The sequence below is a fragment of the Somniosus microcephalus genome, chromosome 6 (assembly GCF_052327205.1).
Source record: "Somniosus microcephalus isolate GS21.2 chromosome 6, FLI_Smic_1.0, whole genome shotgun sequence".
NCBI lineage: Eukaryota > Metazoa > Chordata > Chondrichthyes > Squaliformes > Somniosidae > Somniosus > Somniosus microcephalus.
The window spans coordinates 39,424,653-39,713,010 of NC_140992.1; the positions used below are offsets into that span (position 1 = coordinate 39,424,653).

General features: G+C 44.2%; 3 protein-coding genes and 1 long non-coding RNA gene across 12 annotated transcripts; 3 read left to right on the plus strand and 1 right to left on the minus strand.

Annotated features, from left to right (window-relative positions):
* Window positions 1–2,693: 2,693 nt before the first annotated feature.
* On the plus strand, window positions 2,694–138,195 carry tnk2b (tyrosine kinase, non-receptor, 2b). 9 transcript variants are annotated; one of them, XM_085990070.1, is made up of 16 exons: window positions 2,694–4,212; window positions 73,063–73,240; window positions 75,575–75,645; window positions 87,141–87,347; window positions 89,808–89,960; window positions 91,540–91,817; window positions 94,634–94,760; window positions 96,005–96,151; window positions 96,946–97,040; window positions 103,698–103,892; window positions 105,706–105,797; window positions 107,616–107,735; window positions 114,390–115,846; window positions 129,202–129,297; window positions 133,024–133,151; window positions 133,762–138,195. In XM_085990070.1, the coding sequence occupies exons 2-16, from the start codon at window positions 73,078–73,080 to the stop codon at window positions 133,766–133,768; spliced, it is 3,336 nt and encodes a 1,111-aa protein (XP_085846196.1). In that variant the 5' UTR covers window positions 2,694–4,212; window positions 73,063–73,077; the 3' UTR covers window positions 133,769–138,195. The 9 variants fall into 9 exon arrangements, with proteins under 9 accessions (XP_085846196.1, XP_085846194.1, XP_085846198.1 ...); XM_085990068.1 differs by lacking the exon at window positions 2,694–4,212 and adding an exon at window positions 17,667–19,164; XM_085990072.1 differs by lacking the exons at window positions 2,694–4,212; window positions 133,762–138,195 and adding exons at window positions 45,132–45,627; window positions 132,802–132,863 and having other exon boundaries at window positions 133,024–133,113.
* gadd45gip1 (growth arrest and DNA-damage-inducible, gamma interacting protein 1) lies at window positions 92,541–94,030 on the plus strand. The gene is given in 4 exon segments (XM_085989437.1): window positions 92,541–92,915; window positions 92,918–92,999; window positions 93,001–93,153; window positions 93,155–94,030. Coding segments are annotated over 4 exon segments (558 nt in total). The 5' UTR covers window positions 92,541–92,650; the 3' UTR covers window positions 93,213–94,030.
* A 7,212-nt stretch (window positions 138,196–145,407) lies between the features above and the next one.
* LOC147115634 (mucin-4-like) lies at window positions 145,408–228,577 on the minus strand. Its single transcript, XM_085990064.1, has 26 exons — window positions 228,495–228,577; window positions 224,757–224,942; window positions 223,735–223,871; window positions 223,375–223,496; window positions 221,874–222,092; window positions 218,458–218,688; window positions 212,204–212,323; window positions 209,602–209,813; window positions 207,951–208,023; window positions 207,005–207,172; window positions 205,317–205,433; window positions 204,085–204,348; window positions 203,319–203,465; window positions 202,214–202,398; window positions 200,481–200,661; window positions 199,840–199,965; window positions 194,918–195,040; window positions 184,499–184,621; window positions 180,434–180,523; window positions 169,025–169,219; window positions 166,319–166,434; window positions 164,768–164,826; window positions 163,119–163,324; window positions 156,237–156,405; window positions 149,314–149,493; window positions 145,408–145,463 (listed from the first exon to the last, which is right to left on the minus strand). The coding sequence occupies exons 1-26, from the start codon at window positions 228,555–228,557 to the stop codon at window positions 145,409–145,411; spliced, it is 3,867 nt and encodes a 1,288-aa protein (XP_085846190.1). The 5' UTR covers window positions 228,558–228,577; the 3' UTR covers window position 145,408.
* On the plus strand, window positions 228,535–239,018 carry LOC147115635 (uncharacterized). The gene is made up of 3 exons (XR_015078653.1): window positions 228,535–228,623; window positions 234,691–234,778; window positions 238,930–239,018. It is a non-coding gene; the product is annotated as an uncharacterized LOC147115635 (long non-coding RNA).
* The last annotated feature ends 49,340 nt before the right edge of the window (window positions 239,019–288,358 follow it).

Sequence of the window (288,358 nt, forward strand, 5' to 3'; positions counted from 1 at the left end):
TCCCAGACCAACAGTGCTCCCCAAACACCAATCCGAGTGAACCAAATCATTAAACAATGCAAAGAAACCTACCTGGAACATTGGAACACAATAACCAAAAGCCAAAGCAGATTAGAATGCTACCGGGCCCTAAAAAGAGAATATAAACTGGCAGACTATCTTCGACCATCAGAGACACAAAACAGAGACAGACCCTCAGATACAGACTAAGCGACCACCAACTGGCAATTGAAAAAGGAAGATACAAGAAATCCTGGCAACCTAAAGAAAATAGATTATGTGATCACTGTCTGGCCGGCGAGGTTGAAACAGAGGTGCACTTCCTCCTAAAATGCGAAAAATTCAACGAGACAAGAAACATATATTTTGACAAGCTCAGCCTTACAACCCCAGATTTCAAAGAATTGGATGACCTGTCAAAATTAAGAATCGTCTTGGGGAGGGAGACAGACCATATCTTGGTGCCCAATATGTAACAACATGTCACAACCTGAGGAACATTGAGTGACTAACGAGCACACCCATAGCATATATACGCTAAAATACCGAATGTACCCAACGACTGTTTTAAATTAATACTGAATGCACCCAACGAGGGTCAACGACTGTTTAAATTAATACTGTCTGTACCCAGCGAGGGTCAAAAACGTTTGACACCTACAGAATGTTGGAAACCTGTACTTTTTGTTATGTAAGCTTTGGCAACATGGTTCCCTGTAAACTTTCATGCCAATAAAGCATTTGAATTGAATTGAATTGAGAGAGAGACGGGGGGGAGAGAGAGAGAGATGGGGGGGGAGAGAGAGAGAGAGAGAGAGAGATGGGGGGGAGAGAGAGAGAGAGACGGGGGGGGGAGAGAGAGAGAGAGACGGGAGAGAGAGAGAGAGACGGGGAGAGAGAGAGAGACGGGGGGGGAGAGAGAGAGAGACGGGGGGGAGAGAGAGAGAGAGACGGGGGGGAGAGAGAGAGAGAGACGGGGGGGAGAGAGAGACGGGGGAGAGAGAGAGAGAGAGACGGGGAGAGAGAGAGAGAGAGAGAGAGAGACGGGGGGGAGAGAGAGAGAGACGGGGGAAAGAGAGACGGGGGGAGGAGGAGAGACGGGGGGGAGAGAGAGAGAGACGGGGGAGAGAGAGAGAGAGAGACGGGGGGAGAGAGAGAGATACGGGGGGGAGAGAGAGAGAGATACGGGGGGGAGACGAGAGAGAGACGGGAGAAGAGAGAGAGAGAGAGACGGGGGGGTGAGAGAGAGAGATACGGGGGGGAGAGTGAGATATCTCGGGGGGGAGAGAGAGGAGATACGGGGGGGAGAGAGAGAGACGGGGGGAGAGAGGAGAGACGGGGGAGAGAGAGAGAGAGACGGGTGAAGAGAGAGACGGGGAGAGAGAGCGAGACGGGGAGAGAGCGATACGGGGGTCGAGAGAGAGCGAGACGGGGGAGAGAGAGCGAGACGGGGGGAGAGAAAGCGAGACGGGGAGAGAGAGAGCGAGACGGGGGAGGAGAGAGAGAGCGAGAGACGGGGGGAGAGAGAGAGAGAGAGACGGGGTGGGAGAGAGAGAGAGAGACGGGGGGGAGAGAGAGAGAGAGACGGGGGGGAGAGAGAGAGAGAGAGACGGGGGGGGCAGAGAGAGGGACGGGGGAGAGAGAGAGAGCCGCGGGGGAGGAGAGAGAGAGAGTCGAGACGGGGGGGGAGACGAGAGAGAGACGGGGGGGAGAGAGAGAGAGAGACGGGGGGGAGAGAGAGAGAGACGGGGGAGAGAGAGAGAGAGACCGGGGGGGGAGAGAGAGAGAGCACGGGGTGAGAGAGAGAGTCGGGGGGTGGGGAGAGAGAGAGACGGGGGGGGAGCGAGAGAGAGACGGGGGGGGAGAGAGAGCGAGACGGGGAGAGAGAGAGCGAGACGGGGAGAGAGAGAGAGCGAGACGGGGGGAGAGAGAGAGCGAGACGGGGAGAGAGAGAGCGAGACGGGGGAGAGAGAGAGCGAGACGGGGAGAGAGAGAGCGAGACGGGGGGAGAGAGAGAGCGAGACGGGGGGGAGAGAGAGAGCGAGACGCGGGGAGAGAGAGAGCGAGACGGGGGGAGAGAGAGAGAGGGGGAGAGAAAGAGAGGAGGGGGGAGAGAAAGAGAGGAGGGGGGAGAGAAAGAGAGGAGGGGGGAGTGAAAGAGAGGAGGGAGGGAGAGAAAGAGCGGGGGGGAGAGAGAGAGAGAGAGACGGGGGGAGAGAGAGAGAGAGACGGGGGGAGAGAGAGAGACGGGGGGAGAGAGAGAGAGAGAGACGGGGGAGAGAGAGAGACGGGGGGCGAGAGAGAGAGAGAGACGGGGGAGAGAGAGAGAGAGAGAGATGGGAGGGAGAGAGAGAGAGAGACGGGGGGAGAGAGAGAGAGACGGGGGGGAGAGAGAGAGAGAGACGGGGGAGAGAGAGAGAGAGAAACGGGGGGGAGAGAGAGAGAGACGGGGGGAGAGAGAGAGAGACGGGGGGGAGAGAGAGAGACGGGGGGGAGAGAGAGAGAGACGGGGGGGAGAGAGACAGAGAGAGACGGGGGGGAGAGAGAGAGAGAGAGAGACGGGGGGGAGAGAGAGAGAGAGAGACGGGGGGGAGAGAGAGACGGGGGGGGGGAGAGAGAGAGAGAGACTGGAACGAGGCTAAGGCAAAGAAGTTTTAGGCCCGCGGTGAATTTTTTTTTGAAAATTTGTATATTTGTTTAAAGCCATAAAAAAAAATACAGGAAAGTGATGTTGAATGTCCTACGGTAAGTTCCAGTTAAATGTTACCAGGTGTCCCCTTTTTGAAAGAGTTTATCAGGGTTATTTAAATCATATTATGAGAGAGTGGAAAAGTTTGTGCCCCCATTTGTACCTTCGAGTCTGAGAGAGACGGAGGGAACGGCCGCAGAAAAAGAGGAAACAACTTCTCCAAAACTGATCCAATGCATCACCAAGGCTGGAGATAGATAACCTCACTGCCGCCTTAGGATGTTTAACCACTTTATTCACTTTCTTATTTGAGCTCTGTTTGGAATTAGAGTTTATTTTATTATTTTTTGTTGTATGTTTAACGACAGCGTTGAAGAGGGTAAGAAAAACTTAGAGCACCTTCTTCTGTCAAAGCTGCAATGAGGCTTGAAAGAATTTAAAGATTTTTAATGAACTTTTCACAAAAAATGAGTGATGAAAACACTTTTTCCCCCCTAAGTTTCAAATATGATTTTGGAAGAAACAAGCAAAAATCAATTTTCCCCTCATCTGAGCAAGTTTCAACAAGGTCTTGAAGTCCAAACGCTTTTAAAGTGGCTCTGAATTGCTTAAAACATTTTAAAATTGAAATTTCTCAATATTTGATTTTGGACGATCGACTGAAGTGAGTAGCTTTACACAAACATGCAACCATGCTATTGAGGGCAGGGGAGGAAATGCAGGAGTTACATATGGCTTTTTATTGACTTAAAAAAAATAATCATTAAGACGTTTAGGAAGAGAACCAAAAAAGGGGAAAAGCACAATCCATTTTATTTTGTCTGTCGTTCTATAGTGCTAACAAGTCCCAGGAATAATGTAAATATAGATTTCTTCTTAAAAGTTTAGTGGAGTGTTAATAGAAACAAGAATTATGTGATGATGTATAAAATTGCAGCAAGCTACTTTAGAAGAAGCTACTATTTGTTTATTGAGAAAGACACAGAAAATACTTTGATTAAACTGATAATGTACAATTTTGATTTGGTATAAATGTTTGAAATAGGAGATTAAAAATTGAGAGTACAATGGAGTTTGTTTTCCGCTATTTAATTGCGAAGTACCTAAAATAATTCAACACTTTTTATGATAAGAACAGGGATTAATATTGTGGAGAATGTTTGAGAGAAAAACATTAAAAGTGAAATTCGTAAATTAACGTCTTTACGTCACCATATTAGTAAACATTTCCAAGTCAGTCTGATTGGTTCTCCTGTTCAGGAAGAAAGATGAATGTGTAGGAACGGAGGTTCCGATCAAAAAGACTGAGTTCGACTCAGGCAATTAAACAATGAACTTCAATGAAAGGAAACGAGATTAAACTGGAAACTGCTAGAACACATCAATAACAGGTCTCCTCTCCTCGAGGGCCCCACGAGGACTGATCCTCTGGTCAGAAGACTGACGTCATCACGTTCTTCCCGCCATTGGGGCATCACGTGACTAACGGCATGATGTCATCACGTTGAAACCGCGCTGTAAAGGTAACTAGACATTGTACAGTCAAACAGTGTAATTAAAGGTACAGGCACAGACAGTAACTACATTGCTGTTAAAGGAATTATGTACAACCGCTCTGAGTCCTTTGGTGGCTCCGCCACAAATGTTTATTTCTGGTAAATCATCGCTTTTCCTGCTTTTTGTTTTTAATTCAGTGACGCAAATTGTGTATGTGTTTTTCCGCACTTGTGAATAAGTGCTGCATTTCTGACATGTTACATGGGGGGTGTGCTGCTTCAAGAAGACAATGTTTATTATTGGAAGTGATTGAAGTTGAAATTATGGATACCTGTTTTTGTTCTATTTTTAATACTGTGAACTAAAGAACTGCAGCACTTTATATTTGTTGGTTGTCTGGTTGCATTGTGATTAATATTCTAATTACTTATGTGGACGTACAGCACGTCAGCGCCATAGGAAAGCCGCTGCTCCTGCTGCTTGTGCTATAGTGACATGAGGGATGGGCTAATACATTGAAAACTTCAAAATTAATACAAATTGCACGAATAGATATTTCTCTTTCAGCTCACCTTGGGCTTTTGGATTGTTTGTCGATACATAACCGTGTAGCTGAGTGACGTTTCTGAAGTGTTAATGCATTATTTTGCATTCTTTTATATCCCAGTCATTTCTGACAAGAATTTAAAAAAAAATAGTTTGTACATGATGAACTAAAAGCTTTTAATTAATTCTACAATAAACAAACTTGCAGAATGGGCATGTAAATGATAAATAAATTTCAATAATAGATAAGCGTGAGGTGGTGCATTTTGGTAGGAGGAAGAAGTGGCTACCTAATCCTTGGAAAGTAAGAGTCCAAATGGGGTAGAGGTGCAAAATGATCTTGGGGTATAACTTCACAAATCATTAAAAGTAGCAATGCAGGTTAGAAAAGCCGTAAAAGTGCAAATAAAGCATTGGGGTTCATTTCAATAGCAGAGAAGTTATGTTAAACTTGTATAGAACCTTGTTTGATTGTCTCATGATTTGAGATGGTGGGGTGGCAATATGGCATTACTGTATATATGCTTTTAAGTTGTTGTTGTAAAAGCCGTTGTAACAGTAGTTGTTGTAAAATTTGCTCGCGGGCGAAAAGGTCAAGGTCGCGCTCAAAGGAGTTTGTGGCCCGCTCAGTACAAAAAAAATTAGAGGGAACATTGGGTGGCAGTACAGGTTAACAAAGCAGTTAATAAAGCATTTGGGACCTTGGGCTTTATAAATAGAGGCATAGAGTACCAAAGCCCGGAAGTTATGCTAAACTTATATAAAACACTAGTTGGGCTCCAGCTGGAGTATTGTGTCTAATTTTGGGCACTACACCTTAGGAAGGACCTGAAGGCCTTGGAGAGGGTACAGAAGAGATTTACCAGAATTGTTTCGGGGATGAGGGATTACAGTTACGTGGACAGACTGGAGAAGCTGGGATTGTTCTCCTTATAAAGCAGAGAAGGCTAAGAGGAGATTTGATAGAGGTGTTTAAAATCATGAAGGGTTTAGAGAGAGTAAATAAAGAGAAACTGGTTCCAGCGGCTGAAGGGTCGATAACGAGAGGGCACAGATTTAAGGTGATTGGCAAAAGAACCAGAGGCGACATGAGGAAAAACTTTGTTACGCAGCAAGTGTTTAGGATTTGGAATGCACTGCCTGATAGGGTGGTGGATACAGATTCAATAGTAGCCTTCAAAAGGGAATAGGATAAGTACTTGAAGGAGAAAAATTGCAGGGATGTGGGGGAGTGGGACTAACTGGATTGCTCTTCAAAAGAGTTGGCGCAGACTCGATGGGCCGAATGGCCTCCTTCTGTGCCGTACTAATCTATGATTCTGATATTGAGGCCCTGGAAAAGGTCCATAGCAGGTTCATGTGATTGATATCTAGTTTAAGGACCCTTAGTTATCAGGACAGGCTTAGAGACATGGGGCTTTGGAAAAGCGTAGACTTTGAGGGGATGTGATTGAGGCTTTAAAGTAATGAAGGGATTAAATTATATCCAACTGAGCAAACTTCATTTTAAATTTTTGCTTATTTTTCCTGCCCATTGGTTATCCTTTATGGGCAGTGCCCATTGCCTGCTCCCTTCCAATCTCTCCTTTAGCCGATCCTGAATTTCCATGGATGGTGAGCGAATAATGGGAGATTTAGATTGGATAAAACAAGTTTGCTGATTCCCCCTCCAGTGGAGACACTTCAGGTTCCAACCAGCAGCAAATTTGTTGGAAGAGTCACAGGTCACGATCCAAACAACTTCTTGAAAACCAAATTACTTCAATAATTAAAAAAATAACATTTTCTTTATTACAATTTGTTTATCATTTTAGTGCACACTTTGCATATGATTCTAACCTCATGTAGAAAATACTGATGAGGCTCTATTTGAAGTACTGCATACAATGTTAGACACCTGGGCCAGGGTTTCCGTTTGTGTGTCGCCAGCATGTGATTACCACCCATAAATTTTAATGGACAGTTAAATTGTGGGCTGGCAAGTGGAAATCCCCAGCACATGTCTTCTAATCTTGTTCGCTCCCCATGCCATTTAATATTCTGTTTCAAACAACAATCTCATTAACTTTTAGAAGGATTTATGGACCCCACTTTCATAAGAGTTTGTAGCAGAAGCTTCTATATTCTAAGCACCCTCAGTGTAAAGAATTCTTTTCTGACCTCACTTTAGTTCTTTTTGTGATTATTATAAATTTATTTTCTTCTCACCGACCAGTAGAAACAACCCAGCCTATCGTAACTGTAACATGTTGAGATTTTTACCTATTTGACCAAAGGGGATTTTGGTTAAATTAATGTTTTGCTATTGCTATGCTGTTACACAGTTATCTTCAGAGATACATACCCAATTAGAAGTTTAGGTTGGATCCTGACTGGTATATCAGATGGGCCATTATAGCTGCTATGAACTGCTTATTTTTTCATATTGCCTCAGTGTTGAGACAAGAAGTTGTCGAGCACAACCCAAAGCAGTTTGCAAGAATGTGCTTTTGTTAAATACACCTGGCAGGGTGATTTAGCTGGACAGACCGTGCAGGCCCCAGGAGCAATTTTCTGCAGTTTTTTATTGCAGAAGGTGACAATCTTGACCAATGTTCCCTCTAAGCTGTGCACATGCGCGAGCGCGCAGTAATGTGCAAGGTACCGCGCAGGCCGCTCACAAGCTGTTCCCTCTAAGATACCACGCCGGCGTGGCTGCGCAGCAAATTTAAAGGGACCGCGCATCAAAATAAACAGGCCGCGCTCAACAAAGAAAATTTAGAGGGAATATTGATCTTGATCAATCTGTACTTAATCAGAGTCTGCCTGGATGTTTTGTTTATATGTTGGCTCAAATGTTCCATGGTATGTGATGGTCCCTGTGCTGTTGGGTGCAATTAAATGTCAAGTGTGAAATGCTATTGACCAAGATTGAACAGTGGGGATGAATAGATATTCTGGAGTTTCACTTGCGAAGGAATAAACTATCCTGAACTTCCAGAAGTATAGGACACTGTTTCTAGATTGTTATCTAGCGACCTGTACTTATAGAGTCATAGAACATAACGGCACATAGGAGGCCATTCGGCCCATCAAGTCCATGCCGGCAATCTAGTCAGTCCCATTCCCCCGCTCTATCCCTGTAGCCCTGCAAGTTTATTCCCTTCAGGTGCCTAGCCAGTCTCCCCTTGAAAACATCGAGTGTCTCCGCTTCCACCACTTCCGTCGGCAGCGAGTTCCAGGTCCTCACCACTCGCTGTGTAAAAAAGTTTTTCCTCACATCCCCCCTGTATCTCTTGCCCAATATCTTAAATCTGTGTCCCCATGTCCTTGCACCATCAACTAGTGGGAACAGCCTTTCCCCGTCTAGCCTATCCAAACCCGTCATAATCTTGTACTCCTCTATCAAATCACCCCTCAACCTCCTTTGCTGTAATGAAAACAAATCCAGCTTCTCCAATCTACCCTTGTAGCTAATATCCCCCATCCCCGGAACCATTCTGGTAAATCTCCTCTGCACCCTCTCAAGAGCCTTCACATCCTTCCTAGTGTGCGGTGACCAGAACTGGACGCAATACTCCAGTTGTGGCCTAACCAGTGCTTTATAAAGGTTCAGCATAACTTCTCTACTTTTGTACTCAATACCTCTATTTATGAAGCCCAAGATCCCATATGCTTTGCTAACCACTCTCTCAATATGTCCTGCCACCTTCAGGGACCTATGCACATTAACTCCCAGGTACCTCTGTCCTTGCACACTCTTTAAAACTGTGCCACTAAGTATATATTGCCTTTCCCTATTCCTTCTGCCAAAATATATCACCTCACACTTCTCTGTATTAAATTCCATCTGCCACTGGTCTGCCCATTCTGCTAGCCTTTCTATGTCCTGTTGCAGTCGATTGGTATTATCCTCACTGTTTGCCACACCCCCAAGTTTGATGTCATTGGCAAATTTAGAAATTCTACACTGTATTCCAATATCCAGGTCATTTATATCAAAAAAAAGCAGTGGCCCCAGCACTGACCCTTGGGGAACACCACTGTCTACCATCCTCCAGTCTGAAAAACAGCCATTTACCACAACTCACTGTTTTCTGTCCTTAAGCCAATTCCTTATCCAAGCTGCCACTGACCCACCTATTTCATGAGCCTCAATTTTGTTAACCAACCTTCTATGTGGTACTTTGTCAAACGCCTTTCTAAAATCCATGTAGCAACATCCATTGCATTCCCTTCATCAATCCTCTCTGTAACTTCATCAAAAAATTCAATTAGATTAGTCAAGCACGATCTGCCTTTTACAAATCTGTGTTGGCTCTCCTTAATTAGATTAAACCTCTCCAAGTGCCCGTTAATTTTTTCCTTGCTTATTGTTTCTAAAACTTTACCCACCACTGATGTTAAACTGACCGGCCTGTAGTTACTAGGATTGTCCTTGCACCCTTTCTTGAACAATGGTGTCACATTTGCCACTTTCCAATCCTTAGGCACCTCCCCCACATCTAGGGAAGATTGGAAAATTATGGAAAGCCCTTCTGCTATCTCCTTCCCCAATTCCCTTTAGCAACCTGGGATGCAAGCCATCGGGACCAGGCGACTTGTCCACTCTAAGCACACCCAGCCTTTCTAGTACATCCTGTCTATCAATTTTCACCCCTTCCATTACTTCTACCTTTTCCACTTCTACCGATATTTTGTCAGCATCCACCTCCTTATTAAACCCCGATACAAAGTACTCATTGAGTATTCTAGCCTTGCCCTGCACCTCTAAGCATATATCACCTTCTTTGTCTCTAATAGGCCCCACCCCGCCTCTTACTACCCGCTTACTGTTTACATGCCGGTAGAAGATTTTTGGGTTCCCTTTTATGTTAACCGCCATTCTACTCTCATTCTCTCTTTGCCAATGTTATTTCCATCTTCACATCCCCTCTCAACTTATTGTATTTGGTCTGGTTCTCCCTTGAAGAATTCACCTGACATGCACCCTCTTTTTTTGTTTCATCATCTTCTCTATCTCCCTCATCATCCAAGGAGCCTTTGCTTTGGTTCCCTTCCCTTCCCTCTTGTCGGAATGTACCTCGCCTGTACTTGGAACATCTCCTCCTTAAAGATTACCCATTGTTCCGTTACAGTTTTTCCTGTCAGTCTTTGGTTCCATTTTACACTGGCTAGATCCTTTCGCATCCCATTGAAGTTAGCCCTATTCCAGTTTAGAAGTTCCACTCTAGATTGTTCCTTGCTCCTCTCCATTGCTAATCTAAATCTTATGATATGAGGATCACTCGTACCCAAGTGTTCTCCCACAGACACTTGGTCGACCTGGCCCACCTCATTCCCCAGCATCAGATCCAGCAATGCCTCCTTTCTAGTTGGGCCAAGAACATATTGGTCAAGGAAATTCCCCTGAACACATTTCAGAAATTCCTCCCCCTCCTTTCCCTTTACCCTAGCATTATCACAATCAATATTTGAGCAATTAAAGTCCCCCAATATCACCACTCTATAGCTCTTGCATATCTCTGCAGATTTGCTCCTCTAACTCCCTCTCGCTATTTGGAGGCCTACAGAATACCCTAAATAGCGTGATCATACTCTTTTTGCTCTTCAACTCTAACCAAATGGATTCGGTCCTTGTCCCCTCAAGAACATCCTCCCTTTCCAACACTACAATGTCTTCCTTAATCAGCACTGCCACCCCACCTCCCTTTTATCCTTCCCTATCTTTTCTGAACACCTAGTATCCTTGAATATTAGGTGCCCGGTCCTCACCGTTTTTAAGCCACGTTTCCGTTATTGCCACAACATCATACTACCACACGGCGAATTGTGCTTGTAGCTCACCAACCTTATACACCACACTTTGTGCGTTTATGTACATGCATTCTAAACCCATTTTTGAATTTTTCGTAGTCTTTCTTAGTCTGCTCCTATCTAATATGGTACTACTTCTGCCTCTAGTACTATCTTCTCTAGTACAATCCAACACACTCACTCTTTTATGCACCTTATTTCTCTTTTTTACTCCTATATGCTGGTGTCCATCCCCCTGCCAAGCTAGTTTAAACCCTCTCCAACAGCACTAACGAACCTCCCCGTGAGAATATTGGTCTCGGCTCTGTTGAGGTGTAACCCGTCCGGCTTGTACAAGTCCCACCTTCCCCAGAAACGGTCCCAATGCCTCAGGAATCTAAAGCCCTCCCTCCTGCACCATCTCTCCAGCCACACATTCATCTGTTCTATTCTCCTATTCCTGTACTCACTAGCACATGGCACCGGGAGTAATCTGAAGATTACTACCTTTTGAGGTCCTGCTTTTGAACCTCTCTCCTAGCTCCCTAAACTCTGCCTGCAGGACCTCATTGCTTTTTCTGCCTATGTCGTTGGTACCGATATGGACAACGACCTCTGGCTGTTCACCCTCCCTCCTCAAGATTGTCCAGCAGCCGCTCAGTGACATCCTTAACCCTGGCTCCAGGGAGGCAACATACCATCCTGAAGTCACGTCTACGGACGCAGAAACGCCTGTCTGCTCCCCTAACTACTCTTCCCGCCCACCCCCCCCCCGTGTAGCTGTGGTGCCGTGGACTTGACTCTGGCTGCACTCCCCAGAGGAGCCATCGCCCTCACCAGTACTCAGAACAGAATACTGGTTGGAGAGTGCGATGCACTCCGGGGACTCCTGTGCTACCTGCCTGGTCCTCCTCCTCCTGTCCGGCGGTCACCCATTCCCTCTCTGCGTGCATATTCTTAAGCTGCGGGGTGACCACCTCTAGAAACGTGCTATCCACGTAACTCTCAGCCTCGCAGATGCACCGCAGTGACTCCAGCTGCCGCTCAAGCTCCGAAACCCAGAGCTCGAGTTGCTGTAGCTGGTGACGATTCCTGCACATGTGGTCGTCCAGGCTACGCGAAGCTACACTTCTGCTCTTCTTAAACTTGCGTGTCCTCCGATATCTCATGAATCAGCAATGGACTATTCAAGCAATGGGGCATCACAACCAAGCTTAATTCTGCAACTACTTGATGACATCACTATCCAGCATCTAATGCTGGAAAAGCGTATCACCTCCCTCCCTAGCCTGGGGATGCTGAGGTCAATCATAATGCTCTTACTGTCAGCTAACCCAGCACGGACTTGGGACCTAATCTGAGATATTCCTGGTCTGTATGGTTCAAGGGCCGGATTGAGGGCAAAATGTGGCCCACAGGCTAAAGTTTGGACTCCTATGTTCTAGAACACTGCCGTTTCATCTCAGTAAATGGCAGTTCCCAGAGATGTTTTCGAGTACAGTTCCAGATGTGCACGGTTCCCTCTGGTACCTCATCTTGCCAGATGTCGCAATCTATTGACACTAAAGTCCTCATCCTTGTTTTCAAAATCCAGCATGGCCTTGTTCCACTCTTATTGAATGATGATCTCCAGTTGTATCTCCCAAATTACACCATCCGGTCCTCTGACTCTAGGTAACTGCTCATTCCCCAATTCCTTCACTCCCACATCAGAAGCTGATCCCATCTCCCCCTTGACATCTCCCTCTCCCCGTTGTAACTATGCTTCAGCTCCTTAAGATTGTCTTCCAAAAACTACTGACCTCACTGCCCATCGATCTCCCTATAAAAGCCTCTTTAAAAACCTCATTTTGTCTGTGGCTTCCCTTCAATTTTCCATCTCCCCCTTGACATCTCCCTCTCCCCGTTGTAAAATGCTTGGAGGTATTGTTTTACACGAGAGGCTCTATGTAAGTGCAATTTATCTTTCAGGCACAAAACTTTGACAAGATTGTAGTCAATAATGGAGAGTGAATTTTGAAATGTAAATACTCAGGCAGTAATGACAGTGGGAGCAGACTTTGTGAGGTAGATGTGTATGTCATGTGATGAAAACCCACAGCCTTACTGAAATAGTGCAGCTACTGTACTTTTCAGCAAGGTTTCAATTACTTGTGTATATTGGGTTATGAAATGAGGTGGTATGTCTGTTATCACAATGGCTGGTTTGTGTTTATCTACATTGACGGCAGTACATTTTTGTGTGAGGTTTATGGCTTTTTTGTGTCTCGTTCTGTCTGTGTGTTTATGTGTCACCCATCTGGTGAGGTGCTTTGAAACAGTTTGCTTCATATTTGTTAGGAAAAGAAGTGCCACCTGCTGTTTATATGGACATATTACACAGACATAATCTATTGTCGAAAACGCCATAGTACTTGCATTCAAACAAATCTATAAAATCCTCGTGCTGCCAGGAATTTCTTGCTTGAAAATTACATTTTATTTGAGAAGCTCCTAGTTTCTCCTGGCGATCTCGGAGTGTCATAGACCTGAAAGAAAGAAATACTTGCATTTATATAGCGCTTTTCACGACCACCGGATGACCCAAAGCGCTTTACAGCCAATGAAGTACTTTTTGAAGTGTAGTCACTGTTGTAACGTAGGAAACGCGGCAGCCAATTTGCACACAGCAAGCTCCCACAAACAACAATGGCCCAGTAATTCCGTTCCAAACGCGTGAGTACGGTCGGGGTACTCACGCGTCTGGCCGGAGGAAATGCCGGTTTTCAGCATGCACAGCACCTCAAGGGGCGTGTCTCACTTGCACTGCGCGCTCCAGGCTTCGCGCTGGCTGCACTCCTGGGCGGCGTGACGTCAGACGCTGCCCGGGATTCTTCTCTTTCAAACAGGAATTCCAGGCGTCCCTGGAGGTGAACGGCAGGCGCGTCAGGTAAGTGCAGATCGGGGGCTTGCACGCGCGGCAAGCCCCCGACCCGAATTTCTGCCCCAATGTGATAATGACCAGATAATCTGTTTTTGTTACGTTGATTGAGGGATAAATATTGGCCAGAACACCGGGGAAAACTCCCCTGCTCCTCTTCGAAATAGTGCCATGGGATCTTTTATGTCCACCTGAGAGCGCAGACAGCGCCTCGGTTTAACGTCTCATCTGAAGGGCAGCACTCCCTCAGCACTGCACTGGAGTGTCAGCCTCGATTATGTGCTCAAGTCTCTGGAATGGGACTTGAACCCACAACCTTCCGGCTCAGAGGTGAGCCACAGCTGACACCTGCCACTTAATATGTCCGTCCAATCACTGTGGAGAAGCAATAAACTGACCAAATTGAATGGTGAAGAGTCCTTCAGTCTTGAAGGAAGATGACTAACAAGGGACCTCAATAGTAAGTGGTGTAGAAAAGTTGAATCCAGAACATTGCATCAAATTCAATTTTGATGGTGCAGCAAGGAGGCACTGGTTCAAAATGATGAAAGGCAAACGTACAACTAATGTTAGGAAGTTCTTCATACTTGGAATGGATATCCAGGTAGGGTAGTGGAAGTAAAACCCTGGGATCATTTAATCGGTGCTGAGTTGTGGGGGACAAGCTTTTTTCCTGGATGGATGAATTAAGATGACCCAAAAGACTGTGGATGCTATGTCAATTAACGTTTTCGAGGCCGAGATCGACAGGTTTTTATTAGGTTAGGGTATCAAGGGATATGCATCAAATGCAGGTAAATGGGGTCCAGATCAACCATAATCTAATTGAATGACAGAACAGGCTCGAGGCGCTAAATGACATCATGTTCCTATGTTCCTCAACGGGCATCCTCTCACTCCTCCTCCCCATCCCTGGTGGTCAGTGTGCAACCACAGGGTGATATACTTGCACTCTAAAATACCAGCTATTGTGTGTTACACAGTGTGACACCTTTAACATTGAAAATATCGATCACAGCGTCACCCACAGGAGTAACAGGTACTTAGAATGAGTTTTCAATGAAATGCATGCCCCACGTACCAAATTGAATATATTAGATAAATTAAGGCAATTTTATTCTCATAAATGGTATTAGTTTTGTGAAGCGCTTTATATTCTTTCCCCTTTTCCTTTGTGAGCATTTTTATTAATGTTCATTGTGTTGTACTGTATAAACAAGCTCCTTGTCCTGGCAGTTTTTGATGCCAGGTTTTATAAAATGGAGTAGTTGACAAAGTCTGCCCCTTTGTGCTGTGTAAGTGGCTGCTTTCTGTGTGTGTGGAAGCTGAAGGATAGAACAGTGAGGAGCCACTAACACAGACAGCATGCACAGTTGGACAGGGCAAGTCTTTTGAGGCAGTGCTAATTGATTCTTACTTATTTTGAGCAACAAAAGTGTAAACAGTCCAATAGTGACCTTGTCATCTCAGCAGTCTGGCTATGCAACTGTAAAAGGCAGTACACATTGCCATTGTGAGCTCAGACCCTGTTGTCCATGTTGCTTGTCATATCCTTGCAATAAACCTTGAGGCATTCTTTGTATTTTGTCGGTAAAGTGGGTATGTGACTTGCAATAGTAAAAAAAAATTAACGGGGATAATGAAAGTGTGTGAGCATATTGTTAACACCGAGACAGATATTTTCCTGGGAATGTGTGGTAATTGTCTCAGTAACTGCAGGGATACTGCTATGATTTTATTGTACTGAACATTACAAATAAGAAAAGTTTGCTATTTAAAAATAACATATCTCTGGTTATAATAAGCCCTTTGACACTAACCTATATTTAGTTTTGAAAAGAGTGTCCTCCAGCTGGCACAGACCTAAATATAGATTTGAAATGCACTCAAATAAGCCATCAGCACATGGTAACCACCAGCACAGCTTCATTAGCAGCACCTCATTCGGCCAGCGAAGTGTGTATATGTATATGTGTATATATATATATGTGTGTGTGTGTGTAATAAATATATGACAAATAAAATAAAAATATCTGTCTGCAGTTCTCAGAACACAGTCTCCGCACACCCGATCACAATGTTTGGCTTAATCTATTCTTTCATGAGTTCAGCCAGGACTATGTGCATTGATTTTTTTTTTCTTTGAGCCAATGACATTTTTACTGTTGTGTTTGATGACTGACGAGCTCATCCTATTAACCTCCAGAAACCCCCTGCAGATGCATTTCAGTGCTGGCTGCCTTCAGGGACTCTGTTTCTGTTGGCACACAACCCAGGATGAAATGTTGACGCTCGGAGCCGCTAAAAGCCCCATTTACAGTGCAGGTGTTTGAGCTGAAGTATGACATGGAAGGAAGACTCCAGTTTCAGATTCGATTAAAACCTTGCGATTGTGGCTTCTCCTCGTTTATTGGTACAGACCTACATTTAGATTGGAGCAGGATTCCTCCAGGACTGCTGGACTATTTATTTCTGTCTCTGCTTTTGTTTTGTCAATGATGTTTTACACCAGTGTTAACGGTCTGAATGAAACTCACATAAAGCAGATGTCGCCGATTGAGTTACATTACATTATACTCACCCAAAGCCTGTGCCACCAAAGAGATGGGTTGTAAAATGGACAACCATCTGGTACAAGCAAGCTAAGTAAAAACTTCAGAAGGGTGGAGTAGTGCAGTAGGACTGCATGCTTGGAGCATCAGTATGCAGTGCCACAGAGCAAGTTCAATGCCCCCACTTTATGCATTCCTGGACTTGAATTGTGCTATGTATGAAGGTATTGATCAAAAATGAGGCACCTCCTTGCAAATGGAGGAAGGAATCCACAGGAAAGTCCTCACTGAACTGCTCTTGTGTGCCCTCTGTTGCCCGTATTGACATTGGCAGTGGTCCGGGAGCAATCCATTGTCTCATCCTATCGGCGATAGGATGCAGGTGGACAGAAGTGTCAACAATGAGGCTAAAATGGGCATGTTATAAAAAGAAATTAAATTCAAGACAATGTTTCAAGGAAGTTCTTCCAACTGCACTTCACTAAGAAATGAGGTAATTTCAGGAGCATGGAGAGGGGTAAGCTGAGACCCTCATCTGAGCGGTTCGTAACTTTCTCAGTGGAAGACTGTTTAAGGTGTACCTTCATGGATCGTAACTGCAGTTGATACTGCCTCGCCCAAAATACTCCTTCACAGTGGACATTCGTGTATTGTTACAGGAAACTTTGTGTTATCCGGAGGCTAAATGTCCGGCAAGCTCGAGCCACCGGCAAAAATCAGGAGCTGTTTCGTTAGGTTTTTTTTCTTTTCGTTGCTTTTTTCTCAACAGTCAAGCTCTGCAAGGTCTCGCTGAAGCTGTTGCTAAGCTACAGAGACGCTTGCAAGGTACGGCCGACTGTTTAAAAGCTCAACAGGGTTTGTTGCCAGATACGGAGCTCAAAATCTCCGTATGTTTCAACATTAGCGCTGGTTTGTCCGGCAGTTTTGATGGGACGGCAACAGCTCGGTCCCGTCGGTGCCGGATAGCACAAAGTTTCCTGTACCTATCACCTGTTGGAAGTTTTGAGCTCAACTCCTGAGTGTGCTCCTCGCCTAAGCTTGCAACATCTAAATGTAAAATCTTGGTTTTAATCGATGTGGTAATGTTGCAGCTGAATTTTTGCAGCAGGCTGTCTTGACTTTCTGAAATTAAACATGTTTGAAGCCTTCCTAATTTGGAAATACTTCATTTTTAAAAGAATTGCGAGTGTACCTGAGCTGAGAGGATCATGTTGAATCTGGCATGGGTTGCTGGCCAGGATTTCCGCTCCATCACATTCCTCTGATTCGCCAAAGGTTGATAAGAGGAGAGAAAAGCTGATCACTTTTTGGATGATTTATTTTCACAGGGTTGTTGGTTTTTGAATGGAATGATTGTACGGAGTCCTGGTTTCATATGCCAGGTCCACAGCAGGTCTTGTTGGAAAAGCACAACATGTGATTGTCACGATAATGCTGGGAATTTGAGTTTTGATTCTCTTTGTGCATACAGAGTTTGATGGTGATGTTTTGATGAGATGATGGGTGACACTGCTGTTAAAGCACAGGATGTTGCAGGAGTATTAAGTTTTGGGTTCAATTGTATATCATATAGCCAAGGTAAATGAACCAGTGAAATGCTCACAGTGCCAAGAAGTTTACAGATTCTATTTCGTCTCCAGATGGCATTTTTTTGTGTCAACCATTCTGTTGCTGGGTTAATGGAACCGGATTAGCACTGTAAACATCAGGAGCCAGTTTTCAGACACTGACCTCCAAGAATTCAAACTAAACAGGCACCAGTGTAAAGGTGGCGTGGAAGGAATTCATTATTCTAAAAGAATGGCTGTTTTAGTCGTTCCTACTGTAAGCAATGTCTTTTTCTATTTTAATAAGCTCTGATTGAATCAATGTTACTGCTGTGTACAATGGAATGGCCTCTCTGTTTCCCCTTCTTTCTCCCTCCCCCAAGTCATTCATGAAGCAGGGTAATTTTCCCAGTGAGCTAGGCAGTACTCAGCACGGAGCGGCACTGCTGTCTGTGTGTGCATCTGTGTCCTAGTGTATGGACATACAGTCACACAGCTGTTTGGCAAAGGACAGAGTCAGTCACACTAGCTGGAAAAAAACAGATGCAGGGAGTCGAAGAGTGGGAGGCAAATAATACGTAATGAATGACTGCAAAAAGAAGGGAAAGAAGCAGACCAATTAAGGCATTTTACAAAGAGAGACCAAGAAACAGAAATACATAGTGAGAGTCTACGTTGTGTGTGAGAACGACAAAAGGATGGATAGACAGAGGGAGTGATCATGTGTTTTTAATGCAGCATCTCTAAACCAGTAAAGCAGAAGCTGAATGGTTTAAAAGCAGCTGATGCAGTCTGAGAGGTTGTGCGTGTGGGAGCGAGGGGCACACACATAGTGTGTGTTTGCGTTTTTAATGCGGTGTCGCTGTGCCAGTAAATGTGCGAAACATTTGGGGACTTGCAAATTGCAGCACAGAGGAAGAGACCCAGAGGGGAAGGGGGAAGTGGAGGACAGCAAGAAAGTGAACAATGCATTGTTAATGCAGCATCCTTGAAAACAGCTACATTCCCTCACTGAGAGTACAGCTTACATGTTCCATTGTGGAGATCTGAAATAAATCACCCAGACATGAGCGACCAGTTGGAATACCAGCGGCTGTCAAGCGAGGAAGAGGAGGTATAGCTGTGTAATGTAAATACATTTTACGCCCTTGCAAACAGTACATGCTATAAAGAATCTTGCAGCAATGTGGCACTCGGGCATTACATCGATTGTCTTTCACGCTTCCGAAACATTCTAGTCCCAGCTCATTGGGATGAGATGTTCCAGCTTGACAAAAGGCTAAAAATACTGTATATTTAAATTTTTCTTCTTCTTGCAGACAGATGCATTTTTTGCACTGGAAAATAGAACAGAATGACAATTTATCTTTTATTCAAGGAATATTACAGTCGAAGATGTGTCCAGTTGGTTCTTCATGGTCCTATTACAGTATTTGGCTCTAGCAAAATTAAAAAGGGTTGTGCCTTTTGTGGCTGGTTTGTGATGATAATGCTGCCTTTGCACAGCAGATAGATTGGGAGCTTGAGTTTTGATCTGTTTTTTTAAAACGTGGATGTATTTCGCCTGACAACACAGCACTTCAAAGGGTTAATGAATTCTGCAGCTGTCTGCAGAAGAGAAGCTGAGGAACAGATCACGTGAGTCAATTTACATTGATGGGCTTGTTTTGTGATTGAGAAATGAGTCACTTGGTTCTATTTTGCACTGATTATTTTCTTAAATTAATTCTGAAGTTCTGTTCACAGCTGGCGAGCATTATGTGATGATTTGCTTTGAATAATTTCTGTTTTCCCCCTTTTAGCTATTGGAGTGAAATACATGCCCGTTTAGTGACCGTAATATTCCTATCGAGTAAAGATCTTTGTTCCCATCAAAAATAAATAGACGCGTTAAAGGTGTTTGTAGGTCAGAAATCATTGGAAGATGCCTCCTGTTAATTTGTGTTACAGCTGAAGCCCTGAGGAATTGTTCATTGTTCATAAAGCAGTTAAAGTTTGCCAACCGTTTCTCCCCCCCCCCCCCCCCCCCCGTTTCAATTTTAATGATTCCTCCAGGGCAGCATTAAGGCTGTTGCCATAGAAATTGTCACTGCAAATTTAGTTGGAATTCAGACACACAGAATTCCATTCAGTATTTGTGTAGACAGTCTATAATATTCAAAATAACCCTCAGTCTGTTTTCCAGGACAGGTTAAAAAAAATAAGTGGAGAATCAGCAATTTCCTCCTTCAATATTGTATCAGAATGTGATTATCAAGACTGTTTAGTGGAGACAGGCTCCATTGGAAGAAACCAGTTCGTTGTGAACTTGTCCTGTGCCAGCATCTGATGTAATATTCTTGACATTTGGGACGGGTGAGATTGAATTGGGGCAGCAATTGTTTACTGCAGGGGTAGCAGAGTGCAGTCACCGAAATATTGGGGCAAGGTATTTGCTTATTGCTGGTGACAACCTACACAGAGATGGTATAGCTGTTCCTCTTAACATGCTGCATAGCTCCCTTACTGCTCTTGTATATGTTTTGTTTAAAAGCTGCAGTGGACATCACACTTTGACTAGAATATTATTTAGTATTATGCAGAAAGTAATACAGTCTGCATAGAAATAACATAGGGATAGCTTTGTATAATTTCTCACTTTTTGCTAGAGTTGTCAGCTTTCTCCATGTAGGCATTTAAGATAAACATGAATTTGAACGACTTCTGAACGACTTCTACAGGTTAATGAAGAGTCTTAATACCAGAAAAGATTATTTTAAATAGACTTTTTTTTTCTTATTTTCCCTCCTAGCTAGTTACCTGGTTAGTCCATTGACATTTTCAGACAAGTGGTCAGTGCCCCAATTTAGTTGCTTTGTAAAAGGGCTTTAATGCATAAAAGGAGAAGTGATCTTTCTCCAGCCAGTACTGGGCATATCTGATCCTTGGAGAAGCTACAGAGTGAATCTCAGTTGAGTTGGGATTCAAATAGAATTAATTGAGATTTCACTGGTCCAGTGTTGTAGCTACAGGGCTGCCTCCTCCCCTCCACCTCCGCCCTCAATTTTTGAGAAATTAATGCACATTTTTCTCCAATAAGGCACTGTTTCCAAAAAAAATGGTGTGTTGAGGAATTGAAGAGGGAAAGAGTCTAATAGATTTATTGGACTTGTTGACAACCTTGCTGTTGGCATGGATGCCCAAAATTAATGTTCTTTACTACTGAAATAATAGTGCTTTGATTTACTGTCCACGTTGTTATCCTTATACAACTACCAAGATGTAGCCAGCCACTTTAAAATGATCCACCATCAGAGCTACCCAGATAATCTTTGTAAATGATCAAAGCTCGAGGGCTTGTTACAGTAGTTCCCATGGTGTCCTTGTTGTATTTTGAGTAGTAGGGTGCTTATCTTTTGAGATAAGCACTTTGCTGCAGTGAGGAGAGCTCCATCTTGTGACTCAGATTTTAAATCCTCATTAACAAAGTGTTGTGATAGGCTTTTAGCACCACTGGAAACATTTTGAAAGTGAAACCCCAGCTGCCTATAATAAAGGTATAGTTGTAGTGAAATGCCAAACTGTACCACACAGAGTTTCCTAAGCCGTCACTTGAATGCTTCTTCAGTGAAATGAGGTGAAAAATCTGTTGTCCTCCCGAAGAAACCGGATACATGCATGGCAACTTTAATGTAGAAAAATGTCCCAAGTTGCTTCACGGAGGCAAAAGTAAAATGGACACCAAGCCAAAGAGGGAAAGATGAGGAGGGCTGACCAAAAGCATGGTCTAAGAAGTCGGTTTTAAGGAGGGTCTTAAGGGAGCAGAGAGAGGTGAAGAAGCAGAAGGGTTTTAAAGAGGCAATTCCAGAGGGTGGGACAGAAACCTATGAGACCAATGTTTCTTGTCACTGTTTCCCTGTGAATACAGTACAGGAGTTTGGTGAGGTTGTTTCTGGAAGCATGTCATAAAGGAGATCATTTCATACAGGTACTCGATTAGTGAAGGAGTGTTTCAAGTATCACCCAGACTTCAAACTCACTATAGAAATAGACAGCTTTAGTTAGTAACCATGTGAATTAATCTTTTTTTTCTGTGTAGCAAGCCTCACGTAGGAGATTTTTGGTGGTTCAAGATAGAATTCATGTCCCAATTTTTTGGCTGTTTTTATCACAGTAGAAACACTGAACCAATCTAATAAGGAGAAGATAATTTTCAGTTTCTCTTTCTGATTGGCTCACTTTCTACTGTGGAAAAGCAAATCAGAAAACTGGGACAAAGGAAGTGTTGGCTTTCTTTCAGTTGCAATGACACCTCCTTGCTTGCAGCCCAGCAAACATATAAAAAAGAAAGAGCTAAATTCTAACTTACTTCCATAACACCAGCTGCAGATTCCTGGCCCTGCTACTACTGGGACCACCTTAGCCTGAACCTGTCCCTTCCTCCTCCTCCTGCTAGCTGTCTGGAGCTCCCATTAGTGTCAGCTGTGACTCAGTTGGTAGCACACTCTGAGTCAAAAGGTTGTGGGTTCAAGTCCCACTCCAGGGACTTGAGCACATAAAGCTAGGCTGACACTCCAGTGCAGTGCTCGGATGAGACGTTAAACCGAGGCCCCGTCTGCTCTCTCAGGTGGATGTAAAAGATCCCATGGCACTATTTTGAAGAAGAGCAGGGGAGTTATCCCCGGCGTCCTGGCCAATATTTATCCCTCAACCAACATAACAAACAGATTATCTGGCCATTATCACATTGCTGTTTGTGGGACTTTGCTGTGTGCAAATTGGCTGCCGCATTTTCCACATTACACCAGTGACTCCACTTCAAATAGTACTTCTTTGCATGTAAAGCGCTTTGAGATGTCCGGTGGTCGTGAAAGGCGCTATATAAATGTGAGTCTTTCCTTTTCTTTCACACTTGCTCTATTCTGTGTCTTGGATTCACCCTTCCACTTGCTCCCAGGCCTGTGCTCCTCAGCAAGCCTGAAGTCTTGCCTGCCACTCAGTCCCTGTCCTATCTTAAATCCACTGTCCTCACAAATGGCCTCGCCCTTTGCCTGCCATTCACTCTCAGCCTTGTGCTTCTTGGCCTATGTATGACACTATGGCCGATGTGCTAGTAATTGGAAAAATTGTTCTTGGCATGTTTTGCTGATTTTTTTTTTTCTTATCTGAGGGAACTGGGTGGTGCAATGGGTTAGACACTGGCTTTCACCTTAGTTGAAATCCAACTCAAACTGGTGGAATGACAGCCTTCTCAGTCTGCTGGCTATAAGGGCCTGGTGCAAAATTAATTTGGACAGTCTCAGATCAGTTCTTAGTAGGCAGCACAAAACTGCTCCTAATTCAGCACCAATTGGCAGTGTCACTCAGAGAGGCCGAAGGGCGGTTGGTCTGAGAAATGGGGGAGAAAAATGGCACACCAGTAGGGTTGCAAAATTCTGGGAATTTTTAAAAGAGGAAACTTTCCATGGGAATTTTGGGAATTTATGGGAATTTTGAGTTTTTTTGCACACTGATGGTTTTTGTCTCTGACCCTTATATTATCTTTGTCGTCAAAATAGACATACTGTTCCATACAAATAAACAGGCTTTCAAAACTTTATTTAGGTTATAATTTTGAACTTTATTGAACCCCCACAAAAAAGACCCATCTAAAATAAAATAAAGAGCGTCAGCTTATTTAGCCTGTAATTTGTCCTTATTTTGTCCCTTTGAGTCTTCTACTCATGAGTCTTCTGAGTCTTCTACTCCTCATTGCTCCTCCTGATTCTCTGACTCTGGCTCTGACGTGTCCATTTCCTCCTCTGTGTCAGTGTCTAGCTGTGTGGTGGACACTTCTGTATCTGGCTCAATAAGTTGTAGGTTTGCCCGGATAGCCACCAGTTTCTCCACTCTCTTGTTAGTCAGCCTGTTGCGCACCTTTGTATGCGTATTCCCAAAAAGTGACCAGTTTCGTTCAGAGGCCGCTGATGAAGGTGGGATTTGGAGTATCACCGATGCAATAGGTGACAGGGCCTCAGATGCACAAAGTCCCTTCCACCAGGTATGTGCACTGATATGCTTGCATGATTCTCATATCCCATCCCCATTCCAAAGACCTTGCTTGGTAGAGAACTTTGCCAGACTTCCCAGAACTTTGCCCACATCCAGATTGAGATGGTGTGAGAGGGTAGAAATCACACTGTAAGCGCTGTTGATCTGTTCTCCAGAAAGTATTGGTCTCCCAACATGCTTTGGGTCCAGCATGTATGCTGCAGCATGAATCGGCTTGACACAAAATTCTTGACGCATCTGTATGAATTGAACAATTGCCTTCTCCTCTGCTTTGAGCAGCAGGGATGTGGGTAGGGCAATGCTGATTTGTTCTTTTAAATCAGTAAAAAGCCTGAGAACATCTGACAAGACAGCGTCATCTCCTTCAATCTGAGCAATTGCAGATGCTACTGGTGAGAGTAGTTTAAGGCTGCTAACCACTCTCTCCCAAAACACATCATCCAGCAGTATTTTCTTGATGGTGGTTTCCATATCCCCAGACTGGGATATTGCCATTTCTTGCAGTGACTCCTTACCCTCCAGAAGGCTGTTGTACATTATGACAACACCACCCCATCTAGTGTTGTTGGGCAGCTTCAGTGTGGTGTTCTTGTTCTTTGTCATTTGCTTGGAGTTGTAGGTTGCTGCAACTACCTGTTTTCCCCTGACATACTTAACAACTTGCTTGGCTGTCTTGTACAGTGCTTCCATGGTTCTCAAACCCATGATGTCCTTGAGGAGCAGGTTAAGCCCATGAGCTGCGCACCCAATAGACGTAATATGAGGGTAGGCCTCCTCCACTTGAGCCCAAGCAGCCTTCATATTCGCAGCATTGTCAGTAACTACTGCAAAGACCTTTTGTGATCCAAGATCGTTGATGACCGCTTTCAGCTCATCAGCAATGTATGTGCCTGTGTGTCTGTTGTCCTTCGTGTCTTTGAGCTTTCCTTGGACTCTGTTATACTCAGCCTCCAGCAAATAAGTAGACAAAGCATGTCTGGTGGGAGGACAGTATGCAGGGCGAATAACATTGAAAAATCTCTTCCAGTACACATTGGCTGTGAGCATGAGGGGTGAGCCTGTTGCATATACAGCTCGAGCAAGGCACTCATCTGCATTCTTCTGGCTATGGTTATCCATTGTATCAAAGAACCTTCCAAGTGGGCCAGGAGTTGCTGATGATAAGGAGCCTGATGCTGAATGAGAACCATCATCTTCTTGAATGGAAGCAGAGGAACTCTGGGCTGACTGCTGTGAGCTTTGAGTGAAGTTGTTGCATTTGGATAAATGCTGCTGCATCTTTGTGGCATTCTTTACATATGGCTTTCTACAGTGTTTGCACATGTACACAGTCTTTCCATCTTTAATGCCTGGGGTAAAATGCTTCCACACATCCGACGGTAAACGTGGCATTGTTCTATGCAGAGAAATAAAGGGCATTCATCTCTGTGTCGAACTGCGGTCGATCAGCACGATTGCAACAGGGTGAGTACATTTTTGTTGATGCTCCATGTGATGGAAGCATGACCTGCACACACACGACGCTACATCACCAATAGTGTATTATTTTGTATATTTTAAATTGAAGGACAACAGAGTTCAACAAGTAACTGGTTTATTTGGTATAAAGTCTGATTTACTTACTGCATCATCACAACATCAGCAGAAAACAAAATGACTTCCCTCAGGACCCCTAACCTGGATCTTAAAAAAACTATAGCAGTCTTACAGATGCCTGCAGGCCAATCACAATTCGATATGCAAATATTACAAATAGAGGGGGCTAATCGCTCATCCACTCATCCAACCAATCAGGACACATTTGTTCACAGTCACACACAAAACTTGTAATTATTAAAACAAGCCAAGTAAGAAGATAAACATATATTGATTAAGAAATTCCTTAATAATTAAGATTCCATCTCTGTTAGTAATTTTAAGAGAGGACCTGTGGGAAAAAAAAGAAAGAAATACAAAAAAAACAATATTATGCTAGCATGTGCTTTTTTGGGCAAAATTCCCAAAATTCCCAAGCTAAACTTCCCGTGGAAAATTTCCGGAAATTTACCGGAAACTTTCCACCCCTTTGCAACCCTACACACCAGTGCATTAGAGTGTGCTGTTCTGAGGTTGGACTGGAGGCACATTATTCAGGTAGAATGGAGGGAGCTTTACTCAGCATCTGCTCTACCTGAAACGAGAGTGCTTGATGCTGGTGCCTGAAGTGGAAAGTGTTCCATTCCCTAGCATTGACATCTCTTACCTTTATTCTGCAGCGAGTTATGATGATCTGGAATCTGAGGGCGATGGAAGCAGATTGAATAATAACTTTCAAAAGGGAATTGGATAAATACTTGAAGGGGAAAAATTGGCAGGGCCCAGGGAAAGATCATGGGAGTGGGACTAATTGGATAGCTCTTTCAAAGAGCCGGCACAGGTACAATGGGCCGAATGGCCTCCTCCTGTGCTGTATCGTTCGATGATTCTACCTTGATGAGCACAATTTAACAAAAAGAGCTTTTGCTTTTATGCATTTTTTGGTTTTATCCACTTCCTCGTATTGCTCACCACTCTTGGTACCACATATTTTTCTGGAGTGCGAGGGTCTGGTGAATGGAGCTGTCCACCGCTGGGCTGATCAGTGGTAGGATGAATAATTGGAGCCAGACTGCAGAGGCTCTTTCTCTGGAGGCGCCTTCTGCTGCTGGGAACACTTTTTTCTATTTCTCTATTGCATGGATTTTGAGCTCGGACATGTATGTGGTCAGCCCGTTGGCAACTAGTGAGCATGCACGTTGGACAATTTGGTAAATCCATGCGAGATGCTTTCTGGGGAACTCCGCAGTCAGTTTGGTTTGATGGAATGCGAGAGGTTCAGCCATGAAAACAACCAATAAGAACAATAACTATTACTTCTATTTATATATCGTCCTTAACATAACAAAATGTCTGTTGGTGCTTTATTGGCGAGCAGTGGAAAGTGGAAACAGTAGAAAATGAGGATCTTGTGGAAGGTAGCTGAAGGCACAGTTGAAGATTTACCTTTTGAGCTGGTTTTGGGATGGGAGTGGTCTCTAGTGATACGGTTCTGAGATCTGATTGGCTCAACAGCAGCCTGCGTGATCTGAATGAAGTTCAAAGATGTGATTGGTTGAAAGGACAGCTGTCTCTGGTGCTGTAATCAGATTGGTGGGAGGGAAGGCACGCTACAACACGATATTCACACACACACAAGGTTTTTTAATAATAGTGAATTTCCTGTGGCATTGCGTAAGATGTGTCAGAAGATACTCTGTGTATAACAATAGGAAAACAAGAAAAGAAAAGCGGGTTTTGGGGATTCCGCAGGCAGCCATGAAAAGGCCAGCAAGGGGAACCGAGTAATCACAGAACAAAAAACTGGGGAAGCCTCGATTAAAAGGCAGAGTGGGGTCAGGTCAGGCTTGGCTATTTCACTAGCAGCCATAGGAAGGGGAACAAAGTGTAGGAGATAGCAACAGACCAAAAACAAAACGAGAATGGGGGCAGCCAGCAATAAATGGCAGGGTTGGAAGTGTAGAAGAAAGTTGTGTGCATAGTATGACCCAGAGAGAATTCTCTCAGCCATCTGCAGTTCATTTCTTTCCCTCTACCTCTGCAGAGAGGTGTATTTTGACTGTATAAGATTGATTGATCTTAAGCAGCACAAGCATGAGAGAAGTGAGCAAGGGGGACACGCACATTTTGGCAGTTGAGATACAGGCCCCAGGTAACTCCTAAAGGTTAGTTTCTGTGGTGGAGTACAAGTTTATCCCATCATCTGTAAGATACTCTAGCTGTGTATATACACATATAGGATTAAGTTTAATCTCACATGATTAAGGTTTTTGCTTTTTACTTATGGATTTGTACTGTAGATAGAAATAATGAAATGGTTAAAGTTGTTCGTTCCCAGGATGCTTTCGGGTTTAATGCAGCAGGGTACAATTTAGCTGACTGCTGTTTAGCTTCTGCTGAACGTGCAGGATGTGTGATTCGTGCCTGTTGACTTCTTTTTGTCGCCACGCTGTGAAATGAGATAGCCAAGACTATTTTGAGATAGGAAGTGGGACAGTAGGACAGGATAGTAAACAAGTTGGCATTTGGTGTTTTGAAGGAGGTGTCTCATTTCTGGGCTCTTGTTCACAATAACACTTGTCATGCTATAATGAATCATCTAGTGCAGTGTGCGTGACTCTAGACCTATAAAGATCTTGAGCTTTCCTTAACAATTTGTAGAGAGAGTCAGGATCGAAAGAATCGACAAAGTTTATGTTTCTACCCAGGGAAAAACGGGGTAATTGCGTTTATTTCTCTGTGTGGCTACTGCTTAAACACATTGCGTGTGTCAAAGACTTGGGCGAACATAATGAAAGGATTACGTTGCAACCATATTTTGGTTTGTCAGATTTGAATTGTCTTACACATCTCACAAGCCAAGGCCTGATAAAGAAATAACTGCAGGATCAGATTAATCCACCTGCGTACTAATCTCCTTTTGTGTGTTCTTCCCCCTCCCCCCTTTTGTTACTGCTTTTCTCCTCCCCAGAAGGCGTTCGTTCATTGACAGTGGGATAATGTTCCAAGGGTGCTGGTGGGCCGACTGTACCTCACCCAAGTGCCTATTGTCATGAGTGAGACTCAGTTAGTGTTGGCATCACTGCCCATCTCGATCCTATCCTCACCCAACGCATGCATTTTTCAGCACGTGTCAATGGATAGTGATCAGGAGTAGGAATCCTGGCCTTTTATTAAAAACATTTTTTTTAAATGTCCCCCTCCCCATCACGTGAGTCGAACCCGATTGTATCTTCTCCTGCTGCTTCCTTTGCATTTTCTATTGTAACTACTGTTAATTGAGTGCAATTAAAGTCAAGAACCAAGCAACAGTTCTTAATCCCTAGAATTTATAAAATAATCTAAATTGCACTCTTCTTCAACTTCAGTTCAAAAACAGGAGCAGGCCTGCAGTGCTCTGTAGTGTGTGACAGTTCTGTTCTTTATGGTGGTTCATGTCTGAACACATGAAACCGGCGCAATTCAAGAAAGAGTTCACCAGGAAATATTTTCCAAACCATTTCTGCATTATTATAGACTCATCGAATACGACAGCACAGAAGGAGGCCATTCGGCCCATCAAGTCTGTGCCGGCTCTTTCGAAGAGCAGTCCAGTTAGTCATATTCCCCCCCGCTCTTTCCCCATATCCCTGCAATTTTTTCTCCTTCAAGTATTTAGCCAATTCCCTTTTGAAGGCTACTATTGAATCTGTATCCACCATCCTATTCAGTGTTGGTAATTTCACTGCCCACAGGAATGTGCTCTCTCCTATGTGACAATCCAGGATAGTCTCTTGTGCCTGTGACACTTCTAGAGTACGTTCCAGGCATTCATCCCCTTGTGCAAAGGGACCGTCTCCTCGGAGATAACATTTAATCATTGGGACTGCACTCACATTAATCCTTCATTAAGTGGCTAGCTGAAGTATCTAACACAGGTAAAGTGCACAAATAGAAATGTAACTTTGCAGAATGGCGTGAATTATCACGACAAGTAATCTTTTTATGTAACTCTCTTTATCGATATGTTTAATTTATTACAAGCATGCAGTTGGTGACCAGCAGTAGACCGTATCGTTTTATTAGCTGCCTCTTGCGCTGAGCTGGATGTGAGCCTATATGTGAGACATGCTGAGGCTTCTGGTTGTTTGCCACCAGTTATCGTGTCAATATTGAATAAAGAGCCAAAGCATATACTACTTCTCATTCGTGAAAACGGTATGGAATTTTTAATGAATCTGGTGTATCGATGTAGGGATATTAATATTACTAGAATATGGCCACTGAACGGATGACAGATATACCTCCTGTGTATTATCTCACTTATTATAGAACAGATGCCCCTGTAAGGGGTCAAAAACTTGACCATGGCAATATATATGCTGTCGATGGGTTCGCTGCTGTGGGTCTGTTTTGTAAATGGAATCTGGTCTCTGTTGTATAATAAACTAGTGGGCCCTTTGTGAAGAATACATCTTCACTGATCCAAGCTTGGACAATATTTTTGAGCAAACTATAATATAAACCGGGGTGGGCTTTAATCTAACAGTAGACCCTGTAGAGGACAAAACATCCCCAGTTTTTTTTAATTGTATGTTCAGGTAATTTCTGGTGTTTTATTTTGTAGGAAAATATTAAAATTTTTGTTAAGATAATGACAGTAGCAGTATTGTATCCTTCACATTTCTAAATATTTGACAGCCCTCCCAAGTGCTTAAGTGTTTCGTATCTACTAAATGAAGCCAAACTCAATGATGAACTTTACGAAGATGTGTGCATTTTGTGTCTACGTGGCATCTGTTGAGTCTGAGTGTCCCAGATATGCTTATTCTAAATCACTGGACACAGACAACAAGAATAACTTAAGCAGATCTTTACTAATCGAAGGTCAGGGCTGAACTGCTTAGCAAATTACTACACAGAGTTTATATACCGGTGTGGTCACCACCAGTACTACAATATACAGTAGCCAAGAGAAAGTAGTCCATCTCTTAAGGTAGTCTCTTAAGGTGGTACAGGTTACATACACCACAGCACCTGCGTCCAGTTGTATGTTCTCAGCACAATAAGGGATACAATGGTTTTACATTGACTTTACAAAGCGTACTGAAGGGGTCAAAGCTGAGAATGTGAAGACAATTTTGCGATCACAAAAAGGGAGGTAGTGAGGCCTGACAATTGTGTGTTAAGAGTATAAATTCACTCTTGTGTTTAATGTATACAGTTAAAGGAGTAACTGGAATGTTCTATACTGGAGTTTAGGATTCGCTTGGATAATATTTTGATTCAGAATCAAACTGAAGCCTCTTGAATATTTATATAATGTCTGAAGTGAGGTATGTGATGACTTTGGCTGCAGCATGAAAATCATAGCTGCGTGAGCTTGTGTTGTTTGCCTGTGAGAAGTATTATTGGAGTGCAAGTTTAACACTGTGTTTTGATAGAGAGCAAATATTTACTAGTGAGGTTGTTTATGACTAACCTGAATCACACAAAGTGTGTTAACATTCTCTCATTTTATGAAACATTTTTCTCTGAATCTCTACTGAGTGGGCCATTAAAACAAGAAAGCCTTGCTGCAACATCAAAGGGCCAGCAGCTTTCGAGAGGTTGGAGGTGGCAGTGAAAATGTAGAAAAAAACACCTATGAGCTGCGCTGAAGGGAGGAACTTGCCCTGACTGATACAAAATGCAGCCAGTGAAAAAGAAGCCCGGCTGTCTTTCCTTCTGTGTGTCGCATTTAAGTCGAGTTGATTTTTTTTAAAGGCACTCGCCCACCATGTCACAAACTGTATTTTAAAATGCCAAAATCACAGGATGACCACCCCAGAAGTCCTGACAATGTAACTCTCCATCAGTCCTGTACTGAATTGTCAGCCTAGAATACGCTCAAGCGCTGGAGCACGGTTTGGTCTTACACCTGTGACTCAGAGTGCTATCGACTGAGCCAAGCCGACACAACTGTAACGGCACATGAGATGTGTGTTGAGTCTGTGTGTCCCAGTTATGCTTATTATAAATCACTGGACACAGACAACAAGAATAACTTTAACAGGTCTTTACTATTCGGAGGTCAGGGCTGAACTGCCCAGCAAATCACTACACAACGTTTATATACCGGTGTGGTCACCACCGGTATTACAGTATACAGCAGCCAAGAGAAAGTAGTACATCTCTTAAGGTAGTTCTCTTAAGGTGGAACAGGTTGCATACACCACAATCCTCCCTTTTTAGCTTAACAGTGTATATCCCCATTTAACATAACATAATAACATATATATATAACTTCATGCAAAACAGTTCAAAGATTCAGTCTCTGAGGAGGCCTCCTGATCCGAGTTGGATAACGCCTTTCAGGGGTCTCTGATTCTCGTTGATGGGGTGACTCATCTAGTTGATCTCTTATGGATTGGACATCATCATCAGGTACATTCACTTCTGAGGTAGATGCTTCAGGTTCACTAACTTCTTCCACGGTTGTCTCTGCCGTAACCATGGGTTCGACCCTTGTTCTCGATTCTACCAGTTGGTCAGCATGACGTCGTATTACATTTTCACCAATATCTACCGTGTACATCAGGGGTCCTTGTCTGGCCCGAATTGTTCCAGATTGCCATTTCTCATTTTTATAGTCCCGGGCTAACACTGGTTGTCCTATTTCGAAACTCCGAGTGGTCTTGTTATTTATATGCTGGAACTGTTTGTTTTCGACTTCCCTCCGCACATTTGGTTTTAACAAGTCCAACCTGGACCGCAACCTCCTGTTATAGAACATCATGGCAGGTCTTTGGTTTGTCACTGCATGAGTGGCGTTTCGATATGCCAGTAGGAAATTGTCCAACTTGTGTTGTAGTGGGATCTGATCTTCGCTCATGGCCTTTATTGCTTTTTTGAACGTTTGTACAAATCTCTCGGCCAACCTGTTTGTAGCCGGATGATATGGGGCAGAGGTATAATGTTTCACCCCATTCTTCTTCATGAATTTCTGGAATTCTTCTGACATGAACTGCGGTCCGTTGTCTGAACATATTTGTTCTGGCAAACCACTTCTAGCAAATATCGTTCTTAGCACCGCGATCGTCTTTTCCGAGGTAGTGGTAGTCATCTTAATCACTTCTGGCCATTTAGAATGTGCGTCCACCGCAATTAAAAACATGGAGTCCATGAATGGACCAGCAAAGTCAATATGTACTCGTTGCCATGGGGTTGAAGGCCATTCCCATGGATGCAGCGGCGCAATCGGAGGTGCATTTTGAACTTTTTGGCACCCTGAGCAGCTTTTCGTCAGATCCTCTATCTGTTGGTCGATACCCGGCCACCACACATAAGCCCTAGCAAGGCTTTTCATCTTGACTCCCCCCAGATGACCTTCATGCAGTTCCTTTAGAACTCTCTCTCTTAACTTAGGAGGAATAATCACCCTTGTTCCATACATCAATGTTCCTTGACAGACGGACAGCTGTTCTCGTCTTGCTGAGAATGCCGGTAACAGTGGATCACCATGTGCTGGCCATCCCTTCACTGTCAATTCGTAGACCCGGGACAGTGTCGGGTCGTTCCTGGTTTCTCTTTCAATACTTGCATTTGTGACTGGTAAACATTCGATGATGGTCGAGTGAAATAACTCAACAGGGTCAACTGTTGGTGTCTCCTCCGCTGTAGGTAGTGGCAGGCGCGACAGCCCATCAGCATTACGATGCTGCTTTGTACCTTTGAATTCGATCTGATATTGACGTGCCCCTAGGAAAAGGGACCATCTCTGGAGCCTCTGTGCTGTCATCACCGAAACACCCTTCTTAGGGTTAAAAATGGATACCAACGGCTGGTGGTCTGTCAGTAGCGTAAACTTTTGGCCCTGCAGGTAATGATTAAACTTCTTTACTCCCCACACAAGGCTGAGAGCCTCCCTATCTATCTGAGCATAGTTGCGCTCAGCGGAGGTCAATGATCTTGATGCGAACGCGACTGGCCTCTCCAAGCCATTTGGCAACTTGTGTGAGAGTACTGCCCCAATACCATATGGAGAAGCATCACAAGCCAAACGAATAGGCAGCGTTGGGTTGAAGTGAGCCAACACTTCCTCTGAGGTGATCAATGCCTTGCTTTTGCGAAAGGCCCTCTTACAGTCCTCGCTCCACTTCCATGGTACTCCCTTCTGCAAAAGAGCGTTCAGCGGGTGCAGCACCGTGGATAAATTTGGCAGAAACTTATAGTAATAGTTAATCAACCCTAGGAACGACCTCAACTGGGATACATTATCCGGAGCGGGAGCCTTCACAACAGCTTCGATCTTGTCAGGAGACTTATGAAGCCCCTCCTGGTCAATGACATGACCACAGTACGAGATCCGCTTCTGAAAGAACTCACATTTCTGGCGATTAACTCGAAGTCCATATTCTTTCAATCTGGTGAGTACCAGTTCCAAATTTGCAAGGTGTTCCTCATCATCATCTCCTGTAATCAGAATATTGTCCAGGTAACATTGTGTGCCTGGAATTCCCTGTAATACCTGCTCCATGGCCCTCTGCCAAATTGCTGGAGCCGATGCCACTCCAAAAACCAGTCTATTATACCGATACAAGCCTCTATGCGTGTTGATCGTGAGATACTGGCGTGACTCTTCCTCAACTTCCATCTGTAAGTACGCCTGCGCCAGGTCTATCTTGGTGAAGTGTTTCCCGCCAGACAACGAAGCGAAGATATCCTCAATCCGCGGAAGCGGATACTGCACCGTGTGAAGCACCGGATTAACAGTGATCTTGAAATCTCCACAGATGCGAACCTTCCCCGGTTCCCCCGGCTTGTTGCTCGATGAACGCTTCATGACGGGAACAATGGGCGTGGCCCACTCACTCCAGTCCACCTTAGACAGTACTCCTGAACGTTCTAGCCCTTCCAGCTCAGCTTCCACAGCAGGTCGTATCGCATAAGGTACCGGTCTGGCTTTGAAAAATTTCGGGTTTGCATGTTCTTCAACCTTGATGTTTGCCGTAATTCCTCTGTGTTCCCAGTCCCTGTTGGAACACCTCTTTAGCATCGTCCAATATTCTGGACAATCGTTTAGGTTTGACATCTTTTTTACCGGAATCTACCGTTAGTGCTTTTAAGGAATGCCAGTCCATATTTATTCTCCTGATCCACTCCCGTCCCAGTAGTGGTGGACCTCCCTCAGGTAGCACATATAAGTCCATTCCTCGGCTTTCTTTGCCCTTGTGGACCACCTTTACCTTTATCTTTCCGATGGGGTATACTCTTTGCCCCGTGTATGTTTTCAATACGATCTCCGTATCCCGTAGGGGAATATGTGGGAATAACCTTTTGTAATCTTGCTTATTCATGACCGTCAATGCCGATCCAGTGTCCAATTCCATCTTCACTTGGACTCCTGCTATCTGAAGTGTGACCCAGATAGTTTGGAGGTCTGCTTCATTACCCACATTGTGTACTCTTAGACAACCCAGTTCCTTACTGCTGGAGTCGGAATCTGACTTCTGTTCATCCGAACTGTTCTCTGTCACCTTGTGTACCTTTCTGCACTTTTCCTGCGGTGACATTTTGTTGCTGGTCTTCTTTCCTGACCGGCATACTTTAGCTATGTGACCAAGCCTGGAACATTTTCTGCATTCCTGATTTTTGAACCAGCACTGGTTCTGATCGTGCGTTGTCTTTCCACAACGATAACACTTTACTGCACCCAAGGCCATTTGATTGGTGCTGAGTTCCGATGACCTTAGCTGCATTTCCGCAGTGCCTCTCGCTGCGGCTTCGTGCGATGCTGCAATAGTGACAGCTTTATCAAGCGTAAGATCATTCTCCTCTAGCAGTCGCTTTTGTGTTCCTTTTAACAATCCACACACAAATTTATCTCTCAGCGCATCTGCTAGTCCTGTTCCAAACTGACAGTACTTTGATAACTTACGCAGTTCAATTAAGAATTCAGCGTTGCTTTCTTCTTTCAGCTGCGTTCTTCTGTAAAATTTAAATCGTTCCGCTATCAGCAGCGGCGTGGGGTTTAAATTATTTTTCAGGACAGCAACAATATTCGCGAAAGTCTGATCCGCCGGTTTATCTGGTGATACAAGGTGCTTCAATAGCCCGTACGTCTTCGCACCCATTGAGTTTAATAAGGTTAGTGCTTTCTTATCATCTGGTACCTCATTTGCTTTACAATAAACTTCCATGCGTTCTACGTACGTGGCCCAATCTTCGACATCGCTATCAAAAGCATTGATGTTACCATGTTTAGGCATCCTTGCAAGTTTCTTTAAATTTTCTTTTTCCCAAAATGGCGGCTTCCCGCGCTTGTCTTCTTCCCCCCGCCTACTAAAATGGCGGCTTCCCGCGCTTGGCGGTTTTTCCCGCGCTCGTCTTCTTCCCCCGCCGACTACAATGGCGGCTTCCCGCGTTTGCCTTCTTCCCCCGCTGGCTGCAATGGCGATTGCAGTGCTGCTGCCGTTCTCGCCTCCCCAGCGGTTCTCAATTCTCCGACGCTGCTTTTGCTCCCCCGCGGTTCCCGTGGGCATTCACGCTTCCCCTGCTGTTGCGCCTCTCAGCCCCGCTTGCAGGCCGGTCCTTTACACCGGCTGCGGTTGAGTTCTCCGCGGTTCTCGTGGCCTTAACGCTGCCCCAGTCGCTGCGCCTCTCGGCCCCGATTGCAGCCCGGCCCTTTTCACCGGCCGCGGTCGAGTTCTCCGCCCTTTTTCCTCCGTTTTCCCTCCCCTACTCCACAGCCAACACGGCCGACTTTCTGCTCGTGTCGCTGATCGGCTTACCCACCACCGTGGTAGAAGGGATGATCACTGCCTGTCGCTGATGGAGGGCTTCGTGGTCAGAATTTTTCTTTTTAACCCGGGTTCTCGATGCCTCCCGTGCGATGTGGTGCTCAGCAGGATGATGAGGGCGGATGCCTCTTCTCGACGCCCGTTCTGAGGACGAAGCTGCCTTGGATGTAAAACTGCCGCAGGGTAAGATCAGACTCGTCGCCACTGTTGAGTCTGTGTGACCCAGTTATGCTTATTATAAATCACTGGACACAGACAACAAGAATAACTTTAACAGGTCTTTACTATTCGGAGGTCAGGGCTGAACTGCCCAGCAAATCACTACACAACGTTTATATACCGGTGTGGTCACCACCGGTATTACAGTATACAGCAGCCAAGAGAAAGTAGTACATCTCTTAAGGTAGTTCTCTTAAGGTGGAACAGGTTACATACACCACAATGTGGAGGGTGAAATTTAACTTCAGCGGGGGCACAATACTGGTGGTAGTGGATCGGCCAGCCAAATTTCCCCACCGCTGAAGTTGAATTTTACCCCATGGTCACTGCAGCACAGCTACAAAGCTGCAGCAGCAGCTCTGGCTCTCTCTGCCCTGTCAGACCAAATCAGTAACCTGGTTTAACAAGTTCAGATTCCTCTTCAACAGGACACAGATTGACCAACTTGCCTTGTAGAATCCTGCCATCTACTGGGTGATCGTGAAATGAACTGCAAGTGCCTGTGGAACTCTGGCCCAAACAATGCTGCTGTCTGCTCGGGAAGACGACATGTAGCCTGTGACCTGTAAAGAGAGAAAATGAGGGCAGGAAACCATCACTTTTAAATGAGGAAGAAAAATGAAGGAGAGGGATCTTGGGACTTTTCTGTTTCAGCAGTGTTGCTGTTTTCCTTTGTCTACCTGTGCTCTTTAGTGCCATTGCTTTTAGTGTTGGATGGTTTGTGAGACACAGTGGGGTCACTGAATGAATGACCGGACAGGAAGCTTAGTGTTTATCTGCAGGCAGGTATTCATTGGTTCCATTTCCTTCTGGAAGTTCACAAGGAACTGTCAATTGACGTGTAAATGCTAAAATGAAAATTTCAAAGTTTAATAGGACAGTATGCATGCGTGTGTTAAATATTGTAGAGCAGGAAGCATTTTAGGAGCGAGGGTGTGTTCCATTTTATTCAAAAAATGGGGTTCATCACAACATTTGGGATTGATCAGGGATACTGCAACGTCATCAAATGTTGCAACTAAATTTAAACTTCAATCAGCTCTTAATCAAAAAATGGTTCAAAATATTTAACTATTGAATCTTCCTTGATATTGCTCATGGTGTATTGGAGAACATCTTGCATTATGCCAAGTTATACAAAATATATTTCACATGCACACAGTCTCTTATTCACACTCTCACTCTCTATCACACTCTCTCACACACACACACACACACAGACCCCTTACAGGACCACTATAACCAGTAACACAGTGTGTTATTTAAGTTGATGTTCTGTGGTGTTGCTCAGAGACACAAAAGTTGTCTCTGCCCTTGTAAGTGTGTTCCAGTTCTTGCCCACTTTATTTTCTTTGTGTTCATCTTCATTTATTGTCTCTCTATGGCTGTCTCATGCTATTTTTGTTGTAGTATGTGGCTCTACATGCAACACTTTTTCACAATCTTTCTCTGCCTCTAAGCCTTTTCTGCACTCTGTCTCCTTTCTCTTTTGTATGCCCCCCAATATCTCTCTACATCCCTCCCACATGTTCCTTTATTGTTGTACTCCGTTCCTGGGGTTTACCAGATATCGAGACAGATAGCAGCCAGAAAGTCCTGGGTTGTGGTTGGGATTGGGTGGCGAAAAGGCGAGGGATTCATAGCTGAGGGAGACTGGGAGGTTGGGGCTGGAGGCTGGTGCCAGAAGGAAGTGCAAGGGAGGGCTGGGGTTGACACATTGGATGGAATAGATGGCGGTGGTGTGGAGCTGGGAGGAAAGAAAATTAGCTGAGGACTACGAAAGGAAAAAACGAGTGAAAGGGTGGGGGGAACTGAATGGAGCAGGGCGCAGCTGGGAATGGGGAGCGTAAGAGAAAAGAGGCAGAGAAAGGGACCCACAATGGTGTGAGGGGGCGGAGAGCAAGTTTCCTTAAATAAAAGTTTCAAACAAAAGCTGGGTGGGAGCAAGGTTCTTATTCCATTTCATATTTATTCAGTTCAACCATCATACATATTCACAATACTGAATGGGTGTTCAAGGGTTACATTCAACTAGACAGTAGACACTATATGAATGGTACAGTATAGTGCTTCACTTTAATACTAAATTAGTTGCCTGCCTTTCTAAAAATACCCTCTTTTGAAGTATCTGCTTTCCACCTGCTGATGAGAGAATCGTGAAGGCTGGCTCTCCCAATCTCCCCTTGCAGCAGAATGCGCAGACCAATTCCAAGTGCTGCACTGACTGTCCCTCGCCCCATGTAATTTCTCAAATTCCTCCTCATCCTGGCACATGAGTGCTGAGGGGTACGTAAGCTGCAACCAAAAGGCCATATTGTCTGATTATACAGTAACTCCATCTCTAGTTTTTCTGGATAAGAGTTCTGGGGCATGACTGATCTTAACACCAACACCCCCACCCCGTGCCCATACCTGGCTCCATGCCTATTCAGCTAGAGTTCCCCACAGTGAACTGGACAGTGGGTTAGATTGGAATGACCTGCTGTTGAGATTGATCAATTTTGTAACTTGACACTAAGTGTGAGTGCCATACTCAAGTAGTCTGTACACGCTATTACCTATTTGAAAGTATAGGTTCCAAAATTGAAGTTTCCCCTGCTCAAAAAGGTGTCTTTCTTTTCCCTTCCCCCACCCCCAAGTAGGATTAATCAACTTCTGTCTTCCCCTTTCGCTGCCTTCACAGGGTTTGTGTGCACGTGTCTTTTTCTCCATCGCACCCATCAACCGGGTTTCTGAGAATGTTCTGTCTCCCTCTCGATTCCTCTCTCATTCGCTCCCACCGCCAATAGTCTTTCTCCTGCTCTATTGTTACCTGGAAACAGCATTGTTTTCTGTATCTTTCTCTATGCTCTCCTCATTGCCTGGCACAGTGCTGCCGAAACAAATAAACACAGGAGTTAGTTGTTCATCGTCATATTGCTTTTCTTTGCCCTTGTCCTCTCCTTCTTTACTTCATTTCTCTCATTTCTTTTCATGTTCCCTTTTTCTCTTTCTGCAGGAATGGTAGAGGAACAAGCTCCTGAAGGCTTGTAGAGAGAGGGAGTGGGCCAGAACAAAACACTAGGGGGGTGGGGGGGGTGGGGGAATTGAGTCGCGCCCCCTTTGGGTCGCTAACTTCGCTGGGGCGCTACTTTTAGCGCCCTGAAAAAATGAGTGCCCCCGCGGCTGAAATTGAGTGGTAGCGCCTCGAGGGAAGCGGGTCACTACTGGAAGCGCCCAGCCTCCCTCTTGGGGCGCTGCGAGGGAATATTGCGGCGCTACGTGCTGCGGTATTGCAGACCTTCCTCCCCTTAAAGGGGATGGGCCCTGCGCAGCGTGACCCGGGGCCCAGCTGGGCCCCCAGGATCGGTGTGCCAGCATAAGAGCCTGGCACTCAAGCGAAGTGCCGGGCTCATGGAGCGCAGCCGGCACTCCGCGGGGGGCGGGGGGGGTGGTGCTCAGGAGGCCGGGGACGGCAGGGCAGGCGGCCAGCAACAATAATGGCCGCCCGGCACCTCGCCTTTAATTAGCGCCGTCCCGGCCACAGGTAGGCCCCCCGACCCCGTCGGACATAGCATCCAGCGGTACGCCGGGGGCGCTACCGAAGATTGCAGCTGGGGTGCTGCGCACGGCAATGATGTCATCGGCGGCGGAAGGCTAATGGTTACCGCCGCTGAATTTCGCGGGAGGCGTTGGTGACGCCGTGCCCGGGCACAAATTGCTTTGCGCTCCTTTAGCGCCCTCTTAGGCGATAACAGGAGGCGCAAAGCAACTGAATTTTTCCCCCTAGAATGTGGTTCGGTAGAATCTGATTGTGTCGAAGCTTTTTGGTGGAATGTGTTTGGGAGAAAAATTGAAATTGGGGAGAACGGTTTTGCACAACATGGTTGATGAATAATGAAAATAATCAAAGCAACTAATCAGAAAGAAGAAAAAAACAGACTGAACCAATGAGAAAGAAGGAAATTGATCCAGTTGGCTCACAGACTTAACAAGCATGGTGTAGATGACAGACACAATGTTTATAATAAAGATTATCTATATACACATGTATAATGTGTTTTGTATTAATCTGAATTGCAAAATTTATCACTTATTTCCTAAATACAGTAGACCCTTGTCCTAACAAGCTTGTTGGGAGGTAATCAAATGCCATATTATCAAGGAAGCTTCGTAAACTGTTAATTTAGTTGCCGCATTGGTGATGCTCTCTTTGTGCCTCCTTCTGTCACATGCTGCTGCCAACATGCCGAAACACTACAGTTATAGAGAGACCAGGTCTTTTCTTTGGTAGTCTGTCAGCTGCTTTTTTTTAAATCTTGGTTTCAGGTTATAAAATGTTGGCGCGTTTTTGCAGTCTGTTCTTATACAGAGTTGTCTGAGAAATTAACTTCCATCGAGTACAGCATACAACAGGGGCATTACTTAGAGATTAAAGGAAAAACTTCAAAAGAAATCTGAAAATAAGAACCGAAAATGCAAGGCATGCACAGGCCTGTTGACGTCTGAAAAGGGAAGCAGGTGGGAGATGGATTGAAGTGGAGCGCTGGAGATGAATGAAAAAGAGAAAGGGAGGGGATGGGAATGGGGAAAGGGGAGGAGGAAGAAGAAAAGGAGAATTGAAGAGATAGGGAAGGAAGAGGTGGAGCATGTAGAGAAGAGGGAAGGGAAGAAACTTTTGGGGAGAGGAAAAGGAAAGGTGAGGGGAAAAGGGGATGGGGAACGGGAGAAGGGGGATTAGGGGAAAGCACAGCGAATGAAGGGAGAGTGGATTGGTGGGGGAGTGGGGTGAGGGGAAAGGGTTGGAGGGAGATGGAAGGAGGGAGAGGGATGGGGAAGGGGAGACGTGAGTGGGCAGTGGAGGAGGAGATGATAAAGGGAAGTGGGCTGGGGAGAGGAGGAGGAGATGGAGACAGAAAAGTGGAAGGGTGCTGGATGGAGGGGCAGGGGAGAGGGTTTGTAGTTGGGATGGGGAAGAGGAGAGAAGGGAAAGAATCAACAAGGGAAAATGGTAAGTATGATCAGGGAGAGATGGAAAGTGAGGGGATGGGAATGGGGAGAGGGAACAGGGGATGGGCACAGCAAAAGGGAAATAGGAGCGAGCGAGGGAAAGAAGAGGGCTACGTGGTAGAGGAAGGAGAGAGGAGTAGGGATGGAGAGGAGGAGGATGAGAGAAGATGTAGGGATTGAGGGGAAGGTTGGGTGAGGGGAAAGAGAGGTGATGAAAATAGGGTGAAGGGATAAGGGGAGAGGAAGGGAAGGGTGAATAGGAGAGGACAGAGAGGGAGGGGAAGGGGAGGAGAGGTATAAGGGGGAAGAGGAGGAGGGAAAGGAGGACTTTCTTTGTTGGCAGACTAGGTTTTATTTCTGTTACTTCCCATTGTCCCTCTCCCCATGTGAGCTTCATGCCGATTTGGACATTCTGGGGGAGAAATTCAGTTGTCTGTGCCTCCCGTTAGCGCCTTAAGAGGGCGCTAATGGGGCGCAAAGCAACTAGTGCCCGGGCGCGGCGATGTTAGTGCCGCTCGCGAAATTAACTAGACATTTTGCGGCAGCGCTAAACACTGCCGCCACGATCTCCTGCGCCGGCAGATCGTGACGTTAGTCGAGTGCGCAACGCCCTGGTAGCGCCCCGGACCAGATATTGAGTGGCGCCCCCTGCCTTACCGCCTGCCGCTAGCAACGACAGGTTGAGGGGAGCGTTTTGCAGTCAGGAAGGGACTGGGGGAGCGCTATTTAAAGGTGACCGCTTCCTGCCTTTTTTTGTTGGTGACATTTGTGCACCACGCATTCTGAGAGAGAGAGAGACTTCTGGAGAGATTCAACGCTGTGTGAAGGAGTTTTGGGTACTGAGCAGCACTTTGCAGGTTCATTTTGATTTGCCCTTCCTTGTATCGATTTAGAAGAGACTGTGGGGGCTGCACTCTGAGCTCTTTCCCTGGGTCTCTCCATTGTTTTTTCCAGCAGATTTGATGTACAGGTCTCTCCAGGCCGAGATTAAAGGCTGCAATGAGCAGGATGTGGATGGAGAGCAAGATCAATCCTCTCCTTTAAGATAAAAACAGAAAATGCTGAAGAAACTCAGCAGGCCAAGCAGCATCTGTGAAGAGAGAAACAGAGTTAACGTTTCAGGTCAATGACCATTCGTCAGAACTCCCCTTTAAGAATTGGCCGGTGCCAGTGTGTTTGTGTTCCATTGCTGACTGACATCACATGAGCTTCGCCAGTGCTCTGAGGTAGCGCCTCGCTCCTTGGCCTTTGTGCCTTAAGACAGGTGTGAAGTGCCTGATTTAGCGCTCCAATCACCTCCAGGGGCGATAAAAGCCAAGTTTGCCGTCGGAGGTGATAATTAGCGCCAGGCGCTAAACTTTGCGCAAGGCCAATAATGGCGCCCCAAACGGGGCGATACTGAATTTCCCCCCCTCTGTCCCTGATTAAAATGTTAGTCCTGTGGGACTCGATCCATCTCTGACTCAGCCTCTTTTTCTCTCTCTCTCTCTGTCTTTTCTGTTTTTTTTTATATCATTGTTGCAATTCGGGTCCGCCATAGATACTTTCTTGGGTTCAGTGGGATCAGTTGCTCTCGGAAGAATTCAGTCTGTCTCACTTTTATGGGAATAGATTCATCCTGCCGTGCCTCTTTGTATAATAGCATCATTACAGGGATGTAAAAGTGGCATCTCCTTGTAATCCAGTCTGGATACGTGTCTTTAGCACGTGTATTTCTTTAATCTCTCCAGCAGTAGACAAATTTCCGTTTGTGTCTGAGGCTTACTGCACTTGACTTTGAGATCTATTTTAACAATGGCCTCCATTTGTGTAGAGAACAGCCTATTTCCAATCGAGGCTGTTGGTGTTCAACAGCCTTGGAAATTGCCTTAGAATTCCTCTCCTCAGAATTGCTCCTTTGTTGCATTTTGAAGAAAATGGCTGCGGAATTAGGTTTAGGATCAGCAGTGGTGGTACCGTCAGTTTTTAGAGTTGGTCTTGTTAGTTAAAGAAATCTAGTGTTTTTGTTCCTGTGAAACTTGTATATCGGCTACCAAGCTGGCTGTAAAGGCCCATTGTACTAGTGCTGCCGTTCCTGCTCCCAATCCTGGTGTTAGTTCTGCCGATTCTAATGCCACTGCTCCCATTCCCATACTGCATGTGTCCTGAGTTTTCCCCCCTTGAAGGTCCGCTAGTGGTGGAGTAGCGGAGCAGCTGCTTGGTTGTTCTTGGGGGCTGGTTTGGCTGCTTCAGGTTTCCGTTCCTGTTCCACTGCTCCAGCTCCTGCTCTACTGCATTGTTCCCCTCTTCTCTTCAAGTACAGGAAACTTTGTGATATCCGGCACTGACGGGACCGGCGTGTTGCCGATCTATCAAAACTGCCGGACATACAAAGTTAATGTTGAAGCATACGGAGGTTTTCATCTCTGTATCTGACAACAAACACTGTTGCTTAGCAACAGCTTCTAAAGAGTCGGCTGCAGCTGCAAGCGTCTCTAGCTGAAGCTGTTGCTATAGCTACAGACCTTGCAGTGGCTGACTGGGGGGAAAAAAAAGAACGAGATCTAAAAAAACTTACAGAAAACGGCTCCTGATTTTTGCCGTTAGATCGAGTATTCCGGACATACAAACCTCCGGATAAACCAAAGTTTCCTGTACTATGGCCCAAAATGTGCGGTGGGGAATAACGGCGAACTGTCAGGATTTCACGCATGTGCATCTAAACCCGGAAATCCTGAAGCTGCGGTCATTCACTGCTCCGCCACTGGCTATGCTGTGGACCGCCCATAGCTTAGCTGGCAGTCAGTGAAACTATAACGAAAGCTTGCTCTTTTCCGCAGTAATATCGCTGTTCAAATCCCCATTAAATGTTAAGCCTTGTTGGAATAGGTGTAATTGGAGTTTTAACAGCGTATTGACTGGTAAACAAATGTTCTAGCCCTGAAAAACTAATTTTTATATTTGTGGAGTGTCAAATTTTTCCATTATGATAATTACAATTTTTAAAAATCAATAAAAATAAAAAAAAAGTTTGTTCATGATATTTCAGCTTCTACCTTATTCCCATGTGAGAGTCCCAATCTTTATTTCGCTCTCTGACATTTTAAAAAAGTCCGGATAAAAACAGCTTCTCGTTTCCTATCCGTGAGAATTCTGCAATGTGATTGGCTGCTTAGACAGCTTGTTGACGTCACTGCAGCATCGCACTAGGAATTCCCATTACAGAGCGCTGAAATTAATTGAACGTCGAAAAAGGCAAACTTCTCACCACAGAGATCACGAGTAGGCAGCTTTCTTCAGGGCCAGCGGTGAGCGCCTTTGCTTCGCCGCTGACCGCATATTATGGGCCTGTATATGTTTATAGATCAAGTGGCTCTAAATTGTTATTTTTTAAATCTAAAAATTGCTGTTGTTGCACTTAAGATATAAATATGAATAGTCCACTCCATAATGTTTCTCAGAAACTGGGAAGATCTGTTGCAGAATCTATATTCTCTTGCTTGAGAGTTTTGTTGGACTTGGTATAGAAATTGGCCTTAAACTGTTGCCGAATACTCACGGGTTTGTCTATAATGGAGTCACTGAAAGTCTTGAATCATTAAAGCTCTACCTTCACGATAAAATGCAGGGCAAATCTTTTTCCATCCTGTTTACAAAAGCATGGCTTGGTGTATATTACATTGAAACTATCACTTGAATATGATAGCATTTTGATGAAAATGATACATTTGACAGCTGGCTCTTTAAAGAATGAAGAGCAATTCTCATCAAACAGCTTCTGTTAAAAAATAGTGTCCCTTTAAATTGAATGGATACTAGAGTGCACAGCTGAGAGTTTCTCTGTTTCTGACTGATTTCACTGGGGATTTAGACAAGAAACCGCAGGTTAGCCTTCTCCAGTTTTAAATACAGGGCCCGAGTATAGCACTGCTTTATCTTGTGTGCTCCTGTGCTGGTTGGCGGGGTGGGGGGGGGGGGGCGGCGGGTGGGTGGCGGTATGTGAGGAGGCGTGGAGAATCGCCTTGTTAAACCATCAGCTGAGGGGCCCACAGGAAATGAACTCTCCATCCTCCAGTTAATATTGACCTCCTGGCTTCTGTCCAAATTGTGCTGCAGTTGAATAGCAGAGCAGCACAGTTTTACCATTCAGTACTCGGCCGACTCCAGCAGTGTATGGCAGCTTTGAGACGAATGTTATTGGAGAAAGCTGCTGTTTATTCCATCGACAAGAAAAGAAATCACTTGAGTCGTGAATAGTGAGCATGCAAAACGAGTTCTGCTTTTATAATTCCAAGAAAACGGAAAATGTTGGGATGTAGAATTGTGCCCCTGAGAAAAAGCGGCAGTTTTCCATGTCATGGGAAATTGAGGAATTTTTACTCCAGGGAGAGTGGAATGGATAAGTTGGAATCCTGGAGTTGCTTAAAGGGAGAACATTGTAAACTTGACAATTAAGAAAGTAAAGGAAACAGAACACGGCACAGGCATGCGTCGCTTTGACAAGCTGAAGAGATCCATTCCTTTTCTGGCACGTTTTCATGTTTATAAAGTAAGTCGGGTGGTTTTGATTTTTTTTTATCGCAGTTACTAGTGACGTACCTAGATTTAAAAAGTGGGAATGTGTTACTTTTCCTAAGACTGGCGAGTATCAAAAGAAAATTCACTGATACCGCACATGCACCTGACATGAGTGAATATCAGTCTGTACACAGCATGTGTATCCCACACCTGGATACATGCTAATTTGCTGTATGTTGTTAAGGCAACCTCATAGTGAAGGTATCAGTACAGTGTGTGCAGGTACCTTTGTCTGGTGTGCAGCTTAACACATTTAAGGATGCAATTTTCTCTGCTCACTAACGCAGGTACAAGATAGTTTTCTCTGTTTTGCACTTACACGGACTTTTTCATTTATGTAGCAACCAAAGGACACTATACCCCTTGGTGTCATAAAATCACATCAGCAGCTGTATGACATCCTATGGGCTTAGTTTAGAAGTCACTGCAAAGAATGATTTTAAAAAAGTAGTAAAAAAAAAATAACTTGCTGATTGTTTTCTGTAAAGTGTTTCCTAGCAGGTTTTCCCTCGCGGTGAAGATAATTTCTTTAGAAGCCACTTGAAATCTTTAAAATGTGAATATTTCTTGTAAAGCTAAGCTGCTGGAGGACAGCTGATCTAATGAAGGTGGATTACTGATTTGATGCAAAAATTTATCAGCAACCAATCGATCGGTGCTGATGGCATTTCAGGAATTATCTCTTGGGATGAGCTGGTTACGGTTGAAAAGAAGAAAGCTGCAAATCTGAAATAGAGTCATGAAAGGCTGGAAATGCACAGCAGGTCTGTCCGCTTTTCAAAAGAAAAGACAGCTAAATGTTTCATTTGTAAACGTTCATCCGGTCAGATCTACACCTTAAACATTCATCTGTCTTCTCTTTTCAGATGCTGATGGACCTTTTGTGTGCTTGCAGCTATTTTGTTTTATTTCTGAGCTCCAGTTATATTTGTTTATCTCTCTTCCTCTCAATTTTCTTGCCCTCTCCTCAGGCAATTCAACCATGGCAGTGTTCGATCCAGCCCTCGCCCAACCTCCACACATGCTCTTTCCAACAGGAGCCACTAAATGATAACCAGGAATAGGAGTCCTGCTTCATTTTTATCCTCCTTCCCTCACTAGCTCACCAAGTGTATACTAACCTACATGTTCTATGTCTGTGGTGTCAGCAAGCTCGCTCACCTGCCCCCAGCAAGTATTGGAAAATTGCAGGCATTTTGGCCACAATATTCCAACCTTGGACAGAAAATCGCAGGCAACGTGCCCAAAATTTTCCAATGCATTCTGGTGGCAGGCAAGGCTCCTCGCTGCAGACTTAGAAAAGTTAACTCTATGTTAACCTCCAGTGTGTAAACCATAAAGTAGAATGAAAATGTGGAGGGCAGGAAGAAGTACATTTTGTGCCCTGTATTCGCCCATTGTTTATTGGTGAAAAACTACTATAATATATTGATTAACTGACTTAAAAAAGTCAAATTCCTCGCCCCAGTGGATATCAGCTTGACGAGGTCCCCCCAGCATACTCCTTTGTGGTGTTACTGAACTGTTTTTATTGTGATGGTGGCCACTGCTTTCTCTGTAACCTCCTTAAGCTCTACAACCCTCTGAGTTATTTGCGCTCCTCCATTTCTGGTCTCTTGAGCATCCCGGATTTGAATTGCTCCACCATTGGCGATCGTGCCTTCAGCTGCCAAGGCCATAAGCTCTGGAATTCCCTCCCTAAACCCCTCTTTACTCCTTTAAGACGCTCTTTAAAACCTACCTCTATGACCGTGGTCATCTGCCCTAATATCTGCTTATGTGGCTCGGTGTCAAATTTTGTTTCGTAACGCTCCTGTGAAGCGCCTTGGGACTTTTTACTACTTTAAAAGCACAATCTAAATACAAGTTGTTGTTGCTTTGAACCATCCTGCCAATCAATCGAAGCCATCTGACCCCAGTGCCAGCTAGGTTTGCAGGGTGCAGTTATTTTGGTAATGGTTTAGGGGTTAATTTCAAATCATTGGTGGATGAATACATCAGTGAGGTGATGTGATACAACTGCAACGACATCTGGGATGCAGATGGTGTAGGTGGTGATTCAGCTAAAGAAATGGAAAGCAAAGCAGGAAAGCAAGCAGATCAGAGCAAAGCGGAGATTTGGAGGAAATCAAGCAGCAAGACCGGTGTGCAGCAGATGGGAGGAAGTGCAGAAAAACAACTTTGAGGCAGGCAGCGAACTGGAAAAGAATAAGGATAGCAAGAAATAGAAAAGATTGTATGATTATCGGCTGTTGTATCTGTTTGGGTTTGAGGGTTATTTTCTGCAGGTTTCATGTCGTTGATTTCTTTGGTTGTGAGGAATGGAGCAATGATGTATGCATACCTATTGATTGTTTCTCACTGCACCTGGAGTATAAACGTATCGTGAAAAAGGTGCAACGAGCACAACCTCTGCATCAATATCATCCGTATTGCACAGTTAGTAAAATGTCTCTGAGACACTCTTGAGTGCCATTGTATCCCCATGGTTGCACTAACCATTGGCAAGTTAAGTGTAGCCTGGGTCAGATACTAATCAGCGGTCCCTTTATGTCATGCTGATAGTGTGCCTGATCTGGACCAGGCACATTTTTATCTGAGGGATAATTTTAAAGTGACAGGTGTGAGATGAATATTGAAAGGGGAAATGCAGCTAATGGTGCTAATTTAAAGCCTTCACCTTTTTGAATCAATAACTGTAATAAATCCCTTAGAATTGACCATGTTTGTGGAAAAGGATGTCATATTATATCGGTTCATTAACCACATTTGTTTTGTCCATTTTGTTGGAGAAATCCTTCTGCTGGTTTTTCCCTTGGTGTCCTGTCTCTGGTTGAGGCTGCAGCTGTTGCAAGTTGTTGTTTTTCAGACTGGGTAGATGAGATTCTTGTATTTTACCAATCTGGCACAATGGATCTTCATACGCCTGTGGAGAGAGTCAGCTCTGATGTGTAGATTACATCCCAGCAGCTTTCACATTATCACATCTTATTTAAATACTAATAAAGTTGCTTTCTGTGTATATTCTTGAGCAGCCAAAACTGTGTTGAACATATAAGAGGTCAGATTTTTCTCGGAGGGTGGGGGTTGGGGGGGATATTTCATTTCAAGTGCAAATTTTTTGCACATAGGCCCCTTTATTGTGAACTCTCAACCTTGTATGCACTCCTTCCCTCACACACCCTCTCTCTCTGCCCCCCCCCCCCCACACACACATGTCCACCAGTGTGACATTTCATTTCCTGTACACTGTATGCTCAGGGTCTGTTCAAGTGAAAATTGCCAAACTAGTGCTATTTGCACTGCACTTGAGAGCTTTGTGCTGCAGAAATGCTCCATTTGGTACCATGTCTTTGAACTATGGCCGGATTTTAAACTGTGTCTTGCCTCATTAACAGATTTGTTCCAAAATCTACTGCTTCTCCTCGTCTGTCCATCATTTCTTGCTATCACTGCACTGCTAGTAGGAATGAAAAGACAGGGCTAGAAATTCAGTAGGCTTTGCGCCCAGTTTTCGCCCAAAGAGGGCTTTTGCGCCACTTGCTGAGCTTTCGCCGATATTCAGCGCTGCGGTAATGGCGGCGTTAGCCAGTAGCGCTGCGCCGCCACCGATGACGCCATCGGTGTGCGCAGTGCCCCGCTACCGCCCCGCTACTGGCCCGACCGCCATATTTAGTTGCGGCCGCCTCTTCTGCAGCGGCCGCAAACAGCGATCAGAAAACGGGGCCGTCCTGTAGCGTTAGTGGGGCGAGTAAAGGCGGAGGTGCGGTCGGCCGCTTTTTCGGCGGCCGCCTGCCCGCACCTCCTTCCCCGGCCTCCGCTCCCCCCCCGCGGCATTGCCGGCTGTTTTCCGGGAGCCCGGCACTTCTCCGTGGTGCCGGGCTCATTTGCCAGCACTAGCGAGCGGCGATCTCGCTGTTGCAGGCACCTCCCCCTTAAGAGAGGGAGGAAGGCCTGCAGTACCGCAGCCTGCCGCTCCGCAGCGGGTGGCGCTGCGGCACCTAGCGCGCCGATATTCAGTTTCAGCGCCCCAAGCGAGGGCGACGAAACCCTTGAATAGCGGCCGCCTTCGAGTTGGGGCGCTGAAACTGAATTTCCGGCGGGCGCAAGTGGCTCCGCGCACAGCGGTACTTTCTGGGCGCGAGCGAGCTGGCCGCCCCAAACTGAATTTCTAGGCCACAATCTTTCAGTTGGTACATGCCTGTACCTGTGAATGTACAAGTTTGCTTTAGGTCTCGTGCACCGTGCATTTTCTGTGGCTGAGAATGCGAGCCTGTTCCACAGCATTTATTTTGCACGTCTTTCCTTCAGTCAGCAGCGCTGTAAAATAACAAGGGGTACCTCAGGTGACTCCAGAGGTACTGGGCTTTCAAGAAGTCTTGTGGTGGGTGGAGGGAGATATATATGACATGGTAGAAGACCAGCTGGTCCATCAAGCCTCACGATGGCTTTAGCATCATGACTAGACACCTCCCATCGCCCCCACCCCGCAGCCAGAGGCAGAAAAACCCAGGGCCAATAAAGGAAAAAATACTCTGGAAAATTCCTCTCTTACCCCTTCAGGCGATCGAAACATAGAAACATAGAAGATAGGAGCAGGAGTAGGCCATTCGGCCCCTCTAGCCTGCTCCGCCATTCAATGCGATCATGGCTGATCATCCAAGTTCAGTACCCGGTCCCTGCTTTCTCCCCATACCCCTTGATCCCTTTAGCCTTAAGAAATATATCCAACTCCTTCTTGAATATATTTAATGAATTGGCCTCTACTGCCTTCTGTGGTAGAGAATTCCACAGGTTCACCACTCTCTGGGTGAAGAAATTCCTCCTCATTTCTGTCCTAAAAGGCCTACCCCTTATCCTTAGACTGTGACCCCTGGTTCTGGATTCCCTGACCATCGGGAACTTCCTCCCTGCATCTAGTCTGTCCAGTCCTGCCAGAATTTTATAAGTTTCAATGAGATCCCCTCTCATTCTTTTAAACTCCAGCGAGCACAAGCCCAATCGACGCAATCTCTCCTCATACGTCGTTCCTGCCATCCCAGGTATCAGCCTGGCGAATCTTCGCTGAACTCCTTCCATGGCAAGAATATCCTTCCTCAGATAAGGCGACCAAAACTGCACACAATACTCAAGATGTGGTCTCACCAAGGCCCTGTACAACTGCAGCAAGACATCCTTGTTCTTGTACTCAAACCCTCTCGCTATGAAGGCCAACATAGCATTTGCCTTCTTAACTGCCTGCTGCACCTGCATGCTTACCTTCAGCCACTGGTGCACAAGGACACCCAGGTCTCGTTGCACTTCCCCTTCTCCCAATCTATTGCCATTCAGATAATAATCTGCCTTCCTGTTTTTGACACCAAAGTGGATAACCTCACATTTATCCACGTTATATTGCATCTGCCATGCTTCTGCCCAATCAGCCAACCTGTCCAAATCATCCTGGAGTTTCTCGGCATCCTCCTCACAGCACACACGCCCACCCAGCTTTGTGTCGTCTGCAAATTTGGAGATATTACATCTAGTTCCCTTGTCCAGATCATTAATATATATTGTGAATAGCTGGGGTCCAAGGACCGATCCCTGCGGTACCCCACCAGTCACTGCCTGCCACTCGGAAAGCTGTCCAGGAGATCACATGGACCAAGTGTTATCTGTAAAACCACTTACCTTGTATATGATGTGATCTTTAGATTTGCCATCCATTTCAGAACAGGAGGATGACAAACTCTGAATTTCCCAGATGATTACTGAGATCTGTCCCAAGTGCTTCAGAAGCAGTAAAGATTGTGGATGAGTGCGCCAGCAGCCAATGTTGGCCTGTTTTGTTAACCGGTTGCATAATCAAAAATATTTAGCCAGAGGAGGCGTTGAATAGTCCACTTCAAGAGATGATTGCTCATGACCACTCCGTTTCCTGCTGGGTGGACTGCAATTAGCGCAGTATTTTTGACTGTGTACCGTTGTTTGTGTAGAATGTGAGATAACAAACTTGGTTGATGCTCGCAAAATCAAACTCATTTGCACAGTGCGAAATGTGCCACAGAGAGAGCACAGCTTCTTAAAGCCATTTTACAGAACAGTAACAGCACTGTGCTTTTGGAGGGAAAACACTTTACTCCCAGCTGCATCATTCATACTTCAAGATGGCCTGTACAAAAGTGGATTATGTTCTAGCAAGTTCAGTGCCTCGTCTTAAAAGCTGAAGTAGAGAGAAAGATGAAATCCTTGTGTTTGCACTCTTGTACACGGATTTCCTTTATTGAACTGGACCAGTCTGTACTCTGTGGCTAAAGCTCGTGTTATGTTGTCACGCCAATGGCGGTTTTAGCGAGTGAGCACATCTGGGCTTAAAGTGGCTCTTCCACTCATCCATAGTCAGTGTAGTATTATGACTAATTAATTATGTTCAAGTGCTAACTGTGATTGAGCCCTATAGTGTAAGTTTTTGTCCCAAAGGTTAAAGAACTGACTGTGAGTGGGTTATAGGCTAAGAATATTCCACATTCGATTTCATGTCTGTTTTTTGAGGGGAGTTTGGTAGGCTATTTATTATTTACAGCTTAAAAAGTGCTGTCAGTATTTGTTCTAGCATGTCCCTTGTACAACATTAATTTAAATGGCAGGAAGCATTTGTGGGGGCTGATTTCTCCAGACTCTGTTCTGTTAATCTGCTGATTTTGCCCATTGTAGACTTACTTTCCTCTGGATTGTCCTCTGCAATTGGGTGGAATAGCAACAGAAAACAACAAAATCGGGCTGCAAGGGTTACCACTACCTCCCTGTCCTGAGCTTCACTTCTCTCACCCTCATCCCCACTGCTGGCCTCCCCTTTCTGGCCTGCTACATATAAATGATGATGGTGGGAAGGGGCAGGGCTCAGCTTCCTGGCAGGTTTTTCTCCCATGTGCTCTCTAGCCGCCACTCCCTGTGTATCTTTAATGCGGATGAATGCTTTGAATAAAATGCCTTTATGGTAATGTAGCCCCACATTGCAATTTTGCACCACTCCTTTCATTATTGTGGAAACAATTCAATTATATATGTCTATCATGCAATGAACAGCACATGTAACAAATCTTATAATTAGACTTTGGTCAGTACTTCTGTCGGTTCTTATCAAATTAATAGTTAACTGTTCACTAGACTGGTTCCTGGGAGGAGTGGATTGCCCTGTGAGGAGAGATTGAGTAGACTAGGCCTATATTCCTTAGAGATTAGAAGAATGAGAGGTGATCTCATTGAAACATATAAAATTCTTAAGGGGCTTGACGGGGTTAATGTTGGGAAAATGTTTCCCCCTGGCTGGGGAATCTAGAACACAGGGTCACCGTCTCAAAATAAGGGGTCGGCCATTTAGGACTGAGATGAGAAATTTCTTCACTTAGAGGGTGGTGAATCTTTGGAATTCTCTACCCCAGGAAGCTGTGGATGCTCAGTCGTTCAGTATATACAAGACAGAGGTCGATAAATTTTTGGGAACGAAGGGAATTAAGGGATATGGGGATAGTGCAGGAAAGGTGGAGTTGAGGTAGAAGATCAGCCATGATCTTATTGAATGGCGGAGCAGGCTTGAAGGGCCAAATGGCCTACTCCTGCTCCTATTTCTTATGTTCTTATGTTAAAATCACAACTCCATGCCAAAATCACAACTCCATGCCAAAATAGAAGTGTCCTACTGCCACCCCAACTGAGCTCATTGTGGATGAGCTTTTAACCCTTGTTCTGAGTCACCAGAATGAGGAGCATATGGAAGTGGGTCATTTGAAAAAGCTGCTGTTTTTCACACAAATCAAATGAAGTTCACTGCCAGCTGACTCTTGTAAAGCATCAGTAGGAGTCGTGCCGAAATCCACAATCCTGAATAAGTTAGAGCTGTATGCTGTACAGAGTTGTTTTCTCTGTGATCTGTAATATTCAACAGTATGTGTCCACAAGGATCACTAGGATATTGCACCAATAATGAACCATTCTGTTCTCATGCTCTCAGGTTGAATTTTAATCAGTTTGTAAAGTTGGATACACAGCTTCCCCTTCCTGTTTGCGTGACTTTTGGCTTCATTTTCCCAGAAAGACCGTTCGTTACAAACAGTTCAGTTGTATCAAGCTTGTGAAGGACTTTCTCACGAGTGAAAGAGTGTCTGTTTTTAGTTCAGTAGTACCTTGCATGAAATTCTGTTTTATGCATATTGAAGGGCTAGAATTTAAAATTCTTATGAAATGCTCTGCTTTTATTGGTGATGATCAAAAGGAATATTGTGGTCCTAATGATTTTCAAGTGCTTTAAAGAATTCCACCTGCCATATTTGCTGTATTGACCAGCATGGCAACACTGGTGGAACACAAATAGGTTTCAAAGAGACGGTCTGTCTGACAAGTTTTCCGAATTTGACTCAGTGGTAGCACTCTGGCCTCTGAGTCAGATGGTCGGGTGTTCAAGCCCCACTCCAGAGACTTGCGCACATAATCTAGGCTGGCACTTCAGTGCAATACTGAGGGAGTGCTGCGTGTTGGAAGTGGCGTCTTTCGGATCAAATCATAGAATAGTAAGAGGGCATAAAATATCCCATGGCACTATTCGAAGATGATGTCCTGACCAACATTTATCCCTCAACCAACACCTGAAACAGATCATCTCATTGCTGTTTGTGGGACATTGCTGTGCGCCTATTGGCTGCCTCATTTCCTAGATTGCAACAGAGACCACACTTCAAACTACTTAATTGGCTGTAAAGCGCTTTGGGATATCCTGAGGTGCTATATTAATGCAAGTTCATTTTTTCTTTACAATATTTACACCTGTGAAATGGAGCAACTTTCACAGAGAGAATGATTGCTTTCCCCCACTAAATAGGCCAGTTAATACTGACCGAGCTGGCCGAGTCCTGAAGGACTTAGCTGCCAGTCTGGGCCTGCGACAGGTGGTGAAAGAACCAACATGACGGAAAAACCTACTTGACCTCGTTCTCGCCAGTCTACCTGTCGCAGATGCATCTGTCCATGACAGGAGTGGTAGCAGTGACCACTGCACAGTCATTGTGGAGACGAAGTCCCGTCTTCACATTGAGGACACCCTCCATCGTGTTGTGTGGCACTACCACCGTGCTAAATGGGATAGATTCAGAACAGATCTAGCAGCTCAAAACTGGGCATCCATGAGGCGCTGTGGGCCATCAGCAGCAGCAAAATTGTATTCCACCACAATCTGTAACCTCATGGCCGGGCATATCCCTCACTCTACCTTTACCATCAAGCCAGGGGACAAACCCTGGTTCAACAAGGAGTGTAGAAGAGCATGCCAGGAGCAGCACCAGGTGTACCTAAAGATGAGGTGCCAACCTGGGGAAGCTGCAACACAGAGGACTACATGCATGCTAAAAAGCGGAAGCACATGCTGTAGACAGGGCTAAGCGATCCTACAATCAACAGATCAGATCAAAGCTCTGCAGTCCTGCCACATCCAGTTGTGAATGGTGGTGGACCATGAAACAACTAACTGGAGGAGAAGGATCCATGAATATTTCCATCCTCAATGATGGTGGAGCCCAGCACGTGAGTGCAAAAAACCAGGCTGAAGCATTTGCAACCATCTTCAGCCAAAAGTACCGAGTGGATGATCCATATCTACCTACTCCTGAGGTCCCCACCATCGCAGAAGCCGATCTTTAGCCAATTCGATTCACTCCACGTGATATCAAGAAATGGCTGACCGCACTGGATACAGTGAAGGCTATGGTCCCCGACAACATCCCAGCTATCATGCTGAAGATTTGTGCTCCAGAACTAGCCGTGCCTCTAGCCAAGCTGTTCCAGTACAGCTACAACACTGGCATCTATCCGACAATGTGGAAAACTGCCCGGGTATGTCCTGTCCACAAAAAGCAGGACAAATCCAATCCGGCCAATTACCACCCCATCAGTCTACTCTCAGTTATTAACAAAGTGATGGAAGGTGTCATCAACAGTGCAATCAAGCAGCACTTACTCACCAATAACCTGCTCACTGATGCCCAGTTTGGATTCCCTCAAGACCATTCGGCTCCCGACCTCATTACAGCCTTGGTCCAAGCATGGACAAAGCTGAATTCCAGAGGTGAAGTGAGAGTGACTGCCCTTGACATCAAGGCTGCATTTGACAGAGTGTGGCATCAAGGACTCCTAGTCAAACTGAAGTCAATGGGAATTGGGGGAAAACTCTCCACTGGCTGGAATCATACCTAGCACACAGAAAGATGGTAGTGGTGGTTAAAGGTCAATCATCACAGCCCCAGGACATCGCTGCAGGAGTTCCTCAGGGTAGTGCCCTTGGCCCAACCATCTTCAGTTGCTTCATCAATGATCTTCCCTCCAACATAAGTTCAGAAATGGGGATGTTCGCTGATGACTGCACAGTGTTCAGTGCCATTCACAACTCTTCAGATAATGAAGCAGTCCATGCCTGCATGCAGCAAGACCTGGATGACATTCAGGCTTGGGCTGCTAAGTGGCAGGTAACATTCGTGCCACAGAAGTGCCAGGCAATGACTATCTCCAACAAGAGAGTGTCTAACCACCGCCCCTTGACATTCAACGGCATTACCGCCACCAAATCCCCACCATCAAATTCCTGGGGGTCACCGTTGACCAGAAACTTAACTGGACCAGCCACATGAATACTGAGGCAACAAGAGCAGGTCAGAGGCTAGGTATTCTGCAGTGAGTGTCTCACCTCCTGACTCCCCAAAGCCTTTCCACCATCTACAAGGCACAAGTAAGGAGCGTGATGGAATAGTCTCCAGTCGCCTGGAGGAGTGCAGCTCCAACAACACTCAAGAAGCTCGACGCCATCCAGGACAAAGCAGCCCGCTTGATTGGCACCCCATCCACCACATTAAACATTCACTCCCTCCACCACCGGCGTACCTGTGGCTGCAGTGTGTACCATCTACAAGATGCACTGCAGCAACTCGCCAAGGCTTCTTCGGCAGCACCTCCCAAACCTGCGACCTCCTCCACCTAGAAGGACGAGGGCAGCAGACGCATGGGAACACCACCACCTCCAAGTTCCCCTCCAAGTCATACACCATCCTGACTTGGAAGTATATCGCCGATCCTTCATCGTCGCTGGGTCAAAATCCTGGAACTCCCTCCCTAACAGCACTGTGGGAGTACCTTCACCACACGGGCTGCAGCGGTTCAAGAAGGTGGCTCACCACCACCTTCTCGAGGGCATTTAGGGATGGGCAATAAATGCTGGCTTTGCCAGCAACGCCCACATCCCATAAAAACAAATTTTAAAAAACGTAGATAAAGGCAGATGATGCTGCACAGTCTTAATAAAGCAATATTGGCCCAGAAATTCGGGTCGGGGGCTTCCCACGGGTGCAAGCCTCCGGCCTGCACTTACCTAGCGCGTCGGCCATTGAGCTGTGGGCCCGCATAGGATTCCGATCCTCTGCCTCCTTCAACTGCCGGCGCGCAGTACTTGCGTATCCCAGGGGCGCAGTGAGTTCGATGCGTCCCCTGGGATCACGTGGGCCATGGAGAGCCAATGGTAGCAGGGAATGCTGCATTCATAAGTTTGACAGGAAGAGCTGTCAAACCTATAAATACTATAAGCCCCAAAACATCACTAAAACTTCAAATACATTTTTAAAAAAATCACATTTTTAAAATAACTATAATTTACATGAAATAACTATTTTAAACAATAATTTCAATTTTTGAAAAAGTTAATTACATTTTCTAACGGGGCTAAAAATAAACTTACCTTTCTTTAAAGTATTTTAAAATAAACCTGTGGAAAAAATGTTTTAATTTGAATTAATTCACCACTTACCTGGTTAAAAGCAGGCCTTGCGCCTGCTTTTTAAAAGTGTAACTGCTGGAGACTTGCCCTCCCGGAGAAACCTGCAAAAAAATGTAAGTTCAATGCGCACGTGCTGCCTCTCCGGTGCACGCGTTCCACCTCTGAACCCCTTTTTTCAGGGGAATGGAAGTTCCGGTTTCCCGCGCATGCACGAAACCGGCACTTTTGTTGGGCCTACGCGTGAGTACCCTGTGCGTACTCACACGTTGGGACCCGAATTTCTGGGCCATTAAAATTAGTCTCATAAAATTAAACAAGAAAGATCTCTGATCTGACAGAGAATCCACCTTCGTTGTTTACGGTTTCTTGTCGCACTTCATGTTTTAACTGATGAAAGTACTATTGCAAATCATTACTTTAGTCATTTATACAGTTGGTTGCCAATGACTTATTTGTATTGATAGATCTGATTTGACTAAACTAGTTTGATTTAACGTCGTGTAAATTTTAATCCGATATGTTCATTTGATGCAACACCTTTGATTCTTTTCTCTCTCCCAATCCTAATCCTAACCCGCTCCCACGCAGCATAACTAATCATCCGCAGTGTATGAATATTACAGTTTTTATGCCTTGGGATGCAAGTTTGCGCTGCAGCAGCAGCAACTTTGCTGCCCCATAGGACCCGCCTGGAAAGTCACTGCAGTCCACCCACTGTTCTTCGTCATGGCTGCAGGTCGTACCTGATGCTGCTGCTGCTGCACCTGCCTCATTCCAGTACTGGACTGTGCTGCAAGTGAGAAAGTAGGAATTCCTTCCATTAATTATTCTGAAACTCCCGTGTGCAGCATAGAGTCCCATCCCAAAGAGAAGGAGCAATGTAGGCTAGGATCTGTTTGCTGGCACCGGTGGTAAGGCATGTCCAGGAGGATGAGTGCCTCTGTGAACTGGCCGGAGGGGGAGTGTACCTCTGAGAGAGGGGAGGGGTTGGAGAGAGTGTGTCTCTGAGAGAGTAGGCTTTGGAAAGTGTTTCTGAGAGGGGGAGAGTGACGCTGTAAGAGGGAGAGGGTATTGGAGACAGAGGGGGCGATTTTCTCACTGGAGGCGAGATGGAGGCGGGTTTCGGTTTGGGTGGGTTTGAAACCCGCCTCCACTGATAATTTTCAAAAAATTGTGATTTTCCCCCGATTGGCCACTTGATTTCAGAGGTGTGGGATGCCCTTGGTCAATTAGTGATTTGGGACTGAAACTCACCTCTGTCGACAGCACTTTTCCAGCCTGATTTTATGGCTTCTTGCTCCCTTGGCTCATTCCACAGGATTTCTGCCTATCCTGCACTACCTGCAACATATTCTGAGAAACCACTATGTCCAATTCCAAGGCAAGGGCCTCCCCGAGGTTCTCGGATGAGGCGCTGCAAAGGTTGTTTGAGGGGGTGACAGCTAGCATGGAGGTGCTCTTCCACTCATCTGGGAGGAAGAGGCCTGCCAAAGAAACCTCTGTGGGTACAGCTGGCAAGGAATATAAGCGCCAGATCTGTGTGCAGATTGAGAGAATGTTTGTGTATTGATGAAATGCCATCCCTGTTGGAAAGCATTAAAATGATTTGAAGCCAAAATGTTGGCGTTATGGCATCTGTTCTTTCGCCTTAGGCAGCTCCACATTGCGGCGTCTGCCACACTTGCTTTGTCAGGTTGGTGGCCTGAGTGAAAGGAGGCCGAGAGCCAAGTCCATTGTCAATGATGTCCTAAGAGGGAGCCAAGGACATGTGCCAACTTGGGCAACCTATGCAAATCTGGCCAGGATAAGCTCATCCCTTGTATCCCGGGCAGCCATGTGCTCGCGTGGTGCCGCTGGTCGATACACCGGTGCTCTGACACCCTCCTGCTCCTCCTCCTCCTCCTCCTCCAGACCCCCCTCCTCCTCATCTGAGGAGGGCTGGAACTGAGCCGCTTGCTCATCAGGAAGCTGCAAGCCACAACGCTGTGTGATGTTGTGCAGTGTACAACAGACCACGACCATTCTGGAGACCCTGTATGGTGTATACTGCAGGGCTCCACCTGATCGGTCAAGGCAACAGAAGCGCACCTTCAACAGCCCAGTGGTTTGCTCTATGATGGACCTGGTTGAAGTGTGGCTGGCGTTGTAGTGCTCTTCAGCCTCGTTAGCTGGCCTCCTGATCGGCGTCATTAGCCACTTCTTCAGGGGGTAGCCTTTGTCACCAAGGAGCCATCCGTTAAGTTGGTTTGGTGGATTGAAAAGTGGAGGAACACTAGAGTGCCGCAGGATGAAAGAGTCATGGCAACTTCCACAGAACTTGGCGCAAACATGCAGGACCTCCTTCTTGTGGTTACACACCAGCTGAAAGTTGAGGGAGTGGAAGCCCTTTTGGTTGACAAAGATAGCTGGGTTGTGATGGGTGCCCTAAGGGCCACGTGTGTGCAGTCTATGACGCCCTGCACCATTGGCATGCCTGCCATATTTGCAAATTCAACCGAACGGGCGGTTAAACTTGCTTGATCCCTTGTGAATTGGGTGTAATTGTGGGCCTTAGCAAAAAGGGCATTGGTAACCTGTGTGATGCAACTGTGGGCGGCCGACTGGGAGCTGCCGCTGATATCTGCTGATGATCCCTGGAAGGAGCCTGAGGCAAAGAAGTTGAGTGCGGTGGTGACTTTGACAGCCACTGGTAAGGGGTGTCCACCCGTTCCTCTGGGCACCAGGTCTTGCTGCAGCAAGCCGCTGATCTCTCGGACAACCTCTCGCGAAAGTCTCGGCCTCCTTTGGCACTGCTGCTCACTCATGTTCAGGTAGCTCACCCTCTGTCTGTGAACCCTCTGTCGGGGGTATCTCCTGTGGCGAGGTGCCTTCTGCCCTGTGCAGGTGGCTGAGCAGGAGGTTGGGGCTCCTGCTGGTGTTGCTCCTGAGCTGCCTGAGCAGGAGGTTGGGGTTCCTGCTGGTGTTGCTCCTGAGCTGCCTGGTTCTGCTGCTGCCCTGGATGGCCTTCATCCTCATCTGAGGTCCATGCAGAAAGAAAACGAGTGATTCCCATGCTGCTTGCAGATGCCTCCTTTGGGGAAGCGCTCATTGCAAGTGGGGAGAGGGTCTTCCAAGGAGGTCCCACAGTTGATTGATTCAAGCTGCAGCACCTCCGACTTCGGAAGGCCTTCTAAAAGTGCTCAGAGACCTTTTAAAGCCCAGGTCTGGCACCTGCAAGTAATCCTTGCTGCAATAAATGATGTCTCGTTCGACCTGCAGCTGTGAGGAGGACACCCACAAGTCAACCCACCAGGTTTACTTGGCGTGGTTCAGGAGGTGCGTGGAGCACGCTGAAATCCTTGAAAAATCATGAGGGCCTCTCAAAATAGGCTTAGGAAGGCCCTTAATAAGCATTTAATGATGACAAGTATCTCTATAGCCAGCTGGAGGCTGGTCCGTTTCCCGACCTCCAAAACCGGCACCGGCAAAATCCCGCGGAGGCGGGTTCCGAACCCGACGTCTTTGAATCTGATATTCCCGTCTCCAAACCCGCCTCCTCCAACGGCAGAAAATCGCCCCAGAGTGTCTGAGTGAGGCAGAGTGTCTCTGCGAGAGGGGAGAAGTAGCTTTTATTGAAGCGATGGTCTGGTTCGTCTGTTGAACATGGCTAAACCCCAATGGCACTTATTTTGCCTTTTTTTTAACATTAAAAATCTAGCAACTGTGAAGTAATGAACTGCTAAATATTAACCAGAATAACCCTTTTTTTAAAGTAAAAGATCAAAATGTTCCAGGGAGCATGTCCTGGGCCTCACTGGACATTCACTGCCATTGAACATGTTGGTGGGGGAAGGGCAGCGGCAGTATTTGGAATTAGTGCATACAATTCTACATTTGCTATCTATGACCCTGCTCACCAAATATTTGATAATACCTCAGCTACTAATACATCCGCCAGTAGAATCTGATGCCTCCTGCTTTAAATAGTAGTCTTGTAAATCCATTTATCAGCAGCAGTAGGCGAAACGACAGCACACAGTTGATTCAGTGTCATGACTTGCAACTCCATTTCAGCTCTTACTGGAGCCTGTCTGAGCATGGGATGGAGGTAGGATTTGTACAGGTCAACAATCAGGACACAGCATTGCTGCTCCATATGGGTGGGTTCCGTGTTCAGTCTACACAGTCAGAGAAACTATGGCAAAAACCATCAGCAGTATTTGAGGTAGTGATGGACTAAAGAGCTGAATCTGTGATCTTCAAGCAGAAACCCATGTTTGAAGATTCTGCTGTTTAATGTGAATTTAATTGATTAGAATTGACTCCTATTCCGAAACATTATAAAGAGGCAGTATCTCCAGTTACTGGTGCTTGTTGGAGCTCCCTTGTTTGATACTGTAAAGCTGTCGCACGGTGAATAAAAAGTTTGTATAGAAAGTAGAGACATGAATGGGGATTAGAAGAATCAGTACTTGTGGACAGTCAGCTTTGGATATCATTCCCCATTCACAACATCACTCCAGGGGAACTTTCTGCAGACGGTGTCTGAGCACCAGATTTACATAAAATATAGAAATGAGAACACCGCCAGTACTAGTAATTATGTATATGTGACAGGATTGGGGCAATTGAATTAACGTCTCCTTTAAACTTTTTAAATCGAGCTCTGAAAGGTTCATTACTAATTTCAACACACTCATTGCCTCTTTTTTACTTTTAAATCATGAGTTTCTGCTCTCACTAGTATAGTTGATAGTATTCTTGCATTTTTTGACATTAAGTACGTTTTTTTTAAGTAAATGTTAGCCTGCCATTAACACGTTCCTAAGTTGGATATAAATGGGATCTAATACAAAGGGGTCAGCCTTGGAGGAACCATTAAACAATTTCCTGAATCAATAAAAGGTCTTTGCGAGGCTCATGCTGTGACCAGGGGTCAGTCTGGAGGCATCACGCTGTCTGACTCCTTCACCGGGTCGCACAGTAATTTCAAGCTAGGCAACATTTTAGGCAGGAGGAATATTTTGGGATGGGGGTTACTGTTCTCGAAGGCTCATGGACTTGATTGACCTGGTTGCTTGGTGAACCTGCACTATATTTGCCTGACTAAAATATTATAAATCGTTAGCTTGTATCTCAGAATATGTGTTGCACTGATGATCAAGTGATTTGGTGATATGGAGTAGGAAATTTAACAAGCACATATTTGTATCCAAATTTGAATGTGACCAAATTTCAGTTTTTTGATCATTTAGAATATTTTGTTATTCAAATTAATTAAACGCTTCACACTGTTGTACACTTTTCAGTTTTCTGATGTGAAATTTGCAGTGGGTAGTCAGTGTGTGAGGGGTTAAAGGTCAGCACTTCATCTGTCACATAGTAAAAAGATTTATGTTTCTGAAAGCTCTGGTGTTAAAGCAGGGAGATATGTATTGTTCCTGTTTTGTAAAGAGTCTGGGTATAGATCGACTGTGAAGTTGCACAAAGACCGCTGCTGAATACAAAGTTTTTTGCCTGCAGTGATCCACAACTCGGGACCCATTCCGGAGGTTGGTGAGCAGGCCGAGCTGCCTTCCTGACCCCTGAGCACCAAGAACAATTAACACGTGAAAGAGGAGGAAAGGAAGTGAAGATTGCCATCGTCTCTTAAACTCAGGCTACAGGAACCAATTAGGAATGAATGAGCTGAGGCTGGGTTACCAGCATCTGAAAAGGGTCTCACTGCTTCTTTTGTTCCTGAGCAGACACAGTTCCTCAGAAGGACCTCTGTGGGGACTTGGGAGAAGAGGGAAGTGTTTTGTTTGGAGTGAAGGGCAAATTTTCTTTAGTAATGCTCTTCTTCCGATAATGCTTGCAGAGTTTTCTGATCCAGCGTTTTGTTTTGTCGTTTCGGCTGCCTGCCTTGCACTCAATCACCTTTAAAGGAACACTGTTCCCTTTTCCCCCACCTGCCTGGAGTCATAACGACATGTTTACAGAAACAAATGAAGGCGGCATAATTTCTGAGATGAAGATTGATCTGACCTTTAGGAATGTAGGAACAAGAGTAGGCCATTCATCCCCTTGAGCCTGCTCTGCCATTCAGTTAGATCATGGCTGATCTGTACCTCAACTCTATTTACCCACCTTCGCTCCATATCCCTTGATACCCTTACCTAACGAGAACCTATCGATTTCTGTTTTTCACTGCAATCTACCTAATTTCAAGTCAGTTTAAGTAAAGTGCCTTCACCTTTATGGGTCTTTGCACCAATGTAGATTGACTGAATTTGCTTCTTAAAAACAGGTGGTGTGGATCCTTCTCTGTATCCAGGTATTAAATTGTCCATGCAAACCCCTAATTTGGGCAGAGAAGTGATGTGTACTGAACCAAAAGGTCTGATTTGAAAGAATTCAACCTTACGGACTTGTCCCTGAGCCAGATTTATGCTGAGTTTGAGTGAATTCTCAAAACTTGATGAATCCTTTCACACGTGCATTTTACATTTGCGAAAGGTTGGTTTGTTTTCTAAGTGGGTTCGGGAAGTTGTAGTTTGATCTTAAATTGAGTAACCTGCTCAGTTAAGACTGAATTAAAGAAAGTTAGGCCACTTGGTTATTGTTTAAAAATCAATGTTTTTTGGTGGTTAAAAGTGGTTTCCAGACTTTTCTATATGGGGACCTTCTGCACAATTGACACACTTCCCCGTCTTCTGAAAAACCGTGTCAGCGAGCCAAGAAAAACCCAGTGCTATCATTGCAGCAAAAGATTTTCCTCTGAAATTTTTGCTGGGGTTTGCCGGGTGTCCCACCATAATTTCAGCCGCACCCCGAGGGGGGAGGAAACAGTGTAAATAGCTTAAAAATGGCTGTATCTCCAGGATTTCTGCAATGTTACAGCAGGACATCTGGAGAACCAGGCAGAAATTCCAGCCCTTTATTATTATCCAGCAACAAAAAGAACATGTTAGTAAATCAAAAATCACGGCAATTGGATGATGACCTTTTGGACTTGGAGGGGGGGGAGAGTGGGGTCACTTAACTCTCTCCCTAGAGTCTAGGGACCCCAATTTGAAAACCTATTGTGTAAAACAGATTATCTTCACAAAGTTATTTTATGAGAAGATTGTACTTTTAAAATCATTAAATAAAGTGTATTCTCCTCTATGAAAATGAACGCACTGGAGCACATCCCCACCATTGGTGGATATTGAAGAGTAAGGCTCCACAGATTCACCCTTCCTGTCTCCATCTTCCTCAATTCATCTTTTCTACTTTGTTTTACAATTGGTTCACAGGACAACTAAAATCAGTACTGACTTATGAATCAGTGGCTTTAATTAGTAAATACACAGGGGTCCAGCAAGAGTTATTGACCTACTGGCTGGGTTTACTAATGGATTCTAGGCGAGCTGGAGGAGCTTTCTTCAACTTCATCTTCAAATTGGCTAATTAGCCTCTCGCAGGGTTCGGCTAATATATACAGCACTTGGAAGTGTGACGCATGCAAAGCAAAAGAAAAGAAGTATTAAGATAGTCTTTTTGGATGTCGGCCTCAGCTTTATGTCAGGCTTGCTGCTGAATGCCGTGCCCCACTCTGCGGGAAACTACAGGTGCAGACAATCCAATAAAAAAAGCATCTTTACTGCACTACCAGTTGAAACATTCAGTGAAATGAAGTGTTTACTTTGAGGATACTCTGTCAATAGTACTCTCGGCCCCTCTCATCACAAGTAAATATCCCATTGATCTGTATGTTAATATTTAAATTAGTAAGTATTAATTGCCCAGTTTATTTGGATCCATTCTGGTTATTAATCCTCAAGTTTCCTACATCCATCTCGGGTTTTGTGTTCCCATGTCTGAATGGTGGATGCTATCTTTGACAAGGATTTCAGTCTTTATATTTGCTTAAGCATTGTTCCTGGATACAGTATTTGAAATTCAGTGTGATTTATTTTCTGACATTGGTCAGGCTAGGAACATTTTCATTGTACATGTACAAGGAAAACTCTGCTCCAGATTACAATTCTCAGCTGTTTGAAGCTAAATTCAAAAATCATGAGCAGCCCTGTCGACTATTTTATGCATTGGAGAAGTCCAAGTTTTGTCCAGTACTCAGTCTGCTCTCCTTGTTCTTAGTGGCCAAATCGTGGTATCTGCACTTCAAATATTCCAGGAAAGGGAGAGTTGTCACCAGAGCTGCTGGGACAGGTTGCTAGAAAGACCTGGTTGGGAGCAGGACACTGGACTCATTAGAGATGTTTTTACATTGTGCTAATGCCACTGGATTCCTAAAGCCTGGGTGTTGTGCAGTCGGCTGCGAGCCAAATTTAAAACTACCAAGACTAACTAAGACTGATGGCCCGGAAGTCCAGCTTAAAATGGATCTTCACAGCCGCTGACCTTGGCGTACCTGGCAGTTTTACATTTGATTTGTAGTTGGCTGCACAAGATTGTCACTTTGGGAATCGAGTGGCACTAACGAGTGCCTTGCAATATAAAAAAAGTGCCTTTAAAAACAAATGGATGCTGTAATGGGAAAGACAGTCGGTCTCACCAAGGACTTTTATAACCCTATTATTATGGCTCTAATTTTATACTGAATAGTCTGGACAGTAGAGCCCAGGATCTTGTTTGCTTTAGCTGCAGCCACCTGACATTGAGTTTAAACCTTTAGGGAATGGTCATTGACTACTCCCAAGTGTCTCTCCCTTCCTGTCACCTTTAACCCACCCATGTTGTAGTCCCCATCAAATTATGTTCATAATTTCACAATTATCTACATTGAAGGATATTTGCCAGTCTTGCACCCACTTCCACAATCTATCCAAATTCATTTGTAATCTATATCCTTATTTTAATGTCCTTGCTCTACTGCACAATTTAGTTTAATTAGTAAACTTAATAACTGCTATCTATGCCCTGCTCTATATTGTTAATAAACGTCATACACAGGAGGGTATCCAGCACAGAACCGTGGGGGCACCTCACTAGTGACCTGCTAGTGGAGAGTAGCCCTATTTAAAATCATCCATTGTCTGCATTCCTTTAGCCAATTTGTGATCCTTCTTGCAATATCCTCCTTGACGTTAGGGGTTTGATTTTAACACAGAGTCCCTCCTGTTGCACTTTATTGGAATTTCTTGTTTGCTGGTCTTTAAATCAACACTTCTTTCAACCAGTTTGCTCTGTCCTTTGATGAATGTTTCTGGCACCAGTTTTCCATAGTGCACCAGTTTCCTCTCATACATTTTGACACCTGCAAACATAGCGCACTTTCTAATTCACAGTATTATAATTAACACTGGATATAGTTAATGTCTTATATTCTTCAAGCAAATTTGGATATTTTATTATTTTAGTTTGGTGCAGAAAAAGGTTACTAGATTAAAGCCTGGTTTCCAGCCCTGGCCTTGTGCCTGTAAGAGAATGGCTGTTTAAAACAAGTGACTGTTTAAAGCAGAAGACGCTTTCTGTCCTAGTCACAGAAACCTTTAGGCTGGCCCAGGGGTTGACCTTTACTGTGGCTCTTGTGTGTTCAGTATTTGGGTTGCTGACGAGGCGCGATCTAACGGACCTTTCCATAGCATGTCTGAAACTTAAACCCTGCATCCTGCTGTGTGTCAGCTTGTGTGGATTTCAAGATCCTTAAATTTATAGAAGCAGGTGATTTACTCCAGAGTCTGGTTACAGGGAGGTGACATTTACTCCAGTTGTAGCATCATGTCAGGCCATCGGCTTCATCCTTTCCTTCCTCACAACTCCTTTTCCTCTTCCCTCCCCACCCTTCTCCTTCCCATTTTGTCAGCGCAGAATGCTCACTAATGCATTCTCTTGTGGGGAGGGTGCATAACTGCTGCTAACAGCACTCTGGGTTTATTTGGTAGGAGGAGCAGTTCTGAATAAGGCAAAAAGGGCTATTATGACTTTTATTCTCAAGGCTCCTTACCCCCTCCCCTTCCTTCCTGCTGAGAAGTAGTAACTCACTGTTCTGCAACTGCTCTCTAACATTTTTAAACTATGCACTCTTGTGTGAAATGAAGTTCCTGATCTGTTCCTCAAGACACTTATGTTCCAGCACAAAAGATGTTTAGATATTCAGCAATGTGATTTTTTTTTCTCCACTTAACATCTACTTTTGTACATTGAAAAATCAAACCTAAAGTCCAGATTGATGATGTATGCAAAAGGTTTTACAAAAATAACTATCAATAGTTCTAACATATGCACAATTTTACTTTGGAAAATTGGCACAAAACACATTTATGCAACGGATAGGAAGAAAAATATAAAATGCTAGAAATTCAAAGAAGAATTATTCTGCTAATTCTGGAACTGCAGAAAGTTTCCTTATTTTATTTTGGTGCATGTCTTTGTTCTGCAGGCTACAAAGGGTTAATGCAGATTAAGGCTCAGTTCCCTGGCCATGTGTATTTAAGAGGATGTTTGTTGAAGACAAATGACTGTTTAATGTTTCAAACCATCTGGGTCTGTCAGGATCTGAAAAGAGGAGATAGATTGTAGTCTTTCCTTTTTTCAGATGCTCACAGACATGCTGTTATTTCCAGCATTTTCTGTTTTTATTCTGTTGTGTATTGTGAGTGCAGGTTATTGTTGATGAGATGTTGCAGTACTGTATTACTGTTAGTAAGTCATAGTCATTTTAGGAATGTAGGACTTTACCACGCAGTGTTGCAATTTCTTGTGATGTAAACTATTACAATTTATAAACTATAATTAGCAGTGCTATCTGGCATCTTCCATCTGATTTGTGACAATTGACCAGAGTAATTGTGACTGATCAATAGGGAATGGGTGAGGAGAATAAATTAAACAATTTTTCTGGAACACCACCACCACATTTAGAGTTACTGTGGCAATTTACTGCTGATTCTGCAACTTTGAGGTTATTACCAGACTTGACTTTGAAGCTGATAGAAGTCACTGGTCTGCAGTAAAAACCGCTGGTCCACCACCGTAATAGAAAGTGCAAATGTGCTTATTGTACCTTGTCTTTACAAATGTTTGCTGAGGCAGCTTGAAAAAAGCCTGTGCAAGAAGCATCCTGTATGTGGGAGCTCAGCCCTCGGAACATGCGTTGGTGTTGGAATGTACTAACTGGTCTATTCACACTTCCACCCTTGTGTTGCTAAATGTGCTGCCTTTGGTCTAGCAGTATTGATTTTCAGCCCAGTGAATGATCATTCATTTTCTATTAAAGATGTTTTTCATATTGTCAATATTTTGCCAACTCCAGTGTGCTGCAGGTTCACTCTATACGACATTCAGCTGAATCAGCTCTCTTTTCTGAACCCCGTACACGGCCACAGATCCAGGCGTCCCTGTTGCATGGCAACAGGTGCAGGAACCCCGGTTACATGGCCACAGATCCAGGTGTCCCTGTTGCATGGCAACAGGTGCAGGAACCCCGGTTACATGGCCACAGATCCAGGCGTCCCTGTTGCATGGCAACAGGTGCAGGAACCCCGGTTACATGGCCACAGATCCAGGAACCCCGGTTACACGGCCACTAATATGAAGTAAAACTTACCTGAACCTACTCCTGAATTTTGCCGGTTAAGAGAGATTTCCGGTTATTTAGGTGCCGGTAAATCGAGAGTTTCCTGTATTTGCTGCAGCACAAACTTTCACACTTTGTGATCATAGAATCAGCTAGTTTACAGCACCAATGGAGGCCATTCGGTCCATTATGCTTGTGCTAGTGCTAGCTTTTCAAATGAAACTATCTACTCTAATGCCATTTCAGTGCTCTTTCCCCTTATCCTTTAATATTCTTCCTTTTCAAAAAGTTGCCCAGTCCACTGTTAAATGATGTTATAGACTACCTCAATTTCATCATCTAATAACCCTCCTTTTGAAAAAAGTACTCTAATTAAAATTACGATAAATATTTAGTGAGAGATGCAACCACTGACTTTTTATGGCACACTCCCCTGTTTGTCAGTTTGACTACCACTTTTATTAATCAGGTGAGAATGTTCCTTTAATACAATCCGAAGCATATAATGTTACGCTGATGTAATGTAAACTTGCAGGGCTACGGGGATAGAGCGGAGGAATGGGACTGACTGGATTGCTCTACAGAGAACCGACACGGACTCGATGGGCTGAATGGTCTCCTTCTGTGCTGTTATGACGCTATGACTGATGTTGGTCAACATATCATACAAGAGCTGCCTAGCATTTGAACTGTAGAAGTCTACCATTCTTGGTCCTGTTGTGTGGTACCAGTTGAAAGAAAGAAAAAGTTGTATCTGAAATGCCATTATTAACACAGCTTATTCTGTCGTATACCAACTCTATTGCACATGTAACCTGTATACTGGGTATTTTCGGCATACACGAGCTATATGGTATCACACACAAAATGGATTATCAGCTTTTAGCTAGTACGTGTTGTAGATTACGATATTGTCGCATCTCATTGCGCCTGTAGGCAGGGATGTTTGACAATGTGAATAAAGGTGGTGTTGTGATCAAGTGTATAATTAGACTGCTAATAGACCTAGGCCAGTGAGTCAGCCCATTCTGAATGACATATAACCACATTTTTGCCAAGATTTGCATAACATCAACATGTTGCCGTCCAAATTACTGTGTAATGTAATGGCAGGGACATTGTACAGTGGCCGGCTACTCTTTCGAACTTTATTCAAAGTCTGCTTACCCACTGCTGTCAGTCCTCACCATGGTGAGTAAATGCAACTGCAGAGAAAATAGAAGGGGGTTAAAAAGAGAATTTAAAAAAAAATATCAGTCGTCCTTTATGCAAGATCCAGCCGACTAACTGCAGGCTGGTAGCATGACTGTGGCAAAAGGATGACAGCCTTGGATTTGAGTCATCAGGCTGCCTGACCGACTTAGTCACCATGTTTGGGAATAACTTTCCCCATCCTTTGCTGGGCCAGTAGTTAGAGCAATGTGAGATGGGACATCCTATCTTAAGTGAGGGAGATAGGAAGGGGAAGTGTAAGGCACCTCTCGCTCCCTATTGCTGCCAGCCAGTCATAAAATAGAAGTAATTATGGAGAGGCCACACAAGCAGACCTCCTTGGATGAAAGCACAGGTTTCCAGAGAAACTAAGGTAAATATCAGGGAAGGAAAAATTGAAAAGCAGATTTTCTGAAGCCCAAAATCTGCTCTCCCAATCATTTTATTTGCCTTTACTGATGTGCTTTCTTGTAGTTATTTTACTTTTCTTTCATTGCAATTATTTTCTCCATCTCTTCAGTGTGAGAATAAAGGCACTAAGCAGTCTTAAAATGGCAAACTACCAAAACATCATATAGTGGCTCTCAGTGGTAACTTTGCTCGAGCACATTGGTTGGGTCTAATGGACAAGAAGATGCAGTGCAGCAGAGTGATGCTGACAGCTTCAGGTCAGATAAGTTGGACTTCAGTATTAACTTAGCTGTTGATTTTTTTCCTCTCTTTGGCTTGCTGTACTTTGCTTTCCCAACCATTCAGATCACTCTATATGATCCTGATGGAATGGTCATCAAATGTTTTAGTTTGTTAACCGGCTGGCGAGGATGAATACAATTTTTCCCCCCCGTGGTTGTGCCTTTATGGAAGTAATTCCTCTGATTATCACATGTGAATAACCCTTCATGCCACCAATCAGAGTATCATCTCTTGTGGCTCTGCCTGTGGCCCAAACAGTGTCTCCCTCCTGGCGGTAGGAGGATGTATGGTAATGAGTGGCCTTTACAGGGGGGAAAAAACAACCCTCTCAAAAAATATTTAAAGAAAAAGAAACACTCTGCAGCATAGCAGAAAATATGTAGTTTATACCATTTATGCCAACACCAACAAATGAAAAAAATGTGTTAGTCATAACTTTGGCTTGTTTTCCACAATGGAACATTTCTAACTGTAACAGCCAAAAGAAGCGTGGATCTAAGGTCCTAGGTTCTGTATTCTCTGAACAGTGGGAGGTTGGAAGCAAGTTGTGAGTTGGGATATGTTCAATGAAAATTCTTAACCTCCTTTTGTGCTCAGCTTGCACTAAGCAAATTAAATTTAGATTCGGTACAGCAGGGTCCAGGACTCCTTTATTGCATTGAATTCTTGGGCAAATTCATACTGTTGGCTAGCATCAAATTAGAATGAGGTACATGTCCTGGCATGTCCCAGATGGCAAATGGTGGTGGGCAGTTGGATAAGCAAGGGTTTTGGAGCCGGTTATATTCGTCTGACTTAAATCTCTTTGTATGGGAGTAACTTGTAGTCTGGTGATGCCAGTTTTAAAGTTGACTTTGAACGTGATATCGGCAGCGTGTGTGGATGAAGACAAAATTTAAAATTCTACCTTTGCTCGGGGTCAATCAATAAAAATGAGCCAAAAATAACGCTTTGATAGGTTCACTGTGAGAAAAGTTTGGCATTGAGGAAAGATTCTGGCTTTGTCTATTGATTTTTTTGCTGCTGAGCTGTGGAGGGAATGCTGATTATAACTGTTCAAAACTAAATCCTGGTAATCTGTGGAGGTGGAGGAGGCGGCGGGGAGGAAACTAATTTGCTAGGTTTCCAGTGCTGCCTTGCTATTCAGTGACTCCTGTTGGAAGTGCGGTTGTTGGGTTTTGGCAAGATTGGGTGTAGCTGTGATGAGCGCCACAGTTCAATGGTTACTTGCTAGGTTCACACAACAAAAATGGACACTTGACCAAGGTGCTGGAAGACTTCTGGCTCTGAAGAACCACGTCGCCAGACAAGCCACTAGCTTCAGGAAAGGAAGAAAAGCGGAGGGAAAACTGACAAATTTGTAAAACAAGATGTGGTGGCATTGTGCATGGATCAGCACCATGGAGTGCAAAAAGGCAGATTCAGTCACACACCGCACTGATTTCCAATTTCAGAATGATCTAGGCACCTATCTATTATTGCAGCCATAGCTGGTGTACAAGCAGCAAAGGGAGTAAAACATTTTAAAATATAGATAGATATTTACCAATACCCCAAAATAAATAGTACATTTTGAAGCACTTAATGGCACAATGCGTAGAAACACTAATCTTTCTCTTCTAGAACTTGGGTTCAAACTCAGCTCAGCTAAATGGGACACGTGATAGTTGTCTTTCTCTGCACACTGTAAGGGTCCTCTGTGAAGTGACTCTGGACAGTCTGAAGTCAATTCCTACTGGCCAAATCGACTGCACAAAACTCGCCATTGTTTGGAACAGTTAATAATTTCCCTTAGACAATGGTTTGGGAATGGATATGTCACACTGATGCTAATTGCTCCCAGGGTTGTAGGGGGAGCTTTGTTCTACGTCTATCCAATCAGCGCCAGGTACTAGAGGTTCCATTCCCCCTCACTAGCATCCTGCGCCTTGAAAAGTACAAGAATATCTCACCAAAAAAATTATCAATTTAAATCAAATAGGGGAGTCGGGGAGGCACAGTTATCCGTTATGTAAAGACATCCCCTGCAGCATTCAAACCGCACTCCTACGTACAATGCACAGTTTCTGGTATGCTGTTGTTGTAAATATTTCTTGTAACCCCATTTTTCACTGGGTAACGAATTAATTCCCTGACATTTTGATCTGGCACCTTTTCTCTGTTTTGTAGTGTTTCTCGCTGCGTGTCCAGCCAGTGTTCTGATGCTGTTGTGCTTCTTTCTCTTCCAGAAGCTCAGTGGGAGCATGCAGTCAGATGAGGGAACAGAGTGGCTTCTTGAACTCCTCACTGAGGTACAGTTGCAGCAGTATTTCCTCCGCATCCGTGACGACCTCAATGTTACACGGCTCTCCCACTTTGACTATGTGAAAAATGAGGACCTTGAGAAAATTGGAATGGGCCGTCCTGGTAAGTGCTATTCTTTGCAGTACTTTTTATATTTCTTTCTCTCTCGGATTTTTGTAGTGCAAAAAAATCCCACATGGGCGCGTACAAGTGTTGTATGTATGTATATGTATATATGTTTCTAGATGCAACAGGGTAGTCATTATCAGTACATCATTGTGTATACAAGCTTAAAAAAAGATAGAATACGGTAGCATGAAATACCTATTTGACCCTGAGATGAGCTTCCAACCACATATCTGTTCCATCACCAAACCGCCTACTTCCACCTCCATAACATCGCCCATCTCAGCCCCTGCCTCAGCTCATCTGCTGCTGAAACCCTCATCACCGTGCCTTTGTTACAGCTAGATTTGACTATCCCAATGCTTGCCTGGCCGACCTCCCATCTTCCACTGTCCATAAACTTGAACTCATCCCAAACTCTGCTGCCCATATCCTAACTCCAAGTCCCCTTCACCCATCACCCCTGTGCTCGCTGACCTACATTTAGTCCCAGTCCAGCAACGCCTCGATTTAAAAATTCTCATCCGCGTTTTCAAATCCCTCCATGGCCTCGCCCCTCCCTATCTCTGTAACCTCCTCCAGCCCTACAACCCTCCGAGATAGCTGCACTCCTCCAATTCTGGCCTCTTGTACATCCCCGATTTTATTCACTCCACCGTTGGCAGCCGTGCCTTCAGCTGCCTGTGCCCTAAGCTCTGGAATTCCCTCCCTAAGCACCTCTGTCCCTCTCTCTTACTTTAAGATGTGCCTTAAAACCTACCTCTTTGATCAAGTATTTGGTCACCTGTCCTAATATTTCCTTATGTGGCTTGGTGTCAAATTTTGTTTGTTAATGCTCCTATGAAGCGCCTTTAAAGGCGCTATATAAAATGCAAGTTGTTGTTGTTGGGTATTCATTCTGAAAGGTGGCAGAGAGGACACTTGATCTAGTGTTATCCCAGCTATCTCTGGGACATCTTATAATCGGACATATTTTTGTATTTAATTTTTTAGTTTATTAAATCAAAAACGTTCTTCCTTTTCCAATTTCAAAATGGACACCTGAAGATCAATTATGACATGGTAAAATCAAGTTGATTGACCTGGAAATCAGTCAGAATTGGTGTTTTTCCACGTGAAAGCTTTGCTCTAGGTGCTAATTAAGTTGTATTTGGCCAAGGCATGTACAGTTCCTTGGAAATCAGATGATACGGGAGCACCCGTTTATCAGCATTCTGTGGAATAATTTGAGCCATTGTTTCTTTAATAACGGATTATTAAAAAGTTCTGGCTTCGGGGACTTTTGACTATTTAAGTACGAGAGATTATTCCGTAGTCTTCAGTTCTGGCTGGAGATCCAAACTCCATGAATGCGCTGATTGTCCAGGTACAACATTGCATGAAAGTCTACAAAAGACTGTTTATCCAAAAGCCCTGTTGCTTACCCAATAGTGTGAGAAATATGTTTTGAAAAGGGTTTAGTAATCCCTTGTGGATGGATTCCAGCTTTATTTACGCCTGAATCTATGAAGGAACAGGCAGCAAATACCTGAAGGGACCAAAAAGATGAGTACCTTTATATTTATTTACAGGGGCAGTCGAACAAGCAGTGGGACTGGCGGCCCACTGACTGCTGTTTTTGGATAGCAGCCTGCATCCTTCAAAGCTGGCGGTCATTAGCAATACTGTAGTCATCTCAAGCCTGCAGCAGTGGTACAGTTTCCTCACCCGCAAGCTCCCTTCAAGGGGCATTCTTGTGTTGGTGGAGTGTCGGAACCGTTAAAATGACCTGTACCCCCAAAATGCGGGCAAGTTCAGGTCCCGTTGGGTGGTGTGCAGGTCAGGTACACGCTCTGATTTTTGCTCAGGCTATGCGGGGTTGGGGATTGCACTTGCCTCACGTGTTTTAAGCCTGGCTGGGAATTGGTGTTTTTCCACGTGAAGACTGTTTAAGTTACACATTGCGACAATAACAATGAAAATTCACTCAACAGGACTTCATGGCAAAATATCTCGCCGTCTGGTATGGCCTTTTATGAATTATTAACGTACGGTTTGGAGTAGGGGAGTATCTGGTGTGCTATCCAGTTAATTTTCTAACATGATGTTCTTTTAATTAGAAATAAAAATCTTGTATAGTGCCTTGCACATCCTCAGGACATCCAAGAGTGCATCACAGCAAATGAATTACATTTGAATTACTGTTACAATGTTATATATACATTATATAATGTTAGTGTTATAAAGACCTAAGATGGTGATGGGTTGGTATGTCATAAGCGAGATGAAAATCACTAAAACAAACTTACTGGCTCCTGCTAGAAAATTACACGATCCATTGTGTGTCCACAGGCCAGAGGAGGCTATGGGAAGCTGTAAAACGAAGGAGAGCCATGTGTAAGCGTAAATCCTGGATGAGCAAGGTATGCCTGTGACAGTGATGTATATGTGATTATTGTATCCGCATTGAAAGGAGTTTCAAATTCTATCCCTCATTTCTGAAAAGGCACAAAATTACCTTTGCACGCTGTCCTCTACTGTGTCTAATATGGGTAAAGGTTAGATTTAGATGCTAATTTTGCTGAGTCTGACATCGTTTTGGAGTATTAAAGGACTCACTTTTTAATGTACCTGGACTCCGTCATTTCAGACCTTTGCCTTAGATGTGAAACAACTCAAAATTCAGGAACTCACTGACCATTAAAAGGCAGGTGACCTTCACTCCCAACTCCTGAGTACCCAAAGGTGCCTGCCCCTCCTCTCCGAGCCTGCTTCACACCCCTTACCTTGGCTGTTGCCCAGTGACTGGTGGAATAAATTAGAATTATGAGGGAAATATTGAAGGGAGTCCCCCTGCAGTGTGGGGATCTGGCTATGGGAGGAGGGAATGGAATGGGTGAGGGGAAAAGCATAAGGTTGCTACCCATCTGGTATTAGTTTCATTTTTGAGAAGCTGTAGTTAAATTATCTGCTGGTACTTGCAGTCAAGGCTCACACATGAATAATAGCTGTAGGGTAAGGTATAGAAGGCAACCAGGGCCCATGGAACCATATCCCATTTAGGAGAGGAAGGGAGAAAACTGGTGAGGAAGATAAGATGCTGATGTTTTTAAAAAGTAAAATAATAGGATGGATGTTTGCTAGTGAGATGTTTACATTTTGAAACATATTTTGGGGGATGCAATAAATGATGATCAAACAGCCAAAATGATTCAGGATTATTTCATGTAGTTTCCAAGTTCATGCCGTAGTGTTGGAATCACCCCAGCATGTCCTTGGTAATATAAACAGGGTATTGATTGGGTTACCTCGGTTGACTAACCTGGTGCAGTTGGAGTCGCGCTTGAATTGTGTTAAGGATCAGTGATTTTCATAGATCTGTTTGAGAGTTTCTGTTGAGAGAGGGATGTTTCATTGCCATGGCAGTAGCTGCTTTCAGGAGGCTCTGTAACAAATAACAATGAGAAGCTGATTTGAATAGGAAGTACCAGGGCATATGTGGCAGCACTCCCAGGTCTGTATGTCGAGTTTCCACTTCTGTGTCTAAAATTACTTCTCCACAAACACAATATTTTTTTTCTCTCACTTTCTCAGATTAAAGTATCATTCTCTTGGCAGCCGATCTTCATTGGCAGTGATTCACAATGCTCCTTACTGTCATTGGGAATCGTAGTTTATATGATTTGCAACTGTAACAAAAAGATACGGTTGACTAGGACATTATTATATGTGTCATAAGCCATTATTTAAACTCCTTTATGGAGTCAGGCAGTGGTATTGAACATTGGTCTGTCAACTGATCAATAATGTGATATTCAGTCAGTCAAAAGAGATTGCCGTTTATTCTTAAAGCTTCCCCACCAAATGTTGCTGTCTAAAAAGAACTGCAGTTCCCGACCAAGGAGGATCGCTGCCTATAAGTGAGCTGCACCCACTTCAGAGAAATATCATACTGCTGAACACTCTAGAGGAGTATTATTTCATAGCCTTGGACTGGATGCTGGGCAACTACAAAGTGTGAGATACCCAATTAGGATCAGTAGTTTTACTTTTAATAGTGTTAGCACAATAGAAATAGGATCCAGAGAAGATTTGGCTGATAACTGAGGGTTTTCCATTAAGAGGCTTCTAAATTTACTTGCTATTGGGGGGGCAGGGGGCGGCAGGTGGGAAAAGAGTCCCTACTTTTAGTCCTTACACTACACCTGTGAATGTAGACATCATGGAATTGCAGTAATTGCTCACTTGTGAGCTTTAGGCAGTTTCTGAGATGTCCTCGGCCTCTTGCATTGTTCCACGGAAGCTCAACATAAACTCGAGGAACAGCACCTCATCTTCCGATTAGGCACTTTACAGCCTTCCGGACTCAATATCGAGTTCAACAATTTCAGATCATAACCTCTGCCCCTATTACATTTTTACTTATATTTTTTATCTACACCTTTGTTTTGGTTTTTCCCTTCCCCCCCTTTCCTTTTTTTTCTCTCTCCCACATGGCAGCTGTCTCCCATTCTGCCAGCGCATTTCACACCTAATCTAGAGCTGTCTTTTGTCTCCACTAGTCCTATCACCATCTCGTCTCGTTTTGAATACCTCTTAATGTCTCTTTTTTGTTCTCTCCCAGCCCGGCCTCTTAATCTATTTCATTCCCTGTGCCTCTTTAGTCTTGATAAAGGGTTTTGACCCGAAACGTTGACTCTAATTTCTCTCCACGGATGTTGCCTGGCCTGCTGAGTTTTTCCAACATTTTCTGTTGTTATTTCGGATTTCCAGCATCTGCAGTATTTTGCTATCGTTCTGAGATGTTATGCTGCATTTGAACGTAACAATCCAGTGGATCACTGGACTTGATTTGTTTCAGGAGAGAATGTGAACTGGTTTGGATCTAAAGAAAATGGACTCCATTCTTGTGGGGGTTGTTTGTACTTTGTACCAAACTCTTATCAGCTGTTACATCCTGGACTGTACTGAAATCTGTGACTGCTCTTTTACAGTATTATGTTTGGCCCAGAATTTCTGTGGACCCTTGGTTGAAATCTCTCTGTCTCTCTCTCTCTGTGCCAGGAGTACAAACAAACAGGATATCCAGGATTAAGTAGCTTCTAAAATTACATGTGTATATTGCCGTTTTTGGCAGCAGTGCCTGATAGTGTAATCAGCGGCTCAAGGTCCTGGTACCAATCAATCAGCAGATCACAGCTTCTCAGTGACAAAGTCTACACTCGCTTTTATCATTCAGGATGAACACAAATCTCACAAAATTCTTTGGCGAAGAATGGGTTTAAATTAAGTGCCTCCTATTTACAGCAGCATTATTTTTAACGAGCAGTCTTTTACAGTAACGGGACTAAGTCTTTTGATCTTCCTTTTTATAATTACAGTTAGCTAATGGACAGCTTCGCCCCAGTGCAGTGCAAATGTAACCCTTTCACCTGCTTCCTGTTTCAAGTGGGCAGCCAGTTTCATTTTAAGTCTTTGAACTCTTTCCTGGTCCGGATGGATTGCATCCACGCATTTTAAAAGAATCTAGGGAAGAGATAGCAGAGGCATTACTACACATATTTAATAATTCATTAGGTGTAGTGCAAGAGCACTGGCGGATAGCTAACGTAATAACTATATTTAAGAAGGGGGATAGAACATGTCCAGGGAATTATAGACCAGTCAGCTTAACATTGGTGGTAGGAAAAATAATGGAATCCCTACTAAAGGAGAAAATAGAAGAACATCTAGAAACCAAAAACAGAGTTTTGAATAGTCAGCATGGATTTCAATAGGGAAAGTCTTGCTTGTTGAATTTTTTGAAGAGGTAACGGAGAGAGTAGACTATGGTAATGCAGTAGATGTAATATATCTAGATTTTCAAAAGGCCTTTGATAAGGTACCCCATAATAGATTGATGAATAAGGTCAGAGAATGCAGAGTCAGGGGACAAGTAGTAGAATGGATAGCTAGCTGGCTTCAAGACAGAAAGCAGAGAGTAGGGGTAAAAGGTAGCTATTCACAGTGGCAGAAGGTGGGTAGTGGTGTTCCACAAGGACCAGTGCTGGGACCACTGTTGTTCACAATTTATATTAACGATTTAGACTTTGGAATCAAAAACACAATTTCTAAATTTGCGGATGACACCAAATTTGGGGGATAGTCAATACTCAGGAGGACATTAATAAACTTGCAGAATGGGCATATAATTGGCAAATGAAGTTCAATACAGATAAATGTGAGGTATTACATTTTGGTAGGAAGAATAGGGAGGTCACTTCTTACTTGGAGGGTGCGAGTCTAGGTGGGGTAGAGGAACAAAGGGATCTCAGAGTACAAATACTCAAATCACTAAAGGTTGCGACACAGGTGGCAAGGCCATAAAAAAGACTAAGCACTAGGATTTATTTCTAGAGGCATAGAATTGAAAAGCAGAGAAGTTATGCTAAACCTGTATCGAACCTTGGTTAGACCACACTTAAGTACTGTGTACAGTTATGGTCACCATATTATAAAAAGGATATAGAGGCACTGGAGAGGGTGCAGAGAAAATTTACAAGGATGATACCAGAAATGCGAGGGTATACATATCAGGAAAGGATGAACAGGCTGGATCTCTTCTCTCTTTGAAAAAAGAAGGCTGAGGGGTGACTTAATAGAAGTCTTTAAAATTATGAAAGGTTTTGATAGAGTGGATACAGAGAGAATGTTTCCACTTGTGGGGAAGAGTATAACTAGAGGCCATCAATATAAGATAGTCACCAAGAAATCCAACGGAATTCAGAAGAAACTTCTTTACCCAAAGAGTGGTGAGAATGTGGAACTCGCTACCACAGGGAGTGGTTAAAGCGAAAAGTATAGCTGCATTTAATGGGAGGCTGGACAAGCATATAAGGGAGAAGGGAATGGAGGGCTATACTGAGAGATTTAGATGAGGAAAGACGGGAGAAGGCTCGAGTGGAGCATAAACGCTGGCATGGACTGGTTGGGCCGAATGGCCTGTTTCGGTGCCATATATCCTATGTAATCCATATCTCTTGATTGCAATGAGTTGCTGGGCAGCCTGTTTTCAGTAGAAATTAAATAATGATATAACATCCAATTTAAGAGAGTGAGGATAGAACATGGTTGAACGATTGTTACAATTATTCCATTCAAAATTTTACGATCAATAAGGGCAAGTTTGAATTCTCTATTTGCTATTAAGCATTTTTTTAAGAAAATGAATTCTCATTTTTTTTCTTCCAATAGATTATCTCCTGCCATTCAGAGAAAGGAGTTTTAAAATATAAAGAATAATTAATTCCCAAAATGCAAATAGAGGGTAGTTTTTAAATGTTCTTGATAAGCACCACAAATTTTTATTTTGTCATGTGGAGACTGTTAGTATATCCTTTAAAGCCAGGAAGAGCAGGCAGTCTGAATGGGGGGAAAAACTCAACTTGGTGAGTCCGCAAAACAGGCGGCAGCGGATCGGCCAACCGCTGTACATCCTGCCTAAGTTTTCCTTCCATTAAGGTCTAGGAAAATCGGGCAGGGTGTATAGCTGACAGCTGATCTGTTGCCACCTGTTCTGTGCTACTGCCAAAGTTGAATTTTATCCCCAATATCTTTTAACTGGGGTCACTCACATTTTAATGGACTGTAAGAATTGGTGAGTCAATAGCCCAAATGGCTACTAAGAGACAACACAAATTTGTTTGGGTGCTGTAAATTACTATTCATAAATGAAAAGGAGTGCTTTCCCAGTTACTGGATATGACTGTCTTTTTTGGGGAACTGTACAACATTAAAAGGTGGGAATGAAATGTGTCTGGGGCATTGTCGTGTGAAAGAGCCCAGCTGCTTCCGGCAGTGCAAGTGGGTTAGGGATCAGTTTTAAAAGAAGTGGAGATCTGTTTATTGTTGCACAATGTATTGTTATGCAGTTGTATACCTTTAACACTTGCATAGAAGATACAACATAGAAACAGGCCATTTGACCCAACCAACCCATGTCATTCTTTACCGTCTATGCGAACAAATAGCTCTAATCGCATTTATAAGAACATAAGAAATAGGAGCAGGAATAGGCCACTTAGCCCCTCGAGCCTGCTTCCCCATTCAATAAGATCATGGCTGATCTTGGGCTCAAAGCCACTTCCCAGCCCGCTCCCCATAACCCTTCACTCCCTTATCTTGCAAAAATTTGTCTATCTTCACCTTAAATGTATTCAATGACCCAGCCTCCACAGCTTCCTGGGGCAGAGAATTCCACAGATTTACAACCCTCTGAGAGAAGAAATTCCTCCTCATCTCAGTTCTAAAAGGTCAACCCTTTATTCTGAAACTATGGCCCCGAGTTCTAGATTTACCCATGAGGGGAAACATCCTCTCTGCATCTACCCTGTCGAGCCCCCTCAGTATCTTATATGTTTCGATAAGATCACCTCTCATTCTTCTAAATTCCAATGAGTATAGGCCCAGCCTCCTCAACCTTTCCTCATATGTCAACCCCCTCATCTCTGGAATTAACCTAGTGAATCATCTCTGAACTGCCTCCAATGTTTATGTTAATGTATTACAAGCCAAATGTATGTTGAATGTTTAAATGTCTTAATCTAAATGTACAATCTCGGGAGCCGCAAGCCTACATTTTGTTGTACTGCACTTGTGCACTAACAATGACAATAAAGTTGATTGATTGATTGTATATCCTTAAATAAGGAGACCAAAACTGTACGCAGTACTCAAGGTGTGGTCTCACCAATACCCTGTACAGTTGTAGCAGGACTTCCCTGCTTTTACACTCCAACCCCCTTGAAATAAAGGCCAACATTCCATTTGCCTTTTTGATTATTTGCTGTACCTGCATGCTAACTTTGTGTTTCATGCACAAGGACCCCCAGGTCCCTCTGAACTATAGCATTTTGTAATCACTCTCCATTTAAATAATAGTTTGCTTTTTTATTTTTCCTGCCAAAGCGTATAACCTCGCACTTTCCCACATTATACTGCATCTGCCAAATGTTTGCCCACTCACCTAGCCTGTCTATATCCCTTTGCAGATTCTTTGAGTCCTCTGCACAACTTGCTTTCCCATCCATCTTTGTATCATCCGCAAACTTGGCTACATTACACTCGATCCCTTCATCCAAGTCATTAATGTAGACTGTAAATAGTTGGGGCCCCAGCACCGATCCTTGTGGCACCCCACTAGTTACCGTTTGCCAACTAGAAAATGACCCATTTATCTCGACTCTGCTTTCTGATAGTTAGCCAATTCTCTATCAATGCTAATGGCCCAGAAATTTGGGTCTCCACGGGTGAGTACGCACGGGGTACTCACCCGTAGGCCCGATGGAAGTGCCAGTTTCCTGCATGCACTGCGCATGCGTGGGAAACCGGCACTTCCGTTCCTCTGAACGAAGAGGTTCAGAGGTCGAATGCGTGCGCGGGGGAGGCTGCGCGTGCGCATCAAACTTACGTTTTTTTTTACAGGTTTTCACGCGAGGGTAAGCCTGCAGAATTTAGAAATGTAAAAAGCAGACGTAAGGCCTGCTTTTTACAAGGTAAGTGGTGAATTAATTAAAATTAAAACATTTTTTCCACAGGGTTATTATTTTTAAATACTTTAAAGCAAGGTAAGTTTATTTTTAGCCCCGTTAGAATATAAAATTATTTTTTTCAAAAATTTAAATTATTGTTTAAAATAGTTATTTCATGTAATTTATAGTTTATTTAAAAAATGTGATAAATTAAAAAAAAATCATTTGAATGTTTAGTGCTATTTTGGGGCCGTAGTATTTATAAGTCTTGACAGCTCTTCCTGTCAGACTTATGAATGGAGCATTTCCTGCTCCGATTGGCTACCCATGGCCCACGTGATCCCAGGGGACGCATCGAACTAACTGCGCCCCTGGGATACGCAAGCACTGCGCGCCGGCAGCTGGACCAGGCCCCGGATCGGAATTCCACGGGGCCCTACAGCTCAACGGCCGGCGTGCTAGGTAAGTGCAGATCGGGGGCTTGCACCCGCGGGAAGCCCCCGACCCGAATTTCTGGGTCCTAAATTTAAATAAAGGAAACTACGATGGTCTGAGGCGCGAGTTGGGTAGGATTGATTGGGGAATGTCACTCAAAGGGTTGATGGTGGATAGGCAATGGAAAACATTCAAAGACCGCATGGATGAACTACAGAATTTGTTCATCCCAGATTAGCATAAAAATAAAACAAAAAAGGTGACTCAACCGTGGCTAACAAGGGAAATTAGGGATAGCATAAGATCCAAGGAGACGACATATAAATTGGCCAGAAAAAGCAGTAAACCTGAGGATTGGGAGCAGTTTAGGATTCAACAAAGGAGGACAAAGGGATTAATTAAGAAAGGGAAAATAGAATATGAGAGTAAGCTTTCAGGGAACATAAAAACTGACTGTAAAAGCTTTTATAGATTTGTGAAGAGAAAAAGATTGGTGAAGTCAAGCGTAGGTCCCTTGCAGTCAGAATCAGGGGAATTTATAATGGGGAACAAAGAAATGGCAGACCAATTAAATACATATTTTGGTTCTGTCTTCACAAAGGAGGACACAAATAATCTCCCAGAGATGTCGGGGAACATAGGGTCTGATGAAAGGGAGGAAATGAAATAAATCAGTATTTGTAGGGAAATGTGTGGTGTATGTACCTTTAAGAGCCCCTGTGTACTGTAATGCCGGTAATGGCCACTTGGGCTATATAAGGACAGTGACAGGGTAACACAAAGAATTCGACCCAACACAATCGTCGCTAAGCAAAAGGAAAAATATCTGTCATATTGGGCAGAAACAACAAAAACCCAAAGCAAACTCAATTGCTACTTGGCCCTAAACAGACAATACAACATAGCTGATTACCTGACCATGGTAAAGGATAACAAACTGAGAAGAACCTTGACAAGGTACCGACTTAGCGAACATAGCCTAGCGATCGAAAAAGGCAGACACAGGCAGACCAGGCTGCCAAGAGAAGACAGGATATGCTCTCACTGCAGTCAGGGAGTAGTTGAGACAGAGATGCACTTCCTCACAGCCTGTGGAAAATATCAGGGCATCAGAGAGAATTTCTATCAAAAATTCTCACAAATATGCCCTGAATTCAGAAATCTGACTGACAACCAAAAACTCCCATTCCTACTGGGGGAGGAGAGAAGCTGTGTAACACTGGCGGCACACTACGTTACAGCTTGCCATGAACAGAGGGACAACCAGTAAACTAAGACAAGAGTATATATAAACAAGGCGAAAATATATTTATAAACTCAGGGATATACCTGTTTATACACTGTATGAATGGAACCGCGTTTATGTGTTCAACCATAAATGTATTTTGATGCTTTGGCAACATAAGATGTACCTTATCATGCCAATAAAGCGATTTGTATTGTATTGTATTGTATTGTCTTGTATCTTTTAGTTCACCTCCAGACTTTGTTCAGTAAACACCTGTTAAACCAACTCCTGCATTCCGTGTCTCCATTAACACACGGATACAACAAAATGGTGTTAGGGAAATTGATGGGATTGAAGGCCGATAAATCCCCAGGGCCTGATAATCTACATCCTAGGGTACTGAAGGAAGTGGCCCTAGAAATAGTTGATGCTTTGCTGATCATCTTCCAGCATTCGATGGAATCTGGAACAGTACCCATGGATTGGAGTGTAGCTAATGTTACCCCACTATTCAAAAAAGGTGGTAGAGAGAAAACGGGGAATTACAGACCGGTAAGCCTGACATCGGTAGTGGGGAAAATGCTAGAGTCCATTATAAAAGATGTAATAGCAGAGCACTTGGAAAACAGTGACAGGATCGGACAAAGTCAACATGGATTTACAAAAGGTAAATCGTGCTTGACTAATCTACTGGAATTTTTTGAGGATGTAACTGGTAAAATAGATAAGGGAGAACCAGTGGATGTGGTGTATTTGGACTTTCAGAAGGCTTTTGATAAGGTCCCGCATAAGAGATTAGCGTGTAAAGTTAAGGCACATGGGATTGGGGGCAAGGTATTGACTTGGATAGAGAACTGGTTGGCAGACAGAAAGCAAAGAGTTGGAATAAACGGGTCTTTTTCCGAGTGGCAAGCAGTGACTAGTGGGGTACCGCAGGGATCGGTCCTTGGACCCCAGCTATTCACAATATATATTAATGATCTAGACAAGGGAACTAGATGTAATATCTCCAAATTTGCAGACGACACAAAGCTGGGTGGGCGTGTGTGCTGTGAGGAGGATGTCGAGAAACTCCAGGATGATTTGGACAGGTTGGGTGATTGGGCAAAAGCATGGCAGATGCAATATAACGTGGATAAATGCGAGGTTATCCACTTTGGTGGCAAAAACAGGAAGGCAGATTATTATCTGAATGGCAATAGATTGGGAGAAGGGGAAGTGCAACGAGATCTGGGTGTCCTTGTGCACCAGTCGCTGAAGGTAAGCATGCAGGTGCAGCAGGCGGTTAAGAAGACAAATGGCATGTTGGCCTTCATAGCGAGTGGGTTTGAGTACAGGAACAAGGATGTCTTGCTGCAGTTATACAGGGCCTTGGTGAGACCACATCTTGAGTATTGTGTGCAGTTTTGGTCGCCTTATCTGAGGAAGGATGTTCTTGCCATGGAAGGAGTTCAGCGAAGATTCACCAGGCTGATACCTGGGATGGCAAGAATGACGTATGAGGAGAGATTGGGTCGATTGGGCTTGTACTCGCTGGAGTTTAGAAGAATGAGAGGGGATCGCATCGAAACTTATAAAATTCTGACAGGACTGGACAGACTAGATGCAGGAAGGATGTTCCCGATGGTCGGGGAGTCCAGAACCGGGGTCACAGTCTAAGGATAAGGGGTAGGCCATTTAGGACAGAAATGAGGAGGAATTTCTTCACCCAGAGAGTGGTGAACCTGTGGAATTATCTACCGCAGAAGGCCGTAGAGGCCAATACATTAAATATATTCAAGAAGGAGTTGGATATATTTCTTACGGCTAAAGGGATCAAGGGGTATGGGGAGAAACCAGGGACCGCGTACTGAATTTGGATGATCAGCCATGATCGCATTGAATGGCGGAGCAGGCTCGAGGGGCCGAATGGCCTACTCCTGCTCCTATCTTCTATGTTAATATATTACCCCCAACTCCGTTAGCTCTTATGCAGTAACATTTTATGTGGCACCTTATCGAATGCCTTCTGGAAATCCAAATACACCACATCCACTGGCTCACCCTTGTCCACCCTGCTTGTTACATCCTCAAAGAACTCCAGCAAATTTGTTAAACATGATTTCCCTTTCCTAAAACCATGCTGACTCTGTTTGACTGCAGTATGTTTTTCTAAATGCCCTGCTACTGCTTCCTTAATGAAGGACTCCAGCATTTTCTCAACGACAGATGTTGGGCTAACTGGTCTATAGTTTCCTGCTTTCTGTCTCCCTCCTTTCTTAAATATCCACCCTGTTTCCATTTTCCCTCAATCCCTTTGCCTTCATCCATCTGTCCAATCTAATCTTGAATGTTAACATAGTTTCTGCCTCAGCCACTAAGCCTGGAAGTGAATTCCGCAGCCTCCCATCTCACTGTGTGAAGAAGTTCCTCCTGCTCTCAGTTCTAAATCTCTTACATTTGGAAGTCAGTGTGTTTCCTTGTTAATTTGCAGAAGTGCATCCCATTCACATCATCCCACAGCCACCAATGAGAAAGGAAATGAAATGTAATTGACCATTTGTTAAATGTATTCTTGTTTTAACAAGGCCACTTGTTGGCACTGAACTGGCCACCTCATTCCACAAGAATGCTTGATGTGGAAAACGGAATGTCACATTGGCACAGTAGTTATGCTTTTGTTAGATTTTGATTAGGGCACATTGTTGGTGCAGGTTTAAATCAGTGGGTCACTGGGCTTTTCACAGTTGTGTTTGTATATTTCCAGGTGTTTAGTGGAAAACGTCCTGAATCTGAATTCCAGCCTCAGCCAGGAACAACGTTTCGCAAGCCACCAACTCCTCCTCCACCTGAAGGGAACCAGACACTGACCTGTCTGATCAGTGAGAAAGATCTAACGCTTCACGAGAAACTGGGTGACGGGTCCTTTGGAGTTGTGAGGCGGGGTGAATGGCAGTCGCCTTCTGGAAAATTTGTAAGTACAGATTCACACGGTGATGACTCTAAAAATGAGATTAAAATTTAAATCAAAGCCCACTGATTGAAACTAATCAGGACATACATTGTTGTCTACTTATCACTATTAAGATCACTCACTATATCCTTTTATTGTATAACCAGGACATATGTAACCTAATCGTTACCATGCCTATGTACCCTGAATTTCCTCTGTGTCCATTCGCGTGTTCATTTTGGCTGCCAAACCCAAGCCCATTACTTCTATTTTTTCCCATCTCTCTTATCTCCTCCTCTTCCTGTCACTAAATCCTACCACTTTTCATTTTGCCTCTCTAGGGTACTTGCCCCCCCCCCCCCCAAATCCCTACATCAATCCGTCACTATTGCTCTGCCTTCCTTCTCTCCTGCCGCTGTCCCAGGCTTACATTCTTCCTGGATAAGCCCACAGCCTACCTCTGTACCTCTCTTGGCATTCTCCGAAGGGCCCATGAGCCACTTGTCACTGCCTCCTTATAAGCAGCAAGCCCAACTGCCCCATTGTCTCTGTCTCTGTCGCTCGCTCGCGCTCTCGCTCTCTCTCTCTGGCCTTCTCTTCCAACAGGCCTGCTGGGGGCTAATCTCATCAACCTCCTTCCTATCTAACTAACCCCTCCCACCGCTGATTCTTTGGACTCTGCCAGCGGATCAAAAATCACCGCCCCTTCCCGCGTCTCCTTCCATAATGTCCATTCACTTGCGGACAAAGCCCTCGTCATTCACAACATTACTATGAATAATTGCATTGACATCATGGCCTTGACGAAAGCATGGCTCGTGGATGATCGCATCTTGCCCGTTACTGAAGTTTCCCCACTTGGCTGTACTTTCCACCACCTGTCTACTCAAAACCGCCACAATGGCGATGTGACCCTTATTACAAATTGTAGATTTACTAGAATGATACCAGAACTGAGAGGTCATACCTATCAGGAAAGATTGAACAGGCAGGGGCTCTTTTCTCTAGAAAAGAGAAGACTGAGGGGTGACCTAAGATTATGATAGGGTTTGATAGGGTAGATGTAGAGAAGATGTTTCCACTTGTGGGGGAGACCAGAGCTTGGAGCCATAAGTAAGATAGTCACCAATAAATCCAATAGGGAATTCAGGAGAAACTGCTTTACCCAGAGAGTGCTTAGAATGTGGAACTCGCTGCCACAATCCATGCCCACATGCAGCGAGACCTGGGCGACATTCAGACTTGGGCTGATAAGTGGCAAGTAACATTCGTGCCACTCAAGTGCCAGGCAATGACCATCTCCAACAAGAGAGAGTCTAACCACCTCCCCATGACATTCAACGGCATTACGATTATCAAATCCCCCCACCATCAGCATCCTGGGGGGTCACCATTGACCAGAAATTTAACTGGACCAGCCACATAAATACTGTGGCTACAAGAACAGGTCAGAGGCTGGGTATTCTGCAGCGAGTGACTCTCCTCCTAGCACCCCAAAGCCTTTTCACCACTTGCAAGGCACAAATCAGGAGTGTGATGGAATACTCTCCACTCGCCTGGATGAGTGCAGCTCCAACAACACTCACGAGGCTCGACACCATCCAGGAAAAAGCAGCCTGCTTGATTGGCACCCCATCCACCACTTTAAGCATTCACTCGCTCCACCACCGGCACACTGTGGCTGCAGTGTGCACCATCTACATTTGCAGTACAGAAACTCGCTGAGGCTTCTTCGACAGTACCTCCAAAACCTGCAACCTCTACCACCTAGAAGGACAAGGGCAGCAGGTGCTTGGGAACACCACCACCTCCAAGTTCCCCTCCAAGTCACACACCATCCTGACTTGGAAATATATCGCCATTCCTTCATTGTCGCTGGGTCAAAATCTTGGAACTCTCTCCCTAACAGCACTGTGGGAGTACCTTCACCACACGGACTGCAGTGGTTCAAGAAGGTGACTCACCACCACCTTCTCAAGGGCAATTAGGGATGGGCATTAAATACTGGCCTTGCCAGTGACGCCCACATCCCATGAATGAATTAAAAAAAACAAGGTGAATAGCATAGATGCATTTAAGGGGAAGCTAGGTAAGCACATGAGGGAAAAAGGAATAGAGGGATATGTTGATGGAGGTTGATGAAGTAGGGTAGGAGGAGGCGTGTATGGAGTACAAACACTGGCATGGACCTGTTGGGCCGAGTGGCACGTTTCTATGCTGTAAATCCTGTGTAAATACTGACAAATTCCAAGACTGGTGAGGCTGAATTTCTTTATCAGTCTGCCTTGGGAATGAGTGTTGTTAAAACTGCGAGTTGTAAAATGGAACTGAATCCCTGTGACCTTTAGTTCAGGATAAATTCTGTGTAAGATTTTCTGGAGTAACATTATACATGTTAATAGTGGGGACTAGGCATATCTAGATGGCAGTGTGAAAAGGTGGCTGGCACTTGGAGCTAATTCATACTTACTTTTTAACCAGATGAATGTGGCTGTGAAGTGCTTGAAAACCGATGTATTAAACCAACCTGACGCTCTGGATGATTTTATACGAGAAGTTAATGCCATGCATTCTCTCGACCATCTCAACCTTATTCGCCTGTATGGTGTCGTACTGACCCACCCTATGAAAATGGTAAGGAGCAATTTAGAGAGATTACAGAGAAACAGTCAGATTTTATTTATTTTGTCCCTGTTTCTGCCTCATATCCTCTTCCCTCTCGGTAAGTTTTTTTTAAGCCTGCAGCGGGTACTGCTAGTGCCGGAAAATGTCTGTAGTTTTCCACTGTGCGCAAATTGACAGGATCAGTCCTAGATCTGTAACAGCACAGAGCAGCTGCAATTTGTGCTCCCACGTATGTACCCTGCTAATGTGTCTTAACTGCAAGTTCAGCAGTGTAAGGTTTCCATTTTCAACATTTATGGTCTCGCTGAGTGAAACTGCCAAATTAATACCAGTTGCGCTTAATTTGAAGCAGTTTTGTGTTGTGGATTTATGCCCACTGAGAACTGGATGGAGACTGGCCAAACTCATTCCCTTAACAACAACAACAACTTGTATTTATATAGCGCCTTTAACGTAGCAAAACGTCCCAATGTGCTTCACAGGAGTGTTATAAAACAACATGTTGACACCAAGCCACATAAGGAGAAATTAGGGCAGATGACCAAAAGCTTGGTCAAAGAGGTAGGTTTTAAGGAGCGTCTTAAAGGAGGAAAGAGAGATCGAGAGGCGGACAGGTTCAGGCAGGGAATTCTAGAGCTTAGGGCCTAGGCAACAAGACATGGCCACTATTATAATCAGGGATGCTCAAGAGGGCAGAATTAGAGGAGCGTAGATATCTTGGGTTGGGGAGGGGAGCGGTGGGGGGTTGTGGGACTGGAGGAGATTACAGAGATAGGGAGGGGCGAGGCAATGGAGGGATTTGAAAACAAGGATGAGTATTTTGAAATCGAGGCGTTGCTTAACCAGTAGCCAATGTAGGTCAGCAAGCACAGGGGTGATGGGTGAACGGGACTCGGTGGTTTTGGATGACCTCAAGTTTACGTCAAGTAGAGTTAGGACGCGGGCAGCTGAGTTTTGGATGACCTCAAGTTTACGTAGGGTAGAACGTGGGAGGCCAGCCAGGAGTGCGTTGGAATAGTCAAGTCTAGAGGTAACAAAGGCATGGATGAGGGTTTCAGCAGCAGATGAGCTGAGACAAGGGCGGAGACGGGCGATGTTACAGAGGTGGAAATAGGCGGTCTTAATTATGCCGCAAATATGTGGTCGGAAGCTCACTTCAGGGTCAAATATGACACCAAGGTTGCTAACAGTGTGGTTCAGTCTCAGGCAAATGTTAGGGAGAGGGGTTACCAGTCAGCAGGGGATGGGATCATTGAACCTCATGCTAGGACTAGAATAAAAGGCATGTCACAAAGGTTGCAAGGCTCTACCCGGCAGTTTCTCTCCCACCCCCACCCACTCCAGTTCCCTATTAGAGCGCGGAAACTGTAATAACTTTTGTCAGGCCTGATTTTAAGCTAGATTCCTAAGTTAAATGACACTGCATCACCCATCTCCTTTTGTAAGTTAAAAAAAAGGTAGAATGGACAAGGCTGAAGTATTGTATTGCATTGTTCCATAAAGAATGCACTTACTGTCAGGCCAAACTCACTTGCTTTTTATTTCTACTTACAGATTCCTTTAACAATATCCATCTTGCTTTCTGCAGGTTACTGAACTAGCTCCACTTGGTTCTTTACTGGATCGTTTGAGAAAAAACCAAGGCTACTTTCTCATCTCGACACTGTGCCAGTATGCAATACAGATCGCAAATGGCATGGCCTACCTCGAGTCCAAGCGCTTCATTCACCGGGACCTGGCAGCCAGGAATATCTTGCTGGCCTCGAATGAGTTAGTGAAAATTGGAGATTTTGGACTCATGAGAGCTCTTCCACAGAACGATGATCACTACGTCATGCAGGAACATCGCAAGGTCCCCTTTGCCTGGTACGTGTGGGAAGTTATTTGCACTGCAACCATGTCACACATGCAGAGCTGGAACCTGCACAGTTCAAACTCACTCAGAAGTGTGCGGTTCCCCCACAAGCCGTTGTAGAACTCGTATTAAGCATCAGCTGTTTTGATTAATCTTGTTGAAGAAAGAGATATATCCCAGTGTGATAAAATCGATGGAAATGGCAACTTCTACTTCCATCAATCTTCTTATAGTTAAATGCTTTGTGTATTACAATGTGAAAGACCTGTTACAGGAAACTTTGTGCTATCCGGCACCCACGGGACCGAGCTGCTGCCGTTGCCTCAAAACTGCCGTACTCTCCAGAGTTAATGTTGAGAGATACGGAGATTCTTATCTCCGTATTTGACAACAAACACTGTTGCTTAGCAACAGCTTCTAAACACTCGGGTGTGGCCCTAAAGCTCTGTAGCTGAAGCTGTTGCTATAGCTACAGACCTTGCACAGCTTGACTGTTCAAACAAAGCAAAAAAAACAAACAAAAAGAATAAAAAACGGCTGCTGATTTTTGCCGGTGGCTCCAGATTGCCGGATAGCTCACCTCCGGATTGCACAAAGTTTCCTGTACATGGAACAGAACCGGGGGGGGGGGGGGGGGGGCGGTGAGGGGGTGGCAGGGCGGTGGAATTTGTTTTAATTTATTCATTTTTAGTGAAGTTGTGGACCCCGATATTCCCAGTAACTTCATGACTCAATTCTAACACAACCAGACAGAAACATTTAGCCAGTCCCAAAATAGCAGCGCCCTTAGTGCATCATCTCTGCAGCCTCTTGGGGGCTTTAAATGGCCTGAGGAATCGGGTTTATGCCGCTGGGGCTGGCCTGCAGCCTCCTTGGGTCCCCGGGATGGCCGTGGCCTGTTGCAACACCTGGCCCGGCCCGGGAGAGCCCGGAGTGGCAGTGCGGCCGCCGGGCTGAGCGCAGACTGTACAGCAGGTACCAGGCCGCCGCCTTGTGGCCCAGCCCGGGGCAGCTGCGGGAGATGGTCTGGATCCAGAGCGAGTGGGAGCCCAGCCTGCAGGAGATGAGGAGCAGCCTCTGGGCCAAGGAGCTGGAGCTCCGGAAGAAGCAGTGGTGAGACAAAAGCTGAATGTGGCGAACATGGCCAAGATGCCCACGGTGGTTGAAAACTGGAGGCGGGAGAAGTGGGAGCTGAATTACGCAGAGGGAGGAGAAAGCCAGGCGGTAGCGCCTGCTGTCTGAGGCCAGGGAGTGCTTTGGCTACAGCATCGACGCACGCAGCTCCAAATTTCAGGTTAAGGTGAAGGAGTTGGAAAAGAGGAGAAGAAGAAAGAAGCGCAAACTGATGGAGGCGACAGAAAGAAGAGGTTGTCAGGAGTGAGGCAGCAGTAGCTACCACCTCTTAAACACTTGTGTTTACATTGCCAGGTGTTGGACACTGTGTTAAATTAAATTTCATTAATCTGCATGAACGGGCTTAATTAAATGTGAGGACTTGAAAAAAGAAGTACTTGGGGCTGCAGCCGCCCTGTTCCACGGATTTATTGTTCTAGTTGTGCAGAGCAGTGCCGTGACATTGTGTGTGTTTCTGTTCTAACTATGCTGAGTAGTGCAGTGACATTTACTGTACTACACTAATTTAATTCTTATCAAAGCTGTTTTATAAACAAATTGCAGTTGGTTATTTTCCCTTGATGTACTTTGTAATGCCAGTGATGTTGAGAGGAACGAGCTTTTGTGCTAATGATGTTGCATGAACTTCAATCACCTACATCAGTAACATTCATAAGTGTAAAACTGTTAATTTTACTGTAGCACCATACACCTCTGTTATAAACCTAGGGTTAATGACAGCCCTGTAATCTGATAGAGGATTTACTTTTGATATTCACACTAAAGAACTAATGAATGTTACTACTGTACGTTTATTGATGATTTGCCACCAATTGCCGATAAGTTCAATATATATTATACATCTACTCAATAATGCTTTCTCTACAATATTGCAATGAAGCAGTTGGGACTGTTCAACTGCATTTAATTTTATCATAAGTTTGCTGGGGATGAGTAAAATACTTTAAATTATCACTCCCCTTTAAGTGATCAGTATCCACTTTTGTTTTCTTGGTTTAAATGAGTGGGGGCAAAAATCCATGGACCACGATCCTGGCAGATACGCTGGGATCACATGCATGCCGTCGCCCTATAGCGGTGACTCCACCAAAGTTTGTGAGGGTAAGTGGGAGGGCACCTTATTCTCACGGGGCTGACGGGCGCTCGTGCCAGTTGGGATGCATCTTGTTCGAACGCCTGCCCTCTGCTGCTGGAAACACTAGTGCCCACTAACTGTCCGAGGGTGCCCAGGCGGGGTACGGCTGCGGAAATTTGGCCCCTGAAGTTTCCTTGATGTAATACTGCACTGGATCTCTGCCTGCAGGTGGTGCCGTTGCACTTTGTAAAGTGATCTGGGAACAGCTTACATAAGTGTATGAAGGATTTGTTGGTGTTCAGTTTCTTGGTAGTAGTTATACTTATTTGGGTCATCCCTGCGAGTTTATGTTTTAATTATCTGCCTTAGTTGTGGTACTCAACCAAGAATAATGAGCTTCAGAGTTATTCCACTCTTAAGAGTTTTCATAGCACAGCCTTGAATTTGTCACTTGCGAGTATAAATCCTCCTGTTCCTGTATAATCTGTCGGGAAATAAATGTATAACCCCATTTTAATTCCATTGATTTTAAAGCCAAAAAACCGTCTCAATCGTGTGTTTCGAAGCCTGTTCTTTTACTGCTGTTATCAAATGTCTTTGGTTTGTTTATTTTGGTAGGTGTGCTCCTGAAAGTCTGAAGACTCGGACATTCTCACATGCCAGCGATACCTGGATGTTTGGTGTCACTCTGTGGGAGATGTATACGTATGGCCAGGAGCCTTGGATAGGCCTCAATGGGAGTCAGGTATTGGACTTGAGCGTGTCTATATCTGTGTGGGTATATGGAGTATGCCAGTGTGTCTTTTGTATGTTTCACTATGCATATGTGGCTCAAAGGTGTCTGTATGTATGTGCCTCAGAGTGGGTATAACTGTATGTCTATTTTGGTTTGTGTCAGCAAATTTATTAAAGGTTAATCTATGCAACAACAACTTGTATTTATATAGTGCACCTTTAACGTAGTCCCTAGGTGCTTCACAGGAGTGTTATCAAACAAAATTTGACACCGAGCCACATAAGGAGATACCGAAGCAGATGAAAGAGGTAGGTTTTAAGGCGCGTCTTAAAGGAGGAAAGAGAGGCGGTGAGGTTTAGGGAGGGAATTCCGGAGCATATGGCCTTGGCAGCTGATGGCACGGCCACCAATAGTGGAGCGATTAAAATTGGGGATGCTCAAGAGGCCAGAATTGGAGGAGCGGAGATATCTCAGAGGGTTGTAGGGCTGGAGAAGATTACAGAGATAGGTAGGGGGCGAGGCCATGGAGGGAGTTGAAAACGAGGATGAGAATTTTAAAATCAAGGCATTGCTTAACCGGGAGCCAATGTAAATCGGCGAGAACAGGAGTGATGGCTGAACCGGACTTGGTGTGAGTTAGGACACGGGCAGCAGAGTTTTGGATGACCTCAAGTTACACGGAGGGTAGAAGGTGGGAGGCCAGCCAGGAGTGAGGTTGGAATAGTCAAGTCTAGAGGTAACAAAGGCATGGATGAGGGTTTCAGCAGCGGATGAGCTGAGGCATTGGTGGAGTCAGGTGATGTTACAGCGGTGGAAATAGGCGGTCTTAGTGATGGCGTGGATATGTGTATGTGTGTCTACACATGTGTGTGCAAGTACTTGTGTGTGTTTCACAGCCTGTGTGTTTTTGTTTGTCTCTTTGGCTCGAGTATATGTGTGTGCAGCTGTTTTTATTCACATGTAATTCAGAGCTTTTGTGGCTGAGCTTGTGTATGTATAATTTCATACATGTATGCATGTTTGCACATGTTTGTGTCTTGTGCAGGACAATACGGATGACCTTAGTTTTACAAAAATAACTAATTTTACTCTCAAAACTTATCACTGGTTAGTTTATACTTGTGTATGTGTACAGGTGTGTGTGCACATGGATGGTTGTGTGTGTGGATTGTATGTGGGGCTATGATGATTTATTTGTTCACCTGGCCCGCTGTCTTTATAGATTACAACACCAATATTTTCCCCCTTTCCAGATCTTGCACAAGATTGATAAGGAGGGCGAGAGGTTGCAAAGGCCTGAAGACTGTCCCCAGGATATTTACAATGTGATGCTGCAGTGCTGGGCGCACAAACCTGAGGACCGACCCACATTTGTGGCACTCCGAGACTTTCTGATTGAGGTGAGTTAACATACTGATATCATATCCAGTGCTGGTGATAGTGGTACACTTATTACTTGGAATTATCTCAAATCTGTTTCAACGTGTTGGAAATTGAAGCAGGGACAAGGCACAGACATGCCACAGACAGCGAGGAGAGGACAGAATAATTCCTGTCAAAAATAGGCTGAAAAGTTCAATTAAAAATAGTTAGCTCTCTAAACACGGGATTAACCGTCAGAAGATTCTACAGGCAAAAGAAAGCAGCTCGACTCCATCAAAGCTTGAGACTGCCGAGAGGCTTCAGGCTGCCAGAGTGCTGCTCAGAGGTTGTGGGGCAGCAGAATATAGTTTGAACCCAAAGTGCTGATGTTCAGAATCTATGCATAGCTGTCGAATTAAATACAGAATTTCCTACAGAGCTCCCAAATGTTCAGTGATACTTGAATTTGTTTTAAACTTGAAGAGTAATTATTCCTCCCTCTCGATTCGCTTCCCAGTTCACTAATCCCTAATCCAGTTGTATGTTGCACGTGGTTGCAACAGAAACCACGAGCAGCCTGGGTTAACTCTTCCTTTCTCGCCATCATTCCTGCTGAGAAATTAGCACAATTCCCAGGTTTCTGCTTGGCGTTCTGGACTGATTTTGGGTGCCCCTGTGTTTGTGGATGGAAATGGGCCTGACATTTTGGTGTTAGTGTGTCCTGGTTTTCACATTCCATTTGTCTGAATTATCACTTCACTGGCAAAGTAATACCTTGTTTAAGAGATTGAGTTTTGTGTCCGAAATGCTAATAGATGTATTTGTGGCACAGGCCCAACCCACAGACATGCGAGCACTGCAGGACTTCAGTGAAGTGGACAAACTGCAAATTCAGATGAATGACGTTATCACGGTCATCGAGGGCAGGTATGTGTGTGCCTGCGTATTGCAGCTGCAACAGGATTTTATTGCCCGTAAAACAACGGCATACTGCTGATCTCCGCCAGCACAGCAATAGGGGCTCTGCAATTGGCCATGGCGTCCTGGGCTAGGTGAGGAAAAGCTCATGCTGCTTTGTTCACTATCCAGGGACTCTTGTGGGAAGTGCACATGTAGACATTGGATGAGGACAGGATTGGGTTCATCTGTGATGCCCTCTGAAGTTGAATAGTACGCCAACACTCGCTGTCGAGGCTCACACGTAACTGATAGAAAATTGGGCACTGTACTAGTGGGCGCCCATGTAATTACCCTGGCAAGGAGTCAATGCCTTTAGAAGAAGAGGGAAGAAACTTGTCAGAACAAGTGACGGGGGAAACATTTTTTTTTGGTTGATATAAAAACAATAGCACTAACACAATAACACAGCTAGGGATCAGCAGAACTTCATGGTTTTTCTCCAATTGTAAGGAACAAGTTCTTCGATAATGTCCTTTGTTTGCGTTTTGATAAAATAGCAAAGCAAAGGAATAGTGTTGTAATTATTGACAAAAAATATTTGCATATATAAGTTATCAAGAATGGAAGTTAACAATTTCTGTCAAAAGTGCCCCTTTGGAAAATTAAACTTTGCACTAAGTGAGACGATTATATGTCTGCATGCAACCAGGTGAGTTCCAGGGGAATCTCTCTGCAGGTATCATATTGTGCCTACACAGGAGGTTGGAGGCCAGTTAGGCCACCATCAAATGTTGAACCTTCGTTCCTTCCTTTCTGAAGAAAGAATGACACAGAAAAATTCCCCATATCTCTAATTTGGTAAAGGCACCAACTTACTGTATTTGGCACTGAATGAAGACAGACCTGCCAGGTTAAAAGTTTGATCCTGGTTTGTGCTGGGACAGCTGATCTCGGTCTGAAATGCAATTAGGGCTTCTTGACAAAGTGGTGATAAAATCAGCCAGGAATATTGTGCCCGACTGGAGTCCAGTGACTCCTGCAGGAAATTGCGAGTGTTTGGGAATCGAATGTGGATAGGCTTCGACTCTGCTGTGGTGCCCCAGACAGTTGAATAGCCTGCCAAGTGCATTGTCCAGGCTCACGCATGAAGAATGGGCATGTGTACAATGTACCAAAAGGGGTCCCGATGCTTGTGGACCCGTATTGTGGTAAGAATCAGGAACTTGGTGAAAGGAGGGAAGGAGGTTGGGAGTGGTGAAAGAAAAGTTGAGAGGAAGGAGCTTTTATGCCCTTGATGGATTTCAGAGGGGCGCAAACCAGAGCCGGTTTGCAATTGAGGACTTCTGGCACAGCACAATCCTGGAAATTCACGAATGGTTGGATATGAGGGGGGGAAAAAACACTTGTGATGAAGGAATATAGTCTGATAGCTCCATTAGACACCATACAGCTCTCAATATAGATCGGTACCAGCAGTTGGGTTTATTTTGATTATGAGGTTGTTCAGTGAAACTTGGCATCAGTCTCTATCCACCCACTCATGAGTAATTTTCCACTTGTGTGGCTCTGGCATGTTGCGAACTGATTCTGGAAACAGGTTGAGGTGTAGAGTTTCTGAATAGTGTGCTGTTCCTCATGTTAGCTGATCCCTGCGAGAGCCTCCAATAACCTTCGGCGCACCGCCTCTCACGGATGTTATTCTGTGAATGCGGCATGTTTTGGCCAGTGGATCAAGCCACAAACATGAATGGTTGCAGGGCACAAACCCACACTTGGAATATTATTTAGATAATGAGGATAAAAGCCAGTCCCTGATAACTGCAGACAGCAACTGCCAGGCTGTGTCTGTAAGAAAGTGCCTTTTCTCAGTGTGTTGCTGTCTGGAAGGAACACTGATCAGTTCAGTGGAGAATGGCCAAGTGCCATAGTGTTTGTTTAATGGAATGATACTGCTCATCAGCTCATCTAAGATCAAAGTGGATCCTTCTTCCAGCCTCCCTCCAGGAACGGGTACAGAGATGTCAGGTATGAAAGAAAGAACAAAGTTGCATTTATTTATTTCACACCCCACAAAAATAACAAATGAAATGTTCATTGTGCAGTAGATTCCATGATACAATTTACAGGAAACTTTGTGATATCCGGCACCGACGGGACCGAGCTATTGCCGTCCCATCAAAACTGCCGGACAAACCAGCGCTAATGTTGAAACATACGGAGCTCCGTATCTGGCAACAAACCCTGTGCTTCTAAACAGTCGGCCGTACCTTGCAAGCGTCTCTGTAGCTTAGCAACAGCTTCAGCGAGACCTTGCAGAGCCTGACTGGTGAAAAAAAAGCAACGAAAAGAAAAAAAACCTAACGAATCGGCTCCTGATTTTTGCCGGTGGCTCGAGCATTCCGGACAGTTAACCTCCGGATAAACCAAAGTTGCCTGTACTGAGGGTGAGCCTTTAAATTCCACTGATAGTTCTTGGTTAAAGCTATTTGTACAGTGGCATAAAAACGGGGACTTGATTGTATTCAGATTTTCTGTTAATTAAAAAGCCCTTCCAGTGTGTACGGTGCAAAGTGATGGAAAAGCAAGTGCATTTTAATTAACTTGATTACTAGCATGCATGTTGTCAAATTGATATTTGATTTCTCCATTGTATGAAAAATTATTGAATACTTTCTGAATTATCAGTGTCCAGTAAGTCAGCAGAAGCTTGTAATCCTTAAAGTTTACACGACAACTTTGTGCTTTTGACCCCGGTCTCTTCCTCCTTACCATACCCAATGTTAGATCCCTATGCTTTATCCAAGATGGCGGGACAAAGAGAGTTAGCAGGCTTTTTCAGGACTAATGTAACTTAACAATTAGCAAGCAGAAGTCATTCTTCTGTGGAGTGGAACTGTTGCTTTCAGCTTTATCTCTTTCTGTCCTACAAAGTGCTCCATCTAGTGGCCCTAAGTAGAAAGAAAATTGAATGAGTGCAGACTTGGATTTGAAATCTGGACTTATGCATGGCAGTTCAGCATTTTGTTGGTATAGGGCTATTTACAACATGCCAACTCTTTCCAAGGACGACCTCAAAAAACAATTCCTAAAGTTTCACACTAAAAGGGCGTGTAAATTGTTGGGAGAACAGTCGTATTATGATTCACTAGTATGTCATGAAAATATTGTTGTGTTGCGCATTACTTCTTTGAGATGAAAATGAGATGCAATTCTTCTAGGCTCTTTCCTTCGCTCAAACAGTGAAAAGTCTCCTTTAAGTAATATTCCACATTTACTCGTAAAGTAGAGATTGCCTGTCCTGATTAAAATAGCAGATGTCTAATCCTTATAACAGCTTTAGTCCTCCAGAGAAATGGGAGATGGGGCATTCGTTCACGTGCCTTTTTTTTCCCCTCCATCTTGAATATTACTTAAACTGTGGTAAATTCATTAAGCGGATTCATGAAATTGGCAACTTAATATTACTCAATCTTTACAGGTGTCTACCACAATCTGGTATTTATCTTGAGAGTCTTAAATTTTGCCATAACCTTAGATGTCAGGCAGTTTTAATTGTGGCAAATAATGTGAGTTTTCCCTCCATCCACAGTATATGAAACTCCTGCCCTGAAAAATCACAGTGCATGTGATTATTATGGTTTGGATGTCCTCCAGATACCTTATCTTGTGCACACTGCAAAGGGCCACATCAACAGGCAAGCCCATGCTCGCTATGAACCAACATGTGAGCTTGTGCGAGAAGTAATCTCTGAATTAGTGTGCCCCCAGTGAAAAATAAATCCATTTACCGATGAGGTACACAGTGAAAATAATATGGATTTCCTTCACAGCTGCTTTGGTCCTACTCTTTGGAACACCCTTCCTAAACCATCCCACCTCTCTCGCCACCTTTAGAAACTTAGACATATTAAAGATTATTTCTGATGATCAATCTCTCCCTCCCTGGCTCAGCATCAGGATTTCCTTACACTTATTTGTAAAGAACTTTAGGAATTCTCTTTTGATTAAAAGTGCTATATAAATGCAAATTGTTGTTGATTGATTGACAGACAAATAACACTACAACAGGCTATAACTATGAATCAGGTTTATTAAGAAATAATTATAGCAGAAGCAAGAATCAAACAACAGTAGATAGATAAATCACGGAACTTCATATAACTTACATAAATCTGTTACAAAACAATAAAAGTCCAGAATCCTCTAGCAGTTCTCCTCACGAGTTTAAGTAACTTGCGTTCTTGATAAAAATGCTTTTATGTGCGAAAGGCAAACTTGTGTAGTCTTCTGCTTGCCTTCACCCATGTGCCAGAACAGTGAAAAGAGAGCGAGTGAACTAGGAAAAAGCGCCAGTATTTATCTCTCTGTCAGGAAGGTTCTGTGCATGGAGCTATCAGTCACCAGCAACACCAGACATTCTAGTTGAAATATCTACTGCAAGAAGCTCTCACACCTTCATGGATTAACAATCCCAAACAATTAGCTTTGTGTCTCAGGCCAGGAATCAAGTTTTTGAATAATTACATCTTTCTGGACAGAGATAGTGTGAAAGGCTGCCTGTTGGTCTTTTATTGAACAACTGATTAATTGTCAAATCAAACAGACTGTTTCAACCAACCCACTTGGGTGCTGAACAATAAGGTGAGAAAGCTTCCACAACCCATATCCTGTTTGCGGCCATTCCTGGTTTCTTCAAATGTACTTAAAGAGATTAGTGACAAAATGGAAGTGAAAGTCACTCTATTTACATAGCTATGAGCCATAGATCAAAATCAGAATAAACTGGAAATATACAGCAGGTCTGTCAGCATCTGTGGAGAGAACACACATGAATAGTGGGCGTCCTGGTCTAGGTAATGTCTGGACTGACTGCTCGCAGCCATCAGTAATCAATTTAAAATGATCACCATACATGTCAGACACAAACTCCCCATGAAGAAATATTACAAGTCGATCAATTTTAACATTCAAAACAAGGCAAATCCCTGTCGTAGTGACATCACTGCATGAAAATATAGATGCTATAGGATGCAAAGGTTTTCTTCTATCAACTATGTTGGGGTTGGTTATCAACCAGTATTACTGACTTTACATTATGTAGAGACAGAGCTATGTATGCTAGATCAATGTGATTATAGAGAAACAGTATTGTGTGCTGAATAGTGTGACACCGGGGGGAATTTTAAACCCCACAATGGGCGGGAGAGGGTCCCGGTCCCGATCCTGATCCCAACCTACCACGAACACACCTACTTCTGGTTTAACCACGGTAAGTTTGGGGGCATCCGAGTAACCCGCTCTGGAGAGGCAGCTCAGTGATTATATGTTAAGGAGGCTCCGTTCTTCAGATTTTGGCAGCCATTTGAATTTAATGGCTGTGGGTCGGGTTTCCCAGGGCTCAGGAGGCAGGAGCAGCCTGATCCAGCAGGTAAGTGCTTTTTAGAGCACTGCTTGTGGGCCAGGAGGAGCAAGACTGCTCCCGCCGGCCCATCAAGCAAATCCTCTGCTGCGATCGGCTGCCCCCTCACCCCCCCTCCCCCCCCAAACTTGTGATCTCTCTAGGTCCCCACTCCCTCCCGATTGTCGGTCCAGCTCCCTCCACCAATCTGCGATGTTCCCTGGTTGCTGGGGACCATCCCCTGTGGCTTTCTACTGCTGGCTTTCCCTCTTAATCTGGCCGGCTGCTGGGCGGGAAACGGGAGTTAAAAAATACTAATGAGGTCCTGCCATTAAGTTCGGCAGGACCTCCACATTCCTGACATTTTCGGGTTCCCTCCCACCCCCCGCAAAGCCCTGCCGCGGTAAATTTTCTTTCATAGACACTGAATCCAACAAGCATGTTCCATGTGCTGGAGAAATGCCAGCTTGTTTTTTGTAACTTGTTCTACTTTTCCTTCTGTCTCCTAAGACTGCACTCTCTTAAATTTTACACTCTCTCTCTTCTCTGTGCCCCGTACCCACCCTTTTGGTACCTTAGCTCTTTACCCAATTTTCTCCCTGCTGCTCTTCCCTGTTTACTTCATCACTGCTTTAGATGTTAGAAGGCCTGCTCCTATTGGAACTTATTGTAGTCCAATACAGCGCTCTGGCATGGCTCACTTGATTTTATGGGCCTAAACCCATTGGAAGCGCCTTAGGAAGCTGCCATGAGCAGATGAACATCCTGTCAATTTCAGCACCCAACTCCTACCAAACAACTAACCACAGACTGGAAATCAAACCTGGGGCCTCTTATTCAGGGAGAGTAGAATTTTAATTGAAATTTTTGTTTTTATTACAACAATTTGTAGGCCACATTTAATTTTCACAAAATACTTTCTGTTGGAGTGTGAGGAGTGCACTCGTAACACAAACATTTCCACATTTATCAATACCTCAAAACCCATAATCATTGTGAAGTTTAGAGAGTATATTGTCTTACAGTAAAAAAAAATTAACTAAGTACTAATGACCACTAATTTTAGCATACGTAAACACAAATATATACTCTTCCCACCTTTGAAACTTGGAGAGTGTATTTGCTATTGCTAACAACTAGAACATATTAACATCATATATGCTAATTAGATTGAATTTTCATAAACATAAGACTACTAACAAAATAGACTGTCCGCTGTCTGCCTAAATAGTCATCGTATCGGGGTCTTAGAATTTTAATAAGCGTTTTTACCTCCCTTTTTGCAGGGCTGAAAATTATTGGTGGCGAGGTCAGAACAAGCGCACACTGAAGGTGGGACAGTTCCCACGAAACACAGTGACATCCGTCGCAGGCCTTTCAGCCCATGACATCAGCCATCCGCTCAAGAACAGCTTTATTCACACGGGGCACGGAGACACCAAACTTGAGCGCTGCTGGGGCTTTCCCGACAAAATAGATGAGTACGTAGGAGTTTGCATATATGCCGGAATACGCCTTACTCCACTGAACTGTAAACCAGTTCAAGTGTATGTATACTTAAAAGCCACAGTTTCACTTCCACTTTAATTTCTATGGAGAAGGGCTGTTCCTTTAAAAGTATGAAAACATATTCCATATTTGGGAGTTTAACTATTGTTTTGCGGTACGTACACACAATCCATACTTGAGCATTAAATTGCTGACCTCCATTCTTGCCTTTACAACAACAACAACTTGCATTTATACTGTTACACACTTCTTGTTCCTTTGTTCTGCCTCCCACCTCATTATTTCTTTCTAAGGCAATGACTAATACTGGGTTATGGTGTTGGCAGCGTCTGGTATTTTGCCCATGACTATTTATGTATGAACTTGGACAGTGAGTTTCTGCAAGCAACTTGACCATGGGCATTTAATAACCGAGTCACATCCTGTCATCACAAATACATAACACGCGTGCTTCCAGTTTTATTAATGATCAGAAGGAGAAACGCTCTTGTTGAATTCCCCGCCCTCCCCATATTCAGAGGCTGATTGTAGTGCCCCACTCCCTTACAGACAAATAATAATAAATTTATCAGAATATTTTATCTTGTTGCCAGTCATTAACTAGCATTACACCTGCCATTATTATACTTCAAAATGAAATTCTAAAATATTAAACTCTATCGAGGCAACTATCTTATATTTTGATTTGCTGACACGATTAACAGGTTAGTGAGATGACTGAGTTCTACTGTGTGTATTGGGCCGGGGTGAAATGCAGTGATGTCATCACTGATCTCAGATTAATTGTGTGCAGCAGAACCATTTCCAACAGAGTTGCACTGGATTGCATATTAGACTAGAAATTGATTGACATATTCAAAAATTGGACTTTTATTCTGTGGATGATTGAGGCTCGTTGGTCAGCTTCAGTATATTTATGCTTTTTGAGCAGTTTTTCTAGAGTTCCTCTTGTAAAATGCTTGTTTCGGGTTTTAGGAATTAATATTTTACATGCATGTCCTAGTGGTAAACCTGCATGGACAGATTGAATAAAGCTGACTGTATACACCGCTGTTTACGACTCAACAGAACAGCTCCATGATGTGTTTGTCTTTTCTGTTTTGCACAAGTACACAGAAACATCATCCACCCTCCCCTGTCTAGCCGGATATTGGAATTATTGATCAGCTTAACTGCTGGAAGAGCCAGTGCTAGACCTACTTCAGCCCAAACGTTTAAGTACAGTTTTCTTAATTTCAGTTTAAAAAAAGAAAAAATGAAAATGGTAAAAACCCCAGCACTATAATGAGAGGTATTGCTGGATATCCTATTTCCTAGACACTGGGACCAGCCAGTTGGACTACAATAGTATTTTTCAGTCCTGTGCATTCCTGTGTTCCTATTTTGCGCCACTCCTCTGTATTAATTTGTGGAGACATTTTTCAATAGTGACCACTCCTTTTTTGCAGCAGCAGCAGCAGTCTCCGATCAGCTGCACTTATAATATGCATGCCACAGCTAGATAAATACCGTAAAAGTCTCTCAGCAGTTGCTTATTAATACTGAAATTATAAGTTGCTGACTTCATCTAGCTAAGGATAACATTGGTACTTGCTGTCCTTGTCAAGGCCCAATCTATACAACTATAAACGGAACAAGTATACTCCTAACATCTGGAGCCATACACATGCCCACTTCTTACCTAATTGGTGACTTGTTGCACTGTAACTCAATGCTAAGCTGTTTTGATTCCCCAGGTGTTATTACCTGTCCACATTTTATGGTGGCTGGTTTGTCTTCTCACAGGTTGTACCTGGGCAATCCTATGGATCCTCCAGATGTCCTTGGACTAGATATGAAGCCGACCAGGCCAACCCAACTACCAGGAAGATCAAAAAGTAAGAACTCCAAGTAAAATCCCAATCTCATGCTTTATGCAAATTTTGCTTTCTCTGCTTTATCTGGCTCTGTTACATTTTCATTACTTCAATCTACAGTAGCATTTGTGCCCTAATAAATACGAACATCTGTCTACATCTAATGTAGATAATGAAAATTTACCAATCTGATCCTTAGCTCAGTACTATATTCCTAGAAAATATTGAAGGTTACAGCTTTAATAAATGCAATTTTGCAGATTTTACATTAAAAAGTGCAAAGGCTCTATCCTGCCTTTAAGTTCAGACCTTTTTGTCGTACCATCCTTATACATTAGTGACCACACACTTAGAGAGCCTGTTGCATGTACACTGTGAAATGACAGTCCTTGCTGTATGCTCAAATTGGTACTGAGGCTTTTAAGCTTTGATATCCTACAGGATCAGAAAGAATGCTTTTTTTTGCATCTATTATTGAGAAACCTGCGATGAAGAGCCAAGACCCATAGTGTAAGAAACCGGCAACATGACGAAGAACAGCCGAAGTTGCTCACTAATAGGGTTATACCTGACATCAGTTCAGTGGCTCCCTAACAAGTTTGGGGAACTGTATTGGAGGTGATACTGAAGAAATAGATATATAAAGTCTCCAATAGAACAGAACACCGTTTGGACCTTGTTTACTTAACGAAATGGGGAAGTAATAGTACTTACAATGAAAGTACTACACTATTCCTATACTGTCATTCTACTTAAAAGTTAACAGTCATGTAGAAATTATTCATTGACCTTCAAAAAGTAATTTTATGCACTAACAATATTTGTGAATACTTTTATTGCCACTGTGGACGTATTTGCATTATACTGTATTATGTATATTTTTGCAAAGGTAGGTACAGGTATTGAAATATAAAATTACTCGATGGATATTTACCTGATTTCTTTTGTAAGTTATTGTGCCTTATTTAAATCTCTCTCTAAGTTGGATTTGCTCTTTGAGTGAAACACAATCATTAACCCTTAAATATGCACCTAACTTTGAGAAATCTATGACTGATTACACCTAATGTAGTTTATGAGAACTGAAGTGGTGACCATTAAACGGATGTCACAGCACCTTTGATTAGCGACGCACTGAATTTCTCCATAACCAACCCTACCAGCACTGCTGCTTGAAAAATGAGTGTGAGTTGAGGATGAGGTCAGGCTTCCATTCTCGCTCACATGAGATCATTTGTTTACATAAGGTGTCGCCCTTTGTGGTCTGCCTATAAGATGACTAAACTCACGAGTAATTGGTGGGTGCGGATGCTGAACTATTTCAGCACTCACTAGCAAATACAGAGTTGCGGGGTGGGGTTCTTGCCTTTTGCTTTACTGTTCTATTTAGAATCTGTTAAACTGTCTCTTACTATCTGCCATGTGTGTGTGTGTGTGTGTGTGTGTATCTTTAGACCATATAGCCATCGAGGTCTGGGTCATGTATCTCTGTGACTGGTAGGACATGTATTTCTGCTCCAGAGGGAGAGCTCCACTGCTGAGCAGTGTGTATAGGATACCTTGGCAAAAAACTGGTGTCCAGTTGGGACAAGCAAGTTTAATAAAGGTGAAAATACAGTTGCAATTGAAATCTGAACTTGCAGTCCTGGAACTATTGTTGAAAAGCATCACACTGTGCAGGTTACTGCCAATTCTTTTTCGATAAATGCCCACCAGATGGTTCTTTAAGGGTTAAATGATGTGTGCTATGCACGTTGTCTGTTGGTGCACTGTGGTGTGATTGTGCTAATGACTTTGGCCTTTTCTTCCTGTGCTGTCTCTCTCTTTTAACATTTGCAGAGGAGCCTCCTCCACGTCCCCCTCAGCCGACCATCTTTGGCAAGAGTAAGTTACGGCGTTTTCTCCAGTTTAAAAGGTGTTCCTGCCCACTCTGTTCCATTTTAGCTCCTCTTTTCAAAGGTATTTTGTGATGTACCACCACTCTGGAGGCATGGGTTTGCTGTGTGATGGGGGATCTGCACAGAACTGAGATTGAGACAGTGTGTGTGTTGAACAGTGAATACTGTTGAGCTCATTTATCATTCAATCACACTTGAACACAGTCTGGCCATTGCGTTGTGTTGTAAATGCGAGGAACTTAATGGAACACTTGTATAGACAGAGATTAGTGAAGCAGAAATTCTCTTTCATGTCCACTCTATTATATTTCATTAATATTCAATTTCAACTGCCAAAGGGCTTTAGAAATTCTTTGGCAGTCACTGCTGACAAAGTAGGTCCAGGAGTTCTGCATCATGAAGCATATTACAGTCTTGTTGAGATAAAAAATGCTGTTAAATCCCAGCATATGTTTCTCATTTCTGTTTTGCCCATGCACCTCTTATTCTTACCTGCAGTTGCACTATAGATGTTTTTTTTAACTAGTATTTCTATAATGCATGTAGTGTGTGAAATTTTTGTACTGTGTCCCCTGTAACTGTGGAAAACGCTGACCAGTACAATTATGGATTTTGACTTTCCAAACTTAGATTGTATCTGGAGAGGGCAGTTTTGAACTATATAACAATTGGGTGAAGTACTGTTAGTTACAGTTCTATCACTGGGAGCAACCTGAAGTCATGAATTACAAATATAACGCAAGAATATTACAGTTACTGGCATAAGCGTGCTTTTTCCTTATAATATATTACTTGTGGCAGCTTTGCTCAGTGGTACCACTCTTACCTCTGAGTCAGGGGGTGGTGACTTTGCACCCCACTGCAAGACTTGAGCACATAATTTAGGCTAACACCGTTGCAGGGAGTGCAGCATTGTCAGTAGGTGCTTTCTTTCGAATGAAATGTTCAACGGAGGTCCCGTCTGCCTGTTCAGGTAGACACGGAATCCCATGGAACAATTAGAAGAAGAGTAGAGCAGTATTTGAAGAGGAGAGCAGTATTTGAAGAGGAGAGCAGTATTTGAAGAGTAGAGCAGTATTTGAAGAGGAGAGCAGTATTTGAAGAGGAGAGCAGTATTTGAAGAGGAGAGCAGTATTTGAAGAGGAGAGCAGTATTTGACGAGGAGAGCAGTATTTGAAGAGTAGAGCAGTATTTGAAGAGTAGAGCAGTATTTGAAGAGGAGAGCAGTATTTGAAGAGGAGAGCAGTATTTGAAGAGTAGAGCAGTATTTGAAGAGGAGAGCAGTATTTGAAGAGGAGAGCAGTATTTGAAGAGTAGAGCAGTATTTGAAGAGTAGAGCAGTATTTGAAGAGGAGAGCAGTATTTGAAGAGGAGAGCAGTATTTGAAGAGTAGAGCAGTATTTGAAGAGTAGAGCAGTATTTGAAGAGGAGAGCAGTATTTGAAGAGGAGAGCAGTATTTGAAGAGGAGAGCAGCATTTGAAGAGGAGAGCAGCATTTGAAGAGGAGAGCAGCATTTGAAGAGGAGAGCAGCATTTGAAGAGGAGAGCAGCATTTGAAGAGGAGAGCAGCATTTGAAGAGGAGAGCAGCATTTGAAGAGGAGAGCAGCATTTGAAGAGGAGAGCAGCATTTGAAGAGGAGAGCAGTATTTGAAGAGGAGAGCAGTTTTCTTTATGTCCTGACCAACATAACTACTAACATCACCAAAACAGATTAACTGGCCACTTATGTCATTACTTGTTTTTGTAACCGTGTTGTACACAAATTCGCTGCCCCATTTGCCTACACTTCAAAAGTAATTCATTGACTGAAATGTTGTGGGACATCCTGAGGATGTGAAAGGAGCAATATAAATAGAATTTCTTTCTTTGCTACAATTATCGGAACATACAGAGAGCAGGGCGGGGAGAGAGCATCCAGTCCATCAAGCTCATTCCATCGAGACATGGTGCAACCACGTGAACTATTGATCCGCCAACCTAATCATGCAGTGCTCTGGGAGAGGCAAAAAACCTGAGGCCAATTTAAGAAAAACTCTTGAGAAATTCCTCTCAGACTTGCTACGGCCATGAAAAAAACCTGCAAGAGACCTAGTGAACAACACTGAACACGCAACTAACTTATGAAATATGTTATCTACATTCGGCTGAGACGTTGAACCAAGGCCCCGTCTACTCTCTAAGGTGGACGTAAAAGTTCCCATGGCACTATTTCAAAGAAGAGTAGGGGAGTTATACCCAGTGTCCTGGCCAATATCTATCCCTCAATCGACATCACTAAAACAGATTATCTGGTCATTATCTCATTATCACATTGCTGTTTGTGGGAGCTTACTGTGCGCAAATTGACTGCCATGTTTCCTACATTACAGTAGTAACTGCACTTCAAAAAAATTACTTAATTGGCTGTAAAGCGCTTTGGAACGTCCGGTGGTCGTGAAAGCGCTTTATAAATGCAAGTCTTTTTTTGTATAATAAAAAAATTATGGGGTTGTGTGGGCCAATGGGTTAGACACTGGCCTTTCACCTCAACAATCTAAGTTAAAATTCAGCCTGAACTGTTGAGATTAAAGTCTCATCTATCTGCTAGCTGCAAGGGTCCTACATGAAATGAGTTTGAGGAGGTTTAAACCATTGGATAGAGGCTCACAACATAAAACTGTCCTTAATTTAGCAGTCTTACTCAGAAATGGCATGTTCTTCTAAGGTTAGAAGAAGATAAGGGGTGCATCTCTGTATCTAAATCTGCTGTTCCTGACCTTGAAGTGTTTGATACTGTCATGCATGTGCAAATGTAATATACACTCTCATTGTCTATGGCAGGAGTATATTGTATGCTACAACACCAAAAATCTGTCTTTTCACAACATAATGGCCCAGAAATTCGGGTCGGGGGCTTCCCGCGGGTGCAAGCCCCCGACCTGCACTTACCTTGCGCGCTGGCCGTTGAGCTGTGAGCCCCCGTGGAATTCCGTTCCTGGGCCTGCTCCAACTGCCGGCGCGCAGTGCTTGCGTATCCCAGGGGCGCAGTTAGTTCGATGCGTCCCCTGGGATCACATGGGCCATGGGGAGCCAATCAGAGCAGGGAATGCTTCATTCATAAGTTTGACAGGAAGGGCTGTCAAACTTATAAATACTATAAGCCCCAAAACATCACTAAATCTTCAAATAATTTTTTTTTAAATCACATGTTTTAAATGAACTATAAATTACATGAAATAACTTTTAAACAATTTAAATTTTTGAAAAAAATAATTTTACTTTCTAATGGGGCTAAAAATAAACTTACCTTTCTTTAAAGTATTTAAAAATAGTAAACCTGTGGAAAAAATGTTTTAATTTTAATTAATTCACCACTTACCTTGTAAAAAGCAGGCCTTGCGACTGCTTTTTAAATGTCTAACTTCTGGAGACTTACCCTCCCGGGAAAACCTGCAAAAAAAACATAAGTTCGATGCGCACGCTCAGCCTCTACTGCGCACGCGTTCGACCTCTGAACCCCTTCTTTCAGGGGAACGGAAGTGTCGGTTTCCCGCACATGCGCAGTGCATACAGGAAACCGGCACTTCCATTGGGCTTACGGGTGAGTACCCTGTGCGTACTCACCCGTGGAGACCCGAATTTCTGGGCCATTGTCAGTTCCACCATAACTGTCTGTGATGATGTACATAATCCATTGATGGAATCAAGTTTCTAACAATTAGTTACAGCACTTCTCACAAAGGGGCTTTAGTTAGTCTGTGGACATTCTTGATTGGTAGAGTGAAAGGCGGCTTGCGGTGCCGAATAGTAGCTGTTTGAACCGGGTAGATATCAGAAATGCCTCAGTAAGCAAAGAAAAACAATAACTTCTGTTTATTTCTACATATGAAATTTACTTTAGGTTATATTTTCTCTAGTTAACCAAAGGTTAAGCTCAGTGTTATCACCTCCAGTATTGAAAAGTTAGGTTTTCAATCCATTTCTGTGTTCCTGTTGTGAATTTGTAATTCCAAATTGTACATGAAGCTCAGTGTCTCAATTGTCAGAAATTTCTGTGCAGGTTTTCCAGTTTTACTAACCATCACTTTGCCATTTCCTGCATGCTTTATGAGTGCGTGTGTTTTCTTGTAACTTTTGAGAAAAACAACCCAATTGACCATTTAACTGGCAGTCACTCACAGTATCTCAGTTCTCATCACATACCATATACCCGACACTGCCGTCTACAGTGACAACCATTGCAGTCTATTTTTCTGGCATTCCACTGTGACTGACAGCCTGGCAGTGTTTGGTGTTTGCTTTAAGGCACAGACCAGGGAAGACAAGAGAAAGATACTGACTCATCAAGTGCTTGACTTTGCTATAAGAGGGAAAACCCAAGTTTTTCAGCTTAATCCCCAATTTGATTAACTTTCTTTAATCCTTTTGCTTTTAGAGCTTAATATTTAAAGGGGTGTACTGAAATTAGAACTGTTTTAATTTTTACATTTTTCTTTATATTCATTTGTTCTAACTGATTTAAACAATCCACTCCCTAGAGATACATTTTGTGTGATTCTTCTTGTTATTCCTGGTCCTAGATGCCAGCAGCTTCTGACTATTTCAGCAGTTTAGCTGGCAATATAGTAGTGAATAAGTTCATTCATCAGCTTCCCTTTGATCAGCCAATACAGACATGGTAAACTACACTACACTAGTCATTTAATCTGTTCTATTTTTGGTGCTGCAGTACCTAAACCGATACTGATTTTCAGTTTATTAGCTGGCAGTTGATGTCTACTAGCTGAAAAGTAGAATTTAAATGAGCTGAGGTTCCACATGACTCACGGCATATTTTACTGTTATGTGTTAAGTACAGATTTAACCTGGAAGCTGCACTACTCCTGTCACTACCAGAGTCCACTAACAGAATACAGTCTGGAAGCTAAATGCTCTCTACACTATTCGCCTTTATATCAATTTCATGTACCATGGGGCAAGCATTTAATTTTATTATTCAGTGATGCTAACCCACAAGATCCTGCCATGAAGTTAATGACTTCATTTACAGTACTGTATATTGATTCACACAGTAGCTTCTTATCAGAACAGTCATTGAAAGATTGTCTCTGAATGCTGGAAATTAGGAAAGCCATTTCACTCGGCTGAAAGTTTGGTTCCAAAAATGTGGCTGTGATGCTTCATTTAAAAATCAGAGAAACTTCATTTCAAAATGTTAAGTGTCAGCTTGGCTTATGGTAGCACCGTTGTCTTTGTGTCGAAGATTGTGGCTTCAAGCTGCACTTCAGGACTTGAGTACACAATCTAGGCAGTTATTTCAGTACAGTTGGAGGTACAGTACTGTCTTTCAGATGAAAAGTTAAAGTAAAGCCTGTTTTAAGTGGATGTAAAAGATCCCGTAGCACTATTCAAAGAAGAGCAGGGGAATTCTCCCAATGTCCTGGCCAATATTTATCCTTCAACCAACATGACCAAAAAATAAATAAATTACGTGGTCAGTTGTTTGTGGGACCTTGTTGAATGCAAATTGGCTGCTATGTTTGCGTACATAATAATAGTGACTACAGTTCAAAAGTAATGCTTTGGCTGTGAAGCACTTTGGGACATTTTGAGGGCATAAAGAAGGAAAAATGCTAGTTCTTTCTAAAAATAAAAAATAAAAATAATAATAACATAAGGCCACTAAATCAATGCATTTATGGTGGACAACACTTCAGGTGCCACATGGATACTGTCCTCCACCTTCTACAGCACTGTGCCTCAGAGTTCTGCACATCACTGAATCATAGCAGTGCATCAAATTGTAGTGTTAATTGGGGATATACAATGGGATTTGATGATTTAACTTCAGAAAGACATAGGCAGATGAATGGGATGGCCAGACAAGCGATGGGAACACATGCTCAATGGAAAGATGCTGAAGGGTGTGGATGAACAGAGAGTGCAAGTGCAGGTAGATAAAAACATAAAAAAAAGACCAACAGCATTTTGGGTTTTATAAATAAGGGACATAGAGTATAGGGATATAAAAGTAATTTTAAAAATCTGTGCAAAACATTGTTAGACCACAGTGTGGTATGCAGTTTTGGGCATTACAACCCTAGAGAATGTACAGCATAGAATCACCAGGAAGATACCAGGAATGGGAAACTATAGTTATGAGGAGAGACTTGAGATACTGGGACTATTTCCACTGAAGCAGAAATGACTAAGAGAAGATTTCATGGAGGTTTATAAAATTAGGAAGGATAATGAAAAGGGAGAGACTGTTTTGGGGGGTATGTGATGAGTATCAATTTAAAATTGTACGGGAAATTTCTTCATGCAGAAGGTTGTTGGAGCATGGATGCTTTGCCAAAGGAAGTGGTTGAGGCAGAGACTGTTACATCTTTTAAGGGAAAATGTGATTAATATTTGAAGCAGAGAAAGATGTAGGGCTGTGGGAAGAGAGCAGGGCAGTGGAATAGTTTTGGACTGCACCAGCAAAGAGCTGGCACAGATGGGATGGGCTGTATGGCCTCCTTCTGTGCTGTAAATTTCCATGGTAAAATTAAAGCATTCATGTCTACATAATACATTATGATGAATTCTGCTCAAGTGCATATTCATACCAAATATATTAGTATAAATAATGGCAGGGTAAATGCTCAAAGGGAATGGACTGCAGTGACCTTTTTAAAATCATTTAATTTCTGAATTCTGAGATGAATAATTCTGTTCTTGCATATATTTCAGAGCCTGTCTATGACCCTGTGATTGAGGAGGAAGCTGCAGTCTCTTTACCTCTAAAGAAGCTCAGTTTGAAGAAACAGGGCCCGATGAAATCTTTAAAGCTCAACAAACCTGCTGCTCGTGTTTTTGCCACAAAATTTGGTGAGAAGCAATTAGACTGGAGTAAATCTTCAGGTCTTACAAATAATGAGATGGCCCTGATTGACTTTGGAGATGAACAGACAAGTCAGACTCCATCCCCAGTACTGGAGCACACTATTCCTACACTGGCCAAGCTAGTATTGGATTCTTATTCGCTACTGGACAAAACGCCACCTCAGAGTCCAACCAGAACTTTGCCCAGGCCTCTGCACCCTGTTCCTATTGTTGACTGGGATTCCAAACCCCTGCCTCCACCTCCAGCCTATGATGATGTTGCTCAGGATGAAGATGATTTTGAAGTCTCTTCCATTAACAGTCTAGATACTGGGTTAATTGGTGAAGTATCAAAATATGGAACTGTTCAATTGCCAAGAAATAAAGAAGCAGGAGAAACTAATTATGCATTTGTGCATGACACCGATGGCAAAGGAAAACTCAAAGTGGAGGATAATTTGTTTCTACCGCCTAGGCAGATGAAACAGACCAGCTTCTCTCAGTCAGCTGAGATATTTGAAGAACTTCAACAAGAATGCATGAAAAGACTTAATGTCCCTGTTATTTCAACTCCAGCCTCTACGCCAAGTCCCACCTGCTTGTCAGCAAGTGTATCTCCAACTATTTCAGATGATAGACCTCAGATCCCACCACGGATTCCCATTCCTCCTCGGCCTTTAAGGAAAAATGAGCTAGGCCGAAGGTCTGGCGAGATGTCGCCTGCATCTGGAGGTGAAGAGGACAAGCCGCCACAAATTCCTCCCAGGGATCCATTGTCCCAGCCATCCTCAAGAACTCCAAGTCCTATGGCAATTCCTGTCAATTCTCCCCAACAACGGACTACTGTATCTTCAATGGCAACATTAACTGTAGGTGCATACCTCTCAACATCTCCCAACAAGTTGATGCCCACCACCCAAAGCTTCGCCTCTGACCCAAAATATGCCTCACCCAAAGTTATTCAAGCACAAGGAAAGGACAACACAAAGGGACCTTGCATCCTGCCAATAGTAAAAGATGGAAAGAAGGTTAGCAGCACCCATTATTATTTGCTTCCAGAGAGACCCTCGTACCTGGACAAATATGAAAAATTTTTCAAAGAGGCCGAGAGTATGGATGAACTCTGCTCCAAAAAATCTGTGACCACGGCAACGGTGAGGCCTATGGTGCAACATCCTGAGTACAAAGCCAACTTTTCATCCAATAATAGCAACACAGGGCCCGGGATTACAACAATGAAAAATTCTCAAAGTCTGCAAAAAATTTCTTTTGAGAGCTCAAGTGGCAAGACAGATAGTATTACACCTTCGGACAAAATTAAAATAGTAAGTAGTATAATGCAAATTTACTGATGAAATGCTGAATAGAGTGAGCACTTACAGCAGAATAGTATTGTTTTTGCTACAAGATGATGCAGAGTGGCTGGAATGGATTTAAACCTAAACAAAACCATGTTCATTTTTATCTTCCTTGTTTTAGTCTGTGCTGAATTCCTCAGTCTGAATGGCAGGGGTCTGCTTGATTATTGTAAGAATGGATCTCCTCCCAGTATGTTGTGTAGATGAAGTAAATGCAGTTTTCAAGTTGGGATTGATAATTTCACTTGTCTGGGGCCTGGACCTGAAGTCCAAAGACTTGCTAACAATGCGCTGTATATTAGTGTCGCGGAACTTGCCTTCTGCCATCAACTGCTACTACAAGTGGTCTGTAAATTTAACGTTTTGACAGTATTGGGCTCCGGACTATGTATCCTCCTCTGTATGCCTTACAAAAAAACATGATTTCGATTGACAGCTCTTGTTACAGGAAACTTTGTGATATCCGGCACCGACGGGACCGAGCTGTTGCCGTCCCATCAAAACTGCCGGACAAACCAGCGCTAATGTTGAAACATACGGAGATTTTGAGCTCCGTATCGGGCAACAAACCCACAGCTTCTAAACAGTCGGCCGTACCTTGCAAGCGTCTCTGTAACGTCTCTGTAGCTTAGCAACAGCTTCAGCGAGACTTTGCAGAGCTTGACTGTTGAGAAAAAAGCAACGAAAAGAAAAAAAACCTAACGAAACGGCTCCTGATTTTTGCCGGTGGCTCGAGCATTCCGGACAGTTAACCTCCGGATAAACCAAAGTTTCCTGTATAATGGCATTTTACACTGCGCTCCTTAAATGACAAGGAGAGACTATCAGCAGTTTCTGATTTAATGGGTTGTACAACTATAAAGCCTGATATCACCACTCGGGTAAAATCCCACCAATTTGGAGCAGAAAATACTGAAAACACTCAGCAGATCAGGCAGCACCTGTAGAGAGAGAAACATAGGGTTAACGTTTCAGGTCGATGGCCTGGCAAAAAGTCATCAACCTGAAACGTTAACCCTATGTTTCTCTCTCCACAGTTGCTGTCTGACTTGAACCAATACCTGATGTTCTTAAACCGAATAATGTCCGTAGACATCAATCTTCTAATTGCCATTGATCTGCAGGTTTTTAATCCCTATGTATTTCACACTGTGACCTGCTAAATTGGACTCATTGTCTGCAAAACCTTCCGAATAATTAGTTGAGAGCAATGGGGTTATGTTATTCCATGCATTCTGCACCTTGTGCACTTCGCTTGCAGGTGAAATGCGCTGGTGAGAAGGGAAAAATACAGTGCAGGCAATATTCCACAGCTGAAGGACCGTAGGGCGTCGATTATGATGCAGTCAGTGCGTTGAGAGACCAGAAGGGTCATTGGGAAGATGAAGCAGTATCATTAGGTTGCATTTATCCACATGGACCTGTAATTACACACAAAAATATCCTAAATAATGTTCCCATTGGCTGAAGTATGTCATTAATCATGGTCCAAAAGGTTTCTTCTGGGACAACAAACCAGTGAGGACATCTTTGGGGTGTGGAGAGAACAATGTAATGAGTTGATGTTTGAATCAATTTACCATAGTATGAAGGTTGGAAAACCTATGGAGTTTGCTGCAGTATAAGAAGGCTTTAATGAAACAGTTTGATGAGAAGAAGTGATCTCCACACTTCAGTGTGAAAGGCTTCCTCTGGCTCATGTGCGAGATCCCAGGACCAAGCTGTGAGATTGGTTTGCGGCAAAAAGAAAATGATTGCAGGAAAAGAAGGCTGATTTATCACTGAGTACTCGAGACAAGAAGCCAGCTCCATGGTGGACACATCTCATTGCCAGTTGGTGATGAGCAAGCCTGGTAAGTGTCATTGGACTCGAGGGACTAGAACTTCAAGTTGGTTGGCATGTCACACCATTCCCTGTGGGGGGGTCCTGCCAACACACACAAAGCAGATGTCCATTGTATAGTTGATGAGGAATCTCAGACCTCTCAATGGTACTTGCAGGAAGGCATTATCTGGAGGCCGAATATGAGAATATATGCTCATATATAGGTTTGGTGCCGAAAATGATTTGATTCAGCGAGGCTGAAACTGATGGGCCACTGTTTGATGTGGTATGGTGGTCAGGAGGACAGTGACAAGGCACCCACACATGTTATGATGAGTTGTGAAGCTCGCCATGTAACCCGTGAGGTTCCTGGTACCTGCTGTCTCCCTAGCAAGGACCCAAATCTGCACATCAGTGATTTAAAGGCCTACCAATAATGGCCCTCCTGGAGTGGGTGGACGGCAACAACAACAACTTGTATTTATATAGTGCCTTTAAAGTAGTAAAACTTCCCAAGGCGCTTCACAGGAGTATTAGAAGACAAAAAAATTGTCACCGAGCCACATAAGGAGAAAATAAGGGCAGGTGACCAAAAGCTTGGTTTTAAGGAGCATTTTAAAGGAGGAAAGAGAGGTAGAGAGACGGAGAGATTTAGGCAGGGAATTCCAGAGCTTAGGGCCTAGGCAAAGAAAGCACGGCCACCAATGGTTAAGCAATTGTAATCAGGGATGTTCAAGTGGGCAGAATTAGGGGAGTGCAGATATCTCTGGGTGGGGGGGCGTGGGTTGTGGGGCTGGAGGAGATTACAGAGATAGGGAGGGGCGAGGCCATGGAGGGATTTGAAAATGAGGATGAGAATTTTGAAATCGAGGTGTTGCTTAACCAGGAGCCAATGTAGGTCAGCAAGCACAGGGGTGATGGGTGAACAGGACTTGGTGCGAGTTAGGACACGGGCAGCCGAGTTTTGGATGACCTCAAGGCAGAGGTCAGCAATGTTTCTTTGGATTTTAGGTGGCTTCAAAATGAGACGTCTGGCTCACTAATGGAACCTGATGGGGTAAATTGGTCACTGGAGGCTGGGATTGTCCTCTCGGCTCCAGATAGCTATGCAAGCTAATGGCCTAACTAGGTAGACAAGCAATGGGAAGCTTACAAGTGCTGTGCTGTGCTGTGCTCTATGCTGGTGGTTGCTTAGTTATAACTGGTTAGCTCCAGCAGTATCCCTGTGCACACCTGACTCTTCGAATCTGTGCCTAAGCTCTCTGGACTTGGGTAAGTGGAATGTATCCCTCGAGAGAGAGTGTGTGTACACTTCATATCAGGCAAAGAGAAATTCAACCTGTGTGGATTTGGAGACACTTAAACATAGCGATGGGTCTCTACATGTGTCTGCTGACCAAAAAGTCTCCTTTCACTCACTTTCTTTCAAAGCTAAATAGTTATAGTTTCTCCAGACAATCTTCATAATTCAGTCCCTTGACACTAGGGATCAGTCTTGAGGCTGTTTGCACACCTCCAGGGATGGAATGCCTCTCTTGTCTCAGTAACCAGAATAAGACACTGTGCCCAAGGAGTGGTTTGATGAGAACAAGGCTAGTTTTAGGTATAATTTCCTCCAACTTGTACTCCACTATTCTGGCATCATTATTCGGCATTCTAATTGGTTTGTTGATTGCTTCTCCACAGTGATTGGACTATTAATGTTGAGCCTCGTAGATCCTCTTTCAACTTCACTCTGAGCTATTTCAACACCATTTGTGGAGTAATTATGTTGCCCACTTTTGCTTGATATGTGCAATACTCTACATTTGCCTGTAGTAAATTTCATCTGCCACTGTTCTGCCCACTTATATTTTATCCAACTCATTCTGCAGATCTCCGGGCACTTCCTCAGATTCAATTCAACCCCCCCTCCACCTGCCAGTCACCGACCCTATGCAATGTTTTTTCTTTGACTGAAGTTCTGCTACAAATTTTCAAAATATGTTTAAAAAAATTATTATTAGTATAAATTGATACTAAAGTCAACGCCACTTCTGTGAGTACCTGTTAAGTGACTGGAAATTCCAAGTTCCAAATTGTTTTCTACCTATAGCCCAGTGTTAGCCTTAGCTCAGTGGTAGCATTCTCACCTATGGGTCAGAAGGTTGTGCGTTCAAATCTCACTCCAGAGACTTCTAGGCTGACACTCCAATGCATTACCAAATCACACCTTGGTCTGTCCTCCTACTCCTCCAGCACTTTCTCCTCCTTTGAACATCTCGCCTCATTTAAAATTCTCTGCCACCCACCCAAGTACCATAAAAATGTTATCACCGAGATATCTTCACTGCTTTCCTCCCTCAGTCTCTGCACCAAGCAAATTCTCATTCTTGGTGATTTCAACTTCCATCTCAATTCAGCATGGTCTCTCTCCTCTGAATTCACTACCCTCTTATCCTCCCTTAATCTATCCCTCCATGTAAACGCCCCAACCCATGTTCACGGCCACCCCTTCAATCTTGCCATCTCTCGTAGTCTCGCTACTCCCATCATGTCAATCGCAGATAAGCCCATCTCTGACCACTTCCTGGTATCGCTCTCCACCCACATCCCCCTTCCCAACCCTCCTTCCCTCTGTGTCCGCCCCTGGGGGAAAAAACCTCTCCCAACTCTCTTACAACTGCACTTATGAAATCCCAACTGTCCAGCTTTTGGCCCTCCATTCACCACGACATTTCTGCAGCTACCAATCTGCTCAACCACACCCTCACCACCACCTTTGATGTCCTAGTCTCTATTAAAACCATTACTCTCACCCTGGCCATTCCTCCTGGTATGGCCCTCATCTTCGCTCCTTTAAGTCCAAACTTGAACTGACAACTGGTTTAGCCATTCACCGCCAGACCTGGCTGGACCACATAAAGCACTATCGGGTCCTGCTCTCATCTGCCAAAACTTCCCACTATTCCAGGATCATTCTGGAATGCAAAGATAAACCCCAGCTTCTATTCTCTACTGCTAACCTCCACCCTCACCTCCAACAAGAAGTGCGAGGAGCTCATGGACTTCTTTGTTAAGATTGAGACCATCATTAGCGGCTTCTGCCACTTCCCTTCCTTCCCCTAACCCACCAGGTCAAACTTCCTCTTAAGGTTTCCCCTTGCCCTAGCCCTGAACTCGCATCTTTCTCCAGTTTCTCTCCAATCTCCCCTCATGACCTCTCCGCGCTCACCTTGTCTATGAGACCCACTTCCTACTCCCTTGATCGTATTCCCACTAAACTGCTGACCACCCACCTTCCTTTTCTGACTTCCATGTTAGCTGACATTGTTAACGATTCTCTCCTCAGCTACTGTGCCCCTCTCCTTCAAATCTGCCGGCATCACCCCTCTCTTCAAAAAACCAACCCTTGACCCCTCTGTCCTTGCAAACTACCGCCCTATCTCCAACCTCCCTTTCCTCTCCAAAGTCCTTGAACATGTTGTCGCCTCCCAAATCTGTGCCCATCTTTCCCGGAACTCCATGTTTGATCAGGTTTCTGCCCTTGCCACAGTACTGAAACGTCTAGCAGAATGGGCAGACAAGTGGCAGATGGAATTTAATACAGAGAAGTGTGAGGTGATGCATTTTGGCAGAAGGAACAGGGAGAGGCAATATACACTAATGGCACAGTTTTAAAGAGTGTGCAGGGATAGAAGGACCTGGGAGTTAATGTGCATAGGTCCCTGAAGGTGGCAGGACATATTGAGAGAGTGGTTAACAAAGCATAACCGTGACTCCTGCACATGGGGCTTCTTAAATAGAGGAATTGAGTACAAAATTAGTGAAGTTAAGCTGAACCTTTATAAAGCGCTAGTTAGGCCACAATGGGAGTATTGTGTCCAGTTCTGGTCACCACACATTAGGAAGGGTGTGAAGGCCCTTGAGAGGGTGCAGAGGAGATTTACCAGAATGGTTCCGGGGATGGGGGATCTTAGCTACAAGGACAGGTTGGAGAAGCTGGATTTGTTTTCATTAGAGCAAAGGAGGTTGAGGGGTGATTTGATAGAGGTGTACAAGATTATGACGGGTTTGGATAGGCTAGACGGGGAAAGGCTGTTCCCACTAGTTGATGGTACAAGGACTAGGGGACACAGATTTAAGGTTTTTGGCAAGAGATACAGGGGGATGTGAGGAAAAACTTTTTTACACAGCGAGTGGTGAGGACCTGGAACTCGCTGCCGACGGAAGTGGTGGAAGCAGAGAGACTCAATGTTTTCAAGGGGAGACTGGATAGGCACTTGAGGGAAATAAACTTGCAGGGCTACGGGGATAGAGTGGGGGAATGGGACTGACTGGATTGCTCCACAGAGAGCTGGCACGGACTCGATGGGCTGTATGGCCTCCTGTGCCGTATGACTCTGATTATGACTCATCAAAGTCACAAATGACATCCTTTGTGACTGTGACAAAGGTAAACTATCCCTCGTTCTTCTCGACCTGTCTGCAGCCTTTGACATGGTTGACCACTCCATCCTCCTCCAACGCCTCTCCACCATCGTCCAAATGGGTGGGCCTGCATTCGCCTAGTTCCATTCGTAACTATCTAATCGTAGCCACCTGCAATGGCTTCTCTTCCCGCTCCCTCATCATTACCTCTGGTGTCCCCCCAAGGATCTATCCTTGGCCCCCTTCTATTTCTCATCTACATGCTGGCCCTTGGTGACATCATCCAAAAACACAACGTTGGTTTCCACATGTATGCTGATGACACCCAGCTCTACCTCACAACCACTTCTCCCCATGGAGGAGTCTCTAAATTTTCAGGTTGCTTGTTCGACATCCAGTACTGGATGAACAGAAATTTCCTCCAATTAAATATAGGCAAGACCGAAGCCATTGTCTTCAGTCCCCGCCACTGACTCCATCCCTCTCCCTAGCATCTGTCTGAGGCTGAACCAGACTCTTCGCAACCTTGGTGTCATAGTTGACCCTGAAATGAGCTTCCAACCACATATCCGCGCCATAACTAAGACACCTATTTCCACCTCCGTAACATCGCTTGCCTCCGCCCCTGCCTCAGCTCATCTGCTGCTGAAACCCTCACCCATGCCTTTGTTACTTCTAGACTTAACTATTCCAACGCACTCCTGGCCGGCCTCCCACATTCTACACTATGTAAACTTGAGGTCATCCAAAACGTATCCTAACTTGCACCAAGTCCCGTTCACCCATTACCCCTGTGCTCGCTGACCTACATTGGCTGCCGATTAAGCAACGCCTCGATTTTAAAATTCACATTTTTGTTTTTAAATCCCTCCATGGCCTCACCCCTCCCTGTCTCTGTAATCTCCTTCAGCAATCCCCCCCCCCCGCCCCCACAAGACATCTACACTCCTCCAATTCTGCACTCTCGAGCATCCCTGATTTTAATCGCTCCATCATTGGTGGCGGTGCCTTCAGCTGCCTAGGCCCTAAGCTCTGGAATTCCCTCCCTATACCTCTCCCCTCTCTACCTCCCTTTCCTCCTTTAAGACACTCCTTGACCAAGCTATTGGTCATCTGCCCAAATTTCTCCTTATGTGGCTCGGTGTCAAATTTTTTTGTCTTATAACACTCCTGTGAAGTGCCTTGGGATATTTTACTACATTAAATGCACTATATAAATACAAGTTGTTGTAAACTAGGTTGTAAAACATTTTTTTTTTAAAGACTGTCAGAGGTGCCGTCTTTTAGATGAAACGTTAAACCGAGGCCCCATCTGCTCTCCCAGGTAAATGTTAAAGACCCCATGGCACTATTTGAAAGAAGAGCAGGGGAGTTCTCACAGGCCAATATTTATCCCTCAACCAACATCACTTTAAAAAAAAAACAGATGATCTGGTCATTATCACATTGCTGTTTGTGGGACCTTGCTGTGCGCAAATTTACTGCCACGTTTCCTACATTACAGCAGTGACTACACTTCAAAAGTACTTCATTGGTTGTGAAGGGCTTTGGACATCAGGAGGTCATAAAAGGCCCTATATAAATGTAAGTTCTTCCTGAGGTTGTGAAAGATGCTTTCTTTCATTGTGTGGATCCATCAACTTTTTTGGCCAAGTACATTTCTTTCTATTTCCAGCATGTATTTTGGTAGATTGTCGAAATGTTAAGTCCAAAAATCAACAGTAGGAAACCATTACACAAAATGTTCCATGACGCTAAAAAGTATGTAAGAAATTGCACAACAGAACTTGACTATTAAGAGTTCCTAACAGACCAATCCAATTTAGTTGCAAACAAGAATTGTCTTTTTAAAAAATATATGTTTTTACAACCTAGTTTGCAATGCCTTGTATCTCCCTTGAAACTCACATTGTGGGCACTGCACTTCGGAAAGATGTAAAGACCTTAGAAAAGGTACAGAGGACGTTTACCAGGATGTTACCAGGGATGAGGGACTTCAGTTATAAGGAGAGGTTGGAAAAGTTAGGACTGTTCTCCTTGGAAAAGTTTAGGTTAAGAGGTGACCTAATAGAGGTTTTCAAGATGATGAGAGGTTTTGATAGAGTAGATAAAGAAAATCTTTTCCTTCTGGTGAGTGGGTCAGTAACCAGAGGTCAGAGGTTTAAAATCATTAGCAAAAGATCTACTGGGGAGATGAGGAGAAATGTTTTTCACTTAAAGTTGTTGGGATTTGAAACGCTCTACCTGAAAAGATGGTGGAAGCTGATTCCATAAGTAATTTTAAAAGGTACTTGAGAATGAGGGACTTACAGGGTTACGAGTAAAACGCGGGGATGTGGGACTAAGAACAACTGCCCTTTCAAAGAGTCAGCACAGGCACGCCGGCCTAGGCGTGACGGTCCAAATGGCCTCCTTCTGTACTGTAAGCTTCTGTGATTTGGTGTTATATATATGTCGGGCACCAGTTAATGGCAAGTGACACGTATTTACAGTGAAAGGGTTATTTCTGTAAATTGTTACTGGTTCAGCAAGTTTGTGTGAACATTAGCTGATCATTAGTGCTGAGATGTGAATTAAAACAACTTTTTTTCTGCAATGGCGCTGCTAGAGTCTGATTAGTGTAATTAAAAAGTAATTACTGTCTGAATTATAAGGCCGTGTATGGTAGTGTTATAATTGGACATTGATTGTATTATGATGCGTGATGTTGATAAAGGGCAGTTGAGCTCAATTGAGAACATGTTGATATGTTTTTTAATAAGACGGGAACTGTGCACATGTTTCACTTTTGTATTTTTTATTGACTTCAGATGTGGATCTTAATGTACTTGCAAAATTAAGAGAAAGCTGAAACTGATGTCATCCAAGTTTGATAATGATTTTCTCTCATGCAACCTAAATTCAGATTAGGAAAACATGCAGTGCACACATCGTTCATTATTGTCTAACTGATTAAAAGCTCTGATCAACAAACTGCTATTTTTGTTGGTATCCGGCTAGTGTAACACCGGTGCAGATACACAATGAATCATAGCAATTCTCAGTCAGGCCAAACTAGTACAGTACTTGGCATTAAAGAGTGACACTGTTTCTCCCCCTCCTCTCGCTGGAACTCAGCATCTATAATTCTGACCCGCTCATACTTTTCTCTGGAGCAATCTATACCGTGTAATGTTCTGCGCGATTCTCGCACTGAGGGGACATGACTAAGAGCTATGAACTCCTCACTTGCGCTTCCATACTGGTGCTATCCGCAGAGATCAGTCAACTTTGCCTCGCTTCACTTCAGCTGAGTTCCCCGTGTGGATCCATAACCAAGAAATATAATAGTTGATTACACCTTAACCAGGTGTGAACTACTCACTGGGCACTTACTTCTACTCAAAATAGCCACACGCTGTAAGCGGCGACTTTGTGATTAACAGCAATGGGAATGGAAATAGGTTTGTGGTATTGGCAAGACTTACCTGGTTGTCTGATTTAAACATGGGCGGTGTAAGTGGTGGGGACCATAATAATAAAATATCTGTTAAAAAATAAAGCAGGAGAGCTGAAACATAGAAACATATTAAATTGCCTGTATAGCAACATACAAAGCACGTAGCGTAAGAAATAAAACAAATGAGTTAAAAGCACAAAATCAGCTTAAAGGGTATGATGTAGTAGGCATTAGAGAGATCTGGCTACAAGCTGGCCATGATTGGGAGATACATATTACAGGCGATAGGATCTTTGGAAAGGATTGGGAAAGTAGGAGGAGTAGCAATTACAGCAATGGAAAGAAAGACGTCAGTAAAGGTGACCAGGCAGTGGATACAGTAAGGGTAAAACTAAGGAACAGTAAAGGATGCAAGACTCTGATGGGACTTGTCTACAGACCTCTTGGCAACAGTGATGTAGTGGGGCAATGTATAAATATTGAGATCAGAGAAGCATGTAGCAGAAACAACATGGTTATAATGGAAGATTTTAATTTTCACATAGACTGGGAGAAGCAGAATAGCTCAAGTAGTAAAGGCAATGAATTTCTAGAGGAAATGTCTTGCGAATAGTGACCGTAATATGATTGAATTTGATACTAGGTTTGAGAGGGAGAAACGAGAATTACAAACCAAGGTTTTAAATTTAAGTACAGCAAACTTTGAAGGGATGTGAATGAATTTACCACAGTAAACTGGGCTGAGTTGTTAATGGGTAAACCCACAGACAAACAGTGGGAAGTATTCAAAAATGTTTTTGATACAATACAGATCTAGTACATACCCCTAAAAGGCAGAAACTCCAATTATGCAGTTCAGCAACCATAGCCAAAAAAGGAGGCAAGAGTCAGTATCAAGTTAAAAGAAATGGCTTAAACAAATGCAAGGAAATCTAGCAGACTAGGAGAGCTATAAAAAGCAACAGAGGGATAAATAGAAAGTAATAAGAGGTGCAAAAATGAAAAAAAACTTGCAAGGGATATCAAATCTAACAGTAAAAGTTTTAATAAATATTTTAAGAGAAAGAGAGTGGTAAAGGGGGATGCGGGCCCTTTAAAAACAGATGTAGGTGATATATGGGTAATAAGGGAATGGCAGACATTAAATTAATACTTTGTATCCGCTGTTACAGTGGAGGAAGAGAACAAAATACCAGCGGTACAAGGGAAACTAACAAGCCAAAGGGGGGAACTTAACTGGATTTAATATAAATTTTTAAAAATGGAGAAAATAATGGGACTTAAGATAGAGTTCTGATCCTGTCCTTACCCAACAGCCATACAAACACATTTTCTGGTAGGGGTTTCTATAGAGTTATGACTGGGGAGAGAATAGTATTTAAGAAAATCTTAGTTGAGGCCCTTTAAGGACAGATTGCTGAGCATGTATAATAGATACCGATTGAGAGCTCGTAAGCACAGACTAAACAAATGCAGCCCTAAATGAATTAGCAACAACAACAACTTGTATTTATATAGCGCCTTTAACAAGACAATATGAATTGAAATAAGTAAGAAAATTAGACCCTGCAAAGCATTTAAAAAGGAAGATAACAGAAGCCACTGGAAAAGTACAGGAACTTTTAGAAAATGTAAAAGAAGCAATGAACATAGCTGCAGGTACTAAGCATAACAGCAAAAATTTCTTCCAGTATCATAATAGTAAGAAAGTTATTGAAGAAGAAATTATATCCCGTAACAATGCATGAACAGTTGAAACTGTGGATGTAAGTAGTTAATGTACCAAATAATTCCTTCCTGGAAGTAATCACTGTAAAAGCCACTAATAGCATGCAGCTGTAACAATCCTGAGGGCCTGGGCTGTAGGAGAATAGAGTGGTTGCTCCTTCCACTGCGGAAGAAGGGGTGGGTGGAGAAGGCAAAACCCAGAAGGTTCTGGGGGAAGAGAGTTATGAAAGGTGAGGTGCTGTTGCATTTGCTGATGAGTTTTATCTTTATCACTGCTTATTATTAAGTGCACTTTGTTCTATACATATAATTATGTTTGGAACTTTATCTGAATATTCACACAACCCATCATAGGAGGTAAACAATGATTCCGACATGATTGGAATGAAGGAGCTAGATAGTCTATTTGTAATCCCTTAATTGCTATCCTAACCGAGATCAGCTGGTTCAGCCCAGCCAAGGGATTGCTGCCTTGACACCTTCGCATATTTACTGTTAAAAGGTTCTGTTCTATAGATGAAAAAAGTTGGATTTTTCAGAGAATTAGATTTAAGACTTTACTGCAGGTGCAACTTGCATTTGTGTTCCAGTAAACTTTCTATGCATTTCACCTATTCTACCTGTACAGCAGCTAGGCTGGGTGGTTATTTTGCAGTACGATCAGAGTTGAGTAATAGGAATCTGCAGCTAGATATGTCTCAACACATTTCCACTTGTTCTCCACTGGGGGAGACAGAATATGGTGGCTATTTCAGTCAGTGCTGCATTGAACTTAATTTTCCCAGGTGGGAAATTTTTCTTGGTCCTTTTTTTTAATGTCCAAACCTACAGGACATACTGTAATTGATATGGAGCCTGTGCAGTAAATTCAAATTATATGTAATCTACATTCCACCACTAGATGGAGCACTTACCTGTGGCTCTCCTGTGGCTGTCATTCAGCATGTGGTGTTACAGTACCAAAAGTGTAAAATACTTAAACATGGTGATACTGTCCTCTATGGATAGAGTTCATGTACCATTTGTCACCTAATAATTCTGCAATTTGGAGAGCACTGCCTGAATCACCACAGAACTATATCCCATTAGATAATTGCTTATATAACTGAGGTATATCTATCTTGTGTAACAGAAATGGACGGCGTGTTTTCCGAGCATTCTGACCGTGGGTGAAAATAGTTACAGAAGCCCAGCAAAGGAATTGTTAAAATAATGGTAGGGCTGTGGTACTTGTATACATTAATAAATAGTGCCCAGCTGGCTAGGTTTGATCCATGCTCCTCCTTACTCACAATCAAGAGTCTGACATAATTTGCAGCTTCATTCAGTATATCAAAGTCTGGATCCGAATGAACTAAAGGTACAGGTAGAACTCATTGACTCCAGATTGCATTAGGGCCACCTGTAATTTATTTCTGTAGTATATACTGTACTGTAAGTTGCATATTACGTGCAGATAGATAACCTGTATAAATGTGCCCAGTTTACAGAGATTTAGCAGTTCATACAAATCTGTAGAAGGTGCACAGCTCCCAGCAGTAGCTTACACTATTCATACCAGTCTTGAACATTACTAACAAGTAAGGATGCTTAATAAACCATTGGTGGGAGTTGTGAATGTTATTTATACCACATGTAATATTTTAGTTATTAAAATAATTACGAAAGAGACTATAAAATGCAACAGATCTAGGCGGAATAAAGTTACTTTCGTTGAAGGTGGAATAGTTCCCAATGTTGTGAGCAATTAAAAATGACATTGTACCATCACTACAGGCACGGTATACGTGGTGTAAACATTGACGCTTTCTGTTGGACTGTTCCACAAGAGACACACTGGTTTTCACGGAGGTAGTCCCATTTACACCAGAGAGGTGGTGTGGTAATAAATCAGACGTTCAGAAATGTTTCTATGTTCAGGTTCAGGAGAATGTTCATGGCGTTACGATGGAGGAATGTCAGACCGCGCTTCAGAACCACACCTGGAATGTTCAAAAAGCCGTACAGTACCTCAAGGTAACCGTGAGCTCGGATCCATCCTTTACCTCAATCGCACCAACCTTAAATGAGAACAGTGCTGTGGAGGCACTGAAAAATAAGAGAAATTTTAGCTTTTAGCTGTCAGAAAGTACTGCGCCGAAAGCCCATCATTTGAGGGGTTTTGGCAGCAAAGGACCCTCTTGGGTAATGTATGTGGTAGTCCCACCGTTGCACAGTTCTCACTGGGTTGAGTGGCGATCAAACGCCTTCCTACTCCTGCATGTCAATCCCTGCGCCAGTGCTACTAATAAGTCAAGTACTTGCTGGGACACCAACCAGGCCTGAACTTTTTAATTGTATTGAACCCCTGAAAAAAGGACTCCCCTAAATGTAGATGGTCTTGCTTTACCAGTCGGTTGACGTAATGTGGCGGGTTTCCCACAGGCTTCATCTGCACTGAGAAGGTTCGAGTTTGTCCCCTTGGACAGTAGAATTCTAAATACATTTTAACATATTAGGTATTGAGTAATATTGTAGATTAAACTACCTCCTGTTGCTCTTCCCCAAGAGTGACATTCCTCTTTAATTCTTCGAAGAGTGAGTTACTATTTCTGGTTACTTCATATTCTATACTTCAGTGCGTACATTTATTTTCTGATATCGGCTCTTGCTATGCATCAGGAAACCAGGGCAAGTTTGGAAAGCTACAAAAAACTTCCAGCAGTCAAAGGGTTAATGCTGCAGGTGTAGGGCCTGGTTGGCCCTGCTCACTTGGGAATAGTTTGTAATCACTGATGGAGACAGTAGAAAGACTCTTGTTCAAACTCTTGCAGTGCCAGTGCCCTCGGTGTCGCAACTAATGGAGCTTCCTCTCTAGAGATTATGGAGATGAGGAACTGGACTTGTTAAAATAAGAGCACATAGTCTGTGTTTAAAATCCAACTTGAGCCATACTGGACCAGTATTCAGCCATGTTCGCAGTCACGCACAGATTTGTACAAGCTGAGCTATCCCTGTGGGGGTGTGTTTTACTTAATCTGCTGACCGTGGTTTGACAGCAGTTAAAGTTTCAGGCTGCATTGTGTAATGATAACTTGTAATCAAGTCACACATCCATGAATGAGCAGGAGCACAGATCAAGGCATCTGGCCAAGTACAGCTCAACCCAGCTTCCTTTTGTTACAAGCACTTCCTAAAAAAGGACAAAACTCACCCTCACACTTTTGAAGGTTGAAAACCATCATCACGCCATTCAGCAAAGTAGTTTTATATGGCTTCACATGGTCACGTAGGTTCTGTTTTCTGATTTAACTTGTTCTGTCAATAGTTATGTTGAGCCATGGCTGACTTTGGTTTGAAAATGTAACTGACCTTAGTGTATTACACTTTAAAAAGTAAACACCATTACATACATAAGTAGGAGCAGGAGTAGGCCATACGGCCCCTCGGGCCTGCTCCGCCATTCAATAGGATCATGGCTGATCCGAACTTAGACACACGTCCACTTCCCTGCCCACTCCCCGTAACCCCTAATTCCCTGTCTATCTCTGTTTTAAATGTATTTAATGTCGCAGCTTCCACAGCTCTCTGAGGTAGCAAATTCCATAGATTTACTACCCTCTGAGTGAAGAAGTTTCTCCTCATCTCAGTTTTGAAAGGGCAGCCCCTTATTCTAAGATTATGCCCCCTAGTTCTAGTCTCACCCATCAGTGGAAACATCCTCACCGCATCCACCCGATCAAGCCCCCTCACAATCTTATATGTTTCGATAAGATCGCCTCTCATTCTTCTGAATTCCAATGAGTAGAGGCCCAACCTACTCAACCTTTCCTCATAAGTCAACCCCCTCATCTCCAGAATCAACCGAGTGAACCTCCTCTGAACTGCCTCGAGAGCAAGTATATCTTTTCTTAAATATGGAAACCAAAACTGTAGGCAGTATTCCAGGTGTGGCCTCACCAGTACCCTGTATAACTGCAGCAAGACTTCCCTGCTTTTATACTCCATCTCCCTTGCAATAAAAGCCAAGATTCCATTGGCCTTCCTGATCACCTGCTGCACCTGCATACTAACCTTCTGTGTTTCATGCACCAGGACCCCCAGATCCCTTTGTACTGTAGCACTTTCTCTCCATTTAGATAATAACTTGCTCTTTGATTTTTTCTGCCAAAGTGCATAACCTCACACTTTCCAACATTATATTCCACCTGCCAAATTTTTGCCCACTCACTTAGCCTGTCTATGTCCTTTTGCAGGTTTTTTATGTCCTCCTCACTCATTGCTTTCCCTCCCATCTTTGTATCGTTGGCAAACTTGGATACGTTGCAATCAGTCCCTTCCTCAAAATCGCTAATATACTGTAGATTGTAAAGAGTTGGGGTCCCAGCACTGACCCCTGCGGAACACCACTAGCTACTGATTGCCAACCCGAGAATGAACCATTTATTCCAACTCTCTGTTTTCTGTTAGATAGCCAATCTTCCACCCATGCCAGTATATTGCCCCCAATCCCATGATTTTTTATCTTGTGCAGTAATCTTTTGTGTGGCACCTTGTCAAATGCCTTTTGGAAGTCCAAATACACCACATCCACTGGTTCCCCTTTATCCACCCTGTTTGTTACGTCCTCAAAGAATTCGAGCAAATTTGTCAAACATGACTTCCCCTTCGTAAAACCATGCTGACTCTGTCCGATTAAATTATGCTTATCCAAATGTCCTGTTACTGCTTCCTTAATAATGGACTCCAACATTTTACGAACCACAGATGTTAGGCTAACTGGTCTATAGTTTCCAGCCTTTTGTCTGCCTCCCTTTTTAAATAAGCATGGCAAAAAATCACAAACTACAAACAATGGGGATGAGGATGAGATTAGAATATAATGCAGCAGTTACCTTTTTCCACCCCAAGGGCAGGAACACAGTTTACATGGTGTAATCAATTTCAATGGTGTAATCAATTTTGCTTCTAACGTTTCTCCGATGTTGACAGCTGTGCTATTACAAAGCCGCTTCAATGTCCAATCTTTGTAAAGTAGAAATTATTCAAATTAAAGATATGAGAGCTCTGGTGATGTGGAGCACCACAGAGCGCAATGTACAATCTAGTAACTGGGGAGACCACTCTGGAAAATGACTGGGTGAATCCGTGTGAATGTCAAAATTCTCATCCTCTTTTCTGTTGTTTCTTCTTCCCGCTATATTATCTCCCCTTCCTGCCTAGATGTTTTGCTTTTACTGGGAGACTTGCCTTAACTAAAGAACTGATAAAGCCTAGTGCACTGATTGTAGAGAGCTCTGTGATGGTTATAATCCACAAAACTGTGGTGGTGATTAACTGACAATAATGCAAAGATATGGTGGAGTCAGGGAAAGGTGCCAGACAGGTACCGGAGCATTCAACCCACGTTGCAAATCTTGAATAGTTTATTCCTACTAGCCCAACTCTGCATTTGTGTTCTTGTCATGAGCTGCTCCGACTATTATTTGAGGTGGTTCGGTTTTGCTGTTATATGATGTTGTTTCTGTCCCTGGTATTCAGAGCTGCTTCAGATGCTTACACAGTGATGGTACCTGATTGAGTACGATACAAGTCTTCTTGATGTAAGTAGATTTTGTCTCGTGACCAGTGGAGGGGTATTATAGTTACTTGTATGCAAAGGAAGGCTGAGTTGTTCACCTCCCGCTCTGAGCCCATGCGATCTAAAATGATCTGTGACTATGTGAGGTCTAACTGCTGCATCTCGCATTGTTTTCCTGTTAGGTTGAGCAGCTGTTTTGTCTGGGGTTGAAGACGAGAAGTGAATGTCAGAAGATTCTGGAAATGTTCGACTGGAATCTGGAATTAGCCAGTTGCCACCTGCTAGACACTTACAGTACCGCTCGACACAGGTACGTGGTACTGACATAGCGCTTCTTTGGATTTCTCCTGTTCCGGTTATTGATGTGAAGAGATAAGGAAGGAGATGTAAACTGTGTTCCTGCCCTTGGGGTGGAAAAAGGAAACTGCTGCATTATATTCTAATCTCATCCTCATCCCCATTGTTTGTAGTTTGTGATTTTTTTGCCATGCTAATGTGAGCTATCAAAGATACTTCTGCCATGTGTGCTGCAACATACTGTTCATTATACAAAATGAACATGAATGAATTGGCTTACACACCCCTGATGCAGCAGTCAGGGGTTCTCTGCCCACAGTGCCATTTCTGGGGGATGGGATGTAATACTATGACTAGTGAGCAAATGTCCCCAATAAACTTCCTGTGTCACCCAAGGCTATGGTTCTCCACACTTTGGCAGAACTGCAGTTACACAGATTATTAATGCTTATTTAGCTGCATTTTCTGTTATAAAGGCAGTCTTATAATGAGAAGGTGTCAGAACCTTTAAATGGAACACCAATTTAACGTGTGTGATGCCTACACCACCCAGAACCATAAAAGAGGACCAAAGGCTCAAGCTACACAAGCAGCCATACTAACCATTTGTTGTTGACCTACAGGCGATGACCAGCTTCTCCGGAGAGGAAGGAACGCGAGACGAACTGGATTATTGCCCCAGCATCTTTCTTACCTTGCTGGGATGGCGGAATATTCTACCCATGTACTTCGGACAGAATTTTCCAGAGCAATTTTCTTGAAGCAAAGGATATCAAATGACTCACTAACTCACCCTCGCACTGCTTGTGCATTGCGGTGCTACTGGGAGGAGCGAGTCAGCTTCTGAAATAACAGTATTCTTCAAAAGCAACAGGTTATTTGTTTTGTTCTTGGTGAAAATATTTGTAATTTTGTGGCATACTGTAATCCAACAGCCTGCTGTATATAAGTATATATATATAAAAATAAATATATTATAATATAAATTTTATTTGACAATTTGTTGATAGTAGATTGCAGTTGTGTTTATATTTTGCATTGAATTTGTCATATTGGATGTTCTAATAATTATTTAATTTGTTTTCCTAAAAGACAGTTGAATGGTTCAGTTTAACGTTCTGGATTTCATATCAAGGTAAAGTTTATCCATTTTAGATTTGTACAGAAGATGCAGACTTTTAAAAGCCATCGGCACTAGTTTACTGAAAGAGAGCTTGCATTAAGCTAGTCACGCTAAATCTGTCAAAGTATTTCTCTTCCTCAGTATTACAGTACACTTAATTGTCTATTCTTCCTTGCTGCAGTTCTGGCCAAACCTGTAAATTGGAACAATGGATTTATGACCACAGATAGACTTAATTACAGTAGAGTTCAGGGGTTGGTCACTATCCCCATGAGTAAGAGCGCAGGTCCCTCAATTTTTGAAATCGTTACTTCAAGTCCCAGGGTTCTTGATACCTGTAAATTCTCAGCCTAAGTTCAAATGAGTTTTATTAGTTCACTAGGTGGAGCTGGTGCTTCCTAATAGTAGGACAAGTAATGACGAGTCAAAGACAGAACTGATGGGACTAGTTTTACCTCAGTAGAAACACCCTTTCTACAATCCAGTCACAGATATACAAGTGAAAACTGGCAGTGATTGTGAAGAAGTCTGTACTGTACTGCCCCACAGGCTCAAGATTATGATGTGGCAACAGAGCCTTGGAGAACATTGGGGAGCATAGATTAAATTTAGGTGGTGATCGATTTTATCTGTGTTGCAAATAAAGAAGGGGGAGATGATAAATTCAGTTTATTATGAATAAACAGAGTAACTGGGTTAGGAGGGAAACTTAGCTCAAGATGACAAACATTTATTTGAGAAAATCAGATCCATATGTATTCTTTTCATAGGCACAGTACCCCTCTTGTGGTGTTGCTTAGGCACTCCAATATAATTCAGATAAAATATGCGTAACACTGAGCGACATTTCTCAAGACTCCTCTCTGAGTGTAATGGCTTTCAAGTTTATCAAATCAGGTACCCGTCCTTCCACACAGATTAAGTGGTTCGATGCAAATAGTTTATAATTATATTAGTTATTAAAGGGCACTGTTTGCAATCTCAGTTTTCTATTTGACCCTGAACTGAGCTTCCGACCCCATATCCTCTCCATCAAAAGCCCACCTACTTCCACCTTCTAAAAAATCGCCTGTCTGCTGCTAAAACTCTTATCCATGCCTTTGTCCTCTCCAGATTCGACTATTTCAATGCTCTCCTGGCCGGCTTTCCATCCTCCACCCTCTATAAACTCCTGTATCCTATCCTGCACCAAGTCTCATTCACCCATCCCCCCTGTGCTTACTGACCTATATTGGCTTCCAGTCTCCCTCCCCGAACAGCTGCCTTTCAAAGGATTCCTTTCACCTATTAGGCTTGCAATACTCCCTCACTGCCCTGCTCTGCCCTTGGTTTAAATTCAGCCCAAAACTGAAAAAATAGTATAGTACCACAAAATCCAGATTGCAGTTAGTGCTGCAGCAAAAACTGTCTTGGCTGCCCGTATAAATGTCAACAGACAGCTGTTCCGGTAACAAAGGATGATCCACAGTTTCCCCAATGTTTAAATTTGATACCAGTCCAGCATTACAAAGGTGCATGTTGTGGGTGCAGTTTAGCTGTGGGCTATATACTTAGGACCTTCATGCACCCTTCTGAAACCATAAGAACTAGTTAATTTAGCTCGTGGATCTGCTCACAGGTTCCTGTTTTTAAACATCATTCGGTAGGGAATTAGATGGGCCAGTCTCAGATTTTTCAAGGTCTACTATTGTCTGGCTAACTCCACCCACAATGGACCAGAGACAAACTTTTGTTGAGGTTCTATTCCAAAACCCAGCTCCATCCTCAGGTAGGAGGGTGGAAGAGCCAAAGTTTTCATCCTGTTATATCTTGACCTTTAGCTGGGAGAGCAGATAGACTAGCCGCAGATTTCTGCCCAGATTCTCAACCCAATCTAACTCCACACTCGGGTGATAAGAGGTGCATTCCCTGCAAGTATGAATAAACCTATATCATAGTTCATGTATTGACAATGTGAGGCTAGCCATGTAGAGTCTGTTAGAAATGGGGATTCAAACTGTGGACTGTGAGGCATTCTATTCTTCCTGAGAACTGCAGTAACATTTCTGCATCAGAATCAAAACTAGAACAAGATTGCAGCCTTTAATTTATTCTAAGATAATGTTGATTAAAATATGTTCTACAGTTCTGCACATTTCGGTGATTCTACTTCATAAAAGCTGCCATTAACAACTTGCAGCAAGTTATTCTCGTAACTATTCTGTGAAAGAAAAACTGCATTTTTAAAGTGGGAAAGGGTCTTGCTTTGTTCAAAGGGTTACTACATCAGGACAAAGCATGGCTGAAGAAGCAATATTTGATTCATTTACTAAATAATCTTCAATTGTATAGGGGTGATTCAATGGTCCTGGCAAGGTGCCATGACCAAAGGCAGTGTGGATCATAGAATCGGGGCGAGACATCACGCAGTCACCCCTTGTAATGTTTCCCTGCTTCTCCTGCCACCCGTTTCCCCCTTGGTGGTTCCTGCCATTGTACTTCTGGCTACACCCAGGAGGTCAGGGCAGGACTGTCTTGATCGCTAACCTTTTCTGTCACAACTACAAGTGTTGTTGTGTAAGCGACTAACTATCCACCCCAGATGAAACGGTCTTCTGCACAGCACAGTGCCTGGCTGAGAACTTTTAAAAAAATGAATCAAGTTGACCAAGCTTGTTTGTATTCTGAGATTCAAGTTTTTGGCTGACTGTCAGCACACTGATGCTGGAGCTACTAAAATGCCTTCCTCTCCAACCAGATTAAAACTTCTTACCAACAGTGTAGGTAGTGTGATTGAGCACATGCACTTCAATGTGTTTTACTCATCTTCCCCCATTAAGCTGGACCTGACAATACCCAACAGAAGTGGTGCTAGAGAATGACAGCGTCGGTCAGCTCTGGGCCTTAAACCTGCCACCCGAGTGTCGTGGTCAGAAGAGCGCTATGTAAGTTTGAAAATGGCCTATGTAAGTGAATCAAAGAGACACTGCTACTGTAATGAACAACTCAGAGTGTTTTAAAGCCATCAAAATAGCAATGATAAGATTTAATAACATCGTGTACAGACATTTTGTTGGTGCCGGGGATTTCTGAGAAACTGAACGCTGCACATTTGTATAAAGTTTATTTTTCAATCTGTTTTGTAGAAGTTTGGTTGTTGCATGTCTTGTACTCAGCATTGCTTGGATTGCAACATTGTCAGAATGCTACATTTGAGAAAAAAATGGTAGTGTTAACTCAGGTCTTGTTGGATCCTTGCAAAACAAAAAAAATATTTAAGTTGTGTATACTGAAACCTGAGGTAATTTCCTCTGTAATATAAGAGCTGTTTGGATGTTTTCCTCTGAATTCCTTAAATATTTGTAAAGACTATACATGCATTTCTATTAGTGATCGACTAGGTCTGTACAATTTCACTGTAGTATCCGTCAACGTGAAGCTAAGGCTCACAATTAAAAAGGGGCAGTAGTGCATTGCTGCTGTGTTTCTCCGATTTCACTTTCTCTTTGGATTGCATTTTTCACAGGTCTATGTGTTTGAAGAGCATTTTCTGGATAAGAAGAGTACAATTGGCCATTATGGATCTGATACCGATACCCCCAGACACCAGTAATAAATATAATCCCGTACCAATACCTATAACATTGGCATAGATGTACAGAATTTTCCTTGTATAGGTACTGGTGCTTCATTAGTAAAAATGACAACGGTACCAGCATGCCTTTCCCCCTGCCCAATATTGGTAATGGAATATCAGCCATATCTGGAACCACACTGGTATATGTGCAGGGAAGTGAAGGAAATCATTTACAGCTGCTGAACAAAGCAGATTCATTTGCTTTAGCCAGTCCAAGGAGAATCTATCATATGGTGTGAAACACAGTAGCATGTTGAAAGCATTGTATAAATTGTGTTTTATTCATAAAATAAAACTACATTTATTTCTGAAATAAAATGATATGGGTTCATTTTTTATTTATATTAAAATATATTTTTTTCAACATATTTTCTGTGCAATTCTGTGAGAAAGGAAGTTGGCACTGCATTTATAAAATTACAGGTATTCGAAGTATTGAGCATTAGTTCAGGTGTGTTCCAGCTGATTTTATATGGAGCATATCTGCAGCAACCACAGAATTCTAATCAGTATTTATAGTATATATGTCCTTCAGGTAAGATGTTAAACCGAGATTCTGTTGTCTTGTTCCAGTGGCTCAGGTGGATCTGCTTGGATGCCAGTTACCAGTGGTGTCCACAGGAATTGTTGTTAAAGCCATTGCTATTTACCATTTTCATAAATGATCTTGATATGGGTGTTGGAGGAGTGGTCTGCAAGTTTGCGGACGATACAGAAATTTGTTCAAACGTTAGGCCTATGGAGGAGAACAGATTATCGGGAGAGACCCCCAGAGTTAATATAAAAAGACCGGAGGTATTTTAAGCTAAATGTTTAATTTATTATCTAATGTCACTCTATTATTTAAGAAGGGTGGAAGAGACCCAGGAAATTATAGACCTGTTAGTTTAACGTCAGTTGTGAGGAAGTTACTATAATTTGTTATTAGGGTCAGAGTGACGCAGCACTTTGACAAATATGAACCGATCAGAGAGAACCAGCATGGATTAGTAAAGGGTACGTCATGTCTAACTAATCTAGTTGAATTTTTTGAGGAGGTCACTAACGTAGGAGATAAGGGAGTGTCTATGGATATTATTTATATGGACTTCCAGAAGGCACTCGATAAGGTTCCAAATGAAAGTGCATGGAATTGGAGGCAATCTATTGATATGGTTAGTGAATTGGCTGGGAGGTAGGAGACAGAGTCGGGATAATATGTATACGCTCCAATTGGCAGGATGTGACTACTGATGAACCCCAGGAATCTGTACTGGGCCTCAGCTTTTCACTATATTTATCAACAAATTAGTTGAAGGAATAGAGAGCCGTATATCCAAGTTACAGCACTGTTAGGCAGTAACTAATGTAAATGGGAGCAGAACATTGTAAAGGGACATTGATAGCTTAAGTGAGTGGGCAAATGGAGTTCAGTGTCGGGAAGTGTGAGTCATCCACTTTGAACCCAAGAAAGAAAGATCAGTATATTTTCTAAGTGGCGAGAAGCTAGGAACTGTGGAAGTGCAGAGAGATTTAGGAGCTCTGTTGAGCATTGAAACATCCCAAGCCTCCCAGTCTGTCTTTCTTGCCTTTCTCTCAGCGGACCATCTTACATTTGCACCTGTGTTTGTTTTTCTATTTTTTCCTTGTAGTCACAGAAAGTGGGGGAGCAGCATGTCTCTTACTTCTCTCCTAACCAGAGGTCAGGCAGCAGGCCTGCCAATTAAACCAGCTTCCACCCCATCCAAGAATGGACTCTGATCCAACTACTCTGGCCTCTGCTGACCTGAAATGAATGGGGTCGTCCCAACAATATTAGGTGTGGATATTTGCCAGGATGGATCTCTGAGACGAGATAACAGCCTTCCTATTGTGCCAGAACATAAGGAATGCAGTTTCAATGGTTTTGGCACCTCTGGCTTGAGTACACAACCTTTTTTAAATTTGGAATATGTTTTTCACTGTTACATTTCTGGGCCATTTGACTTTGTTCCAGATTCTGTTGTACCAGGTTAAACAGATCTGTCATTTGATGGAGAAGTCCAATAGTGTAATATGAGTGTGAGAGAAAGCAAGGACACAAGATAAACATACCTGTAAAAATGTGTATAAAAACACCTAGAAATTGCTTTCTCCTTGGTGAGTTAATGTAAAGTAAGGCTGTTATGTTTTTACATCCTGCTGCTGATCTGTGTCCTCAAATTTTTACTTTCTGATTTTGGGGTAGTGGGCTCAACATTATTGTTGCACCAAAAGGACACTGAAAAGTGTTGGCAGTGTGAAAACCATGCAATTTGTTTCCCCCATTCGTTGGGCATTCCATAGAAAAATCAAAGGATTTTTCTGTGACGTGCCCAAGGAGGGGTAATCCACAGAAGAATCTACTGAAATTGTATATTTAAAAACTAATTGGTGGTGGACCAACCTCAGTGCCATGAGATACCACTTAGTATCACTGGTATTAGCACTTTGGAAGTTCCGTAACCAGGGAGGTACATCATTCTTTACTCTTGAAAGGAAAAATCAACACATTCTTATTGATTCATAACTCTGGGGGCAGGGTATCCAATGGTCTTGGTGATTTTTTTTGGATACATTTTTGCTATTATGTTTAAGCAACAAATGGCCTTTAAATTTCCCGTATGTACAATGCGATCTCTTCTCCAGCACCAGTTAAAATTTCAGTACGCTAACAGAAATGTGTGCTGAACATTAGTTAAAAAGGATGCAGTAAATACAAGCTGAGACCATGAAAGAAAGAAAGACTTGCATTTATATAGCGCCTTTCATGACCACCGGATGTCTCAAAACACTTTACAGCCAATGAAGTACTTTTGGAGTGCAGTCACTGTTGTAATGTGGGAAATGCAGCAGCCAATTTGCACACAGCAAGGTCCCACAAACAGCAATGTGATAATGGCCAGATAATCTGTTTTTTGATATGCTGATTGAGGGATGTTGATTGACACCGGAGATAACTCCCCTGCTCTTCTTCGAAATAGTGCCTTGGGATCTTTTACGTCCACCTGAGAGAGCAGACGGTAGGGATTGCGGATGCATTGGTGGTCATTTTCCAAAACTCCCCGGATTCAGGAAAGGTCCCAGCAGATTGGAAAACTGCTAATGTAACGCCCTTATTTAAAAAGGGAGGTAGACAAAAGGCTGGAAACTATAGACCAGTTAGCCTAACATCTGTGGTTGGTAAAATGTTGGAGTCCATTATTAAGGAAGCAGTAGCAGGACATTTGGATAAGCATAATTTAATCGGACAGAGTCAGCATGGTTTTATGAAGGGGAAGTCATGTTTGACAAATTTGCTCGAATTCTTTGAGGACATAACAAACAGGGTGGATAAAGGGGAACCAGTGGATGTGGTGTACTTGGACTTCCAAAAGGCATTTGACAAGGTGCCACACAAAAGATTACTGCACAAGATAAAAAATCACGGGATTGGGGGTAATATACTGGCATGGGTGGAAGATTGGCTATCTAACAGAAAACAGAGAGTTGGGATAAATGGTTCATTCTCGGGTTGGCAATCAGTAACTAGTGGTGTTCCGCAGGGGTCAGTGCTGGGACCCTAACTCTTTACAATCTATATTAACGATTTGGAGGAGAGGACCAAGTGCAACATATCCAAGTTTGCCGACGATACAAAGATGGGAGGGAAAGCAGTGAGTGAGGAGGACATAAAAAACCTGCAAAAGGACATAGACAGGCTAAGTGAGTGGACAGAAATTTGGCAGATGGAATATAATGTTGGAAAGTGTGAGGTTATGCACTTTGGCAGAAAAAAATCAAAGAGCAAGTTATTATCTAAATGGAGAGAAACTGCAAAGTGCAACAGTACAAAAGGATCTGGGGGTCCTGGTGCATGAAACACAGAAGGTTAGTATGCAGGTACAGCAGGTGATCAGGAAGGCCAATGGAATCTTGGCTTTTATTGCAAGGGAGATGGAGTATAAAAGCAGGGAAGTCTTGCTTCAGTTATACAGGGTACTGGTGAGGCCACACCTGGAATGCTGCCTACAGTTTTGGTTTCCATATTTAAGAAAAGATATACTTGCTCTCGAGGCAGTTCAGAGAAGGTTCACTCGGTTGATTCCGGAGATGAGGGGGTTGACTTATGAGGAAAGGTTGAGTAGGTTGGGACTCTACTCATTGGAATTCAGAAGAATGAGAGGCGATCTTATCGAAACATATAAGATTGTGAGGGGGCTTGATCGGGTGGATGCGGGGAGGATGTTTCCACTGATGGGTGAGACTAGAACTAGGGGGCATAATCTTAGAATAAGGGGCTGCCCTTTCAAAACTGAGATGAGAAACTTCTTCACTCAGAGGGTAGTGAATCTGTGGAATTTGCTACCTCAGAGCTGTGGAGGCTGCGACATTAAATAAATTTAAAATGGAGATAGACAGTTTCCTAGCTAATAAGGGAATTAGGGGTTACGGGGAGCGGGCAGGGAAGTGGACGTGAGTCTAGGTTCGGATCAGCCATGATCCTATTGAATGGCGGAGCAGGCCCAAGGGGCTGTATGGTCTACTCCTGCTCCTACTTCTTATGTTCTTATACGGGGCCTCGGTTTAACATCTCATTCAAAAGGCACCTCCGACAGTGCAGCACTCCCTCAGCACTGCACTGGGGTGTCAGCCTAGATTTATGTGCTCAAGTCTGTAGAGTGGGACTTGAACCCACAACCTTCTGACTCAGAGGTGAGTGTTCTACCCACTGAGCCACAGCTGACACCATTGAAATTACCACAACCCTGGATGGGAAATTCGACAAATAACAAAGGAGAGAAACAACCAAAGGGCAGCATGTTAGTTTTTGGCACAATCTTATGCTTATTACTGTGAATACATTATCAGTGGGTTATCATGTCACTCTGATTTGTATGTTGTATTAATAATAGCACTAATATGAATAGTGAGAACTATTATTATTTTTCTAGTTCTTTTAAGGTCCTGTTTTAACAATAAGGAGTGTTTTAGTGGAGATTCTTAACTGCATCCTGAATTTGAGTGCAACCACTGGTGAGTTTATCAGTTCATTGATTGAATTCCTCAGATCTATATTGATGGATTATGTAGTGTTGAGTATATAAAGTATGACAGTAGTGCTATAAAATGCCATATCAATTAGATTTCATCCAAGGGATCAAGAGACGTAAACTATTTGGTCCTACACATGGATTTTGTAATGCATAAATGTAATGCTCTGTATAAGTAATCCATTCACCAGCCTTTGATTAGACTTAGTAACTATTTTATTTAAAAGTTTGATATTACATAATTTTGGTACAGAATGTATTATATAAAAAATTGTATATAACTTTTAAATCATTAGCTTTCAAATACATTAAATGAACATCTCCTCCAATCCCCTTCATAAAAATAAGTTCCATTTTTGCTTTGTTAAATAGTCTTATGCATTATAATTATCTTATTTTTCACAAAAATTGAAGTGTTAATATATATAAAAGTTACATATGATTTGATTAGATGTTCATATGAAATAGCAGTTTTATGTAAACATTGTCAAAATATTGTTGATTTAAAGGCTAAGTAACTGAAAATTGATATAATTAAAAATATTGATTGATCCTATAAAAATGTAGTACATTTTTTGTGTAGCATTTCCTTTGGGCCAGTGTGTCATTTTTAGCGAAATACTGACAGACATTTGATTGAATTCCTCAGATCTATATTGATGGATCAATAGCATCTGTTTCCAGTGACCGTTTAATTATTTTTCTAAAAAAAAAGAATATGTTTTAAGTATAATCGATACAGTAGTTACAGTTTCAGCGTATCATAAGAGGAGATCCTGTGCCCCCAAGAAGCACGGGTCAGAGAAGTGGGGTACATTGTTGTAGCCCAACTGTGCTCCCGTGAGCATGGGATCATGGAATGACCCAGTTCAGGACTGAGCCTGGAGTTTTCTGTAGTTTTGCTATAAATAAGTTAACAACACTTTGGGTTAGATTAACCAAATATTCAATAACTAAATTAATGCATACAACCAAGTCTGGAGATTACACTTTACCTGGCTTCCATAACAATTAGAGAATGAATGAGCAGATCAGCTGAAGATAACACAATTTGACAGCAAGTGAGAAGGAACGGAATTGAGGTGCAAGGAACAGAACAAATGAACAACCTGAATGAATGTTTACTTTTTTCAGTATTTGAAGTGCTTTGATTTAATTAGATCTAAACGAACTAGCCTACTTGTCAAACACAGCCAATATTTATGGAAAGGATACTTAACCCATGTACTAATTGATCTCCCATAGCTTTGCAAACCTGGAGCCAGGACTATTACTTTTAAATGGTAAATGAAATAGGGTTTGATGGACAGCTCTCACAATGGGGTGTGAAAATTGTAAATGAAAAATCTGAGGGAACTTTATATCATCATGGTCCTCTTGGGAACACTCTTTCTGAACTATTTTTTAAAAATTTCTTCTCGGGATCTGGATGATGCTGGCAAGGCCGCATTTATTGCCCATCCCTAGTTGCCCTGAGAAGGTGGTGGTGGATGTTCTCCCTGAACCACTGAGGTATTTGTGGTGACTATAAACTCTCTTCGACGCAGCTTTCTTAGCCTTGAAATTTAGTCTGTCTTGGCAGGACAGCTTCCTCCTTCATCATCTTAATAAAGCTGTGGGCATTTGGGAACTGCAGTGACCAGCAGAGCAGGAGTAGGAAGGAGTAGTGCAAAGGTATGGGCTGTGACTCGATGACGAGAGCCCAAAGACTGGCAGAACTGTGGAGCAGCATAGGAACATCAGTGGCGGGGAGAACATGGGTTGAGCAGTTGGGCCAGAGGTACCAAGGCAAAACTGGAGGACCAAGTTTTTTTTGATGGAGAGCTCCAGTGACGGGTGAGAAAGAGTAATGAAAGATCTCTATTTATATTTATTATTAAAATACTAAAAGAAATAAGCTGTATAATAAGAGAAATACATTTAGCAGGTCATCTAAAATGCAAACCTGGAAGAACAGAAAAAAATGGTGGAGAAAGTGTAGGTTGAAAGGTAAGATTTTCTCTGCAGCAGCACATGGTGACCAGAGTTTGGAACTATCACCAGATATGGTGGTTAGTGGAGCAATTTAAGATGATGGGCAGTGATAGAATGAGGTTCGAAACTGATATTGGTTGGAGAAAGAAAATGGTGGCAGAGAAATCATGAGTTATTAGAGTTAGAAGGAGGGATTTTAGAAGCATGGAGGACATGAGAAGATTTGACAGTGTGAGCAAGGTCCTGGAGACACAGAGAGAGATCAATAAGCTATGAATGGGTATTTTGGAGATGTGAAGATGCGGGTGAATGCCATTGGCAAAGAAAGGGCAAAGGGAACCTCTAAAGACCGAAAAAGAATAGGGTATCTTAGAAACACAGAGGATCTTGGAGTGCACTCAATCTACTATAGTGTAAATGCAGCCCGATTCTGAGTTCAGGGTCTGACTTTGACACTGGACTGAAGCCAACTCACACTTGGGCTGTAGGTCAGTCATAGTTGTAAGATTATCGCTATAATACTTACACTACCATGCATTCTGTTGTGAAGAGTATCTTCCATTATATTCCCCACTTCCAGTGCTGCAAGAAAGAAAATTCCATTTAATCAGAAGATGTCTTTGAATGGTGTAATGCACTTCATACTGCCTGTGTGATGACTTCAATGGTTCATTCACAGTAGTGTATTTCTTTCAGGATCCAGAAATGGGAATTCTAACTCGTTCCATCTCAGAGCTGGCTGAACAACTTGTACACAGCAACTTACTGAGAAACAGTGCCTCATGACACTGGAACTATATTACTAATTACTCTTCAAGATTATTAGTACCTGTATGCAGTTTTAGGATGTATTTCTGGAATTGATCTTTTCGTTAATGTGTCGTCAGATTCCCGTTTGCACTATTTTAATGGAGTTAATATACTTAAAATGAATAAGTTGTTAATCAGTGTGCTCAAAATAGTGCCCTGTTGAATTTCAATCCCTAGAAGCACAGACTTTCAGACATTCAATGTAACAAAGAAAAATTCAAAAGCTGAAAGTAGTACATATCACATTCTCTTGTATCACTGATGACATATTTTCAGCCACTGATAGAACTCATGGCCTAAATTTTCCATTTGAGTTACACATGTGGAATTGGACAGGATGTAACTGGTAGAATAGATAAGGGAGAACCAGTGGATGTGGTGTATTTGGACTTTCAGAAGGCTTTCGATAAGGTCCCGCATAAGAGATTAGCGTATAAAGTTAAAGCACAAGGGATTGGGGGCAAGGTACTGACTTGGATAGAGAACTGGTTGGCAGACAGGAAGCAAAGAGTTGGAATAAACAGGTCTTTTTCTGAGTGGCAGGCAATGACTAGTGGGGTACCGCAGGGATCGGTGCTAGGACCCCAGCTATTCACAATATATATTAATGATCTAGACGATGGAACTAGATGTAATATCTCCAAGTTTGCAGATGACACAAAGCTGGGTGGGCATGTGTGCTGTGAGGAGGATGCCGAGAAACTCCAGTATAATTTGGACAGGTTGGGTGATTGGGCAGATGCAGTATAATGTGGATAAATGCGAGGTTATCCACTTTGCTGGCAAAAACAGGAAGGCAGATTATTATCTGAACGGCAATTGATTGGGAGAAGGGGAAGTGCAACGAGACCTGGGTGTCCTTGTGCACCAGTCGCTGAAGGTAAGCATGCAGGTGCAGCAGGCGGTTAAGAAGGCAAATGGTATGTTGGCCTTCGTAGCAAGAGGATTCGAGTACAGGAACAAGGATGTCTTGCTGCAGTTGTACAGGGCCTTGGTGAGACCACACCTTGAGTATTGTGTGCAGTTTTGGTCGTCTTATCTGAGGAAGCATGTTCTTGCCATGGAGGGAGTGCAGCGAAGATTCACCAAACTGATACCTGGGATGGCAGGAATGATGTATGAGGAGAGATTGGGTCGATTGGGCTTATACTCGCTGGAGTTTAGAAGAATGAGAGGGGATCTCATTGAAACTTATAAAATTCTAACAGGACTAGACAGACTAGATGCAGGAAGGATGTTCCCGATGGCGGGGGAGTCCAGAACCAGGGGTCACAGTCTAAAGATAAGGGGTAAGCCATTTAGGACAGAGATGAGGCATTTCTTCACCCAGAGAGTGGTGAACCTGTGGAATTCTCTACCACAGAAGGCAGTTGAGGCCAATTCATTAAATATATTCAAGAAGGATTTAGATATATTTCTTAAGGCTAAAGGGATATAGGGAGAAGGCAGGGACAGGGTACTGAGTTTGGATGATCAGCCATGATCTCATTGAATGGTGGAGCAGGCTCGAGGGGCCGAAAGGCCTACTCCTGCTCCTATCTTCTATGTAAATTGAGGGAGCGCTGATCTGTTGGCTTCCCGCTTGCCACTGCTGCATCCAAGATTTCTTGATGGAAGGGATAAAGGATGTACATTATATCCATCCATACATGGGTGGATGTATTATAATCAAATAAGTCATCCAACATATTTCTCATCAACACTGAATGCAAAGGGTTCCTATTCCTCCTTTGCATCCAACGTTCCTATGGGCAGTGCAGGGCTACTTAAATTAAAAAATGCTGAGATTTATGTACTAGATTCAACGGCATTACCATCGCCGAATCCACCACCATCAACATCCTGTGGGTCACCATTGACCAGAAACTTAACTCGACCAGCCACATAAATACTGTGGCTGCAAGAGCAGGTCAGAGGCTGGGTATTCTGTGGTGAGTGTCTCACTTTTTTTTATTGTTCACAGGATGTGAGCATCACTGGCAAGGCTGGCATTTATTGCCCATCCCTAAATCCCTTGAGAAGGTGGTGGTGAGCCGCCACCTTGAACTGCTGCAGTCCTTATGGTGAAGGTGCTCCCACAGTGCAACTTTGTCGTTGCGGTTTGGTACTGAGTTGCTTGTTAGGCCATTTCAGAGGGCAGTTAAGAATCAACTTCATTGTTCTGGGTCTGGAGTCACATATAGGCCAGACCGGGTAAGGATGGCAGATTTCCTTCCCTAAAGGACATTAGTGAACCAGTTGGGTTCATTCCGACAATCCGGTCGTTTCATGGTCACCATTACTGATACTAGCTTTTCATTCCAGATTTATTTAATTTACTGAATTTAAATTCCCCAGCTGCCGTGGTGGGATTATTAGCCCAGGCCCTGACTCCCCAAAGCCTTCCCACCATCTACATAGAAACATAGAAGATAGGAGCAGGAGTAGGCCATTCGGCCCCTCGAGCCTGCTCCGCCATTCAATGAGATCATGGCTGATCATCCAAATTCAGTACCCTGTTCCTGCCTTCTCTCCATATCCCTTGATCCCTTTAGCCTTAAGAAATATATCCAACTCCTTCTTGAATACATTTAATGATACAAGGCATAAGTCAGGAGTGTGATGGAATACTCTCCACTTACCTGGATGAGTGCAGCTCCAACAACACTCAAGCAGCTCGACACCATTCAGGACAAAGCAGCCCGCTTGATCGGCACCCCATCCACCACCTTAAACATTCACCCCCTCCATCACTGGCCCACCATGGCTGCAGTGTGTACCATCTACAAGATGTACTGCACCAACTCAGCAAGGCTTCTTCATCAGCACCTCCCAAACTCGCGACCTCTACTGCCTAGAAGGACAAGGGCAGCAGGAACATGGGAACACCATCACCTGCAAGTTCCCCTCCAAGATACACACCATTCTGACTTGGACATATATCGCCGTTCTTTCATCATCGCTGGGTCAAAATCCTGGAATTACCTAACAGCATTGTGGGAGTTCCTTCACCACATGGCCTGCAGCAGTTCAAGAAGGCGGCTCACCACCACCTTCTCAAGGGCATTTAGGGATGGGCATTAAATGCTGGCCTTGCCAGCGACGCCCACATCCCATGAACAAATAAAAGAAATTCAAACAAAGTTAGTCATTCACCTCCATTACTCCAGGAAGACTCATCAGTGGAGGCCACAATTAAGCAAACACCCCTGAGGCGGGGTCAGGGACATGTAGAAGTCCTGCTATACTGAAGGTTTGTCCCTTTTCCTCTAAAGCGGAAAATATAGCCCCATGTATCTAAAATAGTCAAATCCAAGTAGATCCCCCAACCTGTCCATGCCCCATTGATTTGGGACATTTTGCCATGTTAAAGATACTACATGGATGCAAACTGTTGTACAGGGTTTTTGATTTAATTGATACACTCGGTAGCAACAAAACATAATTGCCTCTGAGTAGTTTGAATTGTAATTCGGATAGATTGGCAGTGTGGCTTCCGTTCAGAGCACAATCTTGTGGTTTAGGACTTTATGATGAGCAGTACGTAACTACATGCTACTGTTTTGAAAACCATAAAGAGATGAAAATAGTAATACCTTATACATTCTTTTGCAATACATTTAGGAATATAAATATAACATACCTGCTACCATCATTTATGAGTCTTTCCCTTTTAGGTGGTCTTAATTTCCATATAACAGCAGCAGCTACTATCAGCACAAACCCCAAGGCTCCAAACAGAATGCCAAAAAATGCCCTAAGGTTCAGGGATAGGTGTTCACAGTAATCACCGTAAGTGGAATATACTGTCCACGGAACACATCTGGAAATAAACACAAACAACATTCGGAATCGGAACTGAATTCACAGACATCTACCAGGTAAGATATCTCTATAGGGCCTAATTAACCTAAGATTTTTCAATGTCGACCAATGGCTGATAAGTAGCAGTAAAATCTTTGCACAACCCACTTATGAAGCTTAAATAACTTGGGTAATGCCTCAGCTTTATTTTTTTCAATTTGTAATTCTTATATTTTCCTTTCTTTCTTTAAAGTCTCAATACTCAATACTCGGAGTGCGAGTAGCAGAGAGTGCTGTGAGAGTTTGGGTAAGTGAGAGAGTTAGGGTAAGTGGGGTGTTAGGTGCTGTTTCTGTTTTGTTTCTGGCCTTGTTTTCCCTGCCAGTCTCAGGATTAGCAGACATCGCGGAGGCGGAGCAGCGAGGCCAGGTCGAGGCAGCCCGGAGCAGCGAGGCGAGGCAGCCTAAACAGGCTCCACAGGCAACATTCCAAGGGGAGGTCAGAATTCAAAAGTGACATCACAGCCAAGCTGGTAGGTGATTGGCTGGTTGGTGAGCACTTTTCCTTCCCTTTTAAACCTTTATAAGTTGGTAAGTTCAATTAAATAGAGGTGTGATATTCATCATCTAGAATCGGGGCAGAGGGTATTTAAAAATAATATTAATAAATTTAATTAATTACATAGAATGGGAGAGCAGGTGATGTGTTACTGCTGCAATATGTGGGAGCTCGTGGACACCATTGATGTTCACAGTGATCACGTTTGCAGTAAGTGCTGGCTGCTCGAGGAACTCCAGCTCCGTGTTGATGACCTGGAGTCCGAGCTTCAAACACTGCGACACATCAGGGAGGGGGAGAGTTACCTGGACTCTGTGTTCCAGGAAGTAGTCACACCAATTAGATTAACTAATTCAGATGTAGTCCGTGGTCAGGGACAGGAGGGTGTGACTATGAGTGAGGCAGGTACGGGGATTCAGGAGGTAGTGTTGGAGGAGCCGCAGCCCTTGCTCTTGTCCAACAGGTTTGAGGCTCTTACTCCCTGTGAGGACGGGAACGGGGACTGCAGGGAGGATGAGCAACCTGGCCACAGCACCGTGGAACGAGGGGCCATTCAAGTGGGGGGAGTAAAAAGAAATGTTGTAGTGGTAGGGGATAGTATCATTAGGGGGATAGATAGGGTTCTTTGCAGCCGAGAGCAAGAGTCCCGAAGGTTGTGTTGCCTGCCCGGTGCCAGGATTAAGGACATCTCCTCTGGGCTGGAGAGAAACTTGGAGGGGGAGGATCCAGTTGTCGTGGTCCATGTTGGTACCACGACATAGATAGGACAAGGAAAGAGGTTCTGCTGAGGGAATATGAGCAGCTAGGGGCCAAATTAAAAAGCAGAACCACAAGGGTAATAATCTCTGGATTACTACCTGAGCCACGAGCAAATTTGGCTAGGGTAAATAAAATCAGAGAGTTAAATGCGTGGCTCAAAGACTGGTGTGGGAGAAATGGGTTTTGCTTCTTGGGACACTGGCACCAGTACTGGGACAGGAGAGAGCTGTTCCGTTGGGACGGACTTCACTTGGCCAGTGCTGGGACTAGAATCCTGGCGAATCAAATAACTAGGGCTGTAGAGAGGGCTTTAAACTAATTAGTGGGGGGGAGGTTTCAAGAGAGCGAAAAATAAAAATGTCAGCGGAGAAGGCAATAGAGCAAGGTAGCAGTGGGGGAATTAAAAACCAGAGTGTGTCAGGAAGGGACAGAATATATAAAGATAAAGGTAAAGTAGTAAAAGGGGTAAAAGCAGGAATAAATTATCACAAAACATATTTAAAAGTTCTTTATCTGAATGTACGCAGCATTCGTAACAAAATAGATGAGTTGACGGTACAAATAACTACACATGGGTATGATCTGGTGTCCATTACAGAGACATGGCTGCAGGGTGACCATGACTGGGAACTAAACATCCAGGGGTATTTGACTATTAGGAACGACAGACAGGAAGGAAAGGGCGGTGGAGTGGCTGTGTTAATAAAGGATGGAATCGCTACAATAGTGAGAAATGATATTGGGTCAAAGGATCAGGATAGTGAAACGGTTTGGGTGGAGATAAGGAATAATAAGGGGAAAAAGTCACTAGTGGGTGTAGTCTATAGGCCTCCTAACAGTTGCAACTCTATTGGTCAGAGTATAAATCAGGAAATAGTTGGGGCTTGTAATAAGGGAACAGCTATAATCATGGGAGATTTTAACTTTCATATTGACTGGACAAATCAAATTGGGCAGGGCAGCCTTGAAGAAGAGTTCATAGAGTGCATTAGGGACGGGTTCCTTGAGCAGTATGTTACTGAACCAACCAGGGGGCAGGCAATCTTGGATCTGGTCCTGTGTAATGAGACAGGATTAATAAAAAATGTCCTAGTAAAGGATCCCCTTGGAATGAGTGACCTGGTTGAATAACATGGTTGAATTCCAAATTCAGTTGGAGGGTGAGAGAGTTGGATCTCAAACCAGCGTACTAAGCTTAAATAAAGGAGACTATGAAGGTATGAGAGCAGAGTTGACTAAAGTGGACTGGGAAAATAGATTAAGGTGTAAGACGGTACATGAGCAATGGTGTACATTCAAGGAGATATTTCACAACTTTAAAGAAAAATATATTCCATGAGGAAAAAGGGGCGTAAAAGAAAAGACAGCCATCCATGGCTAAGTAAAGTAATAAAGGATAGTATCCGACGGAAAACAAGTGCATATAAAGTAGCCAAATCTAGTGGGAGTATAGAAGATTGGGAAGCATTTAAAAGCCAGCAAAGAATAACTAAAAGATTAATTAAGAAAGGGAAGATAGATTATGAAAGTAAACTAACAAAAAATATAAAAACAGATAGCAAGAGTTTCTACAGTTATATAAAAAGAAAAAGGGTGACTAAAGTGAATGTTGGTCCCTTAGAGGACGAGACCGGGAAATTAGTGGTGGGGAACATGGAGATGGCAGAAACGTTGAACAAATATTTTGTATCAGTCTTTACAGTAGAGGACACTAAAAATATCCCAACACTGGACAAACAGGGGGCTATGGGGGGGAGGAGCTAAACACGATTAAAATCACTAAGGAGATGGTACTCGGTAAGATAATGGGACCTGATGGCTTACATCCTAGGGTCTTGAGAGAAGTAGCAGTAGGGATTGCGGATGCATTGGTGGTAATTTTCCAAAACTCCCTGGATTCAGGAAAGGTCCCAGCAGATTGGAAAACTGCTAATGTAACGCCCTTATTTAAAAAGGGAGGTAGACAAAAGGCTGGAAACTATAGACCAGTTAGCCTAACATCTGTGGTTGGTAAAATGTTGGAGTCCATTATTAAGGAAGCAGTAACAGGACATTTGGATAAGCATAATTTAATCGGACAGAGTCAGCATGGTTTTATGAAGGGGAAGTCATGTTTGACAAATTTGCTCGAATTCTTTGAGGATGTAACAAACAGGGTGGATAAAGGGGAACCAGTGGATGTGGCATATTTGGACTTCCAAAAGGCATTTGACAAGGTGCCACACAAAAGATTACTGCACAAGATAAAAAAATCACGGGATTGGGGTAATATACTGGCATGGGTGGAAGATTGGCTATCTAACAGAAAATAGAGAGTTGGGATAAATGGTTCATTCTCGGGTTGGCAATCAGTAACTAGTGGTGTTCCGCAGGGGTCAGTGCTGGGACCCCAGCTCTTTACAATCTATATTAACGATTTGGAGGAGGGGACCAAGTGCAACATATCCAAGTTTGCCGACGATACAAAGATGGGAGGGAAAGCAGTGAGTGAGGAGGACATAAAAAACCTGCAAAAGGACATAGACAGGCTAAGTGAGTGGGCAGAAATTTGGCAGATGGAATATAATGTTGGAAAGTGTGAGGTTATGCACTTTGGCAGAAAAAAATCAAAGAGCAAGTTATTATCTAAATGGAGAGAAACTGCAAAGTGCTACAGTACAAAGGGATCTGGGGGTCCTGGTGTAGGAAACACAGGAGGTTAGTATGCAGGTACAGCAGGTGATCAGGAAGGCCAATGGAATCTTGGCTTTTATTGCAAGGGGGATGGAGTATAAAAGCAGGGAAGTCTTGCTTCAGTTGTACAGGGTACTGGTGAGGCCACACCTGGAATATTGTGTACAGTTTTGGTTTCCATATTTAAGAAAAGATATACTTGCTCTCGAGGCAGTTCAGAGAAGGTTCATTTGGTTGATTCCGGAGATGAGGTGGTTGACTTATGAGGAAAGGTTGAGTAGGTTGGGCCTCTACTCATTGGAATTCAGAAGAATGATTGGCCTACTCCTGCTCCTATTTCTTATGTTCTTATGTTCTTATGAGAGGCGATCTTATCGAAACATATAAGATTGTGAGGGGGCTTGATCGGGTGGATGCGGAGAGGATGTTTCCACTGATGGGTGAGACTAGAACTAGGGGGCATAATCTTAGAATAAGGGGCTGCCGTTTCAAAACTGAGATGAGGAGAAACTTCTTCACTCAGAGGGTAGTAAATCTATGGAATTTGCTACCTCAGAGAGCTGTGGAAGCTGCGACATTAAATAAATTTAAAACGGAGATAGACAGATTCCTAGCTGATAAGGGAATTAGGGGTTACGGGGAGCAGGCAGGGAAGTGGACGTGAGTCTAGGTTCGGATCAGCCATGATCCTATTGAATGGCGGAGCAGGCCCGAGGGGCCGTATGGCCTACTCCTGCTCCTACTTCTTTTGTTCTTATGTACCATGCTCTATCCCATCCAAAAAAAAGAGTAGGGTAAATGCTTGTAGGCCTTTGCCAATGCCACACTCTAACTACCCACTGAAGTGTGTGACACTGACCTGTTGTGCTGCCTTATGATTTTTCATCCCCCCCCACCCCCGCCATAGGCAATTGCCTGGTCTCCACACTGTAACTTCACTGATGGCACAGTCAAAGCTAGCAACTCACTGTTCAAAGAATCATGGACATGGATCTCAATTTAACACTATAGTGTTCCATGTCTTAGTAACTCTTCTTAAGCTGTATGTTGCTTTCAACTTTTTCCTACCTCTGACCCAACATCTCAACTATATCCCTGGCAGTATTTCCTCCCCAGTTTTCTATCTCAAGATGTCGACTCATGCTGGGATGCTGTTCCACAGGTGCCAGTTGCCCACTGTGAGCATTTTCGATGTGAGAGTTTTGCCAGGTTATTTGACTGAGCCTGGTCCACTTCTCGCTCCTCTTCAGCAAGACCATTGATTGCAATCAAGGTTCAGCTCCTTGGCTTTTTTGTCTCCCCCCCCCCCCCCCCCACTCACCTTTCCTAGCCCAGGGGCTTTGAAGCCAATTGTGGTGCTCCGAGAGTTGTCTCGGCTGGGAGCAGCCAACTTGGTAATAAACCAGGAATGGAACCTGAGACTTCCTAATCTGTCTGGCTCACTGCTATACCAGCCACAAGGCCATCAGTGGGATCATTTCAGTAGTTTTGTTGAGCTAAAAAGACAATAAAGCAGTTCGAGACATGGAAAGAGAAATTAAAAAGTTGATAGAGGAATAAATGAAATAATGAAGGAATAAAAAACGACATGAATTACTGAAACACAAGAAATCATGAAAACAAAAAGGACAAAAGGAGTCAGAATCATGAGCAAAGGAAGGAAAAGTAAAGAGACTAGACAGGAAAATGCATAAAGAAAGAGAAAAGCGAGCACATGATATTGTGGTTGCTACTTGTCAATTGTTCTATGTCAGTTATTGGCACCATTTCTTTTCCGAGAACTAAATCAAGCAATGATGCACTAGAAACATACTGATCTAGGAAGCAATCTTGGATGCATTCTCAAAAGCATTCCACACTTAGACTACACATAATGCCATTTTCATCTTGGTATATTATCTGCTCCAGTGGACACTGTTTAAAGAAATAGGTTAGCAGAGACTGCTTTAGCCATTTCTCAAGACTTGAGAAGGTCGACCCAACAAAGTTTTTTTTTCTTCAAGTGTTTATTTATAATGAATTTTGAAAGCACCATACATGTACCTAGCTGCCAACACTAGGCCAAACTAACCGTACTGGAGGAGCAATGAAGCCATTTCAGGTGTTGCCCATTAATAGGGCTGTTAGGTGAGTAAAGTTTGAGAGACCTTTCCTCTGGGTTTACTGCTGGCTGGAATTAAAAGAATTCTGTGGAGGTTGGAGATTGCTGAGAAATGGTAAAGCAATGTCTAGCAGCCTTTCGGAGATAACTCAGATGTCGAAAGGTGAGATGTTGCTTCTTAGAACTCTGACTCAGAAACATGAGACCGTAGGTTCAGGGGAAAACATTCACTCAAATTTGGAGGAGTTATTTTTTAAGGGTAATAGCAATGCCTTTAAAAAAAGATGTAAATAATATGAAGGCATTTTGAGATTTCTGTTTATAATATTGTATTCTGTTATTGGAGTGTGTTGCACTAAGAAAGACTTGCATTTATATAGCGCCTTTCACGACCACCAGACGTCCCAAAGCGCTTTACAGCCAATTAAGTACTTTTTGAAGTGTAGTCACTGTTGTAATGTAGGAAACTGACCTCCACAGAATTCTTTTAATTCCAGCCAGCAGTAAACCCAGAGGAAGGGTCTCTCAAACTTTACTCGCCTAATAGACCTATTAATGGGCAATGCCTGACAAAAAACTGTATGCAACTAAAGATCTGAAGATTCATTTCCTTTTAACATCGATAAACAGTTACCAGTTCATTACAATGTATTAAAATAAATGCATTTCGTACTTGCACAAAGGTCCAGTTGTCAGATGCTGGCACTCTGCCTCATTCTTACAGTAACCCAAATCACAGCGGGATCGGCAAATCATTCCATTTTGATCATCCCATTGAAGCACGTATCCAACAAATATACTGTCATTGCAACTTAAGTGATTCATCAAATCATCATATGATACTGTAAGAAGAAAATAGAGTATTTTAGGTCATATTTTCCTTTAATTTAAACAAAAAAGGTCGCTGTGAGTATAAGGCGATGCAATGTTATCTGAGAACTCATACCCTTGCACAAACAGGTTGACCATAACAAACATTTCAGAGAGAAGGTGAAGTTTGCTTGTCCAGGCCTTATTAAAGGTCATTAATGAGCCACTGGTGTAATGTTCTGCAGCTGCTCACTCAAATCAAGTAGTAAGTATTTTAGAGCCAATTTTAACCCCCTCTGCCTGGTAAACAGGGCAGGAGCAGCCCGAAAATGGCACTGGGTCACTTTGCGCCGTAATTACAATGCCACTCTGGCCGCCGCCATCTTTGGTAAGGTCCTGAGATAGGCACCCACCTGCTTCAGGTGGGAGGTCACATAATATGTAAATCGGGCTCCTCTGATGTACATGGGGCCCCGATTGCAAGCCCACAGCTCGCCAACAGAATGTAAATAAGGCCTGGGCTCAGAGCTCACACCAGCAAGAACAGGCAGGAAATAGGCGGGTTACGCCCACCGCCCGCCCATTCTCTGCCTGTAGTTATAATCAGCCCTCTTATTTCTAGTCTGACCTGCCTGACCTGCCATGAGTGAATTTAACAGAAACATTTGGAAGTTTCACTCTAGCAGTGACAGCACTGTTAATATTACTGAGGTAGGGTTACACAGTGCTGCTGGTCTGAGACTAGTAAGGGCCAGTTATAATGTAGGCTCTCCCTGGCTGTAAATCATACTCTTGGTGCCAGGAGAGAGCCCTGCACTTACTTACATCCACACGCAGAGCTCTCTTCCCAGATGATAAATTCTGACTGTTTTGAGAGCAGAGACTTTCATATTCATAGAATCATAGAAACTTGCAGCACAGAAGGAGGCCATTCAGCCCATCATGCCTGTGCTGGCTCTTTGAAAGCAGTCATGCTTAGTCCCACATCCCCGCTCGATATTCGAAAAACATTATAAACTGAAGCAATGCCTTTTTTAAAGTGCCCAGGAGGTGCAGCGGCCTAATTTAACACTTTATTGATATTGTGTGAGATAACCTTCCTGAAGGCTCTCAGACAGCTGCCTTCCAGACTCACATCAGGGCCTACCTCTGACGTTACACTGTCAGCTTTGTGCTGCTACAAAATGAAAACCACTTTGCCATGACTCAAACCCGACAGCACAACTGCACGTTATTGCCTATTATATAAAAGTTACAATAGATTTCACACATTCTGTGCCACAAACACATGGAAGTTGTAAATTTAAAAAGATGTTTGGAAAATCACTGATAGCTATGCAGATACACAGGAGCATTGAGGGCAGAGTACTGGCATAAATAGAAACAAGAAATAATATTACTTGTATTTGTAAAGCTCCTTTCATATCAAAGGTTCTCGAGCTTCACGAAATGAATTGATTGTAGAACTACAAAGACTGTTTACATAGACAAATGAGCTGACCACAAAGTTGATTAATAAAAGGTTCCAGGAAGAAATGGAGAGATGGTGAGGTGGGGGTGAGACCTTTGTATGCTTGGGGAAATTGTGTAGGTAGACTGGTGGGCCACAGTGAAACTGTAAAGCCAGTTCATAAGTAACATTAAATATTCAATTTGTTATGGTGGAGTAATGGTCATATTTCTAAAAAAAAAAAGTTTTTTTTAGAGGGAATTTTTAAAAAATCACTCATAGTTCTCATAGGTGAAGAATATACTAAAATCTAGTGATGCTGCTGGAAAATTTAAAAGATGATTAATTTTTTGGGAAGGGGAGGTGCTGGTTTGCATATAATTAAATACAAACGTTCTATTAAGATTCGCAATATATTTTGTATATAAAGCACTACAGGTGAGGTTGAATACACGTGAGACACAATATCCAACAGTATGTTGCTAGCAAGATTTGAAACTCAATTTAAACACTCCTTTTCAGTATGTGCCTTTGGTACCTGAATGATGTAGCAATGAACCTAGAATCTTGTGTAAAATAGAAACTGCTGTTACAATGAACTGATCAACAAACCAGAAGGACTGGGAAATGCCAATAGTGGTCTGTGACCTGTTATCTGTGTAGGCAGAGCAACTGCATAACTTAGAGGACGAATGCAGATGAAAACATCTGCTTTCACAAATGTTGGCATTTGTAAAATGGTTAATCATACAACCTTGTTAATTTAACTGTTATAACTCTTTTCTTTGAAACCTGAGCTGGAGTTCAATGCTCATATTTTGTTTATATCCCCCTGTGTAATTCTGCATAAGTTTCACTTGAATTGCCTTTAACAATCCCTTAATAAAGAAAAAGGTGCTAAATTCACGGGTCAATATTTTTTGACTGGAATAACCCTCAACAGTGCTAAAGATGGATGAGTAGTGGGTTAGCTCTTTCTGCTGGTATCATTAGATAGTTCATGCTGGTCTACTGTTTCACTAAAATCAAAGAAGTCACACAACACCAGGTTATAGTCCAACAGCTTTATTTGAAGTCACAAGCTTTCGGAGCGCTGCTCCTTCGTCAGGTGAAGTGGAGAGATGCATAAAGACACAGCTTATATAGTCAGAGAATAATGTCAGATGTTTACAGGTAATCTTTCTAACTGCCATTTATCACACCTCGGCAGAGAGATAATCACAGCAATCAAAGGTGTGAATGGTGTCCAAACAGGTCAGTCAGGAAAACATTACATCAAAGAACAATGAGGTGGGGTCACAAGGGGTCAAATGTTACAGATGCTGTGGTACTCGGTAAAATAATGGGACTCAAGACGGATAAATCACCTGGACCTGATGGCTTACATCCTAGGGTCTTGAGGGAAGTGGCGGTAGGGATTGTGGATGCATTGGTAATAATTTTCCAAAACTCCCTGGACTCGGCAAAGGTCCCGGCAGACTGGAAAACTGCTAATGTAACACCCTTATTTAAAAAGGGCAGTAGACAGAAGGCTGGAAACTATAGACCGGTTGGCCTAACATCTGTGGTAGGTAAAATTTTGGAGTCCATTATTAAGGAGACAGTAACAGGACATTTGGATAATCATAATTTAATAGGACAAAGTCAGCATGGTTTTATGAAGGGGAAGTCATGTTTGACAAATTTGCTGGACTTCTTTGAGGAAGTAACATATAGGGTGGATAAAGGGGGAACCAATGGACATAGTGTATTTAGACTTCCAAAAGGCATTTGACAAGGTGCCACACAAAAGATTATTGCTTATGATAAAAAATCACGGGATTGGGGGTAATATTCTGGCATGGATAGAGGATTGGCTATCTAACAGAAGGCAGAGAGTTGGGATATATGGTTCATTCTCAGACTGGCAATCAGTAACAAGTGGTGTTCCGCAGGGGTCAGTGCTGGGTCCACAACTCTTTACAATCTATATTAACAATTTGGAGGAGGGGACCGAGTGTAACATATCAAAGTTTGCAGATGATACTAAGATGGGAGGGAAAGTAGTGAGTGAGGAGGACATAAAAAACCTGCAAGGGGACATAGACAGGCTAAGTAAGTGGGCAGAGATTTGGCAGATGGAATACAATACTGGAAAGTGTGAGGTTATGCACTTTGGCAGGAAAAATCATAGAGCAAGTTATTATCTTAATGGCAAGAAACTGGAAAGTACTGAAGTACAAAGGGATCTGGGGTCCTGGTGCACGAAACTCAAAAGGTTAGTATGCAGGTGCAGCAAGTGATTAAGAAGGCCAATGGAATGTTGGCTTTCATTGCTAGGGGGATAGAATATAAAAATAGGGAGGTATTGCTTCAGTTGTACAAGGTATTGGTGAGACCCCACCTGGAATACTGCGTACAGTTTTGGTGTCCATACTTAAGAAAGGACATACTTGCTCTCGAGTCAGTACAAAGAAGGTTCACTCGGTTAATCCCGGGGATGAGGGGATGGACATATGAGGAGAGGTTGAGTAGATTGGGACTCTACTCATTGGAGTTCAGAAGAATGAGAGGCAATCTTATTGAAACATATAAGATTGTGAAGGGGTTGGATTGGGTGGATGCGGGGAGGATGTTCCCGATGATGGGTGAAACTAGAACTAGGGGGCATAGTCTTAGAATAAGGGGCTGCTCTTTCAAAACTGAGATGAGGAGGAACTACTTCACTCAGAGGGTGGTAGGTCCATGGAATATGCTGCCCCAAAAAGCTGTAGAAGCTACATCATTACATAAATTTAAAACAGAAATGGACAGTTTCCTAGAAGTAAAGGGAATTAAGGGTTACGGGGAGCGGGCAGGAATTTGGACATGAGTCTAGGTTTGGATCGGTCATGGCCCTGTGGGTAGCGGAGCGGGCCCAGGGGCCGTGTAGCCTGATCCTGCTCCTATTTCGTGTGTCTAATTCTGTTAGATTCAGGAGATGGTTCTGTGATAGTAGATTGGCGGTTAGGATCAGATCAGCCATGATCTTATTGAATGGCGGAGCAGGCTCGAGGGGCCGATTGGCCTACTCCTGCTCCTATTTCTTATGTTCTTATGTTTTCTTATGTAATGTTTTCCTGACTGACCTGTTTGGACACCATTCACACCTTTGATTGCTGTGATTATCTCTCTGCCGAGGTGTGATAAATGGCAGTTAGAAAGATTACCTGTAAACATCTGACATTATTCTCTGACTATATAAGCTGTGTCTTTATGCATCTCTTCACTTCACCTGACGAAGGAGCAGCGCTCCGAAAGCTTGTGACTTCAAATAAAGCTGTTGGACTATAACCTGGTGTTGTGTGACTTCTTACATTTGTCCACCCCAGTCCAACTCCGGCATCTCCACACCATCACTAAAATTAGATGACAAAGGGAAACATATCAACCTACCTCTTTGGGCAATTTATTCCAGCTCCTTGATTTACTTGATCACTGTTCTTTTTCTTGTCAATTTGGGTCATATTTTCCCCCCAAAAAATTGTCAAGTAGACTTTAATATAACATTTTTACAACAATTTGATCCAATGTTTACAGTTCCCTTTAAATGTATTCAAAAGCTCCTTAATATTTTTGTAGAGGTCCATAATATAAATTTATTGTTTATTCTTGTATATAGGTTAAGAATATGATAAAGGCGACAAACACTTGCTTTCTCCTCATACTTCTGAATAGCTATACTATGTTACAAGTTAATATATATTTAGGAGAATGTAGTTATCGATTAAATGGTTTAGATTTGCATATTCAATAGAGATGCTCTGCTGCAAGTTAAGCTGTTGCAGAGCATATTCAAGAATGTGGTCTTATTGGGCTTTACATGTGCTTTATGTTGTCTGGGGTTGATTACCCCAGACTAGTGGGGTGGATGAGGGAAATGCTGTGGATGTGGTTTACATGGACTTCAGTAAAGCTTTTGACAAAGTCCCGCATAGGAGACTGGTCAAGAAGGTAAGAGCCCATGGGATCCAGGGTGCCTTGGCGCGTTGGATCCTAAACTGGCTGAGTGGCAGGAGGCAGAGGGTGATGGTCGAAGGTTGCTTTTGTGACTGGAAGCCTGTGTCCAGTGGGGTACCTCAGGGATCGGTGCTGGGTCCCTTATTGTTTGTGATCTACATAAATGATTTGGATGAGAATGTAAAAGGTATGATCAGTAAGTTCGCAGATGACACGAAAATTGGTGGGGTGGTAAATTGTGAGGAGGAAAGCCTCCGGCTACAGGACGATATAAACGGGTTGGTCAGATGGGCGGAAAAGTGGCAAATGGAATTTAACCCTGAAAAGTGCGAGGTGATGCATTTTGGACGGACAAATAAGGCAAGGGAATACACAATGAGTGGTAGGACCCTAGGAAGTACAGAGGGTCAGAGGGACCTTGGTGTACATGTACATAGATCCCTGAAGGCAGCGGAGCAGGTAGATAAGGTGGTTAAAAAGGCATATGGGATACTTGCCTTCATTAGCCGAGGCATAGAATATAAGAGCAGGGAGGTTATGATGGAGCTGTACAAAACGCTGGTGAGGCCACAGCTGGAGTACTGTGTGCAGTTCTGGTCGCCTCACTATAGGAAGGATGTGATTGCTTTGGAGAGGGTGCAGAGAAGATTCACCAGGATGTTACCTGGGATGGAGCGCCTCAGCTATGAAGAGAGGCTGGACAGGCTGGAGTTGTTTTCCTTGGAGCAGAGAAGGCTGAGGGGGGACCTGATTGAGGCGTACAAAATAATGAGGGGCATAGATAGGGTAGATAAAGAGGAACTTTTCCCCTTAGTGGGGGGGTCAATAACAAGGGGGCATAGATTCAGGGTAAGGGGCAGGAGATTTAGAGGGGATTTGAGGAGGAACTTTTTCACCGAGGGTGGTTGGAATGTGGAACTCAATGCCTGAAAGGGTGGTGGAGGCAGGAACCCTCACAACATTCAAGAAGCATTTGGATGAGCACTTGAAATGCCATTGCATACAAGGCTATGGACCAAATGCTGGAAAATGGGATTAGACTGGACAGGGATGGATGGGCGGCGCAGACACGATGGGCCGAAGGGCCTCTTTCTGTGCTGTAAAACTCTATGACTCTATGACATTAGCCTGTGGTTAGATGAATAGCAGAGAATCTATTTTAAATATGTCTGAAATTTTGGAACACACAGAAAGTAAACAAAGCATTGTGTCCCATGGTGTCATCTAGCACGTGCTCAGTGCTATCTGACCATAAAACTTTCTGGTAGGATTTGTTACTTTTGTTTGTAAAATATCATGTTAAAATCTTACACTTACATTTAGTCATATCTTTAATGTCAGCTCTACGTAAAACGTCAAAAGAAATACCATCCGGGTTCAGGCTACGACTAAACCGGCGTAAATTGTTAAAGGCGTTCTGAATCGCAGTGTATAATCCATCATTCAGGAAATCAATGACGGTCTTGTTTCCATTGTAGTTGAATGATAACACAACAGCAGCAGTTACTGTTTTTCCCTGTGGCCTGTTGGTGGGTAACAGACAAAAAAATGAGTAATGTTTATTTGCAGCTTATTAGGTTTGTTATTTCAATGGTTGATTTTTTTTATTTACATATATTTTATTTTAATACTTCAGGTGCCACAATAAAAGGGCATTACTGGAGGCATTGTAAGAAGGAGAGATGTCTCTCAAACTTGACTGTGGTAATTGTTGGAAGAAACCATAGAACTAGCCATAAGAACAGTGTACACATCAGTACAAATGCTCTAGAAACATTATAGCACATTATTTTTAAGCTATTTCAGATGGGTCTATATAGACCTGTTAAGAATAGTGAAATCTGAAAAAGGAGGCCTAGATGAATGTGTTAACCATTCCATCATATTGTCAGGTTCACAAACTACAGATGGTGACACAGTTTAACAGCCCAATGTTTGCCCCCTCGGGCTCAGATAAGAGGAAGATTTTAAGATCTCTGTTGATGGATAACAATAGAATTCCCTTTCACCTTGTCTTTTAGGACTTTAAGTATAGCCCTTGCCATGAACGCTATGCCCATCCACCACCAAGGTCTTGGCACATCAGCCAGGTTTTTCCAGATTTGGAAGAAGCACAAACCCAGTGAATTTGATTCTACCCAGAATGATAGAAAGAGATGTGCCTCATCAAAACTATTCTGGGAGCAGGTAGAATTTTGCTAATCCCATTCCCTGAGATAGACCTCATCCCAGAAAACTAGGAGTAGGGATATGGGAAACATTGTCTACTTTCTTGTTGAGGGAGATTTGACAGTGTGCAAGCCTGCGGAGCACTTTATAGTGAGAAAATCACAGCAAAAAATATCTATTCACGGTGGTTGTTACAACTTTCCGTACTCAATATTGATTTCAATAACTTCAGATCATAACCACCGCTTCCATTTTATCGGACAGCAGGTGTTGGTAATGGTTCTGCTTTGCCATTTACAGCTCCTCTAGACCCATCTTTTGTTTCCTTACTTGCCCCATTACTACCCTCTTTTGCCTTGCACCATCATCCCTCGTCATTTAATCTCTCCTGCCTTCCACCCTATCACAGACCCTCCCCTTTGTTCTTTGCTCCCCTCCCTCCCCCCTTTTCCCTGGCTCTGTACTTGCTTATAAACTGTTACATCTTTAACTTCTCCTAGTTCTGACAAAAGGTCATTGACCTGAAACGTTAAAACTGTTTCTCGCTCCACAGCATGCTGTCTGACTGGCTAAGTATTACCAGCATGTTCTGTTTTTATTTCAGATTTCCAACATCTGCAATATTTTGCTTTTGTATTACTGAATTAATACCTATTATTTATTCTCATCTATGGGTTGAATTTGAACTCAAATATATAAATGATGATAGATCATTTTAAAGATTTCTTTCTTTAACACACTGTGTGGTTTTAAAATAAACAAGCAAATCTACTGATCAAAATTTCAAAAATACCAACCAGAAAACAGGCTTCGAATTGTCAGCAAACCTTTGTAATTTGGACATAGTTTGAAGGACCTAAGAAGTTTAAAAGAACGGTTAAATAAATCTTCCATGGTAAACTTTAAAATGCTGTGAATTGAAATAATGCTGTGTAATATTAATAACAAACATGTTCATGTGTTTGCAGAGATAAATGTATGCAGAGATAAATGAATGGTGAAAACCTATTTAAAATAAATATTTTAATTCCTTTACTAAAATAATAATGGAATTTCAGACAAATGCAATGTGTTAATTTTAACTCCAATAATTGTCTAACTTGTGAGTTAAACTAATAATTACTAAGCATATTATATTCTCTGTATGACATGTTTAAGATTTTTTAGAAACCATCTGAACATAAAATATTCCCTGTTCTCAATTCAGTTGGAAAGCAAAAAATGCTTTAAAAATGCTGCTCATTTAAATAAAATTGATACAACCTTTAGTTTTCATATTAATTTTATTGCTGATTAAAATATTGATATGGGTGTGGGGATTCTCCCCTTCGGAATGCAAAGTACCTGTGTGGTGGGACTTCCATTTATCCCTCCATATCTACCCCAGTTCCGACGCATTTTCCTGTGTCGGGGCTCATTATGTGTACATAGCAAACTCCCAGCTGGATTGCCACCATGAAGAGGGGGTCTGCCAGTGCCAGCGAGGAAACTCCAGTGGTGTTGCACCAGAAGAGATGGGGAGGGACTTTAAAGGGGCAGAACTGCCCCAAAGATTGGAATAAAGGCTCCCACTGAAGGCTTTGACCGATAATTAGACCTTTAGCAGTAAGTGTCTGGGGCCAACTGGAAAGAGAGGAGACCACTACATGGCCTTCTCCACTTCCTGGGGTCTACAGCCAGCTTCCAAATGGCAGCCCAAGGGTGGAATGAAGGGAAATCTGTCAGGGGCCTGGGCCTGGACACTGGGCCCTGCCTCCTGGCACTGTTTGCATGTGACATTTGCACTTGTATTCTTCGTTAGCTGACTTGTCTTTTTTGAATTTTGTGAAGTTGGAGGTTTGGAAAAGGTCACTTTTTAGTACTGTTGCCTCTGTGGATGAATCCTAAATTAGAACACCAAGATCTGTTAAGAAAGGTTACTATGCAAATTAATGGGAACGTGGATTTAAAACTTTATATGTGGCACTTGAGGCTCCATTGTATGCACCCATGTGCCCACTAAGACAATGGCTTGGACACCTGTTGGTTATTATCATAAAAAACAGAAATCTAACTGTGGACCACATGATAAGCCTAACCCCTATAGGCAGTCTCACACTGCTTGGGTTTCACATTCTTCTTCTCGTGTCTTCTCGCTGTTCCCTCTAGAATTCAATGGAATGAAAATTGGGCGGGTTTTATAAAAGGCAAGTGATCTGTTTCACCAGATTACTGAAAATCTACTCCCATATTTTTATAATATTAGAGAACAATTTATTTTAGAACAATCTGCATTTATCCTATGTGACACAACATTATTGAATATCACTAAACAAGTATTAAACCACCAATGACAAATCAGATCATACCTTTTCTGTGGTGATCTTATTCAGAGAGATGTAATCTGCGCTGTTTCTGTTAGTTAAGACACTCACATCAACACCTTGTAGTCGCAGTGTAATATTGACTGATCTCTTTGGCATAGCTGAAAAGAAAAACATCAAAATATATTTTCCCATAATTAGTATTTTCTTTTTTCAGGTGTAATTGCTGATCAAAGTAGAAGATGACAGTACTAAAACAATGTCAACAATACGTTTGTGGATATCTAATTTTCTCCTAAATTGCTCTATTTGTACTGTAGTAAAAGAATTATCATCTGACTTGTACTCAGGGATTCCCCAGGGCTCCGACCCCTCCATTCCTTGTTCACAATTACTTCCTTCACTCACCAGCCACCTACATCATTACATCTTGATCTCGTCCATATCTTTTGATAGGTCAATGAAAATCTTCTCCAATTTTTCACGGACACATGGGGTAGATTTTCAACTTACTGTAGATAGGCCGCCTGTTATAGAAACCATCCGATTTTCATTTTCCATTGATTGCAACAGAAATGAAAATCGGGCGGTTACTATAACTGGCGGCTAATCCAAAACGGCAGTTTTATGCTTGGTCAGTAAGTTGAAATTCTATCCCAGTTTTTCACTGTCTCTTACAGATTTAACCAGTAGCTGCCACTCATCACCTAGCCCATTTTTCCATTACCTCAGCAGTTTCTAAGTGCTCTTTTCTCTCTCCCTTTCTGACCCTTCTCTCTCATCACCTCCCCGTCTACTCTCTTGCTGGTGATTCCATTCTGCATTCATCAACCTTCAACAACAGCTGACTGTTTTAAGTTAAATAGAACATAATTTAATTTGTTTAAAGACTAATTTAATGTTTAAGCTGTTCATTTTGAGTGGTTGGAAGAATAGTTTCAGGTTGAAAGAACTTTGTAAATACATTTAGACCAGGGCCTTAGTTACACAAAGAAATGGAAGGGTAGTGTTTCACATGTTCTTGGGGATTGGTGATTGTGAAGGTTTCATGACTCGTATGGGACCAAATAGAAGAGACTTTTGAGCTTGAGGTTTAGCTGGGGGAGGAACATAAAAAGCATGTTAGGAAATGGATGGTGGAGAAAAAGAGACTGACAGAGGCAGGGACTGAGCTATTGCAAACAATGGCGGGAAGAAAGGTTAGAAAATCAGTGGAGCAATACAAGAAATAACAGTTTGAATAGTTTTCAAATATTCAGGAAATGGAAGAAGAAACTGAGGAAAAGTCAGAACAGGTTGATGGAACAGGGAAAAATGTGGCTAGGTAAAGGAGTTACAGCAGTTGGAGATTTAATGGTATGACCCGCGGAGAGTTATTTCTATTGTAAGGATAAATAGGTCAGTGATTTGTCTACTGGGAATTGATATGAATGATGTCAGAATGTAGTTAGAGAGAAATTAGAAATATAAAAGTATTAAAGTGGAGTTCCCTATGATACAATTTATTTGGATTTTCAGCAAGTTCTTGATAAAGTTCCACGTGAAAGACTTATATCTAAAATAAAAGTTACAGGAATCCAAGGAGTAGCACAGGAACAGATAAAAAGTTGGTTATAGAATTGGTAAAGAGAGAGCACTCCAGAGATGCAGTGTCAGACTAGGGACAGCTGTTTAGTGGAGTCCTGTGGAGGTCAATGTTCGCGTTCCTGATGTTTCCAATCTACAGAAATGATCTGATGTCAAACATGCTCGTCAAATTTGGGGGTGACACTAAAATAAGGAGCAGTAGAGGCAGAGAAGATGTCATTATGCTAAAAGATTTAGATCAGCTGTGCAATTTAGCAAGCAAAAGTAAAGACCGATAAATGTAATTTATTGCACATTGGTTGAAAACATAAAGGTGTAAAACGAATGGGATTGCACTAGCAGAGGGAGACTTAGAAAGAGACTGGGGAATTCATCAATTTCAATGCCTAGATAATAAGGTGAGGCAATTAAAAAGGAAAATCGAATGCTGGGATATGTAGCCAGAACACTAGGGCTAGATTTAACTCCCATTGATAGTTAATGGTTAATAGAAAATGGAGCCCTACAAGTCACCAGAAGTTATACTAGGGCAATATAATACATTGATAAGACCATAGACCATTGCGTTCAATACTAGTCACCACCCACAAAAACCACGTACAGAAATTGAACTGTGTTCAGAGAGGAATATTCCAGCCTGTAGCAGGGTTTCCCATGGGCAGGAGACATTAATATGCCTCTTACACTGCTTTGAAGTTGCACCCCTTCTATTTCTAGTGAAGCTGCTCTGGGACATCCCCTTATTTGATGTCACTAGAGTGGCCTTGCAGGGGGTGAAGCTCTGGTCAAGCATCTCTATGTTGGATAGAAAATAGACTCTTTTTTTTGAACAAAGCCAGCATTTATGGCCAGTTTTATTTTCCCTTGAACAAAAAGTACCCCATATACTTTCTTGCCCTTTCATAAAATAGTTCAAAAAGATATTCTTCAAGGAATTTTAAAGTTAAAAAAGTGAATCATGATATTTATCTCAATCGACTTTTGAAGTTCCATATTTTATAAATAAAGATTTTATACTACTCGACATACTAAGTGTATGATTCAAATATTTGATGAGAGCAGTCTTATCTATATTTACAATAATTCATTAGTAACAAAACTGAAAAACAAACTTTGAGCAACAAACATGTTTCTAAAGTAACTATATCAGATGTATTAACGTACTTGGCAATGGTTCTGCAATGAACTGCAGTCTTGCAAGTGCGCACCGCTCCCCTCTGTACTGACTTGGACATTGGCAGGATGGTTTGCAGCCATCGTCAGGGTTGGGTACACAGGTTCCTCCATTACTGCAGAATGAGGGAGGACATGGCGAAGAGTCACACGAGCCTGGCAATGGAGTGCAGGTCGTACCATTTCCTAAAGTAGGGCAATTCAAAAGCACAAATTGTTATAGACCTAAGCATACTAATGGTTATTTTACATTAATACTCTTAATATTTATTGTATTAATATATAATTGACAGTGGGTTTCCCTATGATACAAAGATAACACTTTTCCAGGTCACTGAAGTCATTAATGTTCATTCTGTATTATGGGAGATTATTGCACTGTATAGCGCTGCAGTGCTGCATACAACTGCCCAGGCAAGAAATGTTCTGTGCATCTCACCGCATGGTGATATGAAGAATCCGGCCTTGTGAGTGAACAGCGAAAAGTCTTGCAGTAATTAGGAATTATGGGGTAGAATTTTCAGCGAGTTCCACCTGTTGTTTGCTGTAACTTTGGAGGAAGAGTGAACAAGTGAGGATTGTGGTAAACCACTTTTGTCGTTCACTATCGTTACACTATAGTTATCACTGTTATATCGTTACTCTATGGTTATCACTGTTCACACTGTTGTATCACTATACGAGGTCGCCTCTTGTCACGCTGTTATACCTGGGCTGACCACTGCTGACTCCGCCCATGGCTCCACCTACCTGCCCAGGTATAAAGGTGGTCGACTGGCTGGTATTCCTCCTTGTTGGATCCGATCACCCACGAGGGTGGGCTCTGTTATTTAGCCAATAAAAACCTATAATTACTTTCTTAACTCGTCGCTTTTCATTGGATGAATTGATAGGTATATCAATTTTATTGGCTAAATTTTAAAATGTCGACACTTGACCAGTCAAACGACCAGCCAAGCGACCAGCCAGACGCCCAGCTACAACAGCCACAGCAGCCAGCCTGGCTGCGAGCCCTCCAACCACCGTACCTGGATCTAAACCCACAGGCAGCAAACTCAGCCCTCGACTTCGAACACTGGCTGAGCTGTTTCGAATCCTACCTGGGAGAATCCGGCGTGCCTCAGAAATCCATGCTAAGAGTTCTGACCGCCCAAGTGAGCCCTAAAGTATTCGCACTCATCCGGGACCTTAAAACATACGAAGCCGCCATCAACCTGCTGAAACAACAGTACCGGAGCCCGGTAAACTCCATGTATGCCAGACACCTCCTAAGATCCCGCCCGCAACAGTCAGGAGAGTCGGTAGATGAATTTTTACGGGCGCTACAAGCACTCGGCAGGGACTGTGACTTTAAAGCGGTATCAGCGGCAGAAAATACTGAAGATAATGTCCGCGATGCCTTCGTGAAAGGCCTGCGGTCCGACTACGCACGGCAAAGACTTCTTGAAGCAAAGGACCTTGACCTGAACACAGCTGCAGCCCTCACTCGCTCCCTAGAAGTGGCCCATCGGGACCTCGAGGCGTACTCCAGGTACAGTAATTTGCGACCCTGGGACTCGGGACCGACCCCGACCGCGATACCCCTCGCAGCGCCGCCCCTGGGACCTACCTCTGCGTCGGCGTCCCGGACCCGATCGGGACCGCCACCCCCGGTACCGGCTGCGACTTCGGACCCCCGCGATTGGGCCGCCGGCTGCTTCTTCTGCGGCCAGGCAAAACATCCTAGGGCGCGCTGCCCAGCGAGAAACGCGACGTGCTCAAGCTGCCTGAAGAAAGGCCACTTTGCTAAGGCCTGCAGAGGCCAACAGAGATCAACAGAGGCCAGCAGTGCCTCATGCGAGTTGTGGGGGCGGCCATCTTCCATCAAGGCCACAGATGCCAGCATCCCCACGTGTGAGTCATGGGGGCGGCCATCTTTGATCCAGGCAACCGACACCAGCAGTGCCTCATGTGAGTTGTGGGGGCAGCCATCTTCTCCGCCATTTTGTCCAACCTCATGGGCGCCGCCATTTTACCCTCCACGCTCGACCGCCACCTCGCCTCCGGACTCGACCACCGCCTCACCCGCAGACTACGGCAGCTCGCTGAGCCACACACTAGCCTCCGTCACACTGGACCAAGCCCGCCCGCACCACCTGTCCAAGTCCATGATGGACATCAAAGTAAACGGCCGCGCCACGACCTGCCTGTTCGACAGCGGAAGCACGGAGAGTTTCATCCACCCAGACACGGTGAGCCACTACTCCCTCACTGTCCGGCCAACGCGCAACCGGATCTCGATGGCATCGAGGTCCCACGCCACAGACATCAGCGGCTACTGTGTCGTGACCCTGTCGGTTAAGGGCATGGAGTATAAAAATTTTAAACTCCTCGTCCTCCCCCAGCTCTGCGCTGCCGTCCTACTAGGGCTGGACTTCCAATCCCACCTCCAAAGCGTCACTCTAGCATACGGCGGACCCCTCCCCCCACTCACAGTCGACAACCAGCAGCCTTTAAACCGCCCACCGCGTAACACCTGCGGCCTATCCACCCTCAAGGTCCCGCCACCTTCCCTGTTCGCTAACCTCACCCCCGACTGCAAACCCGTCGCTACCAAGAGCAGGCGGTACAGCGCCGGGGACAGAGCCTTCATTAGCTCTGAGGTGCAGCGTCTCCTGAAGGAGGGCATCATCGAGGGGAGCAGCAGCCCCTGGCGTGCCCAGGTCGTGGTCGTTAAGACCGGCAATAAAAACCGCCTGGTCATCGACTACAGCCAGACCATAAACCGGTACACCCAGCTGGACGCATACCCCCTTCCCCGCATATCTGATATGGTCAATCAGATTGCACAATACCGAGTATTCTCTACCATCGACCTTAAGTCGGCCTACCACCAACTCCCTATCCGCCCTGAGGACCGCCAGTATACCGCCTTCGAGGCGAATGGCCGCCTCTACCACTTCCTTAGGGTTCCCTTCGGCGTCACCAACGGGGTTTCGGTCTTCCAAAGGGAGATGGACTGGATGGTTGACCAGAACGGGCTGCACGCCACGTTCCCCTATCTAGATAACGTCACCATCTGCGGCCGCGACCGGCAGGACCATGATGTTAATCTGGAGAGATTCCGCCGTACGGCCCAACGGCTGAACCTCACCTACAATAAGGAGAAATGTGTGTTTAACACCTCACGCCTTGCCATCCTCGGCTGCGTAGTAGAGGACGGACTCATCGGCCCTGACCCCGAAAGAATGCGCCCCCTCATGGAGTTACCCCTCCCCCACTGCCCAAAGGCGCTGAAGAGAACCCTGGGGCTCTTCGCCTACTATGCCCAATGGGTGCCCAATTATGCGGACAAAGCCAGACCCCTCATGAAGTCCACATCCTTCCCCCTTACGGAGGAAGCGTGCGCTGCCTTCTCCCTCATTAAGGGAGACATTGCTAAGGCCACAATGCACGCGGTGGATGAGTCCATCCCCTTCCAAGTGGAGAGCGATGCATCCGACTTCGCCCTAGCCGCTACCCTTAACCAGGAGGGGAGACCGGTGGCCTTCTTCTCAAGGACCCTACAGGGCCCTGAGATCCGACACTCGTCGGCCGAGAAGGAGGCCCAGGCGATTGTGGAGGCTGTACGACGCTGGAGGCACTACCTGGCAGGCAAACGATTTACCCTCCTCACCGACCAGCGTTCGGTCGCTTTTATGTTTAATAACAAGCTGAGGGGTAAAATCAAGAACGACAAGATCTTGAGGTGGAGAATCGAACTCTCCACCTATGATTATGATATCTTGTACCGGCCAGGTAAGCTGAACGAACCCCCTGATGCTCTATCACGAATTACATGCGCCAACGCGCAAATTGATAGACTTCAGACCCTCCACAACGACCTCTGCCACCCCGGAGTCACCAGACTTTACCACTTCATTAAGGCCCGCAACCTGCCCTACTCCATCGAGGAGGTCAGGACCATGACCAGGAACTGCCAGACCTGTGCCGAGTCCAAACTGCATTTCTTTAGGCCGGACAGAGCAAGCCTGATCAAGGCCACCCGCCCCTTCGAGCGCTTGAGCATCGATTTTAAGGGGCCCCTCCCGTCCTCTGACCGTAATGTGTACTTCCTCAACATTGTTGATGAGTACTCCCGTTTCCCCTTCGCCTTCCCCTGCCCAGACATGACCAGTACCACGGTCATTAAATGCCTGAACGACCTCTTCGCCTTGTTCGGGTTCCCAAACTATATACATAGTGACCGGGGCTCCTCCTTCATGAGCGAGGAACTCCGCCAGTTCCTACTAGCAAGAGGTATTGCTGCAAGCAGGACCACCAGCTACAACCCTCGAGGGAACGGCCAGGTGGAAAGAGAGAACGCGACTGTATGGAAGGCCGTCCTCTTAGCCTTAAAGTCTAAGGGCCTCCCAACCTCCCGCTGGGAGGAAGTCCTCCCGGCAGCGCTGCATTCCATCCGGTCACTACTTTGCACTGCCATTAACGCCACCCCCCATGAACGAATGTTTGTTTTCCCCAGGAAGTCGACTACGGGAACCACACTACCAACCTGGCTGACCTCTCCGGGGCCCGTCCTGCTGCGAAAGCACGTGAGGGCCCATAAAACGGACCCCCTGGTCGAAAGGGTGAACCTCCTGCACGCCAACCCTCAGTACGCCTATGTGGCATACCCAGACGGGCGGGAGGACACAGTCTCCTTGCGAGACCTCGCACCCTCGGGCATTCCGGAGACACCACCTTCACCCCCCCCCACCCCCCCCGATTCCAGCTCAGGTAGACGGCATGCCGGAACCCCACGAGCCCTCGCCGACCACGCAGACACCAGCATCACCACCGGAGAATGCAACACCGCCGCTGCGATGATCGGAAAGGCTTACGAGGCCTCCGGACAGACTGACATACCAGAACTGGTAGTACACATCACCCCGTCGGACTCAAATCTAAACAAGGGGTGAATGTGGTAAACCACTTTTGTCGTTCACTATCATTACACTATAGTTATCACTGTTATATCGTTACTCTATGGTTATCACTGTTCACACTGTTGTATCACTATACGAGGTCGCCTCTTGTCACGCTGTTATACCTGGGCTGACCACTGCTGACTCCGCCCATGGCTCCACCTACCTGCCCAGGTATAAAGGTGGTCGACTGGCTGGTATTCCTCCTTGTTGGATCCGATCACCCACGAGGGTGGGCTCTGTTATTTAGCCAATAAAAACCTACAGTTACTTTCTTAACTCGTCGCTTTTCATTGGATGAATTGATAGGTATATCAAGGATGATGTGTAATTTGGAGGTGATGATGTTTCTACAACATTGGTGCTTTTGTTGTTCTTGGTGATAAAAGTGGCAGGGGAGTGAGCTACTGTTAAACTAACCTTGATGAATTGCTGCAGTGCATCCTGTAGACCCTATATACTGCAGCCACAGTGTGCCAATGATGGAGGGGGGTGGATATTGAGTCGAGTGGTAGGGGTACCAATCAAGAAAACTGCTCTGTTCTGGATGGTGTTGAGCTTCTTGACTGTTGTTGCAGCTGCAGCCATCCAGGCGAGTGATGCTGAGTATTCCATCATACTCCTGACTTGAGCCTTGTAGAATTCTTTGAGGAGTTAGGAGATGAGCCACCCATCGCAGTGTACCCAGTCTCTGTCCTGCTCTTGTAGCCACGGTGTTGCTATGGTTGATCTAGTTCAGCTTCTGGTCAATGGTGACTAGGATGTTGATGTTGGGTGACTAGGATGTTGATGTTGGGAGACTTGGTGATGTTGGTACCATTGAAGGTCAATGGGAGGTGGCTGGGCTCTTTCTTATTTGAGATGGCTATTCCTTGGCATTTATGTGGTATGAATGTTACCTGCCACATGTCAGCCCAAGCCACGATGTTATCCAGGTCCTGTTGTAGACTGGCTTGGGCTTCTTTGTTATCAGAGGATTTATGAATGCAGCTGAACACTCTGGAATTGTCAGCAAACAGCTCCCCTCCTATCCTTATGATGGAGCAAAGTTCATTAATAACGTAGCTGAACATGGTTGGGCAAGGATACTTCCCTGAGGAAGTCCTGCAGTGATGTCCTGGGGTTGTGATGACTGGCTCCAACAATGATAAGCATCTTCCTTTACATCAGGTTTCACTCCAGCAATTGGTGGATTTTTGCTTTGACATCTATTAACATCAGTTTTGATAGGGCTCCTTGATGTCATACTCAGTCAAATGCTGCCTTGATGTTGAGGATAGATTTTTGCACCTTTCCTCTGACTTTGAGCTGTTGCGCCCATGCCTGATCAAGGCTGTGTTGAAGTTTGAAGCTGAGTGGTTCTGATGGAACCCTAACTGAATATCAGTGAGCAGAAGATTATTGGTGATTAGGTGTTGCTGGATGCCACTATTGATGACTCCATCACTACTGATTGGGAAGGAGGCTGACAGGGCAGTAATTTGTCAGGTTAGATTTGTCCTGATTTTTGTGGGCAATCTTCCATGTTGTTGGGTAGATGCCACTGTCACAGCTGTACTGGTACACCTTGGCTAGGGGAGTGAGTAGCTCTGGTGCACAAGTCATCCGCACTACCACCAGGATGCTGTTCGAGGCCATTGCTGTGTACTCAGCTGCTTCGTGGAGTGAACAGAGTTGGCTGGACACTGGTATCAATGGGGCCATGGGAGGAGGCCAAGAAAATCATCATCCACCTGGCACTTATGGCTGAAGACACTTGCAAACACTTTAGCCTTGCCCCTTGCTTTCATGGGCTGGGCTCCAACAGGGTTGAAGATGGAGATGTTCAAGGAGCCATCTCCTCCTGTTCATTGTCTGGTTGTCCATTGTAGGAGTCTCTGCAATCCTAGCAAAGAATCTATAAACTCACTGGAAGTTAACAAACTGAGTTTAATGTACTAAAACTTTACAAAACAAGAAAATGCAGGAGAAACTCTAAACAGGTCTATTCACTATCACTCCACACGAGGACTAGCTGGAAACGTCCTCTACTTCTGACGTCATGACGTCATCACGTTTCCTGCCGTTGGGACGTCACATGACCCACGTGATGACGTCATCGCGTCAGATCGCGATTTTGTCGATCTAGCTCTGTTTAACCAGAGCCAACATTAAAAGGTAATTAACATGATTAAAGGCAATTGTACAAGTCACTGTGAGAGTCTCTTAGTGGCTTTGCCACATACGCCCCCCCAGAATTGTCTTTAACGAGAAGAGTCAATTGCTGAGGAGGTCGGACTCCTAAATTCCCGGAGGGGAAAACGCTGAGCAGGCGGCAAGCTGGCAGGTAACACGGCGCTGTCAGGTGTGGCGGCAGCCGGTGGCCGGCCGCGGCGCGGAGGCTGCGCCAGCTCGATCAGTCGTTCGAGGTCCAGGTGCGCGGGCTTAAGGCGATCGACAGAGATGTGATCAGGCTTGCCCCCGACGTCGATCACGAAACTCTTGTCCCCTGCCTGCAAAACCTGGAAGGGCCCTGCATAAGGAGGTGCGAGCGGGGTACGATGGCCGTCTTGGCGCACAAAAATGAACTTGGCCTTCGACAACTCCCCTGGGACGTTGGACGAAGGCAAACCGTGCTGTGAGGTCGGAACTGGGCGGAAACAGCGGGCTGCATCCCGGTGGGTCTCTCTTTGCCTGGCCGCGGACCATGGCCGCGTAGGGGACGGCAGGAATTCACCTGGAACTCGAAGTGGTTGCCCGTAAACCATCTCCGCCGCCAACGACTGGAGATCTTCCTTCGGCGCCGTGCGGAGTCCTAACATCACCCACGGCAGTTTGTCGACCCAGGATGCATCCAGAAGGCTGGCCCTGAGCGACGCCTTCAAGGAACGGTGGAACCGCTCGCACAAGCCGTTTGCTTGCGGGTGATAGGCCGTAGTGCGGTGGAGTTTAACGCCCAACACAGAAACCACCTCATTCCACAGTTCGGACGAAAATTGCGGCCCACGATCCGACGAAATATCCGCGGGGACACCAAACCGGGCTACCCATGATGAAACGAAAGCTCGAGCAACATCCGCAGAGGTGGTGGACGTCATGGGGACTGCCTCCGGCCACCTCGTGGTGTGGTCCACCATTGTCAAAAGGTACGTAAAGCCCCGGGACGGTGGAAGCGGGCCCACTAAGTCAATGTGAATGTGATCGAATCGCCGCTCCGGGACCTCGAAGATGGCGAGCGGGGCCCTGACATGCCGCTGCACCTTGGCCCGTTGGCAAACAACACAAGTGTTCGCCCAGTCTCTGACGTCTTTGCGTATTCCCCTCCATACGAATTTGGAGACCAGCAGCTTTTGCGACGCCAGCACTCCAGGATGCGATAGGCCGTGTATGGCATCGAAAACAGCCCGGCGCCATTTAGACGGGACAATCGGACGGGGTGCACCCAATGAAACATCGCAGAGCAGAGTAGTACCTGCGGAATGGAACGGCACATCCCTCGGCTGGAGGCTGGCTGGAACCAAACGAAAAACCTGGGTCTCCGGGTCGGCCGCTCGGTCAGCCGCCATCTGTGTGTAGTCAATACCCAATTGGACGGCCTGGACGGCGGCGCGGGATAGGCAATCGCTGACGACGTTGTCCTTACCGGCCACATGCCGGACGTCGGTGGTGAACTCCGATATGTACGTCAGCTGCCTTTGCTGCCGAGCCGACCATGGTTCCGCAGACTTGGCCATTGCGAACGTCAATGGCTTGTGGTCAACAAACGCGATGAAGCGGCGCCCTTCGAGGAGGAAGCGAAAATGGCGGATGGCCAAAAACAAAGCCAACAGCTCTCGGTCGAAAGTACTGTACCGGCGCTCATGCCGTTGTAGCTGGCGGCTAAAAAAGGCCAGAGGTTGCCACGCGCCATCGACCCACTGCTCCTGGACGGCCCCCACCGCATAGTCTGACGTGTCGGTCGTGAGGGCGATGGTGGCTCCCGGCAGGGGGTGTGCCAACATGGTCGCGTTGGCGAGCGCAGTCTTCGTCTCCTCGAAGGCGCGATCCATGTCTTGCAACCATACCACGGGCTCCTTTCCCGTCCTGCCCCTGAGGGCCTCGTAGAGTGGACACATGAGCTGCGCTGCCCTGGGGATGAAACGATGATAGAAGTTCACCATCCCCAGGAACTCCTGTAAGGCTTTCACGGATTTCGGTTTCGGGAACTCCGTGATCGCCTCCACCATGACTCGAAGTGGCATTGCCCAAGCGGGGGTTATGCGGTGGCCCAGGAAATCAAGTTGCGCTAGGCCGAAACGGCATTTGTCCGGGTTAACGATGAGGCCGTGCTGCTGAAGCCATCGAAAAAGGACCCGAAGGTGCTCCTCCTTGGAGGTGCTGGCAATCAGAATATCATCCAAATAAACAAATAAAAAATCAAGGTCCCGCAGGACTGAATCCATGAGGCGCTGAAACGCCTGCGCCATATTCTTAAGTCCAAAGGGCATTCGTAGGAATTCAAAAAGTCCAAATGAGGTAATGACCGCCGTCTTTTCGACATCTTGAGGGTGCACTGGCACCTGGTGGTAACCACGGACGAGGTCGACTTTCGAGAAGATGGACGTCCCCGCCAAATGTGCTGAGAAGTCCTGTATATGGGGAATGGGGTAGCGGTCGAGCGTCGTTATCTCATTGAGGCGGCGCTAATCACCACAGGGCCGCCATCCCCCGCCGGGCTTGGGGACGATGTGGAGCGGGGAGGACCAGGGACTACTGGACCAACGGATGATCCCCATTTTCTCCATCACGGCAAACTCCGCCTTCGCCGCCGCTAGCTTGCTGGGCTCTAAACGTCGCGCCCTGGCGTAAACGGGAGAGCCGGTAGTCGAAATATGATGCTCCACCCTATGCTTGACGGTCGAAGCCGAAAAGGTGGGCTTCGTCAGCTCGGGGAACTCCTCGAGGAGACGGGCAAAATCATCGGGCGGTGGCCACGCACATGAAATCGTGTGTGACGCAGCCATGCTGCGCGCCCCTGAAATATCGTCGAGCGTGGCGGCGTGAATGAGGCGTCGATTTTTCACGTCCACCAACAGGCCGTTGGCGCCCAAAAAGTCGGCACCCAACAGGGCCTGCGAGATTTGAGCGGTGATGAAATTCCACGTGAAAAGCTGTCCACCGAAACAGACTTGGACGAGCCGCTTTCCGCACGACGCAGTCTGCGGTTTCTGCTCGGGCGAGGGCTGCCTGGACTTGCTCAGGGAGCTGAGTAAAGAACAGCTCATGAAACAGAAAGTACTGGGGCTCGGACCCCAGGAGAGTCAGCATGTGGCTCATAAGCTCCGAGGGTTTGGAGTCACCTAACCCTGCTAGCGTCAGTAAACGGCGAGCGCGCTCCGCTTTGGTAAGACCAAATACCTGCAGCAATCGTGTCTTGATGGCTACATACTTGTCAGCATTCGGGGGACTCTCCAGAAGGCTGATGATTCTCGACGCCGTCGAGCTATCTAGGGCGGAGACCACGTGGAGATATCTGGTCTGGTCATGTACGACGTTGCGGAGTTCAAATTGCGCCTCGACTTGCACAAACCAAGAGGCCGCCTGTTGTTCCCAGAATTGGGGGAGCTTCAAGGCCACTGCATTGGCTTCCATTCCTGGCCCGTGTTCTGCGTTCACCGCGAAAAACGATCGCGAGGATTCGGGGTCACCAATGTAGGAGTCTCTGCACTCCTAGCAAAGAATCTATAAACTCACTAGTAGTTAACAAACTGAGTTTAATGTACTAAAACTTTACAAAACAAGAAAATGCAGGAGAAACTCTAAACAGGTCTATTCACTATCACTCCACACGAGGACTAGCTGGAAACGCCCTCTACCTCTGACGTCATGACGTCATCACGTTTCCCGCCGTTGGGACGTCACATGACCCACGTGATGACGTCATCGCGTCAGATCGCGATTTTGTCGATCTAGCTCTGTTTAACCAGAGCCAACATTAAAAGGTAATAAACATGATTAAAGGCAATTGTACAAGTCACTGAGAGTCTCTTAGTGGCTTTGCCACACCATCACCATTTTAATTGATTAAGAAGTCACATTAAAAAAAAATTTAAATAAGAAAGAAGCCAGTCTGTCTTCTAACTGACCAAGGACCTGCTATGAGCAATCAGCCTCTAATTTATCTGAGGAAAGTACAGCAATTGCACCCCATGGCCGTAAATAGATATGTCAAGTTACACACAGTTGTATTTTGACAACAGAATAATATGCGCTTTTTGATATAATGCTCTTTCCCTTGTAAAACAGCATATCCTTCAACCTACCATGAACAGTGCCATGCGAGATTTGCCAGTATATAGTTTCATTGTATAAAATCCAGAACACAATGTTCAATATGATGGGAGTGTGAACAACGATTGCTTCTGTATGCGTAATTTATTAGCTGAGCCACACTTAAGGTATTTTTAATGCCTATACAAAAAAATTGTGATATATTTACCTGAAAATCCTGGGTTGCAGCTACAGTTATAACTTTTCCCATCAGGGGTACATTGTGAATCTGGAGAGCATGACTTACACCCATTGATATCTGTTGGGAAAAGTAAAACATTGTATGAATCTAAACCATTGCTGTATGTCCACCTGTGCTATCAACAATAACAGGTGAAGACTGAAGTTGTCATTGAAACTGATCAGTTTTTCACAGAACATCTTAATTATAGCACAACCTTGCTCCTTATGTTGGCCTGACCACTATATAATAAACCTGTACACCCAGACTGTGTGTCTTTGTAGACCTTACCAAGTTAAAACGAAGACAACGTCATACCCCCGTGGATTCCACTGCTTTCCCTCATGTCCCGATGTTAACCTGCTCTTTTGAGCAGGCGAACAGGACACTTGTCACAGGCTGGCAAGGTCTTGTTTAAATATAGAGATCGATCTGTAATTTTAGTTGGAGGCCTGACTGGGCAGCAGTGACGGCTTCCCCATCAGGAAAAACCTGTCAGAAGGTGGATTGTGAGCCAGAAGGAGGCCCAAGAAAGTAGGTTTTTAAAGTTTTTTCAGTTGTCCTTGTGGGCCAGGAGGAGCAGGACTGCCGTAGGCCTCCCTTGCCTCGGGCTCTCCCCCCCTTACCCCCGATCACGTCCTGGGCCCCGCACCACTTATTTAACTGCTAGGGACCGATCCCGTGGGTTCCCAGCTTATGTCCTCTTGCCACCCAAATTGCTGCTGCTGCTGCCCGCCGGACAGGTAGCGGAACTGGTCAGGTTGAGGCGGGAACTGGAGAAATCTGTGGAAATAAGGCTCAGCCATTAAAATCGTCCGGGCCTCTTATGTCACCGGACTCCCTGGGTTTGCAACCCAGTTCCTGCTTGGAAGTTGCCAGTAGTATAAGAACATAAGAAATAGGAGCAGGAGTAGGCCAATCGGCCCCTCGAGCCTGCTCCGCCATTCAATAAGATCATGGCTGATCTGATCCTAACCGCCAATCCACTATCATAGAACCATCTCCTGAATCTAACAGAATTAGACACACGAAATAGGAGCAGGATCAGGCTACATGGCCCCTGGGCTCGCTCCGCTACCCACAGGGCCATGACCGATCCGAACCTAGTCTCATGTCCAAATTCCTGCCCGCTCCCCGTAACCCTTAATTCCCTTTACTTCTAGGAAACTGTCTATTTCTGTTTTAAATTTATGTAATGATGTAGCTTCTACAGCTTTTTGGGGCAGCATATTCCATGGACCTACCACCCTCGGAGCGAAGTAGTTCCTCCTCATCTCAGTTTTGAAAGAGCAGCCCCTTATTCTAAGACTATGCCCCCTAGTTCTAGTTTCACCCATCATCGGGAACATCCTCCCCGCATCCACCCAATCCAACCCCTTCACAATCTTATATGTTTCAATAAGATCGCCTCTCATTCTTCTGAACTCCAATGAGTAGAGTCCCAATCTACTCAACCTCTCATATGTCCATCCCCTCATCCCCGGGATTAACCGAGTGAACCTTCTTTGTACTGACTCGAGAGCAAGTATGTCCTTTCTTAAGTATGGACACCAAAACTGTACGCAGTATTCCAGGTGCGGTCTCACCAATACCTTGTACAACTGAAGCAATACCTCCCTATTTTTATATTCTATCCCCCTAGCAATGAAAGCCAACATTCCATTGGCCTTCTTAATCACTTGCTGCACCTGCATACTAACCTTTTGAGTTTCGTGCACCAGGACCCCCAGATCCCTTTGTACTTCAGTACTTTCCAGTTTCTTGCCATTAAGATAATAACTTGCTCTACGATTTTTCCTGCCAAAGTGCATAACCTCACACTTTCCAGTATTGTATTCCATCTGCCAAATCTCTGCCCACTTACTTAGCCTGTCTATGTCCCCTTGCAGGTTTTTTATGTCCTCCTCACTCACTACTTTCCCTCCCATCTTAGTATCATCTGCAAACTTTGATATGTTACACTCGGTCCCCTCCTCCAAATCGTTAATATAGATTGTAAAGAGTTGGGGACCCAGCACTAACCCCTGCGGAACACCACTAGTTACTGATTGTCAGTCTGAGAATGAACCATTTATCCCAACTCTCTGCCTTCTGTTAGATAGCCAATCCTCTATCCATGCCAGAATATTACCCCCAATCCCGTGATTTTTTATCTTAAGTTAAGTAAGGGTGTTACATTAGCAGTTTTCCAGTCTGCCGGGACCATTGCCGAGTCCAGGGAGTTTTGGAAAATTATTACCAATGCATCCACAATCCCTACTGCCACTTCCCTCAAGACCCTAGGATGTAAGCCATCAGGTCCAGGTGATTTATCCGCCTTGAGTCCCATTATTTTACCGAGTACCACTTCCTTAGTGATTTTGATCGTGTTTAGCTCCTCCCCCCCCTTTAGCCCCCTGTTTATCCAGTGTTGGGATATTCTTAGTGTCTTCTACTGTAAAGACTGATACAAAATATTCATTCAGCGTTTTTGCCATCTCCATATTTCCCGGTCTCATCCTCTAAGGGACCAACATTTACTTTAGCCACCCTTTTTCTTTTTATATAACTATAAAAACTCTTACTATCTGTTTTTATAATTTTTGCTAATTTACTTTCATAATCTATCTTCCCTTTCTTAATCAATCTTTTTGTTATTTTTTGCTGTCTTTTAAAGTTTTCCCAATCCTCTATCCTCCCGCTAGATTTGGCTACCTTATATGCCCTTGTTTTTAGTCGAATACTATCCTTAATTTCTTTACTTAGCCACGGATGGCTGTCTTTTCTTTTACACCCTTTTCTTCTCAGTGGAATATATATTTTTTGGAAGTTGTAAAGTAACTCCTTAAATGTACACCACTGATCATGTATCGTCTTACCCTTTAATCTATTTTCCCAATCCACTCTACTCAATTCCGCTCTCATACCTTCATAGTCTCCTTTATTCAAGCTTAGCACGCTTGTTTGAGATCCAACCTTCTCACCCTCTAATTGAATATGGAATTCAACCATGTTATGGTCATTCATTCCAAGGGGATCCTTTACTAGGACATTTTAATTAATCCTGTCTCGTTACACAGGACCAGATCTAAGGTTGCTTGCCTCCTGGTCGGTTCAGTTACATACTGCTCAAGAAACCCATCCCTAATACACTCAATGAACTCATCCTCAAGGCAGCCCTGCCCAATTTGATTTGTCCAATTAATATGATAGTTAAAATCCCCCATAATTATAGATGTTCCCTTATTACAAGCCTCAACTATTTCCTGATTGATACTCCGTCCAACAGAGTTGCCACTGTTCGGAGGCCGAAAGACTACGCCCACTAGTGTTTTTTTCCCCTTATTATTCCTTACCTCCACCCAAACTGTTTCATTATCCTGATCTTTTGACCCAATATCATTTCTCTGTATTACAGTGATTCCTTCCTTTATTAACATAGCCACCCCACCTCCCCTTCCTTCCTGCCTGTCCTTCCTGATCGTTAAATAACCTGGTATGTTTAATTCCCAGGCATTGTCACCCTGCAGCCATGTTTCTGTAATGGCCACAAGATCATACCCATATGTAGATATTTGTGCCATTAACTCGTCTATTTTGTTACGAATGCTACGTGCATTCAGATAGAGAACTTTCAAAGATGTTTTGTGACACTTAGTTCCTGCTTTTGCCCTTTTTATTACTTTACCTTTTACTCCATACCTTCTGCCCCTTCCTGACACGCTCTGGTTTTTAATTTCCCCACTGCTACCTAAGTCTATGACCTTCTCTGTTGTCATTTTTATTATTTGCTCTCTAGGAACCTCCCCCCCACTGGTTAGTTTAAAGTATCATGCATAGTTGATGGGCTAAGGAACACATCCATCTTCACAGTGAGTATTGTGTTGTAAACATTACATACACAGAATGAGTTCATTGACTACACCGAGCCATTGTCTTTAGAGGCCATAGTGAAACATATGTCAATCAGTTGATAGAGTTAAGACTTTATAGTATTTTTTTTGGTGGTTTAGGTAATCACAACTTTTGGGAAAATAGCGCAAAAGCATATGCATTAGGAAATTGTCTACTTACCATTGCACATTACACCAGAATATCCAGGTTTGCACTGACAGGTATATGAACCCGCCAGGTTACGACAGACACCATGTGTTTTAGAGCAGCTATTTGATTCTGGATCAAGACATTCATCTATATCTGCAGAGTAAATTTTCAGCTATTAATAAATGAACATCTGCGAGATGTCATATATTTGTAAAAAGGAGCAAGTAAGTGGTATACTGTCACATTGGATCAATAATTCGTAAAAAGTGTTTCGTTTTCCCCATTTTCTACAGCACCATCTATCTGCTAAACCATTTCTCCCATTTTGAAGTGAGAGGAAACATTAGCATTCCACCAGTATTTGAGTGAGAGGGCACTGCACTACTGCCACTTCAACAACTGTTTAGTTGTTTGAGAAAACGTTGGCTGTCAACATCTATAAATATAAATAAATCCTCCTCTAGAAGTGTTGTATTAACCCCACTGGATACATGTTCCAGCATTGTGGTGCTCAGATTACCAGAATTGCCCTCCTCTCTCTGACCCTAGTCTGTGTCTCACTCACCCCTTCTCTTTCTCTAATTCTCTTCCACAAGCCCCTCACTGTACCGTACCCACTTCTCCACCCTCTAACCCTGCTCTATCTTCCTCTTTCTCCACCTCATCAGCCTCTAGCCTGCCCCTTTCCTACTTTCCACCTTTGGCCTACACTTGATCCTGACTTCGTCGTCCTACTTCAGCTGTGGTCCAATTATTTTCTACCCTTTACATTCCTTGACTGGAAGATTGTACTTAGTCTTAGCATTTAGATCAACTACTGTGTTATAATATATATATATATATATATATAATATATTTTCCCTAAGCTTTAACTATTGATTAATACACTAAAATTTCACAGGAGTTTAATCCCCACGTCACAAAAGTACCTACTTTTTGGGACAATTACAGAATATTGACTACACTAGTGTAAGGAAAACTGCACAGCACAGATAGTCCAGCTCTCCTGGCTCAAAAAGGATGCATTAGAAGTTTGAGTTTCAGTTCTCTCAGTGGCTCAGTTTCTATATGTATTTCTCCTAAAAAGTGCATGGGTGAGATTTTTCTGTTGAACGCAAGTGTTTTGAAGGATTTTTGTGGGGCCAGGAGCAGCATGAGCACTTGTCCTGTGTCTCTACAGAAGTCTTCCTGCCCGCTGATGGACCTTCAGCAGCTCCCACCCCCTCCCCATGATCGCCTGACCTTCCCCTTTAAATTACATCAGTACCCTGGCCATTGTAAGGTCAAAGAGTAGGTAGGCATTGCTGTAAAGACATGTCTTTTCGTTAAGCTTGTTACTACTTTGAGGATAAAGATTAGAATCATAGGCCAGAGGCACATTGGGGTCGATTTTCAACTTGCCGCATGGGTGTAGAACTGACATTACAGATCAGTTGCCCATTATAGAAGCTGCCCAATTTTCATGTGCATTGGTTTCAATTGAAATAAAAATTAGGTGTTTCCTTTAATAGGTGGCTGATCTGCAATGCCAGTTTTATGCTTATCAAGTTGAAAATCTATGCCAGTGTGACTTTCATTCAGCATAATGTCCCGTTTACACACTATTTCACACACAAAAAATCCCATTGAGTGCAAAAGAGTGGTTCATTTTATACTACCTATACTTCCATCAGTTACATATTTTATACCATTTGATAAATGAGTGACCAAACTAATGATATGATGTAGTCACAGGGTGTAAAATAACAACTCCAACAAGGCCATTTCTTTCAAGAACCTACGCTTGGATATGTGTATTTCTCAACTGTGCAATTGGGTCCTTCATATCCCTGTAGACATATAGGCCCAGAAATTCAGGTCGGGGGCTTCCCGCGGGTGCAAGCCCCCGACCTGCACTTACCTTGCGCGCCGGCCGTTGAGCTGTAGGGCCCCATGGAATTCCGCTCCGGGGCCTGGCCCAGCTGCTGGTATGCTGTGCTTGTGTGTCCCAGGGGCGTAGTTAGTGCGATGCGTCCCCTGGGATCACGTGAGCCATGGGCAGCCAATCGGAGGAGGGAAAAGCCCATTCATAAGATTGACAGGAAGACCTGTCAAAACTTATAAATACTACGGGCCCCAAAATAGCAGTTAACCTTCAAATAAATTTTTTAAATAAACTATAAATTACATTAAATAACTATTTTAAACAATAATTTAAATTTTTGAAAAAAATAATTTTATATTCTAACAGGGCTAAAAATAAACTTACCTTGCTTTAAAATATTTAAAAATAATAAACCTGTGGAAAAAATGTTTTAATTTTAATTAATTGACCACTTACCTTATGCCTGCTTTTTAAATGTGTAAATCCTGCAGGCTTACCCTCCCAGGAAAACCTGAAAAAAACTAAGTTCAAAGCACACGCGCAGCCTCCCCTGCGCGCGCGTTCGACCTCTGAACCTCTTCGTTCAGAGGATCGGAAGTGCCGGTTTCCCACGCATGCACAGTGCATGCAGAAAACCGGCACTTCTATTCAGCCTATGGGTGAGTACTCCGTGCGTACTCACCCGTGGAGACCCGAAATACTGGGCCTATGAAAGACCCCTCAGTGTCGATACAAATGGAGTTACTACTTGAACAGGGACTATAATTAAGACATTCAACTATATCTGGAAGAATAATGTCAGAAAATAACAGGTTATATATTACAAGAGGTTTAGACGTATGGTGTTAATAGTTTGTACAGTGCTAAATTATTGAAGAAAACAGTTTGTTGATCATTGAAATCTCCCATTAAAATGAGAAGAATTGACAAATCGATTTCAGTGGAGTAGGTTCAGAAATTCAAAATGAAAGTATACGTTCCTTGATTGAATTCCATATTATGCTAGAAGATAGGATTGGAAAAATCTAAACTTTGAGATATAAGGTAGAGATTGGATAGGTGAGTAGATTTGAACACTGTCCTTCCAATTTCTAGGACTTGCTTTGGCTCAGCTCAGGATGAGAGGATGAACATCACCTCATTGGAATAGTCCTAAATGGGTAGGTTTAAACCACTTTCCCAACATATGAGGTGAAAATTGCCCAAGATTTGACACCAATACGCAAATAAAATGTAAGGATGTTTAAAATAGGAAGGTCACACTGGTACACTAAGGAGTGCTCTGCTGAGTTGCGTTGAGTCACATTGTTGGGTATTGAAGGAGGATCTTTAATTTGCTTCTAATCTATGCTACACCTGTCCTAGTTGATACTGACACTGAGTGCAAATAGTCCTCCAGTACTGAGATACTTTACATAATAAATACATAAAAATTACTAGTATGGTATATTTAATTCTTCTATTTATAAACATTAAACTATATTTTTGGGTGTTCCAGGGCAATCTTGCACAAAATCCATTTTGTAAACTTGGCACAAAATCCTTTTGAAGTGTGCTTGCATGAATCAGGACTGGTTTCAATCACTTTCTATATTTTCTCGGCAGCAGTTATCCCGCTCACTGCCCATTGTCCCTCTTCTAGTATGGTATCACTGCAGAATATTACATCAGAACTGTGATATCCTGGGGACAGTTTGGCATTACAGAAACATAGTCATAGAGTCAGAGTCATAACGGCACAGAAGGAGGCCATTCGGCCCATCGAGTCCGTGCCGGCTCTCTGTAGAGCAATCCAGTAAGTCCCATTCCCCCGCTCTATCTCCGAAGCCCTGCAAGTTTATTTCCCTCAAGTGCCTATCCAGTCTCCCCTTGAAAACATTGTCTCCGCTTCCACCACTTCAGTCAGCAGCGAGTTCCAGGTCCTCACCACTCATTGTGTAAAAAAGTTTTTCCTCACATCCCACCTGTATCTCTTGCCCAAAACCTTAAATCTGTGTCCTCTAGCTCTTGTACCATCAACTAATGGGAACAGCCTTTCCCCATCTAGCCTATCCAAACCAGTCATAATCTTGTACACCTCTATCACATCACCCCTCAACCTCCTTTGCTCTAATGAAAACAAATCCAGCTTCTCCAACCTGTCCTTGTAGCTAAGATTCCCCCATCCCCGGAACCATTGTGTAAATCTCCTCTGCACTCTCTCAAGGGCCTTCACGTCCTTCCTAAAGTGTGGTGACCAGAACTGGATGCAATACTCCAGTTGTGGCCTAACCAGCGCTTTATAAAGATTCAGCATAACTTCTCTACTTTTGTACTCAATACCTCTATTTATGAAGCCCAAGATCCCATATGCTTTGCTAACCACTCTCTCAATATGTCCTGCCACCTTCAGGGACCTATGCACATTAACTTCCAGGTCCCTCTGTCCCTGCATACTCTTTAAAACTGTGCCATTAAGTGTATATTGCCTCTCTCTTCCTTCTGCCAAAATGCATCATCTCACATTTCTCTGTGTTAAATTCCATCTGCCGCTTGTCTGCCTTTCTATGTCCTGTTGCAGTCGATTGGTATCCTCACTGTTTGTCTCACCCCCAAGCTTGGTGTCATCGGCAAATTTAGAAATTCTACTCTGTATTCCAATATCTAGGTCATTTATATGTATCAAAAAAAGCAGTGGCCCTAGCACTGACCCTTGGGGAATACCACTGTCTACCATCCTCCAGTCTGAAAAACAGCCATTTACCACAACTCGCTGTTTTCTATCCTTAAGCCAATTCCTTATCCAAGCTGCCACTGACCCACCTATTCCATGAGCCTCAATTTTGTTAACCAGCCTTCTATGTGGTGCTTTGTCAAACGCCTTCCTAAAATCCATGTAGACAACATCCATTGCATTCCCTTCATCAATCCTCCCTGTTACTTCATCAAAAAATTCAATTGGATAGGTAAGGCCTCAGAGCAGCGGAGGCAGGTGGGCGGACCTGCGAGGGAACGAGGCTGAGCGGCGGCGAGTTCAAAAACAGCTCCGAGACCAGGTAAGGGCTCAGAGCAGCGGAGGCAGGCGGGCATTCCTGCGAGGGAACGAGGCTGAGCAGCGGTGAGTTCAAAAACAGCTCCGAGACCAGGTAAGGCGTACCAATCTCCAGTCTCCGAAGTCCGAGTGAAGGAGAGAGGTAAAAAGTAATCCAAGTGTGACGTCACCAAAAAGCGGGTAAGTGATTGGTTGGTAAGTATTTACTCTTTCTCCTTCTTTACAAAACTTAAATTCAGTGGTTTATAGTTTCTAGGGTCTCTGTGGTGTAGCGGGGACTGCTGGCAGGCAAGTGCCCTTGAGTATATCATTAAATTGGTGGTATTGATTTAATTTAAATTAATTAAAGGGTAAGTCATGTCAGGACAGCCCAGCCCTGTATTATGCTCCTCTTGCTCTATGTGGGAATTCAGGGACACTGCCGGTGTCCCTGACGACCATGTGTGCCAGAAATGCATCCAGCTGCAGCTACTAGCAGACCGCATTGCGGCGCTGGAGCTGCGGATGGATGGGCTTTGGAGCATTCACGCTGCTGAGAGGGTCGTGGATAACACATTTAGTGAGTTGGTCACACCGCAGGTAAAGGCCGCACAGGCAGAAGGGAAATGGGTGACCATCAGGCAGAGCAGTAGAGGCAGGCAGGTAGTGCAGGGGACCCCTGTGGCCATCCCCCTCTCAAACAGGTATACCGATTTGGATACTGTTGAGGGGGATGACTTACCAGAGGAAGGCAGCAGCAGCCAACTTCCTGGCACCAGGGATGCTTCTGCTGCTCAGGAAGGGAGGAAAAAAAGAGTGAGAGAGCAATAGTGGTAGGGGATTCCATCGTAAGGGGAACAGATAGGCATTTCTGTGGCCGTAGACGTGACTCCAGGATGGTTTGTTGCCTCCCTGGTGCCAGGGTCAAGGATGTCACTGAACGGCTGCAGGGCATTCTGAAGGGGGAGGGTGAACAGTCAGAGGCCATGGTTCACATTGGGACTAATGACATGGGTAGGAAGAGGGATGAGGTCCTGCAGCAAGAATTTAGGGAGCTAGGTAGCAGATTAAAGAGCAGGACCTCAAAGGTTGTAATCTCTGGATTACTCCCAGTGCCACGTGCTAGTGAGTATAGGAATAGGAGGATAGAGCAGATGAATGCGTAGCTAAAGAGTTGGTGCAGGAGGGAGGACTTTAGTTTCCTGGATCACTGGGCCTGCTTCTGGGGAAGGTAGGACTTGTACAAGTTGGACGGGTTGCACCTGAACCAGAACGGGACAAATATCCTTGCGGGGAGGTTTGCTAGCACTGTTCGGGGGGGTTTAAACTAAAATGGCAGGGGGTTGGGAACCTGAGCAGGGAGACAGAGGAAAGGGAAACAGGGATAAAAGCAAAAGATAGGAAGGAGAAAAACAAAAGTGTCAGTCAGAGAAATCAATGGTTTAAATCAAACATGGCCACAGTAAATAATAATTCTAATAGGTCTAAGAGCATTAAAAAAACAAGCCTGAAGGCTTTGTGTCTTAATGCGAGGAGCATTTGTAATAAGGTGTGCGAATTGGCTGCGCAAATAGAGGTAAACGAATATGATTTGGTTGGGATTACGGAAACGTGGCTCAAGGATGGCCAAGACTGGGAACTCAACATCCAGGGGTATTCGATATTCAGGAAAGATAGGCAAAAAGGAAAGGAAGGTGGGGTAGCATTACTGGTTAAAGAAGGGATTAATACAATTGTAATGAAGGATATTAGCTCTGATGATGTGGAATCTGTATGGGTAGAATTGAGAAATACTAAGGGGAAAAAAACATTAGTGGGAGTGGTATATAGACCTCCCAACAGTAAGGCGGAGGTTGGAGATGGCATTAAAAGGGAAATTAAAGAAGCGTGCAATAAGGGCACAGCAGTCATCATGGGTGACTTTAATCTACATATAGATTGGGCCAACCAAATTAGTAACAATACTGTGGAGGAGGATTTCCTGGCGTGTTTACAGGATGGTTTCCTGGACCAATATGTCGAGGAATCAACCAGAGATCAGGCCATCTTAGACTGGGTATTATGTAACGAGAAAGGATTAATTAGCAATCTTGTTGTACGAGGCCCCTTGGGTCGGAGCGATCATAATATGATCAAATTCTTCATTAAGATGGAGAATGAAGTAGTTGACTCAGAGACTAGGGTCCTGAATTTAAATGAAGGAAACTACGATGGTCTGAGGAGCGAGTTGGGTAGGATTGATTGGGGAATGGCACTCAAAGGGTTGACGGTGGATAGGCAATGGCAAACAGTCAAAGACCGAATGGATGAACTACAGAATTTGTTCATCCCAGTTTGGCATAAAAATAAAACAAAAAAGGTGACTCAACCGTGGCTAACAAGGGAAATTAGGGATAGCATAAGATCCAAGGAGACGGCATATAAATTGGCCAGAAAAAGCAATAATCCTGAGGATTGGGAGCAGTTTAGGATTCAACAAAGGAGGACAAAGGCATTAATTAAGAAAGGGAAAATAGAATATGAGAGTAAGCTAGCATGGAACATAAAAACTGTAAAAGCTTTTATAGATATGTGAAGAGAAAAAGATTGGTGAAGTCAAGCGTAGGTCCCTTGCAGTCAAAATCATGGGAATTTATAATGGGAAACAAAGAAATGGCAGACCAACTAAATTCATACTTTGGTTCTGTCTTCACAAAGGAGGACACAAATAACCTCCCAGAGATGCTGGGGAACATAGGGTCTGATGAAAGGGTGGAACTGAAAGAAATCAGTATTTGTAGGGAAATGGTGTTAGGAAAATTGATGGGACTGAAGGCCGATAAATCCCCAGGGCCTGATAATCTACATCCCAGGGTACTTAAGGAAGTGGCCCTAGAAATAGTAGATGCATTGCTGGTCATCTTCCAGAACTTGATAGACTCTGGAACAGTACCCATGGATTGGAGGGTAGCTAATGTTACCCAACTATTCAAAAAAGGTGGTAGAGAAAAAGCAGGGAATTATAGACCGGTAAGCCTGACATCGGTAGTGGGGAAAATGCTAGAGTCTATTGTAAAAGATGTAATAGCGGAGCACTTGGAAAGCAGTGACAGGATCGGACAAAGTCAACATGGATTTACAAAAGGTAAATCATGCTTGACTAATCTACTGGAATTTTTTGAGGATGTAACTGGTAAAATAGATAAGGGAGAACCAGTGGATGTGGTGTATTTGGACTTTCAGAAGGCTTTCAATAAGGTTCCACATAAGAGATTAGCATGCAAAATTGAGGCACATGGGATTGGGGGCAAGGTATTGACTTGGATAGAGAACTGGTTGGCGGACAGAAAGCAAAGAGTTGGAATAAACGGGTCGTTTTCCGAGTGGCAGGCAGTGACTAGTGGGGACCGCAAGGATCGGTCCTAGGACCCCAGCTGTTTACAATATATATTAATGATCTGGACGAGGGAATTGGATATAATATCTCCAAATTTGCAGACGACACAATGCTGGGTGGGAGGGTAAGCTGTGAGGAGGATGTCGTGAAACTCCAGTATGATTTGGACAGGTTGGGTGATTGGGCAGAAAAATGGCAAATGCACTATAATGTGGATAAATGTGAGATTATCCACTTTGGTGGCAAAAACAGGAAGGCAGATTATTATTTGAATGGCAATAGATTGGGAGAAGGGGAAGTGCAAAGAGACCTGGGTGTTCTTGTGCACCAGTCGCTGAAGGTAAGCATGCAGGTGCAGCAGGCGGTTAAGAAGGCAAATGGTATGTTGGCCTTCGTAGCAAGAGGGTTCGAGTACAGGAACAAGGATGTCTTGCTACAGTTGTACAGGGCCTTGGTGAGACCACACCTTGAGTACTGTGTGCAATTTTGGTTGCCTTACCTGAGGAAGGACGTTCTTGCCATGGAAGGAGTGCAGCGAAGATTCACCAGGCTGATACCTGGGATGGCAGGAATGACGTATGAGAGATTGTGTCGATTGGGCTTATACTCACTGGAGTTTAGAAGATTGAGAGGGGATCTCATCGAAACCTATAAAATTCTGTCAGGCCTGGACAGACTAGATGCAGGAAGGATGTTTCTGATGGCCGGGGAGTCCAGAACCAGGGGTCATAGTCTAAGGATAAGGGGTAAGCCATTTAGGACCGAAATGAGGAGGAATTTCTTCACCCAGAGAGTGGCGAACCTGTGGAATTCTCTGCCACAGAGGGCGGTGGAGGCCAGTTCATTAAATATATTCAAGAAAGAGTTGGATATATTTCTTAAGGCTAAAGGGATCAAGGGATATGGGGAGAAGGCAGGGACAGGGTACTGAATTTGGATGATCAGCCATGATCTCATTGAATGGCAGAGCAGGCTCGAAGGGCCGAATGGTCTCCTCCTGCTCCTATCTTCTATGTTTCTATGTTTCAAGCATGATCTGACTTTTACAAATCCGTGTTGGCTCTCCTTAATTAGCTTAAACCCCTCCAAGTACCCATTAATTTTTTCCTTGATTATTGTTTCTAAAACTTTACCGACCACTAATGTTAAACTGATGTCCTCCAGTTACTAGGATTGTCCTTACACCCTTTTTTGAACAATGGTGTCACATTTGCCACTTTCTAATCCTCAGACACCTCCCCGCATCTAGGGAAGATTGGAAAATTATGGCAAGCCCTTCTGCTATCTCCTCCCCCAATTCCCTTAGCAACCTGGGATGCAAGCCATCTGGACCAGGCGACTTATCTACTCTAAGCATACCCAACCTTTCTAGTACATCCTGTCCACCATAGTACATAAGTCAAGTGGTGTCCTGCATACAACAAGAAGCTAAGAGGGGTTTTGATAAGAATGAAGTTGTGATTAATGATCATTTGAAATAGGTTGAATATTTTGCTGTTTAATGTGCAATCCATTTAACAATCAGGAAAAAAAAACTTGTTGCTCTAGATAGCATTCAGTATTCCAGATAGGTGATGAGGAATGGAGAATTTGTGACTGTCCACTCTACCTTGATTGGTGACATGAGTGAGCATGGATCCTTCACCCTTTCCTCAGGACATTGCTTCCTCAAAAAAGCATATTAAATAGTAAAAGAAAAAAATATCTCCCCAGAGATCAAATTTCCCAGTGTGCATGGTAGAAAAAATATTTGAAAATACTTTACACACTTAACTTTGGAGTCCATTGACTGTCATATAGGCAAAGTGTAACATCTGTAGGTGTATGTGTATATTTGCCAAAAAGAAACTTGCAGCACTGCTTACAATCATTGCCATAACAACTCTAACTGGATTACACCAAAGTTATGTAGACTTAAATGGAAGTTAGCAGGAACATATTGAAAAAGAGAAAGGAAAATAAAAGGATTAAACAGTGACAGAGATGACAAGAGAAAGACTATGAGATCCATAGAGAAATGGAGATAGAAAGATTGGAAGACAAGCAGAAAGACCAAAAGAAGAAGATAGAAAGAATTAAAATGGAAGCTGAACAAGAGACAGTTACACAGCGAGAGAGGCACAATTTTAGTTTACTTTTATTTGTGAGTGATGCCATGAAAGATCAACTGGTGGTGAAGTTTTAATAAAGATATCCTACCAAGACAGAATTTATAGGGCACTCCTTCATATCCAGTCTTGCACACACATGTGTAGTTTCCTACTGTATTGGTACAGTCTGCATTTTCTGGACAAGTAGAAACATTGCTGCATTCATTAATGTCTGAAAGAGAAGGATTAAAACAATGGCTATTAGAAACATAGAAAAATAGGAGCAGGAGTAGGCCATTCGGCCCTTCAAGCCTGCTCTGCCATTCAATATGATCATGGCTGATCCTCTATCTCAATACCATATTCCCCCTCTCTCCCCACACCCCTTGATGCCTTTTGTGTCTAGAAATCTATCTATCTCCTTCTTAAATATATTCAGTGACTTGGCCTCCACAGCCCTCTGTGGTAGAGAATTCCACAGGTTCACCAGCCTCTGAGTGAAGAAATTTCTCCTCATCTCAGTCCTAAATGCCCTACCCCATATCTGGAGACTGTGACCACTCGTTCTCAACCCCCCAGCCAGGGGAAACATCCTCTCTGCATCCAGTCTGTTTAGCCCTGTCAGAATTTTATACGTTTCAATGAGATCCCTTCTCATTCATCTAAACTCTAGTGAATACAGGCCTAGTCGACCCAATCTCTCCTCATACGACAGTCCTGCCATTCCAGGAATCAGTCTGGTGAACCTTGGCTGCACTCCCTCTTTGGCAAGTATATCCTTTCCTAGGTAAGCAGACCAAAACTGGACACAGTACTCCAGGTGTGGTCTCACCAAGGCCCTGTACAACTGTAGTAAGACATCCTTTGCTCCTGTACTCAAATCCTCTTGCAATGAAGGCCAACATACCATTTGCCTTCCTAACTGCCTGCTGCACCTGCATGTTTACTTTCAGTGACTGGTGTACAAGGACACCCAGGTCCCTTTGTACATCAACATTTCCCAATCTATCACCATATTAAATAATACTCTGCCTTTCTGTTTTTCCTACCGAAGTGGATAACTTCACATTTATCCACGTTATACTGCATCTGCCATATATTTGCCCACTCACTCAACTTGTCTAAATCGCCTTGAAGCCTCTTTGCATCCTCCTAACAACTCCCACTCCCACCTAGTTTTGTGTCGTCAGCAAACTTGGAAATATTACATTTGGTTCCCTCATCTAAATCATTGATATATATTGTGAATAGCTGGGGCCCAAGCACTGATCCCTGCAGTACCCCACTAGTCACTGCCTGCCACCCTGAAAAAGACCCATTTATTTCTACTCTCTGATTCCTGTCTGTTAACCAATTTTTAATCCATGCCAGTATATTACCCCCAATCCCATGTGCTTTAATTTTGCACACTAACCTCTTATGTGGGACTTTATCAAAGGCCTTCTGAAAATCCAAATACACCACATCCACTGGTTCTCCCTTATCTATTCTACCAGTTACATCCTCAAAAAACTCCAGTAGGTTTGTCAAACACGATTTCCCTTTCATAAATCCATGTTGACTCTGTCTAATCCCATTGATATTTTCTAAGTATCCTGTTATCACTTACTTTATAATAGACTCTAGCATTTTCCCTACTACTGATGTTAGGCTCACCGGTCTGTAGTTCCCTGTTTTCTCTCTCCCTCTTTTTTTAAATAGTGGGGTTACATTTGCCACCCTCCAATCTGCAGGATTTCCACTGCAGTTCTTCTACAGTTGAAATTCTTCCCTGTCTTCTCAAAGATAACTTAACAGCAATCCATGGGAAAAGCATACTGAACTAGGGATACATTTCTCCTTCAGGACATATTTTCAAAGAATATTCCTTCATCAAAATTGTCCCCAATTTTTCTCCCAGTTTACAGCTCGTTCTTTCTGATACCCATTATTTTTACTTCTACCAGTTATGTATTTAACTAATATATACATGATGACCTCTTGAATTCCAGCACCTACAAAGAAATCTACTGTAATCTGTACAGTATCTAAATATTACCAGAGCAAAATTCCTATTTTTTGCCTATTGTGTTTTCACATAGGACTTATAAGACCTTTCAATTCAATATTAAACAAAACAATATTTGGTTTAAAAATTGTACTTTACGACAGCTTGGTGGCACGGTGGAAAGGAAGAATGCAGCGTTGTGATAGTGACATCATCACGTACTGGGACCCTGATTTCAACCCATTCATTAAAGGCCATATTGGAACCAATATTGTAGTCCCAGCACAGCAGCAGTGGGACTGCACTTCCTCAAGTGCACTGTGCGGCTGTGTCGCATCCATAATGCCAGGCTAGCTCATTAATATAATTTGATGGTGTAAGATTCGAAATTTTCATTAATAATCACGCAGTAAAATAGGGTTAATAAGACAGTTTTATTGACCAAAAGAAGCTTGTACAGAGAAACCTTTGATAAAAGGGCACACAAAATGGCCACCGGACCTCGTGACCAGCTTCTGGGACCATTTGAATTTCTGTTACTGCAAGTCAGACAGGCTTGTGGATTGAGGACATTAAGCCCGCGAAAACCAGTTTCGGGAAACCGAAACTCAGGGAACTGAGCATACATATTGATTAGATTATAAGTACAGGACAGTTTTGGGTAGCAGGATGAGGCCCATCAAGAAATGGGCGGACAATTGAACGAACACTTAAACCCATTTACTGTACAAAGAAAAGCCGTTTAACAGCCATCAAGGGCAATCTCCAGACCGATCAATATACAAACCAAGTTACGGTGACAAAGAAAAGACATTATCGGCCCAGGAAGGCAGTTAAGCTATCACCGGCTCCCGTTACGAAGACAAAACGCCCCTGCAGAGAATTCTGCCCGCCAAAAATATTACAAAGACAGGACTATGATTTGGCAGGAGATAAGAATGTCCCAAAAAGGTATAACTGTGGATTGAAAAAGCCCATCAGAACCCGCTTCGTGGCTTCACTTCGGTTTTCATTTCTTCAACGCTTCGGGACAGACTCTTCGGTTAAGGCAGCACTTCGGTTTCGGAACGTGGTCGGTGTTCGGCCAGGCAAGGCTCGGCCACGACGGGAAGACGACGAGGGTGGCCCGGGTACTTTTGTCGGGAGATCATCGACGACCCAGGCCGAAGGAGAAGACACCCTCGGGAAAAACGACGATCCAGGCCGGAGAAAAGGGACACTCCGGGCCCAGCACTCCAGTGCCTCAACATCCCATCGGTAACGGATTCTCACAGGTGCATTCAGTGCTTCAACATCACGTCGGTAACGGATTCATCCGTGGCGAGCGCTCACCAAGGCTGTATCGGCAGCCTCATCGCGGGAGAACCAAGAGGAAAACAAGCTGCGCCAGAAGTTTCCAAATCCACGTGACGACGGAAAGCTGTGCCAAAAGGGCTGCGAACCCCTTTTCGCAATTCTGAAAGTGGTGAGCATGATCCCGAGTTCCTCAAGTCGAAACTTAGTTAGGTCTAGGGGAGGGGGTTAAGGGTGGTTGTAATGTGTTACCCCTTTTACGATGTGCTGTGTGTTCCCCATTTCCATAGAGTTAAGTTTATAGATATGTGCATGCTTGTAGTAGCTTTAATCTGTGCTTATGACATGTATTTTATAATGCTGCAAACTGTTTAATAAAAGCATCCATTTCGTGCTATTCGACCTGGTCTATTGAGTTTTTCTGCACTATAGCTCCCTGCACCTAAGTCCAAGGTCGAGAACCGTAGGGGTGAGTGGGTCGAACCACTCACGGGTAATTATTGCAAGAAGCCTGGCAGGAGACCAGAGCAAGCAAGAGAAACCCCCTACAATGGCAATCCCAAGATATAGTGCATGACATGCTGGGAGTGTAGTGAGGTTGAGATGTGGGATAGCCTGCGCCAGCAGCACATAAATGGCACTTACAATACAAAAGAGCCTTTTAGAGGGAGGGAAGGAGGCCAGTGTCCAAATAAAAATTGGCCTCTTAGAGCCAACAGTTAAAGAAAAAGCAGCCATGGTAGCCTTATTCTAAGTTCAGGGCTGTGCAAAAGATTTTAAAATGCTAGCCTGCCCTGTCATCTGGATACAAACTGTGTAGGCTCTTTAGTACGAGCATTGTTTTGGGCCCTCATTGGAGGATGTAAAATGTACAGGGTGAATGGTGGGCCTCCCTGACTGATAATACGGGAGTGGTGCCTAACGTGCTTCAGTGTAATATGTGCTGACCATCTCATTATCATCCCCATCGAGTGGAGGGAAAATGCTTCTGCGTAGGAAGAGAGGAAAAATCTCAGGCTAACTATACTTCTGTTAATCCCATACACCATTTAGTGCCAGAAATAACAGTGGTGCTGAGGACAATTATCGTATCCCATTATCACTGAAGATGAACTAACTGATCAGGGATTGAATCTGGGACCTGCGTGATCTATAGATCTCAGCTCCTATACTGAGTAACTGACTGAGCCATCAGTGCAGCTTCATTATATCACTTTTAGCAGTATATATTGTGCTGCATGTGGTCAAATTGTAGAACAAAACAAAAATAAAAGAAACCACTACAGGTTGTAAGTTGTCGAGCAGTGAAAAGTTAATTCTTTCAATTATTGGCAAAATTGTGTTCACAGAATCACAGAAATCACAGAAACCCCACAGTGCAGATAGAGGCCATTTCGGCCCATCGAGCCTGCACCGATACATATCCCACCCGATCCCCGTAACCCCTACACCAACACATATCCCACCCCTATCCCCGTAACCCCACGTATTTAATCCCCCTAACACTAAGGGTCAATTTTATCATAGCCAATCAACCTAACCCGCACATCTTTGGACTGTGTTCTGTGACTTAATATCCCAAATAATTTTGCTTTTAACCATTTTAAAATTAAATTGTATTTTTCTTATTGGGAATAACAGTAAATGGCAATAAAATCAGTGAAATGTAATTGTAGAATTCAGATGTACATTTCAAAGTGGTAAGACTTTTTCCACATTGCCTGTTTGGACAATAAACGTTGGTACCTTACCAGTGCACAGGGAGCTGTTCGATGTGTTTACTGTGTAACCCTCATTGCAGCTGCAGTTGTAACTTCCAAACACATTTGTACAGATCTGTTCGCAAGAGGATACATTTTCTAGGCACTCATTTAAGTCTGGAATGCCAAACAAAAATACATAAATCAGTTTCAGACACTTTCTTTGTACATAACCAAACATCCAGCACTTCTGATGGAGCTTCATCCTTACTCTGCTTCTGTGGGGAATACTTCCCAATCCCTCTCTTCAAAACTCCTACTTATTGAGGTTTTACACGTGTAAAAAAAATCCTATTTATACTAGGTGATATTTCCTAAAATTAAAATAATTTGGTCAATTCTTTTATGGTTGCAGAAAAAGCTTCCAAAATAATGTCCCGTGATTTAGGAATAGGTTCCCAGTCAATGTCTGCACCTCATTTCGTTTTCAAAACCAGGACTCATCTTCAAACAACCAGAAATGATCATGAAACAATACAACTATTCCAGTGGCCTGCATTTTAATGTTAAGATTTCTTACTTATTAATTTTGTATGCACCTGAATGGGAATCAGTCTTTGTTTCACTTTACATTATGGTGCACATATTTTGATGATGAACTTTAATAAATAGAAATCAAAAGTTTTCCTTACCAAAACATTTTATCCCATCTCCTTTTAAATTGTCTGGACATGGATCACAGGCATAGCCCTCCAGTGGTGCAGTTTGGTCTTTGCAAGTGTCATTCAGGAAGCATTGGTTGTCTTGACAAGCATCAAAATCCTCAGTGCAGTAATCGCCCGTGTAAGCAGAGGTACAGATACATGCTGGGACCTAAATTATGAACAGACGGGGTTTAGATTTATATGGTTCATGTGGAGAGTTTTTGTTTTGACCATTATATCTGCCTTTGTTGCCCCTGCCAGCATCAGGTGTTGTAAAAACAGACCAGAAATCCCTACCATAAAATCACCTACCAGTGTTCAGTAATACAAAAGCAAAATACTGCGGATGCTGGAAATCTGAAATAAAAACAGAAAATGCTGGAATACTCAGCAGGTCGGGCAGCATCTGTGGAGAGAGAAACAGAGTAAATGTTTCAGGTCGATGATCAACCTGAAACATTGACTCTGTTTCTCTCTCCACAGATGCTGTCTGACCTGCTGATTGTTTCCAGCATTTTCTGTTTTTATACCAGCGTTCAGTGTTCAGTTCCATTCACAAATCCTCAGATAATGAAGCAGTCCATGCCCACATGCAACAAGACCTGGACAGCATTCAGGCTTGGGCTAATAAGTGTCAAGTAACATTCGCACCACACAAGTGCCAGGCAATGACTATCTCCAACAAGAGAGAGTCATACCACCTCTCCTTAACATTCAATGGCATTACCATTGTCAAATCCCCCACCATCAACATCCTGGGGGTCACCATTGACCAGAAACTTAACTGGACCAGCCACATAAATGCTGTGGCTACAAGAGCAGGTCAGAGGCTGGGTATTCTGTGGTGAGTGACTCACCTCCTGACTCCCCAAAGCCTTTCCACCATCTACAAGGCATAAGTCAGGAGTGTGACGGAATACTCTCCACTTGCCTGGATGAGTGCAGCTCCAACAACACTCAAGAAGCTCAACACCATCCAGTACAAAGCAGCCTGCTTGATTGGCACCCCATCCACTGCCTTAAACATTCACTCCCTCCACCAACGGCGCATCATGGCTGCAGTGTGTAACATCCACAACTCGCCAAGGCTTCTTCGACAGCACCCCCCAAACCTGCGACCTCTTCCACCTAGAAGGACAAGGGCAGCAGGCATATGGGAACACCACCACCTCCAAGTTCCCCTCCAAGTCACACACCATCCTGACTTGGAAATATATCGCCGTTCCTTCATCGTCACTGGGTCGAAATCCTAGAACTCCCTCCCTAACAGCACTGTGGGAGTACCTTCACCACACGGACTGCAGTGGTTTAAGAAGGTGGCTCACCACCACCTTCTGAAGGGCAATTAGGGATGGGCAATAAATGCTGGCTTTGCCAGCAACGCCCACTTCCTGTGATTGAATAAAAAAAACCTCTTGTTACTTACTATATGATAGCACTTTGTCCTTAACATTGATCGATGCATGATCTACAGGCTAAATGTTGTGTCTGAAAATAATTCGATGTTCAATTGTACCACTTAAGCCTTAAGTAGAAACTGAACCTCCAACATATTTGATTAAATTGGTGTCCTGTTTTCCAAATGCAAATATTTTGAGATATATCAGTCAAACTGTGGGTGTTTTGGGCTGCCTAGTGAATCTACATCCCTTCTTAATAATCCAATCTAATTATAGAAAGCTTTTGCTTAAAAAGTAAACAATTTCTGATATGTAACTTACCTTAAACACAGTATTGTTTCTTTCTACGCTTAAAACTGATCTGGAATAATTACAAGTTGAATCGATGCTGCAGTTGCACAACGTAAGTGTCAGTCCTAACTCCGAAACAGCCTTGGAATCATTAGCTTGTATTATGGCAAACACTGGAGTGGAGCTTGTTGGATGCCAAGAAAAGTTTCCATTTTCTATAGGCATAAAAGAAAGAATTCATGCATGGTTTTTAAAAATGCTGTGCATTCATATTCTGATATATTTATTCAAATTATATACAATATGAATTTGTCTAGAAGCAAAACAATTTCATCAGTGACCTATTACATATCTCAAAGAACAGTGGCGCCAATACATTTTTGAAAGATATATGATCAATTGTCTGTGTTGCTGCTTTCTTTTGTGCTCTTACTGAGGGTTAATAATGGACAACACTGATGTAATTAGCTTTTATAATTAGCCAAACATATTAATTAAAGACTTCATCACAATTGAGATCACAGCTAATTGCACACAACAGGAATTTGGAAATAAAACTCAATATCATTGGGAAAAATGAGTACAAAAGGCAATGCTTCAGTAGCTAAAATACAATTTTGGTTAGAATGGAATAGTGAATAATAGTTAGATGGTTAATGTTTAAACATGGGTTTTATCTTGTACATGGCCATCAAACATGATGCTTCTCTTACCAGTGGTCCCCATAATGTTGCTTGTTTTAAAGCAACGGTCCAATCCCTTTTAAAATAATTTATGGACTCTGCTTTAATGTATGTGGCAGAGAATTCCAAATTCTAACCATCTAAGGAATATTTTTTATAATCTCCCCTTTAATTAATTGGTGATTATCCTAAATTGGTGCTCTTTTGTTATAATCTTCCCAACATACTTGCAAGCTACTCCTCAGGTCAATCCAAAAGGCTTGTGTTTGGATCACCTCTCTATTTAAATCCAAATACTCCAGCACTGTATTTAAATACAGTATTCCCAAAATCAAAGTATGAATTCCTAGTACAAATTCAAAATATTAATTTTGATCCAGACTAAATGCTAAAATAGTAATTGACTAGAGCTGTAAATGCACCTGATGAAACCATTGGTAGTCCAACTTTACCTGTCATTGTGATATCTGGAGAAGCAGTCAACACTGAAAATGTCACCTCATCATTATTGACATCAGTTGCAGTAAAAAGAACGAACACTGGTTTATTAAGACGAGTTTGAATTGTTGAAACTCCAGTGATGTTAGGTGGGAAATTATCTGTGAATAGAAATCAAATAGGGAATTCAGAAGAGCTCGCTGTCACAGGGAGTGGTTGAAGCGAATAGTATAGATGCATTTAAGGGGAGGCTAGATAAGCATATGAGGGAGAAGGAAATAAAGGGTTATGCTGAAAGAGTTAGATGAGAAAAGACGGGAGGAGGCTCGAGTTGGGCCGAATGACCTGTTTCTGTGCTATATATCCTATGTAATGAATATTACATTAATGTTATTGGAAGCCTTCAATCTGAAGTACTTTTAGTTTGTAAACAAATTTATGGTATTGTGCACAAAATAAACATGTATATTCTTGTTCAAACATTAGAAATTCAAAGACATTAAGAGATGGGAACTTTTAAACTACTAAGTTAGCAATACCATAGGCAAAAATAAAGTTGATATAGCAAAAAGCAGAGACCAATATTTCAATGCTATGTTTTAAACTACACATCAGTAATTAACATAAAACAGGTATTGAATATTGAACTGACCCCACCCCATTCCATTACTTCCAGTCGCCTTTCCATTTAATAATTCCTCATCAACAATCCCCTATCTAACATTGTGAATGACAATGTGTCAATGGTAATGTCATCATTTAACAGATGTGCATACATACTCATTGTGCTGTTCTGTGCTGCGAATGATGTCACACTTTGTAATGTTGCTGCTCCAAAAGATAAATCATCTGTACTTAAAACATCAAAAATACAGTCGTCGTTTCCTTGGCAAGTTTCATTAGCTTTGTCGATTTTCTCTTTTTCCGTGGTTTTCAAAAGATCATCATAAAACTTAGGTACAAAACTGTTGTTGTTATAGGTGTACCAAGTCTCTCCTGAGGTTGTGTTGTATGTGAACAGACTGCTGTCCACAGTCACTTTCCCTAAAAAAAAAACACACACAAACAGATAAATGTAACAAGAATCATATTGGCCCGGAATTTGAGGTGGGTAATAACAGCGAAGGAACAGTGTTCACTGTTATTATCCCTTTGAAACTGACACAACTTCAGGATGTAGCGCATGTGCATCTAAACGTGGAAATCCTGAAGTTGCGGTCAGTCATTTCCTGCTCTGACACCGGCTGCGTTGGGGCCGCCCCCCGCCCCCCCATCAGTGTAATCAGTGAAACTTGGGCTTTTCCGCGGTAATATCGCTGTTAAATACCCTATTAAAATGTAGGCCTGGTTGGATTAGGTGTAACTGAGGTTTTAACAGCGTATTGACTGCTAAGCAAAAATTGTGGCCCTGAAAAACGAATTTGAATTTTGTGGAATGTCAAATTTCTCCATTATGATAAAAATTTCAATTTTTAAAAAACTTAAAAATATATATTTTTAAAAAAGTTTGTTCATATTTATTTCAGGTTTACCTTTTTTGCCCATGTGAGAGCCCAAATCTTTATTTTGCACTCTCTCACATGTTTAAAAAGTCTGAATAAAAGCAGCTTCTTCACTTCCTGGTTTTCTGTCTGTGATAATTCTTCAATGTGTGATTGTCTGCTTAGACCGCTTGTTGACGTCACAGCAGCATCGCACTAGGGATTCCCCATTACACTACACTGATCTCAATTGCACGTCGAAAAAGGCAAACTTCTTGCCACAGAGATTGCGAGAGTTTTGTGGGCAACGTTCTTTGGGGCTAGTGGCGAATGCCTTTGCTTCACCACTGACCACAAATTTTGGGCCATTGTCATTGTTCCATAGGTATGAACATACAAAATTGGTGGGCAGGAAAAGACCAGTTGGTCCATCAAACCTGCCCCAAAGGTAGTTAGGTGCGGGGCCAGTTATCTGGATTATCGATTATTACCTAGCAATAATATTTTGAAATATGGGAAAGCTGTGCTTACATGTCAGGCCAAAATCAAAGAATATCTGAACTTCTTTGGGTAAATTTGTTCCATCAAAGTCGAGGTATGTTCCATTGGCAGCTTTAAAGTCATCTGTTTTATCATCATTCCAGACACCTAGGCACAGAAATGGGAAATAATCTTGTAGTACATGGAAAGCTAGGACTAATTTCTACACTTTATTCTGGTTCCGATTTTTTTTTTCTAATTAATGATTTATTCTGAAATCATTCAAAATTAAATTAAATGTGCAGGTTAAATCAAGCCAATGTTTTTTGACTTCAAACTGGAATTTTAAAAATGCATCTCGGCTCTAACTCGAGTTAGCTCAGAGACTAAAGTAAAGCCTTGACTAAGGCATTGCCTGCACTAAGTGCTAAAATGTCAGGATTGCTCAGCTCTGTTTGAAACATGCCCAGCAATTAATCTAAGACACTAATCATTATAGAGAGGATCTTGAAAAAAACCACTTTTTATCTTATGGTGATAAATATTTGCAACTGGACTGATGATAGCTGCATATCATTACAATTGTACGTGTGACCTGATTGATTTTTTTTTCCATATGATCTAAATAATGGTAAGATATGTGACTAAATATTAGGCTGTTCAATCTAGCAGATTAACTGAATTTCTGAACTGTGACTGCCTTGTTTTAGACTAGAAAAACCACAGTAAATTAATTGTTCTTAAATACCTGCAATACAGGCTGGAATACCAACTGGAATTAGCTGTTGACATTTGCTTTTTTCCAATTAGTGGAGGTCTAGGGGTACACTGCTTATGTAGTGGTAGGGTTGGAACAGCCAATGACATTGTTCTTTGCTCGCTCACTAAGCATTATATTTTCTATTTGGAAGCAGTGCTGGGATAACATCACTGCTCCTCTCTAATCACTTCCAGGCCAAGTGATGTACATTTAGTATTATAAACTCATGCCTTTGCCAGAGACATGGACCATGTACAGCAGACACCTCAAAGCACTGGAGAGGTACCATCAACACTGCCTCCGCAAGATCCTGCAAATCCATTGGCAGGATAGGCACACCAACATCAGTGTTCTCGCTCAGGCCAACATCCCCAGTATTGAAGCTTTGACCACGCTCGATCATCTCCGATTGACAGGCCACATCGTTCGCATGCCCGATACGAAACTCCCAAAACAAGCAGTCTACTCGGAGCTCCGACACGGCAAGAGAGCCCCAGGTGGGCAGAACCACTTCAAGGACACCCTCAAAGCCTCCTTGAAAAAGTGCAACATCCCCACCGACACCTGGGAATCCCTGGCCCAAGACCACACAAAGTGGAGGAGAAGCATCCGGGAAGGTGGCGAACACCTCAAGTCTCTTCGCCGGGAGCAAGCAGAAGCCAAACGCAAACAGCGGAAGGAGCGCACGTCAACCCAAGCACCCCACCCACCCGCCCCTTCAACCACCGTCTGCCCCACCTGTGACAGAGACTGTAGGTCCCGCATTGGACTCATCAGTCACCTGAGAACTCATTTTTAATGTGGAAGCAAGTCATCCTCGGTTCCGAGGGACTGCCTAAGAAGAAGAAGAAACTCATGAAACAACAAGAACAGAAAGAGATCATTAAATTGAGAAATGCAACAATCAGACTATTTTGTAAACTGTTCATTATTTAAGTTGCAATACGGACACATTTTTGAAAGTGGTGTCATTACTCACCCAAGAGACCTTCTGTTGTATTTTTAAAAGAATTATCTAATGAAGTAGTGAAAGTCAAAGCCCCCTTTTTTCCTGAAACAGTAACGGCTGTTCCACCAACAAAAGCAGCCACTATTTCGTTATTGCTTGTCTTTTGTAAGTCCACTTGATTTATAATGGTAGAATTTTCTGTAAAGAAGAATGATCATAACAATCAAATTTAATTAATGTTTTATCTAGTGTTATACTGGCCTGCTCAGGTAATGAAATATTTACTGTTTTATGAACAAATTTAATAGCAGAGCCTTCTTAAGGGATAAATTCAGTTTTTCTGATAAATTCCATTAAAATCAAAATATTTGAATGTACAATTAAAAAATATAGTACAATGTACAATATAAATTATTACTGTAAGCATTATTGCTTGCAATTGTGATAAATACTGTTAAGACCAAATCTTGTTCTAGATCAGTTATCTAAGACCAGGATCAGTTTCTCTGCTCTGTAAATCATTATCAAATTTCTGTGCATTGAGTCTAACGCATCAATTCAGTTAACATTATTACAACACTTCACAAACATTTAATGATTTGTTGCAGTTATCTTAAAGACGATTGCTTTGTAGGAACTGTGAATTAACATCGTGTTATGCTTATTCATTAAGGAAATGTAGAAAGACTTGAAGCCAATGAAACAGACTAATAGAAGGTGGAATATTATGCAGGGATTTGAAGCCACCTAACGTACTTTTTTTAGCTGGACCCCTTTCAACTTTGCAGCTACCGATTTAAATGAAATGAAGAAGTCCACAAAATTTTCATTTGATAGAAAATATCTTTGGTCGTCATTGTGAGCATGTTCAATATCTTCTAAATTAAAATGCATATCATAATGTCCCTAATGTATTTCACTTGTGGATGCCTCAAATAGGAATGGCTGAGATTAAAATTAAACCAGTTGTTCTAACCTGTAACATTGACGATCCTGCCATCAACCATCAGACTTATTTCATCATCATCATCATTGAGATTCCACTGAACCTGCAACAGAAAATAATTTCCTAACATGTAATTATCATTAACCAAACAGCAAGTTCCAGATACTCTTTACAGATACAGTAATGAAGCATTCCACAGCAATGGAGGCACATCAAAAAGTTCAGGGGGGGAAAAATTGGGTTGCTTTGCGCCTCGTTAGCACCCTAAGAGGATGCTAACGGGGCGCAAAGCAACTAGCGCCCGGGCACGGCACCGCCCACGCCTCCCGCGGTATTCAGCGGGAGGTTAATGACGGCGCTAACCAGTAGCGCCCGGCGGCACTGCACTGCCAGCGATGATGTCATCGCCGTGTGCAGCGCCCCGGCCACGATCTTCGGGAGCGCCCCTGACTTACCACTGGACGCTATGTCCGACGGGGTCAGGGGGGCCTACCTGCGGCCAGGGAGGAGCTATTTAAAGGCGAGGTGCGGGGCGGCCATTTTTGTTGCTGGCCGCCTGCCAGCACCTGTCTGCGCTCCCGTCCCCAGCCTCCTGAACAGCCCCCCCCCCGCCCCCAGCGAAGCTAGCGCTACTCAATATCTAGCCCCAGATGTTTTGCGAGTGACTATTACAAATGTGAAGATTTTTGAACATAGGGGGAGTAGTGATCAGCACAGGAGATCAGCAGGTACATCACGGTGAAAGAGGAGCTGGTAGTCCAGGAACCTAGAGGACACGGGAGGCTTACACATTGCAAAAAGTACTACTACAAACAGCGGGTCTACTGCAATAGAGTCAGCTAGCTGGGAATGGTGAAGGAGCTGTGCCTGAGGAAGCTCAGGCGCAGAGAGGTTGTAACTGGAGGATGGCATCGGTCCACAAGAGACAGTCAGCCATTTGCAATGTACTGTCAGTAACAGTGACGATCGTTACTTTCATGCTACATGGACCTTCCAAGTAACCACAAGGAATAACTCAGCAGTGTTATTTGGCCACGTACAAATCCATTGAGGAGGTAACTGAAGCCCTGAATTCACACAGCCAGGTACATCTTATCTCGGCAGGAACCAGCACCAGATCAGCTACTGCAGGCAGGAAGATGAATGCACAAGTGTCTCATTGCACAATTCATCCTGTGAGCTCGGCAATTGGACACTATGGACCAGAAATTCAGGGACGCCCATTTTTGGGTGCATGGGGGGGTGGGTGGCGGCATAACGTACAATCATCGTACTTGAATGGTGAGGCCAGAGGTGCCTCTGATATTGGGAAATGTTCGCGTGCTTCCTGCCCGCCATATTGGGAGCTGAGTAGGCCATTTAGCACCCGAAAAACAGGAACAAATTACTAGACCTATAATTTTCTTTTGAACATCTATAGCATAACCAAATGTGGAGTGAAGATTGATGTCATTATGCTTCACGGTTATCCACCAAGCAATGAATTTAAACAAAAACAGGCATAGCCACGTAAAATATTGCACACAAACATTATTGCATTCTGCAGTATAAGACCAGCAGATTTAATTAACAGGAGAACATTAAGTCGACACTTATCCAGTGGCATTTATCCAGCTAAAATTGTGCAGCTTAGTCATTGTGCAGTTTTCTGTAAATCTCTTTCATGACCAACATTAATCACCTTTGTTCCACTTGGTCCTTGTGCTGCCAATGCTACAAAGCTTGTCGCCTGTGATGTTCTATTTTCTCCAGCTTTGAGGGTTCGTCCCTGTAAGCTGAACGTCAGTTCGCCATTGTCATCTTTCACATTTAATAGGATGAATTCTCCCAGACCATTGAAGGTGTATTTTACACTATCCAGGGTCACCACATGAGGATCTCCAAAGAAGAAACCTGGTAAGTTAGAAAGAATTTATTTCTGATAAATAATTTCGTATTTAAAATTAAATATGTCTGGCCTATATGTGACTCTAGTCCTACACCAATGTGGTTGACTCTTAAATGACCCTTTGAAGTGGCCTAGCAAGCCAGTCAGGTGTATCGAACTGCTACAAAGAATAAAACCGGATGGACCACTTGGTTGCGACCTAGGCATCAAATTAGGACATGACAAAGGCACATCTAGCCCTGACGACCCTGCAGAGTACTCCTCACTAACATCTGGAGACTTGTGCCAAAATTGGGAGAGCTGTCCTGCAGACTAGTCAAGCAACAGCCTGACATAGTCATACTTACAGAATCATACCTATCAGCCAATGTCCCAAACTCTTCCATCACCATCCCCGGGGAAGTCCTGTCTCACTGCCAGGACAAACCCACCAGAGATGGGGGAACAGTGGTATATAGTTGGGTGCAAGTGGTTCTGGGACTCCTCAACATTGACTCCCAACCCCAATGAAGTCTCATGGCTTCACGCCAAACATGGGCAAGGAAACCTTCTGCTGATTACCACCTACCGCCCTCCCTCAGCTGATGAATCAGTACTCCTCCATGTTAAACACCACTTGGAAGAAGCACTGATGGTTGCAAGGGCATAGAATATACTCTGGACAGGGGATTTCAATGTCCATCAACAAGAGTCCCTCGGCAGTATCACCACTGACTGAGCTGGCCGAGTCCTGAAGGAAATAACTGCTGGACTGGGATTGCAGCCGGTGGTGAGAGAACCAACATGAGGGAATAACCTACTTGACCTCGTCCTCACCAATCTACCTGTCGCAGATGTGTCTGTCCATGACAGTCTTGGTAGTTGTGACCATTGCCAGTCCTCATGGAGACCAAGTCCTGTCTTCATACTGACAACAGCTTCCATCATGTTATGTGGCACTACCATTGTGATAAGTGGGCTAGATTAATCGATCCAATAGTTCAAAAACTGGGCATGCATGAGGCACTGTGCACCATCAGCAATAACAGAATTGTATTCCAGCACAATCTAAACCTCTAGCAAGTTGTTCCAGTACAACACTAACATTTACCCAACAATGTGCAAAATTGCCCGCATTTGGCCTGTCCACAAAAAGTTGAACAAATCCAAGCTTGACACCATCCAGGACAATGCAGTCTGCTTGATGGGCACCTTATCTACCAGCTGAAACATCTACTCCCTGCTCCGCAGGCGTACCGTAGCTCCAGTGTGCACTGCCTTCCAAATGCGTAACCTCCTCCACCTAGAAGAACAGGGCAACAGATGCATGGGAACACCATCACCTCCAAGATGCCAGGTCATAGATAATCCTGACTTGGACACATTTTGCCATTCCTTCATTGTTGCTGGGTCAAAATCCTGGAACTCCTTACTTAACAGCACTGTAGGAGTACCTTCACCACATGGACTGCAGGGGTTCAAGAAGGCCCACCACCACCTTCTCAAGGGTGACTAGGGATTGGCAATAAATGCCAGTCTTGCCAGCAATGTTCATCTCCTGGGAATAAATATTTTAAAAAATTCTCACCTATGCTACATGCTGTAGCATCCCATCATCCCTCTGTTCACCAAACTCCACTAGCTCCTCATGTCCCACAGAACTGACATTAAGATTATTGTCCACACCATCAAATCCTTCCATGGTCTTGCTCTTCGCTACCTCCGCAATCTCCTCCAACCCTTTGTCACTGCGTGCATACCCCACTCCTCTGAAAATGGCCTACTTTTTATTCCCCGCTCCCTCCACTCCACCAGTGGTGGCTGCTCCTTCAGTTACTGGAACTCCCTCCAGCAGCATTTCAACCTTGTCCCTTCCCTCATTCAAAAGACCCCTTAATATCCTCCTTGTTAAAGATGATTTTGTCCCCTCAACCCTTTTCCATTTCCCTCCTGTCTGGTGTCCTCTCTCTATCTACTGCTCTTTAAAGCACTCTGACATTACTCTGTATTCAATGAATGCTTGTATGAATGTAAACTGTCATTGCCTTACTCAAGTGTAACATGAGAATCTCAATGAACAACACGTGTTATTTTCATATTACTAGTTACATTAAATTTGGCCATCTGCAATTAAAATTAGTGGAACAATCTTGATCTAGGATCTCATCTGATTTCTTGATCAGCAGTTATCATGTATCTTCTACTTAAAAACCAAGGCCTAAAAATTGTGATGTACAAAATGAATGCTTAACACATTGATATCAAATATCCCATTTTCTATTTTAATGATTTTAATCCATTTATTTAAAACATAATACCTCACAGAAAATTTCCAGGCTTAAATGATTAAAATCCACATATTTGTAATTGTGCTGAAAATAAAACCCAAACATTTTTAAAAAGTAAAATGACATACCTATCCGTGGAGGAATGTATCCGGAGCAGAAGTCCTGGGGCCTCTTCTTTCGGTAAAGACTACAGTAATAATCATCACCAGAATCTCTGCAGCAGTCGTGGTATGGGTCAACTTCCATTTCTAAACAATGACAGAAAAAATAACTGAATTCATTTCTAACTACTTCTGCACTGGCATTAGATAGGAAGCGGGGAATGATCCTGACATTTCTTGGTGACTTACATTTCTAGTTTCAGTCCTGCTAAGAAAGGTGATGATAAATCTATAAAGGCCATCTTAATCTAATATGAAACCACAAGTATAAAAATAACATAGTGTTCACTGGAATTGTAAGGCTTGATTCCTCGATTAGGTGTTCCCAGCATGGAATGGCACTTGCAGGGATCATAGCTGGGAAATCGCAGGCCTGCCGCCCTTAATTGATGAAAATGGTTGAGCCTCATTCCAGCGTCAATGCCTATACTTATGGCATCATATCTAAAACTAAAGTGACTTCAACCTCATGATGTTCGACTGAGAGACTGCAAAAATAAAACAAAAGTACAACATTTTGATTGGCTAATAATCTGCTGTAATAGTTGTTTTTGAAACTTGCTGAAAATAAAAAGAATATGGCCTAGAAATTCAGTATAGCCACGTTTGGGGCGCTACAGCCGGGCGGCCGCTAAAGTTTGCGCCCGGCGCCACCTTCGCCGATATTCAGTGGCATCGCCCCAAGAGGTTGCTGCTGTGCTGAAACAGGTGATGCACGACTATCATTAGGCGCTAAGCCGGCGGCCCGGGGCGATACCCCCGAGGGCGGGCGCAGCGCAGGTGCGGCGAGTTGCTGATTGAAGGCAGACACTCTGGCGCCGGTGAGCTCTTAAAGGGGGAGGGTGAATTTGTTTGGCTGCCACGCCCTGCACACTGCAGCCCTGAAGCAAGGCCTGACCACTGCTGCTTGATCTGTACAACGCCCAGGACAATGGAGAAGGCCAGGGAGAGAGCGCAGCGCTTCAGCGAGGGTGACCTGAGGGTGCTGGTTGGTGCAGTGGAGCGCAGGCGCCATGTTCTGTTCCCTGAAGGTGGCAGGAGGCTGCTGCCCAGCTCCTGTCGGAAAGCCTGGAGGGAGGTGTCAAACAGGGTGACCTCCAACAGCGTGGTTGCCAGGACTCCTGTACAATGCCGAAAAAAGTTCAACGACCTCACTCGGGTTGTCAGGGTGAGTACCCTTTCCAGTGTCCTCCTCATCCCTGCATGTGCACCTCAGTTTATGGGCAAAGGGACCTGAAAGCCCTAATGCCCAGCCCTCATCCAGCAGCTATGGGACTGTCATGAAAATCACTTGCACATTCAGGACTTTACACACTGTCAGGGCTATTCCACCATGGGAGGCAGTGCAGACAAGATCAGGGCTTCACACTGTCAGGGCTAGTCCACCATGGGAGGCAGTGCAGACAAGATCAGGGCTTCACACTGTCAGGGCTAGTCCACCATGGGAGGCAGTGCAGACAAGATCAGGGCTTCACACTGTCAGGGCTAGTCCACCATGGGAGGCAGTGCAGACAAGATCAGGGCTTCACACTGTACTTAGAGGCCGTCCTTTCTCTTGCAGGGCAAGGTGGCGCACAACCGAAGGCAGCAGCGTGAGACCGGGGGAGGCCATCCTGACCTCAAACAGCTCTCCGACCTGGAGCAGCGTGTGGAGCGCATTATGTCAGGCCGGCTGATTGGCCCCGTCGCCAGTGGAGATGCCGACCCTGTTGTGGGCCCCAATGGTAAGGGCATCACCTTTTTGACCTCTCTCTTTCCACTTGCGCCTCAGAACAGCATCCTTTGCCACTGTTGGACCAATGCAGTGCATAGCAGCACTCATGCCTCCCTCGCTGCCGCCCTGTCCTCACTCTAAAGCAACTCTTGTGCCTCCCTGCTTTCAGATGCTGAATCGCCAGGTGAGGAGGCGGGCCCTCAAGCTGGCACTGTGAGTGAATCGGAGGGCGAGGAGGAGGAAGAGGAAGCCGGACCATCAGTGCCACCCTCAGCCGAGGCAGCCCATGGCGATGATGGGGACACGTCTTCCCTGGAGGGGAGCAGGGGGGAAAGGTCGGAGGAGAGTGAAGCTCCGGGGCCCAGGAGGGTGAGTGTGGCCTCCAGTCCTGCTACGGTGAGCGCAGAGGAGGTGCGGCTCCTAGCGGAAATGGCCGCCCAGGCTGAGTGCAGGCACACTGAGCTCATGGCTGCAGTGGCAAGGATGCCTGACTCCATAGAGTCACTGTCAAGGAGTGTGCAGGAATTCGGGGCAGCACAGGCCAGGAGTCTGCAACAATTCAGTGCAGCACAGGCCAGGAGTCTGCAACAATTCAGTGCAGCACAGGCCAGGAGTCTGCAGGACTTCGCGGCAGCACAGGCGGCTTCTAGCCAAGTGCTCAGTTGTGCCGTGCATTCACTGGCTGGTGTCATGCGGACACAGACCAGGGCCACACGGGCACTAACTGCTGCCACCCTCGCTGGATCGGCCAGGCATCGCCAGGGCACTCGACGCACCGCAGCAGCCCAGCAGTCTGTGCTTCAGCAGATTGCTGCGCATGCTGCAGTGCTGGCCCGTGCGAGTGCCAATGTATCAGGCGACCAGGGAGTACCTGTGATCTGTCAGGTTGGCAGCATTCCTGCAGCCGAAACTGTCACTCCTCCATTGCAGCTGCCACCAGCCGCTGGACAGACTGCTGCCGCCCAAGCAGAGTTGGAGCAGTCAGCAGCCGGCCCCTCCAGGCCCAGAGCTGGTCCAGGCCGACCGCCAAGGGCATCTGCCGTCTCGCCATCTGACCCTCAGCAGCCTTCCCCCAGCTTTGCTGCAGCCACTGGGGTCCCATTGAGGAGGAGCTGCAGGGCGGGCAGGGGCCAGTCACGGATGCGAAACGCATCACCCTCGCGGGGGAAAAAGTAGAAGGTGTGGCCAAATGTTTTGTTTCACTTGTAAAGGCCGATACTGGTGTCTTTGTTTTACTTGTAAAGGCCGAGACTGGTCTATTTGTTTTTTTGGAAAGGCCGAGACTGGTCTCTTTGTTTTTTTGGAAAGGCCGAGACTGGTCTATTTGTTTTTTTGGAAAGGCCGAGACTGGCCTATTTGTTTTTTGGGGGAGGGCGGCCCTTGCACTTTCTGCCTCCCTCCTGTGCTGGTCCTCCTCCTCCTCCTCCTCCTCTGGTGGTCCTCCAATGTCTGGTGGCAGTGGCTGAGTCCTGCGGATAGCCAGGTTGTGCAGCATGCAGCACACGACAACGAAATGGGAGGCTCGCTCAGGCGAGTACTGTAGGGCTCCTCCGGAACGATCCAGACATCGGAACCGTTGCTTCAGGACGCTGATTGTTTGCTTAATGATGTTCCTGGTTGCTTGATGACTGTCATTGTATCCCTCTTCAGCAGGGGTGCGGGGCGCACGGAGCGGGGTCATCAGCCAGGTGCACAAAGGATAGCCTTTGTCCCCGAGAAGCCATCCTCATGGGTGAGGCTGGGCCTGGAACATGTCTGCCACAGAAGTCTGGCGCAGGATGAAGGCATCGTGGCTGCTGCCTGGAAAGCGGGCATTGACAGCTAGGATGAGCTGCCTGTGGTCACACACCAACTGCACGTTGAGCGAATGGTAGCCCTTCCGGTTGCGGTATTCCTCGGCATTCTCTAGAGGTGCCCGCAAAGCCACATGCGTGCAGTCAATGGCGCCCTGCACCATGGGGAAGCCCGCTAATGCTGCAAAGCCCATTGCACGCTGTTGCTGCTTGTCAACGGTCATGGAGAAGGAGATGAACTGACGTCTCCTTCTGAAAAGGGCATTGGTCACCTGGCGGATGCAGCAATGTACCGCAAACTGGGAGATGTTGGAAATGTCCCCAGTAGCGGATTGGAAGGAGCCGGTGGCATAGAAGTTGAGAGACACCGTCACCTTCACTGCCACCGACAGAGATGTCCTGCTCCTCAGCTGTGGCTGCAGATCTCCGCGAAGCAGGTGGCAGATCTCAGTGACCACCGCCCTTCTGAATCGCAGCCTCCGAACACACTGCTCGTCAGACATGTTCAGATATGAGAACTGCTGGCGGTATACCCTGGGTGGGTAAGGCCTCCTTTGCCGACGCCTGTTGCCCCTTCTCCGTCTGGCCATGGCTGGCACTCTCTCACGGCGTCTCTGAGCCCTTTGAATGCAATGGAGAAGCCCAACGTTTCCACCCATTGCAGCCCCCATTATATGTTTCCAATCAATGCTATGGCTCTGAAGTTAAAGACAAGTGCAAAGCTGTGGCCTGAAGCCACAAGTACCTGTGCGAGTGTTGAGCCAAACCAGAAAGCTCTCTACCTTTGTCTCTCTCCAAAGATCCGTCTCTCACAAAGGAGTGTTGCAAAATGGCTGCCATTTCTACTGCAGGAGGAGTGCCCTTTAATTAGCGCCCCGCAGCGACTGGGAACCGTTCCCCTCTACCAGTTACTAGGGGCACCAGGCGCACAATAGGCCGGCGCCACAGAATTTCCGGTTTGGGGCGCACAAAGGGCGTTGCACCATGAAATGACGTCAGGATCTGTGCGCGCAGCTGAGCGCGCGCAAAGGCTTGGCGCCGCTGCTAAATCTTAACTGAAGTTGGTGAGAGGCGCAGATCGCGCTGCGTCCGGGCGCTAGCCGCTTAGCACCCCACATCTCCTCCTCCTAAGGCGCTAGCGGCTGGCGCAAACAACTGAATTTCTAGGCCTATAGGTTTTATTCAAAACCCAACTTCCAAAAGGGGAGAATTTTTTTATTATTCATTCTCGCGACATGGGCATCACCAGCAAGGCAAGCATTTATTGCTCATCCCGAGTTCAGCATCTGCAGTCTATGTGGTGAAGGTGCTCTAACAATGCTGCTAGGTAGACAGTTCTAGGATTTTGACCCAGCGATGATGAAGGAATGGCGATGTGTGTCCATGTCAGGATGGAGTGTGACTTGGAAAGGATCCTGGAGGGGATGATGTCCCATGCACCTGCTGCCCTTGTCCTCCTAGGTGGTGCAGGTAACGGGTTTGGGAGGTGCTGATGAGTCCTTGGCAACTTGCTACCCTGCCTCCTGTGAATACACACTGCAGCCACGGTATGCTGGTGGTGGAGGGAGTGAATGTTTAAGCTAAGGGATGAAGTGCCGATCAAGCAGGCTGTCCTGGATGGTGTTGAGCTTGAGTGTTGTAAGTTGGCAGTATTCCATCACACACCTGACTTGATTCTTGTCTGTATGTGGTGGAGAGGCTTTGGGGAGTCAGAAGGTGAACCACTTGCCACGGGATACCCATCCTCTGACTGCCTCTAGTAGCCACAGTATTTATGTGGCTGTTCTAGTTGAGTTTGTGGTCAATGGTGATCCTAGTATGCCGATGGTAGGGAACTCGGTGGTGTTAATGTCATTGATTATCAAGGGAGATGGTTAGGCTCTTCCTTGTTGGAGATGGTCAGTGCCTGGCACTTATGTAGTATGAATGTTATTCACAGTACACAAGTTATTAGTGAATAAGTGCCGCTTGATAGAACTGTTGATGACTCGTCCATCACTTTGCTGATGACTGGGAGTAGGCCAATAAAGCGGTAATTGGATTAGGGTTGGATTTGTCCTGTTTTTTGTGGACAGGACATACCTGAGCAATTTTCCACATTATTGGGTAGATGGCAGTGTTATAGTTCTACTAGAACAGCTTAGCTAGGGGTGCAGCTAGTTCTGGAGCACAGGCCTTCAGCACTACAGCTGGGATGTTGTCGGGGCCTGTTGCCTTTGCTGTGTCCAGTGCACTGAGCTGTTTCTTGATGTCACATGGAGTAAATCAACAATTTGGTTGAAGACTGGCATCTGTGATGGTGGAGACTTCAGGAGTAGGCTGAGAAGGATCGTCCACTCGGCACTTTGGCTGAAGAGGGTTGCAAATGCTTCAGCCTTGTCTGTTGCGCTCATGTGCTGGGCTTGGCAATTGTTGAGGATGGGGATGGGAAGTTCATGGAGCCTCCTCCTCCCGTCAGTTGCTTACTTGTCCACCACCATTCAGGACCGGATGTGGCTGGGTTGCAGTGCTTTGACCTGATTCATTTGTTGTGGGATTGCTTAGCTCTGTCCATAAAATGCTGCTTTTGCTGTTTAGCATGCATGTAGAATTAATCGACATTAAATTATGTACAAACATGGATATTAAAAGGACTGAAAAATACAATGCTTTTCTTTGCTAGGTTTAGTAGGATTTGAAAACATTACCTAAAGCAGCAGGTAATTCTTTCTTACCTTTGTATTGCTTTCGCAGAGGTGGTAAAACATTGTACCAAAAATTCCGCCACTGCTGTAAGTAATACGAGTATCCGCTCCACGCCCAAGCCAACCAGTTGAAGTAAATCCATGGTGTTGGGAGGAATCTTTCTTTTTCACCATAGATTAAACCACCATTCCATGAATAGTAACATCTCACTCCAGAACCTTGCGAGTTAGGGAATCTGCTTTGCATCGTGAGATATGTTGCTGGAAAAAAATAGAAAATGTCTTTTATATTTAAATTAATTAAGCCTATCACTCGGTATCTCAGCTGAGGATTTTGATATAATAAGACCAGGTTAGTTCTGATGACATGACTACTCACTGCAACAGCTAGCAAAGGGCAAGCTACAATTAAAAGACTGATCAGATGACCCATACTCAAATTTGTTATGATTAAATTAATTGTAGTTTGTGTTTGATTCAGAAAATGCTTTGTTTAAGCTCCTATTCTCATGCTTTCTGCTTCAGGTTCAGACATTTGGAGTCCTGTAGGTTGATTGTTCACGTTGGGGGTGGGGGTGGTGGGGGGTTTGGTGGGGTGTGCGTTGCATATCAGCCCTCCTCCACTTTGTTTTTTTTCTTCTCTTGATTTGCATGACAGAAGTTGCAGGTAGTTCTACTGCCTGACATCTTCTGTCAAACTGTCTATTGAATTGCGTTTGATGTCTGTCAAGTTATTGTGCTTAGTTTTCTTTCCTCATGTTTTGCTGCTGTATTATTCATGCTGATCATTATCCAATGCCATGTGCTGGAAATGCAAGTGTGTAGATACTGACTGACGGCAAGTTTAGACTTGACTGTAAAGGTGCTGCAAATAGTTTGCCAACATTCACTGTCCTGAATGGCATCAATGGTTAGGCAAGGATTGACAATCAGGTAACTACAATGATACAGGAATAGTCCTCATCTTAGACAGCTTTTTCTCCATCCCCTAAACAAACTGACATAGGCTTATAACTTCACCTTCCAGGGAGATGGGAAGGTGTGTCTAATAATGTGTTGTTACCCAGGCCATCTTTTAATCTCAGAGGTTTGTTTTCTGATTCCTGATAGACATCAAACTACACAAAGCAGGAAATTCTCAAATTGCCATAGTGTTACTAATGCACCTTGGCATAGGTGATAGCTCTCAGTAGGGCTTATATATTATCTTCATCTATACTGGGGAACATGAGTAAGGACTAGCAGCAAAGCGAATGATTTGCGATTTTTTTCCTGTGAAAAATGGGAAGAACCATGTACTTTAAGCACTAAACATCAGTGGTCCTGCCTATCAGTGTTTGAACTACTACACTACATATTCACAAATTCAATGTATGTACAAACAACCCATCATAGCTCATCCATCCAGAATTTAAAAAAAATTACATTCCCACCATCATATTATCTAACCGTCGCTTGAATTGAGTCTAAAATGTTTGGGGGTGAAATTAATCTGAGGTGGTAGCACAAAATGGGCGATTGCGAATCGGCATGCTGTTTTACACTTCACCTCATTTTCTCTTCGAATGATACCAATAGAAAATAAAATCAGGCGGCGTGCAAAACGGACTGCCGATTTGTTATCGCCATTTTGCGCTACCGATGAAAATCAATTTAAAGAAAGAAAAACTTGCATTTATATAGCGCCTTTCAGAACCTCAGGATGTCCCAAAGCTCTTTACAGCCAATGAAGTACTTTTTGAACAGAAAACGCTGGAAAAACTCAGCAGGCCAGGCAACATCCGTGGAGAGAGAAACAGAGTTAACGTTTCAGGTCGAAACCCTTCTTCAGAACTTTTTGCAGTTTAGTCACTGTTGTAATGTAGGAAAGGCGGCATTGCTGTTTGTGTACAGCAGGATCCCACAAACAGCAATGTGATAATCACCAGATAATCTGTTTTCGTGATGTTGATTGAGGGATAAATATTGGCCACGACAACGGGGATAACTCCCCTGCTCTTCTTCGAATAGTGCTATGTAATCTTTTACGTCCACCTGAGAGAGCAGACGGGGCCTCGGTTTAACATCTCATCCTAGATTTTTATGCTCAAGTCTCCGGAGTGGGACTCGAACCCACAACTAATGTTCCCGCAGTTTTTTGGGGGGGTGCGGGGCCCCTTTAAAGGGGCTGTGTGGCCCATAACTTAACGTTGGAAAAGCTTCTGCCAGGCAGCGCGTTACCAGCAGAGAGCTGCACGGCCACGCAGCTTAGAGGGAACGTTGGCCATAACCTTCGGACTCGGGCGATAGTGCTACCAACTGAGCCACGGTTGACACTTAACCCCATTTGTCTCCACCGTCCAAATGTTGGGTAGATGCCAGTGCTTGCATCTCTTTGCATGAAGACAATTTTCCTGACATCTGTCCTGAATTTTCCTTTCACCAGTTTTAACTGATGTCTCCTTGTTCAATTATACCGGTATATCTTGAAGTAGTGTTTTGGGTAACCTTTTCTATGTCTTTTACATTTTTATAATAAGGAACTCTTTCAAGGCCCTAGTTTTCCATTATTGCCTCATAACTTAATCCTTTGATGCAAGGGATTAGCTTTGAGGCTCTTCTCAGCACAGCCTCCGTGGCTTGAATGTTATGAACACAGTACTCAAGGTGTAGCCTCACAATATGACTGTATTCCATAATAAACTGGTTTCATTTGGACCAAGAAGCATTAATAATGAATTCACTATATAAATTCTGGCTGTTGTGAAACCCAACAATGAAGAATAAGAAATATAAACAGAAAATGCTGGAAGTACTCAGCAGGTCAGGCAGCATCGGTGAAGAGAGAAAACAAAGTTAACAATAGAGGTCGTTCACCTTTCATCAGAACGATAAAAGGCCATCGACCTGAAACGTTAACTCTGTTTCTCCCTCCACAGATGTTGCCTGACCTGCTGAGTATTTCCAGCATTTTCTGTTTTTATTTTTGATTTCCAGCATCTGCAGTATTTTGCTTTTGTATTAGTGAAGAATAAGACCCAGACAGATCACAGAATGCATAGAAGAATATGCTGATTGTGTTAGATGCGGTAGGGTAGGAGGAGCCTTGTGTGGAGCATAAACACCCAGTATATAATGGCTTGTTTCATTACTGTAAATTTTATGTAAATCTATGTAATGTAAGATCATTGACTTGAAAAAATCAGCAGTCCGGTTTGGGCTACAAAAATTGTCTACAAGATAATTTTAGTTGAGGCAGATATTCGAACTCATAATCCTAGTTGAGAATCTACTGCAAAATGTTGTAGGTATCACATTGTCTACATTAATTTTTATTCCACTGATAATTATAATCAAATAAGTGCAAGGCCTTGCAGCCTTCACTGGATTAAGAGAAAGAAATGTTTAATCTTCTCACATTATTATTTCTGATTGTATGATCATAAAATAAAAAAGTTAACCATTACCTTGAAGTTCTTTAACACCAAATCCATAATAATATATGTTGTCTCCCCATGTAAAGGCACTATCAAATATAGCCTGCCAAAAAGAGCAGGGACAAATGGAACTGTTGTAGCTCCAGTATGGCTCAGGTTCCCTTAAATACCAGTCCATGCATTTTTGTCTTGGGTTTATTGTGGAATTGTTATTTCTTTCCAGTCGGTAAGCCCACCTTCCATTTTTACCTGTAAATATTAAAGTTACGGAGATTAAAACATAGACCCTGCAATCCCCAGAAGGCACATTTAACCACTCAAGGCTTGTGACTAAAGGCAAAGGCTGTAGATTATTATCTATGTTTTAAGAGACACTTTTATTTTCTAGTGGCTCATTTTCACAGAATCACAGAAACCCCACAGTGCAGATAGAGGCCATTTCGGCCCATCAAGCCTGCACCGACACATATCCCACCCGATCCCTGTAACCCCTACACCAACACATATCCCACCCTATCCCCGTAACCCCACGTATTTAATCCCACTAACACTAAGGGTCAATTTATCATAGCCAATCAACCTAACCTGCACATCTTTGTAAGAAAAGATGTTCATAATTTTTTTTGCTGTACCAACAAAAGGCTATAGGGACTCTGGCCAATGCATCTCTTTGATAGCAAAATTCTGCCAGCTACCTGTTAATTTGGCAATTACGCAACTTGTCTGTTGAAAATCTTTCCTCCAATTGTGGTAAATTCAATTATGAAATTAATATTGGCTTCTTCACTAGATCATTAACCCTTCGGAGGCAGATATTTACACTCCCCCAATGGGTAAATGCACCACATGTTGTGGGACTGAAGATGAAGAATCTCTAGGGTTTGATTCCTGATTTGTGCTAAATTAGCTCATTTCAGCCAGGCTGTTGATGTCATTGCTAGCTAGCTAGAAGTGGGGGCAAATTATTCAATGTTTCTGCTCGCTATTCAGTGACCATCTCTGGATACATGTATGGATACTGGGTGAGGAGAGTATTGGGGTTATCTGTAATGACCACTGCAGTCAAACAGCCTGCTAATGCTCATTGTCCAACATTACACATGAAGAATGGCTACTGGGAAAAGTATTGTGAAGCTGCGTGTGGCGTGGAACTGTCCTTGGCATGATTTAGTCCTTTCAGGTAAAGAGCTGGGATTCTATTTTTTAATATCTAGTCATCTTAGTTTTCTGTTAATCATACTTAATTAATAAATGTTAATTGACAGATAATATCTGTCAAGAATAACTTTTAAAACAATACTATACTTGTGGTAAACCACTGTTTGTATTCCACTGTGCCTCGGCTGACTCCTCCCACGAATCCAGGTATAAAGGTGACTGCTCCACAGCCCCTTTGTATTCTGGACCGGTCGACCACTCGAGGCACACCTTCATTCTCTTGTTAATAAAAGCCTGTTAATTACTCGCTTAATCTCAGTCTTTTGAGTTATTGATAGCGCATCAATACTTAAATGTTGAAAGGATAACAAACCTGTTTTGAACCCAGGGTACCTATCTGGGTGGTAGATTTTTTCAGGTGGTACATTAAATCTGGTGTGAGGATCATTAAAGGCTAGAAGCATGCTTGAATCAAGATATGATCGCATGGACCCACTATAAATGAAAAAAAAAATGAAATAAGTTACTTAGTTATACAACCAATGAAGTGGAATTCAGGAGTGATGCCTGGAAAAGCAGGAGCGGGATGGGAAAGCCTAAATCAAGCAAAGTTAAATGATCTTATGGCTAAGATCGGCAGTTGTGGGGTGGTAATAAATAGCAATATTTACAACAAGTCTACTGTTACCTATTGGAAATCTGTTTTAAAATACAGACTGCAAGTTCTAAATACCTATAATAGCCCATGAGCGCATAATTTCTGTAGTGAGGCCTTATGTCATATCTCCAGTTCATTCCACCATCTTTGAATTGAATTAAACAGAAGGAATAGATGCCATCAGTTGTTAGAACTGCTTGGTAAGTATTGGTCTGAAAAAGAAACATTTTGTCACAAAATGTTGAAGAAAATAAACCAGCGTTTACATTAAAAGGTGCTGCAGATATACTTGGTCAAATTGTACTTTGTCTTATAATATTAGAATAGTTCAGATCCATAGTACAATCAGGAGGGGCGTGAGCGTGGGGAGACAGTGGCTCACAGTTTTATTGCGGAGCCAGGTACAGTATATGCTGCACTCAGTCGGGAACCAATTTCATACAGGGGCCTGAAACAGACATTAGGCCTCCAGTTTTCAGAAGCAATGGGCCCAACGCCAGTTTCAGGCAGGGGCCCTGGACAACTCCAAGACGCCATAACCAATATGGCATACGGCGCATTTCCAGTGCAGACTAAACATGTGCCTGCCAGATTGAGCCCTGCAGCACCCGTTTTTAACCCCGAAAATGGGCTATGCATAATTGAATTTCAAGGCAAATATTTTACCTATTTGCCTGCGTAGAACTCAAGTACCTAAAATAACTAGACGGCATTTGGTTGAACGTAGTGACCACATTACATTGATATATTCTATTCTGAGCCAACTACAAAGTTTTAAGAACTGATTTTTGTGCACGAAAAATTCTCCATGTATTGCATTATCATGATATGAGTCAAAAACACTATGGAATAGTAATTTTATTTAAGCAGCAAACTTCAGAAATTTGTTTACAACTCTCAAGATTTACTGCATCTGATTGTGCATGCTCAATCATTCAAAAGATTAAAGTCGCTATAACTCAATTCAGAATCTTTCGCAGTATAGTTCAGGATTAATCAAATTCTGTAATCAAAAGTAGTCAGCAGCAAGGTGTAAAAATGTTAGCATTGTAGAATGGCTGGCACGGTACAATAATTGGAGGTTAATAAATACGTACACCCTGAGGTTCTGTGTTTTGATATCCAGTGTATGGGAGGACATTTTCCCAGGTGATCTTGAGTGCCCATTTAGGCGTGAAGCTTGAACTGTTAAGTTCTGGCCCATAGGAATCAGTGACTTGCTTCATAAGGTCATTCTGAAAAGTCTGACTGTGAGCATCAGATCTGACTTGGAAATCATACACCTGAAATGGTTAAAAAAAACTGTTTAAAAAATTTCCTCTCTTTAGTTTATCTTTCCTTTGTGCAAGCACACAGGCTGTTTTGTGAAAGTAGCTGTGTAAAACTGGAATCGGTTATTAACAAATTGCACATGATTCTACAATACATATAGTTTAATAACAATTGTCCTCAAGATGCTGTGGTTTAATAGCTATGGTCCTCGATTTGTTCAGCTGATTGGATAGCTGTTACTATATCACTTTGGGATCATAAGGATCTATGGGGGAAAAATTTGGTTGATTTGGGCCTCCCGTTAGCGCCTGGGCATGGTGCTGCTAACGCCTCCCACGAAATTCAGCGGGAGGTTAGCGGCAGTGGTAACCGTTAGCGCCCTGCGGTGCTGCACCGCCGGCGATGATGTCATCGCTGTGCGCAGCGCCCCGGCCGCGATCTTCGGTAGCGCCCCCTAACTTACCGCTGGACGCTATGTCTGACGGGGTCAGGGGGGCCTATCTGCGGCCGTGGTGGCTCATATTAAAGGGAAGGTGCCTGGCGGCCATTTTTGTTGCTGGCCGCCTGCCAGCACCTGCCCGTTTTGCCATCCCCGGCCTTCTGTGAAGCCCCCCCCCCCGCGGAGTGCCAGCTGCGCTCCGTGAGCCCAGCACTTCTCTTGCGTGCCGGGCTCTTTTGCCAGCACTCTGATCCTTGGTGGCCCAGCTGGGCCCCAGGTTGCGCTGCGCTAGGCCCCTCCCCTTTAATAAGGGGAGGAAGGTCTGCAGTACTGCGGCGCGATGTGCCGCAGAGCATGGCGCTGCAGCACGTAGCGCCATGATATTCACTCACAGTGCCCCAAGAGGGAGGCGGAGTGCTTCCAGTAGATTTTCTGAGATTTTCCTTCAGGCCTCTGCTGGCAAGGCGAGTGGCCCGACAGGTGCCAGCAGCAGCGGAAAAAATATTAATGAGGCCCGAGGTCCAATTTCAGGCCGGCCTTCGGTGTCCCGGTTGGGCATGTGCTGAAAATGGGCCCAGACAAATTTCTACCCCTGGGTATCCTGGGCTTAGTCCCATTGGGGAGCTTACTGTGGGGTGATGCTCCTTTTTGCTGCTTCAGTGACCTGATCAATCGTTCTTTTAAGAATAACAACAGAAAATGCTGGAAATACTCAGCAGGCCAGGCAGCATCCGTGGAGAGAGAAACAGAGCTAACGTTTCAGGTCTGGGACCCTTCATCGATAACTCTGTTTCTCTCTCCACGGATGCTGCCTGGCCTGCTGAGTATTTCCAGCATTTTCTGTTGTTATTTCAGATTTCCAGCATCCGCAGTATTTTGCTGTTGTATTCTTTTAAGAATGATCGGGCCAAACAGTAAATTTGGCCCAATTTGTATGGTGTTTTTCCAATTCCAAAGGAGGCTGCTCCTCACTGTTCAGATTGGCAGACTTTCCACATGTGCTTTATCCACATTTTTATTGTGTGAGGGATTGCAATTCACAACATCAAGGGGTGCACCTTCCTGCCATGCTGAGATGCAATAATCTGCATGTGGTGGGGTGGCTTCATAAGAACATAAGAAATAGGAGCAGGAGTAGGCCAATCGGCCCCTCGAGCCTGCTCCACCATTCAATAAGATCATGGCTGATCTGATCCTAGCCTCAAATCTTCTATCACTCTGCATCCCCCCGAACCCATGTGATCTCCCGGGAGAGGCGAAAAACCAGATAACGACCCAATGGCCAATTTGGGAGAAAAAAATCTGGGAAATTCCTCTCTGACCCATCTAGGCGATCGAAATTCTTCAGGAGATCACTCTGTCCCTATATTTTCTACAGCACTTACCTTCTGTAAAGGCGATCTCCACCCCAGCCAGGAACAGGAATAAAACCATCTCCTGAAATCTAACACAGAATTAGAACACAGTAGGAGCAGAACCAGGCTACACGGCCCCTGGGCCCACTCCACTACCCACAGGGCCATGACCATTCCGAACCTAGACTCATGTCCAATTTCCTGCCCGCTCCCCGTAACCCTTAATTCCCTTTACTTCTAGGAAACTATCTATTTCTGTTTTAAATTTATTTAATGATGTAGCTTCCACAACTTTCTGGGGCAGCAAATTCCACAAACTTACCACCCTCATCTCAGTTTTGAAAGAGCAGCCCCTTATTTTAAGATTATGCCCCCTAGTTCTAGTTTCACCCTTCATTGGGAACATCCTCACCGCATCCACCCGATCAAGCCCCTTCACAATCTTATATGTTTCAATAAGATCGCCTCTCATTCTTCTGAACTCCAATGAGTAGAGTCCCAATGTACTCAAGCTCTCCTCATATGACCACCCCCTCATCCCCGGGATTAACCGAGTGAACCTTCTTTGTACTGACTCGAGAGCAAGTATGTCTTTTCTTAAGTATGGACACCAAAACTGTATGCATCGCCCTAGCAATAAAAGCCAACATTCCATTGGCCTTCTTGATCACTTGCTGCACCTGCATACTAACTTTTTGAGTTTCGTGCACCAGGACCCCCAGATCCCTTTGTACTACAGTACTTTCCAGTTTCTTGCCATTAAGATAATAACTTGCTCTATGATTTTTCCTGCCAAAGTGCATAACCTCATACTTTCCAGTATTGTATTCCATCTGCCAAATCTCTGCCCACTTACTTAGCCTGTCTATGTCCCTTTGCAGGTTTTTTATGTCCTCCTCACTCACTACTTTCCATCCCATCTTTGTATCATCTGCAAACTTTGATATGTTACACTCGGTCCCCTCCTCCAAATCGTTAATATAGATTGTAAAGAGTTGGGGACCCAGCACTGACCCCTGCGGAACACCACTAGTCACTGGTTGCCAATCTGAGAACGAACCATTTATCCCAACTCTCTGCTTTCTGTTAGAGAGCCAATCCTCCACCCACACCAGAATATTACCCCCAATCCCGTGATTTTTTATCTTGAGCAATAATCTTTTGTGTGGCACCTTGTCAAATGCCTTTTGGAAGTCTAAATACACTACGTCCACTGGTTCCCCTTTATCCACCCTGTATGTTACTTCCTCAAAGAACTCAAGCAAATTTGTCAAACATGACTTCCCCTTCATGAAACCATGCTGAGTTTGTCCTATTAAATTATGTTTAGCCAAATGTCCCGTTACTGTCTCCTTAATAATGGACTCTAACATTTTACCAACCACAGATGTTAGGCTAACAGGTCTATAGTTTCCAGCCTTCTGCCTACTACCCTTTTTGGAATGTTTGTGTTTGAGTTTGCAGAGTATTCCTGGCTACTAAAAGTAATGGAATGGGTTGACTGTAGATGCCAGAATTTGCTGATGAGCAGTTGAAAGGCCTTGATCTGGCTTGTATGGAGGAGCTGCCCGTTGTGGTAACGCTCTTCCGATGCCAGGTTATAAAGTCACTTTTTGCTCACTGTTTCTGAGAGATCCCCATTATCATATCAAAAGGTATCTGCAGCGCTGTGCAGAACATTCATTTTGGTACTTTTAAATTATATTTCTCAAATACAGACATGACCGACCACTTATTCTGTGACAAAGATGAAGTCTGGTCCTCCGTACCTGGCAGTAAATGGATCCTAGTCCTCTTGTCAAGTCTGCATCATCCCAGAAAACAGCAATCATTGGTGGAGTCCGCCGATAAAAGTAGCGACTGAATGCCCAGAATGGATTTGAGTATGTATACTGCAGGTAATCATTGTTTCGTTGAAATAGAATCAGTCCATTGTCTGAAAACTATATAAAGATAGTTCATTATACTGAGTGTTATCTTCTGTTGTTATAGTTACCAGAATAAAATGGCACATCAATGGTTAAAGAACCAGTATTTCTAATGTCAATTATTATTATTGTTTCATTCATTCTCAGAGCGCTACTCATTTTGCAATAAAGTAAATAGCACACCTGAGTCAACAACAACTTGTATTTATATAACGCCTTTAACGTAGTAAAGCATCGCAAGGCGCTGCACAGGGGTATTAGAAGACAACAGATTTGACACCAAGCCACATAAGGAGAAATTAGGGCAGGTGATCAAAAGCTTGGTCAAAGAAGTAGGTTTTAAGGAGCGTCTTAAAGGAGGAAAGAGAGGTAGCGAGGCGGAGAGGTTTAGGCAGGGAATTCCAGAGCTTAGGGCCTAGGCAACAGAAGGCACGGCCACCAATGGTTGAGCGATTATAATCAGGGATCCTCAAGAGGGCAGAATTAGAGGAGCGCAGATATCACGTGGGGTTGTGGGGCTGAAGGAGATTACAGAGATAGGAAGGGGCGAGGCCATGGAGGGATTTGAAAACAAGGATGAGAATTTTGAAATCGAGGTGCTTCTTAACCGGGAGCCAATGTAGGTCAGCGAGCACAGGAGTGATGGGTGAACGGGACTTGGTGCAAGTTAGGACATGGGCAGCCGAGTTTTGGATGACCTCAAGTTTACGTAGGGTAGAATGTGGGAAGCCAGCCAGGAGTGCGTTGGAATAGTCAAGTCTAGAGGTAACAAAGGCATGGATGAGGGTTTCAGCAGTGGATGAGCTGAGGCAGGGGCGGAGACGGGTGATGTTAAGAGGGGAAATAGGCAGTCTTTGTTATGCTGCGGATATGTGGTCGGAAGCTCATTTCAGGGTCAAATATGACACCAAGGTTGTGAACAGTGTGGTTCAGCCTCAGACAGATGTTAGAGAGAGGGATGGAGTCAGTTCTAGGGAATGGGGTTTGTGGCGGGGACTGAAAACAATGGCTTCAGACTTCACAATATTTAATTGGTGAAAATTTCTGTTCATCCAGAACTGAGTCAACAAAAAAGATTTAGTATTTCATGGGCCAGAAATTCGGGTCCCCACGGGTGAGTACGCGTTGGGTACTCACGCATAGGGCCAACGAAAGTGCTGGTTTCGTGCATGCGCGGGAAACTGGAACTTCCGTTCCCTTAAAGGAAGGGGTTCACAGGTCGAAGGCGTGCGCCGGAGAGGCAGCGCGTACGCCTGGAACTTCCGTTTCTTTTTACAGGTTTCTCTGGGAGGGTAAATCTCCAGCAGCTACGCTTTTAAAAAGCAGTCGCAAGGTCTGCTTTTAACAAGGTAAGTGGTGAATTAAGTAAAATTAAAACATTTTTTCCACAGGTTTATTATTTTTAAATACTGTAAAGAAAAGTAAGTTTATTTTTAGCCCTGTTAAAAACTGTAATTAATTTTTTCAAAAATTTAGATTATTGTTTAAAATAGTTATTTTATGTAATTTATAGTTATTTTAAAAATGCGATGTTTTAAAAAAAAATTATTTGAAGTTTTAGTTATGTTTTGGGGCTGATGTCTATTCATAGATTTGACAGCTCTTCCTGTTAAATCTATGAATAGAGATTCCCTGCTACGATTGGCTCTCCATGGCCCACGTGATCCCAGGGGACGCTTCAAACTAACTACGCCCCTGGGATACGCAAGCACTGCGCACTGGCAGCTGGAGCAGGCCCAGGATCGGAATCCCACGCGGGCCCACAGCACGATGGCTGGCGCGCTAGGTAAGTGCAGGTCGGGGGTTTGCACCCGCGGGAAGCCTCCGACCCAAATTTCTGGCCCATTATGTTTTATAGCTGCATACTGCCTTTTTGCCATCATGATGCTGTGGTATGATTCCATAGGTGCTGGCCAAAACCTTTCCAAAAATGACCATTCTTCACTTCAGACAATGAGTGTTGGTAGGCTATTCCACCGAGGTGCGGGGGGGTGGTGGCGGGGTGGCAGTCAAAATCCTATCCTTATTCCATGTGTACATATTTACATTTTCAGCATAAATCATTGGCAGTGCCCAGGAACAGGAGCTTTTGCTGACCATTCCCTCCCCTGATCTTGGGAACTGAAACCAACCACAAAAATTCTATTGCCACCCAGATTGGAATCAGCTAAATACAGACTAGAAAATCAAAGCTGTGTCCTCTTGGTCTGTTTATCTTGGTCCGGCATGGACTGGTTGGGTCGAATGGCCTGTTTCTGTGCTGTATATCCTATATAATTGCGATAGTAGAATACGTTCACCAAGAAAGGTTTAAATAAGGTTTCTGGAAAGGTCTATGCTAGTATGTGCTAAAGAAGGTTTTATAGTAAAACTAATTTTGAAAAAGGAAAATCTTATACATACATATAATCTGTAGTAAAATGCATCATCAAATGGAAAGCCCTGTGGGATGTTAATGATTGGAGAGTTGAAGTCAGTTTGTCCTCCGAAGAGTTTTGTATCTCCAAAATTTTGTCCATAGTTAAATAACCGCTTCTCTATGGAAAGAAAATATAATTAGCACATCTGTATCATTTAAAATTCAACACAGTTTTTTTTTACAAAGATTGCATTGAAGAGAAGACCGTATTTTTAGTTAACACCCATGTAACTACCGGGGAGAGAAAATAGAGAATGAATATTCGATAACAAATAAGTCTATCAAAAATAGTTCAAAGGTTACCACCACGATAAACATTTTTGTTGATATAAATGCTATTTTAAGGGCCTCTACCCGGTAAAGTATTCCACAAACATATTACCATTTGTGTAAAATATATTCTACCTGACCTCCCTTCTTATTTTCTAATTTTTAAACTTCTATTTGAACCCATTTCCATTGTCACAGGGAATTTACCGGAAAATCAAAGGACAGCTTTGTGTAAAACCAAGAGAATCATGGCATTTGGTTAAAAGGACAGTGCTACTCATTGATTTCAATGAGATGAAACTCAGGCGGGTTCTATAATGGGCAGGCAATCCACTCCGCCAGACTCAGGTGGGTTCTATAATGGGTGGCAATCCACTCCGCCAGACTCAGGTGGGTTCTATAACGGGTGGGCAATCCACTCCGCCAGACTCAGGTGGGTTCTATAACAGGTGGGCAAACATCTCTGCCAGACTCAGGCAGGTTTTATAACGGACAGGCAATCCACTCCGCCAAACTCGGGCAGGTTCTATAATGGGTGGCAATCCACTCCGCCAGACTCGGGCAGGTTCGATAACGGGTGGGCAATCCACTCCGCCAGACTCAGGCGGGTTCTATAACGGGTGGGCAATCCACGCCACCAGACTCGGGCAGGTTCTATAACAGGCGGGCAATCCACCCCGCCAGACTCAGGTGGGTTCTATAACGGGCGGGCAATCCACTCCGCCAGACTCGGGTGGGTTCTGTAACAGGTGGGCAATCCACTCCGCCAGACTCAGGCAGGTTCTATAACGGGCAGGCAATCCACTCCGCCAGACTCAGGCAGGTTCTATAATGGGTGGGCAATCCACTCCGCCAGACTCAGGTGGGTTCTATAACAGGTGGGCAATCTACTCCGCCAGACTCAGGCAGGTTCTATAACGGGTGGGCAATCCACTCCGCCAGACTCAGGCAGGTTCTATAACAGGTGGGCAATCCACTCCGCCAGACTCAGGCAGGTTCTATAACAGGTGGGCAATCCACTCCGCCAGACTCAGGCAGGTTCTATAACAGGTGGGCAATCCACTCCGCCAGACTCAGGCGGGTTCTATAATGGGCAGGCAATCCACTCCGCCAGACTCAGGCAGGTTCTATAATGGGTGGGCAATCCACTCCGCCAGACTCAGGCGGGTTCTATAACAGGTGGGCAATCCACTCCGCCAGACTCAGGCGGGTTCTATAATGGGCAGGCAATCCACTCCGCCAGACTCAGGTGGGTTCTGTAACAGGTGGGCAATCCACTCCGCCAGACTCGGGTGGGTTCTGTAACAGGTGGGCAATCCACTCCGCCAGACTCAGGCAGGTTCTATAACGGGCAGGCAATCCACTCCGCCAGACTCAGGCAGGTTCTATAATGGGTGGGCAATCCACTCCGCCAGACTCAGGTGGGTTCTATAACAGGTGGGCAATCTACTCCGCCAGACTCAGGCAGGTTCTATAACGGGTGGGCAATCCACTCCGCCAGACTCAGGCAGGTTCTATAACAGGTGGGCAATCCACTCCGCCAGACTCAGGCAGGTTCTATAACAGGTGGGCAATCCACTCCGCCAGACTCAGGCAGGTTCTATAACAGGTGGGCAATCCACTCCGCCAGACTCAGGCGGGTTCTATAATGGGCAGGCAATCCACTCCGCCAGACTCAGGCAGGTTCTATAATGGGTGGGCAATCCACTCCGCCAGACTCAGGCGGGTTCTATAACAGGTGGGCAATCCACTCCGCCAGACTCAGGCGGGTTCTATAATGGGCAGGCAATCCACTCCGCCAGACTCAGGTGGGTTCTGTAACAGGTGGGCAATCCACTCCGCCAGACTCAGGCAGGTTCTATAACAGGTGGGCAATCCACTCCGCCAGACTTGGGTGGGTTCTGTAACAGGTGGGCAATCCACTCCGCCAGACTCAGGCAGGTTCTATAACGGGCGGGCATTCCACTCCGCCAGACTCAGGTGGGTTCTGTAACGGGCGGGCAATCCACTCCGCCAGACTCAGGCGGGTTCTACAACAGGTGGGCAAACGTCTCTGCCAGACTCGGGCAGGTTCTATAACGGGCCGGCATTCCACTCCGCCAGACTCGGGTGGGTTCTATAATGGGCGGGCAATCCACTCCGCCAGACTCAGGTGGGTTCTATAATGGGCGGGCAATCCACTCCGCCAGACTCAGGCGGGTTCTAAAACAGGTGAGCAATCCACTCCGCCAGACTCGGGTGGGTTCTATAATGGGTGGGCAATCCACTCCGCCAGACTCAGGTGGGTTCTATAACAGGTGGGCAATCCACTCCGCCAGACTCAGGCAGGTTCTATAACGGGTGGGCAATCCACTCCGCCAGACTCAGGTGGGTTCTATAACAGGCAGGCAATCCACTCCGCCAGACTTCGGTGGGTTCTATAACGGGCAGGCAATCCACTCCGCCAGACTCGAGCGGTTTCTATAACGGGTGGGCAATCCACCCCGCCAGACTCAGGTGCGTTCTATAACGGGCAGGCAATCCACTCCGCCAGACTCAGGTGGGTTCTATAACGGGCAGGCAATCCACTCCGCCAGACTCGAGCGGTTTCTATAACGGGTGGGCAATCCACCCCGCCAGACTCAGGTGCGTTCTATAACGAGCAGGCAAACGTCTCTGCCAGACTCAGGCGGGTTCTATAACGGGTGGGCAACCACTCTGCCAGACTCAGGCAGGTTCTGTAACGGGTGGGCAAATGTCTCTGCCAGACTCAGGCGGGCCATCCATTCCACCAGATTAGCACCCATGTGGTGAAGACACAACTTTCCCCCAATGAGCGCTACATTCCCAAATGCTCTCTGATTGGTTTGTGCAAACCAGGTGGTATTTCCAGTTACATGGTTGGTAGGGACTAATCAGATCTGAGAATCATGTGCCACAACAAACACAGAAAGCAGTCACTACAGTTCCACAGCAAAAGCTGAACATTTAAATAAGTTGAAATGATTGTTTAAAAGTTGTATCTAAAATTGTAACTAAATACATCAAAATTGCTATATATTTAAAAATCACATTTTAAATAGCATTTTAACTAAGTTGGACCAGTTTGGCACTCAGTTTATTAGCAGCTAGGCAGAAGTGTCAGCTGCTGAGGTCCTCAATTTCATTTTTAAAATTTTGTCTATGAGCAATGATATAGCAAGTTAACTACATGTTATTCAAATGCAATAAATTGTATTTGTAAACTATATATGTGTACCTGTTACAATACATGTATATGTTACATTGATGTGTAATGGAGGCACGAGATCACCGTGCATTACTGTACCTTTACAAATGAAGCCGTCACCTTCATATCCTTCCTTACAGGAACAGTTGTAGGATCCCAAGGCATTTGTACATATTCCAGCACTTTGGTCACATTTGTGCTTACCATGGGAACACTCATCAACATCTGGTTAGCAAAATAAATTTTAATATATTTTTAAATATATTAAATTGTTTATCATTATATTTAACAGTAATAGTCAATATAAAATACTATTTGTATATTACAACCATTCATATAAATAGATAGATTGGGAATAGCAATTGCTAATTTACAGAGCAAGGGAGCCAACTGTCAATGCAACTAAAATGATTAATGTCGCTAACAAGGTGGTTTTACCATTGAAATGTTAGAAATAACCTATTTCTCAATGTACTAGGCTGCCATTTTCTCCTGCTTTTAAGACCTCTTCAAACAACACATTATTTAGTGCCCAATGAGCGTGAGAGGTTGATAAAAGATACATAAGTGACATGAACATTTGTGAAGGAATAAGCCATATCACCTATTCAGAAAAATACACCTATGAAAGAATTCTGACCTTATTAAAACATGACAAACTGGGTCTGGAAATCTAGAAATCTAACTATGAAAAAGCATTCTGGCTATTGAGATAGTTGTTGACACTGAATCAATAACATTATTGAAACAGAAGGTTAAAGGCTCCTGACAGTCTGAACCTTTGGGAACAAGACAGTAGTTCACCCTGTATAAGGTGTTCTAATTTACACCTCATAAAGAAGCATATAAAAGTAACAAACATCTGCCTTCATAAAAATGATACCAAGTAAAGCGCACCTGCTGTTACACTGTATTTTATTATAAACTTAGAACACCTAGAGGAGAGACATGGTTCTGTAGTGCTACCAGCTGAGGTGACTAAGAATTGCAGGGGTCAGCAGAAAAATGACTAGTGATAATTAGCTTACATCAGCAGAAAACCTTAAAGGAAATACCACTGGAAAAGTATAAACATTGAACTCTCAAATGGGATAGTAGACTCGCTTAAAGGGGCAAAGCAATTCTTGGCTTCAGAGCCAGCTCTGTAAGTCTCCAACTCTTTGTACCTCGGGGATCAAAGGTACTGTATTTGATTTTGGTGGATATCCTGAATAAAACTTTAAGAACTGTAAAACTGTAACGAAGTTAAGATTTGAGAGTAGGTTCTCTGATAATAGAATTGTAAGCTTTCTTTTTTTGGAACTGTTAATGTTGCAATTGACTCACCAACTGTAAATTATATGTCAGTTCTTTAATAAATCTATATATTTTTAGAATAGTTTCACATAATACTTCTGTATCAAACTCGCAAACTCAATCTCTGTACATTCTTTGGTGAGGAGTTGCAGAATTCTGGGGGAGTTTTCCGGACCCTCATAATATCCGGAATGTTACAGTCTAGCTAAACTTATTAAAAGTGCTATCTGGAGGACGGTAACATTTTCAGGTTGTTCCTTTCCTTCAGGGAGAGATAGTCCAGACCTTTAGATCCAATTAAGCGTCTTTACGATTCGGCTACCTCAAACTTTAGTTGAAAGTGAACGTCTGAGGAATACGCCTGATCCGGGATAGCCCTAAAGGGGCTAGGACTAGTGATAATCCCTTCACACTAACCTACCCTTCCTTTCTCATTGTCTCTGTGGAATGAATGTCAATTCCCTTCTCTCCCCTCCCATCATAGGATGTTAGAATTGGAACACACCATGTCTATAATGTTGGTCACAAACCTACTTCATACCATTCTAAGTCACAATGCATTGGAGTAACAATGTGTTGCATTATCACACAGTCTTACACCAACTTCTGTTTGTATATGATTATTGGTCAACAGAAGATTTAATTGTAAATAACTAGCAAAAAAATAGTTGTACTTTTAATACTCAGTTGCTTTAAAATGATATTCAATTTGTTTACTTAATTTCCATATTTTCTTTACGGTATTAAACCAGATGTAAATTTAAATAAAATATTTCCCATACTCTACCTGCATTGCAGTCTTTGCCTTCCCAATTGTCAGTACATATGCAATTGTAGTCATTAATGTCATTATGGCAGAACCCATTATGTTGGCATGGCTTGCTCGCACAGTTATTAATTACTGTATTTAAATGATGGAAAGGTTAATCAGACTAATGTAATACAAGTAAAATTAGACAAGTTGTTAGATTGTTAACCAAAGTTACATCAATAATAGATTTGCCTGAAAAATCATACTTTCAGTAAACACATCAACTTCTCCTCCACCTGTTTAAGACTCCACCTTAATGCCACTAGTTAACTGCCTCCTCCTCCTAAGGTTAGCTCTATTATCTAATTGATTCCTCCAAAATGAGGCAATAGAAGAATAGGAAGAAACTAAAATATGGTCGTATCAGGTCCTGAAACAGATGGGTTGAATGGCTATTTTTCATTCTCTGGCTTTAACGTTGGCAAAAGGTTTTGTCTGGTCATTATCAGTTCGTGACATTTCCTATGTTTGCTATGTAGAAAAATGCATCAAGAACACCTTTATGATTTCACTAGAGATGTATTGGATCTATCTTTGCCCCCCTCCTCTTCATGATGCCGCTTGACATCTTCCACAGACATAGGGTAAGATTCCACATGTACGCTAGTGACACCCAGACCTACCACTCCACCACCCCTCCACTGCCACTGTCTCTGTATTGGTAGATGCTTGTCCAAATCCAGTCTTGGAGGGGCTCCAGTTAAACATTGGGAAGTCCAATGCCGTCATCTTTGGCCCCTTCAACAAATTCCGTACCCTTGCCATCAACTCCAACCCCCTCCCTGGCCACTGACTCAAGCTAAACTGAACTGTTCTGAACTCAGCGTTGTATTCGACCCCGAGCTGCGCTTCCGACCCCATATCTTCTCCGTTACTTTCACCTCCATAACATCACCCGCCTCGGCTCTTACCTCAGCCCGCCTGCTGCTGAAGCCGTCCTCCGTACCTTTGCCACCTGTAGACTGAACAATTCCCATTGTGCACCCTTTGTAAATTTGAGCTCATCCAAAACTCTGCTGTCTATATTGTATCCCACACTCAGTCCGCTCACACATTCCCCCTCTCCTCGTTGACCTAAAGTGGCTCCCACTTCCTCTCACCCCCCACCATCCCAGTACCTCAAATTTAAAATCCTCATTCTTGTGTTTAAATCCATTATGGCTTCATCAGTCCATATCTCTGTAAGTTAGTAGCCCTACAAACCCTCACTCCCAAACTCTCTGTTCCTCCGATTCTGGCCTCTTGTGCATCCCCTATTCCCTTCGCCCCACCAGTGGCGGCCGTGCCTTCAGCTGCCTAGGTCCCACTCTCTGGAATTCCCTCCTTAAACCACTCCACCTCTCTATTTACCACTCCTCCTTTAAGACTCTTAATGATATGGAAGAAGAAGAGAAAATACCAAACAGGAAGCGAGAAAGGCAATAACTAGTGCAGAACTTGAGACAGCTTTAGTCAGGGAAGTCTTATTCAACCCTTGACATGATGTGATAATGAAATGTTCTCCTTCCCTCACCAGTGATGTAATATCCTATGGGCGAGAAATTCGTTATCACCCCGTTTGGGGCGCTAAATTTTGAAAGCTGGAAAAATTAGCATCAGGCGCTAATCCTTTTCAGCATTCGGTAAATTCAGTGTTAGCGCGCCAGGAAGGAAGTGGAGTCTAAATCAAGCAGTGGGGGGTGGTAGAGGTGCCAGCGTTGCACAATGACCACTGCAGCACTGCCGGGATCCGAGGCTCCTTCCCTCCCTTAAAGGAAAGGGCCATCGCTGCAGGCTCTGCATTTGAACGATCTCCCTCGTCGCCGACGGCAGCCGGGATCCTCGACGATCAGCCCCAAGCACTCTAACAGAGTGCAAGGCTGATCAATCGCGCCATTTAAAAATGTTCAAAATGCACCCTAAAGGAAGGAAACACATTTCTACTGAAGACCAGTGCTCCCGAAGTGCCCGGCCTCCTGAACAACGCCTCCTGCAGCTGTCAGTGTTATCGCCCGGCGATGCTGCAGGGGGCGCAACCGAATTTCGGGTCCGGGGCGCTGCACAGCCGGATGAAGTCACGATCTCCGGGCACAGGAGAGCACGACGCTAGGGGTTGCCACCGCCGCAAACCGCCAGGTGAATTTCACGGGCGGCGGTAACATTGCCGCGCCCCGACAGTAAGTCATTAGCGTCCCATTATCGCCCCCCCGGAGGCGCTAACCAACTGAATTTCTCCCCCTATATTTCTAGTCCAATATACTGAAATTCAATATATAATTCACCTTGTCCACAGAATTGGCCAGTATATCCAGGCAAACAGTTACAGGCAACGGCATTTATAGAGTCTACACAGGTGGCTCCATTGCTGCATGGTTGGCTGGAACATTCATCAATATCTGATAAGGTAAGCAAAATAACAATTAAAATATGAAAACATTCATTTTATAAAATTAAGTGCCAAATACATACACATACATACACAGTGCCCACCACATAGTCCATACATGCATACCATGGGCAGCCACCTATATCAGACAAATAGTGCTAATCATTTCTCAGTACCATAGGAGTCAGTTACAAAGGTGCCGCTTAAAGCATAATGGCCCCAAATTTGCTGTCAAAGTAACGGTGAGTCTGATAGCGCTTGTCATTATTTATGTACAAATGGTACAGTGACTTCAAGCAAGGGCAGATGTGTGATTAAACACAGAAAATGAAAAGTTGCTATTCACTGTTCTCGTTGAGTGGCTCCCCATTCAAATGCATTGAGTGGTGTGAAGTTCCTGTACTTGCACTGTAGATACGAAGTAAACTCACCATAGAAAGTTAAGTCAAGTCATTTCAAGTCTAAGGGGAAGAAATTGATTATAGCCTCGTTTGGGGCGCCAGCCTCGCCAGGGCGCTAAAAGTAGCGCCCCGGAAGCATTCGCGACCACCCGCCAGAAATTCAGTGGTAGCGTCCCAAAGGGAAGTGCGGTGCTACTGGAGGCACCCCGCATCCCTCTTGGGGCGCTGCAAGCGAATATCGTCGCGCTACGTGCCGCAGTGCCACACGCTGCGGCACGTCGCGCTGCAGTACTTCAGGCCTTCCTCCCCTTCTTAAAGGGGAGGGGCCTTGTTCAGCGTGATCTGGGGCCCAGCTGGGCCCCCGAGGATCGCGAGTGCAGGCAAAAGAGCCCGGCACTGAGGAGAAGTGCCAGGCTCTTGGAGCGCAGCCGGCACTCCGGGGGGTGGGGGGTTCAGGAGGCCGGGGACGGGAGCACAGGCAGATGCTGGCAGGCGGGCAACAACAAAAATGGCCGCCCCGCACCTCTCCTTTAATTTGCGCCTCCTCCGCCGCAGGTAGGCCCTCCTGAACCGGTCGCACATAGCGTCCAGCGGTAAATCGGGCGCTTCCAAATATCGCAGCCGGGGCGTCAGCAGGGCGTTGTGCACACCGACGATGTCATCGGTAGCGGCGCAGCGCTAACGGCTAGCGCCACCACTAGCGTCCCGTGGAATTTAGCGGAAGGCGCGGGCAGTGGCTTGCGACCCGCTTGCGACCCACTTAGCGCCCTCTTAAGGCGCTAACGGGTGGCGCAGCCAACTGAATTTCTCCCCCTAAGTATCCTTTTAACGACGTGATATGTATTAATTACTGCCAGTCAACCTCTCTGGCACTGAAAATTAATTATTACAAGTGTGCAGTCTTATTCCTTCATGTTTTAATTGTTGAAGATTTTAAAAAAAAATTTAAACTTTTCCTTTCTCTCTTTCTTCTCTCTCTCTTAATGCAATCTTTCTTTCCCTCTCTTTAGCTGCAATATCCCCTACCTGGGTGGGTCCGTGGCAGGTGAAGTCGGTGGCAGGTAGCGGCCTCGCTGCTGGCTCCAGCCCAGCCTCCGACATAGCTTTCCCCTGATTGGGCTTGTTAAGCCCGCCCAGCGCATTTATTTCCTGGCCAATTGAAGGAAGCGGGTCTGATGATGTCATTTGATGATGTGTCATCAGCCGGTTTCCTTAAAGGGACCATGCGCAAATTTACTTTGACATTTGTGCTGTCAGTGTTCTACATACAGCATTGAGGTGGTGCAAACTCTGACAAGCACTGCACAACGGTGCAGGGCTGCACCCAGGCTCTCCCATGACTCCCTCCATATGCTTATGGAGGGAGTCACAGCAGACAGGGATGTTCTCTTCCCTTCCAATAGGCGGAAGAGACCTCCCCAGGAGATAAACACGGTCTGGTTGCACATTGCACAGGAGGGCACAAGTAGGGATGTCGTCAGGAGGACCAGACTGCAGTGGCGCAAACCTTTCAATGATCTCAGTAGATCATGAAACATTAGTACAAAGCCACACTCAACCTCATCCTGCTGTGCCACTCATCACATGCTCATCACTCTGCCTTCCCTACCCTACTCCTGCACATCCTTTTCACACCAACTTACCTTGCACTTCCACCTCTCTGCACCTCCCTATCTACATTATCACTTCCCCATCTCACTAGCCACCCCTCACACTCACCCTCATCCCAGTCCAATCATACCAACTAACAACACACAAGGGTAGGCACTTGTGTGTTTTAGCCAATGTTCATGTGACGTTTCTGTTAATGCACTGTCAAACATTGAAATCTTTATTTTCAACACTTTGCATTCTTGGACAGATTTGTGTACACCTTTGGATGTGGCTTAGTGAGTTGCAGTGAATGGTGAGACATAACGGTATCCCCTGCAATGTTGATGAGTGTGAAAGGAATGGCTTGGGCATTGTAGGGATGCTTTATGGTGTTGGTGTGGGGTGGTGCCAACCTGGCGCATCATGTGGCAGCCAGAGTGTACAACCTCAAGTGAAGTAAATCTGGCCATGGTGAGGCCATCCCTGGTGCTCCGGGCAGCAATGTGGTCAGGTGCTGATGCCCTCTGTCCTGTGCAGCATTAGTTGATTGTGGAGAAGGTTGGTGTGGTTGTTGGTGCTGCTGGTGTTGCTGCTGATCATTGTCGGATTTTGAGGACCAAGGTGAGACAGTATAAACCGTACCCATTCTGATGTAATAGATGGCAGGTGAGCTTGAGATGACAGAAGCAATCTGTAAATGGTGAGAGGTGTTGTTCCAATGAGGTGACACTGGATAGAGAGTTTGCTCCAAACACTTGCAGCCTGCATAAAGCTCAATCTGTCTTCCAAATGCAGTGAGCAACAGCTTCTGAGCTTGGAAAGTGAACATATGTGAGATGGGAGCTTTTATAGTACATTTGCAGCTGTCAAGTAATGAGATGATTCCATGGCCATTTATCTCTCGTCCTGCTTCTCTGACATGATCCCTGAGTAGCGAGGACCCTGTGGGTAACCTGGTAAAGTGTGAAGGTGAACTGAAAATAGTTCTTAACCTGAGCAGCGGTGGTGGTGGACCTGCGGGAAACGAGGCGGCAGCAGCGAGGCTAAAAGCGGCGGCGGTGCTCAGGTAGGCCTCAGAGCAGCGGCGGCTGACCTGCGGGAAAGGAGGCGGCAGCGGTGAGGCTAAAAGCGGTGGCGGGGCTCAGGTAGGCCTCAGAGCGACGGCGGCGGACCTGCGGGAAAGGAGGCGGCAGCGGTGAGGCTAAAAGCGGCGGCGGGGCTCAGGTGGGCGTCAGAGCAGTGGCGGCGGACCTGCGGGAAAGGAGGCGGCAGCGGTAAGGCTAAAAGCGGCGGCGGGGCTCAGGTAGGCTTCAGAGCGGCGGCGGCGGACCTGCGGGAAAGGAGGCAGCAGTGGTGAGGCTAAAAGCGGCGGCGGTGCTCAGGTAGGCCTCAGAGCGGCGGCGGCGGACCTGCGGGAAAGGAGGCAGCAGCGGTGAGGCTAAAAGCGACGGCAGGGCTCAGGTAGGCCTCAGAGCGGCGGCGGCGGACCTGCGGGAAAGGAGGCGGCAGCGGTGAGGCTAAAAGTGGCGGCGGGGCTCAGGTAGGCCTCAGAGCGGCGGCGGCGGACCTGCGGGAAAGGAGGCGGCAGCGGTGAGGCTAAAAGTGGCGGCGGGGCTCAGGTAGGCCTCAGAGCGGCGGCGGCGGACCTGCGGGAAAGGAGACGGCAGCGGTGAGGCTAAAAGCGGCGGCGGGGCTCAGGTGGGCGTCAGAGCAGTGGCGGCGGACCTGCGGGAAAGGAGGCGGCAGCGGTAAGGCTAAAAGCGGCGGCGGGGCTCAGGTAGGCTTCAGAGCGGCGGCGGCGGACCTGCGGGAAAGGAGGCAGCAGCGGTGAGGCTAAGAGCGGCGGCGGTGCTCAGGTAGGCCTCAGAGCGGCGGCGGCGGACCTGCGGGAAAGGAGGCAGCAGCGGTGAGGCTAAAAGCGACGGCAGGGCTCAGGTAGGCCTCAGAGCGGCGGCGGCGGACCTGCGGGAAAGGAGGCGGCAGCGGTGAGGCTAAAAGTGGCGGCGGGGCTCAGGTAGGCCTCAGAGCGGCGGCGGCGGACCTGCGGGAAAGGAGGCGGCAGCGGTGAGGCTAAAAGTGGCGGCGGGGCTCAGGTAGGCCTCAGAGCGGCGGCGGCGGACCTGCGGGAAAGGAGACGGCAGCGGTGAGGCTAAAAGCGGCGGTGGGGCTCAGGTAGACTTCAGAGCGGCGGCGGCGGACCTGCGGGAAAGGAGGCGGTAGCGGCGAGGCTAAAAGCGGCGGCGGGGCTCAGGTAGGCCTCAGAGCGGCGGCGGCGGCGAGACTAAAAGCGGCGGCGGGGCTCAGGTAGGTTTACCAATCTCAGAGCTCCGAGCTCAGAGGGAGGGAGAGAAGTAAAAAGTAATCGAAGTGTGACATCACCAGAAAGCAGGTAAGTGATTGGTTGGTGAGTATTTCTCTCTTTTTTAAACTTAAACTCTGTGGTTTACAGTTTCTAAGCTGTCTGTGGTGTAGCGGGGACTGTTGGTAAACCAGGGCCCTTAAGTATATCATTTAACTGTAGTGTAATTGGTGGGATTGATTTGATTTAATTTAATTTCAATTAATTAAAGGGTAAGTCATGACAGCAGAGCTCGGCCCTGTGGTATGCTCTTCCTGCGCTATGTGGTAACTCAGGGACATTTCCTGTGTGTCCAGCTGCAGCTACTAGCAGACCGCATTGTGGCGCTGAAGCTGCAATTGGATACATACTGGACCATTCGCGATGCTGAGGACATCGTGGATATCACGTTTAAGCAGTTGGTCACACCGCAGGCAAAGGTTGCACAGGCAGAAAGGGAATGGGTGACCAACAGGCAGAGTAGTAGGCGCAGGCAGGTAGTGCAGGGGTCCCCTGTGGACATCCCCCTCTCAAACAGATACACCACTTTGAGTACTGTTGAGGGGGATGGCTTATCAGAGGAAGGCAGCAGCAGCCAACTTCCTGGTACCAGGGGTGGCTCTGCTGCACAGGATGGGAGGAAAAAGAGGGGTAGAGCTATAGTAATAGGGGATTCTATTGTAAGGGGAATAGATAGGCATTTCTGCGGCCGCAAACGAGACTCCAGGATGGTATGTTGCCTCCCTGGTGCAAGGGTCAAGGATGTCTCAGAGCAGCTGCAGAACATTTTGGAAGGAGAGGGTGAACAGCCAGTTGTCGTGGTGCATATAGGTACCAACGATATAGGTAAAAAATGGGATGAGGTCCTAAAAGCTGAATATAGGGAGTTAGGAGGTAAATTAAAAAATAGGACCTCAAAGGTAGTAATCTCAGGATTGCTACCAGTGCCACGTGCTAGTCAGAGTAGAAATAGAAGGATATTTCAGATCAATACGTGGCTAGAGGAATGGTGCAAGGGGGAGGGATTCAAATTCCTGGGACATTGGAACCGGTTCTGGGGGAGGTGGGACCAGTACAAACCGGACGGTTTGACACCTGGGCAGGGCCGGGACCGATGTCCTAGGGGGAGTGTTTGCTAGTGCTCTGGGGGAGGGTTTAAACTAAAATGGCAGGGGGTTGGGAACCTGAGCAGGGAGACAGAGGAAAGGGAAACAAGGATAAAAGCAAAAGATATGAAGGAGAAAAACAAAAGTGGCAGTCAGAGAAATCAATGGTTTAAGTCAAACATGGCCACAGTAAATAATAATTCCAATAGGTCTAAGAGCGTTAAAAAAACAAGCCTGAAGGCTTTGTGTCTTAATGCGAGGAGCATTCGTAATAAGGTGGATGAATTAGCTGCGCAAATAGAGGTAAATGAATATGATTTGGTTGGGATTATGGAAACATGGCTCCAGGGTGGCCAAGGCTGGGAACTTAATATCCAGGGGTATTCAATATTCAGGAAAGATAGGGAAAAAGGAAAGGGAGGTGGTGTAGCATTGCTGGTTAAATAGGGGATTAACACAATTGTAAGGAAGGATATTAGCTGTGATGATGTGGAATCTGTATGGGTAGAGCTGAGAAATATCAAGGGGCAGAAAACGTTAGTGGGAGTGGTATATAGACCTCCAAACAGTAATGCGGAGGTTGGGGATGGCATTAAAAGGGAAATTAGAGAAGCGTGCAATAAGGGCACAGCAGTCATCATGGGTGACTTTAATCTACATATAGATTGGGCTAACCAAATTAGTAACAATACTGTGGAGGAGGAATTCCTGGAGTGTTTACAGGATGGGTTCCTGGACCAATATGTCGAGGAACCAACCAGAGATCAGGCCATCTTAGACTGGGTATTATGTAATGAGAAAGGATTAATTAGCAATCTTGTTGTACGAGGCCCCTTGGGTCGGAGCGATCATAATATGATTGAATTCTTCATTAAGATAGAGAGTGAAGTAGTTGACTCAGAGACTAGGGTCCTAAATTTAAATAAAGGAAACTACGATGGTATGAGGCGCGAGTTCGGTTGGATTGATTGAGGAATGTTATTCAAAGGGTTGACGGTGGATAGGCAATGGCAAACATTCAAAGACCACATGGATGAACTACAGAATTTGTTCATCCCAGTTTGGCATAAAAATAAAACAAAAAAGGTGACTCAACCGTGGCTAACAAGGGAAATTAGAGATAGCATAAGATCCAAGGAGAGGACATATAAATTGGCCAGAAAAAGCAGTAAACCTGAGGATTGGGAGCAGTTTAGGATTCAACAAAGGAGGACAAAGGGATTAATTAAGAAGGGGAAAATAGAATATGAGAGTAAGCTTTCAGGGAACATAAAAACTGACTGTAAAAGCTTTTATAGATATGTGAAGAGAAAAAGATTGGTGAAGTCAAGCGTAGGTCCCTTGCAGTCAGAATCAGGGGAATTTATAATGGGGAACAAAGAAATGGCTGACCTATTAAATACATATTTTGGTTCTGTCTTCACAAAGGAGGACACAAATAACCTCCCAGAGATGTCGAGGAACATAGGGTCTGATGAAAGGGAGGAACTGAAAGAAATCAGTATTTGTAGGGACATGGTGTTAGGGAAATTGACGGGATTGAAGGCCGATAAATCCCCAGGGCCTGAAAATCTACATCCTAGGGTACTTAAGGAAGTGGCCCTAGAAATAGTAGATGCATTGCTTATCATCTTCCAACATTCGATGGAATCTGGAACAGTACCCATGGATTGGAGGGTAGCTAATGTTACCCCACTATTCAAAAAAGGTGGTAGAGAGAAAACGGGGAATTACAGACTGGTAAGCCTGACATCGGTAGTGGGGAAAATGCTAGAGTCCATTATAAAAGATGTAATAGCAGAGCATTTGGAAAACAGTGACAGGATCGGACAAAGTCAACATGGATTTACAAAAGGTAAATCATGCTTGACTAATCCACTGGAATTTTTTGAGGATGTAACTGGTAAAATAGATAAGGGAGAACCAGTGGATGTGGTGTATTTGGACTTTCAGAAGGTTTTCGATAAGGTTCCACATAAGAGATTAGCATGCAAAATTAAGGCACATGGGATTGGGGGCAAGGTATTGACTTGGATAGAGAACTGGTTGGCAGACAGAAAGCAAAGAGTTGGAATAAACGGGTCTTTTTCCGAGTGGCAGGCAGTGACTAGTGGGGTACCGCAGGGATCGGTCCTTGGACCCCAGCTATTCACAATATATATTAATGATCTAGACAAGGGAACTAGATGTAATATCTCCAAGTTTGCAGATGACATAAAGCTGGGTGGGCGTGTGTGCTGTGAGGAGGATGCCGAGAAACTCCAGGATGATTTGGACAGGTTGGGTGATTGGGCAGAAGCATGGCAGATGCAATATAACATGGATAAATGCGAGGTTATCCACTTTGGTGTCAAAAACAGGAAGGCAGATTATTATCTGAATGGCAATAGATTGGGAAAAGGGGAAGTGCAACGAGACCTGGGTATCCTTGTTCACCAGTCGCTGAAGGTAAGCATGCAGGTGCAGCAGGCGGTTAAGAAGGCAAATGGTATGTTGGCCTTCGTAGTGAGAGGGTTTGACTACAGGAACAAGGATGTCTTGCTGCAGTTGTACAGGGCCTTGATGAGACCACACCTTGAGTATTGTGTGCAGTTTTGGTCGCCTTATCTGAGGAAGGATGTTCTTGCCATGGAAGGAGTTCAGCGAAGATTCACCAGGCTGATACCTGGGATGGCAGGAATGACATATGAGGAGAGATTGGGTCGATTGGGCTTATACCCGCTGGAGTTTAGAAGAATGAGACGGGATCGCATTATAAAATTCTGACAGGACTGGACAGACTAGATGCAGGAAGGATGTTCCCGATGGTCGGGGAGTCCAGAACCAGGGGTCACAGTCTAAGGGTAAGGGGTAAGCCATTTAGGACAGAAATGAGGTGGAATTTCTTCACCCAGAGAGTGGTGAACCTGTGGAATTCTCTACCACAGAAGGCAGTAGAGGCCAATTCATTAAATATATTCAAGAAGGAGTTGGATATATTTCTTAAGGCTAATGGGATGAAGGGATATGGGGAGAAAGCAGGGACAGGGTACTGAATTTGGATCATCAACCATGATCGCATTGAATGGCTCCAGGGACCGAATGGCCTACTCCTGCTCCTATCTTCTATGTTTCTATGTTTCTCTGTTTACAAAGTCATAATGACATGAATTGCCTCCACCACCACTGTGTGTTGGGTCTGCTCAGTGCTGACAGACCCGACATTTGGGAAAGGTGCGTGGTGGCGGGTTAACAATGGGGTCCTGGCCCGCTGTCAACATTTATTTTTCCCACCCGACCTGCCACCGATCGTGCCGGCTGACCCCATGGAAAATTCCCCTCTTTATTTCTCTTTCTGTACCTGATTTGACATTGAATTCATCCATTCTAATTTACACTTCCTTCTCAATCATTGTGCTGTTGATTTCACAATGCTTCAATCTGATTGGCTAAGGAGAAAGCCAGTTGCTTGCCCTGTTTAGTCAGGTCCCAGATGCCCTGTAAAGGGCGCTGCGCCATTTCCATCTCCCATTTACAGCAACTCGCAGCTAAAATATTGTCGACATTAAACGACCAAAGGCAAGTGTAACTAATAGTGGGCACCTTTCATTGCCCTGCCACAGCATATTTTGGCCCATTAAGCATGTTAGCTATTTTGGGCAATTCAATGAGCTCTTCGCACTGCATTAATCTCCTGGATTTACCGATTTACACACCACATCACAGCACCCCTCTATCTGCTAGTTTGTTATGCACTGGAGATTTCTGTGACAAACTGTTCCGAATTAAACTGGAGTTATATTGTCGCAGAAATGAAGATATCAGATATTAAAGTATCTAAGAGTTACTAGAACCTCGCATGTTACAAAAACCAGAACATATTTGTAGACGGGAGTATGTATTTTGAAGTTACTTGATCTGGCCATAGTAGGATGCATGAAGGTGAATGAAAGTACATTTGTGTTTTAATTTTGTTTAGTTTAAACTGTACATGTTATCATGTTATGCTGTTGGTCTTAACTATGAGGCATTGGTGATCAGTTTTTATATAATGAATCAGAGATTGGTTTTATTGTCCACCGCTTATAGTAGGTAAATGGTGTTAACACCAACGAAACAGTGGGGACTCTGTGTGTGTGTCTGTGTGTGTGTCTGTGTGTGTATAATTAATAAATATATACAGAAATATGTTTGTATGGTTCAATTTATTTAACTGTGACTCACGCTGTTCCCAAATACCTCAGTAGTTCAAACTTTGAATATGTTTGTAATGTGGCAGTATCCTGGATCATGGTTCTTTAAAGCGTTTCTCTTAAAGTTTATAAAAATAGAACAGAATTCAGAATGTACTGCGTGCCAGTTTCACAGTGTCGTCCTGTGAAGCCCCCGTGACATTGGCATTGCCAACAGCCCACCCCACAATGGAGCACCAAGGTGCCGGGCCACACCAACAGATGGAAGTCCCGCTCCATCAACACAAGTGTGGCACTGCCAGTGGTGCTCAAGAGATTTTGACCCCTAGAATACAGACATGTCGTCAAATCATTATCACCTGCAAAGTAATTAAACTGATTAATAGTATCTCACCATTGCAGACTGTGCCTGATTCATCTAAAATGTATCCTGTGTTACAGTAACATGTAGGCTCTTTGGAGACGGTGTCAACGAAACATTTTCCATTTGTACAATTCAGTGTGCAAAAGGCAAGAGCTGTAATGAAAAAACAGAATAACTTGTTGAAAGGTCCTTCACATACTTATTCCAAGATGTTTTTCTATTTCCCCAGCACGTATTCTTAATGTAGATAAATACAATGGATAATATTCCAGAAACAACACTAATTGCTCCATTATCCTGTCGTGTACACTGATGATTTTTTTAAACAGTGATTGAACTTGATAAGCAGAAAGCTAATTTCCTATCTTTTTCCATTTTGGACTGCTGATGACATTGGGAACAGACTAAGCCCAATTATCTTCAGCTGCTTATTCACGGTCCTTTACTCTGTCAAGATCAGGGGTGGGGCTGTTTGCTGATGACTCCACAGTTACAGCTCCATTCATAACTCCTCCAATAATGGAGCAGTCCATGCCAGCTTAAAGTGGGACCCGGACAACATCCAGGTTGGGCTGACAAGCGGCAGGCAAAGTTTGCACCACATATGTGTCAGGCAATGACCATCTCAAACAAGAAGAGGCCCAACTACAGCCCTGGCCTTCAATGGCACCACCATCGCCAATTCCCCCATCATTGACATCCTAGGGAGGGGTCACTATAGAATCAGAGAATTATACAGCACAGAAGGAGGCCATTCGGCCCATCGTGCCTGTGCCGGCTCTTTGAAAGAGCTGTCCAATTAGTCCCACTCCCCTGCTATTTCCCCATAGCCCTGCAAATTTTCCTTTTCAAGTATTTCTCCAATTCCCTTTTGAAAATGATTATTGAATCTGCTTCCGCCACCCTTTCAGGCAGTGCATTCCAGACCATACAGCTTGCTGCGTAAATTTTTTTTTTGCCAATCACCTTAAATCTGTGCTCTCTGGTTACCAACCCTTCTGCCACTGGAAACAGTTTCTCTTCATTTACTCTATCAAAATCCTTCATGATTTTGAACACCTCTATTAAATCTTCCCTTAACCTTCTCTGCTCTAAGGAGAACAAGCCCAGTTTCTCTAGTCTCGCCATGTAACTGAAGTCTTTTATCCCTGGTACCATTCTAATAAATCTCCTCTCCACCCTCTCTAAGGCCTTGACATCCTTCCTAAAGCGTGGTGCCCAGAATTGGACACAATACTTCAACTGGGGCCTAACTAGTGTTTTATAACGGTTTAGCATAACTTCCTTGCCTTTGTACTCTATGCCTCTATTTACAAAGCCAATGATCCCGTATGCCTTTATAACAGCCTTCTCAACTTGTTCTGCCACTTTCAAAGAATTGTGTACGTACATCCCCAGGTCTCTCTGTTCCTCCATCCCCTTTAAATTTGTACTATTTATTTTACATTGCCTCTCCTCAATCTTCATACCAAAATCAGTCTCTTCACACTTCTCTGCATTAAATTTCATCTGCCATGTGTCTGCCCATTTCACCAGTCTATGTCCTCCTGAAGTCTGTTACTATCCTCCCCACTGTTTACTACATTTCCGATTTTCATGTCATCTGGAAACTTTGAAATTATGCCCAAGTCCAGGTCATTAATATATCAAAAAGAGCAGTAGTCACAACATCAACCCCTGGGGAACACCACTGCACACTTCCCTCTAGTCTGAAAACAACTGTTCATCACAACTCTTTGCTTTCTGCCCCTTAGTCAATTTCCTATTCATGCAGCCGCTGACCCTTTTATTCCATGGGCTTCAATTTTGCTAAAACGTCTATTATGTGGTACTTTATCAATTGCCTTTTGAAAGTCTATATACACAACATCAACTGAACTGCCCTCATCCACCCTTTCTGTTACTTCATCAAAAAACTCAATCAAGTTAGTCAAACTCGATTTCCCTTTAATAACTCTGTGCTGGCTTTCATTTATTAAACCCATATTTTTCCAAGTGCCAGCTAATTTTGTCCAGGATTAATGGGGGAGAAATTCATTATAGCCCAGGAATGGGCGGTAACTTTTGAAAAGTTTGAGAATTAGTGTCAAGCACTAATGCTTCAAACTGCATGCAAAATACAGTCTTATTGCACAAAGAAAGGATTGGAGCGCTAAATCAAGCGCTAATGGCCCAGCTCAGTGGCATTAAACTTGAAGCGCTGACCAATATCAGGGGCAGTCTAATCACAAGTCATCATTGCTGCAGGCTCTTCCCAGTTCTTAAAGGGGAGGGTCATTGATGCTGCAGAAACCACATTCTCATCATTGCTGGCTGTGCAGCCGTTTCAGCCAGCAGCAGGTCAAGGAGAAGGAGCTGGACGACTCAAGCAGCCATAATGGTGGCAGATCAATGCCCCAGGGAGAGAGCCCACAGATTCTGCGACCATGCATTGGAGGCGTTGGTGTTCGCAGTGGAAAGACGGAGGGCAGTGCTCTACCCGGCAAGTGGCAGGAGGTCCTTGCCGCAAGTCTTCCACACCATGTAAAGGGAGGTAGCCCAGCATGTCTCGAGCAGCACTGTGGTCCCCAGGACCCACACACCGTGCAGGAAGAAATTTAACGACCTCACTCAGGTGGTCAGGGTGAGTCAATGCTTCAACAAATGCTACATACCACCATCTGAACCACAGTCTGCACACACTTCCCAAAGCACCACACCCCCAGCGCTCACCCACCAACAATCTCTGCCTATCAACACTCACATCAACATCTCACACCTTGCACACAATGACAGCTATTCAACTATGGCAGGCACATCACCCAAACACATTGCTTCACACTCACAGAAACGCTTTCCTTTCTCTTGCAGGCCAAGGTGGCTCACAACAGGAGGGAGCAGAAGTGCACAGGCGGGGGACAAGCCGACACCCAACCACTGTCTGAGCTAGTGACTCGAGTGCTGCAGATTATTGGGCGCCAGGTGGTGGGCACCGTGGCCACTGGCAACGTTGACCCCTTTGGGGACAACAGCGGTATGTTCATCCCCGGTCATCCTCGGTCCCGAGGGACTGCCTAAGACTCCTCCTTCTCACATCCCATTTCCCCCTCACCCCACAAGCCTTTCACACTTTCCAGCTAATCATACTGTATGCATGCATTTCTCCCTTCCTGCCCTACTCCCCTCACCTTAACCCGACTCTTGTAACTTAATGCTTTCAGGTAATGAGCAAGCACCTGAGCAACCTGTCCCTGAGGGCACCGTAGAGAGCGAGGAAGGAGAAGAGGAGGAGGAAGAAAAAAACACATCACTGCATGTCTCACCCTCAGGAACCAGCTCAGATACTGGCACTACATGTTCTTTAGAGGCTAGTATAGTAACAGGATCAGCACAGGGTGAGGCACCGGGTACGAGCGGGCTGCAGCAAGGCCAGGGGGAAAGGGTAGCTTGGGAGCCAGCTCCCTGGAGGGCGAGTTCTGCTGCAGAGGACTCGGATGAGGACCTCGATGGGGAGGCCTTTAGAAGAAGGGTGATGGGCATGCACACGGAGATGAGAGGTGTAATGGTAAGGGTGCCCGAAAGCCTCTCGGCAATGGTAAGGAACGTGGAGGAGTCCGCCTCCAACATTGCACAAGGCTCTGCGCACACCATGGAGCCCATCCTTTCCAGTCTGCAAAGGATGGTAGACTCCCAGAGAGACCATAACAACCCAGATCTGATGCCGCGTGTGATGGGCGATCTAGCAGCTTCCATTGCAGCACAGGCGGAAGCGACGCAACGTCTTAGTGCTGTAATGCAGTCTATGCTTGGTGGCATTCAATCTCAGACTGCTCTCATGCAGTCTCATCTTGATGCCACGCAAGCTCTGACTGCTGCCATCGTGGCTGGGTCTACCACCGTCGACCGGGGCTTTCACGGTGTCGCAACAGACCAGCAATCTGTGTTGCAACAGATTGCTAGGGATGCTGAGGTGCTGCCCCGGGGGAGTGGCAGTGGGTCAGTGGAGCAGGAAGCTGCTGTCCTCTCTCAGGATGACAGCATTCCTGCTCCCACCACTGCCACTCTGCCATTGCCCTTGTCGCTGCCTGTCATCCAGCCAGCCCAGACTGCTGCTGCCCATGCTGAGGTGGTGCTGTAAGAATTTGCAATAATTTACAGTTCTGAAGATTAATTTTTTTTGATTAAAGAATCCCTGGGCGTTGTGCTTTTAAATTTCCAGGGATAAAAATGGCTGTCATACCACATGGCCGAAGACAAAGGGGCTTGGAAAGCAGCTTTCTGTGTCTGGAAGTAAGGTTCAATGGAGACAAAACGTTACCACAGGACAATGCTTTGTTTACAAAGCAATTGAATGCTATTAGCATTTGTTTGTATATAGAGTGGATACATCTAAACTGCAGAAGAGACTTTTGTATCTTGAATGGGATCCGTTTAAGAATTGAATGGGTCTAAATCACCTAGCATTCTGGACAATAGAGCAGTTGTATTTCCCTTTTGTTTCAGCTTAGGGAGCTCCGGAAGACACATTAACCCAGTCCAACCACTCTGAGTTAGCCAATCACAGCTTTCTCTTGTGTTTTGACCCTTTGGGCGGGGAATTTTGCACACAGCCCTTGCAGGGCAGAATTGCAGGACTTCACCAGGCATAAAAGATAGCTGCTGAGAAGCTATCTCTCTCTTTACTTCGCTGGACCACAGGTGAGCAGGGTGTTCTGACTCCTCGGCAAGGCAACCTAGCAGGAGCTAGGAGTGGTGATTTGAGGGTAATTGCTAAGATTGTTTAAGTAACATTGGAGCCATTTTATCCCTCGTTTTCACCGTCTGCAACCCCCTGTTATATAGTTTTACTGTAATTACTGTGTTCGAGTGATATAGTTTATTCTTTTGATTGTAGTTTATTTAGGTAATAAAACTTGATTTTTCTCTCATCCAAACCACTTGTCCGTTTTAAAATCATTAATTATAAGTTCCTCCACTCAGAACTGAAGGAGGGGTAGCGATTCGAAACCGCTGTTTGTAAATTGGTTTAGAGTGCAGCAGCAAAAGGCTGCTGGCCAGGTGAATTACCGTAAACCAGGTAAAAGGTTGGAATTGGTCAGAGCTCAGAGGCAAAGGCTGCTGGCCAGGTAAATTACCATACACCAGTTAAAAGAAGCCCCCCCTTACAGTGCAGTTTACAGTCGGGCCTTCCAGGCCCAGAGCTGGTCGAGGGCGTCCTGCAAGGCCATCTGAAGTCTCCCGCACGGACACTCAGTAGCCTTCCACCAGCCGTGCTGCAGCCACTGGGCCAACACTTCATAGGAGCACTAGAGTAGGCAAAGGCACAGTAATGAGAGGCACTAAGGGATTGCACAAGGGTGAATAATTAATATTGTTGTTGTAAATATATGTTTAGTGATTAGTGACACTCCGATGGTCTGCTCAATGATGTTCCTGGTGGCGACATGGCTCTCATTATATGAGTGCTGGGCAGGAGTGTTGGGGTTGCAGAGGGGAGTCATGAGCCAGGCGGAGAGCGGATAGCCCTTGTGACCGACCAGCCAGCCACGAGCTTGACGTGGTGGCTGGAAGAGTGCTGACACACCACAGGGTGAAGGCATTGTGGCTGCTGCCAGGACAGTGGGCATTCACATTGAGGATTAGCTGTCTGTGGTTGCATATTAAGTGAGTGGTAACCTTCGCTGGATTCGCCTTGCCTCAGCGCTGCTGCATCAGCGCCCCCACCAGGCACTAACTGGAAGTGCTAACCAACTGAATTTTTCCCCCAATATCTCTGAAAGTTTCCCCACTGACTGGCCTGTAATTGTCAGATTTATCCCTCTCCCCTTTCTTGAACAGGAGTGTAACATTTGCAATCCTCCAGTCCTCTAGCATCAAACAAATACAGTGGATGGGGTATTGCAGTGAATTAGCACACTGTGGCCTAGAAATTCAGTTGCCTTAGCGCCGCTTTTGAGGCGCTAGAGGGACTAGCGCCAGAGTTATGGCCAGTTTAAAAATTCCCTGGGGCCCTAAATCGGCGTTGCACCGTTAGCGCTGCGCCGGCACCGATGACGTCATCGGTGTGCGCAGCGTCCCGGTTGCCATGCCGACGGGCCCTAGCGCCGAAATTCAGTTGCGGCCGCCTCGCCCGTGGCAGCCGCAACTAAGACTCTGGCAACAGAGTCTTGCATGAGTTTGCGCCGGCGCATTAAAGGCCCCGCGGCGGCCGGCCGCTTTCCCGCCGGCCGCCTGCCCGCAGCTCCCTCCCCGGACTTCTCCCCCCCACCCCCCGGAACAGATGCAAGCCCGGCACTTGTCCGAGGTGCCGGGCTCATTTTTAGACAGATTTGCGCGGGCCGCGGCCGGGTGCAGGCAGCTCCTCCTTAACGGAAGGAGGAGGCCTGCACTTCCCGAGCCTGCCGCACCGCATCGGGTGCCGCAGCGCCGGAATTGCGGCGCGAAACGGCAGTTAGCGCCGATCTACCGCCGCAAAGACCCTTCAGTAGCGCCGGCAGCCATTTGGGCGCGGCCCTGCTGAATTTGTGGCGCGCGCAGGGGGACTTAACGCCGGCACTAACTTCCGGCGCTAAAGCCCTGGCTAAGCCAAAACCCAATTTCTAGGCCTATATTTTTATTGTACTTCTGACTTCTGATTTCAAGTTCAGTCCAAAATGGCCGGTTGAAATATTCCTTTCTGTAAAGTAAGTTTGGAGAAGCATAATCCAGTTCCAAATGGGTGCAGACAAAACATAACATTTGGAATGAAAATTCACTTGAATAGAACTGAAGGAGAATTCTTACAGAACAATTCTAAACAGTAGGAGTTGTATATGCATGTCATGAATGATATAAACAATTTGTACACTTGATAACTATTCTTCTGTATCATGATGTGCAAAATTTTGGATGGCATTATGAATACCTGTTGTTTTAGTTGTTGAGGCTAAAGCGGTTGAAGTATTTGACTCCAAGATGAACTTCCGACCACATATCCGCGCCATCACCAAGACCACCCCCACTTCCACCTCTAAAATCGCCTGACTCCGCCCCTGCCTCAGTTCATCTGCTGCTGAAACCTTTATCTGTGCCTTTGTTCCCTCTAGACTTGACTATTCCAACACACTCCTGGCCGGCCTCCCATCTTCCACCCTCCATAAACTTAAGCTCATCCAAAACTCTGCTGCCCCATCCTAACTCATACCAAGTCCTGTTCACCCATCACCCCTGTGCTCGCTGACCTACATTGGCTCCCGGTCCAGCAAAGCCTCAGTTTTAAAATTCTCATCCTTGTTTTCAAATCCTTGAATGGCCTTTCCCTTCCCTATCTCTGTAACCTCCTCCAGCCCTACAACCCTTCAAAATGTCTGCACTCCTCCAATTCTGGCCTCTTGCGCATCCCCGATTTTACTTACTCCACCATTGGCGGCCGTGCTGTCAGCTGCCTAGGCCCTAAGCTTTGGAATTCCCTCCCTAAACCTCTCTGCCTCTCTCCCTCTCTTTTCTCCTTTAAGATGCTCCATAAAATCTACCTCTTTGACTAAGCTTTTGGTCACCTGTCCTAATATCTCCTTATGTGACTCAGTGTCAAATTTTATTTGATAACACTCCTGTGAATTGCCTTGGGACATTTTACTGTGGCAAAGGTGCTATATAAATGTAAGTTGTTGTTGTTGAAGAAACAATGACATTGTAAATGGTTCTTTTGGTGATTATGCAGCTGCTGGTGTTAATGAGAAATGTTCGTTAAACAAAGCAAAGCTCTTGCTGAATCCACCAAAACTTGTGAAAAATGATGGATCTAAGATTAATGCTATCAATTTGAATATTTTCTCTTCATGCAACTATAGTCCAATGACATTGATTCTGTTAAAGTGTCGTGTTAATTTATACTTATTTTGATACATCCATTTTCACAGGAGGAGATGAATGCAAAGTCTTGATCACAAATTGAAATATTAACTCATGTATTTGGGAGCATTTATGTCCTCAGTACCATGTACTTTTAGAAGAGATAGGCAGAATTTTAAAGGAGGCAGTGAGGGGGTAGCCCCGATAATAAAGAATGGGATAAAGACAGTAGAGTGAAAAGATCTTAGCTCAGAAAAACAAGATGTTGAATCACTTTGGGTGGAGCTAAGAAACAACAAGGGGCAGAAAACACTGGTGGGAGTCACTTATAGACCCCCTGACAGTAGTTGTAAGTGCCGAGCACGGTATAAATCAGGAAATTAGAGGTGCATGTAACAAGTGCAATACAGTAATCATGGGGGTTAATTTTCATATAGACTGGGCAAATCAAATTTGCAGTAACAGTGCAGAGGACAAGTTCATGAAATGCATTCAAGATATTATTCTAGATCAGTATGTCGAGGAATCAGCCAGGGAACAGGCTATTTTAGATCTAGTATTGTGCAATGAGACAGGGTTAATGAATAACCTTGTAGTAAATGAGCCTCTGGGGAGCAGGGATCATAACATAATAACATTTTATGTTGAGTTTGAGAGTGATTTAGTTAAGTCCGAAACTAGGGACTTAAATATGAACAAAGCAAACTATGTAAGTATGAGAGGTGAGTTGGCTATGGTAGGTTGGGAAACGAGATTAAAAAATATAATGATAGATAAGTAATGGCAAACATTTAAAGAAATAATTCATAATTCACAACGAATATACATTCCCTTAAGGAATAAAAACCCCATGGGAAAAATGGTCCAACCGTGGCGAACAAGAGAAGTTAAAAATAATATTAGATTAAAGGAAGAGGCTTATAATGTTGCCAATAAGAATAGTATCCTGAGGATTGGGAGGATTTTAGAATTCAGCAAAGGAGGATCTCGAAATTGATAAAGAGAAAATAGAATATGAGCGTAAACTAGCAAGAGACATAAAAACAGATTGTGAAAGCTTCGATAGGTGTGTAAAAATAAAGAGATTAGCAAAAGTAAACGTCGGGTGCCTTACAGGCAGGGACAGGAGAAATTATAATGGGGAATAAGGAAATGCCCGGGACATTAAACATATACTTTGCATCTGCCTTCACGGAAGAAGACACAAAAAACATTCCGGAAATAGTGAGGAATCAAGGATCTTAAATAAATTAGCATTAGTAAAGAAATAGTACTGGAGAAATTAATGGGACTAAAAGTTGTCAAATCCCCTGGGCCTGATGGCCACCATGCTAATGTTTTAAAAAAGGTGGCTACAGCGAGAGTGGATGCATTGGTTTTGACCGTCCAGAATTCCCTAGATTCGAGAACAATCCCCACAGATTGGAAGGTAGCAAATGTAACACTGCTATTCAAGAAAGGAGGGAGAGAGAAAACAGGGAACTACAGACCAGTTAGCTTGACATCAGTAGTAGGCAAAATGCTATAATCAATTATTAGGGATGTGGTAACGGTGCACTTAGAAAATCCTAATATGATTGGGCAGAGTCGACATGGATTTATGAAAGGGAAATCGTGTTTGACAAATCTGTTAGAGATTTTTGAGCTTGTAACTAACAGGATAGATAAGGGGGAACCAGTGGATGTAGTGTATTTCGATTTTCAGAAAGCATTTGATAAGGTGCCACATGTGGTAAACCACGTTCACTATTGTATCACTGTTAGTAGTTAGCACTGTTCACCACTGTTCGTTATAACTGTATCACTGACCACTATTGTATCACGGTACGAGGTCGCCTCTTGCCACACTGCTATACCTGGGATGACCACTGCCGACTCCGCCTTGGCTCCACCCACCAGGCCAGGTATAAAGGTGAGCGACTGGCTGGTATTCCTCCTGCTTGGATCGGATCACCCACGAGAGTGGGCTTTGTTATTTAGTCAATAAAAACCTTTAGTCACCTTCGTAACTCTTCGCCTTTTATTGGAGGAATTGATAGGTATATCAATTTTATTGACTAATTATTACTAATGGGGTCTCGGTCTTCCAAAGGGAGATGGACCAGATGGTTGACCAGAACGAACTGCAGGCTACATTCCCCTACCTAGATAACGTCACTATCTGCGGCCGCGACCGGCAGGAACATGACGCGAATCTGGAGAAATTCCTCCGTACGGCCCAACGGCTGAACCTCACCTACAATAAGGAGAAATGCGTGTTTAACACCACGCGCCTTGCCATCCTCGGCTGCGTAGTGGAGAACGGAATCATCGGCCCCGACCCAGAAAGAATGCGCCCCCTCATGGAGCTACCCCTCCCCCACTGCCCTAAAGCACTTAGGAGAACCCTGGGGCTTTTCGCCTACTATGCCCAATGGGTACCCAATTACGCGGACAAAGCCAGACCCCTCCTGAAAGCCACTTCCTTCCCCCTCACGGAGGAGGCGTGCGCGGCCTTCTCCCTCATTAAGGGAGACATAGCCAAGGCCACGATGCACGCAGTGGACGAGTCCATCCCCTTTCAGGTGGAGAGCGACGCATCCGACTTCGCCTTAGCCGCCACCCTAAACCAGGAGGGGAGGCCAGTGGCCTTCTTCTCAAGGACCCTACAGGGCCCCGAGATCCGACATTCGTCGGTCGAGAAAGAGGCCCAGGCGATCGTGGAGGCAGTACGGCGCTGGAGGCACTACCTGGCAGGCAAACGATTTACCCTCCTCACCGACCAGCGTTCGGTGGCTTTCATGTTTAATAACAAGCTGAAGGGCAAAATCAAGAATGACAAGATTTTGAGATGGAGAATCGAGCTCTCCACCTACGATTATGAGATCTTGTACCGGCCAGGCAAGCTGAACGAATCCCCTGATGCCCTTTCACGAATGACATGCGCCAGCGCGCATATCGATAGGCTTCAGACCCTCCACGACCAGCTCTGCCACCCCGGAGTCACCAGACTCTACCATTTCATTAAGGCCCGCAACCTGACCTACTCCATCGAGGAGGTCAGGACCATGACCAGGAACTGCCAGACCTGTGCGGAGTGCAAACCGCACTTCTATAGGCCGGACCGAGCAAGCCTGATCAAGGCCACCCGCCCCTTCGAGCGCCTGAGCATCGACTTTAAGGGGCCCCTCCCGTCCTCTGACCGTAATGTGTACTTCCTCAACATCGTTGATGAGTACTCCCGTTTCCCCTTTGCCTTCCCCTGCCCCGACATGACCAGTAGCACGGTCATTAAGTGCCTGAATGCCCTCTTCGCCTTGTTCGGGTTCCCGAACTATATACACAGCGACCGGGGCTCCTCCTTCATGAGCGAGGAACTCCGGCAATTCCTCCTAGAGAGAGGTATTGCAGCAAGCAGGACCACCAGCTACAACCCCAGAGGTAACGGTCAGGTGGAAAGAGAGAACGCGACGGTATGGAAGGCCGTCCTCTTAGCCTTAAAGTCTAAGGGCCTCCCAACCTCCCGCTGGCAAGAAGTCCTCCCGACAGCGCTGCACTCCATCCGGTCATTACTTTGCACGGCCACTAACACCACCCCCCATGAACGAATGTTCGTTTTCCCCAGGAAGTCGACTACGGGAACCACTCTACCAACCTGGCTGACCGCCCCGGGGCCGGTCTGGCTGCGGAAACACGTGAGGACCCATAAAACGGACCCCCTGGTCGAGAGGGTGAACCTCCTGCACGCCAACCCCCAGTACGCCTACGTGGCGTACCCAGACGGGCGGGAGGACACTGTCTCCCTACGAGACCTCGCACCCTCAGCCGATCCGGAAACACCGCCACCACCCCCCCCAACCTCAGTCCAGGTAGACGGCATGCCGGAACCCCACGAGCCCTCGCCGACCACGCAAACACCAGCATCAACACCGGATAAGGCACCAGCACCGGATAAGGCAACACCACCGCTGCGGCGATCGGAGAGGCTTACGAAGCCTCCGGACAGACTGACCTACCAGAATTGGTAGTACACTTCACCCCGCCGGACTTAATTCTAAACAAGGGGTGAATGTGGTAAACCACGTTCACTATTGTATCACTGTTAGTAGTTAGCACTGTTCACCACTGTTCGTTATAACTGTATCACTGACCACTATTGTATCACGGTACGAGGTCGCCTCTTGCCACACTGCTATACCTGGGATGACCACTGCCGACTCCGCCTTGGCTCCACCCACCAGGCCAGGTATAAAGGTGAGCGACTGGCTGGTATTCCTCCTGCTTGGATCGGATCACCCACGAGAGTGGGCTCTGTTATTTAGTCAATAAAAACCTTTAGTCACCTTCGTAACTCTTCGCCTTTTATTGGAGGAATTGATAGGTATATCACCACACAAGAGGTTATTACACAAAATTAGGGCGCACGGGGTTTAAGGTAATATACTAACATGGATTGAGGGCTGGTTAACGGACAGAAAACAGAGAGTAGGAATAAACGGGTAATTCTCGGGTTGGCAGGCTGTGACTCGTGGGGTATTGCAAGGATCAGTTCTGGGGCCTCAACTATTAACAATCTATATCAATGACTTAGACAAGGGGATCGAGCGTAATGTATCCAAGATTGGATAATCACGGTGACACTGTTCATAACTGTTGTCTCAGCTAATGATGCGATAATGGTTGAAGAATTGATGACATTTGTTAATGGTTCTGTTGGTGTGCTCGATTCTGATGTTTCAGACGTTGCTGTAGTGTTTGCTGATGCAAAGAGAAATGCATGTCCACGATTTTTTTAAATTTACAGCCATATTTTGAGGTGTGATAATTCGAGTGGAATTGTTGATACCTGTCGATGGTGGAATTGTTGAAGGAGGGATTTCTTCTGCTGATGATTCTGTTCCTTTACTCAGTTCTACATCATCATCCGAAGACGGCCGAGGTTGGAAATCTGAAATAAAAACAGAAAATGCTGGAAATACTCAGAAGCTCAGGCAGCATCTGAGGATGGAGAAACAGAGTTAACATTTCAGGATCGATGACCTGACGAAAGATCATTGACCTGAAACGTTAACTCTGTTTCTCTCTCCACAGATGCTGCCTGACCTGGATTCGACATCGTCAGTTGTTGTTGGTGTCACTAAAGGGAAGATAACTTTGAAAGTTGGAGTGAGCTGAATCAAGTACTTGTGTTGATTCAATTGAGTTGATGAGAAATTCTCAGTACAGGGAGCCTGTTTTTGTTGTAAAAGATAGAAATATACCTTTGAATTTTAGTTAAGAATGTAGAAATGCTGATTTTAAAATGCTTCATTATCTGAGGAATTGCAAATGGAACTGAACAGTGCAATCATCAGTGAACATGCCCACTTCTGACCTTATGATGGAGGAAAGGTCTTGATGAAGCAGCTGAAGATGGTTGGGCCTAGGACATTGCCCTCAGGAACTCCTGCAGCGATGTCCTGGGACTGCGTTGATGGTTCTCCAACAACCACAACCATCTTCCTTTGTGTCGGATAATACTCCAGGCAGTGGAGAGTTTTCTCCCTGATCCTCATTGACTTCAATTTTACTAGGGCTCCTTGGTGCCATTCTCGGTCAAATGCTGCTTGGATGTCAAGGGCAGTCACTCTCACCTCACCTCTGAAATTCAGCTCCTTTGTAAATGTTTGGACCAAGGCTGTAATGAGGTTTGTAGCTGAGTGGTCCCGGTGGGACCTAAAATGAGCATCGGTGAGCAGGCTATTGGTGATGTTCCTAATTCTCCTGTTGCTGTTTTTGATGTCATTACAATAAAGATAATATTGGAAATGTGAGTTAGAATATTAAAAATCTATTAATTCAATGGAATTTGTTTCAACTTTCTGATGCCAATGTTCATCTTATTTACTGTAATGAACAAAAACCCAGATAACTACAAACAATGGAACGAATAAATCTTATTATCTTAAGTATCACGTGTAAATTAAGAACGTAAGCGCCAACTCTGTGTCACATTTGGGCTTTTTGTTGTGCTCTAATATGCACTAATCAGTTTGACACTGTTCATAACTGTTGTCTCAGCTAATGATGTGATAATGGTTGAAGAATTGATGACATTTGTTAATGGTTCTGTTGGTGTGCTCGATTCTGATGTTTCAGACGTTGCTGTAGTGTTTGCTGAGAAATGCCAGTTAAACAAAGGAGGTCCATGATTTCTAAACTTACAGCCATATTTTGACATGTGATAATTAGAGTGGAATTGTTGATACCTGTTGATGGTGGAATTGTTGAAGCAGGGATTTCTTCTTCTGATGTTTCTGTTCCTTTACTCAATTCCACATCATCATCCGTAGACGGCCGAGGTTGGAACTCTGAAATAAAAACAGAAAGTGCTGGAAATACTCAGAAACTCAGGCAGCATCTGAGGAGAGAGAAATAGTGTTAATGTTTCAGCTCAATGGCCTAACGAAAGTTCATTGATCTGAAACGTTAACTCTGTTTCACTCTCCACAGTTCCTGCCTAACCTGGATTCTACATCGTCAGTTATTGTTGGTGTCACTAAATGGAAGATAATTTTAAAAGTTGGAGTGAGCAGAATCAAATACTTGTGTTGATTCAGCTGAATTGATGAGAAATTCTCAGTACAGGGAGCCTGTTTTTGTTGTAAAAGATGGAAATATACCTTTGAATTTTAGTTAAGAATGTAGAAATGCTGATTTTAAACTGCTTCATTATCTGAGGAATGGTAAATAGAACTGAGCACTGTGCAATCATCAGTGAACAATCCCCACTTCTGACCTCATGATGGCGGGGAGGTCTTGATGAAGCAGTTGAAGATGGTTGAGCCTAGGACACTTCCCTGAGGAACTCCTGCAGCGATGTCCTGGGGTGAGATGATTGGCCTCCAACAAACACAACCATCTTCCTTTGTGCCGGATAATACTCCAGGCAGTGGAGAGTTTTCCCCCTCATCCCCATTGACTTCAATTTTACTAGGGCTCCTTGCTGCCATTCTCAGACAAATGCTGCCTTGTTGTCAAGGGTAGCCACTCTCACATCACCTCTGAAATTCAGCTCGTTTGTCCATGTTTGGACCAAGGCTGTCATGAGGTTTGTGGCTGAGTGGTCCTGGTGAAACCCAAACTGAGCATCGGTGAGCAGGCTATTGGTGATGTTCCCAATTCTCCTGTTGCTGTTTTTGATGTCATTACAATAAAGATAATATTGGAAATGTGAGTTAGAATATTAAAAGAGCTATTAATTCAGTGGAATTTGTCTCATTCAACTTTCTGATGCCAATGTTCCTCTTATTTACTATAATGAACAAAAATCCAGATAACTACAAACAATGGAACGATATCTTAAGTATCACGTGTAAATTAAAAACGTAAGTGCCAACTGTATGTGTCACATTTGGGCTTTTTGTCGTGCTCTAATGTGCACTAATCAGGTTGACACTAATCATAACTGTTGTCCCAGCTAATGATGTGATAATGGTTGAGGAATTGATGACATTTGTTAATGGTTCTGTTGGTGTGCTCGATTCTGATGTTTCAGACGATGCTGTAGTGTTTGCTGAGAAATGCCAGTTAAACAAAGGAGGTCAACGATTTCTAAATTTACAGCCATATTTTGACGTGATAATTCGAGTGGAATTGTTGATACCTGTTGATGGTGGAATTGTTGAAGCAGGGATTTCTTCTGCTGATGATTCTGTTCCTTTACTCAATTCTACATCATCATCCGAAGACGGCCGAGGTTGGAAACCTGAAATAAAAACAGAAAATGCTGGAAATACTCAGAAACTCAGGCAGCATCTGAGGGGGGAGAAACATAGTTAACATTTCAGGTGGATGACCTGACGAAAGATCATTGACCTGAAAAGCTATCTCTGTTTCACTCTCCACAGATGCTGCCTGACCTGGATTCGACATCGTCAGTTGTTTGTGGTGTCATTAAAGGGAAGATAAATTTGAAAGTTGGAGTGAGAAGAATCATATACTTGTGTTGATTCAGTTGAATTGATCAGAAATTCTCAGTACAGGGAGCCTGTTTTTGTTGTAAAAGATGGAAATATATCTTTGAATTTTAGTTAAGAATGTAGAAATGCTGATTTTAAACTGCTTCGTTATCTGAGGAATTGCAAATGGAACTGAACACTGCAATCCTCAGCAAACATCCCCACTTCTGACCTTAAGATGGAGGGAAGGTCTTGATGAACCAGTTGAAGATGGTTGGTCCTAGGACACTTACCTGAGGACCTCCTGCAGCGATGTCCTAGGGTGAGATGATTGGCCTCCAACAAACACAACCATCTTCCTTTGTGCCAGATAATACTCCAGGCAGTGGAGAGTTTTCCGCCCTGATCCACATTGACTTCAATTTTACTAGGGCACCTTGGTGCCATTCTCGGTCAAATGCTGCCTTGTTGTCAAGGGTAGTCACTCTCACATCACCTCTGAAATTTAGCTCTTTTGTCCATGTTTGGACCAAGGCTGTAATGAGGTTTGTAGCTGAATGGCCCTGGTGGAACCCAAACTGAGCATCGGTGAGCAGGCTATTGGTGATGTTCCTAATTCCCCTGTTGCTGTTTTTGATGTCATTACAATAAAGATAATATTGGAAATGTGAGTTAGAATATTAAAAGATCTTTTAATTCAGTGGAATTTGTCTCAACTTTCTGATGCCAATGTTCCTCTTATTTACTGTAATGAACAAAAATCCAGATAACTATAAACAATGGAACGAATAAATCTTATTATCTTAAGTATCACGTGTAAATTAAGAACATAAGAACATAAGAAATAGGAGCAGGAGTAGGCCAATCGGCCCCTCGAGCCTGCTCCGCCATTCAATAAGATCATGGCTGATCTGATCCTAACCGCCAATCCACTATCATAGAACCATCTCCTGAATCTAACAGAATTAGACACACGAAATAGGAGCAGGATCAGGCTACACGGCCCCTGGGCCCGCTCTGCTACCCACAGGGCCATGACCGATCCGAACCTAGACTCATGTCCAAATTCCTGCCCGCTCCCCGTAACCCTTAATTCCCTTTACTTCTAGGAAACTGTCTATTTCTGTTTTAAATTTATGTAATGATGTAGCTTCTACAGCTTTTTGGGGCAGCATATTCCATGGACCTACCACCCTCTGAGTGAAGTAGTTCCTCCTCATCTCAGTTTTGAAAGAGCAGCCCCTTATTCTAAGACTATGCCCCCGAGTTCTAGTTTCACCCATCATCGGGAACATCTTCCCCGCATCCACCTGATCCAACCCCTTCACAATCTTATATGTTTCAATAAGATCGCCTCTCATTCTTCTGAACTCCAATGAGTAGAGTCCCAATCTACTCAACCTCTCCTCATATGTCCATCCCCTCATCCCCGGGATTAACCGAGTGAACCTTCTTTGTACTGACTCGAGAGCAAGTATGTCCTTTCTTAAGTATGGACACCAAAACTGTACGCAGTATTCCAGGTGCAGTCTCACCAATACCTTGTACAACTGAAGCAATACCTCCCTATTTTTATATTCTATCCCCCTAGCAATGAAAGCCAACATTCTATTGGCCTTCTTAATCACTTTCTGCACCTGCATACTAACCTTTTGAGTTTCGTGCACCAGGACCCCCAGATCCCTTTGTACTTCAGTACTTTCAAGTTTCTTGCCATTAAGATAATAAATTGCTCTACGATTTTTCCTGCCAAAGTGCATAACCTCACACTTTCCAGTATTGTATTCCATCTGCCAAATCTCTGCCCACTTACTTAGCCTGTCGATGTCCCCTTGCAGGTTTTTTATGTCCTCCTCACTCACTACTTTCCCTCCCATCTTAGTATCATCTGCAAACTTTGATATGTTACACTCGGTCCCCTCCTCCAAATCGTTAATATAGATTGTAAAGAGCTGGGGACCCAGCACTGACCCCTGCGGAACACCACTAGTTACTGATTGCCAGTCTGAGAATGAACCATTTATCCCAACTCTCTGCCTTCTGTTAGATAGCCAATCCTCTATCCATGCCAGAATATTACCCCCAATCCCGTGATTTTTTATCTTAAGCAATAATCTTTTGTGTGGCACCTTGTCAAATGCCTTTTGGAAGTCTAAATACACTACGTCCACTGCTTCCCCTTTATCCACCCTATACGTTACTTCCTCAAAGAACTCCAGCAAATTTGTCAAACATGACTTCCCCTTCATAAAACCATGCTGACTTTGTCCTATTAAATTATGATTATCCAAATGTCCTGTTACTGTCCCTTAATAATGGACTCCAAAATTTTACCTACCACAGATGTTAGGCTAACCGGTCTATAGTTTCCAGCCTTCTGTCTACTGCCCTTTTTAAATAAGGGTGTTACATTAGCAGTTTTCCAGTCTGCCGGGACCTTTGCCAAGTCCAGGGAGTTTTGGAAAATTATTACCAATGCATCCACAATCCCTACCGCCACTTCCCTCAAGACCCTAGGATGTAAGCCATCAGGTCCAGGTGATTTATCTGCCTTGAGTCCCATTATTTTACCGAGTACCACTTCCTTAGTGATTTTGATCATGTTTAGCTCCTCCCCCCCCTTTAGCCCCCTGTTTGTCCAGTGTTGGGATATTCTTAGTGTCTTCTACTGTAAAGACTGATGTAAAATATTCATTCAGTGTTTTTGCCATCTCCATATTTCCCACCATTAATTTCCCGGTCTCATCCTCTAAGGGACCAACATTTACTTTAGCCACCCTTTTTCTTTTTATATAACTATAAAAACTCTTACTATCTGTTTTTATATTTTTTGCTAATTTACTTTCATAATCTATCTTCCCTTTCTTAATCAATCTTTTTGTTATTTTTTGCTGTCTTTTAAAGTTTTCCCAATCCTCTATCCTCCCACTAGATTTGGCTACCTTATATGCCCTTGTTTTTAGTCGAATACTATCCTTAATTTCTTTACTTAGCCACGGATGGCTGTCTTTTCTTTTACACCCTTTTCTTCTCAGTGGAATATATTTTTTTTGGAAGTTGTAAAATAATTCCTTAAATGTACACCACTGATCATGTTTCATCTTACCCTTTAATCTATTTTCCCAATCCACTCTACTCAATTCCGCTCTCATACCTTCATAGTCTCCTTTATTCAAGCTTAGCACGCTTGTTTGAGATCCAACCTTCTCACCCTCTAATTGAATATGGAATTCAACCATGTTATGGTCACTCATTCCAAGGGGATCCTTTACTAGGACATTTTTAATTAATCCCATCTCGTTACACAGGACCAGATCTAAGGTTGCTTGCCCCCTGGTCGGTTCAGTTACATACTGCTCAAGAAACCCATCCCTAATACACTCAATGAACTCATCCTCAAGGCAGCCCTGCCCAATTTGATTTGTCCAATTAATATGATAGTTAAAATCCCCCATAATTATAGATGTTCCCTTATTACAAGCCTCAATTATTTCCTGATTGATACTCCGTCTAACAGAGTTGCCACTGTTCGGAGGCCTATAGACTACGCCCACTAGTGTTTTTTTCCCCTTATTATTCCTTACCTCCACCCAAACTGTTTCATTATCCTGATCTTTTGACCCAATATCATTTCTCTGTATTACAGTGATTCCTTCCTTTATTAACATAGCCACCCCACCTCCCCTTCCTTCCTGCCTGTCCTTCCTGATCGTTAATAACCTGGTATGTTTAATTCCCAGGCATTGTCACCCTGCAGCCATGTTTCTGTAATGGCCACAAGATCATACCCATATGTAGTTATTTGTGCCATTAACTCGTCTATTTTGTTACGAATGCTACGTGCATTCAGATAGAGAACTTTCAAAGATGTTTTGTGACACTTAGTTCCTGCTTTTGCCCTTTTTATTACTTTACCTTTTACTCCATACCTTCTGCCCCTTCCTGACACGCTCTGGTTTTTAATTTCCCCACTGCTACCTAAGTCTATGACCTTCTCTGTTGTCATTTTTATTATTTGCTCTCTAGGAATCTCCCCCCCACTAGTTAGTTTAAAGCCCTCTCTACAGCCCTAGTTATATGATCCGCAAGGACTCTAGTCCCAGCACTGGCCAAGTGAAGCCCGTCCCAACGGAACAGCTCCCTCCTGCCCCAGTACTGGTGCCAGTGTCCCAGGAAGCAAAACCCATTTCTCCCACACCAGTCTTTGAGCCACGCATTTAACTCTCTAATTTTATTTGTCCTAGCCAAATTCGCTCGTGGCTCAGGTAATAATCCAGAGATTATTACCCTTGTGGTTCTGCTTTTTAATTTGGCCCCTAGCTGCTCAAACTCCCTCAGCAGAACCTCCTTCCTTGTCCTATCTATGTCGTTGGTACCAACATGGACCACGACAACTGGATCCTCCCCCTCCCACTCCAAGTTTCTCTCCAGTCCAGAGGAGATGTCCTTAATCCTGGCACCGGGCAGGCAACACAGCCTTCGGGACTCTCGCTCTCGGCTGCAAAGAACTCTATCTATCCCCCTAACGATACTATCCCCTACCACTACAACATTTCTTTTAACACCCCCCACTTGAATGGCCCCCCGCTCCACGGTGCTGTGGCCAGGTTGCTCATCCTCCCTGCAGTCCCTGCTCCTGTCCCCACAGGGAGTAAGAGCCTCAAACCTGTTGGACAAGTGGAAGGGCTGCGGCTCCTCCAACACTACCTCCTGGATCCCCGTACCTGCCTCACTTCTAGTCACACCATCCTGACCCTGGCCACGGACTACATCTGAATTAATTAATCTAATTGGTGTGACTACCTCGTGATACCAGAGTCAAGGTAACTCTCCCCCTCCCTGATGTGTCTCAGTGTTTGAAGCTCGGACTCCAGCTCTTCAACACGGAGCCGGAGTTCCTCGAGCAGCCAACACTTACTGTAAATGTGATCACTGTGAGCATCAATGGTGTTCACGAGCTCCCACATATTGCAGCAGCAACACATCGCCTGATCTCCCATTCTATGTAATTAATTAAATTTATTAATATTATTCTTAAATATCCTCTGCCAACTGTAAGTGCCAACTGTATGTTTCACATTTGGGCTTTTTGTCGTGCTCTAATGTGCACTAATCAGTTCGACACTAATCATAACTGTTGTCCCAGCGAATGATGTGATAATGATTGAGGAATTGATGACATTTGTTAATGGTTCTGTTGCTGTGCTCGATTCTGATGTTTCAGACGATGTTGTAGTGTTTGCTGATGCAACGAGAAATGCCAGTTAAACAAAGGAGGTCAATGATTTTTTAAACTTGCAGCCATATTTTGAGGTGTGATAATTAGAGTGGAATTGTTGATACCTGTTGATGGTGGAATTGTTGAAGGAGGGATTTCTTCTTCTGATGATTCTGTTCCTTTACTCAATTCCACATCATCATCCGAAGACGGCCGAGGTTGGAAATCTGAAATAAAAACAGAAAATGCTGGAAATACTCAGAAGCTCAGGCAACATCTGAGGAGAGAGAAATAGTGTTAATGTTTCAGGTCCATGACTTGATGAAAGATCATTGCCCTGAAATTTTAACTCTGTTTCTCTCTCCACAGATGCTGCCTGACCTGGATTCGACATCGTCAGTTGTTGGTGGTGTCACCAAAGTGAAGAAAACTTTGTGTGTTGGCGTGGGCAGAATCAAATACGTGTGTTGATTCAATTGAGTTGATGAGAAATTCTCAGTACAGGGAGCCCGCTTTTGTTGTAAAAGATAGAAATATACCTTTGAATTTTAGTTAAGAATGTAGAAATGCTGATTTTAAAATGCTTCATTATCTGAGCTATTGGAAATGGAACTGAACACTGCAATCATCAGTGAACAGCAATCATCAGTGAACATCCCCACTTCTGACCTTATGATGGAGGAAAGGTCTTGATGAAGCAGTTGAAGATGGTTGGGCCTAGGACAATGCCCTGAGGAACTCCTGAAGCGATGTCCTGGGGCTGAGATGATTGGCCTGCAACAACCACAACCATCTTCCTTTGTGCCAGATAATACTCCAGGCAGTGGAGAGTTTTCCCCCCTGATCCCCATTGACTTCAATTTTACTAGGGCACCTTGGTGTCATTCTTGGTCAACTGCTGCCTTGTTGTCAAGGGTAGTCACTCTCACATCTTCTCTGAAATTCAACTCTTTTGTCCATGTTTGGACCAAGGCTGTAATGAGGTTTGTAGCTGAGTGGTCCTGGTGGAACCCAAACTGAGCATCGGTGAGTAGGCTATTGATGATGTTCCTAATTCTCCTGTAGCTGTTCTTGATGTCATTACAACATAGATAATATTGGAAATGTGAGTTAGAATATTAAAAGATCTATTAATTGAATGGAATTTGTCTCAACTTTCTGATGCCAATGTTCCTCTTATTTACTGTAATGGACAAAAATCCAGATAACTACAAACAATGGAATGAATAAATCTTATTATCTTAAGTATCACGTGTAAATTAAAAACATAAGTGCCAACTGTATGTTTCACATTTGGGCTTTTTGTCATGCTCTAATGTGCACTAATCAGGTTGACACTAATCATAACTGTTGTCTCAGCTAATGATGTGATAATGATTGAGGAATTGATGACATTTGTTAATGGTTCTGTTGCTGTGCTCGATTCTGATGTTTCAGACGTTGCTGTAGTGTTTGCTGATGCAAAGAGAAATGCCAGTTACACAAAGGAGGTCAATGATTTTTTAAATTTACAGCCATATTTTGACGTGATAATTAGAGTGGAATTGTTGATACCTGTTGATGGTGGAATTGTTGAAGCAGGGATTTCTTCTTCTGATGATTCTGTTCCTTTACTCAATTCCACATCATCATCCGAAGACGGCCGAGGTTGGAAATCTGAAATAAAAACAGAAAATGTTGGAAATACTCAGAAGCTCAGGCAGCATCTGAGGAGAGAGAAATAGTGTTAATGTTTCAGCTCAATGGCCTAACGAAAGTTCATTGACCTGAAACGTTAACTCTGTTTCACTCTCCACAGATCTGCCTAACCTGGATTCTACATTGTCAGTTATCGGTGGTGTCACTAAATGGAAGATAATTTTAAAAGTTGGAGTGAGCAGAATCAAATACTTGTGTTGATTCAGCTGAATTGATGAGAAATTCTCAGTATAGGGAGTCTGTTTTTGTTGTAAAAGATGGAAATTTACCTTTGAATTGTAGTTAAGAATGTAGAAATGCTGATTTTAAACTGCTTCATTACCTGAGGAATGGCAAATGGAACTGAACACTGTGCAATCATCAGTTAACAATCCCCACTTCTGACCTCATGATGGCGGGGAGGTCTTGATGAAGCAGTTGAAGATGGTTGAGCCTAGGACACTTCCCTGAGGAACTCCTGCAGCGAAGTCCTGGGGCTATATTGATTGTTCTCCAACAACCACAACCACTTCTTCCTTTGTGCTAGGTATGACTCCAGTCAGTGGAGAGTTTTCCCCCCTCATCCCCATTGACTTCAATTTTACTAGGGCTCCTTGGTGCCATTCTCGGTTAAATGCTGCCTTGTTGTCAAGGGCAGTCACTCTCACCTCACCTCTGGAATTCAGCCCTTTTGTCAATGTTTGGACCAAGGCTGTAATGAGGTTTGTGGCTGAGTGGTCCTGGTGGAACCCAAACTGAGCATCGGTGAGCAGGCTATTGGTGATATTCCTGTTGCTGTTTTTGATGTCATTACATTGAAGATAATATTGGAAATGTGGGTTAGAATATTTAAAGGTTTATTAATTCAATGGAATTTGTGTTAACTTTCAGATGCCAATGTTCCTCTTATTTACTGTAATGAACAAAATTCAAATAACTACAAACAATGGAAAGAATAAATGTTATATTATTAAGTATGACTAGTAAGATAAGAATGTAAGCGCGAACTCTATGTGTCACATTTGTGCTTTTTGTCGAGCTCTAAAGTGCACTAATCAGGTTGCCAATAATCATAACTGTTGTCTCAGCTAATGATGTGATATTGGTTGAGGAATTGATGACATTTGTTAATGGTTCTGTTGCTGTGCTCGATTCTGATGTTTCAGACAATGCTGTAATGTTTGCTGATGCAAAGAGAAATGCCAGTTAAACAAAGGAGGTCAATGATTGTTTAAATTTACAGCCATATTTTGAGGTGTGATAATTCGAGTGGAATTGTTGATACCTGTTGATGGTGGAATTGTTGAAGGAGGGATTTCTTCTTCTGATGATTCTGTTCCTTTACTCAGTTCTACAGCATCATCCGAAGACGGCCGAGGTTGGAAATCTGAAATAAAAACAGAAAATGCTGGAAATTCTCAGAAGCTCAGGCAGCATCTGAGGGGGGAGAAACAGGGTTAACATTTCAGGTCGATGACCCGACGAAAGATCATTGACCTGAAACGCTAACTCTGTTTCACTCTCCACAGATGCTGCCTGACCTGGATTCGACATCGTCAGTTGTTTGTGGTGTCATTAAAGGGAAGATAAACTTGATAGTTGGAGTGAGAAGAATCAAATACTTCAATTGAATTATGTCTTGCTTCAATTGAATTGATGAGAAATTCTCAGTACAGGGAGTCTGTTTTTGTTGTAAAAGATGGAAATATACCTTTGAATTGTAGTTAAGAATGTAGAAAAGCTGATTTTAAACAGCTTCATTATCTGAGGAATTGCAAATGGAACTGAACAGTGTGCATTTATCAGCAAACATCCCCACTTCTGACCTTATGATGGAGTGAAGGTCTTGATGAAGCAGCTGAACATGGTTGGGCCCAGGACACTGTCATGATGTAATCAGTCAGCGATGTCCTAGGGCTGCGATGATTGTTCTCCAACCATCTTCCTTTGTGCAGGATAATACTGCAGGCAGTGGACAGTTTTGCCCCTGATCCCCATTGACTTCAATTTTACTAGGGCTCCTTGGTGCAACACTCAGTCAAATGCTGCCTTGATGTCATGGGCAGTCACTCTCACTTCACTTCTGAAATTCAGCTCTTTTGTCCATGTTTGGACCAAGGCTGTAATGAGGTTTGTAGCTGAGTGGTCTTGGTGGAACCCAAACTGAAACTCGGTGAGCAGGCTATTGGTGATATTCCTGTTGCTGTTTTTGATGTCATTACATTGAAGATAATATTGGAAACGTGGGTTAGAATATTAAAAGTTCTATTAATTCAATGGAATTTGTGTTAACTTTCAGATGCCAACGTTCCTCTTATTTACTGTAATGAACAAAAATTCAAATAACTACAAACAATGGAAAGAATAAATTTTATATTGTTAAGTATGACTAGTAAGATAAGAATGTAAGTGCCAACTCTATGGCCCCGATTTTCTGCCAGCCGTCGGGCGGCTTTCCAGGTGGCCGGGGGCCGAAAATCGCCGAGAAAGCGGGTCATGACCCCCCCTGCCTGATTCCCCGCCCTGTCCAACTTTTGGACCGCTGTTTCTCCGCGACCCGATTCAGTCCCGCCCGCCGCTGGTGGGACTGGCCATCGGAACAGTAATGAGCAATTATCACCATGTTTAAGCTGATTTTAGGGTGCCCTTGCGATTTTCAGGGGTTCCCCACGCTAAACACGCCTGCGGGGAACCCCGCTGATGAAACCTGGCGTGAAGCTTGCCGGCTTGCTTGCTGTCAGCTGCAGCTCATTCGGGAAAGCTGCGATTTAAAGGGACAGCATTTGTATGTTGAAGGACCTGGTTGTTGCAGGCTTGGGGCTACTTCTTCAAGGCTTAGGCACAGCTTTGGAAGGTTGGATCCTCACACACTTCTCCAGTGTGATCTCCTGGGAAGCCCCTCTCGCCACCCTCACTCAGCGCTTCCTCAGCGGAGGCATCTACCAGAAGCATGGGACGCCTTTTCGTCCTTCCCTTCTTGCCATTAGAGGATCTCCAGCAGCAGAGGCGGCAGCAGCAGAACCAGGAACAGCATGATGAGCACCAGGAGCACCAGGCTGCTGCTCACTCACCTGAAGCTGCACAGACCAGAAGGGGCCAGCGCTTGGAAGTGGCTTGAGAGCACCTTGCTGCGCTTTAGGGGGCCATGGGGACCCATATCTGCACTGGCAGTCCTACTCAGAAGGACTTCCATGAAGGTCTGGTTTCTCTGTTCAATAGATGGCCAACGCTCCTCAAGAGATGTCATTCTCTTATGAGCACTCACCATGTTTTCCGTACCCTGGCGATTTATCTACTCCATGGAGGTTGCCATCCTTTCCATGGTGATGCGTTCCTGCGCCAATGACTCCACAGAGGCTCTGCTCATGGTCGCTATGGACTCCTCCATTCGCTCCGCACTCGCAGCGACCCTGGAGACAAAACCTGCCAGAGACTCCTGCATCTGTGCATGGAGATCCATCACCTCTTCTCTTGCGGATGGACCCAGAGGCAGATGGTCGACATGCAGCGCAACTGAGCTGAGCTGGCAGAGTCCTGCGCCCTCCGACGAGGACTCTCCACTGCTGTCCCTGTCTCCAGAATCTGCTGATGCTCACTTGTGAGCTGTGATACACCAGGTGACAACACTACTCTATGTCCCGAAGGTCCCCCTGAAGTGTGAGTGTCTGCGCTGGTGCTGGGTGCGCTTACTTCTGCTGATGCTGCGCCCTCAGAGGTCGGAGCTTCCTCTGAGGAGTCTGGCTGCACAGCCTTTTCCTCCTCCACAGTGGGGACGGGGGCTCTGGATGGTCCTGTGGGGGAGTAGAGGAAGGAGTTAGAGATGTGATGCCAAGGTGACATGCACATTCGAGTTGACATCTGCTGACACCTGCATCCATGCGGCCTTGGTCTCAGTGGGAGGCCTCTTCCTGCCTGACCTAGGGAAGAGGACCTCCCTGTGGGCCCTAACCCCATCCAATAATGCCTGCAGTGAAACTTCGTCGAATTTGGAGGCAGCTCGGGGTCTGGCACTGGCCACAGCTGCTGCAGGCTCCTTTGCCATCCTGTATGGTTCGTTTGGAAGCCAACAGAAGAAGTAATGCTTGCTGTGGACCTTGAAAGCACCACGAATGATGACATCATACTGTGGGGCTTCCTGACTGGAAATGGACAATTAGCAAGGCTGCCCACATGCTGGAAATTAATTGGCCACTTGAGGGAAAATTGCGTGGAGCTGGCTGACACATTTTTTTGTGTGTCAGAACCTCACATTCGGGGGAATCCGACCATTTCCCACACAAGCCACAAAATCGGGCCCTATGTGTCACATTTGGGCTTGTTTGTCATGCTCCAATCTGCACTAATCAGATTGACACTGTTCATAACTGTTGTCTCAGCTAATGATGTGATAATGATTGAGGAATTGATGACATTTGTTAATGGTTCTGTTGCTGTGCTCGATTCTGATGTTTCAGATGATGTTGTAGTGTTTGCTGATGCAAAGAGAAATGCCAGTTAAACAAAGGAGGTCCATGATTTTTGTAATTTATAGCCATATTTTGAGGTGTGATAATTAGAGTGGAATTGTTGATACCTGTTGATGGTGGAATCGTTGAAGGAGGGATTTCTTCTGCTGATGATTCTGTTCCTTTACTCAATTCCACATCATCATCCGAATACGGCTGAGGTTGGAACCCTGAAATAAAAACAGAAAATGCTGGAAATACTCAGAAGCTCAGGCAGCATATGAGGGGGTAGAAACAGAGTTAACATTTCAGGTCGATGACCTGACGAAAGTTCATTGACCTGAAACGTTAACTCTGTTTCACTCTCCACAGATGCTGCCTGACTTGGATTCGACATCGTCAGTTGTTGGTGGAGTCACTAAAGGGAAGAAAACTTTGAAAGTTGGAGTGAGCAGAATCAAATACTTTAATTGAATTATGTCTTGCTTCAATTGAATTGATGAGAAATTCTCAGTATAGGGAGCCTGTTTTTGTTGTAAAAGATGGAAATATACCTTTGAATTGTAGTTAAGAATGTAGAAATGCTGATTTTAGACTGCTTCATTATCTGAGGTATTGCAAATGGAATTGAACACTGCAATCATCAGTCAACATCCCCACTTCTGACCTTATGATGGAGGGAAGGTCTTGATGAAGCAGCTGAACATGGCTGGGCCCAGGACACTGCCCTGAGGAACTCCTGCAGCGATGTCCTGGGGCTGAGATGATTGGCCTCCAACAACCATACTCCAGGCAGTGGAGAGTTTTCCCCCCTGATCCCCGTTGACTTCAAGTTTACTAGGGCACCTTGGTGCCATATGCAGTCAAATGCTGCCTTGATATCAAGGGCAGTCACTCTCACCTCACCTCTGAAATTCAGCTCTTTTGCCCATGTTTGGACCAAGGCGATGTTCCGAATTCTCCTGTTGCTGTTTTTGATATCATTACATTGAAGATAATACTGGGAATTTGGGTTAGAATAATAAAACTGTTTATTAATTCAATGGAATTTGCGTGATCTTTCTGATGCTAATGTTCCTTTTATTTACTGTAATGAACAGAAATCCAGATAACTACAAACAATGGAAAGAATAAATCTTATATTCTGAAGTACCACGAATAAATTAAGGAAGTAAGTGCCAACTCTATGGGGGTGATTTTCCAGCCCTGGGGAGGTGGGTATGGAGACAGGACTGCCGGGAAAATGGCAGAAACTGGGAGTGGGTACCGAACCCGCCCCCAACCCGCCTCCGTGCCATCTTCCCAGGAGGCTGGACATCGATGGAGGCAGGACTAAAACCCAACAAGCAGCAGTTCTGCCTCCATCACGTCCCCATTGGTGAAATCACCCCCAATGTGTCACATTTGGGCTTTTTGTCGTGCACTAATCAGGTTGACACTGTTCATAACTGTTGTCTCAGCTAATGATGTGATAATGGTTGAAGAATTGATGACATTTGTTAATGGTTCTGTTGCTGAGCTCGATTCTGATGTTTCAGATGATATTGTAGTGTTTGCTGATGCAAAGAGAAATGCCAGTTAAACAAAGGAGGTCAATGATTTTTCTAATTTACAGCCATATTTTGAGGTGTGATAATTAGAGTGGAATTGTTGATACCTGTTGATGGTGTAGTTGTTGAAGGAGGGATTTCTTCTTCTGATGATTCTGTTCCTTTACTCAATTCTACATCATCATCCGAAGATGGCCGAGGTTGGAAATCTGAAATAAAAACAGAAAATGCTGGAAATACTCAGAAGTTCAGGCAGCATCTGAGGAGGGAGAAACAGAGTTAACATTTCAGGTCGATGACCTGACGAAAGTTCATTGACCTGAAACGTTAACTCTGTTTCTTTTTTAAAATTCGTTTCTGGGATCTGGGCGTCGCTGGCAAGGCCAGCATTTATTGCCCATCCCTAGTTGCCCTCGAGAAGGTGGTGGTGAGCCGCCGCCTTGAACCGCTGCAGTCCACAAGGTGAAGGTACTCCCACAGTGCTGTTAGGGAGGGAGTTCCAGGATCCTGCAGCGATGTCCTGGGGCTATGTTGATTGTTCTCCAACAACCACAACCATCTTTCTTTGTGCTAGGTATGACTCCAGCCAGTGGAGAGTTTTCCCATTGATCCGCACTGACTTCAATTTTACTAGGGCTCCTTGATGCCACGCTCGGTCAAATGCTGCCTTGATGTCAAGGGCAGTCACTCTCACCTCACCTCTGAAATTCAGCTCCTTTGTCAATGTTTGGACCAAGGCTGTAATGAGGTTTGTGGCTGAGTGGTCCTGGTGGAACCCAAACTGAGCATCGGTGAGCAGGCTATTGGTGATATTCCTAATTCTCCTGTTGCTGTTTTTGATGTCATTACATTGAAGACAATATTTGAAATGTGGGTTAGAATAATAAAATGTTCATGAATTCAATGGAATTTGTGTGAATTTCCAATGCCAATGTTCCTCTTATTTACTGTAATGAACAACAATCCAGACAACTACAAGCAATGGAAAAAGTAAATGTTCTATTCTTAAGTATCAGTCGTAAGATAAGAACGTAAGTGCCAACTCCATATGTCACATTTGGGCTTTTTCATCATTACTATTATAAGCACTAATCATGTTGACCTGTTTATAACTGTTGTCTCAGCTAATAGTTTTATATTGGTTGAAGAATTGATGACATTTGTTAATGGTTCTGTTGCTGTGCTCGACTCTGATGTTTCAGACGATATTGTAGTGTTTGCTGATGCAAAGAGAAATGCCACTTAAACAAAGGAGATCCATGATTTCTAAACATACAGCCATATTTTGAGGTGTGATAATTAGAGTGGAATTGTTGATACCTGTTGATGGTGTAGTTGTTGAAGGAGGGATTTCTTCTTCTGATGATTCTGTTCCTTTACTCAATTCTACATCATCATCCGAAGATGGCCGAGGTTGGAAATCTGAAATAAAAACAGAAATGCTGGAAATACTCAGAAGTTCAGGCAGCATCTGAGGAGGGAGAAACAGAGTTAACATTTCAGGTCGATGACCTGACGAAAGTTCATTGACCTGAAACGTTAACTCTGTTTCTTTTTTTAAATTCGTTTCTGGGATCTGGGCGTCGCTGGCAAGGCCAGCATTTATTGCCCATCCCTAGTTGCCCTCGAGAAGGTGGTGGTGAGCCGCCGCCTTGAACCGCTGCAGTCCACAAGGTGAAGGTACTCCCACAGTGCTGTTAGGGAGGGAGTTCCAGGATCCTGCAGCGATGTCCTGGGGCTATGTTGATTGTTCTCCAACAACCACAACCATCTTTCTTTGTGCTAGGTATGACTCCAGCCAGTGGAGAGTTTTCCCATTGATCCGCACTGACTTCAATTTTACTAGGGCTCCTTGATGCCACGCTCGGTCAAATGCTGCCTTGATGTCAAGGGCAGTCACTCTCACCTCACCTCTGAAATTCAGCTCCTTTGTCAATGTTTGGACCAAAGCTGTAATGAGGTTTGTGGCTGAGTGGTCCTGGTGGAACCCAAACTGAGCATCGGTGAGCAGGCTATTGGTGATATTCCTAATTCTCCTGTTGCTGTTTTTGATGTCATTACATTGAAGACAATATTTGAAATGTGGGTTAGAATAATAAAATGTTCATGAATTCAATGGAATTTGTGTGAATTTCCAATGCCAATGTTCCTCTTATTTACTGTAATGAACAACAATCCAGACAACTACAAGCAATGGAAAAAGTAAATGTTCTATTCTTAAGTATCAGTCGTAAGATAAGAACGTAAGTGCCAACTCTATATGTCACATTTGGGCTTTTTCATCATTACTATTATAAGCACTAATCATGTTGACCTGTTTATAACTGTTGTCTCAGCTAATAGTTTTATATTGGTTGAAGAATTGATGACATTTGTTAATGGTTCTGTTGCTGTGCTCGACTCTGATGTTTCAGACGATATTGTAGTGTTTGCTGATGCAAAGAGAAATGCCACTTAAACAAAGGAGGTCCATGATTTCTAAACGTACAGCCATATTTTGAGGTGTGATAATTAGAGTGGAATTGTTGATACCTGTTGATGGTGTAGTTGTTGAAGGAGGGATTTCTTCTTCTGATGATTCTGTTCCTTTACTCAATTCTACATCATCATCCGAAGATGGCCGAGGTTGGAAATCTGAAATATAAACAGAAAATGCTGGAAATACTCAGAAGTTCAGGCAGCATCTGAGGAGGGAGAAACAGAGTTAACATTTCAGGTCGATGACCTGACGAAAGTTCATTGACCTGAAACGTTAACTCTGTTTCTTTTTTTAAATTCGTTTCTGGGATCTGGGCGTCGCTGGCAAGGCCAGCATTTATTGCCCATCCCTAGTTGCCCTCGAGAAGGTGGTGGTGAGCCGCCCCCTTGAACCGCTGCAGTCCACAAGGTGAAGGTACTCCCACAGTGCTGTTAGGGAGGGAGTTCCAGGATCCTGCAGCGATGTCCTGGGGCTATGTTGATTGTTCTCCAACAACCACAACCATCTTTCTTTGTGCTAGGTATGACTCCAGCCAGTGGAGAGTTTTCCCATTGATCCGCACTGACTTCAATTTTACTGGGGCTCCTTGATGCCACACTCGGTCAAATGCTGCCTTGATGTCAAGGGCAGTCACTCTCACCTCACCTCTGAAATTCAGCTCCTTTGTCAATGTTTGGACCAAGGCTGTAATGAGGTTTGTGGCTGAGTGGTCCTGGTGGAACCCAAACTGAGCATCGGTGAGCAGGCTATTGGTGATATTCCTAATTCTCCTGTTGCTGTTTTTGATGTCATTACATTGAAGACAATATTTGAAATGTGGGTTAGAATAATAAAATGTTCATGATTTCAATGGAATTTGTGTGAATTTCCAATGCCAATGTTCCTCTTATTTACTGTAATGAACAACAATCCAGACAACTACAAGCAATGGAAAAAGTAAATGTTCTATTCTTAAGTATCAGTCGTAAGATAAGAACGTAAGTGCCAACTCTATATGTCACATTTGGGCTTTTTCATCATTACTATTATAAGCACTAATCATGTTGACCTGTTTATAACTGTTGTCTCAGCTAATAGTTTTATATTGGTTGAAGAATTGATGACATTTGTTAATGGTTCTGTTGCTGTGCTCGACTCTGATGTTTCAGACGATATTGTAGTGTTTGCTGATGCAAAGAGAAATGCCACTTAAACAAAGGAGATCCATGATTTCTAAACATACAGCCATATTTTGAGGTGTGATAATTAGAGTGGAATTGTTGATACCTGTTGATGGTGTAGTTGTTGAAGGAGGGATTTCTTCTTCTGATGATTCTGTTCCTTTACTCAATTCTACATCATCATCCGAAGATGGCCGAGGCTGGAAATCTGAAATAAAAACAGAAAATGCTGGAAATACTCAGAAGTTCAGGCAGCATCTGAGGAGGGAGAAACAGAGTTAACATTTCAGGTCGATGACCTGACGAAAGTTCATTGACCTGAAACGTTAACTCTGTTTCTTTTTTTAAATTCGTTTCTGGGATCTGGGCGTCGCTGGCAAGGCCAGCATTTATTGCCCATCCCTAGTTGCCCTCGAGAAGGTGGTGGTGAGCCGCCGCCTTGAACCGCTGCAGTCCACAAGGTGAAGGTACTCCCACAGTGCTGTTAGGGAGGGAGTTCCAGGATCCTGCAGCGATGTCCTGGGGCTATGTTGATTGTTCTCCAACAACCACAACCATCTTTCTTTGTGCTAGGTATGACTCCAGCCAGTGGAGAGTTTTCCCATTGATCCGCACTGACTTCAATTTTACTGGGGCTCCTTGATGCCACGCTCGGTCAAATGCTGCCTTGATGTCAAGGGCAGTCACTCTCACCTCACCTCTGAAATTCAGCTCCTTTGTCAATGTTTGGACCAAGGCTGTAATGAGGTTTGTGGCTGAGTGGTCCTGGTGGAACCCAAACTGAGCATCGGTGAGCAGGCTATTGGTGATATTCCTAATTCTCCTGTTGCTGTTTTTGATGTCATTACATTGAAGACAATATTTGAAATGTGGGTTAGAATAATAAAATGTTCATGAATTCAATGGAATTTGTGTGAATTTCCAATGCCAATGTTCCTCTTATTTACTGTAATGAACAACAATCCAGACAACTACAAGCAATGGAAAAAGTAAATGTTCTATTCTTAAGTATCAGTCGTAAGATAAGAACGTAAGTGCCAACTCCATATGTCACATTTGGGCTTTTTCATCATTACTATTATAAGCACTAATCATGTTGACCTGTTTATAACTGTTGTCTCAGCTAATAGTTTTATATTGGTTGAAGAATTGATGACATTTGTTAATGGTTCTGTTGCTGTGCTCGACTCTGATGTTTCAGACGATATTGTAGTGTTTGCTGATGCAAAGAGAAATGCCACTTAAACAAAGGAGGTCCATGATTTCTAAACGTACAGCCATATTTTGAGGTGTGATAATTAGAGTGGAATTGTTGATACCTGTTGATGGTGTAGTTGTTGAAGGAGGGATTTCTTCTTCTGATGATTCTGTTCCTTTACTCAATTCTACATCATCATCCGAAGATGGCCGAGGTTGGAAATCTGAAATAAAAACAGAAAATGCTGGAAATACTCAGAAGTTCAGGCAGCATCTGAGGAGGGAGAAACAGAGTTAACATTTCAGGTCGATGACCTGACGAAAGTTCATTGACCTGAAACGTTAACTCTGTTTCTTTTTTTAAATTCGTTTCTGGGATCTGGGCGTCGCTGGCAAGGCCAGCATTTATTGCCCATCCCTAGTTGCCCTCGAGAAGGTGGTGGTGAGCCGCCGCCTTGAACCGCTGCAGTCCACAAGGTGAAGGTACTCCCACAGTGCTGTTAGGGAGGGAGTTCCAGGATCCTGCAGCGATGTCCTGGGGCTATGTTGATTGTTCTCCAACAACCACAACCATCTTTCTTTGTGCTAGGTATGACTCCAGCCAGTGGAGAGTTTTCCCATTGATCCGCACTGACTTCAATTTTACTGGGGCTCCTTGATGCCACGCTCGGTCAAATGCTGCCTTGATGTCAAGGGCAGTCACTCTCACCTCACCTCTGAAATTCAGCTCCTTTGTCAATGTTTGGACCAAGGCTGTAATGAGGTTTGTGGCCGAGTGGTCCTGGTGGAACCCAAACTGAGCATCGGTGAGCAGGCTATTGGTGATATTCCTAATTCTCCTGTTGCTGTTTTTGATGTCATTACATTGAAGACAATATTTGAAATGTGGGTTGGAATAATAAAATGTTCATGAATTCAATGGAATTTGTGTGAATTTCCAATGCCAATGTTCCTCTTATTTACTGTAATGAACAACAATCCAGACAACTACAAGCAATGGAAAAAGTAAATGTTCTATTCTTAAGTATCAGTCGTAAGATAAGAACGTAAGTGCCAACTCCATATGTCACATTTGGGCTTTTTCATCATTACTATTATAAGCACTAATCATGTTGACCTGTTTATAACTGTTGTCTCAGCTAATAGTTTTATATTGGTTGAAGAATTGATGACATTTGTTAATGGTTCTGTTGCTGTGCTCGACTCTGATGTTTCAGACGATATTGTAGTGTTTGCTGATGCAAAGAGAAATGCCACTTAAACAAAGGAGGTCCATGATTTCTAAACGTACAGCCATATTTTGAGGTGTGATAATTAGAGTGGAATTGTTGATACCTGTTGATGGTGTAGTTGTTGAAGGAGGGATTTCTTCTTCTGATGATTCTGTTCCTTTACTCAATTCTACATCATCATCCGAAGATGGCCGAGGTTGGAAATCTGAAATAAAAACAGAAAATGCTGGAAATACTCAGAAGTTCAGGCAGCATCTGAGGAGGGAGAAACAGAGTTAACATTTCAGGTCGATGACCTGACGAAAGTTCATTGACCTGAAACGTTAACTCTGTTTCTTTTTTTAAATTCGTTTCTGGGATCTGGGCGTCGCTGGCAAGGCCAGCATTTATTGCCCATCCCTAGTTGCCCTCGAGAAGGTGGTGGTGAGCCGCCGCCTTGAACCGCTGCAGTCCACAAGGTGAAGGTACTCCCACAGTGCTGTTAGGGAGGGAGTTCCAGGATCCTGCAGCGATGTCCTGGGGCTATGTTGATTGTTCTCCAACAACCACAACCATCTTTCTTTGTGCTAGGTATGACTCCAGCCAGTGGAGAGTTTTCCCATTGATCCGCACTGACTTCAATTTTACTAGGGCTCCTTGATGCCACGCTCGGTCAAATGCTGCCTTGATGTCAAGGGCAGTCACTCTCACCTCACCTCTGAAATTCAGCTCCTTTGTCAATGTTTGGACCAAGGCTGTAATGAGGTTTGTGGCTGAGTGGTCCTGGTGGAACCCAAACTGAGCATCGGTGAGCAGGCTATTGGTGATATTCCTAATTCTCCTGTTGCTGTTTTTGATGTCATTACATTGAAGACAATATTTGAAATGTGGGTTAGAATAATAAAATGTTCATGAATTCAATGGAATTTGTGTGAATTTCCAATGCCAATGTTCCTCTTATTTACTGTAATGAACAACAATCCAGACAACTACAAGCAATGGAAAAAGTAAATGTTCTATTCTTAAGTATCAGTCGTAAGATAAGAACGTAAGTGCCAACTCTATATGTCACATTTGGGCTTTTTCATCATTACTATTATAAGCACTAATCATGTTGACCTGTTTATAACTGTTGTCTCAGCTAATAGTTTTATATTGGTTGAAGAATTGATGACATTTGTTAATGGTTCTGTTGCTGTGCTCGACTCTGATGTTTCAAACGATATTGTAGTGTTTGCTGATGCAAAGAGAAATGCCACTTAAACAAAGGAGGTCCATGATTTCTAAACGTACAGCCATATTTTGAGGTGTGATAATTAGAGTGGAATTGTTGATACCTGTTGATGGTGTAGTTGTTGAAGGAGGGATTTCTTCTTCTGATGATTCTGTTCCTTTGCTCAATTCTACATCATCATCCGAAGATGGCCGAGGTTGGAAATCTGAAATAAAAACAGAAAATGCTGGAAATACTCAGAAGTTCAGGCAGCATCTGAGGAGGGAGAAACAGAGTTAACATTTCAGGTCGATGACCTGACGAAAGTTCATTGACCTGAAACGTTAACTCTGTTTCTTTTTTTAAATTCGTTTCTGGGATCTGGGCGTCGCTGGCAAGGCCAGCATTTATTGCCCATCCCTAGTTGCCCTCGAGAAGGTGGTGGTGAGCCGCCGCCTTGAACCGCTGCAGTCCACAAGGTGAAGGTACTCCCACAGTGCTGTTAGGGAGGGAGTTCCAGGATCCTGCAGCGATGTCCTGGGGCTATGTTGATTGTTCTCCAACAACCACAACCATCTTTCTTTGTGCTAGGTATGACTCCAGCCAGTGGAGAGTTTTCCCATTGATCCGCACTGACTTCAATTTTACTAGGGCTCCTTGATGCCACGCTCGGTCAAATGCTGCCTTGATGTCAAGGGCAGTCACTCTCACCTCACCTCTGAAATTCAGCTCCTTTGTCAATGTTTGGACCAAGGCTGTAATGAGGTTTGTGGCTGAGTGGTCCTGGTGGAACCCAAACTGAGCATCGGTGAGCAGGCTATTGGTGATATTCCTAATTCTCCTGTTGCTGTTTTTGATGTCATTACATTGAAGACAATATTTGAAATGTGGGTTAGAATAATAAAATGTTCATGAATTCAATGGAATTTGTGTGAATTTCCAATGCCAATGTTCCTCTTATTTACTGTAATGAACAACAATCCAGACAACTACAAGCAATGGAAAAAGTAAATGTTCTATTCTTAAGTATCAGTCGTAAGATAAGAACGTAAGTGCCAACTCTATATGTCACATTTGGGCTTTTTCATCATTACTATTATAAGCACTAATCATGTTGACCTGTTTATAACTGTTGTCTCAGCTAATAGTTTTATATTGGTTGAAGAATTGATGACATTTGTTAATGGTTCTGTTGCTGTGCTCGACTCTGATGTTTCAGACGATATTGTAGTGTTTGCTGATGCAAAGAGAAATGCCACTTAAACAAAGGAGGTCCATGATTTCTAAACGTACAGCCATATTTTGAGGTGTGATAATTAGAGTGGAATTGTTGATACCTGTTGATGGTGTAGTTGTTGAAGGAGGGATTTCTTCTTCTGATGATTCTGTTCCTTTACTCAATTCTACATCATCATCCGAAGATGGCCGAGGTTGGAAATCTGAAATATAAACAGAAAATGCTGGAAATACTCAGAAGTTCAGGCAGCATCTGAGGAGGGAGAAACAGAGTTAACATTTCAGGTCGATGACCTGACGAAAGTTCATTGACCTGAAACGTTAACTCTGTTTCTTTTTTTAAATTCGTTTCTGGGATCTGGGCGTCGCTGGCAAGGCCAGCATTTATTGCCCATCCCTAGTTGCCCTCGAGAAGGTGGTGGTGAGCCGCCGCCTTGAACCGCTGCAGTCCACAAGGTGAAGGTACTCCCACAGTGCTGTTAGGGAGGGAGTTCCAGGATCCTGCAGCGATGTCCTGGGGCTATGTTGATTGTTCTCCAACAACCACAACCATCTTTCTTTGTGCTAGGTATGACTCCAGCCAGTGGAGAGTTTTCCCATTGATCCGCACTGACTTCAATTTTACTGGGGCTCCTTGATGCCACGCTCGGTCAAATGCTGCCTTGATGTCAAGGGCAGTCACTCTCACCTCACCTCTGAAATTCAGCTCCTTTGTCAATGTTTGGACCAAGGCTGTAATGAGGTTTGTGGCTGAGTGGTCCTGGTGGAACCCAAACTGAGCATCGGTGAGCAGGCTATTGGTGATATTCCTAATTCTCCTGTTGCTGTTTTTGATGTCATTACATTGAAGACAATATTTGAAATGTGGGTTAGAATAATAAAATGTTCATGAATTCAATGGAATTTGTGTGAATTTCCAATGCCAATGTTCCTCTTATTTACTGTAATGAACAACAATCCAGACAACTACAAGCAATGGAAAAAGTAAATGTTCTATTCTTAAGTATCAGTCGTAAGATAAGAACGTAAGTGCCAACTCCATATGTCACATTTGGGCTTTTTCATCATTACTATTATAAGCACTAATCATGTTGACCTGTTTATAACTGTTGTCTCAGCTAATAGTTTTATATTGGTTGAAGAATTGATGACATTTGTTAATGGTTCTGTTGCTGTGCTCGACTCTGATGTTTCAGACGATATTGTAGTGTTTGCTGATGCAAAGAGAAATGCCACTTAAACAAAGGAGGTCCATGATTTCTAAACGTACAGCCATATTTTGAGGTGTGATAATTAGAGTGGAATTGTTGATACCTGTTGATGGTGTAGTTGTTGAAGGAGGGATTTCTTCTTCTGATGATTCTGTTCCTTTACTCAATTCTACATCATCATCCGAAGATGGCCGAGGTTGGAAATCTGAAATAAAAACAGAAAATGCTGGAAATACTCAGAAGTTCAGGCAGCATCTGAGGAGGGAGAAACAGAGTTAACATTTCAGGTCGATGACCTGACGAAAGTTCATTGACCTGAAACGTTAACTCTGTTTCTTTTTTAAAATTCGTTTCTGGGATCTGGGCGTCGCTGGCAAGGCCAGCATTTATTGCCCATCCCTAGTTGCCCTCGAGAAGGTGGTGGTGAGCCGCCGCCTTGAACCGCTGCAGTCCACAAGGTGAAGGTACTCCCACAGTGCTGTTAGGGAGGGAGTTCCAGGATCCTGCAGCGATGTCCTGGGGCTATGTTGATTGTTCTCCAACAACCACAACCATCTTTCTTTGTGCTAGGTATGACTCCAGCCAGTGGAGAGTTTTCCCATTGATCCGCACTGACTTCAATTTTACTAGGGCTCCTTGATACCACACTCGGTCAAATGCTGCCTTGATGTCAAGGGCAGTCACTCTCACCTCACCTCTGAAATTCAGCTCCTTTGTCAATGTTTGGACCAAGGCTGTAATGAGGTTTGTGGCTGAGTGGTCCTGGTGGAACCCAAACTGAGCATCGGTGAGCAGGCTATTGGTGATATTCCTAATTCTCCTGTTGCTGTTTTTGATGTCATTACATTGAAGACAATATTTGAAATGTGGGTTAGAATAATAAAATGTTCATGATTTCAATGGAATTTGTGTGAATTTCCAATGCCAATGTTCCTCTTATTTACTGTAATGAACAACAATCCAGACAACTACAAGCAATGGAAAAAGTAAATGTTCTATTCTTAAGTATCAGTCGTAAGATAAGAACGTAAGTGCCA

Coding starts and splice junctions, on each gene's coding strand:
- tnk2b (XM_085990065.1), top strand. CDS start 45,565: ATGCGTCGCTTTGACAAGCTGAAGAGATCCATTCCTTTTCTGGCACGT. Junction 94,761..96,004: donor TAGGCCTCAATGGGAGTCAG/GTATTGGACTTG, acceptor CCCCCTTTCCAG/ATCTTGCACAAGATTGATAA. Junction 115,847..129,201: donor CTTCGGACAAAATTAAAATA/GTAAGTAGTATA, acceptor TTCTATGTTCAG/GTTCAGGAGAATGTTCATGG.
- LOC147115634 (XM_085990064.1), bottom strand. CDS start 228,557: ATGATTGCTGTTTTCTGGGATGATGCAGACTTGACAAGAGGACTAGGA. Junction 224,943..228,494: donor TAGGATCCATTTACTGCCAG/GTACGGAGGACC, acceptor TAACCATTTCAG/GTGTATGATTTCCAAGTCAG. Junction 149,494..156,236: donor ACAACTGGACCTTTGTGCAA/GTACGAAATGCA, acceptor GTTTATTTCCAG/ATGTGTTCCGTGGACAGTAT.